Genomic DNA, 243,793 nt, shown 5'->3' on the forward strand with positions numbered 1-243,793 from the left:
GCTGTTCTGACCCCATCCTCAAATCCCCAAAAATGCCCATCTCTGCCAGCACCAGGATTCCACTCCTCAGATCCTCTCCAAGGGCAGGAAGAAGGGTGCCATTCCTGCAAACTGAAGCTGGAGGAGGCCTGCGTCCCAAATCCTAAGCCCCTCTGTACATAAGCATTTCAGTCCAATGAGTCACATCATTGGACTATCCCCAGGTTTCTGGTTAGGGTGTCTGGCCAGGATCCTGAAACCCTATATACTCACTCCTTCATGTAAACTACACTGACCCCTTATGAGAAGTGTTTGGCAAATAAAGGTCAGGCTGAGCTTTGTTTCCCTGGTCCCTCTCACTTCATATTGGTTCCTGATTATAAAATGAAAGCTTTTATAAAGTTAGTAAAAGTGATGTTGAATAATTGCTCAAGCCACATGCAAATTAGGATCTCAGAGTTAAACCTATTAGCCAGGAAAAAAACTAGTCAGAAAGATAGTCACACAGTAGGCACTTAAAAGAGAAAAAAATCACTTCCCCCTTCCCATCCTGAACAATTCAGTCCTAATGCTGTTAGCTCACAGTGAGATGGGGGGAGGGACATGGTGGCCTTGAGTGAGCTATTGGAGACCCAGCAGGGTGAGGATGGCATCCACACATAGAGGTGGCCTAATACAGGACGTCAGAGACCAAGCAGATGAGGGGAATGGCCACACAGTGGGGAGGCTCAGTGCAAAGTGATGAAGTCCAATCAGCAGGAGAGGGGTCTTGGAAGGGCAGTGTGGTAAGGGGAGCCAGACCCAAGCCAGGCAAGGATGGTGCCCAGGCAGAGGGCAGCATAGCATGGGGAGAAGCAGCCCATGCCAAATCAGACAGGCATGAATATGTGCAGGTGACCTCACATGGTGACCCAGAGTCCAAGCAGGATGAGGAGACACCCATGTGTGGGGTGAGGGATGGCCTGAGTGGAATGTGAGAGCCAAGGAGAAGGTTCTTACGGAGGGGCAGCTAGTCATGGTGTTGTTATGGGCTGAATAATGTCCCTTCAAAATCCATATGTTGAAGTCCTAACCCCCTACCTCAGAATGTGACTGTATTTGGACATAGGGCCTTAAAAGGGGTGATTAAGTTAAAATGGAGGGTGGGCACCAGTTCAATATGAGTGGTGTCCTTATAAGAGAAAATTGGGGCACACACATGCAGAGGAAAGACCGTTTGCGAGCCAAGAAGAGAGGCCTCAGAAGAAATCAAACTTGCCAACACCTTGATCTTCGACTTCCAACCTCCAGAACTGCGAGAAATAAATTTACATTGTTTAAACCACTTACTCTGTATATTTTGTTACAGCAGCCCTAGCAAACTAATACAGGCGCTAAAGCCCAAAAGGGGTGAAGAGAAGAGCCAGGCATGGGGGAGACAGCACAGAGAGGAGAAATGAGTTACACACAGGGTGTCCTTGATGAAAGACTCATTCCAGGGCTAGGGGTGCGAAAGGACATGATGCTTGAGCTCAGAACATCTGCCAGAAAGGAAATGATCAAAGAATGATAGTGACAGGTCAAGCGGAAAGTTAGCCCACTTGATGGGGCTTTCACTGGCCACAACGAGGAAAATTTGAATAACAAAATAAATAATGAAATACTAGGATATTATGATGATATAATAATTACTGAATTAAATAGAAAACCATTAAAATGAATATAGAAATAACCAAAAGGTTCTACAATAAGTCAATGGTTAAACTGTGGCACATCCATCCCATGGACTAATACTCAGCAATGAAGGGGGAGGGGTGTGAATAGACTTTTAATACAATGACTGGGATGATCTAAAGGGCACTGTGCTAAGTAAAAAGACCAAACTTTAAAGAATACACACTGAATGATTCCATATAGTATAGAACACTCCCCAAATGACAGAGACATGGAGAACAGATTACTGGTGGTCAGTGGGTAGAGAAAGTGGAGATGTGGGGGCAGTGGATGATAGCAGGCAGGAGAGCTTTATGGGGGTGGAACCGTGCTAGATCTTAACAGTAGTGGTGATTCCACAAATCTACACTTGTGATAAAATGACAGGGAACTAGACACACATAGTACCAATATCGATTTTGTTTTGATATTGTACTATAGTTTCAGGAGATGTAGTCATTGAGGGAAAGAAACCAAGTTAAGGGTACATGGGACTTCTCTGTACTATCTTTGTAACTTCCTGTGCATCTATAATTATTTCAAAATTAAAAGTTTCATAGATACAGAATGTTGGTGAAGAACAGGATATCAAGAGAGCTTCAGAGCACCTCCACACAAAATATGGATCACAAAGTAAAAAGGTTAACTTTACAGTAGAGAGGCCTGGAAGTTATTACATTAAGTGATGGAAGTGAATATCCTCAGTAACAGGACAAATCAAAATGTACCCCATTTAATAAGATGCAATGGGTAGACAACAGCATCACTTCCATGCCGTTCCCGCCAAAGATGTAGATCTGAATCTAATCAGGGGGAAAGAGACAAACTCAAATCAAGAAATATTCTGCAAAACAACTGGCCTGTAATCTTTCAGTGTGTCAAGGTCATAAAAATCATGAAAAGACCAACAAAATGTTCCAGACAGATGGAGGCTAAAGAGACATGACAATTAAATGCAACTCATGATTCTCAGCTGGTCCTTCTGCTAGAAAGGACATTCAGACTGTTGTGAAAACCTGAATGGAGCCTGAGGATTTTGTGGCAGTAACGCCACAACATTAACTTCCTGATTTTGATGGCTACACTGTGGTCATGTAAGGCAATGTCCTCGTTTATAGGAAATGCATACTAATTAAGGACGATGGGGCATCAGGTTGGCAACTTATTCTCAAATGGGTCAGGAAAAAAGTTATTTGTACTGTACTTGTGACCCTTCTATAAAGTGTTTCAGAATAAATGCTTTTATTTTAAAAATAAATGATTTAAATGTCAAAGAATGAGAAACCCTTCACAAAACTGATGAAATCCTAGAACATTTCTGCAAAAAAAAAAAAAAAAAAAAAAAAAAAAAGTCACTCTTTACATTCAGGCCTGGAAAGTCGCACTTGGCAGAAGTTACATGCATATATAAAAATCTCAAAAACATGATTCCTTGTTTAGTCTAAGAATTAGCATGCTCTTTCAACTAGCAATTTAAACTGAGTTAACCAAAAGACTAAAATTTAAGTGTTTTGTTCCCTTTCCTAAAGAAAGTTGTTAGAACTTTTCTGTTTCTTAATAGAAAATGTTAGTCCCCGCTTTAAATCTACTTACTATAAACAGCCTATTTCCAGGATCAATTATCCTTGGAAGACAAAGACCTCCCTACATCCCTGCTGCTGGTGTTGCTAAGCATATGCCTACTGTGCTTTCTTTTAGGTTCCACTCCCAGCCCAGGCCCAAAAAGGAATGGCAGGAAGGTATAGCCAAGCAGCTCACCCCAAGAATGACATGGTGATACCTATCTGACAAGGATAGGTGAGGATTAAATGCAAGTAAGATTCTTGCCTTAATACCAAGTATATATTAAAACATTACTATTTTTTAATATTTTGAGTGTGTGTGTGCACGCACACACACACACGTGAAAGCAGGGGAGGGGTGTGTGTGGCAGGGAGAATCCCAAGCAGGCTCAGAGCTGTCAGCACAGAGCCCAATGTGGGGCTCAATCTCACAAATGGTGAGATCATGGCCTGAGCTGCAATCAAGAATCAGATGCTTGGCTGACTGAGCCACCCAGGCGTCCCAAAACTAACATTACTATTGTTAACAGATAGCCAGGTTCAAGGTTCAGCTCAGGTCAGATCTTCATCCTTACTTTTGTTCCCAGTCATTCCCAGTCGGCTCAGGTAGTAGCAACAGGAATTCAGTCTCCCAAAGGTTGACTGTCAAGGGAAGGTTTGGTTTATAGGTCAAGTGGCCAGAATATAAAAATCTAAAACTGAGCATGTACAAGAAGTAGAACCCTTACAGAACAGTAATCAAGTAAAAAAAATGGCAGCCAAGGTCAGTCAGCAGAAAGCCCGGAAGACCCAAACCAGAGTAGAGCACTACTAAAGGCCAAGTGAGAAAACTCAGAACACTTGCTACAAACAGAATGCCTGTGGCTTATTGTTGATTACCCACCAATCAATACTGATTGCTCATGATGAGTCCAGCAGATTTAATAATGTATGTCCAAGTGAACACTGACATGCCAGGTATTGTGCTTGACACTTCCCTGACATGATGCCATTTGAGTCTTACAATTATCTCATGTACAAGGTAGTCCAATTATCATTCCCATTCCACAGATGGGAAAACTGAGGATGAGATTCAGCAGTTCACCTAAGGTTACAAAACTAGCATTTGAACCCCAGTGTTGGCTCTCTAGAACCTGCACTCAACTGCTATTTTAAACTGCCTCCCACCACCAACCAGCATTTGTGACTCCACAGCTCCCACCGCCCCTTATGTCACACTAAGCAACTTGTTACAGTACGCTTGGTTACAGTTCCTACAAGCTGTTCTTGTTTCTAGCAGTCATGTGGCAGGATGGACCAAGGGGTCTCATCAGAGTAACACAGTCACAGCAAGGGCTAAAAATGCCCACTTGTGGACTTGAAGAGGCAGACTGCTATTTCTATCCAGCAGCTTCATTAGTTTGGCAAAGTACCAGGAGCTATTAAATAAACTCTTATTTTTACTTAGAAAATGCCTTCCAATAAGGCCAATTCAAAAACAAAATGTGTATGTGCACACATGTGCATGCATGTCTGTGGTATCACCATTTATCCTTGTGTATGGCAAGCTACTTCTTTCTTTTTCTGGAGGCCTCACAGTCAGAGATATTTTTGATGAGTTATTTAGGGTCATAAAAGGTAAACTTCGGTCTGAAGTGGGTAATTCTGGAGGGGTTGCCTTCCCCTTGAGTTGCTTACCTATTAATTTGGAAACATAATAAATTTTCCAAACTAGCAAACTCCACCTTCCCATTAGGTACTTTCACAAAATGACCTTGTTTCAATCATCTTTCAGCATGTAAAATGCCACACACTTCAAGGAAAATATTTTGAGTTTTTGACATCTACGTGGCTATTTAAGAAAAAACACTTTACCAGACTCCTGGTTGGGGAGATAACTCCGGTCGTGGACATCATGCTCTGGCGACAAGTGTGTGCTGACTCACCACTGCCACCATCTGCCCAGGGCCTCTCCTCCTCGTTCTTCAAGCCCACAGTACAGCTGGCATGTTGGGTGATGTTTCTCGATAGATCTCTAGCCAATGATATAGGTGGTTCAGAAACATTGTTGCTATAGCTCTGGTGATCCAGATTTTGTCTCTAGAAACCATATGTAGTTGTCAAACAGTATGACAGTCAAGATTCTGAAGATTTAAATCAATATATTCCAAAATTTTAACCAATGAAGTTTCATTTAAGTGATAAGGGCCATGCTTAAGTTATCATGGATGGAGAGAAAATCATCACTCACGAGACTGTATTTGTTTTTCTATAACCTTAAGATGTTGTACAGTTGGCAACTGCATTAAAAATATTATCCCATGGAACAGATCCTGTATTTTGTAATGAATGTAGCACAAAACAAAGCCTTCCTGTTACACATGCAAGGAAAAACTAGGGCAGCCACCTGTTCATGTACAAATGCTATGACCATACAACAACTCAAGCATCTAATTGGTTCACAGGACAATCCATTCCCACCATTGCAGAATTTATCCCCTCAGGGGTCACCCAAGTAGGACTAGTGAGTGGACAAGGAAAAAAATGAAAAGAACCATTATATAAACTGGCTATTCCCAGCCTAAATTTTTAGAATGATAATGTTTCTCTACTCTCTAATATCGGTCCTTCTCTTCTGTCCCTAAACACAATCACATTGCTACTTACAAAAGACTTCAATTGATCTAACCACTTTTCTTCTTCCATCCTTTTGATCCTTCTTCCAGTCTCAGATTTCTAGGTTTAATGGACTTGAAATTTGCCATTATACTCTGCCTGGGACCCATTTTACTCTGAGGGCCACCTACACGCCCTCAACCCCCTAATAAGCAGACTTCCAGCCCACTCCTATCCTACACCTCACATTCTGGGCTTCTCCATAGTTTCTTGAACCACTTCCCACCCTCAGATTCCCAAGATTCTCCCCACCCAACTTTAGGACCAGTCTTGCTTCTCCACCTTCTTGCCACCTTCTCCTCTCTGATGGCTCCTCCTCCTTCCTGCCAATGGTGTCACTCATGACTCATTTCTAAGGCCTTTCTCTCTTCGTATCTTACCTCCTCTGATGACTAATTCACTTACAGGCCTTCAAGTCCTGCCTGACCATGCAACAAACCCATATAACTAGCCCACAGCTTCCATCACCTAATGGACAGTTGTGAGCTCTACACACTGACAATTGTTCTGACACTACGTGCTTCACAGTTTGCATAGCAGGCTCGTTTATGTCATCCCACCAAATGGTTGAAAATCCCATGAGACTGGTATCCCCAACCATTGCTGAGCATTCCACCAGACTTGTCTTAGAGAGGGCCTCTCCAAGGGAAATGCCTCTTCCTTTCTGTGTCCTGTCTGATGGGAAACCACCACTATAGAGTGGATTTATGGAAGCCTCCTGTCACACCCTAGCTATCAAGGTTCTATTAAAGATGCAGCAGTTAGGAAGCAGGTACCCTGGACAGTGACAGGAGGCAAGTATATAATCAGAAACTTGGCTCCAAAGCTCACACAGATCTGGATTCAAACCCCAGTCCTGACATTTCTTAGCTATGTAGCCTTTACTTGTATTTTGATTTCCTGCTCTGTAAAACATGGATCATAAATAACTCCTAGGATTGTTACAAACTAACTGGAACATATAAATTGCCCAGCACATGGAAAGGGCTCAATAAATGGTGGACATTGTTCTAAATTCTTAAACCTTTACCTCCGAGTCTTTGGCTCCTTCCAAAACATCACTGAGAACTTGTATGTATTCAGTTGCACCTTTAAGGATATCAACCTTGCTAGGCTTCCTGCTTTGGGGAAGAAATGGCACAAGCGCCTTCAGTTTGGCAAAACCACGGTTGAGATTTTTTATCTGGAAAACAAAAAAGCACAGTGACACACAGAGAAGCTAATTTGTACAGATGCCCCCCCAAACCATAGATGAGGGTTGTGAGGGCTTGCTTTCACAGCTCATGTCTGGGTGGTGAACCTAAATAGGCATATGCCAGAGTCCCCACTCCACTGGCAGTGCAGTTGCTGGCAATGGAGGAAGGAGCGGCGTAAACTCAGCACTGTGGGTGGACGGGCTAGCAGGGGGGAAGGGGTCTGTGTTCTTGCTGAACCCTGTCCTCCTCCTCTTAGAGCATACCTGCTGCACTGTAATGTTCAGGCAGTTGGGTAGTGGCTAAAAACTCTAAGTCAATACACCAGGATTTAAAACCCAGCTCCACCACACACATACTAACTTTACAAGAATGTTAGGATACTTCATATTGCCACATTATGGTGTATCTGCTAAGTGGAAAATACCCACCTTGTAAACATCCTTGTGGTGATTAACATAATTATACATAAAACTCTTCTTCCTGACCTGGTGCATAGAAAGTCCTCCATAAGTGGTACTGATAATGAGTAAAATGTGCAAACACTGGTCTACTCAAGCACTGTGCCATCAACTCTTTAATCTCTTTCCCAGCCAAATCAGGTGTTAGTGTCTAGAGAGTCTGCATGTTGGCAAGACTTTAAAGGCAGAATAAGGCTAGCTCTCTATGATTCTCCAGGGTCCAATCCTTCAGCTCACAATGCCTGGAACTCTGATGACCATCCCCCTGGGGGAAAGAGGCCTTGGAAAAAACTGGTTCCCACTACACCATAAAGCCAATATACTCCTGTTAATCGAGAGTCCTCTCCCACTCCAGATCAAAGTCAACAATGGGCATAGTTATCTCATTACAGCAGAATACAAAGACCAAAAAACATATGAAAATGTGCAACTCTGATGAAAGGACTACAAAATAAAATAGAAATTAAATGCCATTTTTCATGTACCAAGCTGGTAATGTTGTCGTTTTGTTAATCATACCCAGCATTGGAGATGGACAAAGGGAACAGTCTTATACCCTGTAAGAAAGGATGAAAATGAGTAAACTTTCTAGAAAGCAATTCAGCAACTTGTATCACAACTTTTGAGATTGTATAGGTCCTATGTTCCAGTAATTCCATTTCTAGTATTTTGAGAGCAATTGCACATAGATATATAGACCAGTAAAAAGCTGCAAAAAGCATAAAGACTGGATAAGTTATGGTCTATTTATAGGACTATGCAGTAAAAAGCTGAAAGAATGCTTAAGAATGAGGAAATGCTTTTGATAGTGTTAAGTGGAAAAAAACAAAAATACATACTAGCTCACAGTTTTATAGAATTATATATGGCACACACATAACTAGAGAAAAAAGACTGGGAGGATATATACAAGATGTCAGTTCATGGTAGTTATATCTGTGTTATGGTTGTTTCTGTTCCCTGGTCATTTCTGTATTTTCCAGGTGTATTAATTTTGTCGTTGTAAAGAAGAATGAAGGTCATTAGCTTTAAAATAGAGGGTAAAACCAGGATGAATTCTCTGCAGAAAGCAATTCCTTCCTGATGGGAAGGCCCATACAAAACGCAAACTACTGAATCAGAATCTTGTTTGAGGCCACATCATCACATCCGATTCCAGGGTTATTTTCACAAAGGGTCCGTGCCTGGTGAAACCAGGCTTTTCCACTCCCTCAGTTTACCCCAACTTCCCCTGTTCTACTTTCACTTGGTCCTTTCTCCTCCCGCCCTTTCCCAAAGCTCCTAGCTGATGCACCGGGGCTCCACTTCCAGAGGACCCGGGCACGGGCGGCAGAACCTCTCCCTCAAGTCCCAAGCCCGAAGGCGCGCCCTCCGTCCTCTCCTGTCCCCCACCCCCCACCCCACTCCCGGTTGGACTTCCTCCGCCGCGGCCAAACCCCCAGGTCTGCAAAGAGCAGGAGGGAGGCCAGATTGGACAAATTGGGGGCCCAGGTTCGATGAGAAATACTAAAAGCCACCAGTAGATGCCGCTCGGACTACGGCGCACAAGACCATTCCGCGTTGTGATTCACCGCGGCGTCCCAGCCTGATTGGGAAACAACACTAGCTGGAGTGCAAGTCCCGTGCGCACCCCTGCACGGTGTTTCCTTACTCTAAAAAAAGAGAAAAGAGTAACTTCCACTGGGCCCCCTCACCCCATACTTGCTTCGAGGCAGAGATGCAGAAGGGAAAGGGGTGGTGGGAGCCCTTTGCACCCCAAGCGCCTACCCAGCGCCGAGTGGTTGGGAGATTTAAGCGCGACTCCTGGGCGCTAACCTTTTTGAAAGCACTTGCCAAGGCGAGACATTTTTTAACGTTGTCAGGGGCCTCGCGTGTCCCCACTCCCACCCCTTGACCCCGTTCCGGGTGGTCAGCAGGTGAAGAGGCCATCCTAGCGTCAGCGAACGTCTCCCGGACGACGGAACCTCGGGCCTCAGGGGGTTCGAGTCGCCTCGGAACCCCGCGGGTGGGGGTGAGTGGGTGCACGGGCTACCGGCCAGGTGTTTGGTGGCGAGCAGCGGGTCGTGAGGCGGCCGAGCCCGGGTGGCCTTGGGGACCCGCGCGGAGCAGGGCGCTCACCCGTTCGCGCTCCTTGGCGTTGGCCACGCGCCGCCGCTCCAGCACCAACTGGAGGTCCTCGGTCGAGGAGTAGCCGCCCGAGGGCAGCCGCTTGAGCCGGCAGATGGCGGCCAGCTGGGGCAGCGGCCCGAACTGCTCCCGCAGCACGTCCTCCAGCACCTCGGCCTGCGGGACGCTCAGGAGAGCCGGGGCGGGCGCTGCTTCCATGGCGGCGGGCGGCGGGCTGGGGGCGGTGCGGCCTTTCATCTCCCGCACCTGCGGCGGCACGAGCTGCGGAGCACGGGGGCGGGGCCTGGGGCCCGGACCACCTGTCCCGGTTCCCCTACCCCGGCCTAATGCAAGTCGGGTGCCGCTCGGGGAGCCGCGTTTCACGAGCTGCACAGGTGATTTTGGTGAACACTGGATTACAGACAGCACCGGTTCTTAAACCTGGAGGCACACTGGAGTCGCCTGGGGGAATTGGGTTTTTCTTGATCCGCTTGCCTGGATTCCAATCCCCAGAATTCCAGTTTGATCAGTCCAGGCTGGGGACTGAGCTTCTGGATATATGTATACACATGTATGCAAACATACTTATGTACATGTATATATTTACCAGACAAAAAATTTGCCGGCTACAAAGAAAACTTCTAAAAATCATTTTGAAATAAATAAAAGTTGCAAGAGCAGTAACCAAAAGGTCCTGTAGCCCCTTCACCTAGATTTTCTGCTTGTTAACATTTTGCACATTTACTCCATTGCCCTCTTTCTCTCTAGGAATATTCCCATTTTCATTATTCTTTTTCTGAAGTGTTTCCTAAGTCTTGCCCTGTCATCATGACCTTGACAGTTTCTAAGAGAAGTCTTTCATTCTGAAGGATGTCCCTCACCTAGGTTCTGCCCAATGTTCCCTCATGTCCAGACCTAGGCCATCCCTTCTTGGCAGGGACTCCACAGAAAAGATGCTGGGCTTTTCTCAGTGCATCCCATCAGGACATACATGATGCCAACCTGTCCCACCACTGGTGAAGTTAATCTTGATCACTCAGTCACAGTGGTGTCTCCCAGGTTCCTTCACCATACATGGACTAACTTTTCCTTTTGACTGATAAATATTTTGTGAGGAAATCACCAAAATCCTTAGCATCCATTGATGACTCCTGCCTGAATTAACCACTATTTTGTGGCCAAATCATTGACAACCTATTGGGGGGATGAGCTTTTCCTTCTCCTCATGTATTTATTCATTTTGTGTTTATCTCAGCATGAACTCATGACTTTATGTTTTGCTCAATAAGATGTAATTTATTCAGATCACTATTTCAGTGCTCAAATGGTTCCAGATTTGGCCTGTAGGAGCCCCCTTTGTGCTGGCTTCTCTGTTCTTTTAACATGACCCCATCATTCTTTGCGTGCCTTCTTACTTGTACCAAAAAGGCATGACATGTTCCTGGCTCATCTTGAATCTTCCCAGCCTAGCCATGGAATCAGTCAATTCTAGTGGAAGATGGAATTTAGAAACAAAGATTTGGAAGCTTGGTTGTTCATTCCTTTTGGATGTCAATGCTTCTAAGCCCTTTTAGCAGATAGGAAACATACATATGTACACGTATAAGTATACACACACAGTTATATCTATATTTTTGTGTAGATAGATGACAGAGGGTTAAAACGCAGGAGTTCACACTAATATCTCCAATTCCAATCCAATAGCTCACATTTCTCTCTTGTTTCTCCCTAATCTGTAACTCCCTTCTCCAACAGTAAGAAACCTGACTCCTGTTTATCCTCAGTATATTTACTTATTTATTTGCTCAACTCTTGTATACATCCAGTTTCCTAGCCACATCGGCCACCTCCTCAGCCCCATCTCCTCCTCAGCTCCCTCCATGACACTGCCTGCAAAAGAAGAGAAGAGGACACACCAAATGTTTAACTGGGGTTCTCTGAGCAGTGAGCCTGGGAATGAGGGAAGATCTGTACCTCGTATCTTCTATATTTCTTGAATTTTTCACAATAAGTGTGGGTCACTTCTGTAGTGTATATATATAACCTATATATATGTACACATTTAAGAAGAAAAATAATTTTTTTTCTCTAAGCTTATTTGGTGCTGTCTGCTGGCAAACAGATAGAAGGTAACGAGAGCCAAATATGCGGAAATCTTAAAATGGAGATAGTTTACCCATTTACTTGAATTTCTGTGAGTATCAAAAAGGACATTTTCTAATTTATTGCCAAACCCTGGAGTGGATAAGCTAGTGTGTGTCAGGGGCCCAGTGTGAGAACCCCAGAATTTATTCCTCCATACCTGCTCCCCTCCATCAATTCCAACTATAACTTGTTGGCCTCTTGTCTGTTAAACTTGTATATTGGGCCATATGTTCTGAGGGAGAGCAATCACATGAACTAACCTGAGCCAAGGTGTTACACCTGACAGTGACTGGGTGCTTCCACCTTGCCATTCCCCGAAGATACAATGGCCTAGTGAACCTAAAGTTAATTTTTCTCCCCTCTGGCAGTGTGAGAGGCATAGGTCATCTCTCTTCCTCATGTCACCCAGGGACTTAGGTTCCTTCCAAACCATTGCTCCAGAGTGTCATTTCCAAAAATGGAGTTGTCCTATTAGAGGCCTCTGCCATTGCCGGTGCCCAGTGGCAGCAAAGTCCTCAGGCATTCACCCCAATCAAGAGTCAGAGCAGGATCAGAAATTCCTCTAGGTATTCCAAGCAGAGCCAGTGGTTTAATTCGGGGATTTAGGTGCTTAACACCATCACTGGGAGAGCTGGTGAAGCAGGAGAAGTTCAGTTTGAGAACATACCACCAAAGCTGCAATCCAGGGAGTGGGAACCAATGTTACCATAGCTGCCACTCAACTCCCCCAAAGCTGGGAAAGGGGCCCTGGAACACTGTTGCAGAGAAACGCCAAGTCCCACCCCCAGGCTTGTCCACAGAAAATAGATGGAAGGACAGGGACGTGAGCTCTGCCTGATGTCCATGCTCACCATCTCATACGCCTGTTTCTAAGGAGGTCCTCTTAACTGACATCCAGTACTCTGGGAATAAGGCATTCTGGGAAATGGAATTTCAGACTTCTGCCTCTACAATGCAGAGAGGCACCCTGGAGGAAGGGAAGGAGCAAGGAAGAAGTGGGGGGGGGGGAGCTAATCCACTGTTTCTTCCGCCTGAGACACACAGAAACTGGCCCTTGCTCCATCTTTTGCCCCAGCAGATTCACCTCATCAATCCTGTTTCCTACCCTGGGACCCAGCTAAGAGGGACACTCCCCATATCTGCCTGGGTCTTTGGCAGCTCCTCATCCCACTGACCAGTTTTTGGCTTAGACACAGTAGCCTTAATCTTTGTACCTCAGTCAAAACATGAAAGAGCTGCTAACAAACAGCTTTAATAAGGGAAGGCAAAGAATGACATTTTTAAAAGGGACCAGAAACTATAAAAAGACAAGTTTGCATTGCCCAGAATGCCTGTCTAAATCAATTTGGCAATTTCATATTATTACTCATATTAATGTAAATTCATATTATTATTAAATACTATGTCTTATTTAATCTCACCATATTCCTGGGCACCTGATTTTACTCCCATTGTACAGATGAGAAAATCAATGCCAGAGAAGTTGAGTCACTAGCCAAAGCTACACTACTGGTCAGCTTCTCCTTGAGATCTGAATGGCCGCTGTCCCAGGGTCACCAGGGATAGACCTTTGTGGAAATCCCACACTTCCAGCTGGCCTGGTCCACCAGCACACAGGCCCTGCTTGCCATGCTCCATACTTCGCTTCCCTGGAGGCTCCTCCTCCTCCACCCCCACTGAGCATGAGCTGGGGTTACTATCTTGGCCACATCACCAGAAGAGTTAACTGTAGGTCAGAAGTGCTTTTCTACCAGGAACAGAGAAGGGGAACAGACCCACAGGCTTTGTCCCCAAGAAGCTGGTGAAAGGTCAGGGACCCCCCAGCTCAAATCCTTCTCATTTTTGCCACTGTGCTCAGCAGCAGCCGGTAGCCTCCAGCTTTGACAAGCTGAAGAACGATGCCTGGCAGCCTCATGAAAGAGTAGATAGAAGCTTGGAGCCCTGCAGGCTATGGGGCCTCACAGAAGAATGGGGACTTATAGGGCCTCAGGGTTAGTTGTGGGTCCAAGGGGAAGGAAGAGCTTCTGCAGCACAGGAGTTCATAGGACTGCAGGCAAGACATTCAAACTCTCTAGGCCTCATCTTGCCATCTATAAATGGGAGATTGTGACAGAACCTTCTTCAGAGTTGTAGCAAGGAGTTAATTAGGCCATTGACACAATAGTAACAGCTAACGCTTGTATAATGGGATCCATGTGCCATGTACTTTTCTAAGCTCATTTTATGGGTTAACTTAATCACACAACGACTTCAAGAGAGAGAGGTACTGTAATGTTTTCATAGAAGAGGAAATTGAGACACACAAGTCAAGTAACCAACTTTCCTAGCTAGACAGGGGTAAACCTGGGATTGGACCCAGGCTGTCTGGCCACAGACTATAACAGTCTATAACCACCAATCTCTCCTGCCTCACATAATTCCCACCACATTGTAAGTGATAACTACAATAGCAATGATGATATATGAACCAGATAGAATGTCCAGAAACTTGGCTATTACACATAAGTGACCCAGGCAGGGTGTTCTGAGAAAAAGTGCAGAAGCTTCAGTCAGAGCTGGTTGAGGAGATACTGAGGTCCAGGGCTCGGTTCTGGTGACCCCATAGCAGAAATATGAAAGGCTTGTTGGGGCCACCTTGAAGAGGGCCTGAAACCTCCATCCTGGGACCCAGCTGGAGTAAGAAATGCTTATCATAGCTAATAAAGATGAGATTGCAACAAAAGTAGGGCTTTGAGGAGATTCAAGAGGAAGTAAGCTACAGGCTGCTTTGGTGACAGCAGGTGGAACAGAGAGGCACAGCTGTGTTATGGATACCCTGCTTCGTGTGGACTTGTCCTGGAAGGCCTTTTCCAGGAAGAAGCCTTCTTGAGGCCCAGCTAGCAGACCCTCTTCTATCCTAAGTCCCTCCCACGAGTAGCCCAGGCCTCCTTACTCTTCCATGACTCTCCCTGGGGCTGGGGCTGGGGCTAGGACTTTTACTGGTGGCAAGGGTCCCTGGGCCTGGTTGGCTTTGAGCTGTAGGAATTGATAGCAGCGTATAAAAGCATAGCCACTTATAACTGGCCCTTATAATCAAGAGCAACACAAAGGGAGAGGGTCTTTCCAAAAGCCATGGTATAGGCATACAAGGGAGTTGGACAAAGACCCAGGCCCAGATCTGGGTATATGGGAGAAAGTGTTGGAAGAATTCCGGAGTATAGAGGGCTGGGGCATTAGCTGATAGAGGACACTCACAGTTTCTGACTATAAGCACAGGTAGATTTTTTTCTGAACTAATGACTTGTGTCATCCTCAAAATGCTGTGACATCTGCTTCCAGAATATGCTCACTCTCCTGACTAAGAAATTGTTCCCTGCCCCTAGAAAACCAAGCCTAGGAGGTCATTTCATGACAGCCAAAAATTCTGTGCCTTCTCCCTATGCTAGAGCCAGGATCTCCCCTAACTCATAATGTGTAGACTCCAGCCTCTATCAGGTTGGGCCCTCATACCCTAAAAGACTGGAAATCATAGCTCTGGGAGAAAAAGCTGTGGGCACCCATGTGGTGGCAACTGTCTATTACAGCCTATATCTACCATCAACATAATCCGTGGTCACTGAGAGTAGCAGCTATACAGTGGAGGCTGGGTAGAGCAGGCTATCACTCCAGGGTGACAAGCTGACCACTTCCTCCAGGACAACCGAGGACTTCATTCTGTCTCCCCAGATGGCTCCACTCAGTCTGTAGAGAACTTAATTCCTCTGCCTTTCTGACTCTCTTGGGGAAATTTCAGCTTTCAGAACCTTCTCGATAGGGAAGAAAGGGCCAGCTCGCGCATGAGAATTGACCCTGGAGTGTGAGCATGTTTATGTGAGCATGTTTACCTGTCCCTGTCCCATTAGCTTTAGGCCACAGACCATGGTTGGTTAGATAGATAACGAAGCTAGCTTGCTACTCCAGAATGTCACCACCAGGTTTCAGGCTCCAGAGGATTCTTCCTGCGGCTATGAGAAGGGGCAGGATGTCCTAAGTACCCCTCCTCCCTACTAGAATGCTGGCTTCGAGAGTGGGGGTGGGGTGGAATTTTATGTTTCATTCACTTTTGAATCCTGAAAACCTAGAAGAGTGCTTGGTACACGGTAGAGGCACAATAAATAGTCCTCGATTGCATGAATATTGATAAAAACTAAAAGTCTTCAAGTAGACTTAATGGTCATGAATCTTTAGACATTAAAGTAATACTAAAATACATAAATCAAAAGCTATTAGAAACATAAGAACATGACAAGATAATAAACATATATAATGTTCTACATGGGAGAGTTAACACAAATAAATCCTCCTAGAGAAATTGATAGGTTGTATGGACAACATATAAATAAGGATATTGAATATTTGAATAATGAAAATCACAAGCCTAATCTAATAAATATACCTGTGGAATATTTATAAAAAGTGAATATACCTGTGGAATATTTATAAAAAGTGAACAGATACTACTAGGCCATAAAGAAAAGCTCTATAAATTCTGCAAAAGTGGGACATATTAATATTGGCTGCTACCTTTTTTGCATAGGCTATGGAAACCATAAAACAAAGAATAGGAACACATAAAAAGAAAACAATAAACCCATCCCTATATATCTATATTGCTATAGTACAAACTACTAACGAATAAACTATCAGGAAATCAAATTGTGCAACATAGGTAAGTCTAAAAATAATAATAACAATAAAGGTGTTTAAAAGAAATACAGCAAGGGGTGCCTGGGTGGCTCAATTGGTTAAGCGGCCGACTTCGGCTCAGGTCATGATCTCGTGGTCCGTGAGTTTGAGCCCTGCGTCGGGCTCTGTGCTGACAGCTCAGAGCCTGGAGCCTGTTTCAGATTCTGTGTCTCCCTCTCTCTGACCCTCCCCTGTTCATGCTCTGTCTCTCTCTGTCTCAAAAATAAATAAATGTTAAAAAAAATTTTTTTTTAATAAATAAAAGAAATACAGCAAAATGTTATATCAAGCCTGTGATAGAGGAGAAGTTTCTAAGATCGATAAAAAGCTAAGAAGCCATAAAAGAAAAGGCCAAAAGAAAAGCCAAAAGGAAAATATGAATACGAACAGATTAAAGTCCTACTCAGCCAAAGATATCATACCAGGTAGAATAGATTTCCATTTCTGGTCCTAATGGAGTAGCTGGAGCAGTCCTTTTGCTGTCAGCAACTGGGAAACTGGACAAAACTCATGAAACAATTGATGAACAATTGTTTTCAGAAATTGGACAATTGCAACCCAAGTTCCTGGCTAGGGAAGCAGACAGGCTGAACCCACCAGCCCCCTAGGATTCTTCCTGGAGGCTCCTGCCAGACCCCAGTGCAGGGAGGAGGGTCCCTCCCGCACAGGGAATGACAGTTGCACTAAGTATGGAGAGAGGAAGATGGGAGTTGGGGGAGACTGAGAGTGCTAGGATTTGGGGAGGAGCATGAAGGAGAGACAGTTGTACAGAGGAAGAGCCACAGAAACCTACATTGGGCTCCCTGTGCCTGAATGCATAGGATGGGACTCCACAAGGCCAGGCAAAGAGCTGTTCTAGAAATTCTCATTCTAAATTGAGCTGGCAGAGATCCCAGTCCCTGGAAGGGGAGTGGGGCCACGAGAAGAGGCCAAAGCCAGAGATATGACATCAAGAGGAACAGTCGGGAAATGAGATGAGGCCAGCCACAGGACAGAAAGAAGTTTTTGGAGTGTTTTAAAGGCCTGGAAAAATCCAGCTCCAGCCCCATCTGCAACAAAGGAAATGCAGGAACACCTGGAATGACTATTACTTCTTGTGAATTCGTACCCCTGTAAGATGTCCCTGTGGTTAGTGTTAAACTTCTGCTGTTTTTCAAGGAAGTAACTAAACATTCATAGCTATAAAGCCCTTAAACAAAGATATGCTTGTTATGCTTGATATGACAGAAGGGACATTGAGGAAGGAGACCAATCCAGGGAGAACAAAGGGTGGTGACCGTCACAGAGACAAGCACAACGCTTTTGTGCGTTCAGTGAGTATTTATTGAGGACCCGCTGTCTGACAGGCCTGTGCCGGTTGCTGAGGGGGATACAGAGGCACAACAAGCCTCTGGTCCTGAAGAGCCCTTGATCCCATTGGGTCATGTGGGGTAAATATGTTTGAAGGGTTACATGAAAGGACAGAGCAGGAAACACAAAAGGCCAAATGGAAAGCCCCAGAGAACAAGCTGGGTTCAGAGGTTCACAAGGCATCAGGTCGGTGGGGGGGGGGGGGGGGGGGGGGGCGGGTAGGGTGGGTCCAGAGCTGGCAGCGGCGGCCACCTTTCAGATCTGGCCTGTCTCAGGCCACATGCTGGTTGATGGGCTTCTTACAGACCCAGCGATAGGGGGTGTCACAGTGCATGTCATTCCACTTCTGCTCAATATGGACACAGTCTTCTGTCTGCCCATCCTGGTGCCGCCAGTTGTCTGGCTGATTTGTGCCCCAAAACCTGGAAACAAGACGGCTTTATTCCGCCAGACAAAGGAAGTGTCCCTTCCCCCGACTTTGGTATAAGGAGCTGAAGTGACATGGGTCCCTAATCTCCTGGTAGCCGTGGATGGGGACAGAGCTGGGCCCAAGGGTGCCCTAAGGGTGGCTCTGTTGAGGTTGCCTTTAGTTACTGAGGGTCAAGGGATAGGAAGGGTGTCTGAAGCTGTAAGCCCCACCCCAGAATTCACATTCAGATACCTTCTGGTGAAGGCAGGGCCTTCAAAAGTTACAGGATAGGCAACAAACAAAGAACAACAACAACAATAAAAAGGCAGGAAGACCCACTCATAGGCCACTTGCCAGCCCCAGGACCTGTCTTGTTCTGATACCCCTCTGTGGAAGGGTCCACACAAGGACCACAATTATGCACACCCCGCACACATCATACACATCATACATACACACGTATCATACATACATACATACCACACATCACACATACATCACATACACAACCATACATCCACTCTTTATACACACATCACACATACACATATATCATATACAACAGTAACACTTACTGGGCAGGAATACACACACAAGACAAGGACATGCAAAAGTTTCTAGCAGACCTGCTCCAGACTCTGCTTAGGACAGCACCAGATAGTGCTGCACTCACACTCTGCTCCGGAAAGCATTGAATGGTGTCCCGTCCACCCAGCGCCAGAGGCCCTCCTTGCCCCTGTCAGTGAGGCCAATCCAGTGGTAAGAGGTACTCGTGAACTTTACCAGAAATTCCTGCAGAGAAAAGGCAGTGTTTAATCCTATGTGAGGAGCTCATTTTCCCGGCCGTATGGAAAAGGAGTCTAGGCTGTCCTCTCCCTGGTCCTGGGACATGAAGCCCACTCCTCTGCAGGAGCTGAGCCCCTTCCTGCACCTTCCACGGTTTGTCCAGAGTTGAGGGCAGGATCCAGGTGCCCTCAGAGAAAATCCGTCTTCTCCCATGTTGACGTGATGAGTGTGCCTTCACTGGGACAAAGACCAACCATGCAATAAAAAATAGCATGGCCTTTGACAGATATACAAGAACAGCCTCAGAAGAACCACAAAGGATGGGCAGTTCTGTAAGCTGAAATGGACCAAACTCATTATGGTCCTTTGACAAGAACCCTAGTAAATTCTGGTAAGGACCTTTGGCAGATGGGCCACCCAAGGTCCATATTGCCTTTGGTGGTCCTCAAACTTCTGTGTCTGGCTTTCCCAGGAAGCCTGGGTCTCCTGCTCATGGGCCTTCCACAGCCATTGGATTAACTGGTGTTAAACTCGGGACTGACAACTAGAGCAGACGCTGGGGAAGTGAGGAATGGGGAGGGACATATGCTCCCAACACTTTAAGGGAAGTCACCCATGCCATCTCTCTTTGCCCTTCCTCATGGTTGACATCTGTGGGCCTCTGGGTGTCTCCCTCATTCGTCAAGAACATCGAGGTTTGCAGTCAGTGTTTTCACCTCCAGAACAAGGCGCTCGTTGCAACCCAATAAACATCTGCTCCCTGACTGACAGAGGAAACATGCAGGAAACAGCCCAGGCTACTGCAAGAGGAGAAAGGCCAAAGCGCCAAGGTCCCTCATCCCACACCAAGCCCGTCAGCACCACCCCAAGCCTGCAGCTCTGACCTGCTCCTCCTCAGAGGTCACTGAGGCCAGGTGGGCTCCCTGGGACACACAGAACTGCTCAGCCTCATGCCAAGACTTCTTGACGTGAGAAAAGTAATACAAGCTCCCGCTGTAGGCATTCCAGCCTTGCAGGATCAGCTGAAGAAGTTGATCTGGAGCAAAGGTTGGGGAGGAGAGAGAACCAGGGGCTGGATGTGGATGCCCCAGAGCTGCCCTTCCTGACCTCTCCAGGGACTGGCCACCAAGAGTCACAGGCCCACACAGCGCTTGATGCCCAGTGCTTGGGGCAAGACCTGGGAGGCTGCACCCCCAGCCTGATACCCAGTACAACAGAAAGCAGCCCAGGACACCTGGCTCCATCTCTCCAAGGATCTTCAGATAGCTTTGTTACCTAGGCAACACTTTCTTTCCAGACTCCTGCATTCTGGCTCCACTACCCTCTTTCCCCATTCACTGCTATCACCTGACAGTCCTCTGCCTCTCAGTTCCTGCCATCTCCCTAGAAGACTTTACAGCCATCCCGTGGTGTCAGCCATTTCCTTGACTTCATCTCCATCCACTTCAGCTGCCCATACCCCAGACCATACTCAGGACCTGGTCTACCTGACCTCCCAATGTCAAGCTCTAGTAGCTCATTCCATGAGCACAAGCATCTTGTGTTCTCAGCTCTTTCATTCCTCCCCACTATAACGCTCTGCTTTCTAACATCATCTGTACCACAGCTATTTGAAATGGGGCCACAACAGACTCACTTATTCATTCATTTATTCTTTTGTTCAACACCCATGGTTCAGTGTTTTTTAACTTCTGTGAACCAGGGACTGTTATACAAAGACCAGTAAGACATGATTTGTGCCCTCAAGGAACGTACAGTCTAGTAAACAAGACAGATGTAAAAAGGGTGTTGAAGATGCATTCATTGAAAACCATGTGCATGCTAGAATAGAAGCATAAAAGACAGTCTGGTCTATTTCACCTGGGCTGCAAGTGATGCTCTCAGGAAGGACCCGTACATAGGTGAGATTCACTTGAGCTAAGTCTTAAAAGACTGAGGAAGAGTTTGCCAGTTGGTCAGTGCCAAAGAGAGCATCCCAGGCAGGGGGAAAAGTAGACACAAAAAGCATGGAGGTGTGAAACAGCATGGCATGGCCTGATCTGTTCAAGTGCTTGGGATGGTCAGTGCAGAAGGGACAGGAGACAAACTTGGACAGGTTCACCAGCACCATATCATACAAGTCGTATAAAGGAGTTTGGGGTTTTTTCCCCTGTGAGCATAGGGAAGCCCTGAAGTGTTTTAAGAAGGATAGTAGTATGCTCAGATTTGCATTGTAATAATGTCAACCTGGTGACAGTGTGGAGACTAAATAGGAAGAAGCCAATCCTAACCGGGCCAGAGATACCAATTAGAACATAGTTGCAAATGTCTCAGTAATGATGGTGAGTGTGTAAACCAGGGGTTTCAAAGTGTGGTCCCAGACCAGCAGCATCAGCATCATCTGGGAATTGGTAGAAATGTAAATTTCTCATACCCACCCAGACTGGCTGATTCTGAAATTGTTTCTTAACAGTTGGTAGGGTTTTTTTTTTTAATGTTTATTTATTTATTTTTGAGAGAGAAAGAGACAGCACAAGCAGGGGAAGAGCAGAGAGAGAGGGAGACACAGAATCCAAACCATGCTCCAGGCTCTGAGCTGGAGCTCAGACCCATGAACCGTGAGATCACGACCTGAGCCGAAGTCAGATGCTTAACCGGCTGTGCCACCTAGGCATCCCAACAGTTGGTGTCTTAACAAACCCTCTAGGTAATCCTGATGTATTCCAAAACCTGAGAACCAGTAGTCTAAACAGGATTGGCAAATTGCAACCTGCAAGCAACCTCTTTTTATAAATAAAGTTTTATTGGAACACAGCCACATTCTTTATATACATCTTTGGCTGCTTTATTGCTATAGCAGCAGACATGTTGCAATAGAGCCTGTTCATCCAGAAGCCCAAAATATCTACTATTTGGCCCTTTAAGAAAAAGTTAAACTAATGGTTCTCAGTCCTCACTGCCCATTAGAACCATCGAAGGAACTTTTTTAAAAAATTCTAATGCCCACACTGCATCCCAGATCCCCAACCTCTCCAAAAAAAGTCAGAGTTCTGGAGGTGGGTCCCAGGCATCACTATTTGTAAAGCTCCTCAGGTGATCCCAGTGTGGCCCCAAGGTGGAGAAACACGAGTCTATGCTAAAGCAGTAGGTAGACATAGGACAACAGGGGGCATTGGAGGGACATTAAGGAGGGCAGACTTCCAGGCTCTGACAGACCAGGAATCCTCAATGCTGCCTGCCAAGCCCCTCATTTGTCAGCTCTCTTTAGCAGCTGCTCAAACTGTCCCCTCTCCCATCCTTAGCAAGTGACTGCCTACCCTACCTAGGAAGAGGCACCACTAAAGCTTGGCTGCCTCAGTTTCCTATTCCCACATCTGCAAACTTACTGCCACACCTCTTCCTCCTAGCCTCAGAGGTTCAAGTATTTATTGTCCCAACGCTTCAAGGTGAATCCCTCAGCCGTGTATGTCATTCCCAGTCTCTCCCTCCTCCAACCTCCTCCCTCTTTGCTGGCTCCTTTCTCCCATCTTCAGACCAAGCCTATCCTCTTAATCTAGAAAAACCCCCTCAAGGAAGTTCACCAAAATGTTAGCAGTGGGCTCATACAGAAAATATAGAACTTTTCATGGAAAAACAAGTGGTTGTTTTCTCATCATTCTCTTTCTCAATATTTGCCATGTTGTCTATAATTAATATGGAGGTTTTATAATGTAAATATCTATTACGTGTTTTTTTCATCCCTCCCTCCACCATGTCACCCCCTCTCCCCCACAGCCTCCTCTGCTCCTCATCCAAGGTCCTTGAATGGCTTGTGCACTTGAGCTCTCATTCACACCCTGCTGATGGTGGTCTGGCCTCTAGGCCACACACAACTCTCCACTGGAACTTCATTACCAATGACTTCTTAATTGCGCAGTGTCAGCGGGTGCTTATTGGTTATTTCACATGACCTCTCAGGCATTTGCTAGAACTAGCTCCTTCCTTCTTGAAGTTCCCTCCTTCCTTGACTTCCCCAACTGCACATCTCCTGGTTCTATTCCTTCCTCTAAGACTGCCTTTCTAATAGTCTCCTTCAAAAACTCATCTTTTCCTTCTTGCCACCTGAAGGTTGACTTTCTGTTTCTGCCCTCAGCCTTTTTCGCACAAAGCATTTTATTGTATGCAATGCCTCCTGCCTCCACCAACACCCACTGCCACAACCAGAACCAACATAACCACAGCTTCCACATCTGTGTCTGCATCCAGGGCCTGTCACCTACACTCCACACAGCATGCAGATGACAGCCACTTGAATATCCCCAAAGCATCTCAGGCTCAGCATGTCCAAATCTCACTGCCCTTCTCCCTTCTTTTATTCCCTCTCAGTCAGGAGGCCCATCTAGTCAGCCTCTTTGAAGCCCTTCAATAGACCCTCATTTCCTAGAAGATGCAACCCAAACTCAGAAGCCTTCCACATCCAGCTGATATGTCTCCAGGTCTGCCTAAAGATTTTTTAATGTTATTCATTTTGAGAGAGAGAGACAGAGACAGAGAGACAGAGCACGAGCAGGAGAGAGGCAGAGAGAGAGGGAGACACAGAATCCTAAGAAGGCTGCAGGCTCTGAGCTGTCAGCACAGAGCCCAATGTGGGGCTTGAACTTACGAACCTTAAGATCATGACCTGAGCCGAGGTTGGACGCTTAACTGACTGAGCCACCCAGGTGCCCCTAGCATAGTGATTTTCAAAGTGCAATCATCAACCCATTCATGGGAGGCATCAGGGTCTTTTGGTTTTCTGGGGTTTTTTGTTTTTTGTTTTTATAAAAGATTATAGGAGTGCCTGGGTGGCTCAGTTGGTTGAGCACCTAAACTCTTGATTTCAGCTCAGGTCATGATCTCATGGTCATGGGATCAAGCCCCATGTTGGACTCCACACTGAGCATGGAGCCTGCTTAGGATTCTCTCTATATATCCCTCTGCCCTCCCCCACCCATCAAATAAAAAAATAATAGATTATAAAATATCAGAGTGCATCCATGTGTTAAAATGTCTGCTTTTGAAATGTGTGTGTGTGTGTGTGTGTGTGTGTGTGTGTGTATGCATATGTGTGTGAGAGAGAGAGTGAGAGAGAGAGATACACATAATTATACTGGGTCACAATATAAAATTAATTTCAGGCTATGCTTACATTCCAAACAGTTTTAAAGCCACCATCCTGGCCCCTGCCTACTAACCTCTCATCAACTGCCCTCTTGGCTACAGTCCAGTCACAGAACTGCCTGAAGTTTTCTGAACCTCATGGTTTCACATCTTCATGACTATGAACCTGCCACCCTCTTACCCTAATTGTTTGGCAAACACCTATAGTCCTTCAGGGCCCAGTTCAAGGGCCATCTTCTCTGCAAAGCATCTTTTAATCCTTTGTCCTCCAAAAAATTTCTCCACCCTCAGAAGATCCCTTGTCTATATCAGAGGACATCAACCTCAGAAGATCCCTTCTCCCTCCTCTTTGCTCCTCTCCACCCCAGTTCCTAGAGCTGTCCCTTACCTAACACCTCTTGCACCTCTCTGCATGTCTTCTATACATCGTTTGTTTCTGAAGTGTTGTTTTGTCACTCTGGCCAGATGACAAACAACTTGAGAGCAGGGTCAGCTGCCTTATGCCACCTTTACCACTGCCTAGGATTCAGCCCTTCTCCAGCACCCAGCCTCCTTCCTAGGGGGATACGTGCTGAAGTAAGCAAAAGACTGAAGGGACAGAAGACTCTAGCCACCCAAAAGACTATATGTCCCGGCCAAGCCCTCACCTCCCACTTACTTTGTGTCCTCTGTAGCTGCTCCTGGGAACCAAAGGCCACACGGAGTGTCTCCAGGCGACTCTGTTCCTCCTGGATTCTCGTAGTTAGCGTTTTGGTGTCCTGTAGATCCCCTTTTAACCTCTGGATCTCAGCACTGGCCTTCTGCAGATTGCTCTCTAACATCTGGGTCTTGGAATCTAAGGCTGAAGCAGACTTCATTCCTTGTTTTAGGGTCTGTATCTCTCTGCTGGCATTTTTCAAATAACCATTTAACACCTGAATCTTGGAATCTAAGGCATTAGCATTTTCTAGCTCTGTTTTTAATAACTGGATCTGAACATCTGTCTGCTCCAGATGGTGGCTTGCTTCTTGGGTCTGGGCAGTGACAGTCTCTAAATCTCTTTTTAACAAGTGAATCTCATCACCTGCCCTTTTGAAATGATCTCTTAATAACTGGATTTCAGAGCTGGCATTGTCTAAATGGCCTTTCAGAAAAGTCTGGGTCTGGGAGTTTAAAGCATTTGCATTTTGCAGGCTTCCCTTTACCCTCTGGATCTCAGCATTGGCTCCTTCCAAACTGCTTCTTAAAACCTGATTTTGGGCCCTTAAATCATGGACACTATCCAATTGGCCTCTCAAAACATGGATCTGAGCATTAGCATTCTTTAAGCTACTGTTTGCCAGCTGGGCCTGGGCATTTGCCATTTCCAACCCTGCCTTCAAGATCTGAATTTCAGTGTTGGCATTTTCTAAGCCTCCATTCAACATGTGGAGATCAATGCTGGCATTTTCTAAACTGCTTTTTAAGAAACTGTAGGTCTGGGAATTTAAAGTGTTTGCCTTTTCCAGATCTCCTTTTAGCTTCCGGATCTCAGCACTGGCACCTTCCATGGAACTCCTTAACATCTGGGTCTGGAAAGTCAAGGTATTGGCAACCTGTAGAACTCCTTTTACCACCTGGATGTCAGCACTGGCATTTTCCAGATGACCACCGAGCACCTGGATCTGAGAACTGACATTGTCCACTCTACAAGTCAACATCTGCATCTCCATGCTCCAGGTGCTGGAATTCTCCACGTGGCTTTTAAACATCTGGATAGTCTCTTGCCACTCTGCCACCCTGCCAGAGTGCTGGGAATCTGGAGGGAGTAAAGGGAGAAGGTAGCCACAGAGGCCAATTGCATAGGGAAGCATTAATTAAATGGGCCAACCACAGTGTTCTTGAAATTTCTGAGGGAAATGTCTAAGACACAGCGCTGAGTGCTCCTTAAGCTGCCTCCTGCTCACTGTACCCACCCAGACCCTGGGAATGAGCATGCTGAGATTGTGAGCCAAAAATTTAAATAAATAAAGGCCTATTTAGCTGTCCCCCCATGAACTGAGGGGCAGAAGGATTAAAATACTTGCCTATGTAAACTAGCTATCAAGAAGAATCATGCTGGTCAGGCGTGGATTATTTTGCCATTGTAATTGAACTTGAAAGTAACTGATTATATCATTTAGAGCTGCTGAAGCTTAACTCCACTAAAATTTCACTATCAGATGGGTCATTATGAAAAAGAAAATAGGTATGAGTAAAGCCCATGTTTAGTCTTCCACTATATTTGCACACCAAGCACAAAGCCTCTTGATTCATCATTGTTACTTCTTAAAAACTGTGTAGACAACAAACATAGTTTTCTGATCACAAATTCCAGAAACTGAACAACATAGGTACCTGTTGGGTTCAATAGGTACCCGTTCAATCCACAGGGCTATGGTGGAGACCCTCCGGGTGATACTAGACCCTAGAACCTTCTTAACAGGCTGGCACACCCAATGTTAACATCAAGCAAGAGTCCCAACAGAAGTTGAGGATATGGGAGACCTGAGTGAAAGCCCTGATCATTGGGGTGATTCAGGGAACTCACAGCCCCTTTCATCTGCATGGTCTTTCCCACCAGACCCACCTGCAGCTGCCTCTGGTCCTCCTAGCACCCATTGCTCACCTCACAAGCTAAGACCTTATCTCAGACTTTCATGGTCTAAGACTCTTGATTCCAGCCTTCTCTCAGGAATAGAGTGAAGAACCCAATAGGAAGGGACCCTTTCTGGAAGATCCCTGCCCTATGCCTCATGCCCTATCTAGGTAAGTGTATGAGGCCTCAGACACTGTGCTGAGGCAAGGCCAGGTGGGGCCAGGTGGCCTTTGAAAGTGCCTTGTAAAGATAGACAAATACATCAATGGAACAGAATAGAGAATCCAGGGGCGCCTGGGTGGCGCAGTTGGTTAAGCGTCCGACTTCAGCCAGGTCACGATCTCGCGGTCCGTGAGTTCGAGCCCCACGTCAGGCTCTGGGCTGATGGCTCAGAGCCTGGAGACTGTTTCTGATTCTGTGTCTCCCTCTCTCTCTGCCCCTCCCCTGTTCATGCTCTGTCTCTCTCTGTCCCCAAAATAAATAAATGTTGAAAAAAAAATAAAAAAAAAAAAAAAGAGAATCCAGGAGTAGACCCACATACATATATGGATAATTGATTTTCAACAAAGTCACAAAAGTAATTCATGACAATCTTTTCAACAAACAGTGTGGCAACAATTGTCTATCCACACGCAAAATAAAAATTGACTTCATCCTCACACCATTATATAAAACTCAACTCAAAATTGATCATAGGCCTAAATGTAAAGCCAAAAAGTGTGAAATTTCCAGGAGGAAACATAGGAAAACGTCTTTGTGACCTCAGGATAGGTTTCCAATATGAAACCAAAAGTACAATCCATAAAAGAAAAAGAAATTGATAAATTAGACTTTATTAAAATTTAAATCTGGTCAAGAGAACGAAAAGACAAGCCATAAACCAAGAGAAAATATTTGCAAATTACATGACTGATAAAGGACCAAAAAGTACATACTATATGATCAATTTTACATAAAACTCTAGAAAAAGCTAACTAATCTATATTACCACAAGTAGATCAGTGGTTGCCTGGGGAATAAAGGGAGGAGGGGAGAGGGAAGGATGACAAAGGGCACAAGTAAACTTTGGGAGGAGGAATATGCTCATTATCTTGATTGTGGTGATGGTTTCACGGGTATACATGTAAGTCAAAACTTATCTGCTTGTACACTTTCAATATTGTAATTTATTATCTGTCAGTTACATCTCAATAAAGCTGGTTTTTAAAAAGATCATGTCTTTCTGTAAGAGGACTGGAACACATTCAGGGGTCTGGGGACATCAGAGGAGAGGCTTCTCCTAGAGTCTGGGTATTTGAATGCCCCAGCTCCCCCACCCCACCCTGCCCTGTGGCTACTCACTGTAGGGTTCCACAGGTAACTGGCTGGTTGTGTTGTCCTCTCCGGCAATCATGGCGGAAAACTCTTGGAAAGAGGTATATGGCTCCAAAGGAAGTCTTGGCTTCTGTAGAACTGAGACACCCATTCCCGAGGGGTCAGCATAGGCTCTCTGCACTAAGGCTGGGAGAACAGGCTGCCCCACCCCCCGGGGTTCCAGAAGGAGGGAGATGGCACTAAGGACCTCTCAGACTTTCCTCCATGGGCCTCGGCTCTTGGGAGGCTCCCCTTGGACAGGGACCTTGGATGAGTCCCAGGAAAGATCTGGTTCAGGCCTGGGGCCAGAGATAGACTGATTCTTCTGGGAGTAGAGGGTATGCATTTGGTCCCTGTGGGACTTCTATGCAGGAAGATGGAGAGAGTTGGTGGGGGGTCAGGTCACTTAGGAGCTTACCCATAACAAAGAGAACCACCAGCAAGGAGGCAACAGTCACAGCCATAACCGTCAGGGTGGTCTGAACAAGCCTTGGCCTCCTGGGGGCTGCAGGAGCCCCTGCCGCAGAGTCCAGCCCTACAAGCAAGAAGCCAGTGTACAGGAGGAGAATGTGTTGTGTGGGCTGGACAGGATTCGCTCAGTCTCTTGGACTGTCCAATGAGGATAAGAACATTGGCCACACTTATCATGCAGGCGGGAAATAAAGCACTTGGAAGCGTTCACCAGAGCTAACTGGGGGTGTGGTAGCAACACAAAGGTAAAGAGAAGACCACAACCCAAAACCTAGAGGAGGTGCACAGGGCAGAACCCAGCACAGAGAAGGGCAACAAACATGCAGTGTGCATGAAAGAAGAAAGGAGGGAGACAGGGAGGGACAGAGAAGGAGCCTGACCTCTGAGTCCCAGGGCTAGGCTTGCTCTTGAACCCTGACCAGAGCAGGACTCACAGCCCTTTGGGACCACTGCCTCACCCATAACCTGACACAGGTCAGTGCTGGAGCCTCCCTCTGCAGGGTCATAAAGCCCTGCATGGATGTCCTAGGAGTGTGGAGGTGTGGTTAGGGATAAATAGTGTACAGAGAAATCTATTCCAAGGCGGAGAGACACCAATCTGGAGCCCCTGAGGCCTTGTGGGGCCAGCCCAACATGCAGAGATGGGACACAAAACCAGGTCCCTCTGAATTCAGTTTATTCTTTCTATTGACAGGTTGCCATCCCCAAGGAAAAGGGTCTGGGGAGGTTCACACAGACACTAGGGTGTGCGCCAGGCTCTCCATCCTCACCTAACCCACCTTCAGCCCTTGCCTGTTTATTCTGGAGGCTGAGACAGTGAGGAGCCAAGCTCTGGCCTGCCAGGGAGGGGCTGGGAGACAAGCAAGCCAATTCCTAATGAGGACAGGCTCATGCCTCAGTTTTCTCACCTCGGGGCTGCAGGGAGACACTCTGGTTGTCTGTGAAAAAGTGGACCTTGTCACAATTCATATCGTCTTCCTTTATCCTCCAATGCTCCTCCCTGCCGCGGACTCCAACGGGGCTGTCCGGTGGGCCAGTAGGGATAGGAAGCGAAGCTGAGATACCCCAGACTTATATGGCCCTGAGTAGGGCCTGACCATCCTGGAAGCTCTGCCCCCCTCCACTGCTGATTCTGCAGAATCACCCCAGTGGTGTCCTTCCCCTCCAAGCTCCCAGGCGCCAGACTGCCCTGCCCTCCCCTCAAGCCCATCACCCCAACCACCACTTTCCAGCATAGCTCCCAAAGCGAGCCTCAAATACTGTTTCACTGGCCTCCGGAGGGGTACAGGTCCTTCTCAGCTTCATAGAAAAACATCCTTGTTATGGGTGGCTGATTCTTAATCCTAGCCCAGACCCTGGAAAGTAACAGGAAGTCAGGTAAGGGGAGGAGGAGCTGGGTAAGTGCAGCAGGGATTTGCAGGCCAAAGGTAGGGCTGAGGTGACTCTTGCCCACTTAGGACTTCACAACTGGCAGGGGAGGGAAGGGTCTGTAGTAGAATAAAAAGTATATTTGGTGTTGGGGCAACTGGGTGGCTCAGCCAGTTAAGTGTCTGACTTTGGCTCAGGTCAGTATCTGACGGAGCCCTGCACTGAGATGTCAGCTCAGAGACTGCTTCAGGTCCTCTGTTCCCCTCTCTCTGCCCCTCCCCGTGCTCTCACTCTCAAAAATAAATAAACATTTAAAAAATTAAAAAAAAATAAAACTTCAGATCCTCTGTCCCCCTCTCTCTACCCCTCCCCTTTCTCTGCCCCTCCTCCTCTCTGTCCCTGCCCCGCGCTCTCTCTCTCTCAAAAATAAATAAAATAAACATTTTTTTAAAAGTGTATTTGGTCTTTGTCCCAGTTCCTTGGAATTTCCCAAGTGATAGGAGCGTTTTTTATTTTTCATAAAGAGCCCCTTTTGAGCATACTTGAGCTTATGCTAATGAAGTGACTCACGATGGGCCCCTAGATGGTTTCAGGATAGGAACTGATCCCAGAAAAACCAAACTCCCACCTATCCAACCCCACCCAGACTTCCAGGTGGGAGAGGGGGCCTGGAGATTGGGTTACAAAAGATTTGAGGAACTTTCAAGGACTTTCCTCATTAGTGAATACATCCACAAGCCAGAGGGTGTCACATCCTAACTCCACAGGAACAGAGGCTATTGTGCTCTGGACTCTTCTGAGCCTAGCCCTACGTATCTCTCCATATCTCTTCATCTGGCTTTTCATTTGTATCCTTTATTGTAAACTGTAATAGTAAACAGTGATTTCCTGAGTTCTGCGAGTCATTCTAGTGAATTATCAAAGCTAGGGAGGGTCACCGGAGTCCCCCGATTTGCAGTCGGCTGCACAGATGTGTGGGTTGCCCAGAGACTCCACTTGCGGGTGGAATCTGAAGTGGGGGCAATCTTGTGGGACTTAGCCCTTCACCTGTGGGGTCTGTGCCAACTCCAAAAGTCACTGTGAGAATACCAGCTCGATGTCAGAGAATCGGTTGGTATCAGAAAACAGCAAATGGGACCCAACTTGATCCAATTTTGCCCCTCTGGCCGATTGGATCCATGCTCCCTTGAGTCGATTGAGTTTGGGACAAACTAAGAAAGAAACTGATGGATAAGCCAATGTGCAGCTTTGCAGTGAGACTGCAACTTCCCTGCTTCAGGGAGTCCCTGCTGCTTGTGGGCCTGGACTTAGAACACAGAGAAGTGAGACATCCTGGTGGAGCCATGTGAGCCCAAAGTCCCCAGCCCCACAAGGGGGTAAACAGCTGAGCAGAATGAATACTTCCACTGGCTGGTCATCACACCCTTCCCTAAGTCAGTTCTGAGGTTAATGGTGGATGCTTGTTCCTTGGTTCCCCAATACTTCAGATGGTTATAATCTTATCAAAATGGATCACATTTTCTCTAACTCATACCAGTCTAATTACATATTTGTCCTCTATCTCACCAGTAACCCGTTTACAAGATGTCGGTTCTACCTGGCAAATGGCTTGTGCCATCCTTATTGTTGCTTTTTCCTATTTTCACGCTCAGTTTCTACATCCTGTTCCCAAATCCCAGAGTCAGCTTCCCACAGACCCTCTGAGTGCTAAAAAGCCTGCAGCCCAAATGCAATGTTGGAGAAGCCATCCTTCAAGTGCCTCATCCCGAGGCAGGGTCAGGAGAACAGCCTCCGTCTAAGAGGAGCTCCTGTCATGGATGCTACTGTCAACTCAGCCAGCTGAGTGCACAGCTGATATGCAGGGTGAGGAAGGAGGCAGTTGCCTGTATATACAGTTCATGATGCCATGGCAGTGTGTGTGTGTGTGTGTGTGTGTGTGTGTGTGTGTGTGTGTGTCAAGTGTGGAGCCATCACCTGTTGGCCTGTTACCTCCTGTCCATTGAAAGCTGACCTGAGAGGAAAGGACACAGGAGGAACATGAAGGCATCCATTTCTGGAGCAGTCAACAGCTCTGCCTGAGACCCCACAAGTGTTGAGCAAACACTTTCACCTTTGTAAAAGGGTAGCTGCTTGAGGTACCTCCCCAGAGGCCCATAAGAGGCCCTGGGGTGGCAAAAGAAAATCAAGGGCCTGCCTTGATTTCCATCTCCCCACACACAGGAAGGGCCCAGGCCAAGCCCACTCAGAAGCTGATTCTTCCTGGGACCTGAGAAGCTGAGGGAGCCTTAAAAGCAGAACTGAAAGGGGCAGAGTCTGGGCTAAGACAGGGCATAGTGCTGCAGAGGTGGTCGCCTCAGGTGTGACCAGCAGGACTCCCCATCCTGCCCCTACTTCTCTGTCCCCATTCCCCTCCCTACCCCAGGCTCTCTTTTTTTTTAATGTTTATTTATTTTATGAAAGAGAGACAGTATAAGCAGGGAAGGCGCAGAGAGAGAAACGCACACAGAATATGAAGCAAGCTCCAGACTTTGAGCTGTCAGCATAGAGCCCCACGCAGGGCTCGAACTCAAGGAGGGCAAGACCATGACCTGAGCCAAAGCCAGACATTTAACCGACTGAGCCACCCAGGCACTCCAGGCATCCAGCTCTTATTTCTCCTTCAAGAACACCATCTGCCAGCAGGAAACAATGGATTGCTACATCCTTGCTGAGAGGTTTCTCTGTTCTCCGGCCAGAATAAATCAAATGGACATTTTATACATTAATACCAGAACCACTCATCAGCTAGAACCTCTTACACATTGGTTTTTCCTTCCCTACTGAAGGGTACAGAGCCATACTCCTAGAGATGCAGACTCCTATCCTAGCTGCAGAAGCTTTTTAGTCACCCATATCAATCCCTACCAACACACGATGGTCAGCTGTCTTCCAGGAAGTAGCTAGATTCAGCAGTTTTGATGGAAAGGAGAGAGAGGCCCTGAGCAGTCTCCTGTCCTCAGGCATCTCTCCTGGTATTTGTCTTGAGAACGATGCTTCCCTCCTCCTCAGCCTGTCCAGTAGGGGTGAGGCTAAACCCATACCCAATTCCCAGCCCCAGGAATGAGTTTATGGCTTGATCTCCCTTATTGCTTCAGGGATGAGCATGTGACCCAATGCTGGATTTTTGTTGGAGATTATAGGCGTGGAGCTACCCAGATTGCTACTGGGGAGAGTCTGCCTGGCCCTGACACTAAACCTGATGCAGCCAGAGGCAGGGCTGGAAAGAGGTAGCTTTGGGGCAGGATGTGAGCCCCTGTACCCAGCTTCACAAAGGGTCCCAACTTTGCTTCCCACAGCAAATCCAACAACAACAACAACAATCCGTCACATCACAGGCATCAATGCACCATCTCGCCTGGCTTTAATTTGGTTAATCTTTGTTTGTTTGTTTGTTTGTTTGTTTGTTTGTTTGTTTTGAGAGAGAGAGAGAGAGAGAGAGCACAAGCCAGGAAAGGGCAGGGAGAGAATCCCAAGTGGGCTCCAGACTGTTAGAGCCTGATGAGGAGTTCAATCCCATGAACCCATGAGATCATGACCTGACCCGAAATCCAGAGTCAGAAGATTAACCAACTGAGCCACCCAGGTGCCCTTAACTGGGCTAATCTTCTAACTGTTCTCCCTGTCTCTAGTCTTGCTCCTCTCAAGTCTTGTCGCCATATTGCAGGCATAATGATTTTTTTTTAATTAGGTATCCATACACACATGATCTAGCTCCCTCAGCCAAGAAGAAGCAATGACACCCCAGTTGCAGTGACCACACACACAGTACCCAAATCTTGGTTTCTAATATCATTATCCAAAAAAATGAAACCAGGGCTCCTTGGAGAAATGGCTGATTCTAGGACCAGGGCAGAAAATATACAAAATTAATCCAAGTCATGCTTGGAAATAAAGAGATGTTTTTTAAAATGATGAAAGAATGTTAAAAAACACATAGGAGCCACCTGAAAGAGCTCCTAATGGCCAAAACTGGAACAATTTGAGCAAGAAAATAAATGAAGTACTATTGGACTATAATCCAAAGCATAAAACCCATGAATCCATACTGATAAGTAAACATTTGAATAAATAAGCAAATAGATAAATCTCCAACACAGAAAAATTCCAAATAATTTGTGTACATACTTGAATCTCAAGAAAGTAGAGCACACCTCCCCATTGCTTAAGTGTGGGCTGCACACAGTGATTGCTATGGTCTGAATGTTTGTGTCCTCCCCCAAATCTGTATGTTGAAATCCTAACCCCCAATTTGATGGTATTAGGAGGTGGGGCCTTTGGGAGGGATTAGGTCATGACGTAGAGTCCTCATTAATGGGATTAGTGCACTTACAATAGAGGTCCCAGAGAACTTGCCTGCCCCTTCCATCATGCAGATGGATACAATAAGACACAAGAGTCAGTGACTGGAGGAAGCCCTCACTCAACCATGGTGGCACCCTCATCTTGGATTTCCAGGCTCCAGACCTGTGAGAAATAAATTTTTGTTGTTTATAAGCTACTTGATCTGTAGTATTCTATTATAGCATCCCAAATGCACTAAGACTGAGACTTCCTTCCAGAGAGTACAAAATGGAAAGGGTGGGGGAAGGAGTAATTTTGCAGTAAGCGAACCTGACAAACATTACCTCAGCCTGGAGATCAAGGGCAGCACCCAGTAACGAGTCATGTCGACAGTGTGTACCCATGATGAGAATAGCACTTTATCTCTGAGGTCTTCCTCCTAAAACACATCACCCTAGTTGGATAAAAAATATCAGATGAACCCAAATTGAGGGATAGTCTACAAAATATCTGACCAGTTCTCCACAAAATTGACAAGGTTACCAAAAACAAGGAAAGTCTAGGTGCAGGCAGAGTTAAGACGGAGGAGAAGTAGGGGGACCAGGATTTTCCTCGTCCCTCAAACACAGCTGGGTTGACATCAGGTCACTGGGAACACCCAGAAAATCAATCTGCGGAGTGGCAGAAGGATCTCCACAGTTGGAGGGAGACAGCTTGGCAGGACTGGGGTGCATGTATGTGAATTGGGGGAGAGAAAACAGCATAGGCCCAGAGGGGAGGGAACCCCTTCTGTGCGGAGACAAAAGAGAGAGAGGGCTTTGGTACTGAGTTAGCACAAGAGGAAAACCTCTCCAGACCATGCACTGGGGAAAGAGAATTCCAGAGAGTGCCAGTTTCTGTTTTGCAAACAGCCTTAGGAGCTGAAACTCAAAGATTCCTAAAGTGAGCGACTTTCTCCGGAGTGGAGCTGGGAGTCATGTGTGTGCACTCCTGGGGAAGAAGGAGCCCACCCCGGGGGCTCTGTAGCCATCTCAGGGGTACACTGGGAGGGAACAGTCCCCTTCCTCGAGTACTTTCGGAAGAGGGTTTATTGCCTCCTCAAGGACGAAAGCCTCTGCAGGTGCCAGCCAAAGGCCTTTTATCAGCAGGGCTGGGTGGCGCTACACCAGAACGGGGCGGGGGGGGGGGGGCGGATTGGAGGGTCCTTTAACACATCAGGTTTTGAATCCCAGCTGAGCCCCTAGGAGGCACAGGAGACTGTGGAGCAGGGCAAGCCTACTGCCCCTGAGCAGTGTGGTTTGAGACACCCAGTCTGGGGTAGAGAGACTGGGGTATCACCATTTTTCTCCCCACACCAACATGGTGGGGCTTTAGGGACCAGCACAGCAGCCCCCCGTGGAGGCGGGATCTGCTTACACCAATCCCGGCTGCTCCATGCCTTCTAATTGCTGCTAGCTGGGGGGGGGGGGGGGGGGGGGGGAGACTAACACTGACAGAACCAGAGGGCCTCTCCTCCAGACCAGCACAGCCACCAGTCCCAGAGACCAACAGACAACTGGTGTTTGTTTGTTTGTCTTTTTCTTTTCTTTTTCTTTCTACCTTCTTGTTTTTTATTTTGGAATCAGACTCATAGTTTCTGATTTCTTTACATATATATACACATACATATAATAGATATAAATTATATAAAATATATATTATATATTTATTTATATACATAATATATATTATGTATTATATATTTGTATTTTTTATATATATACATTTTTTACTTTTTTCTTTCTTTCTTTCTTTCTTTCTTTCTTTCTTTCTTTTTTTTTTTGATGTCCGATCTTACTTATTTGTTCCTCTTAGAACAATCTCATTTTTGGAATCAGACTTAGAGGTAGAAGCTCTCAGAGGAGACAGCTTCTGTCTCTTGGTAATCTTTCCTGGCATTTTTCTTTGGCCTCCTTCACTCTGTTGGCCACCAGTCTGGCATATTCTACAGCCTCTTGCTTATTTTTTTTTACTTCACTGCTTCTTCCAGGCGGTACACCAACATTTGTGTTGAAGGACACAGGGAGTAACAAGATGCCGAATCTTGGGTGCTTTGGTCCTAGGTTTCTTACCTTCTCTGTTAAGGGGCTTTCTCACAACAGACTGGTGGACATCATCTTCCTTTGAGAGACTGTAAAGTTTGCAGATTTTGCTAGCTCTTTTGGGCCCCAGGTGATGAGGCACAGTAGTATCAGTGAGTCCAGAAATACCCTTCTTCCCTTTCTTCATGAAGACCCGGTTGAGAACACTGAGATTGGCAACCACAATGCAACCCTGAACAGATTTGCACTTTCTTTCTCCAGTCCTCCTTAGTCAGTAGCAAGAATGCCCCTTACTCAGCAGCACACAGACATGGCCATGGGTCAAGACACCTTCTTCATGGGGAAGCCTTGTGTGTCACTGCCACCACCGATTCAGACCAGGTAACCCTTCCATTCTTCACCCTGTTCATCAGCAGCAACTTCTGTGGCCATTCGCTTCTCAAAAATGGTACAAAGTTTCCATTCGTCATCCACTTCAATGAGTTTCTGGCAGCCAGTAGCTGGGAAAGAGATGTTCAGTCTCATCCTGAAGCAGCCTGCCACCTCTGAGGCGCCACAAAAAACAGGCCCGACTTCCCTACGCCTTTTCTATCTCTTTATCTTTATTTTCCTTTCTCTTTCTCTGGATTTAGCTTTATAGTTTTTGATTCTCTATTGGGTCTTCTTTTCTACCCTTTCATTTTTCTCTTTTTATGGGATCAATCTTCCCCCACCTTTTCCTTTTTTTCCAGGGTTATTTCAACAAATAAATCACAGCACACCTGGTTGAAGGCCCAAACATTCCACCACTACAAGCAAGGAAGAGCTTTGTAGAGGACTGACCAGTGGGATAGAGCAACCAAAATGCAACAGCAGAGTGCATGCAATCTGCAGAGTAGCAAAAGGATCTCCACAGCTAGAGGGAGACAGCTTTGCAGGATCGAGGTACAGGACACTTTCTGAAGTGCCAGGCCCTGGACAGTGTATGACCCCTTTTTAATATCTTAGTACTCACAGGTGCAGGACATATAACAAGCTATTAAAACACGCAAAAGACAGACACTTAACCAAAATGACAAAACAGAAGAATTTTCCCCAAAAGAAATTAAGGAAGAAATCACAGCCAGAGAATTGCTCAAAACAGATATAAACAATATATCTGAACAAGAATTTCGAATAACAGTCATAAGACTCATAGCTGGGCTTTAAAAAAAAAAGCATAGAAGACAGCAGAGAATCTCTTGATGCAGAGATAAAAGACCTAAGAACTAGTTACAATGAATTAAGAAATGATATAAATGACATGCAAAATAAACTAGATACAGTGACAGCAAGGATGGAAGAAACAGAGGATAATAGGTAAAATAGAAAATAAAATTATGGAAAATGATGAAGCTGAAAAAAAAAGAAGGAAATGAAATTACTAGATCACGAGGGAAGAATTAGAGAGCTAAGTGATTCCATAAAATGAAACAATATCTGTATCATAGGAGTTCTAGAAGAAGAAGAGTGAGGGGAAGGAAATAGTCATCCAAGTCCAAGAGGCACAGAGAACTCCCCTCAAAATCAACAAAAACAGGTCAACACCATGGCATATCACAGTAAAACTGGCAAAACACAAAGATGAAGAGAGAATTATGAAAGCAGCTAGGGACAAATGGTCCTTAACCTACAAGGGAAGACACATAAGGGTAGTAGCAGACCTGTCCACTGAAACTGGGCAGGCCAGAAAGGAGTGGCAGGAAATATTCAATGTGCTGAATAGGAAAATATGCAGCCAAGAATCCTTTATCCAGCAAGGTTGTCATTCAGAACAGAAGAAGAAGAGATAAAGGCTTTCCCAGATAAACAAAACCTAAAGGAGTTCATGACCACTAAACCAGCCCTGCAGGAGATCCTAAGGGGGACTCTGTGAGTGGAAAGCAGCAAAGACTACAAAGGACCAGAGATATCACCACAAACATGAAATCTACAGATAACACAATGGCACTAAATTCATATCTTTAATAATCACTCTGAATTTAAATGGACTAAATGCACCAAGAGACTCATTTTAGACCAGAGGACACCTTCAGATTGAAAGTGAGGGGATGGAGAACCATCTATCATGCTACTGGAAGTCAAAAGAAAGCTGGAGTAGCCATACTTATATCAGGCAAACTAGATTTTAAAAGAAAGGCTGTAACAAGAAATGAAGAAGGGCATTATATCATAATTAAGGGGTCTACCATCAAGAAGAGCTAACAACTGTAAATGTTTATACCCCCAATGTGAAGCACCCAAATATATAAATCAATTAATCACAAACATAAACAAACTTATTGATAATAATACCATAATTGTGGGTGATTTTAATTTAATTTAATCTTTTAATATAATTTACTGTCAAATTGGTTTCCATACAACACCCAGTGTTCATCCCAACAAGTGCCCTCCTCAATGCCCGTCACTGTGGGTGATTTTAATATTCCACTTACAACAATGGACAGATCATCTAGGCAGAAAATCAATAAGGAAACAATGGCTCTGAATGACACATTGGGCGAAATGGACATAACAGATATATGTAGAACTTTTCATCCTAAAGCAGCAGAATACACATTCTTCTCGAGTGCACATGGAACATTCTCCAAAAGAGATCACATACTAGTCACAAAACAGCCCTCAACAAGTACAAAAAGACTGAGATCATACCATGCATATTTTCAGATCACAATGCTATGAAACTTGAAATCAACTGCAAAAAAAAATTTGGAAAGCCCCCAAATACATGGAGGTTAAAGAACATTCTACTAAAGAATAAATGAGTTAGCCAGGGAATTAAAGAAAAATTTAAAAATACATGGAAGCAGGGGTGCCTGGGTGGCTCAGTCGGTTAAGCATCCAACTTCAGCTCAGGTCATGATCTCACGGTCTGAGAGTTCCAGCCCCACGTCAGACTCCAGCTCAGAGCCTGGAGCCTGCTGCAGATTCTGATTCTCCCTCTCTCACTGCCCCTCCCCCTCTCGCATTCTGTCTCTCTCTCTCTCTCTCTCTCTCTCTCTCTTAAAAATAAATAAACATTAAAAAAATTTTTTAAATACATGGAACAAATGAAAATGAAAACATCACAGTCCAAACCCTTTGGGATGCAGCAAAAACAGTCCTAAGAGGAAAATATATCGCAATTCAGGCCTATCTTAAGAAGCAAGAAAGGTCCCAAATACAAACCTAACCTTACACCTAAAGAAGCTAGAAAAGCAGCAGCAAACAAACCCCAAAGCCCGCATAAGAAGGGAGATAATAAAGATTAAGGCAGAAATAAACAATATAGAATCCTAAAAAACAGTAGAACAGATCAATAAATCTAAGAGCTGTTTTTTTGAAAGAATAAACAAAATTAATAAACCCCTAGCCAGACTTCTCAAAAAGAAGAGGACCCAAATAGATAAAATCATGAATGAAAGAGGAGAAATCATAACCAACACCACAGAAATACAAACAATTATTAGAGAATGCTATGAAAAATTATATGCCAACAAACTGGATAATTGGAAAGAAATGGACAAATCACCCGCACCTACCAAAACTCAAATGGGAAGAAATGGAAAATTTGAACAGACCCATAACCAAAGAAATTCAATCAGTTACCAAAAATCTCCCAATAAATAAGAGTCCTGGGCCAGATGGCTTCCCAGGGGAATTCTACCAGACATTTAAAGCAGAGTTAATACCTATTTTTCTCAAACTGTTCCAAAAAATAGAAATGGAAGGAAAGCTTCCAGACTCATTCTATGAAGCCAGCTTTCCTTGATCCCCAAACCGAAGACCCCACTGAAAAGGAGAATTATAGGCCAATATCCCTGATGAATATGGATGTAAAAATTCTCAACAAGATACTAGCAAATCAAATTCAACAGTACATTAAAAGAATTATTCACCATGATCAAGTGGGATTCATTCCTGAGCTGCAGGGCTGGTTCAATATTTACAAATCAATCAATGTGATACATCACATTAACAGAAGAAAAGATAAAAACCATATGATCCTGTCAATAGATGCAGAAAAAACATTTGACAAAATACAGCATCCTTTCTTAATAAAAACCCTTAAGAAAGTCAGGATAGAAGGAACATATATTAACATCATAAAAGCCATATATGAAAGGCCCACAGCTAATAGCATCCTCAATGGGGGAAAACTGAGAGCTTTCCCTCTGAGATCAGGAACACGACAGGGATGTCCACTCTCACCCCCTGTTGTTTAAAACAGTGTTGGAAGTCCTAGGCTCAGCAATCATATAATAAAATGAAATAAAAGTCATCCAAATTGGCAAGGAAGAAGTCAACTTTCACTTTTCGCAGATGACATGATACTCTACATGGAAAACCCAAAAGACTCCACCAAAAAACTGCTAGAGCTGATACATGAATTCAGCAAAATTACAGGATATAAAATCAATGTACAGAAATAGGTTGCATTTCTATACACCAATAATGAAGCAATAGAAAGAGAAGTCAAGGAATTGATCTCATTTACAATTGCACTAAAACCCACAAAATAGCTAGGAATAAACCTAACCAAAGAGGTAAAAGATCTGTACACTGAAAACTATAGCAGAAAGAAATGGAAAAATATTCCATGCTCATGGATTGAAAGAAAAAATATTGTTAAAATGTTGATACTACCCAAAGCGATCTACACATTCAATGCAATCCCTATCAAAATAGCACCAGCATTCTTCACAGAGCTTGAACAAACAATCCTAAAATTTGTATGGAACCACAAAAGACCCCAAATAGCTAAAGTAATGTTGAAAAGGAAAACAAAAGCTGGAAGCTCACAACCCCAGACTTTAACCTGTATACAAAGCTGTAATCATCAAGACAGTATGGTATTGGCACAAAAACAGATACATAGATCATTGGAATAGAATAGAGAACCCAGAAATGGACCCACAGATATATGGCCAACTGATCTTCGACAAAGCAAGAAAGAGTATCCAATGGAAAAAAAAGACTCTCTTTAGCAAACGGTTCTGGGAGAACTGGACAGCAACATGCAGAAGAATAAAACTGGACCACTTTCTTACACCATACACAAAAATAAATGCAAAATGGATGAAAGACCTAAATGTGAGACAGGAAACCATCAAAATCCTACAGGAGAAAACAAGCAGCAACCTCTTTGACCTTGGCCACAGCAACTTCTTACTTGACATATCTCCAGAGGCAAGGGAAATAAAAGCAAAAATGAACTACTGGGACCTCAGCAAGATAAAAAGCGTCTGCACAGCAAAGGAAGCAATCAACAAAACTAAAAGGCAACTGATGGACTGGGAGAAGATATTTGCAAATGACATATCTGATAAAGGGTTAGTATTCAAAATCTATAAAGAACTTAACAAACTCAACACCCAAAAAACAAATAATCCAATGAAGAAATGGGCAAAACACATGAACAGATATTTTTCCCAAGAAGATATCCAGATGGCAAACAGACACAGGAAAAAATGCTCAACATCACATATCATCAGGGAAATACAAATCAAAACCACAATGAGATACTACCTCACACTGGTCAGAATGGCTAAAATTAACAACTCAGTAAACAACAGATGTTGTCGAGGATGTGGAGAAAGGGGAACCCTTGCACTGTTGGTAGGAATGCACACTGGTGCAACCACTCTGAAAAACAGAGTTCCTCAAAAAAATTAAAAATAGAACTATCCTACAACCCAGCATTTGCAATATTAGGAATTTATCCAAAGGATACAAAAATGCTGATTCAAAGAGGCACATGCACCCCAGTGTTTATAGCAGCACTTTCAACAATAGCCAAATTATGGAAAGAGCCCAAATGTCCACCAACTGCTGAATGGATTAAGAAGATGTGGTGTGTGTGTGTGTGTGTGTGTGTGTGTGTGTATGAAGATGTGATATATATATGTATATATATATACATATACATCACACACACACATATATATATATACACCACATCTTCTTAATCCATGTATAATACACACACACACACACACACACACACATACATACATACATACAATGGAAAACTACTCGGTAATGGAAAAGAATGGAATCTTGCCATTTGCAACAACATGGATGGAACTGGAAGTCATTATGGTAAGCGAAATCAGTCAGTCAGAAAAAGACAGATATTATATGATTTTACTCATATGTGGAATTTGAGAAATTTAACAGATGAACATAGGGGAAGGAAGGAAAAGTAAGATAAAAACAGAGAGGAAGGTAAATCCTAAGAGGCTCTTAAATACAGAGAACAAACTGAAGGTTGATGGGGGGGTGGGGGTGGGTTAAATGGGTAATGGGCATTAAGGAGGGCACTTTTCAGGATGAGTACTAGGTGTCATATGTAAGAGATTAATCAGTGGGTTCTATTCTTGAGGCTAAGACTACACTGTATGTTAACTAACGAGAATAAATAATAATAATAATAATAAAACAAGGGAAATCTGAGAAACTATCACAACCAAGAGGAGCCTAAGAAGACAGGATGACTAAATGTAATGTGGGACCCTAAATGAAACCCTAGGATAGAGAAAGGACACTAGGGAAACATAGGACATCTGAATAAAATATGGACATTCGTTAGTAATAATATATCAATACTGGTTCATTAATTGTGACGAAAGTACCATATTAATGTAAGATATTAATAATTGGGGAAATAGGCAGAAGTATTTGAGAGCTCTAGGTATTATCTTCACAATTTTTTCTGTAAAGCTGAAATTATTCTATTTTTAAAGTTGTTTAAAAAAAGATATCAGATAATTAATGGGATCTCAGGAGAGCAAAGAGGCAGACTTTGGAAGGGAGACTGGCAGGAAGAATGCTCCGACAACATGGAGATACCTCTACGGTACAGCAACACCAAACCCTGCCTGAACCCTGGACAAACAGCAGGACCAAATCTAAGGTCTCTCCTGGCTGAATCTGCTCAGTGGGGCCCAGACCTCATACCTGTACCTCTCTTCAAGGAAGACTGCACATGCCATTCTACTGCTAACTTAGGAAGGTGGGACTAAAAACTGGAAGGTACCTAAACAGGAGGCTGCTCAGTGTGAAAGAAGGATTACAAGCATGGCAAATGGAGAGGGAGAGAGAGAGAGAGAGAGAGAGAGAGAGAGAAGAAGAAGAAGAAGAAGAAGAAGAAGAAGAAGAAGAAGAAGGAGAAAGAGAGAGAGAGAGAGGGAGGGAGAAAGAAAGAAAGAAAAGAAAGAAAGAAAGAAAGAAAGAAAGAAAGAAAGAAAGAAAGAAAGAAAGAAAGAAAGAAAGGAAGGAAGGAAGGAGGGAGAAAGGAAGGAAGGAAGGAAGATAGAAGGATAAGGGCACCTGGGTGGCTCAGTCAGTTAAGCGTCCAACTTCAGCTCAGATCATGATCTCACTGTTCATGGGTTTGAGTCCCACACTGGGCTCTGTGCTGACACCTCAGAGCCTAGAGCCTGCTTCGGATTCTGTGTCTCCCTTTCTCTCTGCCCCTCCCCCACTCACACTCTGTCTCTTTCAAAAATAAAATAAACATTTTTTAAAAAATTTAAAAGATAGAAGAATAGAATGGACAGATGGACTGATTTGGAGGAAGTATAAAAACAGAGAAATAAAATATCATAATATGTACCTGTTCATAAGATCTAGATCAATCAGTAAAACTGAGTCAAAAATTTTTTTCTCCTCTTCTTTTATATCCAAATACAAAAGTATATGTATTTCAAGAGTACTTTATTACAACATTGAGAGAGGGCATGTCCAGGATGCTAGCCTACTAAATGAGGAAAAAAATTACCATAATAAAAAGAATATACAAGTTGGCTGTGACAAAGTTCTCACCCATTCTTGGCTCCCAACTTTTTCCCAGTTAAGTGTCCAACTCTTGATTTCAGCTCACAGTTCATGAGTTCAAGCCCCACAGAGCACTCTGTGCTGACAGTGCAGAGCCCGCTTGAGATCCTCTCTCTGCCCCTCCCCACCCTCTCTCTCAAAAATAAATAAACATGTTTTTAAAAAAAGAAATATTATGGTGTCTGTGACCTGAAGAGCTAGGTACTGATGATACCCACGCCCCACCTGAGATAGGGACTAATGTACTACCGATGCCAGGATTTCCTGGGTGAGGTCCCACCACCAGCAGAAGGGCAGGTACCCATGAAGTGACCTCACTGGAGAAGTGAGCCCAGCATGTGGGGAGAAGTGAGCCAAGATCACAAGACAAGGCAAAGCAGTAGCTGTCCCAGCTTCATGAGTGGGGAGGCCATGGTAACACCATTCTGGCTGGTTACAAGATGAGGCACAGACTCCTCACTGACTCAGTCTCCTTCCATTTGGAAAAAAAAAGGCAAGGTGGTGGACATGGGCAAGTCTTGTCACAGGATCCACATGCACAGGACCCAGGAGGGTCAGGAGGGCTGGGCTGGATCTGAGGAACTTCAGCAGCCAGAGTTCTTGGGCTTTCACTCTGCTGCCCTCCCCTCTGCATCTCAGCTACTCTCTCCTCTGCACCTTTCTCTTTTCCCTGCCAGGTATACTTCCATGTGCTCTACCTTTCTGCCTTGTAGCTGCTGCTTATCCTTGTTTCTGCAGGTGCCCCATGATGGCCCCTATCAGCCCTTCTCTAACCCAGGGCCTTCCCGCTGGACTTCCCCGTTAGCTGCATCATCCCCTGGGTATTTCCACACCCAAATTCTTTCCCAGAGAAGTGGTCAGATTGTCCTGCTCACCTCCTCACACCAGGACCAACCAGAGATCCCTGAGCAGCCTTGTTCTGTTCTCCTCCTGTTCATCCCAGTGGTGAGTGACTCAGTCATTTCAAGCTACTACAACAAGAATACTACAGACTAAGAGGTCTACACAAGGGAAACCTCTTTCTCACAGTTCTGGAGGCTGGAAAGTCCAAGATCAGGTTTCTGGCTATTCCGTTCCTGCAGAGAGCTCTCTTTCTGGTGTGCAGACTGTCATCTCACTGTATCTTCACCTGGCAGAGAGAGGAGCATGCTTTCATTTCTCTTTTTATAAGGGCACTAATCCCATCATGAGGGTGAAGCCCTCCTAAAGGCCCCACCTCCTAACACCACCACATTGGAGGTTAGAATTCCAACACGTGAATTTTGAGGACATACAACCATTCGGTCTATAGCAGTGAGGGAGGGATCTCCTGCTCTAAATAGTGGATAAAGACCAAACGGATGACACCTAATACTGAGCAGTGGTTTATTAGTCATATACTCACAGTCTAGAGAGGAGGAGACCACATGCTATGCAGGGTCCCACAGGGGTTATGCCTGCAAGCACAGTGAACCAGCAAGGACTGTGGTAGGCAGGCATCACAGTAACAAGAACTTACAGGGGCCCTGATTCCTGCAGGACATGATTGTCTCATTGGAATAGTTTCCCAGGTTGGTGGGTGGGTTAGTGGAACCCATTAGGTTGAAAGTTGGGTGCAGTGCAGCTGGTCCAGTGGATAGAGGAACTAGCCAGGTAGGGGGACATATCTGGTGAGATCAGGGGAATGCATAGTTAGGCTCTGGGGCTCAAAGATGTCACAGCAGCACATGAAATTTTAGGCCTTACGCTACAAGCCTCTGAATCAGCTGGCCTGGTGACAAGTGCCACCTAGGGAGGAACGCGGAGTGTGGGGCTGGGTCACATGCTACTCAACGCGGCAGCTCAGATATCAGGACGAACGTGTCAGGTGGGAAAGCGAAATGTTCAAAAACACAATGGGATAGCTCCCTAGAAGCAGCTTGTATTCAATTTCTGTATCAGCTCATGCTATGACTAGAGGCCCGACATGGGGAAGAAATAAAATTCTCCCATAATTTGCTGCTTGTAATTACAAAGAGTAGGAACAACAAAATGTTTCTTAGTGAAATGTGGAAGAATTCTTTCATGCTTGCAGCAGCCACATTGGTTTGCCCATGTTCTCTGCCCTGAGATACTCCCTCCCTCAGACTTCAGCAGTCTCTGGAACTGGCCTGCAAATGCTCCTGCATGGACATGATCACTGACTGCCCATCCCTCATCCATTGCCTATTTTATTTTATTTCATTTTTTTTTTAAGTAGGCTTCACAACAAGCACAGATCCCAATGAGGGGCTTGAACTCATGACCGTAGGATCAAGATCTGAGCTGAGATCAAGAGTCAGACGCTTAACAGACTGAGCCACACAGGCACCCCCCCTTGTCATATTTTTTTAAACGTCTATTTATTTTTGAGAAAGAGAAAGAGCATGAGCAGGGGAGGGGCGTAGAGAGAAAGAGACAGACAGACAGACAGACAGAGGATCTGAAGCAGGCTCCGGCTGACAGCACAGAACCCGATGTCGGGCTCGAACTCACAAACCGTGAGATCATGACTTGAACAGAAGTTGGACACTTAACTAACGGAGCCACCCAGGTGCCCTGCCATTGCCATATTTTAAAAATCCCATTTGCCCCATGTTACTTCAAGCTTCCTCCTAATGCCCCTGCCCTAAGCCTGACCCCTTTGCACCCAAAACACCACCTGCTGGTCACAGTCATTGAAGGAAAATGTCCTGTCCTCAGGACCCTACTGAGAGCCCTAATGAGGACCGAAGGAGAGGAGGACGCCCTACTGAGCCCACTCCTGTGCTCGCACCACCTCCTTCCTTCTCCTTCTCTGCTCCCCTCCTGGCAGTACAGCCCCTGCCTAGATCCCTGCCTCAGCCACTGGACCAGGGCACCAGGACCTGATACCCACAAACAGGGTCTTCGTGAAGGATGGGAAATAATGTCAACTTTACACCTTCAGGAGCAAAGCCAGGCAACAGACTGTCCACTGAGCTTCTGAGAGGAAAGACCACCAGGAGGGACATGATGCTGCAGACCTCACTCTCCTTCAGTTCAATAAAAACCAAGGGTAAGCATTGCTCATATTTGTGGCGTTTCCGGAGCTGAATCTTCTCTACCCCTTGTCATTTTGGGGCCTCCAACTATCTCCTGGGGATACCCCAGAACTCTATGTGTGGTAGAGCAGATGGCCTTGCCGGCATATTCACCTGTACAGCTGGGAACAAAACATGCTCACAGAGGTAAAACATGCTTTACCCAGGCAGCATTTGACTCTGATGAAGTTTGCAGGTGAACTCTGTCCCTAAAGGGAAGAGAGGAAATGCAGATGAAAGAGGATGTGCAGGAGGTGAAACAGGGGGGGCTGGGCAGAGGACTGTAGAAGACAGAGCTGGGCCTCAGAGTTTGCCGAGCAAAGGGGAGCAAGAAGGAGCGTGGATGCTGGTCCAGCTCTAACAGAGACTCATTGCCGTGTCAGCCCCCGAGCTGAACCAGTTGCCCGCATCTCAGAGAAGAAGGGGCTTAGACCTCAGGGGATGTGGATGGAGAGCAATGGGAACAGGGCCTAGACGGGGTCTCTAAGAGCCGAGCTCTTCCCACTGAGAACACGGCCCCCTAAGCAGGCAAATGGGAATTCTGGGGGATCAATTGGAAAAGCCCTGAACATCGGTATCAGGAGAACCACTTGGGTGGTCTGAAGCAACTTTCATGTGATAAAACTGAGGCTTCTCTGAAGGGAAAGGGAACCGCAAGTTTCTGATCACCTTCCTGAGGCAATTTGAACTTCTAAATCCTCTCCGCCCTCCTCTCCTTTTCCAAGATCTCCCTTCCACTCCAGCTGCCTCTATGGGGTCAGAGAATTCCCAGCCAAAGCAGATGAACTCCAGGATGCCTCTGGGACAATTTTGAAGCCAGAAAAGTGAAGGTGCAAAGTCATCCCGGAATATGGAAGAAACAGAGGCAGGTTCTCTAGTTCAAGAAGCATCAGAGCTCAACGTGCAAGCTGGGGACCAGTCCCGTCATGGTTCTGATGGTATGTAGGGCCGTTTACAGATGAAAAGGAGCTTATTGTCACAGGAGGCATCATTCCATGACTGAAGCGAGGACATCTTTATATTGGCACAGTGTTCATTGTTCCCAAAATTATTGGGCTCACCTGGAATCCAGAACCTACCAAAGGAAAAAACAAAGAAAAACTTACATCCAATGAAGAAATGAGTGACTTCAATCCCAGCTTTGGTCCTGAGTGATAGCATCACAAGTTTTTGTACCCATGCCTGAGAGGAAGGGGGCTGGTGAGCTGTCAATCTCAAAGCCTGAAATCACTCTCCCAACTCAGAGCCAAGCCAGCCCACCACTCTCAAGGCCCTCCGCAAACCCACACTGCAAAGACTGAGACGTAGAACAGGGGATCTGCCGAGGATGGGTAGAAGGCCATGCCGCCAAACCCCAGATGGCACGGAGAGGCCATGGATTTGTCCCCAGTCCCACAGGAAATTGGTGGCAAAGGTGAGCTAGATCTCAGCTCAGTGTTCCTACCACCTGAGGACGGGGAAGAACCACAAACCCCGTAGTCACCCCGTCCTTCATGCCCTGGTCCTGGCCCAGGAAAGTCAGGCTGGGAAGGAGGCTCTGGGGCTTACCTTGCACTCTGGACCTTGTTAAATGGAGTATCGTCTACCCAGTACCAGTCCCCCTCACTCCCGGCTTTGGTCAGGCCGATCCAGTAGAAAAGTCCACCTGCCATCTTGTACAGAAACTCCTACAGGGAAGGAGAAGGAGTGAGGCACCTGCTACAATGTGCAAGTGGAACATCTGTCTCTCTGGGTGTTTTTGTTCTTGTTCTCTCTGTCCTCAGTGCCAGCCCCCACATACCACACACACACTGACCTCTCTCAAGCCCCTTCCTGTCCCTGCCCAGAGTCCATCTTCCAAAGTCTTTGTCTTTTCCCCGCAACTAACAGACTCAGGTCTCAAGGTGTTGGGCCTTTCTGCTCCTCAGGAAGTAGGTTCTGGAGTACAAGAAAGACTCAGCTAAACCCCAGAGCAGGGACCCCAGGAGAAGGGCCCAGATACTAATAACTGAAATGCAGTGAGCGCTTAATATGTGCAAGGCACCGTGCATTTATATGCATCTAGTCAGCTGTTCTCTGAAGCAGGTACTATTATCATGTGTGCTTCATTGATCAATAGGCCCATCTAATGAAGTTAAATAACTACCCAGGCTCTGGGACCAGTTAGGAGCAGGGTTAGGGCTCTAGACCCCAGAGCACACACTCTTACCTGCTCTACTAGTCCACCTCCCAGATGAAAGGGGCTCGTTCAATATTTTGCTCACTAGGTAGGAGACTAGGTAGGGTTATGTAGTGTTATTAATGTTATTCACAAACGTTTTTGTTTTCTGGGCACCTAGAAAGATTGTACCTCCCTGCCCTCTCTGAAGCTGGGACCACTGCATCATTTGCTTTAGCCAATGAAATGTGAGCAAAAGTGATATCTGTGATTTCCAGGCAGATGCTTAAGAGCCAACATACGATTTGCCATGTTCTCCTTCCCTATTTCAGCAACTGTGGAACCATACACTGAGATGGAGTCTCCTTTGGCCTAGGTCCTTGAGTGACCACACAGGCAGAACCCCTTGCAGGCCCTTGTTGGACATGTAGTGCAACTGAGAAGTAATCCCTCATTGTTAGGTCACTGGTATTTGGGGATTACTGCACCATAATCTTGCCCATCCTTCCTGATATGGCTGTTAATACACCCCCTTCTTTGAGCTGCCTCAAAGTGAACTTACCTGTTCACTCTCCGAGGCCACTGAGGTCAGGTGTGAATCCCTGGACACACAGAACTGCTGGGCACTGTACCAGGTCTTTGGGACTTGAGAAAAGTAATAAAAGTTCCCCTTGAAGTACTTCCAGCCTTGAGAAACCATCTGCAGAATGTCATCTGGAGAACAAGGATGAAAGATGAACACTGGGGTTCCTGTTTCCTCTGGGTGCTGGCTGGGGGTGGTTCTCGAGTGGGATCCCAGAGACAGCAGCAAATGGGGCTGGGTTCTGGGGTCCTTGGGTCCTTGTGTAAGGGCTCAGGGACACTGTGTCACATGCTGAAAGTCTAGCTGAGAGTGGTAGAGTATCTGGGCTTAGATAGGGGAGAGTTAAAAATATTGATCAAGAATCGGTCCCTCCTCCTAAGAGGAAACAATTCTCTGTTGGCCATCACAAGTGGCTGAGCCCCCACACTCCAGGGATGGAACTTAATGGATTGATGGCTAGGTTTGGGCCAGGACAGAGAGACTCCTTAATGCCTTCATACTCTGTGCCTTAGTGTGAGAACCCATGCTGGTCCCTGGTCCCTTTTCTCCTGAACAGCCCCTAAGTCCTCCAAGCCCACTGCTGAGCCCTTGTTTCTTAACTTTCCAACCATGTCTGCCCAGCTCCTCTTCCCCTTCCCTCCACACGTGCCAGCCCAATGGCCTCATGCCTGAAGCTGGCAAGGCTCCACAGGCCACTGGTCAGCTTACAACGTTCTTTTCTGAATCACTTACTTTGCTGTTTGAGCACCTTGCTGATATTCTCCAAACTGGTCTGGAGTCCCTGGACCTTTGCATTTAAAGAACTGGCTTTATCCAAATTTCTTTTTAACTCTGGAATTTGGGCATTTAAGTCATTGACCGCCTCCCAACTTCTTGTTAACATCTGTATCTGTGCATTGGCTTCCTTCACACCAGTTTCCAACTTCCAGATCTGAGAACGCACATGATCCAGGCTGGCATTCACCTTCTGGACCTGAATGCCGGTTGCCTCCACGCCTCCTCTATTCCTCTTAATCTCAGAGCCCAGAGCGCTGATGTTGTCCACACGGCCTTTCAGCAACTGAGCATTGTTCTTTACATTTGATATTGTACTCATAAACCAGGGATCTGGATTTGAGAAAGTCAAGACGTCAGGCAAAGGGACTCCCAGGGACTCAGAGTGTTGTCAGGGTGATAAAAGGAAGAGAAAGTAAGGGATAAGCTTAAGCTACCCAAAGAGCTGTTGCTTACCCTCCATTCACTCATAATGTATTCATTCAACAAACATGTGATGGGCACCTAGCACTTGCTGGGAACTCTTGCAGATGCAGGTAATGCACAGATTGATAAAACACAGACTGTCTGTTGGAGGACCTCATAGGGAGGCAGAAGCAGGGATTAGTACCCAGTCCTAAACTTGCTTTGCATATTTGAGGCACATTTGGTAAAAGGATGCCCTCAGTTACTTCCTTGTTGCATCCCTGGGGGCTCCATCACTTGATTCCCAGTTCCTCCTTCCAGAGGCCCCTACAGTGGCATCCACTAGGGCAGCACCCTTCCCACATCTACCCACAGGCCCCCTGTGGCCATGATGGGGGCCAGGCGTGCAGACTTCCAATCTGGAAGTGACTTCTCCAGAGAATATGGAAAGAGGGAATTATGAAACCATTTCTACCCTTCCCTTATCCCACCCACCATGACACTCTGCTCAGGCTACAGGCTCGGGTGGCAGATAGGAGACCAAAAACAAACCAAGAGGAAACTCTGCTCAGAGGCTCCTAGTCTGAGACCAAATATGTCCCAAAGCCTTGAAGGGAGAAGACAGATGTTGCCTCCCCCTGCTTTCTGGAGACCTGGTGGGAGGAAGAAGGCTCTGCTAGCAGAGAACATGAGGGGTTAGGCAGAGCAGAAGAAGAGGAAAGATAAGTCACACAACCAGTGAACAAGTAGGAAGTCTCCCTTGACATGACCTCAGCAGGAATGGGAAGATAAATGAAAAGAACATGAAGGGGTCCTGGTGAGAATGGTGAACCAGGAGATCTGTTGGCTCACTGGGAGACTCTCCACCTAGTCAGTCGGGGCTGAATGCAGTTAGAAGCCCTTCTTTGTGGGATCAAAAACCATTTTGCTCACTGTTAACAGCTGCCCACAAGATTCCACACAAAAAAACACAGCTCGGGGGCGGAGTGGGAATGACACGGGATGAAGAAATGGGTGAATGTTTCCTGGGGACAAAGCAGCATATCCTTGAGCCCAAGCATGCAAGTGCTGATCTCAATCCGGAAAATCTCCCCGGGGTTGGGAAGGAGAGAGCAGCAGCTCATCTCACTTGGAACAGGGGACCCAGAGACTGCCCCTGGAAAGAGGGGAAACGAGACAAATGGAAAAGCCAGAGGTGGGAGACACAACTGAACAGAGGGTCTGGATGTTGAGGGAGCCGGCTGACTGTGGAGAAAGACCAAGCTTGGATGACAGAACGTGAGGACTTACAGAGAACAGCCTGCAGCAGGATGGAAGCAGCCAGGCCCAGCGTCAGGATGATGACTGCAGCCCGGACTGTGAGAGATTTCCTCAGAACCAGAGATGGACCCGTCTTGGGAGGAGGCTCTGCCAGAAGAAGAAGAGAACATGTGTTGAAGGACCTGCCAACAGCAGAACACAGGGCACCAAGCAGATTCTGAGCGGAGGCTGGTGCTTGCCTCGGGGCCAGAGAGAGATGTTCTGTTTATCTACACTGAAGTGCACATCCGAGACCTCGCTCTCAGCAGCCTTCATCCTGCACACTTGCACCTGCAGCACAGGTACATTCAGCTGTTTCCCCAAGGGCATTTTATCCAGAAAAAATGGGAAGTGAGTCCCACAGGAGGCCGTCATGTCACCCCAAAGTTCCCCATTCCTGGCTTAGACACCTTGCCTGGCCTCAGCCACAGATCAGTCATCTCCGCAAAGGTCTGAGCTCTCAAGAAGAGGCCACGTGTCTTCTTCTCCCAGGGGCCTGTTGCATGGACACTTTAACCATATTGTCCCAACGCTGCTCTATTTCTCTTAGAAGACTCCGCTCATCCATCATCCATCTATGCATGCATGCATCTCACAAATGCACATGGGTTGCCTCCTAGGTACGAGGCGCTGTACGGGGACTGGGCCGCAAAGATGACTAACTCACAGTCTGTACTCCAGCAGAAGACAGACTTGAGCAAATAAATTACGATACAGTGTTATGAGCATAACAATAGAAGAATACATGCCATCCAAAGGAAGTACAAAGAATGGAATAATGGTAAAAAGCTCCAGGTAGAAGGATTAGCACACTCAGAAGTATGGGGGCATAAGACAGCATGGAGTGCCAGTTGATGGTGTTGGAGTGTAAAGACTGTGACAAGAAGGGGAAGGGCAGGGGGCTAAAGAGGCACCTGGGGTCAGATCATGAAGATCCTCTTGGGTCATATTAAGGAGCTTGAACTTTGGTTTATGGGTGACACGGAGCCAATGAAGGACTTCAGGCAGGAGAGAGACAAGGGCAGGGACACTGGAGAAAGTTCACTCTGGCGGTGGCGAGGAGCATAGAAGAGGGTGTGGAAAGCCTGGAAGCAGGGAGACCAGTAAGGAGACCGCTGAAATAAAATACTTTCTGTTGTCAAGTCATCTTAGATGATACAGCATCCCTTTATAAAAGTAGGGTTTGGAGATTCAAAATGTAAATGTAAGATGTGGGTTCTCCTCCCTGCTTCCTGCACTTACGAGCTTCCCAAAGTGGGGAGGCTCAATGTCATCGGACCAGGAACTGTTCTTTCATATGTGGGAGAAGCTAAGGGCAAATAGGAGCTTATCTGGGGCTCAGTGAAGGACTAAGTTCTCTCCTGGGAAGCTTCTCATGCTTTGAAGAAATCGGTCACATCAGAGAAACCTGGTACATAACACATTCTAAACAAATATTACTTGGAAGACAGGAAAGAAAGGGTGGAAGTGAGGAAAGGAGACAGGGAGGGAAGGAGAAAAGGAAGGGAGTTGGTCCAGATAATTAGATAGATGGACAGAAGGTTGACTGGCTGGCTAGCCATATAGGTGGAAGATTAGTGGATGGGAGTTGATGGCTGATCATTACTCAATTCTGAAACCTAAGTCTGTGGATTAGGATCTGTCTTCCAGAAGCTACTGACATTATCATTCATTTATTTCCACAGCAAAGACATGAGAGAAGTATGATTTACATCTTACTCAATAATGCATGAAAATTCTGGCCACAGGACTAGAAAGCTGGCCGAGGCTTGCTGAATGTGAGCCAATGGATATGGACGACAGTGTGGTACCAGGGACAGGAGGTGGAAACAAATGAGGGCGGGACAAGTAAATAGCTACCTATCCTTGCAGAGGCTTTTGCTGCTTTGATATGTGAGAGGACCCCACCCCCCTAGTCAGCCCAGTACTTACAGGCCCCTTGCTGCTCTCTCTCCAGGCTGACTAGGCCTCAGACTGGAGCTCCTCCTCTGATTGGATGAGGACTGACCCAGAGAGGACTCCTCGCCACACTCCCCAAGTGGTGGGAAAGAACCTGGGCCACAGGGTGGTGGCCTTTCACCCCATCTCATCTGCTCCCCATCCACATTCTGTCTGTAGCTTCCAGAACTGCTACCTGTTCTAACCTTTGACATTACCTAATCCCTTATTGCCTGTCTCTGAACATTTATGACTATATCTCACTCTCTCCAGGTGGCTCATTTGGTTACAGAACCTTGGTTCCACCAGTGTTCAGAAGGGATTAGAATGTTCTGGTTCTGGGATCTCATGCTTGTACCCAGTCAAACCTCAGAGTTGCCTCAGCCCTTCTGCTCCTAGCCCCTGGCCCTACATTTACAACCTGTCATAGTCCAGAGCCTGGGGTGGAGAAGAAGCCAAATTACTGAAGGCTCTGGTAGAAGGGGCCTATAAGGTCTTAGTCACCTCCTGAGGCATGTGGGAGAGTCTGCCTAACCTGGAGTGTGTGGACTCTTCCTTCTCTGTCCAAAAGTTGGCTTTTCCCAAGCTTCTGCTGGTTCGTAGCATCAGGTATTAATGAAACACCTATATGCCTTCTCACTAGTCCCAGGAAAGGATCCAGAGACCTCACCAAGCTGAGCCCACTGCATAAGAAGGGGCTGGGCTTGGGGGGGCATATGCTCTGAGTGGTGGGAATGGAGGCCTCACATAGATATTCTACTGAGCCAGCATGAGGAAGCTAAGCAAGAAGCAACCAGAATCTTGGGCTGTGGACCCACCAGGGTTTCAGAGATGGTGGATGTAAAAGTCCCAGCCATGAGGAGTTTCATTTCCCACTTTGTGGGGAAGAACAGTCACAAGCTATTTTCCTACGGCCATGCTCATCTATCTGCAGGTACTGACTGAGCATGTCTCCCATGCATCCCTCTGGGTGCCTATCTGGCCCCTGACCTGACAGTCTTGGAGGAAAAAGACAAAGCAAGAGGCGAATACCTCAGCCATACTTTCCTGCCAGGAAAATGGGAGGCTCTCCTGGACACTCAGGAGATCCCAGCTCTTCTAAACAGAGGAGGAACTTTGGGTCAGACTTAGAGTGACCAAAAATCACTGCCGTGATGAGAGAAAGGGAAGTCCATGCTCATTTCTCTGTTTCTCCACTTGCCATGACCTTGGGGTTCTAAGACTTTCTTTGGAGAAGGATGGAGGAAGGAAACAGTTTTGCCACTTTCCCCTTTCTCTGGTTGGGATTCTCCTTCTGCTTGGAGATGGACCATGGCCATAATCAGTGGAAGTGGAGAAGAGACCTGGGTTGCTTGAAATGCCCCAGAAGAGCCAAAAGTCATCTCCAAGGATAGCAATCCCAATCCCTCCAGTCAAGGCCTGGAGGAAACCAGAGTGGACAACACACTGGGAAAGGGGATGGGGAGGCCTGGGAGGGGGGTGCAGAGAGGAGAGGGGAGAAGGGCTATGAGATGAGAATGAAGACACTGTGACAGCTGGTCAGGCTTTCCACAGCCTCCGAGGGGACTCCTGTGTATAATGTGATGTCAGGTTTGACCAGCAGACCCCAGATAACCAAGGGATTCTAGGCTGACTTCTGGGTATGTGTCCCAGCAACAGGAGACAGGGCAGAGAAACCAACACAAAAGCAGTGGTGGGAGTACCATTCATCCTCCAGTTCTCCTAGGATGCCCACTTTGCACCAGGTGCAAGAAGAAAGACAGCTAGAGATACTGTCTCCAGAAATAGTGTTCCTCTTGTGGACAAAATGTACATCTTTAATTCTGGGAAGGATTAAAGGATGAAGGACAGTTCAGGAAGCCTCTCCAGTCTCCCTTGATGTTGGGAATGGGTTCCTCTTTTTTAGGATATTATGTAGGGGCAGGTTTCTCTGGAATGATGACAATGGGCCAGACCTCAGTGAACAGGCCATTACATCTGGTGGCAACCGGTGTGGTGTGGATATGGGTGAGTAGCCTGGTTACACAGAAGGATCACCATGTTTTGGGCTGAGGAAGCTCCTCTGAACCATCCAAATCAAAGAGCTCTTGCCTGTGACCTTAGTAGGAAAGGCAGATTCGTGTCGGGAAAGTAACAAAAGGCTCTTGGGGAAAGTATGCCTAGTTTTTTTTAAAGTTTATTTATGTATTTTGACACAGAGAGAGAAAGAGAGTGTGCAAACGTGGGGGAGGGGCAGAGAGAGAAGAAGAGAGAATCCTAAGTAGGCTCTGCACAGCCAGTGTGGAGCCCAAGGCAGGACTCAGACTCACAAACTGTGAGATCCTGACCTGAGCCGAAGTCAGACACTTAGCCAACTGAGCCACCTAGGGACCCCTGCCTAGTTTCCTTTTTAAATCTTTTATTTATTTCTTATATCACTAATGCTATTTATTACAGAAAAAAATCCAGGTAAGCAAAAAGAAAAAAAATTACCTACCATAAAAAAATCTGTGCAATTTATTCTTTCTAACTATCTACATGTATGCATGTATGTGTGTGTGGGTGGGTGGGTGTATCTCCATAGCTATATCTATGTGGATATATTTATATAAGTATCTAACAGGATGGCTTCTGCTTATTTTCCCCAGCATCCTTCCCATCTCCATTTCTGATAGCAAGAGTCCCCTTCCTTTGGGAAATGAGCCCTCCCTTTTTTAATCCCCACATTGCTTGGTTCATAGCATCAGCACTTTGAGTTTCCATCACACCTCATCATTCTGACACAGAGACTTCTGCCTTTTGCTTCTACTTTTAAGGACCTTTATATTACCCAGATAATCCAGGATAATTTCTCTACCTTAAAGCCAGATGATTATCAACCCTAATTCCACTTTGCCATGTAACTTTATAAACTCCCAGGTTCTGAGGATTGGAATGTAGACATCTTTGGGGCCATTATTCTGACTACCATATTAAGTTAGAGTAGCCTTAATAGAACCATTCAGAAAGCTTGGTATATACCCTTAGAGTTTGAGAGATATAGAGTCTGATACTGGACACATGAAAGAAGTCTAAGGCCTTCAGTAGATGAATGGATAAATAAACTGTGGTATACCCAGACAACAGAATATTATTCAGTACAAAAAAGAAATGAGCTATCAAGCCATGAAAAGACGTGACGGAACCTTAAATATTATTAAGTGGAAGAAGCCAATGTGAAAAGGCTACATACTATATGGTTCCAACTAGATGACATTCTGGAAAAGGCAAACTATGGACACAGTAAAAAGATCAGTAGTTTCCAGGGATAACCGGGAGGGAGGAAGGGACAGGTGGAACATGAAAGATTTTTAGGGCAGTGAAACTATTCTGTAGGATACTGTAATAGTGAGTATCTATCAATATACATTTGTCAAGACCCATAACATGTACAAGAGTGAACCCTAATGTGAACTATGGGCTTTGAGTGATAATGGTGTGTTGGTGTAGGTTCATCAACCGTAACAAACGTACTGCTCTGGTGGGCGAGGCTGATAGTGGAGGAGGCTGGGGGAAGGCTACGTGGGGACTGTATGAGAAATCTCTATACTTTCTGTTTAATTTTACTGTGAACATAAAACTGCTCTAAAAAATAATCTATGCAGGAGCGCCTGGGTGGCGCAGTCGGTTAAACGTCCGACTTCAGCCAGGTCACGATCTCGCGGTCCGGGAGTTCGAGCCCCGCGTCAGGCTCTGGGCTGATGGCTCAGAGCCTGGAGCCTGTTTCCGATTCTGTGTCTCCCTCTCTCTCTGCCCCTCCCCCATTCATGCTCTGTCTCTCTCTGTCCCAAAAATAAATAAACGTTGAAAAAAAAAATTTTTTTTTTAAATAGTCTATTTAAAGTGAATGGGGAGTGGGAGGGGGGGACCTGGCTGGCTCAGTCGGTTAAGCATCTGCCTTTAGCTCAAGTCATGATCTCACAGCTCGTGAGTTTGAGCCCCTCAATGAGCTCACTGTTGTCAGCACAGAACCCGCTTTGGATCTTCCGTCCTCCTCTCTCTTTGCCCTTTCCCCACTTACACTCTCTCTCTCAAAAATAAATAAATCTTAAATAAAGTGAATGGGGACTCAGTCAGTCTCCCTAACTAGAACCTTAAACTTCCTTTGCCTCCCGCTGCTCCCTACAGATGTCCCTGATCCCCGCAGCAGCAGCTTCCATCCAGTACCCTTAGAATGAGTGTCTTCCATCATACCTCCCCTGGGAACATCCCCACGGAAATGGATGGTATTGCTCTCATTCATTCACTCAAGCATTCATTTATTCATCCAGCGAAATTTGTCAAGTGCTCACTGTGTGCAAGCTCTATGCTAGATGTTAAGGATTCTGCCTTGAACAAAACAGTCATGGCTCCTGCCCTGCAGGAGAATGCAATTCTCTCTGGATAATTCTTGGCATTCACTCGTTCTTTTGCAAGAAAAATAAAGTGTATCTGTGATTACGCCTAAAGCAATAACAACAACAACAAAAACCTTGCAGTTTAAAGTGGTGTAAAATATGAGATTTTCCCAAACTACTTTTATTAAAAAACAGTACAGAGACATAGGTTCATGCTTTCATTTCCTGAAAATAAATCTGCTTCTCCTAATATATCTCTCAACTACATGACAACTATATACTCACACTGCTGTCACCCAGAGCCCCCTTCCCTGAGTGGGGTGGGAGAGAATGAGAGCCACATGTCTAGGACCCAGTGCAGTGGTCCTCAACCCCTGGAACACATTTGTAAAAATGACAGTGCCACACCCCCCCAAATCTGACTTATTTGGTGTGGGTTAGGATTCAGACTTGAGTGACTCCTCCATGCAGTCAGGGTTAAAAACCATCAATCCAGTGGAAAAACGTGAGTTCTGGCATGGAATCCTGCTCTTCCCTACGTCGGTTGGGTGGATGATTTAGGGGAGTGTATGTCACCTGTGTAAGTTCAAGGGACGTGAAATAACTTTATATGGAAACACTTTAATGCTGCGTAACAAGAGCTGCTCCATCTAGGTGACTGGTGAGTGAAAATGTCTGGCAGCACTTGTTCAGAGTTAATGATCTTGAACCAGAAAGGGGAAAAAAGAAGCAAGTTATCTTGTGGCCAAAAGACCCAAACTTCAAGACTCCATAGCTTAACTGCTCTAGGCCTGCAAGTATATGTGCACGGGGCCTTGAAAAGAGTAACCCACCACCCTGTCAGTTGCTCACATGAAACACAAACACAGAGAATCAAGAACACGCCCTGAACCTCTCACCAAACTCATCAACAAATGTTTATTGTGTGCCTTCTGTGTGCCAGGACTGCACTAGCTCCAATAAATACTGGAGCTTACAATAAATATAGCAGAAATAAGTACATCACATGTGTTGCGTTAAGTGACACGAAGGAAAAGTTCATGGAGCACTCAGAGCATATAGAAGACAAGACCTTGTCTGTAGGGATTAGAGAAGGCTCCCCTGGAAAGTGACACTTGAGCTGAGAATCTGAAGGAGATGTGGGAGTAAACCTTATGGCAGAGAAAAAGTCATTCCTGCAAGAGGGACTGCTGAGGGAGGCTGGCACAATGGAAGAAGGAAGGTCGGAGAGACTAAAATAAAGGGATGACACAGTCCGGTATTTGAAAACAAAGGCTCCAGAGACAGATCAGCCAGGTTCAAACCTGGGTGGCTGCTTTCAATGTATAACCCTAAGCAAGTTACTTCTCTGTGCTTCGACTGCCTCACCTGTAAAATGGGCATGACAATGATATCTGCCTCACAGGGCTCTGATAGAGATTCAATGAGTAAATACAAACACAGGTGTATAGTAAGTACTCAATAAATGTTATTATGATCACTATTCATAATAATGATACTCCTACTGCTATACGTATAGGGGTGGAAACACTCATCTACCTAGTATCGTATTGATTACATTGGACCCTTTCCTTCAGGAGTGAGATAGTAAATTGGTCCTGAGAGTGAGAATGAATATGTTTGTCCCACAACAATATTGCCAAAAAGCCCCCTAGAGGAAGGAACTCTCAATAATCAGTAAACTGAACGACCCTTCTGTGCGTAAGAGTCAGCCTCTTTGCCCAGCTGATTACTCTGTGGGCTTATGTTCAAAGTGTCATGTCTGTTGGCTACGTATGGGCTCAATAGCATGGATTTCTCCTCTCCAGTGCTGTCACCGCTGTACTCAATCTTCCAGCACAGCAGCTAACTCTGAACCTTCAAAATGGTATCTTTCCCTGGCTGGATCAGAGTGCCACCTAACAGCAGGTGGGTTGCCATCATGGGGTGGGGGGGGGGGGGGGCAGTGCTTTGTCGTCATTGCCAAAGAAACTCGTTTTGAATTTAGGTTTGTTCTCACTGGTTGCCATCCTTCTACCCGCAACACAATCCATAGTCATTTATTGCACATCATGGCGTCCCACACAACATAGTCCTTCCAAGGAACTCACTTTAGAGTGAAAGAAGAAAGGCGATGGGTTTGTGCCCATGAACCTCATTGGATTTGTCATGTAGTCCATCACCCAGAAATAAGTGGCCTTGTAGAACAGTGGACTTGAGTGCTGAAGAGTCAGTTCTAGTACCTCCTGGGAGACAAAGCCTTAAAACACTGGGAGCTGTTCTGTAGCATGTAGCACCTGCTTTAAAATATGGCTGTTTCTTCCCCTAAAATACATGGGCCTGGAGGATTTATACCAAGGAGTGTAAGTAGGTAGTATCTCTCACATTGACATATATATAATGACCCATCCTCAAGGGTCTTATTACATTTCTGAAACTCTGGATCTGCCGACTTAGGGTACCCAGCGGGGAAGGAGGGGGAGGGAATATTTCCACCAAAGAACACAACAATGATTCTCCTGAATTAGGAGATGAGACTGCTACCAGGCTATTTCAAACATCACATGCCACTGGAAAAACAGGTTTTTAAAAAATGATCATAGGTTTGGCAAAGTCTCAGACTAGGTTTTCCAAAAGCAGACACCGAGATGGAGTTTGGTGTACAAGACTTTTTTATAAAAGACCAACATCTATGGAAGGGGAGTAGGAGGAGATAGGGTTGGGCATAAGCTGAATTGCTGAATTGTAGTACAGGCCAACAAACCTCAATAGGCCCCATGAGGAGCTACAGCATAAATGGCCCACCAGACTTTCCTATGTTAGGTTAAAATGTCCATACCTGATTGACCCTGCCATAATCATTCATTTGGTATAGGCCACTCAGGGAAGGACATGCATTTGGGTGAGGGTATCTCTGTAACTGAGGCTCCCTGAAGGAGTTGAAAGCTGGAGACTATCTGCTGACAGCCCCCCCCCCCCACCGACTCCACAACAGTTCAGGCAACAGATTCTTCTTTGAAGGGGGATCTGGGAAGTGTATCTCCGTATCTACCACATAGGATGGTTGATCCTGACGTTCAAGAGAAGAAGGTTCACTGACACACAAATGGGATGTGTAGGTATCCTCTAAGATGGCTTCCAAGGATCTCTGCCTTCTGGTATTCATGCCCTTGTGCTTGGAAGCATGACCCTCCCCCATCACCTGAGTCTTCAGATGAGACCACAGTTGCAGCCAACAGCCTGAATGCAACCTCATCAGAGACGTTGCATCAGAAGTTCCCGGCTAAGCCACACCTGGATTCCTGGCCCACAAAAAACAAACATGTCTGCTGTTAAAGCCACTGAGTCTGGGGGTAACTTGTTAGGCAGAAATAGATAACTAACACAGGAGGCAGGGAGAATTATGACTGGAATGAAAGAAATAGATACCCTGGACTATCTTCTATTTCAACCTGTAAAGTTTGGAATTCTTCTGGAACTCTTAACAAATGGGACAACCTACAGAATGAGACAGCTTAGAAACTAAGGGCTGACTCATCCCATCAAGTAAAGAAACTAGGCACTTGATGTGCTGAAGAGAGAATAAATCGTTATGGAAGGCAGTCATATGGCCTCATGAATTTAGCAGAAACAAGGGTTAAAGCCACCATACTTGTATTTCCTTCTTGCTGTGTCATGTATCTTTTTTTTTTTTAATTTAGTTACATTCTTCTTTCTTTTTCCTCTCACTTTCCCTTGGATACAACTGTTCAGAATACCCAGATAAGATCATGACAAAACTAAAGAGGATGATCCATCACTCCGTGGTCCTGGACTTCAAGCTGCTTGAAATGATTCAAAAGGACAGTGGGTTGTCTACTCTTGGAAAGAAGACGTGTCTGGATAACACATAGCTGCACTAGGGCAGGTGATGGCAGCTTAAGGAAGTGTCAGTATGAGGAAAAGGGTGTACATGGGTGTTGGGCTATAGAGATACTTGTCTCTTTGTCCAGGATATCAGTGCCCTTCTAAATAAAGAGAAATCTCAAAATCAGTGGTAGACAGGACCACAATGCTGAGTCAAAAGACAAAAAGGGTTGGATATTTCTTCTTCCCAACACCCTGGCAGCTGAATCTCAGGCACATTACCCAGGCTCAGGCAATCAGATGCCACCATCTGCATGACTGAGACAATAATGCACTGCCTCAGTGCATTTTTGAAGAATCTGAGATTCTTCAAGGGACATCTTGGGAATCTTCTCGTATGTCCTCCTTTCTTTGGTCCTGTCTCATTTTCTAAGCCTTCACATTAAGTCTGAGAACAAGTGGTTACCTTTCCAATAAATTCCTTTGATGCTTAAATTATGCAGACATGGACTTGTTTTCATCAAGAACCCTAGTTTATATACCCATGAAGGTATCTCCTTTCCTATTAAGATAAGATTGATCCAGTTTTCCCACAGTGTGTTAAATGGAACACTAGTCCAGGAGCATGCTCAAAATGGGTTCAAAGCTTAAATCGGTTTGGCAAACTGTCTATGTTGTATGGGACTTACATGAAGGAAACTAAAAAATGTTGACTGACAGATATAAAGGAAGATCCCTGGTAACTGTGATCATATTAAGGGTTCTGAGAATTCTTGTGTTAAGAAAATCTATTTAACACTGTTTATAACAGGGTTTCCATTACCATTTTTCTTTGACACTTAATGGATGACACTTCTCACTCTGAGAAACACTGCCCTGAAGCCAAAAAAAGGAAGATTCAGAGAGAGACTGCAGTTCCCTCAGATTTCCAAGTTCCAGTTTGCTCTATGAGGTCTTGCCACTTCCCCAGTTGAATCACACAAAAAATCGTCACCCCCTTCCAAAGAGGACATGCTACCCACAAAATATCAGTACCACTCTGTTGAGTAATAGGTACCTTCCCCATTATTTCACATATATCCTTTGACATTAATTGTTTTCTTCTCAGGTCTGCTAAAGACCTCTCTATTCTGTTTTATTAATCTTCGAATTCTTTTAATATTACCAAACTAATTGCTTTACCACACATCTTAAAATATGGCAGATCCCCCCTTTTTAACCATTTTTTAAATTAAAATTTTCTTAGCCATTCTTATTCTTCCAAATTACCTTTTGGCAAGTTACAAAAAACAAAGTCCTACTGCAATTTAATGTAAAGGTTAATTTTAGTAAATTTAGTAATTTTAGTAAAGCTGTAAAATAAGTTAGGAAGATTTGACATCCTTAAAATAGTCTTTACATCTAGATCCACGTGATGTCTATTTCCTTTATATCTGTCAGTCAACATTTTTTAGTTTCCTTCATGTAAGTCCCAACCTTTATTTTTTTAAGGGAAGAAGACAAGGTTATTATTATTTGTAGATGATATGATTTTTTACCCATGAAATCTGAAAGAACCATCCGGAAGAGTTATTTAAATTGGTAAGATAGTTTAATAATCATATGGACAAAACAATCCACATGAATAACTTTCCTGTGTGACACAAAACAACCCATTAAAAATATGAATATACAGAGAAATTACGAGAATTCTAGATATATTTAGGAGCAGAATTAACAGGATCTGGTGATGGGTTTGGTGTAGTTTGTGGGCCCCCTTTTGCCCCCTATCACTCTCCAGAAAGAACTATGTTGGGTTATACAATCCCATTTCAATTTTAAGAGTCCAAATTTTAGGGCTAGGTACTTTTCAAAATGTTTAGCATTCTGAGCTTGGAGTTTAGGCCCTGCTGGTGAGGTCTTTGCTACTTTTTACTCATTTTGTTGTTTTCGTTCCAATCAGGTGGAGGGGTTTGGTTAGTCAGCTCCCACTGCACCATTTTCCTCAGAAATCTGCCTGTAAGCTTCTCTGTGACTATTTCCCCCCTGCTCTTTCCCGGTTGTTTGGTGAGGCAGGAGGAAAGATCTACTGGAGTTGTCCCGGGGAAACTGAAATGAAGAATGCAGATCTAGCATCATAGCGGAGGAGAATGGAAGAGGAAGCTTGCCAAAGACAAGGAAACAGACAGGCAGCCCTGAGACCACATATTCACGGTGGCCCTGTAATTCAGAGCAGCCCTGTACATTTCAAAGGCTCTCAGACCCTTTGAAAAAGGAATCTAGCATGCATGGAGGTTGGCAAGGGAAACGCCAAAGCTCTTTTTCTGGACTAACTTAAAACCTTGCAAGTTCTACCCTCAGGAAAGAATATATCAATGTAAATATTGTTATCAGGGCATTGAACTATTGAGTGACTACCAATCAGAATTATGCCTTTTAAGAATTAAAGGTTACACTTCACAGTACATAACAATCTCTGAAGTCCAGACATCCTAAAAGATTCCTTTGTTATACGAAAACAGAACAGGATTATCCCCTTTCAACAAGTCTTCCCACTGGCAGGAGAGTAAAACTGGTGCTCTTTGTGGATTTTCTCAATACACCTCTTTATCAGGACATACTTTAAATAGTCTGTTTCCCTGTATTTGCGGGGGGAGGGGGCACATGGATATTTTTCTCCTGAAGTTTCTAAGATCTTTTTCATGAACACCATGCTCAAGGTTAAACCTACTCTCAAGATTAAGTCCGTTAGTCCAGGAGAAGAGAAAAGTCCTGAGAAACTTCAGTATCGAAAAAAAAAAAAAAAAAAAAAAAGGTAGAAGACAATTTTAAACAAATGTAATATGCAGCAGTATGCTCAAAGATGTTTAAAACTGGCTCTCCAGTTCTAGAGGGGAAACCCTGATTTGTAATATTTGCCATTGTCATTGTGTAAATATTTCCACTGTGGCCATCAAGTAACCAACACAATGTCACTGAAAGCAGAGTTGAGAAGAGATGCACATGATAGGCTCTTGAGCGCCTGTAAGGGCCAATTCCAGCACACCACTAAGGGACAAGTAATGTTTTCCTCCTGCGGCCCAATCTATCCAATTATGTGGTTTTTCTCCAGCCTTGCACTCCAGGAAGGAGAGGAGGAAATTCAGCTGTAGGTCTGGGACAAGAGGACAGGAGTACTATTAAATGCTATCAGGGAGACCCAGAGAGGGGAAAGATATAAAGACCCAGAGAAGGAGTGAGCCCCCGTTCCTTTTGGGGATCCTCCATTCTGAGTATTTACTTGTCCATTTCCACCAACAATGTGCTACTGCCTGCGTTAAGTTCTCTCTGTAAATTCCAGAATGAACTGTTCCTCTTCCCTGGCCACAAGAGGCCTGATTGTCCCCCAGGACCACAACTCCCAGATGTGGGCATGGCTCCCTTGCCTGGGTATGGCCTATAGTTACCTTCTGGGGAGTGGGTGACTTGACAAGGGAATCCCCTGGCTGCTGGGTACTTTCCCTGGAGCAAGAACCACGAGGACCACAAAGGCCTGGTGTTTCATCACCAGAAAAATGGGTGGAGGGGGAAGGCTACATGTCTACAAAGAACAAAAACCCTTTCCATGGGTGTAGCAGCTCCAGGCACCTGGACATCCTAGAGACATTTTCCAGGTATATGGGAAGAAATTAGATGCATAATGGGATTGGCAGTCTCTTGTTTCAAAGGATTCTCATTACCCTGAAAATTAAAAATCTATCATCTTCAACAAAACCCTTCAGGATCTGGCACCTGTCTCTCTCCACATTCCCATCTCTCACCACTCCTTTTCATGGGATTTATTCACATTTGGAAATATTCCAAACCTGTTTCTTCCTCAGGTCCTTTGAACTTGGAAATGCATTTATTTGTGTGTGTGTACATATACATTTTTTTTTTTTGCTGAACCATTTGAAAGTAAATTGTAGCACTGAAGCATTATTTGATATTTCCACATTTACCCTGAAAACAAGGACATTCTCCTCCACAATCATAATACCATTACCACATCCAAGGAATATAATGTGGCTGCAATATCTAAACTATATATAAACATCTAAAAAAAACAAAGTCCCTTAGAGCTGGTGGGGGAAGTTCCTGACTCTAGGATCCAATTAAAGTTTGCACACTGCATTTTATTGTCATGGTCCTGTAGTTTCCTGTAACCTGGAACAGCCTCACCACCTCACCATCACTCACATACACATACATTTTTTTTAAGTTTATTTATTTTGAAAGAGAGGGGGCGGGACCAGTAGGGGAGGGGCAGAGAGAGAGAGACAGAGGATCCGAAGCAGGCTCTGTGCTGACAGCAGACAGCCTGATATGAGGCTCGAACTCATGAACCATGAGATCATGACCTCAGTCAAAATCAAGAGTCAGGGGCGCCTGGGTGGCTCAGTCGGTTAAGCAGCCGACTTCGGCTCAGGTCACGATCTCACGGTCTATGAGTTCGAGCCCCGCGTGGGGCTCTGGGCTGACTGCTCAGAGCCTGGAGCCTGTTTCAGATTCTGTGTCTCCCTCTCTCTCTGACCCTCCCCCGTTCATGCTCTGTCTCACTCTGTCTCAAAAATAAATAAACGTTAAAAAAAATTTTTTTAAAAATCGAGAGTCAGATACTTAACCAACTGAGCCACGCAGCTATCCCACACACCTCTTTTTATCATTCATGACATTGATATTTTGGAGAGTCCAGGCCAGTTGCTTGTAGATTGTCCTCAATTCTAGATTTGTCTGATTGTTTCTTCATGATTAGACTCACATTATGATTTTCTTTTTAAAACAAACTGTTAGTGCAGCTTGACCCCCCCTTGTAGGTGGGGTAGTGGGTGGTGACTGAGCTGGGGAGCCAGCAGGTGTGCACCAACCGTGGCCAAGCCTGGCCTCCAGGTGTTCCCTGGTCTCCATAGCCCTGCTGCTGCTCAGATCCTGAGGCTTCCCAAGTTGGAACCATAGTGAGGAAATTTCCAGCCAAGGGCTATGTAGCCAAGTGTTTGTTGCTTTTCTGAAAGCAGTATCTGAACCCCTGTGGCAAACATGTCTTGATGGAGGACATAGAAACCAAGAAGCAGAGTGCCTGGCTGGCTCAGTTGGTGGAACGTGCAACTCTTGATGTCCAGGTCATGGGTTCAAGTCCCACATTGGGCACAGAGCTTACTTGAAAGAAAGAAAAAAAGAAAGAAAGGAACCAGGAAGCAACTTTGTCCATAAGCCTGTGTCATAGGGACCCCTGACCAAGACGACAATGACCAACTAGGTAGAAAGACTGTTTCCTGACACTGTGGCACTCGGTGCATATCCCAGAGGTCTCTGTTGTGAGACCACAGAAACAGACACATCACACACCTGTGATACCAATCATATCCACTTAGTTTAAGGAGGAATGATGCCTTACTATGTGAACTCTGAGAACAGAGGCTGGGTCCAAACCTCCTGTGATGCCCTGGGACTCCTCTAGTGGTGTCTTTAAAGCCATCCAAGAATTTGACTTGCCTAGTGGAGAACTAAAGTGGTCAAATGAAGAGTTCTACTTCTGGCCAAGGTGGAATAATAGGAGAAGAAGAGACAGCATTCAGGAAACAATGATCTTTAAGACACTGGTTATCAGGCAATGCAAGACATGATCCCTGAGATGAAGGAAACAAGTGAGGGGAGCCCTACAGTTGTCCCAGCTTGTATCTTCAGAGCTTCCACAGCATATGAAGAACAGGCAGAGCCCAGCACACTCCCTGAGTTGAGGGGAAAGAGCTGAGAGTCCAAGAAGATGGAGGACACAGGACAGAGCCCCCAAGAGGAGAGCTGCACAGATACCTCCTCAACTCCAGAGACCTGCAGACAGTCCCCTTGAGTATCCAGTAGAGTACTGACTGTGCATCTGGCCATTAAACACAGATCGTGTCACTGTAGAGCTCACTCCTCATTAATCAACAGGAAGAGCATAACATTAGCAACTTAGGCAACAACAGATGTTGGCGAGGATGCGGAGAAAGAGGATCTCTTGCACTGCTGGTGGGAATGCAAGCTGTTGCAGCCACTCTGGAAAACAGTACGGAGGTTCCTCAAAAAATTAAAAATAGAACTACCCTAGGACCAGCAGTTACACTACTAGGTATTTATCCAAGGGATACAGGTGTGCTGTTTTGAAGGGGCACGTGCACCCCCATGTTTATAGCAGCACTATCAACAATAGGCAAAGTGTGGAAAGAGCCCAAATGTCCATTGATGGATGAATGGATAAAGAAGATGTGGTATATATATACAATGGAGTATTATTCAGCAATCAAAAAGAATGAAATCTTGCCATGTGCGACTACGTGGATGGAACTGGAGGGTATTATGCTAAGCAAAATTAGAGAAAGACAAATATGTGACTTCACTCATATGAGGACTTTAAAATACAAAACAGATGGACCTAAGGGAAAGAAAGCAAAAATAATATAAAAACAGGGAAGGGGACAAAACGTAAGACACTCTAAATATGGAAAACAGAGGGTTACTGGAGGGGTTGTGGGAGGGGGCATGGGCTAAATGGGTAAGGGCCATTAAGGAATCTACTCCTGAAATCATTGTTGCACTATATGCTAACAAACTTGGATGTAAATTTTAAAGAAACATTAATTAATTAATTAATTAAAAACATAAAGGAAAAAAAAAAACAAAACAGAAGAGCAGAGGATCCCATTCCTGAATGCCCTGCCTCTGCAGGCTCCTTTCCTGTTATCACAATTACACCCATGCTTTCTCCTTCAGTGGCCCATAGATGGCGCCATTACCTTTGACTAGCTTTACAGAATTACTCTAGGCTAAGGCTTCATGTTTTTACTATGTGTGTCAATCTGGTCTTCCTTGAAATTTTGCAGGACTGCATGATAGTTATATTGGAATCCTGGCCTTCCAGGGAACAGGACTGCATGATAGTTATATTAGGATCCTGGCCTTCCAGGGATTCCAGACTCCCTTAATAAATGTAGCAAGCAATACTAGTAATCCCATTCCTATTCCTCACTCCCTGGGCCAGGACCCACGAGGCTTCGGTAAATGTACAAAGTGGCCAGATTCTTTGAACAGAGAGAGACAGGTGATGGCTTTATGGAAGACAGACAACTGCAGGCCTTGTCCCCAAGAAGCAAGACACGGACAAAAGTCTTGGTCTTCAGAAACCAGCCAAACTGGAGGCGGTCTCTGTCCTACCAGCTGTGGCTGTTAAATACACCAAGCACTGACAGAATCAGTTCCAAAGGTCTAGAACATTTAGAAATGCCAGGTTCCCATTGTGAGGAGATCCTCAGCAAACAGGAGACAGGCAGCAGAAGGACCCCGTATCCCTGCTCCACCAAAGCTGTTCTTGCCAAGGGCAAGAAGACCTCCACACAAAAGAAAGACACCTGGACAGTAAATGCCTCCCGATGTGATGCAAGCACCACTCATGAGGTTCAGCTGCCCCAAACAGAAAAAAAGAAAAATCAAACCTGAATCTGATAATCCTCCCAATCTAATTGCCAGGGAATAGAGCAACATGGTAAAAGACACCAGAGGGGCCAGCAAAATTCAGAGTGAAAGACTCTCAAGGATACATGGACCAGCTTTTACATGCACACACACGCGCATGCGTGCACACACACACACACACACACACACACACACCAAGTTGAACAGTCACAGATTTTAAAAGCTCAAAAAAATGTGTCACACAGACGCAATGTATAATTGGATGCTGACGGAAACAAGCTACCTGTAAAAAGACACATGAGATAATGTAGAAAATATGAACAATGACTAGATATTGGTAATGTAAGAAATAGTACTAATTTGTAGGTATAATTACTGTGGTCTTTCTAAAGAGCTCTTCTTAGACACACTTAAGTATTTACAATAAAAATGGTATAATAGGGGTGTCTGGGTGGCTCAGTCAGTTGAGCATCTGACTTCAGCTCAGGTCATGATCTCACGGTTCGTGGGGCTTGCCCCTTGTCAGGCTTTGCACTGACAGGGCAGAGCCTGCTTCGGATTCTCTGTCTCCCTCTCACTCTGCCCCTCTCCGGCTCATGTTCTCTCTCTCTCTCTCTCTCCCAGAAATAAACATTAAAAATGATAGAATATCTGGGATTTGCTTTAAGGCAATCTGAGGGAGGGACGCCTGGGTGGCTCAGGCGGTTAGGTGTCCGACTTCGGCTCAGGTCATGATTTCACAGTTTGTGAGTTCGAGCCCCGTGTCGGGCTCTGTGCTGGCAGCCTGGAGCCTGCTTCAGATTCTGTGTCTCCCTCTCTCTCTGTTCCTCCCCTGCTCTCACTCTCTCAAAAATAAATAAAGATTAAAAAAAAAAACTTTTAAGACAATTTGAGGGAGAACAATAGGGAGTTAGATCAAGTGAGATTGGTCAGCTCTTGAAACTGTGTAATCGGTATATGGCAATCATTATATTAGTCTCTCTACTTTTGTATTTGCTTTAAAATGCATAAGGCTAAAAAAGGAGAGAGTGCCTAGCAAAGTGTATCAGGTAGCCAGAGTCAACCAATCAGAGTTGAGATTATGGATCAGCCTTCTCTGCTCAACTCTGGGCTGGGTAATCCTGGGAAAGAGGCTGTGAACCAGGAAAGAACCCAGAGGTCTTAAAGGTGAATCTGTTCTGATAGGGTCAGAAGCCTGATCCTTAGAACCTGGCCATTTTGACAGAATCAATCTTTCTTCTTCTTTCCTTCCTTCCTTCCTTCCTTCCTTCCTTCCTTCCTTCCTTCCTTTCTTTCTCTGCCCTTCCTTGCTTCCTTCCTTCCTTCCTTCCTTCCTTCCTTCCTTCCGTGTGTGTGTCTTTTTGTTGCTGTTATTGTTCTCCCTCAATCGCTGGTAAAATTCTTTTATGAAAATTGCAACTTCCTTCAGATGTAATTAGAGGGACTAAGGGAAGTCGGGCCTGCTTACCAAATGTTGAGACCCCCACTCTCACGCCCAGCCCTCTTCTCTCACTGGCCCCCAACCTGCTGGCAACCTGGCCTTTCCCTCCAAGCAGTGGACTGGGAGAAACTTCTCTGGGGTATCCAACCAGCCCAGGAGAAGAATCTTCAAGGCAATGAAATTGACAGTTTTTCTGAAGGTTTTAAGAGGAATTTTAAAGGATTGGCAGTTTGAGGTTGGATTATTTCAAAGTGCATAGAAAACTAAACAAATAAGAAAGAGAAAACAATTATTAAAAAAAAAACAGTAGTGCAGGAAAGTATACTGTGAATAATAACATTTATGTATTCATACTAATATAAATACCGAATTGATGTGCCAAATGCTACTTATTGGTTTGCAGTCCCCATTTCCATTCCTGCTTTGTTCTCCCCTATATCACAGTGGGTGGATGGCTAGAAACCATATTTCAGACTTGCATAAAGCTTCAGATCTGATTGTAATTTCAGATTTGGTTGTTTTAGCTTGACCTAGCAACAACCTAGAAGTGCGATGCAGTCCCCCACCAGGGATGATGAATTTGTACATTTATTCCTGTAATTCCATCAGTTTTTGCTTTCTTGATAGAAGCTATGTTAAGCGCATGTTTAGAATTCTTATATCTTCTTGGTGAATTTGTCATTACCTAGTGTCCCTCACCATCCATAATGATGCTTTTTGCCTTAAAGTCCCATTGGTAGGATATTATTATGGCCACACCAGCTATTTATTTGTTTGCCTGATATATCTTTTTCCATCTCTCTCAGCTTTTTTGTGTCTTTATGCATTAGGTGTGTCTGTTTTAATAAACATAGAGCTAGGTTTGTTTATCTTCCTTTTTGGGTTCTTTCTCCAAAAGTGTTTTCAGTGCAGCTCATTCTACAGCACACACTGAGAAAAATGTTCACTGTGCCCCCCTCCTCTTTGAATGGCAATCTGCCTGGATACAAAATTCCAATTTCAAAAGTCTTTCCCTTTAATATTTAAAAACAAATTTTTATAACATTTATGTATTTTTGAGAGACAGAGAGAGACAGAGCGTGAGTGGGGGAAAGACACAGAGAGAGGGAGACACAGAATCTGAAGCAGGCTCCAGGCTCTGAGCCGTCAGCACAGAGCCCGACACGGGGCTCAAACTCACAAACTGTGAGAGCATGACCTGAGCCGAAGTCAGACACTTAACCAACCGAGCCAGCCAGGCGCCCCTCTCTTTAATATTTTAGAAGTGCTTCGTGATTGTTGTTTACATCCACCGCTACTATTGAAAACTCTGAGGTCAACCTGACCTAAGTGGAAGTGACCTGCTCCTACTCTCTGGTAGCTTTTAGAATTTTCTCTTTGTCTTTGATATTCTTAAGTTTCATTATAACATATGTAGGAGTGAACTTTTTCCTCATCTCTCCTGTTTGGTACCATGTAAACCCTTTCCATTCAAGGTTGTTCATCTTTTTAACATTTCAACAAATTTCTATTATTTCTCCAAAGGTGTCCTCTTCTGCATAGTTAATTTTCTCTCTTTCTAGGACTCCTGTTATCTGGATCCTGGCACTTATACTTCTACTGTCATACCTCTTGTAATCTAAGTTTCCTTATTATTTGTTCTTCACTGCTTCCTTCCGTGAGACTTGTCTAATTTGATCTTCCAACTCACTGTTGATTAATTGTGCCTCCTCCATTATAATTTACCCCATCTATTGTGTTCTTTATTTTGACTATTGCTCACATTTAATATTTCTCCCTGCTTTTTTATAATTCCTTGTTTTATATTATATTATTCATAACTTCCCCATCTCCTTACATATATGTATTGTGCTTATTTTAAATTATTGGCCCATCTATTCTAATATCTCAAAAGATACATATTGTCTCATTTGTTATTTGTTATTGTCTCATATTGTTATCTTTTGAGATACTTGTTCTCCTCAGGTGTCTAGTTATTTTGGCTTATGAAATCATATTCCCCACGAAATTCCAACCACTCTGTCTGGTAGTGAGTTTAGGGAAAGAACTGAAGTTCAAACCCTAGTCCTTGTCAGCCCTATGAGCACAAAAAAGAAGGGAGAAGATGAGCCTAAGATGAGCCTAAGATGAGCACTAGAGCCATGAGTAATCACACCTGTGTGCTATCACCCCACTAGGCAACTTCTGAAGTCAAGACTTCAATTTCAGACCCCATAGAGAAGCAGCACTGGGTGGTGGTGGTTCTCCTAGGTTATGACCCACCAGCCCTGGGAGTGTAGAGGAGAAAAAGTAGAGAATAAATGCACGAGGCCAGTCAGTTCCCACTGATTTTCCCAACTACCCCAGCAAGGCCTGTTTTCTACTCTAATAGTACCCCATGGATACCTATCCAAGCTTAATGGGCCATTTTCACATATTAAGGAAGGACATGATGGTTTTCCCAAAGCAATGGAGTAGGCACAGGGCAAACAAAAATTAAAACACTATTCTGTCCCAAATTAAACTGAAACCTCCACCTCTTTGTGGCTTTTTAATGCCAGGGTTTGGGGGAATCGTTCCAGGTACACCTCAAAAATCACAGGCTCCTATTCTCTGCTTCAGTGGAATTGCTTCCAGCGTTCAGCCAGTGAGCTCAAAGAATCTCTTCACATACTGATAAGGAACCATTGTCAAAATATAAGTGAACAAGCAGGGTAGAGACCAGTGCAATATACTGCCGTTTGTGTAGAGAAGGTGGCTTTTGTGGGTGTGTGTGCTTTTACTAGTATACGTACAGAATATCCCTGGAAGGTTACACAAGAAACTAAAACTACTGAATGCCTCTGTGGAGGGTATCTGAGTGATGAGGGACGGCAGCTGATGAGGGAATTTAAGCTGTTAACACTTTTTTGTGTTATTTTATTTTAAAACATATTTTTAAGTTAACAAATATCTCAAATACGCACACGAATTACCTTCAGGTTCCAGGGTTCTCTCCCAGCCTGTGACTCTAATGTCTAGGTGGGTACAACACTGCCCATGTCAGCCTATTGGAATCCTCCCCATTTTCACAAGCCATCAAAAAACGCCACTTCCGGGGCGCCTGGGTGGCTCTGTCGGTTAAGCATCCGATTTCCGCTCAGGTCACGATCTCACAGTCCGTGAGTTCGAGCCCCGTGTCAGGCTCTGTGCTGACAGCTCAGAGCCTGGAGCCTGATTCGGATTCTGTGTCTCCCTCTCCCTCTGATCCTCCCCCTGTTCATGCTCTGTCTCTCTCTGTCTCAAAAATAAATAAACGTTAAAAAAAATTAAAAACAAAACAAAACAAGACGCCACTTCCTTCATTAAGCCCTCTCTGAACACCACAGCAAGAAGATATTCTCTCCTCTGAACTCTCAGCCCATGTTGGGGACAACCATCTTTATGTCCTGATTACTTTCTATGACACAATTTCATTATCTGTGTACCTATCATATCTCCCCTGCTCATTCATTTGGCCTTGAGGAATGCTACTTTGTTGAAATGGGTCCAGTATCCAAACACCAGATTCCCAGTGGCATCCTCCAGGCTCATTTTTAGACAATTCTAATTCACACACAAGCCACACACTTGCCCTTATGAATGTCCCCTAGTAGCCATTGTCCTGAACAGGGGTCCACCACATCCTAGGCCAGTGGCCTGAGGAGCACCAGAATCCCACATTCAGACAGGTGGATAAATTAATGGCCATAGGCCATTTCCTCCAACTTTACATATACAACAAAACTGAGCCACAGAAACCAACAATCCAAGGTGGCCAGATTTAGAGAAGAGAGCAACAGCCTCTGACTCTCTTCTGTGACTGTTTTCCTAGAAAACAGTCCTCAGTCAGGGAAGTCCCTTCCATAGGACAGAAGAGGAGGCTAGGAAAGGCCTGTTCTCTTAATCTTTAGGGGGACCCACTTTCCCCAACATATTTGGTATTCTTGTTGTCATGTTTTTACCTGTTTGGTTAAAGATAACGATTGTCCTCTTGCTTAAGTTGGCAAACACAGTAAAGAACTGTCGCCCCGTGGTCTGAAAGGATCTAATCTCCTGCCACCTGTCAAGATGTAAGACGGGAAGCTCAGGAAAGAGACAAGTGTGACCTGGAACAAAGCAGACACAAATGCACACATCAGAACTGCTCCCCCTCCCCAATCTCTCTTCCCAGGGCCCTTTTGCACAAGAAAGTTCCACCTGGTGGGCTTTTAGGTTCTACAATGCTCGTGCAGGTGCAACCTTTTGGTGACCTCTGACCTTCACGGTACCAGGCTTGTGCTTTACACTGCAGTTATTCTCGTATTGTCACTCTGTGTTAGTCTGTTTCCCCTACCGGACACCGAAAATGGAGACACTGAGGGGAGGAGGGCGGTGACGTCAGGCCACAGAGCAGCCTGGGGTGGGGGCTGCCATTGTTCACTACCGCAATGTGGGGGTATTCATCATCCTGGTACCGTCAAAACTCAGGAAGGACTTCAGAAACCAATACAGGACGCCTCTGTGGCCCCGACCACAGCTCTCTGGGCTCCGGGTCTGGTCTTAAGGGGGCCCACGGTCCCGCCCCATTCCTACCCCAGAGGGGTGCAGAGGGACCGGGGTTAGGGAGAGCAGACTCCAGCACCCGGAGCAGACAGGTAAACCAGAGAAATGACACCTGCGACTAGCGTCTCGGGCCTTGTCCCCCCCACTCCGGACCTCCACCCCTATCCTGGACCTGCACGGGCAGGATCGGAGAATCAAGAGGGCGGGCGCCCGTCACCCAGGGCGCATGCGCAGAGTGGGCGGAACGAGGCGAAGCCCCATCGTCGCTTAAGCTCGCAACCAGCAGGGGGCGACACGAGGACGCCTCCCTGCTTGCGGCCGGGGAGCTAATGACTTCGCCGCTGGCGGGTGGGCTGGCACCGGACTGGGGGCTCGGGAAGAGAAGAGAAGCGGCCAGCCTCCAGGTAAAATTAGCGGAAAGATAGGACGTGGCAGTAGAGAGCATGCCTGGTGCGCCCCAAGTCGTCCCTGATACCTCGGACTTAATACTTACATGCTCGCCCCACCATGTGTGTGGTGCAGTAGTGGAGTCTCAGGCTTTGGCCTGAGACTGAAAGACTTTCAGCCTCACCGTTTACTGTGTAATTTGGGGCAAGTTATCGAGCCTGACTGAGCCTTGGCTTTCCTATCTATTAAATGGGGTAGTAGACCCTACCTCATTGGTTCATTATGGAGCTCACAAGCACACAAGCAAGTGCTTAATAAATGTTAATCCTTATCAGCCCTTTTCTTATTACATCACTATTGTCTGTCTGTGCATCTCCCTCCTCCCCTGATATCCCCGCCCCCCATAGAAGCTGATGCTGTGAGCTCCCCTGGACAGATAATGTGAGTCAGTCATCATGGTATTACCAGTGCACAGCACCAGCCCCTATAAAAAATAAAAATAAAAATAAATAACTGCCCAGGGAGCCAGGGAGAAGCCAAGGAACTGAGTTGGGATGAAATTGTGAGGGCTCCACACAGGCACCTACAGAGCCCCTGCTCAAACATCCCTCCAAATCAGACCCTCAGACTCCAGCCCCATGGAGCCGAAAGGCTTTGCTCTATCCCAGCAGCCTGACCTCCCTGCCATGTGGAAGGATGGGCTGTTCCCTCCTCAAGCCCCCAGTGGTCCATCTAGCGATCTTGGGTGTTTAGTACACCTGAGAGAGCTTTGCCTGAGCCTGGGTTTCTACCCACTTATATCTCTGGCTCTGACTCTGTCTGTGCTATGTCTGTCACTGGGGCCGTAGATCAGAAAGGAAGATGAGGAAACACCACCTCTTTCTAGTTCCTGCCTCAACTGTCAGAAGTTGGTATATATAATTAACCCTCCTCAACTCTCTCCCCAGAAAACAGCTGGAAGCTCAGCCCTTACCCCAACCTGTAACCTGTGAAAATTCTTCTCTTCTGTTCACTGCACAGCCCCACTCAGGCTCAGCCCAGAGAGATAAGGAGTAGAATCTCCCCCAGAGAGCCTGGGCTGCCCTCCTTGAGGGACTGCTGGGAAGGAAAACGTGTCCTATTCTGGAAGAGATGGCTGGTGAGAGAGAGGTCCTGGGGACCCTCCACTGGACAGTTTCCTTGGGGGGCCTGAGGCCAGGGAGCCCTGGGCTGTTTTCTTCCTTGTGACCCAAAGATAAGTCCACCTGTATAACCCATGCAGCACCCTTGTGAAAATTAGCTCAGGCTGGTTTTCATTCCCCATCTGGCCCACATTCCCATCTGGGCCACAACCTGCCCAAACTACATGAAAGAAAACTACATCCTGCTAGTCCCCATGGAGAGTAGAAACTCAGACTGTGAATAAGTCTGTGATCAGGCAGACGTCCACTTGTCTGCTCCTATACTCCAGGACCATGGTAGAGGCAGTGACTGTTCTTATGAGAACATAATGCTTCTTACTCCCTTCAGGGGACCCACAACTCCCCGTGTCTCCCTCCAAAGCCTGACTCTGAAACTGATAGAGTCTAATAGGGTAGCTTCAAAAAGCTGTGCCTCCTGCCCCACTGTCTAGCATATCCTAGCCAAGATGGCTGACTACTCCTCTGTGCTCAGCTCTGTCTCCTGGGGACAGTCCTCACTGCCTAACTACACCTGCAATGCTCTTTGTATATATCTAAAACCAGGAGCACCTGTCAATGATGCCTTCTTTCTTCCCAAACTCTTATCTCTGACTGAGTCCCTGGTCCTCACTACCGACTTGAGGACCCTGTTATGTGTTCTCAAATGTGCATTCTAAATTAAAGATACCACTTCTATGACTTTACCTAAAGAAATTCTGCCACAGGGGCACCTGGGTGAAGTTGAGGGTCCAATTTCAGCTCAGGTTATTATCTAGCGGTTTATGGGTTTGAGTCCCACGTTGGGCTCCGATGACAGCTCGGAGCCTCGAACCTGCTTCAGATTCTGTGTCTCCCTCTCTCTGCATCTCTCCCACTTGTTCTCTCTCGCGCGCTTGCTCGCTCTCGCTCTCTCTCAAGAATAAATAAACATTTTTTAAAAAAGAAATTCTGCCACAATTGCAAAGTTGTGTGTTCAAAGATGGTTATGGGAGCATTCGTTGTGGTACCAAAACCCCTCAAAGAGCCCAAATGCCCATTAATAGGGAAATGGCATAATACTTTATGGGTGACCCATACTGTGGACTTCCATGCAGCTAATAAAAGGATTTTCGAGCTGTTTAAGTGAGGGAGGAAAATTGGAGGACAATATGAATAGTCATATCCATTTAGGATGTAAGGAACTAGAGGGCAAACATCTAACTAAATGCATAGGAACAGACCTAGGAAAGCCAAAAGGCCAACAAGCACTTGGGGAAATGCTTAAGATCACTGATAATCAGAGATGTGAACATTAAAAAAATAAAATATTCCTTTATGCTTTGCAGACTGGCACCCAGTGAGTGGAACACACCAAGTTCAATTCTGGAGCAGCCATTCTGGACAGCAAGCCAGCAGTGTTTCGGCAAGTTAGACATTTCATACTATGTGACCCAGAAATTCCACTCCTGGGTATAGGTCCCAAAAGTATTTCCCACAGGTGCTTATAGAAACCTGTATGCGGAAGTTCATTGTGGCATTACCTGAGGTAGTAGGGGAGTTGAAGCCACCTAGGTATCTTTCCCTGGAAGAACAGACAAGTAAAACAAGGCGGTCACATACCATGGAATCTGAAGCAACAGATTGATGTGCACAAAGTAACAGGGATGTATCTTTACAAAAATAATGTAGTGAGTGCCACAGCATGGGTGTTGGAATTTAAGCAGAAAGATGTTTACCATGGTTCAATACTAGATGTCCAAGCCCCGACAGGGTGAGAAGGGGCCCCACATTTGGGCCAAAGGTGGGGGAAAAGCAAGACAGCAACATAATCTGGTTACACATCAGGGGATTGATCACATAAACCTTCTGAGGATTATAGGAGCCAGGTTTCTCCCTGTCAGAGAAGGCAATTATGAATACAGAAAACTAAAAAGAGCCCTGTGATATTGCATTGTAATTGGAGTTCTTGGTATGAACTTATGGGTCTCAATAAATGTAAGTGTAAATGTGTTATATACATATTCATATGAATATGTTCATATTCCCTGGCTCTGTCTACTAAGAGAGTCTTGTAGCTGCGATCCCTAGTAGCAATGGCCATAGCTAGAACCCAGATCTTGGCTTCTAAATAACATTATCCACTAAAAGGACCAGAATACCTTAAGGGGCAAAATGGTTGATTCAAGGGCTAGCACATGGAAAAGTACAATGGGAAATTGAAGCATCTTATGCCAGAAATGCTCAAATGATAAGGACATGTCAAAAGGAAAGAGGAATTTTTGACAAGGGTGCCAAGACAATTCAATGGAGAATTAACAAAGGTCTTTTCAACAAATGGTGCTGGAGTAACTAGATGTCCACAAGCAAAATACTGAAGTTGGACCCTTCCCTTACACCATATACAAAAATTAATTCGGGGTGCCTGGGTGGCTCAGTCGGTTGAGCGTCCGACTTCAGCTCAGGTCATGATCTCACACTCCATGAGTTCAAGCCCCGCGTCAGGCTCTGTGCTGATGGCTCAGAGCCTGGAGCCTGCTTCAGATTCTGTGTCTCCCCCTCTCTCTGCCCCTCCCCTGCTCATGCTCTGTGTCTCTCTGTCTCAAAAATAAATTAAAAAAATTTTTTTAAATTAAAAAAAAATTCAAAATGAATCAAAGATCTAAATGTAAAAGCTAAAATTATAAACCTCTTAGAAGACAGTATAGGGCTAAATCTTCACAACCTTTGACTTGGCAGTGGTTTCTTAGATACAACACCAAAAGCAACCAAATACCATAAGCAACCAAAAAAATAGATAATGACTTATGAAAAGTAAACACTTTTGTATTTCAAAGAATACTATCAGGAAAGTGACAAGAGGACACACAGAATGGGAGAATAGATTTGCAAAGCATATATCTGATAAAGGACTTGTATCTAGAATGTGCAAACAATTCTTACAACTCAATAATATAAAGACAAGTGACCCAATTAAAAATGGGCAAAGGTCATGATCTCATGGTTCGTGGGTCCAAGCCCCATTTTGGGCTCTGTGCTCTGTGCTGACAGCTCAGAGCCTGGAGCCTGCTTTGGATTCTGTGTTTCCCTCGCTCCCTGCCCCTCCCCCTGCTGGTGCTCTGTCTCTGTCTCTCTGTCTCTCTCAAAATAAAAAATAAATAAACATTAAATTAAATGTTTAAACAACCCAAATGTCCAACCACTGATAAGTGAATAAACAAAATATGGTATGTCCATGCAATGGGACATTCTTTGGCATTAATAAGGAATAAAGTGCATGCTATAAGGTGGATGAATCTTAAAAGCATCATGCTAAATGAAAAAAGTCAGTCACAAAAGACCACATAGTGTACACTTCCATTTGTATGAAATGTCCAGGAAAGGCAAAGCTATAAGAGACAGGAAGTAGACTAATAATTGCCTGGGACCTGGCAGCATGAGAAGATTGAGAGTAGAATAGTTAAAGTTTCTGGTTGGAGTGATGAAAATGTTCTAAAATTGATTGTGGGGATGGTTGAACAGCCCTGTGAGTATACTAAAAACCACTGAATTGTACACATTAAATAGGTGAGTTGTATGTATGTGAATTATATCTCAACAAAGCTGTCACAAAAAAAAGGGGGGGACTCAGAAGCCAGCTGAAGGGACTCCCACTGACTACCTGTGGGACAATTTGCAAATTAAGTAAATAATTATAGTAACAAGTTATAACCCATTGAATAAAATAGGAACCCGTTGTACTTATTGATATAAACAATGCATAGAAAATTTGATGAGTAGCAGGATATATATGTAGTCTCAAATTCCTCCCTGAAAAACATGTATTAATTACAAAGGTAAAAAATACTAATTTTACAGAAAGAAGCCTAGCAGACACCATCTCACTCAAATGATCAAAGGTGACATCGCCACTAATGGGATAAATAAAAAGCATGCCCCTTCTGATAGGATACAATGAAAGAATTCAGCACCATTTCAGTGGTGTTCCTGCCAAAGACGCATAATCTGAATTGAATCATGAGGAAATATCAAACAAACCCCTGCTGACGGACATTATATGTAATAACTGGCCATGGAAGTCAAGAAAAGACTGAAACTGTTACAGATTGAAGAATAAGGAGACAATGACAACTAAATAAAGCACCTAATCTTGCCTGGATCTTTTTGCTATAGAGATGTTGTCAGGACAACTGGCAAACCTTAATGAGGTCTGAGTAGTCCATGGCGAAAATGTTCACTTCATTATTTTGACGATTGTATCATGACTATGAGGGAGAATGTCCTTACTTGTTGGAAACAGAAAAGAAAGCATATGTCAGCAATTTATGCTCAATCGGGTCCTGGGCAGGGTGAGTTCTTTATACCTGACAATTTTTCTATAAGTTTCAGATTGCTTAAAATAAACCAAGAAAGCATAATACATAAAAAACAACTGGCTCGTATTCTTCAAGAAATGTCTATGTTACAAAAAAGCAAAGAAAAGTTGATGAACTGTTTCCAGCTAATGGAGACTAACAGGAAGTGGAAAACTAAATACAATGAGTGATACTAGGTTAGATCCTAGACTAGAAAAAAAATGATAAAGGATGTTATTGGCACAATTGGCAAATTTTGAATACGATCTGAAGATTATATAACAGCACTGTTACCAATGTCGTTAAATGTCCTGATTTTGGTCATTGCACTGTGGTCATGTAAGTAAAGGACTTCTTTCTCTGGGCATGATGTCTGCCACTTATTCTCAAGTGCTACAATAACCATAATTTAATAAATACATAGAGAAAGAGAACAATAAAGCAAATGCAGCTCAGAAACAGGTTTACTGAAGTTCTCTGTACTGTTCTTGTAACTTTTCCATAAATTTAAAATTCTTTAAAACTACACTTCTTAAAGTAACGTTTAAAAAACAAAATGAAATATAAAACCCAATGTGCATGAGTGAAAAGCACACACACAAAACAACGCATATTTTGTGAGAAAGCATAACACAGACATACACACTAAGCACAACTCAGTGGTTCCTTACTGAGGGGGGCGGGAATGGGAGCGAGTGTGCAGGCTAAAGAGAACAAATAAAGCGATTCTTTTAAAGACTGGAGTTGTTGTCTAGAGGAACAAAAGCCAAATTTCTGACCTCAAACTTCTGAGGCATCAGGTGGGATAAGAGTGGAGGCAGGCATGAAGAGGGGAAACCAGACAAACACACTGTTTTCTGTTTTATTTTTATGTTTAGTATTGTTTGAATTGTTTTGTGATATAAAATTCATTCACGTATTATTTATGTAATTTTTGAAATAGAGAAAAAATGGAACATCCATATAATGCTATCTAGACAGCTATTAAAACTGAGATAGAGCGACATCCACTGATATGTAAGAATGTGATGGCCTCTTGTTAAATCTGTTTTCCAATGGCAATTTGCAGAGTAGCGGGAATAGTGTAAACCGTTGTTGAAAAACACATAGCACATGCAACGCTGTAACTATCAGCTGCGCTACTTACGAAGGGAGGATTAAGAGAAGAACTTCTATACATCTTAGCCTGATTGTTTTACAGTGAGTTTGTGTTAACTTATAATTTTTAACCACAAAATGCATGAATATATTCTCGTTATGAAAAATAAAAAAATATGTATTGCTTTTAAGATACGTGTAATACTGTAGCTAAGGTAAGGAATTGTTTCTTAAAGGATAATTGGCATTTTTTTAAAGGAAACGTAACCTCCTTTTCAACAACACAACTTAAAACAATAATGATTATGTAATTACGCCTCTATTAATATAGCAACAGTTAAAAATCGTCCGAATGCCCCATGAGGAGATTGTCGGTTTCCAATTTCGGTTCCCGATTTCGCCACCCTCGCTTGACACTTCGCAAAGTATAAGCCACTGCGTGCCCCTGCAAACCCACAAAGCTCTCCAGATACCCAGCACATGAAGGTCCCTGTGTCCTTCCCTTAGTGTCTACCTAACAAACTTCAGCCTGAGGCTGTCGGGTCCTCACCTCCACTAGAAGGTCTTACCTTTCTCCAAGCCGGGGAAGGAACCTCCGTCCTCCTCTCCCCGAACCCCAACCTCACCACTCCACCCCACCAACCCCACGCCTTCCCCCACCTTCACAAGGCTTCCATTGTCTCACCTTCCCTCTCCCTAGAGGGCTCAGCACTTTGCGCGGTAACTCTTGTTCCGGAGACCAGTTTCAGCAGAGGCTTAGGGTGTGGGGAAAATGCTTTAAGGCAGTTTGGCGCGATATTAAGAGCAATGAAAATGTCCCTACCCTGTTGAGCCAGTAACGATCCTAATGAAATAATCCTACCCAAATAATTTGCTCCCCAAAGGAGCAAACGATATGTTTGAAGATTTTTGTTTGAGCATCATTTTAATGCTGAAAAACTGGACACGGCGGACTATTTAACAATTGAACAGCTAAAGTAAATTACACTAACAAAATATCTCTCGGCCGTTGAAAAGTACGTAAGAGGATCATAGCACACGGCAAATATTTGGGTGAGGCAAATGGAAACTGCAGAATACAAAACTGCATGTTCACCTTGACTGAAACGATGCAATTCAAGTGTGCACCGAAAATAAGTCTGAGTGATTATTTTTTTCGTCTTTTTTTAAGAAGAGAAAGTGGTGAACTTAGGTTTGGGCACTGGGATTCTTTTCCTTCTTTCAATTCTATTATTGTTCTGACTGTATGACTAGTGTGCAAAGGCTGGAAGCGGCGTTAAAAAGAGCCTCAATATTGTCAATACGATTTAAAAACTGAGACAAGTTATTTTCAGCAAGAGGACCGCATTTCTAATGGAGGGACTCTGGCACCTAGACCCGCGAGTGGGGGCTGGGAGCTGGGAACAGGAGTCCCGGGGTCTTTTAGAATAAAGCCACGACCACCGAGCGAACCTGGACGAACCGGTACGAAAGGGACCCGCGAAGGGTCGCCCACTACCCATCTTCTCCGCACCCGCGACTCGGGTCCGGCTGAGCGGAGCCGATTGCCCGTTCGTTGGTTGAGTGAGTGTATTTCTCCAGCGATCCATCCCTTTAGACTACCTTCCCCATTAGCAACCTGCACGTCCCCACCGAGACCAGCCGCCCTGCTGACCAAAGCGAGGGAATCGAGGGAATCCAGGGAAATTGCGGGAAAGGCAGATCACTCTCGGTGGAGACCCTGCGGCGCTTTGTTTGGGTCGCGCTTGGCCTCCCCATTTCCGGCCCCGCCCCTTCCCACTCTCCCGCCGCCTCTCCCTGACCCGGCTTTCCCTCCCGGGCTCCTGGCACCCTGCTTTCACGGCTTCTGTCCCCCTCTCCCCGGCCTCCTTCTTCCCTCTCTTTCCCTTTCTGCGAACGCCACACACACACACACACACACACACCGCCCTCATCACCACTACCTCCTGCACTGCCTTCACCACCACCGTCTCCCCAAGCATTTGCAATATTTGCCCCAGAGGAGCAGACTCTAAAGAGGGTTCTCCGCGGAAAATCGGCAGGACCCAATCCCAAGGGGCGGGCTTTCGCGAAGACCTGGACGCCGGCCTGAGCCTCCCGCCTCCATCACTCCAGGCGGCGGCCTCGCCCCCGGGGAAGGGAAGGCGAGAGGCAGCCCCCAGGGGAAGGAACGACCAAGCATCATCAAGGCCACTAGAGACGGCGACCAGGGTGGGGGCCACCTCCATTTAGTGCCGTTGAGCGCTATCCGTCGTCTGTCCGTTTATTGGGGTTTGGGGGTCATCTACCAAGGCCAGGACTTCAGACTGGCGAGCCCACTTGGCCTATCTCCGAACTCCCAAGTTCTCCACGAGTATCAGGGGGAGGTGAGGAGAGAACGAGCTCAAGCAATACCTTCTTGTTCTCCTAAAATTCGTCGGGTCAGGGGCTCACAGAGTGACACACACTCCCCCAGCGCTCACTTCTTTCGGGGAAGGGCTGTGCTTCCAGCTCTCCCTCCACACACATACAGGACTCCGAGACGTATGAGGGATGGGTCGTGAGTATGTTTACACCAACGGTGTGACGCTCCCCTATTGCCCCACGGCGCAGGCCGCAGATGTCTGCCTCGGGAAGCGGGAAGCGAGAGGGACAAGCCCTTGGCAAAACAAATTCCTTCTCACTGTCCGGGGCAGTCTGTTGAATTATTTGTTTGCCGAAGAGGTGTTCCTTGCAAGGAACCCTACAAGAAAAGTAGGTAAGCCTTGTTCCTCAGACACACAGGCGCACGCACGCGCGTCGGGAGCTCGGGCACTTGTTCTCTTTATCCATTGAAATTGCCTCGGACTCGTTTCGGGGCTCACTTCGCTGTCCCCTCCTTTCGCGTGGCTGAGGCCCGGAAGCGGAGGTGTCTCAACGCCACGGCCGCCAGAACAGACGGCCCTCGCTCCAGAGCCTGCGGAACCCATCCACGCGCTCGGAACTCGGTCCAGCCTCCCCGCGATCGCAATCCCCCTGCTGCCGTCCCCGCGCGCGGCCCGCTGCTACCAAGGACCTTGACCTCTCGCGGACCCCGTCGCCTCCTTTAGCTCTCCCTGACCTGCTTTTGAACCCGCTAATCCAGTCCGAACTCTCGCCCCGCAGCGATCCTTCGCCCGGGCCGGCGCGCTAATTCCCACTGACCCCCGCCGCCTCTCACCGTTCTGCAGGCTTTGAAGGGTGCGGCCTTCGCGTGCGGTGCTATCCGGTGCACGGGCTCAGACCGCCCCGCCTCGCTGCAACCCACGTACACGCCCTGGGACCCAAACTAGCAGTCTCGAGTTGCAAACATTCTTTCCTTTCCTTTTTCTTTCTCTTGTTTCCCCTTACTTTAATTCGTTTCTTTAAGAAACCTATCAGACCCACAGAGATCAAAATTGTAGGTAACATACTAAGTTGGCGAGGCTGTTGGGGAAGCGGACACTTTCACACGAGGCTGGCAAGCAAGGAGGGCGCAGAAAGGGTAAGCGGAGTCGGGCTACCAAGGAGCAAGCGCCTAGGGTGACGGCGGAAAGGGCAGGAGGGAGAACAGAGGACAGTGGTGACTTCATTCCTGTTTTTAGACGGGAGCGGGGATGTCCGACATGCGGCAAGAAATTGGGGCCTCTGTGATGGGGCTGAGGATCTGGAAACACACCTACTTGTCATTTAATAATCCTTTGTGCTGGTTAGAATTTTTTCCCCCTCAGATGAATGTTTTCCTTTTTTAAAACAAAATTAAAATTTAAATTAAAAGTTAATGAAATTACTGGGGCGCTGGGTGGCTCAGTCGGTTGAACGTCTGACTTCAGCTCAGGTCCTGATATCGCTGGTGAGTCCCAGCCCCCGCATCGGGCTCCCTGTTGACAAGCGTGGAGCCCGCTTCTCTTCCTGTCTCCCTCTCTCTCTCTGCCCCTCCCCAGCTTATGCTTTCTCGGTCTCAAAAATAAAAGCATCAAAAAACAATTTTTTAAGTTAGTGAAATTAGTGCTCAACAAACACACTTACAAACAAAAGCCCCCCACCCCCACCCCCCAAAAAAACACACACCTAAGGCATGGGTCTGCATGTTTGTTCCGGGGTTTTTTGTTTGTATGTTTGTTTTGCTTTTTTTTTTTTTTTTCCCAGCCAACTGAACAGGAAAAAATGTGTTTCCTTTCTTAGATTTTTCTTTATTACAGAATCACTGAGGCTGCAGGAAAGCACCTCTTTAATGGAAGTTATTTTCAGGGGCCATTTTCTAGCCACCAAAACAAACCTGTGCTTAGGCACCAGGTGGTCTGTGTATCTCTTGCAAACCATCAGAGGTGGAGTGGCACCTCAAGATCAACTTCAGAGGTTCCCTGCCATGACTCCATTTTGGGTTTCACTATCCAAGAAGATGTTAGCTGTCTCCAGTAATGTAGGCTCCCTGACTGTGGGGATTTAGGTCTGTTTGGTTCACAAATGTCTCCTAGTGCCTGGCATCCTATTCAGAATATAGTAGTAGCTCAATAAATATTTGTTGGAAGAAGGATGTTCCAAAGAGTGCAGCAGCTCCCAGAGAATAGTTCCCAGTAGATATAAATTCTTGACAACATCTTGGGGGTAATGGAATAGGCGCCCTAAGGGACTATCTGGAGGGGATAGTGCTCAGGGCCTTCCCAGCATTCCAACAAAGGCACACCAGTCACCCAACATAGGCTACCACACAGCTTCTTGCCCTTCCACTTCTGAAGTCCTTTCTCAAGGTCAGAAGATGGAGAATTCCTTCCTACAGGCTCACCCTCACAATCATCCCCAGTTAACTCCCTGTTTGCGTGGCAGCAGGTGCCCGGCCACATAGTGGAGGGGCAGAAGACACTCCAATCTGGACCAGTCTGACCCAGAGAGCAAGGAAGCTTCTTTGGGTCGAAAAGTAGGGGAGTCCCCAGAGCCAGGGTAACCACTGAAGGGGCGCCAGACATCATGCTTCCTGGCTTCCCTTTCCCCAGCTTAGTCTGGAATCCACCTTCGGGTGACGCTGATGGCAAATGACCCTTCTTAGGACAACAACATTCAAGACTAGCGAGTTCCCTGGCACTGGGGACTTGGGACTGGGGTAGTTGGTGACCCTGAATGTGCAGTGTGGCAGCAAGCATAGCAAAGAGAAGAAGGAACCAAGTCTACAGGGTAAGTCGCTGTGGGCAAGCTTTTCTGAGGCACAAAGTAGGGGAAGAACAAATGAGCATCTGCCCTTGATGCAGGCATCAGAACAAAACGCCTCTTCAAACTTATTCTAACAACATTTAAAAAATTATTTTACTAGATTCATTTGAATTGCGACACCCCAAAATTCAAAAGGCATGAAACGATATAAAAGCCACCAGGGCTGGCCTCCAGGCCACTCCCCAAAGGCGGCCCAAGGAGCCGCTCCGGCTCTCTCCTGGCCAGGCCTGGGGGGAAATGCCTGGGAAAGGTGGGAGGCCAGGACACTGCCTGTGGGGAACCCCCTGTCCCCAGGCTGCGGGACGCAGATCCTTCTAGGGCTTGAGTTGCCATTCCTTCCACTCCCAAGCCATGGACCTACACCTTGGGAAGGACCATGGGCTGGCTGGGGTTCCCCGACAGGGAAGGGAAAATCTGGCTTGGGGGTGGAAGCATGAGTGGCACTTTAAACACGGAAAACTCAGCAGTGTCCAGGCCATTGGATGACTGAAAGCAGGGTTCAAGTCTCGGCTGCACCGCCCACTGTCTTCACTGAACTCGGTGTTTGCTTTCAAGAAACACGAGGTTGGATGAGAGCAGCTGATTAGCTATCCAGAGGCTTTGGCAGTGAAAAGCATTTCTCCTGCACCCCCACCCCCACTCCACTTAGGCAGCTGGAGTTGAGGGCCTGGAATCTGGATTCGCAACCCCCAGGCCAGACAACCTTTCCCTGTCCCTTGGGCCATGGCTAACCTTTTCATTCTTTCATCCATCCAGGTGGAAGGGAAAGGGGGATGAACTAGTGCTACCTGTGAGCTCTGGCTCTAAGCCCTAAGTGATGAAAGCTTAAATTTACCTCCCTCTAGCACCCACTGAGGGCCAGGTATTAGACAAAGTGCTCCACACAGATTAACCTACTCCTCAAAACAACTCTGGGAGTTTGGTACTAACATTATCCCCATTGAATGGGTGAGGATGCTGAGGTACAGAGAGGTTAAGCAACCTATTAGCAAGTAAGTAGTGGTAGAACCAGGATTCGCCCAACCTAGCCAAGAGTCAGGGCACTGAATTTTTACCACAGAGCCTCTAATTCCTACAAACCTCCCAGTCCAACCGTCTCCTCCTCCCTGGACAGGAGTGGAAAGGGGGCTTCTAGAAGGTGACCTATCAGCTGGGGACAAATAGCCAGTGTGTGCCCTATCCCTGAGCCTCACCATGCTCCTCCAGCTGCTCCCAGAAAACTTCCTACCTCTTCTGAGCTGCGAGTGGAGCACCCCAAACTAGGGGTACACCCACACTCCCACACAGATAAGGTAGAAACCACCCAAATGTCTATTAATAGTGAATGGATAAGCAAATGTGGTATAACCCATACAATGGAATGTTAATCAGCCATGAAAGGAATAAAGTACTCATATATGCTATAACATGAACGAACCTTGAAATATTATGCTAAGTGAAAGAAGCCAGGTGCAAAGGCCACTTATTGTATGATTCCATTTATATGAAAAATCCAGAATAGGCAAATCCATAGAAACAAAGTGGTTGGTTAGGTTGCTTGGGGCTGAGGTTGGGGTGGAAAGTTGGGTGATCGCTAAAGGGCACGGATTTCCTTTTGGGGTGATGAAAATGTCCTAAAATGTACTGTGCTGATGGCTGCACTGTACATCTGGACATAGGCTACATATTTTAGTATGTCGGTGAAAATACTAAAAACTTTTGAATCGTACAGTGTGTGAAATTGTAGGATATGTACGTTATAGCTCAATAAAGCTGTTACCAAAACAACAAAAGCAAAACAACACATAGTGAACCCAGCCACGGTAAACTCAGGTTCTGCTCTTTGAAAGTCTGCATCTTCACAGTCCAGGTTTCTTTTGGTTTCTGGAGAGGCCACAGCTCCCCCTTGAACGTGCCAAGGTACCGCGTCACTCAATCTGAAAGTCCCCACCCCAGCGTCTCTGCGAGGAGCCAGGAGCCGCCAAGCAGTGCCAGGCTGGTGGAGTCCATCGCTGAGTGTGTGTGTGGGGGGCAGCCCAGTTCTCAGAGTGAAGTGCGAGGGAGGGGGAAGAGATTTTTGCCTTAGTAGCACTTTGGGACCTGGCACCTGGGTGTCAAGCCACACAGACCAGGTTTGTGACCTTGGTCTGTTTCCTCCTCTGCACAAGGAAGCAACCAAGTCCCACCCTAAGGGTTGTCATGACTATTTCATGACAATGCAGCACCTTTTGGGGGGCACTTAGGCCTGTATCTCTCACCAGAAAACAAATAAAACGCTGATTGGTTTAAAGAATGATCCAGATAAAATCAGACTGCAGTAGGAGTGAGTGAATTTTGTTTGTTAAGAAAGAAGGAAAATTTTTAGAAGATTCTTTCAAGTCTTTTCGTTGGTTCAAACTCTGCACCTGGATGGGATGGTAATGTCCTAAGAAAGACAAATAAAAGAGAGTGCTTCTGCCCCAGCACGGAGAGGGCTGATGGGAAATGGGGAATGTAGGAGCCAGCAAGGGGAGTCAGAGGGAGAGAGGATGGAAACAGCCACGGAGGCTGAGGGGCTGGGTGGGAAAGACCTCGCAGGGAAGGGAGGAAGGCTGGAGAACCAGAAGGAGAAAGGAGGCAGAAGGAGAAGGATACGGTGGCAAATCACCAAAGGAGAGAGAGGGAAGTTAGAAGATTCACAGGGCACTACCAGGAAGAGGAACAGGGAGCCAAGAAAGCTTTGGGGGAAATCTGTCTGGAGGAAAGCAGGTGAGAAGATCACCAAATTAGGAGTCCCCCCACCCTTCACACCAAGTCCCTGTCCTAGAACCTGGGGGCACCCATTCCTGCGCTAGCAGCTGACTCTACCTCCAGCCCTGCCCCTCTAGCCACTTCCTTTCCTCAAGAGAATCCCGAGTCCTGTGGGTGAAGGGAGCTTTTCAGATCAGGTTGGACACCTTTGAGTTGGGTCCAGTTGTATCCTGACCAGGCCTGTTCACCCTCTCTGATCCTCCCACTGCCAACCTGCTCCCACCTTCCAGGTCTCTGCTGGTTTCCCTCCTCCCCCACCCACCCAAAAGCCTGGCTGAAATAACCATATCTCATTCCCTGCATTACCACATACTGACCACCCAAGACCTGGGTGAAAGCTCCTGGCTTTCATCCAGCAATGTCTTCTTCCCCTACCCTTAGTCCAATACAAAAATTCCTTCACCTGGAAGCCTCTTAACTATCAGAAACCCACTGGGGACCTGATTTGAAGTCATTAGACCTAAACTGAAGCTATGTGGTCTGCAGCCCAGCACTACTGATTTTTTTCTAAGTTACCCGGGTGATTTAATACATGGCAAGTTGAGAAATCCTTTGCCCCCTCCTGTAAGCCTTCCTGGCACTGGTCCAAAGCCAGAGGCAAGGCAGGAGTTGCCTACTGGTAGCCCCTGGGTGGTTGGTACCTGGAAAATATTGTCAGCCCTGCCCTGCTTGCAGCTGTCACCCCAGTGTGGCCCTCTTTACAAACTAGACCCATAGCCTCCCCTGGGCAGCTCTCCCCATAGGCCTCAGGACTCACAGGCTCAAGAAAGGCACCAGCAGATTGTACCAGACTTGGCACTGGCAGATCTTGACAGCCCTAGAGCTCGGAAAGCCCGCCTGGGATCCTTGCCTAAGAAGAGGGGGCAAAACAAAGCAGGGGAGTGTTGCCTTGAGAGGCAAAAAGGTGGTGCCGCAGCTGGTGCCTCCCCCATCTCACCCTGTACCGGCCCACCCTAGCCCAGCTAACTTGGGTTCCCTGCTCTGCTCGAAGAGCTGACCTCTGCCCTCATGGTGGGCACCCCTAGGGCCCAGAGCGTCCTGTTCCCTGCAGAATCCTCAGAGGGCAACACTGGCATCCCGCAAAGACAGGCCTCGGGCATCTTGTATTGCCTGAAATTAGTCAGTGACTGACTTGCAGTGCCTGAGCCTGCAGGTGGTTAGCTACCTAGGAGGGGCCTAAACGCTGGGATCTGAGGAGCCTCACTCTGCCCTAGCACTTCTCCCACCAACCCCAGGAACAGGTGTCTCACCATTAGAGCACCCCTGCTTGGGTTTTAGCACCATTACTCTTCTTAGAAACGAACACACTGTATTGTCTTTTACAAAAATAACAATGCTCATTGTAAAAAAACAAAACAAAAACTCCAACAGCACCCTAGCTCCTTTTAAAATGCCAATCCCTTCCTACCAGAGAGGGGGACAATAGGTACCCTCTGAAGTGCCAGTACAGAGATCTGGCTCCCAGGCACATAGGGGTGCAGGCAGGGTCAGGGGAGGAAGTGATGCATGGATTTTTTTTTCTGCCAGCTTGGTCTTGTGCTCCCCAGCCGAATCTTCAAGGAGTGTCCTTCCCTGTTCACCCAAACCCCTAACTCCCTTTAGCTGCAGGAGAAACCCATCCCAGCAATAATAGTGGGGGGCCAGAAGAATGCCACCCAGCATCTCCCAGGGATCCCAAAACCAGAAAGAAGAAAGATAGACAGGAGACCCAGACAAAAAAAGGATGAGGCAGGGCAGAGGAACCCGGACCTCCTGAGTTTCTAGGCCTTAGGGAAAGGACCGGGGAAAAGCACGGGGCTGAGAGAGGGGAGTAGGGAGGTAGACACAGAGAGGCCAAGGAGGAGTACAGAAAGGAAGCCAGCTGGGGAAGGCACCTGCAAAGGCTGCAAGCTCAACCCAGGCTTCTACCATGAGCCTCAGCAGAGGGAAGAGGCACCAGAAGGAGTAGGGCTGATCTGGGGCCAGGGCTCCAGGCCTGGAGGGCTGGTCTGATGTGCTTGCCAGAGCACTGTAGGGATACAGAAGAAGGGAGAATAACCAGACACAGAATGGGAACTCCAGCATTTCAGGTTCTGAGCACCAGAAGGCGATACTGAAGGCTCCAGCCAGAGCTGCAGGATCTCTGTCAGTGAAGGACCAAAGGGCTTGACTGTGAGATACAGGTAGCATGTGGGGGAACCTAGGCCCCAACTCTCACCCAGCCATATGCACATGTTGGCTCCCTAGGATGGGTGGCACACTTCTGATCCTAGAGGACCTGCTGCCCAGCAGGGTGGGGGTAGGAGAACTATTTACCCCTAGGTGCTGGGGACCTAGCTCTCACAAGGACTCAGGCTTAGGAAGTCAGTCTCATTTGCTGAGCTGCTAGAAGGCCTGGTGAAGGTGGATGGGGAGGGCCTGGAGAGTCCCTGAATCTCTACACCAGGGGAAACCTCCCTCCACACCAGGGAGGCTGAATCAAGTCCACACCAGGGGAATGAGTGGCAAGAATTGGAGACAGCAGTTAAGCAAGGTGCTAAGCAAGGCAACACCTGAGAGAGGACAGCCTCTTACCCCAACTCAGGCCATTTTGGGGAAACCCTCTGGAGACCTAGTCCTAAGGAGTATCTGGGCAGAGGTGGGTTGGTGGAGCTCTCTCCTGACTGACGGTCTCCCTACTCCTGCAGCTGAGTGGAGGACAAGGACCACCATGTGGCCGGGGAACTCCTTGTGGCAGAGCATCATGGGACTCCAGCCCAGGATGCAGCAGTTCCTTGTGACCAGACCTGCTCATCCTGCAAAGCAGAAGCCCACTAATTCCCTGGGACCAGCAGAGGCCGGGACAGACACTGCTAGCAGGGATGGACCTTGGGCCACGAGCTGCTAAGGCCCTATGGGACCCAAAAAGGGCCAGATCAACACCTGGAGTTTGTCTACACTGGAGCTCTGGGAGCGACAGAGCCACTGAGAAAGCAAGTTTAGGCCATAGCCCTGCCCCCTATCGGCTGGGACTCCCTTCCCGCCTGCCCCCCCCACACTTGCCTCCCTGCTAAGGTTCTTGAATCACTTTATGAAAAAGGAGAGACACAGAGATTTTCCAGATCCCTGGGATCTTGCCCCGGTTGAGATGACTGTGAGACTGCGAGTGTAGACTGGCAGTGAAAACATAGGATATAGGACACATAGGCCATCCAATCCCGGATCCCACTGCGGGGTGAGGAATCCCAGATCCTAGTGAATTCTGGCCAGGTGGACTGCACCCCTGGAGCTCTGTGTCCAGTTTACCCCGAGGCAGGAGGATCTCCCAGAGCCAAATGGCATCCCAACATGTGAGCGCGCGCACACACTCAGCAAGGCCAACCCTGTATCTCGCTGCCACGTGGTCATACTCAGGTACTGGCGTGCCCAGCGATCCTCACCCAGCACACTCAGGAGGTAGACCTGAAGGATAAAGTCTCCAGAGAGAAAAGGATGTGGGTGGGAGCCCAGTGGCCCCGCACAACCTGCCTACTGGCTTGGCAGTGGGCCACCCAGGTGCTAGGATGTACTGGCAGGCATCTCCGTTGGGCCAGAGCCCCGGGCTGGGTGAGTAGATCCGACACCGCCAACCCCCTCTCCCCTGGCCCACATCCACACAAGCACACCGCACAGGTTCCCTGCTTCAGCATGCAGAACCCCTGAGTTCCTCACTCGCTGGTCATGGGTACAATCACCAGGAAGGGGGACCCACTTGCCAGGCCTGCGGAAAGGAGAGCGCCCAAATGCCCTCAGGACGCCAAATCCCACACCGCAAAAAGGGAAAGTGAGGGGGGAAGAAAAATAAAGGGCTGGAGAAAGAGAAAGAGTGGGACCTCCGGAGAACCAACCCTCCTCCTGTTCTCCCAGCAGGGCTCCCCGAAGCTAGGGAAGGGGAGTCCCCAAGTGCCTGGGTCCTGTCTCCTTGGGATTCTGCCTCACCAGACAGACTGGGCCGGATCACCCAGGAGGGTGCAGATGCCCGAAAACTGATCCCCGGACCTCAGAAGAGTTCACTGGAGGGAGACTGGAGTTACCGGCACTGAGAGCACTGAGATATGTTGTGAAATTGAAATTTAAAGGGCAAGAACAAACAAAACCCAGCAGGGCTCAGCAGGTGCCCTTCCCTTTTTCTTTGAACACAAACTTGGCCGTGAAAGTGGCAGGGGAAGAGCGAGGGCTGGGGAGCCGGGAAGGTTCCAGTCAAGTTTTTGCTTTCTGCTTCCTATTTGAATAATAAAAACAAGTGAACTTGAGAGAGAGGGCCAGAGAGGAGAAAGACTGAGGTGCAGAGCGGAGGCCGGATCCGGCGACCAGCATCCCACTGGTTTGCGTTGGAGGGCGTGCTGGCCCGTGTGGGTGGGGGTCTCTGAGGAGTTGGGCCCCTCCAGTGTGCACTGCAAGGGTCCTTCCAACCGAGATCGGTCCAGTTGGGTCACACTCCCCAGGTTCTCCTGTTACTATGAATTTCCTTTCTCCCAGCCCCCCAGGTGCCACCAACTGGCAGCACCCGCAGCTGGTCCAGACTGCTCTCCCTCTGCACAGCCTGTCCAGGATCCTGGCCACCAGCCTGTGCTCCTCTGCCCCACCCAAAGTACCTAGTGGCCAAGTTTTTTTCCTTCCTTCCTTCCTTCCTCCCCCCCCTTTCTGTTAGCAGGTAGCAGCAGTCCTCCTCCCCTGCAGTCTTTATCCTCCCCTCTTCCTAGGTCTCAACCCCTTCATTATCAGCCACCCAATTAAGTAACTGGGGCATCCAGCCCACCTGGCCTTCTGCAGGGGACACTTATGACTGGACACAAATACATGCACACTGGACACACGCTAAGGCAGTAACACACACACATTCATACACTGGCTCACCCAAATCATGGAGGCTGCACCAGCAACACGCTCAGCCCGGACACAGTCACTTACCCCCTCACCTCACTCCCCACCCCCACACACGCACATCATGGGCCCTGCCCCCACAAACACTCAATCAGCCCCCCAGACAGACCGAAGCACCCTCGCTCACCCGGGAATGCGAGCCAGAAAAGAGAAGCAAAGTCTGCAATCACGGCGCTTTAGGGGAAGGGTCATCGGCGCTCCCGCCCACAAACAAGTTGAACACACATCTTCACTGGGGTCTCTCAATCTCTGTTCGAGCCCCTTTCTGAGTCAAAGTAAGGGAACGAAGGGCCCGGCCTCTCTTGGCGCTGGCAAGGCAGAAGCTAGACTCAGGCGGGCACGGGCTCCTCAGAAAGCGCTGGGGACTCGGAAGCCTCGGAGGGCCGAGCGCTCTGCACAGGAACCCCCACCACCTGGCTTCCCAGCCCAGCTGGCTTCTAGCCACGCTGACCTTCGCGCCTCGATTTTCCAGGGAAGGTGGGACCTGGGACCAGGGCTGGCTGGGGTGGGGGGCATCTCCACAGTAGCGGGGTGAGGCTGGCACAAGGAAACGCCCATCTGCTTCCCAAGTCTGAGGGTGCGGGCCCCGCGTGAGGGCCTCCAGGCCGTGGGGGAACCGGGCGTTTGCTGCCTACCACAGTCTCGGCCTCACTCGACCCTGTGAGCTCCTGGCCCCTCTCTGCACGTGTTTTCTCAACCCCCCGCGAGTGCGGGTCACTCCGTCAGTCCCCTGGCCTCTCTCGGGGTCATTTACCACGTTCTAGGCCTTGCTCTCCCAGGGTCGCCGGGACGCGCCTTCGGTCCCGCTTCGAATGCGGGTGGCGGTATGAGTCTGGGGGCAGGGGTGGGGCACTGAACCCCAGACCTGAGGCCCTGCCTCCAGCCTCCCCCCACCAGCCGAGCGCCCGAGCAAGGCCAACCTCCTGTTTTCTGCTGGGTCTCGCCGGGGTCGCCTTCCTGGAGCACTTTGGTTATTGATCCCGCCGAAAGAGCTGGAGCGCGGAGCCTGAGCGTCCCCGGGGAAGGAGGGAGTGGGGAGCACAGAAGGCAAGGGACCGGGGGAGGGAGTTGGTAAACTTTAGGGGTGGCCGTAGGGCTAGGCCAGCACCCCCAGAATACCGCCCCAGCCTCCCTCTGCCGGACTGGGAGTGGGGCTAGATCGGGGGTGGAGGAGTGGGACCACCCTCCCATCATTCGGCGCTGCTCCCTCGTGAGCCGCTGGGAGTCAGAGAACCCCGACTCGCGCCCAATCAGCAGGGATGGGTGGAGCAGCCGGGTAGGGGCGGGGCCCGAGGAGTAGGGGCCGGGCGGGGGGCGCGAGGGGCGGGGAGCCACGGGCTTGGCCAGCTCAGGCTGGCCAGGCGGTGGAGAAGGCGGCGGTGGCGGCCGGCATGGGCGATGGGGGCGCGGAGCGCGACCGCGGCCCGGCACGCCGGGAGTCGCGCGGCGGGCGCGGCGGGGACCGCGGCGGAGCGGAGGACTCGGGCGCCGATGCCGGCCGCCGCAGCCCAAGGGAGATTGCGGGGACCTCCGCCTCTAGCCCCGCGGGCTCCAGAGAGAGCGGCGCCGACAGCGACGGCCAGCCCGGGCTCGGAGAGGCAGACCACTGCCGCCGCATCCTGGTGCGAGGTAAGCGGACAGTTCTCGGTTCTGGCCCACCGGACCCCCACCCTAGCCCTTCGGCTGCCTCCACCTCCCAGTTCACACAGACAGCCAGTCATCAGTCAGTCATTCATTCAGCAAATACTATTTTGAGCTTCTATTGTGTGCTGAACACTGAGCTGAGTGCAGGGGACAAAGCGGCGAACGGGACCAAAGAGATGTCCGTGTCACTGCCTTACAGTTCTCAGTCTCTCGGGCCGGCCGCTCACCCTAGGCCCATCCCAGCTGGGTACGGCGGCGGGGACCGGGATACAAGTGCGGGGTGCGGACAGCCGGGTCCCCGCCCCGCGTCCCTCACGGCTGGTGCGGAGAAAAGCGTCGCGAGCGCTCCGCGGGGTCAGGACGAGGAAGGACCAGCGTCCGGGACCGCGGGAGGGAAAGGCCGGCGCTCCGCTCAGCGGCCGGGACGCTTCCCGGCCGCCTGCCCAGCCTCGTTTCCCGTTCCCGGCGACGCAGACCGCACCGGTTGCTCGCGGGAGAGGGCATTGGGACGCGGAGGGCGGCGTGCGGCGCTTGCCCGCCTGGGCTTTGCTCTTTCGGCTCGCGCTTCCTCTCGGCGTCTGGGCCCAGCCGGCTCTCGGTGCGGCCTTCCCCCGGCCTGGCCTTTCGCGTCTCTCCCGTTCTCCCTCGCCCTTCGCCCTCCTCTCTTCTTTCCTGGCTTTTCGCTCCGCCGAGCTCTCCTTCCCAGCCCTCTTTTCCTGCAAGCGCTTCTGGACTGCGCTCGAGTACCCAGCTCTGCCTGGTCTCCTCGCCGCGAGGCCGACCCCCAAAGCCACCCTCACGCGAAGCTCTAGATCAGCTTTCGCCGGATCCGGGCCTCGCCCAGAGAGATGGAAGGAAAAAAGGGGATTCCGGGCACTTGCCTTCAGGCTGCCCCTAGGCCGCGGCCAGAGCCTGAGATCTGTTTCCCCCACTGTCTCTGAGCGCCGGCACCCGGAGACCGAGCGCCCAGAAGAGGCCACACGCGGGGAACGGCTCCCCCGACCTCCTTCTCCAACTGCCTGGCTCGGCTTCCTCCCGCTGCCCTTTTACTGTCTCAACTTCCGGAGCGCCCGCCTGCCAGCCGCGGGGCTTTGGGAGTCGACCGGCTAGAGCTGATTTCCGCAACCACCGCGGCCGCCTGGGGAAGAGGAACCAGCTTGAGACTGGCTCCAGGACCCTCCAGCGCCAGGATCCCGAGTTTGTCTGATCTGAGCTGGGCCACCCACACTCAGACTGGGATACTGTGGCCCGGTTGCCCACAGCCTCCCCGCGGCTGCTGAGTTTGGGTAGATCTGGGAATGGGGAACAGGGCCAGGGTAGAGCATGGAGGCAGCCCAATCTAAAGTCGGCTGATGACCGTCTTGGACACAGACTCAGCGACCCATGTCTTCCTGAAACACTCCTGGTGTCAGGTGTGGTCACCTAGAGATGGGGCGGTAATTGATGTTCAGGACACAGGCTGGGGTATGAGGGTGGTCCCCACCCGGCAGCAATTCCGTCAGGTGTGTGGACCTGCTGGGCACCTGGGGTTAAGTCAGATTCCTTTTCATAGACTATGGGGAGTCCTGAATGCAAGATGTCAACAGCCACCTTGGAGCTCTATTGAGAAAATTTGCCTGGCTTCCAGAAATGGAGAAATCAGTCCCTTAAATTACCCACACTCCCTGTTTAAGACCCTCAAATCCCTGCCTGTGACACTCACCACCTCATACCCCATCTATGGGTATTTGTGAGTTGTGGACAACTGAGAGTTCTGTGCCCACCTACCATCCCTTCCACTCCACTAACTCTGCCTGTATAACAAATAAGTTCTATGTACAGATGTCAGTTTAGTAACTCCCAGGTGTAGACTTAGAGGAGGTAGGAGTCAAAAGTGACCCTCCACCCTGTGGGATGGAAGCCACCCATGATAGGAGCAATCTAGAGCTGAGTAGAGATGGACACCACCCTCCCCCCCCCCCCCCACTGTATGTGAGATAGCTTGTGTGCATTGTCAGGAAATATACTTTTATAAATGCATGTATGCATACACAGCAATGCCATTATATTTGTACAATATAATGGTAATATAGTATAGAGGGTGTATTTACATGCCTAAAAGAAATAAAAGGTAAACAGGGCCCTCTGCCCTTTCTCATTTAATGAAAAGGCAGTTATTACAGGCCTGAGATATGAGGCACGTCATTTGGCACTAATCCCTCCCAGCCAGGGTCACCTGTGTCACTCCTGGCCCCACAGGGACTCAGGGTGGAGGCTCTGATAGATGAAAGGCCTGGTACTGGTGAAGGGAAGTCTGCAGCGCATTGGCCTCCAGATGAAATGTCCCTCCAGTGTGCTCTTAGCAGAGAGTACATTTCACCCTTGATCTCCCAGGACACATCCTCCCAAAGTACTTCTGGAGGAAACCATAAAAAGGTGGAAGGGAGGTTTTTGCCATCACATCCCATCAGGTTGTGGGGAAAGAACCCCACTTCCCTTGGGTCTTTGCACTTCTTTCTGCCTCTTTTCCACTAGGGACTTGCTACCTGAGGGCCCCACCCCAGCATAGCCCATCTGTTGGGGGAGTTCCAAGGCACAGGGGAATAGAAGGAAAGTGTGGGGGGCTGGAATAAAGTGAAGTTGGTTTAGAGTCCTTTAAACTTGAGCCAGTTCCTTTGCCTCTCTGTGCCTCAGTTTCCACATCTGTACAGAGGAACCTATAGCTGTTACCTTGAAAGTCAGTGCTAAAGGTCAGAGGTGATGTCTATAAAACTGCAAACACCCAGCGGGACCTCTATAAATATTCTGTTGAATGAAAGGGGGTGCTCTGAGGTGACCTACAAACCACTCTGGGAATGGGCCCCCTTCCTCAGAAGCCTCCCCCAGCTCACCCCCGCCCCTTACAGACTCCAAGGATTCCACGCCTTTTCCCCTTGGCTAAATGCTGCCCTGCATTGGGAGGTGGGCAGCCCTGGGGGGTTGAGAACAGCTGATGAAAGGAGGATTAGTGCCACCTTGCAGACCACGAGGTGTGGCCTTCCCCAATCCCCTTGGAGGAACCCCTCACTCCACCAATCACTCAAGTTTCCGGCTGCCTCCCCGAAATGCGGGTCAGGGAGCCAGGGAGGCTGACCGTGCTGCATCCCCGCCTCAAAATGGAGGCCACTTCGTGCCACACATGGACACAAACAAGGCCACAAGGATGACAGGGGCGTGTGCACACAGGCAGGCCAGCGCACCTCACCGCACACACAGCTAGGCTTCTACAGGACCAGACAGTGGCTTAGGCCACCCCACACCTCTGCGTGCACAGCCCATTGGCCAGTGACGGGTATGGATGGGGGTCCTTTTGTTTTATATTTAGGAAGGACGCACCAACTGTGAGGAGGAGGAGGAGGAGGCGGCGGCAGCCGGAACAAACAGGCCTCCTCCCAGCTGTGGCTCTAACCGCCCGGTGCAGCCGAGGTGCAACGGCCTTTTCGGTGGAGCCGGGATACCGGCGGTTAGAAGAGATGGACCAACTCTCACCCACAACTTCCTGCAACCTCAGTCTCTGCTGGCACCCGCGCACTCAGATGAGCCTACCTGATTCCCAGATTAATCCGGATGCAAATTCAACAATCCATCTGAATAGAGCCCGTAATGGCCGCCTGTTGGTATCACCGAACTTTTATGAACAATGCACGGCGCTGCTACCTGCTCTCTTGAAGCGGTCCCTCAGGCCTATGCATCTCAAAATGCCATTTGGGCCGCATCCTGTGTCCTCAGCCCTGTGGCCAACCTTGACCCTGGTGAAGCAGGATCAGGCTGCCCCCAGAAGGCTCTCCCTTTTAAGAACTGCGGCCAGAGCTCCCCTCCTCATTTCCACACTTCTCTGGGAACAGGAGGGCAGGAAAAACTAGGGATCCCTTGGCTGAGTGAACAACCGGCCACCACACCACCACCCATTATCCGGAGTGCTTTCACCTGGGAGCTTTATGGATGCACCTGGGAGCTAAGGACGTAAGAAAGCCCACAAAGACCCAGACCTCCGGCTCCTGCTGGCAATTCTCCTTGTGGATGTGGGTGTGGGGAAGGGAAGCATTTAGCGGGGTCCACCGCTCCCCACCCCCATCGGAGAGCAGTGCTGGGGCAGTCCAAAACCGGGAGCCTCTGAACACTTACAGACTGCACGATGGTATACACCAGGCAAGGTCCTGGCAGCCAGACTCATCGGAAGACGCTGGGCAAGGCGCCAAGACTTCTAGGGCTTGAGCTGACCGAGGCCTGGGGAAACAGACTCTCCCTCCCACTCCAGCAGCCAGATCTGGGTTTAGCGTCATTCCGAATCTGCTGGCTTTCTGCTTGGATTTACAGAAGCCACTGGACCTACAGGAGCTCAGCTGGGACCTTGCAGGCCTCACCCTGCAAGTCGCAGTGGCTCTACAAGGGCACACCTACCCACTTGCCCAGTAGGCATTTTGGCAACTGTGAAGGTGGGGCAGATTGTTGCATGGAAATGAGCACTGGATTTGGGGTCACAGCTCTTCCACCCTGGATGGACCTCCGACCATAACCTCAATATGAGTCTGTTAATAGATACAATAACCCAGGACCAGGCCTCAGGCAGCAGTTGAAAGGTTTGAACGGTTCATGCAAGGGACTGCACTTTGGAATTTTGTTTTTTATTTTCATTTTTGGTTTTGGGATTTGTGGGGGTATTAGGTTTCTTTTTTTTTTTTTAATTTTTCTGGGTTTGTTTTGTTTTATGTTTGTTATGTTTTTCCTTTTGTTTTGTTTGTTTTTGGCAGAAGGACCCACATTCTCAGCAAGGGTCTGACTAGGCTCTATCATTTTGGTCTTATTTTTCCCTTTGTTTACATGCGTGCTGCGCCCCCCTCTCCCCCCACCCCCAACTTGCAAGCAGCCCAGCAACCAAATGTGTTGTCTTGTTGGTGTGTTTTGTGTGCACTGTTTTCATTTTCAGGGAACTATGCGTGGCTCCTTGTGTTCTCATGCTACTTTTGTTGTTCTGGGCAGTGGCTTGGACTCCGGTTCCGTGCACCCACCGCAGGGTCAGAGCTTCTAGGTACCCCCCTCCACCTTCACCTGCTTTGACCCTGCTGGGCAAGGAGGCTGATTTTCCCCGAAGCTGGGGCGATGAGTGAGTACATGCACTGGCAAGGAGGAAGGGGACCACGGAAGCGTGTTTCCTTGGGCTTATATAGGTCATTTGGATGTCATTTGGGGCATTGGCCCACGGTGCACCACCTGTAGGGAGAGAGCATCTATGGGTCCTGTTGGCTCTATACCATTTCCTCAATTACCCTTGACTGAGCCTGGGGTCAGAGTAGCCCTGAGCTCCCTCCCTATATCTCTCCGATTTGTATTGGGGGTGGGGTGGGGTGGGAATACGAATCATATTAATTTTGTTTCTATTTCCTGTTTGCTTAATATAAAATAAAGATTGGCCTTACGCTTCGTAAAGCCGGTAGCGGGTTACCGGCAGTGTATCCCGCCGAGTTCCCTACCCCAGTTTGAGAAACTGATAGAGGACACCGAGGCTGAGCGGGCCTGTCCAGGAATCCCTGCAAGCTGGGTAGTCTAGGCGCCTGGTTCGTCCCCCACCGCATCCAGGAGGGAGGTTGGAGGATCTGAAGGTGCCAGGGTGGCACTGAATACTGCGGAAAGAAGTCTCGGCGCCAGGCCCGGGTCTTGTCCCCAAAGCAGAGGAGTGGGCGGACCTGGGAAAGCCCGGTGGCGAGCGCAGGAAGTGGGGAGTCGGTTGCAAGGTCCTAGTTGGGGCCCCCGCAAAGGCCTCTCAACCATCTCTCTCTGTCACCATGTTCACCCGCGGTCTTGCCCGTCACACGTTGATTCTTTCCACAAACATTAATGAATACCTACTATGTGCCAGACCGACCCGGCAGGGGCTGCTGGCTCCCAGCTTCCCAACCGAGAGCCTGTCTCTCTCTGAACACTGCGGGGTGCGGGCTTTCTGACCACCCCACCCCCACCCCCACCCCGGGGCGGCCGCGGAAGTGGCTGGGGAAGGGATGCCTGCGCTAAATTCGAAGGGGGCAGGTGCCCGAGGCCAGGTTCCCTTGATGCCGCCCCCACACCACAGAAGAGGCTGTCACCGCGCCCAGCCAAATCCATGATCTCCACAGATATGTTCTTGGCACAGTATACACTCACTAAATATTTGTCGAATGAGTGAAAGGAGACAAAACTGTCAACATCTCTCATCTCATTAGGTAAAAGACCGCAACGCCCTTTCCCCGGGGGACGACGTTCGTCCGAGAGGACATCCTCATTTTTTGACGTTACAATGTTGTTCCTTACAACTGTTACAATATAAATTTGACCATGCCACATTTTTGGCATTTTGTGCAGTCCTCAACTTTGGGAACCCCCGAAATATAAAACCTCAAATATGGTTCTTTTACTGGACGTGGAAAACCTCAAATACGGTTCTTTTACTGGTAGCTGGGTCGGCAGAGCCTCCAGCTGGGACTGGAGCAGGAGGTCGCTCCAGGAGCAGGGCGGCGAGCGGAGGGTAGTGAGGCTCCCGCCTGTCTGCGGCTGCTTAGTGTGCGGTTCCACCAGCAAAGCCAGCCAGGGGGCGAGAAAGAAATAGCTGGATAAATCTGCGCCCCTCCTCCCCGCTCAATTCACAGGCCTCCAGTTATCCGCTGGAGCTTGAAATCACTGGGTGACTAAAGCCTGGGTTTGTTTGGTGGTTTGCTCCCGCGGCCGCTGCCCAGCCACCCACCCTCGCGGGGACCAGTCGACTCGACTCGTGGAGCTGCGGGGAAGCCAGGGCTGGGCGTGCAGGGCCACACTTACAAAGTAGATAGGTAGCTAGAGGATTGGATTTCAAAAAGTTATGCGTGCTCAACATAAAACAAAACAAAACTGAACCCGAAGCGGTAGAAGGCTCCCCCAAATAGCCACCATTCTCAGTTTCAGGTGGGCCCTTCCAGATTTTCCCACTCTCATATGTAAACATCAGCAAAAGTGGAATCGTATTACATAAGCCGTTTTGCAACTTACCTTTAAACAAAATTTAATCCGCAGGGGTCATCTTTTCGGGTCAACCATTTCGCGCTGTTCCGTGACCGTGACCGAACCGAAAGTATCCCTTTGGTTGGGGAAAGCCGAATTCTCCCCACCTCTGCAGGGAGGGTCCAGCTGGTTTTCCCTAATATAAACACTGTGGAATAAACTTTCAAGGCACAGGTCTTTGCGCACTTGAGTATTTCCGTGAAATAGATTCCTAGCAGTGGAACTGCTGCTTCAAAAGGTTTACACGCACTACAGTTTTTAAAAACGTGTTTTGCTTAATTTGAAAATGGTAATTAGCTCCTGTGATTCCGACATCAAAACGTTGTGTTGTTAAGTACACCGTGAAAAATCCCTCCCATCCCTGCCCTCTCTCTTCCAGTTCCCACCTGGCTCTAAGGCAGCCATTTTTTACTTTCTGGTTTGTCCTTCCAAAAGACATTCACGCTTATGCAAGTCAGGGCTGCTCTGTTGTTTTCTTGCTTTTATTTATTTATTTTTTACTCACATATGACACCTCCCTATATTTTTCTGCACCTTGCTATTTTCACTTACCAGTACATTTGGGGATGTAAAGAACGTCTTGTCCCTTTTTTCACAGATGTATAGTATTCCATTTATATGGACTGGGTGGGGCCATAATGCATGTTGGATAACCCATGTCCTATTGGTGGAACGGTTAGCTTTTTTCTTATATGTTGCTATTATATACAATTCTGCAATAAACTTGTTCCTTGGTCATTTCCACGTGTGTAGGTATATGTCAGAGAAGTTCCTAAAAGGTGGAAGAGTATGTTAGTTTGTAATTTAGAAGATAATGCCAAATTCCCTCCATAGATGATACACCACCTGTGCCTTATCTACCCACCTCTGCTCCCCCACCCCTCTCCCCAGTCCCAGCAGCAATGCCTGAAAGTACTTGTAGCCCCAAATCTTGCCATCACAGTTTAGGCTTTATATCTTGAAAGATACTGTCAAGTTGCTCTTTGCGGGGGAAAGTTTGCAGTTTATACCCCCATCTTTTTCCTCTGCCCATATTGGGCATAGATATCTTTTCTACCTTTGCCAGTCATATAGGTGATAAGTAGTACCTCATTGACATTCTAATTTTTATTTCATTGATTATTAGTGAAGTTGACTATCTTCTCATATTTGCCGGCCAGGGTATTTCTTCTGGTGTTATCTAACAACTCATTTCCTTTGACCACTTTTAATTTTCAAATATTCCTTTCCTTACTGATTTGTAGAAACTCAGCATTAAGGATAGTAGCTCATTGCTTTCAATATGTGTTGCAGTTTTTTAAAGTTCATAATTTGCTTCTAATTTGTTTCTGGTGGCTTTTGTTTTCTAAAGTGTAAAATAATTTTCTAATTATAAATCTAACCATGTTTGTTTTGCCATATCATGTATAAACGGAAAGGTCTTCATTTTTTCCTGCATAAAGCATGTACACTCCCAAGATGGAACCAACCAAACACTCATTAGTAATTGAAAAAGATAAATATTTTCTTTTTGTAATATGTTGCGAAAGTGGGAAATTTTTTGCAAATTTTTTTCCATTTAATAAACATTTGTAGAAACCTTGCTTGCTGTCTAAAACTGCCTCATTCTTTTAACAGCTACATGGTATTCCATTCTGCAGATATCATTAATTTAACCAGTCTCCTATTGATGGGTATTTAAGTTGGTTCTACTTTTTCGCTATTACAAGCAATGTCTCAGTGAACATCTTTGGATCCTAATTTGGACAGATGGTTTTTTAAAGTCTCATTTATGAGACAATCTGAAAAATGTGTAACCAAGTGGGACTTTTTTATATTAAGGAATGATTGATAATGTCTTTGATTGAGACAGTATTGTTGTTATTTTGCAAAGGAAGTTTTTTTTTCAGAGACACATATAAAAATATTTCTGGATGAAATGATATGATGTCTGAGATTTGCTTAAAATTATGAGGATAGAGAAGAAACAGGATTATTCATGAATTTATAATTGTTGAAGTTGGGGGATAGGTATGTCAGGGCTCATTCTACTACTTTCTCTAATTTTGTGTATGTTTGAAATTTCTCATAATGAAATGTTTAAAATAATAGGCATTATTTTACACATATGTTAAAGTTATGACAGATATTTCTGAATTCCATGCCCAAAATTTATACTCCCAGCAATTGTGTATAAATGTGTCATTTCACCTCACCCTCCCAACCAGGATATACTGAATCTTTTAGAGTGAGATCTTGTCAAGTGAAAAACATTTTTATTGACATTTTTAATCACTAGTAAGGTTAAGCATATATATTCATGTACTTATTCTTCATCTTAATTTCCTCTTCTGTGAATTTTTTTATTCATGTGCTTGGTTATTTCTCTATTGGTTTACTGTTTTCTTATAGTTGTGAATGCTACTTTTATACTAAGGAAGTAATCCCTTTTTTTGTGAGATGTGCTGTAAACATGCCCAAATCTTTTTCTTTTTTAAATATTTTTTGTTTAATATTTTTTAATGTTTATTTATTATTTTGGAGAGAGAGAAGCAGACAGAGTGAGAGTGGGAAGCAGAGAGAGAGAGACAGACAGACAGACAGAATCCGAAGCAGGCTCCAGGCTCCAAGCTGTCAGCACAGAGCCCGATGGAGGGCTCGAACTCATGAACCATGAATCCATGGCCTGAGTCGAAGTCAGTTGTTCAATCAACTGAGCCACCCAGGCAGCCCTCTTTTTCTTTTTTTAAACTTTGTTGTGAGGTTTTTTTTTTTTGTTTTGTTTTGTTTTTTTTACTGAACTCAAATTTAAATTGTAATCACATCTAATGGTCATTCCTTTTGGGGATTGTAGTTCTCTGTTAGAAAGGTCTTCTACCAAAGATAAAACTGCATTTTGCTACATAGTCTTTGTGACAAACCAAACAATAAAAATGTACACAAGGTAAGATAGAAGAAATCTTTCCTCCCTGACCAGCTTTCACTCCTAAACAGTGAAGAGAAGAGAGGTGTTCATCCTGCAGACTTGATCCTACACAAGCACAAGTTCACACACACACACACACACACACACACACACACAGTGTTGTTTTACTCGTTCTTTAGAAAAATAGGTTTATATATACTTGCCGTTTTTATATAGCAGTATGTAATGGACATCCATCAAGTCAGTATATGGGGATGTACCTCATTCTTGTTAATGTCTACATAAAAACCAAAGGCATCACTAATACTGTTCCATTGATAAACATTCAACTTTTTCTTTTATTTTTCTCTTACAAACTATTCCACAAACAGTAAATCTATCTTTATCAAGTATATCAATATTTCTCTGGAGTCAAAACCTTTATAAAATTTCTAGGACAACAGAAACTATGCCATTTTTAATTTAGCTAGGCATTGTGAAATTGCCCTCTAAAAATATTCTCAACAACAGAGCTTGAGAGAACCTTTATTTCCCCCAGCTTTGCCAGCACATTTTCTCTAGTCTGATAGGTAAAATATGGCATCTGGAAAAAAGAAAAAACTAGCTGTCATTTGCTGTTCTAACTTTTCATTTTCTCTGATTCTCTCTAAGCTTGAGTACCTTTTCATAGTTATTAGACACTTACGTTTCTTCCTCTCTGAATAACCCATTCATATAATTTGCTCAGTTTCCCACTGGGTTGCTCGACTTTACTCCTTGGTCTATAGAGGCTGTGTATTTAGACATTAAGGCTCTGCTATGCATGTAGTATGAATATTTTCTCCTAATCTGTCCTTTGTCTTTTAACTGTCTCTCATCCTGCAGAAGCTTTTATTTCTAGGTGCTCAAATCTATCATTTATTTTTTAAAAATTTGTCTATGTGGTGCGCCTGGGTGACTCAGTCAGTTAAGTGTCCAACTTCAGCTCAGGTCATGATCTCGTTGTCCGAGAGTTCAAGCCCTGCGGTGGGCTCTGTGCTGACAGCTCGGAGCCTGGAGCCTGCTTCGGATTCTGTGTCTCCCTCCCTCTCTGCCCCTCCCCTGATCACTCTCTCTCTCTCTCTCCAAAATAAATAAATATTTTAAAAATTGTTTATGTATTTCTTTAATTTTTAGAGCTTATTTTTTATATTAAAAATTTTCTTCTATATTGTGTTTATTTTTACGTGCAGTGTGAGATGAATTATTTCAAATTACGAGCTAATTGTCCAAAAGCCAGGTCTTTAATAATCCTATCTTTCCTCCCACTAACTGAAATGTCCTCATATATGCATGAATTTACTTCCAAACTCTCATGCCAGCATCGTACCGTTTTCATTGCCATAGATTTGTAATATATTTTGGTGTATGGTAATGCAAGTATTTTCTCCTCATTCTTTAACATTCTTTCCTTAACTGGTCTTCCATCTTCAATTTTCCTATTCAACTTGAGGATGAATTTTCCATAAGGAATTTTTATAATAATCACATCGTGGATCAAAGAAGGAAGGACTTTGTCACACGTAAAAATAAGCACATGAGCAGCTTGCTGTGCAAAGGAATTGGTCTGGTGCTGGGAGATGAAATCAGTTAGCATTTTATGGGAAGTTACTGGGAGGAGTACCAGAAAGGGGTAATAGTTCATCCTAGAGGTCAGGGGCATTAGCTAGCCATTATCAGAGATCACCCCCTCCCAAGGCAAAGGCTGGTTGGACAGAATCACCCTTTCCTGTCCCCCTAGGGCTCACTCCTCCTTGAGGAGACCAGAAAGGCAGCAAGACTCAGGAGTCATTCCCTTTAGACTCCTGCATTTTCACCCCACCCACAAAAAGGCCCTGGAATTAAATCTGTCCCTCCTTCCTGGTGCTTCCCCCAAACTCCACCCAGAAAAGGAACAATTCAGGAAAGGGGGCTGTGTCAGTAAGGATGGGCTAGGTTTTGCTGCAGAGACAACCCCAAATCTTAGAGTTTTAACAAAACACAGGTGTGTTTCTCACTCACATGATAAGTCTATCACGAGTGGGCATAGGCTCATCTTCATACTCAGAAATTCAGGCTGATGATGCTTCATCCTGACTCTTGATTCCAGGACCATCACAGTAGGGGGAAGAGTATGTGGCAAATTATGAACCAGCTTTTAAAGTGTTCATCTGGGGGCGCCTGGGTGGCGCAGTCGGTTAAGCGTCCAACTTCAGCCAGGTCACGATCTCGCGGTCCGTGAGTTTGAGCCCCGCGTCGGGCTCTGGGCTGATGGCTCAGAGCCTGGAGCCTGTTTCCGATTCTGTGTCTCCCTCTGTCTCTGCCCCTCGCCCGTTCATGCTCTGTCTCTCTCTGTCCCAAAAATAAATAAACGTTGAAAAAAAAATTAAAAAAAAATAAAAAATAAAGTGTTCATCTGAAGGTGACTTCATCTTTTCATTTTGGCTGAAGTAAGTCATGTGGTCATATCTAATTTCAAAGGGCAGGAAATTAGTGCAACCCTACCCTGTGCCTGGAAGGAGTTGGGAACACTGGTGAACAGCATTCATGATTTATCCACTATCTTAACTTTGATGAGTAGCCTTCTCTGGCTGTTAGCTAAAATAGCAAACACACACACAATGGTTATTGGGTTTCAGTTATTTGGAGAGGATCAGTAATATCCTCTTATCTTGTTTTATTGTCTTCCCAGCATTTGTCATTACATTACATATTCATTTTTTAAATTTATTATCTTCCTCTCTCTGCAACAGAAGGTCTATGGAAGCAAGGACCTTGTTTATTTTGCTCATTTCTATACCCCCCAGACCCTGGAAAAGTATTTGGTGCATAGTAAGTGCTCATCAAATATATGTTGCGTGGTTGAATATGCCTAGTTGTTCATTTACATAAATGAGATATTACTACATATTTTATCCTATAACTTTCTTTCTCTTCATGTCAGTTCGTATCGATATTTTGTCATTCTTTTAAATTGCTACACAGTATTTTGTAGTATATGCATTAGTGTCATTTGTTCAGCTGTTTCCCTTGTGGGGAACCGTGAGGTTGCTTTCAGATTTTCAGCATCTTGAACACTGCTGCAGCAAATATCTTTGAATATACCTTGGAGCAGATGAGCCCATGCTTCGTCTGGATAAATACTTACTAGAATAAAATTGTTAGGATAAAAGTTACATGCGTTTAAGGTTGACAAATGCAACCTTAAAAGGTGGTGAAAATTTACGGCCCTACCAACATTGAATGGGAGTGTGGAATCCCCTACAGCTCACCATTGATCTATTAATCATTTATTAATGTCTTTCCAATCCTACAGGAAAGAAATGATTTTCCATTGTTGTGTGAGTTTACATCATCCTGATTTCTGTGAAGCTGTACTCATTTTTCATGTGTTTACTGGTCATTTGGCATCTTTTTCTGGGAATGGCCCACATAAATTATTTGACCATTTTTCCTCCTGGACTATTTCCCTTTTAAAAAATCATTTATTTATAGTTGCATTATTTGTCATTTCTTTATCTTTTTAAAGTTTTTCCTTCAAGTTTGTTTCACTTTACTTTGGCTTTGGTACTTTTGTCATACAAAAGGGTTTAGCTTTAATATAGTTGGTTCTATCTTTTGTCTATATGTCTCCATATATCCTTTGTCTTTATGGCTCCAGTTTTATATCTTGTTCTTCCCAAGCTTAGGATTATAAAAATATCATCCTATGTTTTCTTTTTTTTTTAATTTTTTAAAGTTTTTATTTATTTTTGAGACAGAGAGAGACAGAGCATGAGCAGGGGAGGGGCAGAGAGAGGGGGAGACACAGAATCCGAAGCAGGCTCCAGGCTCTGAGCTGTCAGCACAGAGCCCAATGCGGGGCTTGAACTCATGAACTCTGAGTTCATGACCTGAGCCAAAGTCAGATGCTTAACTGATTGAGCCACCCAGGTGCCCCTCATCCTGTATTTTCTTTTCGTGCTTTTATCATTTTATGGCCTATGATTTTCCCTCTAATCCATTTGAAACTTGTCATTTATGATGAAAGACAGGAATTTAACTTAATTTTATTACAAATAGGTAATGTATGGTTACCAATCTACGTAACTCCATTTATTGACTATGCTGATCTTTCTCCATTTAGAATGTTCCTGTTATCATAAATCCTATCAATACATATAGCGGGTCTAATTGTGCACTCTTGATTCCATTGTTTCCCACATTTCAATCACTTGAATATTCACCATTTCTGTTATGTTCCATTTATTTACTTAATATTTTAGCATAATACATTTAAGAACATTTTTAATGTTTATCTATTCTTGAGAGAGAGAGAGAGAGGGAGAGAGAGACATAGTTCAAACAGGAGAGGGGCAGAGAGAGACAGAGGAAGACACAGAATCTGAAGTAGGCTCCAGGCTCTGAGCTGTCAGCACAGAGCCTGACACAGGGGTCAAACTCACAAACCGCGAGATCACAACCTGAGCCAAAGTTGGACGCCTAATCGACTGAGCCACCCAGGCACCCCAAGCGTAATACATTTTAAAATTAAATACCTACGTCTGCATCATCCTAAGCACATAAAATCATAGGTTTAAATTTTTTTCTAGTAAACATTAAAATAAGTGCATAACTTTTGAAGTAACAAATGTTTATGTAGCATTTAAAATCATCTTACAGACCACAAGTGGAATGCAGAGGCACTTTAGGGAAATGCTGTTGTTACTTTTTCCACCAATGGATTTGTCCACCTCTGTGACAAAACCTCATTGTAGCTTCATGGTATGTTCTGTTGTTGATGTCTTATTTTGAAATCATTTTAGACTCACAAGAAGTTGTAAAAATAGTACAGAGAGGTTTGGCAGAGAGGTCCTGTGTACCCATCACCTTCTCTCGAAGGTGGCAACTTACGTATTTATAAAACATTGTCAAAATCAGGAAATTGACATTGGTACAATATAATTGACTAGACTACAGACCTTCCTCGAATTTCACCCATTTTTCCATGCACTCATTTTTTGTCTTCATATATAGTTCTATGAAATTTTATATGAAGCCACATTTATAGACCTATATGACCACTACCACGATCAAAATACAGGACTGTTCTGTCACCATCAAGGAACTTCCTCAGGCTACCCTTTGACAGTCACACCCTCCCTTACCTAACCTCTGGCAACCATGGATCTGCTCTCTTCCTCTGTAACTTCGTCATTGTGATAGTGTTCTATAAATGGACCCATGCAGTACATAATCTTGAGAACTGACTTTGGTTTTCTCCACTCAGTAGAATTCCCTGGAGATTCACCCAAATTGTCACGTCTGTCAATAGTCATTCCTTTTTATTGCTGAGTCATAGCCCATAGTATAACTGTACCCCAGTTTGCTTAACCATTCACCTATTGAACATTTGGCTTGTTTCCATTTAGGGACGATTATAAATAAATAAAGCAGCTATGAGCATTCATGTATAGGTTTTGATGTGAACCTAAGATTTTGTTTCTCTTGGATAAATGCCCACGAGTGTGGTCACTGGGTTTTATGGTAAGTGTATGTTTAACTCTTTGAGAAACTACCAGGTCATTTTCCAGAGTGACTGCACCATTTACATTCCCACCAGCAGTGTAGAAAGTTCTACTTTCTCTGTATCCTCACCAGCCTTTGACACCCTCAGTATTATTTCTTTTAGCTATCCTTTTTTTTTTTTAATTTTTTTTAACGTTTATTTATTTTTGAGACAGAGCATGAACAGGGGAGGGGAAGAGAGAGAGAGGGAGACACAGAATCAGAAGCAGGCTCCAGGCTCTGAGCCATCAGCCCAGAGCCCGACGCGGGGCTCAAACTCACGGACCGTGAGATCGTGACCTGAGCTGAAGTCGGACGCTTAACCGACTGAGCCACCCAGGCGCCCCTCTTTTAGCTATCCTAATATGTGTCTCTTGTGGTTTTAATTCGCCTTTCCCTAATGGCTGGTGATGTTGAATATCTTTTCATATGCTCATTTTTATGGCACGTTTTGATATCTGGCGGGCAAGTTGCCTTTCTTATATGATACCTGCCTTCTTTGACCCTGAGAGGAAGAGCTAACCTTGGCTGTTCCCTGAGGCAGGAATGCTTGTGTTAGCTCTTCCACAAAGAAGAAAGGGCGAGGGACATCTATGATTTGACCTCAGTGGTCTGGAACACAGGCTTAGAGCTCTAGGTGGGCTCCAGGAGGCTCTCTGGGAAGAGGATGTAAAGCTTCCAGCACCACATACAACACCCACCACCCCTCCTCCAGTCCACACCCCCCCAAAACACTTCTAATAAATCAGTGCCTTTGGGTATGGAGTCATTTGGGTTTTGTGAGGGAAGTTCTGAGACTGGTCCCACAGTTGGAAATAATAGGATGTGAGCAAAGGGGACCCAGTTGATGGGGCCGCAAATATTACCCCACCTTTTCAGAATGTAGAAAGTACCAAAGAGGGAAAGTTTGAGTTGTCCCAAAAGGCCTGTGGGGTTTCCACCTCCACTCCAAGAGCTGGGCCCATGTCCATCTGATGTGCTCTGCCCAGTGTGGGGTGGAGGGCCACCTCTGAGAGTGACCGCATCCCCTGACCCAGACACATCTTCTTCCCAGGGTTGACTGAGCACAAAGGTTCTTGAGAACCTCTGAGATCAGGGGCAGGACTTGCAAGGCAGGAGGAGCTAACACATACCGTGGAGGAGTAAATGTTAGCTGGCCGGGGCAGGAGCCAGGAAGAACCACTCTCATAAATCATATGGTGGAGGATTTGGAGGGAGAGATGTTAGACTCATTCTCTAAAGCAGGGATTCTAAAAGTAGAATCTATAGTGGTGAGGCTCACAGGAGCCTCCTGGCAGACAGCAACATTCCAAATGCAGGTCCTTTCCTATGTCTTCCAGGGCACTTGATGAACCCATCCAGAAGATTCCATTTTTTTACCCATGACCAAAGGTCTCTTCATTATAACCTATCCATTGAATCATTAAACATTGCTAAAAGAGGGTATTCGTAAAGGTAAATAAGGTTGTTTCTAGACCTTATGGAACACTGTCAGTGTGACCTCGGGGAGGTTATTTAAAATGTGTTCCTCCATTTCCCTCTCTGTAAAATGGGACTAATAATAGTTCCAGCTTCACTGAGAACATTGGGAAGTTTCAAGTCCTCAAAACCGTGCCTGGCCTCAAGCAAACACGGCCCAGGTGTCAGCTTTCGTTCTGACTGAAACACGAGCAGCCAGGCCACTCACTTCTGGCCACACGGCAGAATGTGTGACCCCCGGGGGAGGGTTAAAACTCCCCCAACTGTGGAGGGTTGCTCTGTCACCTGTGCTTGATCAGCAGTGCCTGCGTTGGTTGATCAGGGCTGCCTTGAGCTGGTGGGTTTTCTGCCGACACTCATCTTTCTCCCTAATGGTAAACTACTGTTAGTTCAGCTTCATTGTCAGCAGTGTCATGTGCTGGGAATGGTTTGCTAAGTCCTACAGAATACGAGACTGCATATTTCCACGTGCCAATTTTTGACATAAATAACTAATAACTAGATTTCCAGCTATCCGAGTGTGTGGTTCAAACATGTTATCATCTCTGCCCCTATTGCTAAAGCTGATGTATATATACGGCCCACCCTCCCCCAAATCATATTTTACTTTTGCTGAACACTTTGTTGCCATTTCTCAGTTCTTTAAGTGGAAGTATCTGGTGAACGTAGGCTGCATGGTTTTCAATGTGTCTTAAGTAGCCTCCAAAATTTTGGAGACCCTGTGCATGGATGGCATTGCTTTAGGATCCAGGGGGGTGGCCTATTGTTCAGGACGACGTACGTGGGGAGTGGCAGAAATCTCCTCTGTAGAAGGCACCCCAGCAGCTTGATGTAGTGGCAATGGTCCTTGGACTCCTTCCTGGGGACCCCAGCTTCCCAGGCTGCCCTCCGCCCCTTACCAGCTAGCCTCTTCATGGAACCCAGGAGGGTCTGGGGACTCAGGTGCTCATGCATGCATACACACCCAGCACAGGACCTGGCTCAGGACATCTCCTCCAGTAAGCCTTACCTGCCTGGTCATACCCAATTCTAGCCCGTCCTTTCCTCTAGACTTGAGGACTTAGTATATCTGTTTCCATTTATTCTTTTATTCTACTGAGGAAACAGAATCCTGGCTGGGTCAGAGTGAATTCTTTCTGCCCACGCTACGGTGGTAGACTTGAAATTTGTAACAAGGCCCATTCACACACATATACCCAATAGACACGATATACTGCGTTGGATGATTAAAGAAGCTAGGTCCAGAGAGGGTAAGCAACTTGTCAGAGGTCACAGAGCCGGGCCCCGGCTCAACAAGCTCCCTGTTAGATCACACTGCCTCCTGTTAATATGACTGTTGGTGGCCTATATCCTTAATTAGTGAACTAACCTGCCTCTTGTCATGGCCCCTGCAGATGCCAAAGGGACCATCCGGGAGATTGTCCTGCCTAAGGGTTTGGACCTGGACCGGCCCAAGCGGACCCGCACATCCTTCACGGCTGAGCAGCTGTACCGCCTGGAAATGGAGTTCCAGCGCTGCCAGTATGTGGTGGGCCGAGAGCGCACCGAGCTGGCCCGCCAGCTGAACCTCTCCGAGACCCAGGTAAGAGTGCAGGGCCAGGCCACTCCACCCCTGCCCTACAGCCTGGGAACTTCGTGGGGTGTGAGGCCTATGGGCTGCTGCAGGGAGACCCAGCTTTTGAGGAGTTCAGACACACATTAGGGAAAGGCTTGGAGTTATAGGCAAACCAGAGCAATGAATATAGCGCTGACAAGAGAGAGCTGGCATATGCCAACAGGGGGCCTTCCAGATACGTCAGGCACTTTGGATGGAACATGGGAAAAGGCCAGAGAAATAGGAAGGAGGGGCATCCAGGATGCAGGGAGTTACTCGGGGCTGTTGGTGCGTGAGGGACCCTGCAGGAAAGGACGGTGAGGGGTTGGCTTGCTGGGAGCAAAGGTTCCAGGGAAGAGAAGAAATGATCCAAAATTGGATAGGGGACTTCTCATTTCCCCCTCCTGGGCTTCTCCCCATCCTCCGTACATGCCCGGCATCCCACTGTGCCTCAGAAGCTCTTGCTGGAGAGAAGGAGTCTGAACACCCCCTTTACTCAGGAACGCCTTCGCATTTTAACAATAATAAGCTTAACCCAAAGGAAAAGCTTTTGTAAAGTGAGCACCCCCTCTGCGCGAATGGAGGCATTTCAAGCTGGTAACAGAGACACATAATGATAACAATAATACTAATAATACCTAGTACTCACGGTGCGGAGGCAGGGCTCTAAGTGCTCTGCCTGCGGTAACTCACCAATGCCTCCCAACAACCCGATGATGTAGCTGCCTGTATTATCCCATTTTACAGAGAAGGAGAGGTTATGCCCAAGGTCATACAAAGAATACGCTCCAGAGCTAGGATTGGACAAGCAGTCTGGCATCTTTATGCCACCCGTAAACTGGCAACCATCCTGGGGCTTATAAAGAATGACTCGAGACCCTTAGTCAAGCAACAGCTCTGGTAGTTTAGCCTCATATATGAGGGAGCTCATGGATAGATGTATTACAGACATGACCAAAATAGGACTTACACAGGGTAGAGGCGAGGAAGGAGAGAGTGAGCAGGCAGACAGTCTGGAAGGGTGCGCTTCCTGGAGAAGGCTGTGGTGGGATATGCAGGGGTCCCTGCTGTGCCTGCTGCCGTGCTTCCCTTGGCACCCCCACTGCAATTCAGTCAGGACCGGCTGCTGTCCTGCAGGCCCAGGCCGTCTCCACCTGGACCTGTTGTCCGGCAGAGCCCCAAACAACACAGCAGATGGCCTGGGGCAGCGGGGGCCCTCCCTCCAGCGACACTCAGTCAGGAGGCTGGAAAGCCAGGCTCTGCCAGAGAGAGGGCTGCGGTGGCTGGGCCCGGCCAGAGCTCCTGGGGGGACATCAGGCATAGAGTCACCCCTCAATACCTGCCCCTCTCGTCCTATCTGCCCTCTGCCTAGCCTAGTTTTGCCAGCACACTCTACCCTGAAACTTTGCTCTCCAAAGGCACCTCAGATGCCCAGGCCAGCAGCTCCTTCCCTGTCCTCATCTTTCCCCTGCCCTGCCCCCTATACGCCCGACATTTATCTGCCCTTGGTGGTCAGGGCCAAGCCCCTCCTCTTCCAGGAAGACTTCTTGCCTTCATCCCAAGAGACCCTTCCACATGTCTTGGTAAAGTGTGTGTGTGTGTGTGTGTGTGTGTGTGTGTGTGTACGTGGTGGGCACCAACTAGCACACACTTCCCAAGAACAAGAATGTGTCTGAAAGCCACATCTCCTCTTCAGGCCTCCATGGGGAGCTCAGAACACAGCTGAGCAAACAGTGAGCCCTCAGTGAATCCTCAACTTACTGACTTGCTTACCACTCCCCTTTCTTTTTCCCCCCGTCCCTGGGGTCTTACAGGTAACATATGGTACAGGAAACTTTTGTTGAGACCTTCCCCTGCTCCAAGGGCTTGACGTGTCCTAACTCATTTATTCCTCTCACCACAATCTTATGGGATGGGAGTGAGGTTTTCTCCAGACAGCACTTCTGACACCAAATGTGTGGTGTTTTCTTTTTTTCTTTTTTCTCTTTTTTTTTTTAAAGAAGAACACCTTTCAGTCTTTAGTGTTCTTTAAATTTTTTTTCTTAACATTTATTTATTTATTTTTTGAGACAGAGAGAGACAGAGCATGAATGGGGGAGGGTCAGAGAGAGGGAGACACAGAACCTGAAACAGGCTCCAGGCTCTGAGCGGTCAGCACAGAGCCCGACGCGGGGCTCGAACTCACGGACCGCGAGATCATGACCTGAGCCGAAGTCGGCCGCCCAACCGACTGAGCCACCCAGGCGCCCCTGTGTGGTGTTTTCTAACACCAACAGCAACCAAGTCCCCCTTTCTCAATCACCAACTGGTACTCAAACTATTCAATTCAATTCTGACACTGGCTCCTGGAGTTAGCACAGACACTATAGGTTACAGCTCAGTCTCACAGGACAGTCCCACATCAGATGCCAGTTGCGTGTCCCTGGGCCACCTGTACTTCCGACTGGCCAGCTGAAACATTGGGGGTTCCCTCATCTTCCTCCTCGGGCTTGTCAATTTGTTGGAATGACTCACAGAACTCAGGAAAACACTTTACTTTCTTTTACTCATTTATTGTAAAGGATACAACTCAGGGGGGCACCTGGGTGGCTCAGTTGGTTAAGCATCCAACTCTCGCTTTTGACTTGGGTCATGATTTTGCAGTTTGTGAATCTGAGCCCTGCACGAAGCTCTTAGCTGGTGGTGTGGAGCCTGCTTGAGATTCTCTCTCTCTCCCTCTCCCTCTGCCCCTCCCCCTGCTCTCTCAAAATAAAGGAATAAACTTAAAAAAAAAAGGATACAACTTAGAAATAGCCAAATTTTTTTGGGGGGGGAGAGAAATAGCTAATTGGAGAGATGCATACAGCAAGATGTTGGGGTGCAGGTATTCAAGGAGCTTCTATACATTTTATGGATGTGCCACCCCCCAGAACTTCCTTGTGTTCAACCCAGAAGCTCTCTGAATCTCACTGTTCTTGATTATTTATAACCCAGCCCCTCTCACCTCCCTGGGGAGCCAGGGTGGGGGTTACAAACCTCTAATCACAGAAGTGGTCTTTTTGGAACCAGTGCACATCCTGAACTATATAAGGTCCACCCTGAGTCACCTTGTTAGCATAAACTCAGGTGTACTTTAAAGGGGCTTATTATGAATGACAAAGGGCACTCCTGTCACTCAGGAAATTCCAAGGGCTTTAGGGGCTCTGTATCAAGAATGAGGAACAGAAGTCAAATATGTACATGTTTTAATTTTTTTTTAAGTAGGCTTCACACCCAATACAGATCCCAACACACAGTTTGAATTCATCACCCTGAGATCAAGACCTGAGCTGAGTTCAAGACCTGAGCTAAGATCAAGAGTGGGACACTTAACCAGCTGAGTCACCCAGGTGCCCCGAATATGTACACTTTTTAAATAACAGAATGCGGGACACCTGGGTGACTCAGCCAGCTGAGCCTCTTTCTTGATTTCTGCTCAGGTCATGATCTCACAGTTCATGGGATTGGGCCTTGCATCAGGTTTTGTGCACTGACAGAGTGGAGCCTGCTTGGGATTCTCTCTCTCTCTCTCTCTCTCTCTCTCTCTCTCTCTCTCTCTCTCCTTCTCTCTATACCCCTCCCGAAATTGTACTCTGTCTCTCCTTCTCAAAATTAATTAAATATTTTAAAAATACCAGAATAGGCCTTTATTATTTCTGTGTTAAAGAAAGGGAAACTGAGGCACAAAGAAATTAAATAACATGCTGAAAATTTAAAGCAGGAACATTTGGGGCACCTGGCTGGCTCAGTGGGTGGAACACGTGACTCATGATCTCGGGATTGTGAGTTCGAGCCCCATGTTGGGCACAGAGATTACTTAAAAATAAAATATAAAAAAAAAAAAAATAAAGCAGGCACATTCATTAGCTCACCAGATTAATCTATTAAAAGCTGGCTTTATGGGTAATATTATCCCCATTTCAGGAAACTCAGAAGGTTTATTACCTTGCCCTTGGTTATATAGCTAGAATTCTGTGGAATTCTCCATATATTCACCCATACGTTTGTTCAAAAATATTACTGCATACCTACTATATACTAGATACTGTTCTAGGCACTGGGGATATATCAGAGAACAAAATAGATCAGGCACCTAGCCTCAGGCAGCTTCCATTCTGCATGAGAAAGACAAATAGCATTTATTTATTTTAATGTTTATTCTTCTTTTTTGAGAGAGAGAGACAGAGTGTGCGTGGGGAGGGGCAGACAGAGAGGGAGACACAGAATCTGAAGTAGGCTCCAGGTCTGAAGTGTCAGCACAGAGCCTGACGAGGGGCTTGAACTCACAAGCTGTGAGATCATGACCTGAGACAAAGTCAGACGCTTAACCAACTGAGTCACCCAGGTGCCCTGACAAATAGCATTCAAAAGAGTGATGAGTACTATGAGGCAGATAAAATGTGATATGATAGAGACTGGGAATCTTTGACTGGGGTCATCAGGAAAGGAGATGAATGACAGTGGGCTGAGGTGTGAATGACAGGGAAGAGACAGCCAGGACAAGCGCCAGAAGAGGAGTCAAGACACAGGGTAACAACTGTGAAGACCTGGAGGTGGGAACTAGCATAGAATATTCTGGAAGTGTCTGAAGGCCAGCGTGGCTGGAGTCGAAGCGTAATAGGGAAGGTAGGCGGCAGAGCATATAGTGTTTGGAGGCCATGATGAGGTGTTGAAGAGAGAGTGCTATGAGAGGACCAGCATTTTACAGAGCTCACTCTGGTCACCATCTGGAGAATGGTGAATGAGTGGATGAGGTGGGGGCCACTGCCGTGTTGTCTTGAGCTCTGAGTGATGGTGGAGGAGAGAAGTGAACTGATCTGAGATGTCATCTAACTTGGAGATAGAACTGTTAGGACTCGTTCATCATGACTTACGTGCACAGGGCAAGGGAAAGAGAAATGGTTTGGGCTCGAACTGGTGAATGGTGAGAAGCGGTCAGTGATGCCATGTAACAGGTTGAGAAAGCTGGGGAGGAGCAGGAAGGTGGGAGAGGAATCTGGAGTTTTGTTTTGCATCAGTTCAGTTTGAGATCCAAGTGGAGATGTCAGGAAGGTATGTCAGATATTTCTCTGGGGGCTGGTGTTTCTCTGATTTTACCTAGGAGTCTTGGTCAGGCCTCTTTTGTGGGAAAGGTAAGAGATTCCTTCAAGTGTGCTCAAATAATAGAGGGACTCCTAAGGGATAGAACAGGAGGCACAATCTTGTGTAAGTCCAAGAACAGGGACCACGGTGTAGCCAGGCCTCCTAGGGACCGACCGAAAGCTGAAGACCATGTTGGATCCCAGGACTACAACATCACATGCAGCTCTCCCCCTAGTGCTCTCCTGAATATGCCCCCAACTGCTCTCCAAGTGATTGCCTCCCTCTCTGTGTCCACTTCTCTTCCTCCTGCCAACCAGCATCTTTACCCCCTTCCTGGACATCAAGAGGGTCCTAATCCAGACAGAGAAAATGAGGACTTACTCAGGACCCGTTCTCACTCCAGATCTCTTCCTTAACCACTATGTGCCCAGTTAAGTTGTCTGCATTTTTATTATTTTTTTAATGCTTATTTTTATTTTGAGAGAGAGGGGGTGGTAGAGACAGAGTGAGAGAGTGGGGGAGGGGCATACAGAGAGAGAGAGAGAGAGAGAGAGAGAGAGAGAGAATGAGAGAGAGAGAGAATCCCAAGTAGGCCCCACACTGTCAGTGCAGAGCTCCATGCGGGGCTCGAACTCACAAACAGTGAGACCATGACCCGAGCTGAAATCAAGAGTCAGATGCTTAACCGGAGCCACCCAGGTGCCTCAAGTTGTCTGCACTTTTAATGAGAACCCCCCTTATTGGACCTGGTGCGCAGAACCATGAAGCCTTCCCTTCCCACCACTTACAAAGTTCTGCAGGCTGAAGTGTCCTTCGGATATACGGACAGGGACCTAGGCAGAATGCAACTGATCTCTGGGCCTGGCCTTGCCCAGACCCCCAGGCTGTGCATTACAGGGAGGCTCTAGAGTGCAAGGAAGGGGTCTCAGAGGGATCTAGTTCTTGGACACGCCAGAATAACTCCCACCCCCCACCCCAGAGTGGCATGTGCTCTTCTCCATATCTGAGAACAAGGATAGTCCCACTTAGTCTAGTTCTCCTTGTTTTTATACTTTATCACCCTGCTTTGTTTCAAGGAAAACATGTGGTGCTTAATTAAAGCAGTGTTTCTCAAAGTATGGCCTGCAGACCACTTATATGTAGGACCCCTGGGGTTCTCATTAAAATACAGATTCCAGCTTAGATTCCATGCTCAGCCCCCAGGCTCCAGTCAGAGTTTCTAGGAAAGACCTGACAACCTCTATATTAACCTCGGTATAACCTCAAACTAGATTGACCACATTAACCACATTGCTTAAAAGACTTCAGTGTCTCCAGGCACTTTGCTAAATCCATGATTATAGCTCACTGAGTGATTACAACAAACCTATGAGGAGGCATGATTATAATCCCCATTTTACAGATAAGGAAACTGAGGTACAGAAAGCTTAAGGAACTTGCCCCATGCCATTCCAACTAATTAATGAGAGAACCATAATTGACTCCGGGTTTGACCTCAGGATCTTTGCCACTATCTTGTTTGCTACTTCTACCAAAACACTTACTGTCTTGTAACACTTACTGACCTGTCCATTTCCCCCACTACTGGTGTCTGAGACCCATAGAGTTTTAGGTATTCCTGTTTTTTCAGCACCTGGCAATGCCTACACCTATTGGATGCTTGCTGTTCATGTGTTGTATGAATGACCACAGTCAGAGCAGGAAACAAGAAAAGAAGATGTGGCAGTAGAGGAAGGAAAGGTGGGAGGCTGGCCCCAGGACTCCCCTCATTCTGCTGGCATGAGGGACTTTTTTAAGGCCAGGCTCCCAGGATCCAGGCTGAGGACAAACTGCCAAGTCCCAATACTGAGTTCCAGAGGAACCAGGAGAGGGAGGAGGCAAGATGCAGCCCACAGGAAGACCACAGAAGGGCACCAAGAAGACAAGCGGAGGCCAAAGCCTCCGAAAGTGTGCTTCTGGATAGCACCCCGGCCTACCCAGCATGCAGATGAACTGGGCCTTGAAGGACCTGTACCCAGATTTAACCCTGAGAGAGGGTGACCCCTGTGGTGGAACTGAAAGCTTCCTGGAGGAGAGGAGGGATGAGCCCAGAGGCTCTGAGCCCGTCTCTCACTTAGTTTGTCCCTTGTTTGGTGAGCCTTATGAATCAGCCCCTTAGGGACTATGGGACTCATGGTAGGAGGTAGACAGGCAGGGTGCCTCTCCCCAACCCTTGCAGTTCTGGCACCTTCTATCACCGTTCACAGATTAGAATCACACACAGAACTTAAAAAAAAAAAAAAAAAAGGATACATAGGCCCCTCCCCCTAGAGATTTAGTGAGTAGGCATGTGGCATGGGCATTGGGATTTTGAAAAACATGACTCCAGATAATTTTAAAATGCAGCCCAGATTGACAAGCCCCAATGTAGCCCATAAGGGCCCAAGACATAGGCCTGCCAAATCCCAGCCCCTGCCTCACTTCCTCTCCAGGAGCCTCCTCCTCCCAGAGCCAGCCACATCCACCCTATCTTGTACCCCTGGAGCTGCAGAAGGACAAGACACTTTGCAAAAGCTTTGTCATTCCTTATTGGTCACACTCCTTATTACTGCCACTCCCTTTGTTGCTGGGAGTGGGTTAATGCCACCATCCCACTGGACCCTCAGCTTCCCCAGGACAGGAATCATGACTTCTGGGCCTGTCCTCTCCCACTAGTTCAGAGCTGTGAACAGAGAAGGGAGCAATAAATGATGACTCCAATTCAGGGTGGGCCAGGCACCACGTGAGGCCCTCTACCTGGACTTCCTTATCTGATCCCTGCGACAGCCCAGGTATTTTTGTCCCCATTTTTGAGATGAGAAACTGAGGCTGGGGAGTTCGTGGGGTGGTGCCTAGGTCCTAAAAGGGTGGCTGCTCACTGGGGCAGAGAAGCCAGGGGGGCTTCCCAGCAGGGGAGGGAATGCAACCACACGCAGAGCCACTTTCCCAAGGATCTGGTGGGAGGAGCAATTGAGTTCCGGGAGTGACAAACATAGAGGGTTTTCTCCTTTCCAAACACTTCCTTCAACCATATTTGGCTGCCTGTCCCTTGGCCTTCCCTTACTGCTATTTCCTTCAAATGTCACCTCTTCAGAGAGGCTATGTTTACCACGCATTAATAAGCTAGTCCCCTCCCCGGCCACTCCCCTCTTTATCCTGCAGCCTTTTTCCAAACCAGTGCCTCTCAAAGGGTGGTTCTTGGGCTGCTGTGCACCCCGTTCTGTCCCCAGCAAACTCTTATCTGTCTAGGACAGGTTAAGTGCAGAGATGGAAGTAAGTGTAATCCATTTTCATTGTATTTGACAAAAACATTTGTCCACAACAGACTGGAAAACTTTAAAAAGTGGTTCCTCGGCACAAATAATTTGAGAGATGCTGTTCAAAGCACTCAGAGCCACCTGACAGTCACGGCTGTTTGTTTTCATTTCCTGTGCACCATCCGCCTCCCTGTCTGTGCCGTCCCCTCCACATCAAGGATTCCCTCCACTCTCGTCACTGCTGATTCCCCGGGTCTAGAGCAGCACCCAGCAGGCAGCAGGCACTAGAGGGCGAGGGTCCCTTACTGGTTCACCCAGAGCAGGCTGGTGTGGAGAGACCTTAATGACACTCTGAATACTCTTCTTCCCCCTTTCACTCCACCCTTACTCCCCCCACTCTCTGTCCCCTTGCCCTCCACACCCTTCCTCTTCTTTTCTCCTCCCACCTGACCCCACTTTGCTTTGCTTGTCCCCTCTCCCTTCCCGACACCCCTCCCTGTCCTCCACCCAAGGTGAAGGTCTGGTTCCAGAACCGCCGCACCAAGCAGAAGAAAGACCAGAGCAGAGACCTGGAGAAGCGGGCGTCCTCCTCGGCCTCCGAGGCCTTTGCCACATCCAACATCCTGCGGCTGCTGGAGCAGGGCCGGCTGCTGTCTGTGCCTAGGGCCCCCGGCCTCCTGGCGCTGACCCCTGGCCCACTGGGCCTGCCTGCCGGCCACAGGGGCACCTCACTGGGTGACCCCAGGAACTCCTCCCCATGCCTCAACCCACTGACCTCAGCGTCGGCGTCCCCGCCCCTGCCACCCCCTCCACCGGCCCTCTGCTTTTCCACTGCCCCACTCCTGGACCTGTCTGCCTGCTATGAACTGGGCTCCTCGGCCTTCGCACCCTACAGCAGGCTAGAACGGAGAGTGGGCAGCCCCAGCGGCAGCGGCGGTGACAAGAAAGCCAACATTTAAGCCTCCACCTCCCTGCCACACCGAGTCCCCAAGCACGGCACCACCCCTGCCTCCCCTGCCCCATGGACTGCCCTGAGCAGGCTCCCAGAGAGGCGGGCAGCCTCACATCTGGCCCCACCTGCCTTTCAACTCAGAAACTGTTGCCCAGAAGGCCTTGGTCCCGCAGCTTGTGTGTGCGAGTGCAGTGTGCGTGTGTGTGCCTCTCACTGAAATAAAAGGAAAACAATGACAAGAAGGGAAACAGAGTCTCCACAGCACCACCACTGCCCCTCGATCCCAGAAGGAAAATGGGCTGAGCCAGGAGACCTCTAATGGGAGGGAGCAAAAACTGGAGCCATGTTCACAGTTACGGGGGATGGGGTACCACGCTCCTACTCCCAGTTAGAGCTTCTGCCTGGGCATTGCAAAGCCCATGATAGCCACATGGACGCTTCTGCTGGTTAAGCATTGCTCTTTGCAAGCTCCTCTTCGAAACATAAAAATATTTGAAAGGTAGAAATGTCAAATTCTTCAAGAGGGTAGAAAATGACAGGTGCCTGGGTGGCTCAGTTGGTTAGGCCAGGCTGTTAAGCAACTCTTGGTTTGGGCCCAGGTCATGATCTCATGGTTCAAGAGGTCCAGCCCCACACTGGGTACCCTCCCCCTACCCCAACAGCATGGAACCTGCCTGGGATTCTCTCTCTCCCCTTCTCTCTGCCCCTCCCTGGGCTTGCTTGCATTCTCTCTCTCTCTCTCTCTCTCTCTCTCTCTCTAAGTAAATTAAAAAAAAAAGGGGGGGGGGCGCCTGGGTGGCTCAGTCGGTTGAGCGACCGGCTTCAGCTCACGTCATGATCTCACGGTTTGTGAGTTCGAGCCCCGAGTCGGGCTCTGTGCTGATGGCTCAGAGCCTGGAGCCTGCTTCTGATTCTGTGTCTCCCTCTCTCTCTGTCCCTCCCCCACTCATGCTCTGTCTCTCTCTGTCTCAGAAATAAATAAACATTAAAAAAAAAAAAAGGAGGGTAGACAATGAAAGGTGAGATCAGGATCTAGAAGAGAGCCAGAGAATGGATATAAGAGGTAAATCCAGGCAAGATCCCACATGCCTAAGAGGGCATGCTCATCACAATCCCCACAACACAAAGCACTTTTTAAAAAAAAAATGTGGTTTTTTTCCCTCAAGTAAGACACTTGTATTTAACTTTTTGCTTTGCAGTGACCGTGGATTTACGGGAGGTTACAAAGATACTTTAGAGAATTCCTTGTACCCTCCACCCAGTTTCCCCCAATGGTTACATCTTCCATAACCAAAGTGCAATATCAAAACCAGGAAATTGACATTGGCACTGTGTGTGTGTGAGTGTGTGTGTGTGTGTGTGTAGTTCCCTGTCATTTTGGCCCCTGTGTAAGATCTGTGGAACCGTCACTGCGATCAAGATGTAGCACTGCCTATTACCACAAAGCTCTCCCCTTCATAGTCACCCCTGACCCACGAGACTTCTTTGAAAGAATGGAAATCGTGAGACAGGGCCCAGGGACCAGAAATGGGTCCTCAAATCAGAGGCCAGAGGTGACATTTCAACTCCATTCGGCAAAAAAGACGGGCACAGTCTGTTCCAGTCTGCTCTTGGAAACACGTTTGGTTTCAGATTGGCTGTCCTTAGTCACCCAGACAGGGATCCCCAGACAACTGTGTTCCTCCCTTCCCTCTGCATTGGCAGTATAGTTTGGGGAGGTGCTTAGAAATGCCAGGACATCCTGAGTCTGGAATAAAACATGGGGTGACCAGGGCAGATCTTGGGTTCAGCCAGCCCCTAGTGTCTACATTGCCTTGTCCAGCAGACCTGTGCCACACACAACTCCTTTAGCCACTCACACAAAGAGGGTTCCTCCATTTGTACTTTCTGTTCTGGGCTGAAAAATGTCAGGACAGACCTGCCCCATGAGACCATACAGGTGAAATATAAAGAGGTAAGACAGAGTCCTCTGCCCAGACGGAGAGAGACCTGCCCTGCTTCCCTGGGAGTTCTGGATACTGTGAGAGAGAAAGGGTTAAAGAAACCCAAGTCTGATGCAGGAGACAAACTCAGTTCTTTGGGGGCTCAGAGCCTAGCAGCAGTGACAAGAGAGAATTCTCCAAAAGGACATGACAAAGGAAAGACACCACATATGTGGTGAATCAGGAGTGCTAAGAAGGCTTCCTGTAGGAGGTGGCACTGAAGTTGGCACAAGAATGATCCTCTATAGATGTTCAAAAAAAAAGGTGATGATTGAATTGTGCAGGGGAAGAAGTATGTAGGTATGGTTAGGGCAAGGGGTACAGGGTGAGGGCAGGTCAGGGGGAGGGGGGGCCGAAAGGAAAAGATGTGGAGAGAGGGCAGCCTGCCAGAAACTGCATGTGGTGGGGAGAACAGGATGAGATGTGGTGTGGAGCAAGGACCTGTGAGAGCGCCTGAGGTTCTAGGGGGAGGAGCTGAGTTCACACCAGCACCTCCCAGATCTGGATGAGCTCCAGGGCCAGAGGCTGGTTTCCCTGTTTACAGTCAACTCCTGCAGGAGAGGAGGGGTGAGGGGAGGGGTGGCCACAGGGGCAGTCTGGTAAGCTCACTCCGGCTCCAGCTGGGCCCGAAGTGTTGCACTCACCAGCAGACTCAGGCACTCGGGTCCGGCCTGCCACCTCGCCATGGCCATGAAGGCAGACAGTAGGCCCGGGGGGCTCCCCAGCAGTGGCTGTGACCTGGGCATAGCCCAAGAGCACATGCAAGCGGTCACCCGAAACTACATCACCCACCCCCGTGTCAGTGAGTACAAATCCCCAGAGGGTGAGATTGGGGTGGGCTGCTGGGTCCCCAGGCTCTGCTTCTCAGGCCCAGGGAAAGGGGAGGACCTAGACTGAGGAAGACCAAGGGGGCTCTTGGTCCAGCAGAGTGATGTGGTGGACTGCCTGGACGAGGAGCGACCTCTGCAGATGGAGGGATGGGGTCCCCAGCCCAGGCTACCCCAGCGGAGAGGGCAGGGGTGTCCTTGCAGGAACCTCTCGGTCATCACCCTTATCCTGCTCTGAGACCCCAAGTTCAGAGAGAGCTCCCCACGGGCCCAAGTGTGTGTTTGTGATACACTCTCCTGTGTGAATATGTGCGTGTTTGGAGTACGAACATGTGTACCAGAACATTCAGCATGAGGAAATGTATGATCAAGTGTTCTTAGGGAATATGTGTGGCAAGGCCAAGTATGTGCATTTTCAGGATGGAGAAATACATAACACTGTGTGTGTCACGTCAGTGGGCACATGTCATGTGTGCCTTACACGTGTCTGTGTGTATAATGCAGGGGAAGGATGTGTGTGCTCCCCCACTCGGGTGCAGATATGTGTAAATATGTGCGTGACAGCTTGCATGTGTGTATGATCAGAGTGAGGAAATGTGACAGTATATGTGCATGCTTTTACATTCAGACTGAGGGTGAATGTGTGTGTGTGTGCACGAGTGTGCGTGCTCATGGGGACAACATGGGTATGCGGTCAGGTGATGTCTTATGTCTGTGTATGTACAGTTGGGGGAGGGTGAGTGCCTGGCACGGCCATGGGTGCTGGATTATTTACCCTTGTAGGCTTCCTAGGTGTGCCCAGATGTCTGGGGCACAGAAAGCGGTGAGGTTCTGAGGGCCAGAGGGAGAGCCCCCTCCATCTGTCCTTGCCAAGGTCATTCTCCAATTCTCAGATTCTCAGACAGCCCCACACTGGAGTAAACCGGCCTGGCCAGCACCAGCCAAGCAGAGCCAGAGGCTCCTAACAGGGTGTGTATGGAGAGAAGCTGGCCCTCTCTAGTTACCTAGGCCATAGTGGGAGTGACCTGACGGGGCAGCTGCAAGCTAGGTCTGCATTGAACGGAGTTGGCACCCACCCAGAACAGAGCAAGTACAGAGGGGGCAGGTCCAGAGAGGGCAGGTCTGGGGTGCATAGGAGCAGAGCAGGGCGTGAGCAGGCACCTCCAGAGGCCTGAGGCAGGCACTGAGGGGTGGAGTGCATTCCAGCAAGGAGAAACTGAGTGAGACCGGATGTACCAAGGAGGCCCTGCAGGCCCTGCGTCTTGGAGGTATGGGGGAGGGCAGAGATCCAGATTCTCGCCTGGGGCAAAGCAGGGGTCACGAAGGCCCAGAAATTCGCAGTGACTGGAGCCCCCTGGAGTCCAGAGCTCAGGCCTAGAGACCTGAGCCCAGTTGTCTCAAGTTGTCTAACTCTCATCCAGACCCAAGTGATGGCCCACCCCTGCGGGACCCTCCCCCCCATCACTCCCTTCAGTGTGCCCTCCCAGGGACCCTGTGGGTGCAACCTCACCCCAGGGCCTCCTGCAGCCAGTTCCCTCCAGCCACGACCTTATTTAGAGTCAACAAGCCCTGGAGATTTGACCCAGACTGGAACCCAGGGGTGTCGGCGCCCCCATGCCTGCTTGTGTGTCACTCCATGTGGACCCCACCCAGGTGAATGTGTCACACCCAACAGCTGACCCAGAGACCAGGGTCTGCTGAGGGGGAGCCCCTCCACCACGACTCTGCTCCCTGTGTTAAAGATGTTCCCGCAGTGACAAAGGCTACCTGTGCTTTGGCTGCATACTAGTGTCCTCACAGGGCACCCCCAGGGGCCAGCCCCAGCCTGACAGCCTCCACCCCTCGGAGCATACTGAGTTCCTCAGGGTGCTTCTGCACCCACAGCTTTCTCTGTTTCCACCTTCCGCCTCTGGGGCCTGAGGGATTTCCTCTCTGAGGGGTGAGGACCAAAACCTAGAGCTGCTACTACCCTCAGTTGGCTGGAGGCAGGACTCCTGCCCTGGCCTCCTACCTGAGCACTGTATGCGCTCTGGGCAGGAGAACTTTATGCAGAGACAGAAAGAGCTCAGGAGAGCTGGGGATGCCAGGGGGACAGGGGATGGGGCAGCTGGCTCCCAACTCCAGGGCTTCCTCAGCCATAGATGGGGTGAGTCCAATAGAAGGCTTCCTGGTGGAGGAAGTGAACCAAACAGGCCTGAGGCATTAAGGGTGATTTCACTGCAGTGGCTGAGGGAATGGGCCAGAAGGGAGGGGGAAGGGTAGAATAAAGTGGGGAGTGAACCCTAGCAATATCCACCCTGGGCAGAAAGGAACTCCTTCTCCTCCTTCAGAGCTAGAACTCTCTCCCTGAGGGGAGGCGGCAGCTTGGGGCTTCATCCATTGTGTGGGGCAAAAGATGCTAGGTGGGGTGGGAGGGAAGGGGGGAGGGGAGTAGTGCGCAGCACGAGCAAAGGACGGATGTCAGGCTGTCAGCCCTGCTGGAGGGACAGAGCCTGGTCAGATGATCACCCAGAGGCTGGAATGCCAAACCACTGCCGCCTGCCTCAGTTTCCTCAACTGAGAGGCCAGGAAGGTCACACTGAGTTTCACTGGGCAGGGTCTTGGGCTGATTCTAAGAAGCCTGGTCTTCCAGCCCCTGCCCTCCCTCCCCTAATCCCTCTGGAGGGGATCAGGGAGGAGGTACGGGACCTACTGCCCCGGGCTTGCCCCCACCCCCACCTCACGCATGGGCGCCTGGCTCAGCCGGCTCCCAGGACGCTGCAGGTGTGGCTGGGCAGGCCCTAATTAGTGGGCTGCATGGAGCCCCGCTGAGCCTTTGACCGGGAAGGCAGTGGGGAGATGGGGGCAGGGAGGGGCTCCAGGCCTGCGGCCCTAAGTGCAACCCAAAGTGTCAGCTGGGACAATGGAGAAGGGGAGGGGGCAGAGCAGAGGGAGGGAGTGTCTGCAAAGTCTCAGGAAGGCCTATTGAGGGAGTGCCCCTCAGAGGTCTTCTGGGCCAGCCCACTGCCTCCAGCGCTACCCCCACCCTTCACCTCTCCAGGGTTGAAGGGTATGTCCCAAGGCTGGGGGAGTGCCACAGGAAGCAGACTGACTTGTGGTGTGCCCCAGGAGAAATCAGCCAACTTCTGGGCCTTAATTTGCCACTGCATGCAATGGACACAATCAGTTGGGGGTGGATGCAAACAAAAGGCCTGGCTTCAAGTCAAGGACACTTTTGTTGCTTAGCCACCACCTTGGCGGTGTCCAAACTAGACAGCTTCTAAGAAAAGATATGGTCTAGTCTGACTGGGGAGGCACAGAGTTCTAGTCTGAGGGGAGAGACATGATCCATCTCATTAAGGACTGACAAGCTGGAGAACAGGACGCCTTCTACAGTGGCATGGCTGAGGGCTGTGGCACTTCAGTGGGGAGCAGAGCCAGTGGCTGCCGGAGTCAGTTAAGGGCAGGGCATTGAAGGACGTGAAAAGTCGGGTGATAAACAGAAACAGCCACAGTGGAGTATCTGCAGTGAAAGGTCTAGGCTGTGGAGTGATGGACTCCTCCAGCAAGCATTTGGGAAGTCTACTAGAGCGAGGCCCTAGGGCTCTGGAAATCCAGAAAGGCGGCTTATAGCTGAGGCTGGTGGGATAAGATAGAGGCTTACAGACCACATGCTGGGCACCCAGCCCAAGGGCCTGGCCAGCAAGCAGCACTTCGTCCTGGCCCCTAGGCTACTCCCTGCCACTCACTGCTGCCCTCCCAAGGTAGAGCTATTGGATGTCCAGGTTAACAGGCTTCCCTCGACAGAAGCTGTGAAATGTGGGGAACCGCTGTGAAGGAAGAGAGGAAGTTGAAAGACCTGTCTCCTAGGTAGAACTGGAAAGTGTTCCCTGGGGCTTTCTGGACGTTGGGCTCCTTCCCCTCCCACACTCTCACCTCCCATCCAGCCTACCCACTCTGCATCTTGCTTCTGCCATCTCAGCCCTCTTGGCTGGTCTGGTATTTTCTCTATAGGGCCAGCAAGAGGCTTGTCCCAGAGCTTTTTAAAATGAGGCTCTGATCCAGTGTACCTGGTCCTGTGGGGTGGCCTAGAGAGAAGCCAGGTTGGAGAGTGCAAGGAGAGGGTGGAAGGTGGAGAAAGGAAGTCAGCAATGGAGCCCGTCTTGCCAGAAGTTGGGCTGTGAAGGGCAGCAGCTTTGGAAGGACTGGGGCAGAGGGAGGGTTTTAAGATGGGAGATACCAGAGTTGCATGATGGAAGCGGCACAGAGAAGGAGGCACTGGCCTTCGGCCCTAGGGAGTAGTCATCTCTGGGGTCTGGGCCTCAGGACCAGGAGAGGCTGGCCTAGAGGGAAGGTTGGATACCTCCTCTATGGGAACTCGGAGAAGCTGAAGGAGTTCCCCTGCTCCAGGCCCAAGCCCTAGAAGAATGGGTCTTCTGGCGCCTCTTGTTTTTGAGTGTTCCTAACAGTCCATAAGCTCAGAAGAGCCTTGCAAATATCCCCGCAGGGATCACCTTGCCCAGTCATCATCCTAGCCCATGCCCTGGTGAAAGGAATGCAGATCAGACAAAAACAGGGGGATGATCCCTGAGCCCCATACTGGGGAAGGTGTGAGCTGGGGGCATTTAGTTTTCCTTGGTGTGGGGTGACTTGGCACCAGACTTGTATGAAAGCATGAGGGCTGGAAGCCAATGTGGTTTGACGGGAAGCAAGAGGTGGGGTCCCAGCCCCAGCTCTGCCACAAGCATGTTGGGTGACCCTGGCGTAGGTTTTCACCCTTCTGGACCCCATTCTCCTCCCCTTTTGAAAAGAGGCTTAGACCACTCTCTTCCCTTTGATGTCCTTCCAGTGAGTGACTCAGTGACCTCACGGACACTCTGGCCATCCTGCCATGCCACAGTCTCCGTGGTCTCATTCGTGCTTCACAGGGACCCCAGGGAAGAGCTATGTCTCCCAGGTTGTAGTTGAGGGAGAGTCCCAGGATCTCTCAGCCAGCCCCTAGCAGAACCAAGATAGGCTTCCTGTCTGCCAGTCCATGGCTTTCCTATTGGGGTCCCCAACACTGGAGTTAGAGGCTCCCTGTAAGCTGAGCTCATTTCCCCATTTGTGGATCTCTCCAGCCACTAGGGCTGGGACATTCTACTTCTTCCTCTTTCCTTGTCACTCTCTCCCCTCTCCCACAGGCACCCAGGGAGCCCAGGTTGTCCAGGCAGGGACTCTGGCTGGTTTTTCTCACCCATGCATGCACCAGCCCCCACCCCTCACACACCCAGACATGCACACATGCACCATGTTCAATGAGTGTCAGGTGATGGAGGGAAGTGTGGTCCTGGTGGGGGGCAGGGAGGGCAATTCTCTACCCATTTCTAGCTGGGGGCCAGAAGCTTTTGGAAAATGTTGTGGGTCAGAGATGTAAGATGGGGACTGAGGCCAGAGGGGAAGCAGCCTCAAGATAAGAAAGACCTCTTCGTAGTTGAGAGGGGAGGGGAGGATTCTGAGGGGCCTCTGCCCTTGCCCTGGCCCTCCCCCCAGCCTCCTGCAGGTGTCCAAGCCAGCAGGGAGCCCTGCGGGCAGGGGCATGACCCTTACAGCAATGGTGGCTGGCCCTGTCACAGCTAATGACCCTGACAGCCCAGACTGGGCAGGGGGTGGGGGTGGTGCATACAGGGAGAGAAAGCAGAAGATGCTTCTGTGTGTGTGTGTGTGTGTGTGTGTGTGTCTGGGTGTGTGTCTGGGTGTGAGACCTCACCTACCTCCACTCCTCCCCCAGCCTACAGGACAGTGTGCAGCGTCAATGGGCCCTTGGTGGTGCTGGACCAGGTCAAGGTAAGATTCTTCCATATCTTCCCAGGCACCAAGGCCAAATCCCAGGGCTCCCCAGCCCCGGGTGCAGGATCTCTTCTAAACTGCCCTACCTCTAGCTGTCTGCCATGGGCCCATCTGTCCCTTCTAATTCCCTGTCCCCCATCCCTACACTCTTCCTCCCCAGCTGTCTCCCCCACCACCCTGGGTTTCCCTTCCTGCCTTTTCAGTGTCTGCCTCTGCCCTCTCTGGGCCCTCAGAGACCACTCTTTACTGCCAAGGGCCTGGGGGATCTGGGCTATTGTGCCTCTTTCTACAACAGTGGAATGGTTGTATTGAACTTCCTCACAAAGCTGGAAGCTTTCACCTGCTGCTCCCGTGGGTCTTCTTTTAAAAGGAAGAGAAGGCAGAAGAGCCATGTCAGCTAACTTTTCTCTAGAGCTCAAGGTTTTCAGAGGCTTTTGGACTATCTCAGCCTGGGAACCAGCAGTGCGGGTGGGAAGTGAAGCAGGCCTCACGGAAGGAGATGGGATGTGGGCTCCTTTGTGTCCCCTGGGGCACCGCAGGACCAGGGCAGACTGACGGCACTTTGAGTTTGGGGTTGGGGATTCTTAAGGCATAAAGGGCCCTGCAAAGGTGCCAGATCACTCTGCTGTCCCCCTTCCACCCAACAGTTCCACCTCTCAGGCTCCCGCCAGACACCACCTTCCCCAGCCTGGAAATCTGGGGCCACCCTTGATCCCTCCCTTCCTGGACCCCATCTGTCAGTATCAGTGATCTATCAGCAACCTCCTACCCCACTGCTCCCTGATTATAGCCATGGTCTCTGGATCCCCAGCCTGGTGCCCTGCCATCCTCCATGCTGCCCCCCTGCAGCATTGACCCCTTTGCTCCCCTGCTTCAAACTCACCTAGCACGCACAGCACCTTCACCTTATAGGCCCCACGTTCTGTAAGGGTCCCTCCACACTTTTCCACTCTCATGACGCATCCTCTCCTTCCCCGACGCCCACTGTGCCACTACTTGGAAACCCACCCTGCCTCTGCATGGAGCTGCCTTTTGATGTCTCTAGGCCTTTGCTCCTACTTTTCCCTCTGCCTCTCCAACTACCTTTCCTCCATACCCTTTCTTCCTCTGACTCCTCCCCAAGGCTAGCTGAGAGGTCACTTCTTCTGGGAGTTTCACCCAGGCCCCTGGACAATGAGCCTGTCCCTCCTCTCCCTCTTCTGTACTGTCTTGTTGGCAGCATCCATCAAGGCATCAATAGGATCACCACCTGGCCACATGTCTCCTCCCTGCCCCCACAACGTCTCTCCTATTGTATATTACTCTTGAGCCCCCAGAGTCCCATACCACACTTTTACGGAACACCCAGTCCATTGTAGGTGCTCAGTTTGTTCAGAGGAAGGGTGAGTAAGTGAATGAGATGAATGAATGAGTAAGTGTTAGAATGACTAAGCCAGACCCTCTCATTTCTGGAAACCAGATCCCAAGTTCATAGAGACCTTACTGTCTAACCCACTAGTGCTGGGGATGCCCTGGGAGGAAGTGTGATGGAGTGGTTATGCACGTATGCACAGGGCTCACAAGGTCTGATTCAGACCTCTTCTGTTTTCACCTCAGCTCCATCTAGCTACCTTCTACTAGCTACCTGACAACCCTAGATTGGCAGCATCAGCACAGAACTCGTTAGAAATACAGGTTCTGAGGCCCCTACTCCGGACCAACAGAATCAGGAACTCTAGAGAGCTGGGGAGATACAGAAGTCAGACTTTAAAAGCCCTCCAGGTGATGTGATGCTTCCTGAAGTTTGAGAAGCAGCTATTTAGGTTTTCAAATCCTAGTTTCCTCATCTAATATAGAAGAGAGTTGTTGTGACGATCAAATCAGATAAATGTATTTTTACTATTCCTCCTTGAGAACAGCTAGCGTTAGCTCTGCCTGGAAGACAGAAATGCTAATATGCTGGAGTAAACAGCTGGTGCCATCTGCCACCCCCGCTCATAGTATGGAGAGTCAGTACCTATGACATCCACCTTCCCAACTATAAAATGGGGCTAGACTGGGAAACGAGATAGACCCCCAGACCTATGGTTCTGTGATTATTGGATGCATCTCTCTCATAGAACAGAGTAACTGGGTGATGGAGATACCCAGGGAACCCTGGACTTGCAGAGGGCAGGAAAAGAAGCAGTAACGTGTAGTCTCTTCAATTCAAGAGGCGGAGAAGACAGCTTTATGTACTCCTCTCTGCGGCCCCCATCCCTATCCCCAGTCTAGAGTTGCTTGGGTAAAATACCCCAATTCATCCTCTACAGCGCCACCTTCTGCCCAAATTGAATCATACCCGCAATTAGGCCTCCCACTTCTATCCTTCCGAAATGGAAAAATTCTTGGGGGAAAACTTTTGTGTAGATCAGAGGTTCTGAGCCCAGGCAATAAGGGACTCGAAATCGTATGCAAACCTTTGAAGCTGGGTATGCGTGTGTCTGTACATTTTTCTAGGGATAGTTTCCATGATTTCATCTGATTTTTGGAGGTCTGAGTGTAGAGCATAAAATGTTAAAGCCTAAACCCCTGAGTGTAGAGTGTAAACATGACTCCTCCAGATTATTAAACAGCCCCAATATGACAAACAATTACACAGGAGTTTCACAGGCATTAAAGAGGAGTCTGGTTAGCTGACATCCACCTGCCTGGGATATATTAGATTTCACTTGAGCAGTGGTTTTTAAACTAGAGCATGCATGAGAATCCCTGGAAGAACCCAAAGTTCTGATTCATCAGTCTGAGGTTGGGGCCCAGGAATCTGCATTTCTGACAAGCTCCCAAGCTGCTGCTGCTACTGCTCGCCTGGGGCCCACACTTGAAGATCCCCTGCTCTACAAGATCTTCCGACTGCCGTATTTTGAGAAACAGCAGTCCTTACTGAGACTTGGAGAAAGCTCTCCCCTTATCCACCAGACTTGGCTCCAAGTGTCTGTGGCCACTTCCAAACTTTTAAAAGAAAAAGCTTTCAGAAGTATGTGTATCAGCTCTGAAGACAGTTTCTGAAGAGGGGCTCCAAATTGCCCTGGGCATTGGCAGAAAGAGATGCCTTGGAGGCCAGGGCTTCCCTGTACAAGTCCTGCCAGGCTTGCCAAGAACTTCCCAGTCCTCCGAGTGTGTAGAACAGCTCCCCTCTGCCCTCCCTGCCCTGGCTGGCTGAGAACTCAGTGAAGCACAGAAGGTTGTACTGAACCATCCCCACCCTCTGCGGTCCTCCTAGTAACCAAGAATGGGAGGTGAGAGTATCAGGCTCTGAAATGGGGCTCCTTTGAGTATAAACTCATTGTTGCATCCTGGAATTCTCCCCCTGCACTCCCTGTCCCAACTGGCTATGGGCATCCCTGCCCCAAATAACTCACACATGCACACACAGAGCCTAGTATTCTCTTCCTAAAGGATTCCAAACTATACACCCTCCATGACTGGGTGTGATGGTTCTGACAGTTCTTTCAGGCATCTGACTGTAATCTCTCTGCTATTTAAAGTTCGTTTCCTCTGATTTCACCTCTCAGGGACACACAGGGCGCCACCTCCTCCACTCTCCTTTCCTTCCGCCCTCCGTCCCCCACATAAACCCACATGAAAAATGATGGCTTTTTATCACCCGGCTGCCTGGTTTCTATTGGGCCTATGGCCTGATTTCTTTGGGGCCCAACCTGGCCTGAGCTCTCTCCAGCAGTTTTCCTCCTGAGGTTAACAGCCCACCATGCAAGGAGGCCAGTGGCTGCGTCAGGTGGACAGGCCTACAGAGCGGCAGAGGAATGCCCCGACTTTTTTAAAAACTTCTTTCCGCGGGGGCCTTCCGGCCCTTGCTCTTGGGCCCCCTCTTGTGGTTGATGAGCCAAAGACCGCTAGACGTGAGCTGCCCCGCCGACCTCAGCGCATTCCTCCTGGGGGGAGCCCAGCTCTCTCAGCAACCCCACTCAGAGGGGCTGGTTTAGGGGGCAACGGAGGTCGCCTTCCTGGCATCCTTTTCACAGGACAAGGAGGGACCCAAGCTGGAGCTTCTTCCAGTGACTTGTCAGAACTGCAAACCCTCCTGTCTCAGGTTTGACGCCTCCCCCTCCCTCGCAGGGATGCAGTGAGGGAATGCCCCCCACCCTGTCACACCCCACTGGGAAATTGAGTCATAAGCCCTCCCTCCCAGACACTTAAAGTCACTATTTTGGGTAGAGCGGGGATTTAGTGATAGTAATGATGGTGGTAACCAGTCGCACTGTACTTGAACATCCCCAATTTTTATCACATTTTAATTACCAAAAAAAAAAAATGCTCCTTATTACTAGTAAAACAAAAGACACGCAAATTTAACTATTTGTCCCTAACCTCCTTCCTCCCAGCCTCTTGAGACAGCCACTATAAAGATCCTGCTGTAAAGGGGCAAATAGATAGTATGTTAGAGGTTTACATTGGTGTTAGTCTCATAAAACATATCAAGGATTCCCTCCATGTCAGTAGTTGCCCATTTTATTCATTCTTCTCAAGAGCAACATAGTAGGCGATAGCACGGATGTGCTGTGGTTTATTCAATGGTTCCATCTTTTTAATGGTTCCATTATTGATAGACATTCAGTGTGTTACCAGGCTTTGCTGTTGCAAATGGTACAGCAAAATAGAGCCCCTTTACACTAGTGCCTTTATTGCTATAAGATAGATCCTCCGGAATGAAGTTGCTGGTTCAAAGTGTATATTGATTTTAATTTTTTTTCCCAACGTTTATTTATTTTTGGGACAGAGAGAGACAGAGCATGAACGGGGGAGGGGCAGAGAGAGAGGGAGACACAGAATCGGAAACAGGCTCCAGGCTCTGAGCCATCAGCCCAGAGCCTGACGCGGGGCTCGAACTCACAGACCGTGAGATCGTGACCTGGCTGAAGTCGGACGCTTAACCGACTGCGCCACCCAGGCGCCCCTATTTTAAAATAGATTTCAAATAGATATTGATGATTTGGGGCAACATTGCTAGCCCGGCAAGGTTGTGGTGATTCACATTCCAGTCAACCGTGTGTTAAAGGACCCACCCTCCAGCATCCTTGCCAGCCCTGAATATGTTCTTTCCTGGAATTTTGTCTATCTAATTGATGAAAACTAGTACCTTCCTGTTTTTATTTACATTTGAGGATCTTTTTATAAGTTTGGATTTTACTTTGTCCTCTGTGAAATCTTCCTACATACTGAGGTGTACATTTTGAGCTGTGGGTGCTCCTTTTTTATTGTTCACGTTTGTTTTTGGTATTTTGCCATGCAGACATTTCAAATGTTTGTACAATCAAATATGCCTATTTTTGCATTTATGGCTTCTGGATTCCATACCTTGCTTAAAGACATCTCTCTTATCCAGCTTTTCTAGGAAAGCTGAGAAAAGGAAAGAAGAAAAACTCTTCTGGTTTTCTGTTTGTTTTAGCTTTGTATTTAAAGGTTTTATATGCCTGAATGTATTTCTGTTTATAACGTGGGTATCTTCTAAGTCGATACCCAGTTACATTAGCACCCTTTGGTCAACAGATTTTGGTTTTCCCCATGAAGCAATATACCGCATTTGTTCTATAACAGGTTCATAAAATCTGGGATCTGTTTCTGGACTCTAATCTCTCCCACTTCTCTGTCTGCTTCACACCAACACTTAACCATTTGACTTTAGCAGTTTTAGAACACGTTTTAATATCTGATACATCAAATCCTCCACCTTGACTATTTTTGGATATTCTCAGACACTTATGAATTTTAAGATGTTTATTAAGTTCCAGAAGAAACAGCAATTTGCTGGAAATGCATTTAATTTCTATGCTTTTGAAAAGGATTTATATTTTTATGACAGTAAGTCATTCTGTCTTGGAAAACACTATTGTTCTCCATTTGTTCAGGGCTTGCTTTATATCCTCAGTAAGATTTTATTATTTTCTTGTACCTTTCCTGTTAAATTTTTTTCCAGATATTGTATGGCTTTGGGCCCTATTGTGAATGGAATGTTTTTCCTAATTTCCTCTTTCGTTTATGGCTGGAATAGAAAAAAAAAAGAGTTGTTGGTTTTTTTTAAATCAGTGTATAGGTGACAGTGGTACAACAGATGGATTTTTATATATTTATCTTGTATACAACCAACTTCTTTTATTAATTCTGGGCATTTTTTGTTTTGTTTTTTAAGTAGAGCCTCTTGGGTTTTTCTAGGTATACAGTATCATCTGCAAATGAAGGGAATTATGTCTGCTTTTCTATTGGCAGACTTTAATTTTACTTGTGATTTTGAAGCAATTTCAAATTTATAAAAAGTGGCAAAAATAAAAATAGTGCAAGGAACATGCATATGGCCAACTGTTAACACTTTATTCCATTTGTTGTATCTTCTGCTCTGAGTGTGTGTATGTGTGTGTGCATAATTTTTTCCTAGGTCTTTTAAGGGTAAGTCATCCCCCAAAACTCCAGCATTTATTTCCAAAGAATACGGATATTCTCTTACATAACAACAGTAATTATCAATATCTGAAATTTACACTGATACTTTTACCTAATCTACATCTATATTCCAGTTTATCAGCTGACCTAATAAAGTCTTTTATAGCATTTTTTCCCCTCCAGCAGGGGATCCAGCCTCATCATGTCTGTTTAGCCTTCTGTAATCTGGCACATGTTCACAGCCTTTCTTTGACATTTCTGAAGAATACAATCTCCTCTCACTACCTTTAAAAAATAAATAAATAAATAAATAAATAAATAAAGCATTTTCTATTTATGTTTATTGGTATACTTTTTCTTTTTTCTTTTTTGGTCTTATTGTATAAACTACAATTTCCAAAACACATTAAGTAACAATGGTGATACAGACATCTCTGTGTGTTATTGATTTTATTAGAAATAAAAATGGATTTAACATTTCACCATTTAGAAGCTTATTGAAGTTGGTTTTGTAAATAGTCTAGTGTTCAAGGAGTTGCCTTCCATTCCTGTCCTACACAGGATTGTATAAGAAACGCTGCCAAATTTTATCAAAAGCCTCTGTGGTTTCTATTTACATAATTCTGTAGCGTTTCTCTTATAATTCATACGTACAAAATCCCTATTATGAATTATATTGTCAAATGTTGAGATTGCCAGAAGTTGATTGATCTAGGCTTGCATTCTTTTAATAAACCCTATTTGGTCAAACTTGTTTGTTTATTTAATACACTATTTGATTTCACTGGCTAATAGTTTATTTATAACCTCTGCATCCATAAGAGAAATTGGTCTATGGGTTTTTGGGGGGTCCTATCTTTACTGGATTTGGGGTTGGGGGAGTTCTCTATTTTAGGTTTTGTTTCCTTCTAATGTTTATTTTCTGTTCCTCTTATTATTTTGGCTAGTTCTTCCAGTGTAATGCTGAACAGAATGATGATAGCAGGCATTATTGTTTTGCTCCTAATTTTAAAGGGAATGTTTTATACATTATATCAGAGTATGGTATTTTCTGTAAGTGTTTTGTGGATGCTTTTTGGAGTTAAGGAATTTCCCTTTTATTCTCTGTTTTCAGAGAGTTTTGTTCTTTAATCATGGATATCATGATTCCCTAATCATCAAAATTTTTTAATCAGGGATAGGTTTTTTTTAAGCTTTTTCTAGAATGTTTTAAGATGATCACAGGTTTTTAAAAAATCTTTCAATCCATTAATAAGGTAAATTACATTATTAGATTTCTAATATTAGACTAACCTTGAATTCCTAGAATAATTCCAACGTGGTCTTTTTAATTTTTGTGTGTATGTGTGTGTGTATTTTTCTTCATTTTTTGTTTTCTAATATTTTTCTTTTATCATTTAGTTTGTAATTTGACCTTTTTATACTTTTCTGGATTTGATTTGTAAGTATTTTGTTCAGGACTTTTTCATCTATATTCATATGTGAGATTGTGTATAATTTTCTCATAATTATATTATTTTGTATCAAGGTTATCCTTGTCCCATAAATTAATTAAAGACCATCTCTTTTCCATTAGTCTTTTTTTAAATATGAAATTTATTGGCAAATTGGTTTCTATACAACACCCAGTGCTCATCCCAACAGGTGCCCTCCTCGATGTCCATCATCCACTTTCCCCTCCCTCCCATCCTCCCATCAACCCTCAGTTTATTCTCAGTTTTTAAGAGTCTCTTATGGTTTGCCTCCCTCCCTCTCTAACTTTTTTTTTCTCTTCCCCTTCCCCATGGTCTTCTGTTAAGTTTATCAAGAGCCACATAAGAGTGAAAACATATGGTATCTGTCTTTCTCTGTATGACTTATTTCACTTAGCATAACACTCTCCAGTTCCATCCATGTTGCTACAAAAGGCCGTATTTCATTCTTTCCCATTGCCAAGTAGTATTACATGGTATATATAAACCACAACTTCTTTATCCATTTGTCAGTTAATGGACATTTAAGCTCTTTCCATAATTTAGCTATTGTTGAAAGTGCTGCTATAAACATTGGGGTACAAGTGCCCCTATGCATCAGCACTCCTGTATCCCTTGGGTAAATTCCTAGCAGTGCTATTGCTGGGTCATAGGGTAGATCTATTTTTAATTTTTTGAGGAACCTCCACACTGTTTTCCAGAGCGGCTGCACCAGTTTGCATTCCCACCAACAGTGCAAGGAGCTTCCCGTTTCTCCACATCCTTGCCAGCATCTGTAGTCTCCTGATTTGTTCATTTTAGCCACTCTGACTGGTGTGAGGTGGTATCTCAGTGTGGTTTTGATTTGTATTTCCCTCATGAGGAGTGACGTTGAGCATCTTTTCATGTGCCTGTTGGCCATCTGGATGTCTTCTTAAAAAAAATTTTTTTTCAATGTTTATTTATTTTTGGGACAGAGAGAGACAGAGCATGAACGGGGGAGGGGCAGAGAGAGAGGGAGACACAGAATCGGAAACAGGCTCCAGGCTCTGAGCCATCAGCCCAGAGCCTGACGCGGGGCTCGAACTCCCGGACCGCGAGATCGTGACCTGGCTGAAGTCGGACGCTTAACCGACTGCGCCACCCAGGCGCCCCATGGATGTCTTCTTTAGAGAAGTGTCTATTCATGTCTTCTGCCCATTTCTTCACTGGATTATTTGTTTTTCAGGTGTGAAATTTGGTGAGTTCTTTATAGATTTTGTCCCTTTGGGGGGCTTTATAGATTTTAGCCCTTTGTCCGATATGTCATTTGCAAATATTTTTTCCCATTCCGTCAGTTGCCTTTTAGTTTTGTTGATTGTTTCCTTTGTAGTGCAGAAGTTTTTTATCTTCATGACGTCCCAATAGTTCATTTTTGCTTTTAATTCCCTTGCCTTTGGAGATGTGTCAAGTAAGAAATTGCTGAGGCTGAGATCAGAGAGGTTTTTTCCTGCTTTCTCGTCTAGGGTTTTGATGGTTTCCTGTCTCACATTTAGGTCCTTCATCCATTTTTAATTTTTGTGAATGGTGTAAGAAAGTGGTCTAGTTTCATTCTTCTGCATGTTGCTGTCCAGTTCCCCCAGCACCATTTGTTAAAGAAACTATCTTTTTTCCATTGGATATTCTTTCCTGCTTTGTCAAAGATTAGTTGGCCATACATTTGTGGGTCTAATTCTGGAGTCTCCATTCTATTCCATTGGTCTATATGTCTGTTTTTGTGCCAATACCACGCTGTCTTGATTATTACAGCTTTGTAGTAGAGGCTAAAGTCTGGGATTGTGATGCCTCCCACTTTGGTCTTCTTCAATATTATTTTGGCTATTCGGGGTCTTTTATGGTTCCATACAAATTTTAGGATTGCTTGTTCTAGCTTCGAGAAGAATGCTGGTGCAATTTTGACTGGGATTGCATTGAATGTGTAGATTGCTTTGGGTAGTGTTGACATTTTAACAATATTTATTCTTCCAATCCATGAGCACGGAATGTTTTTCCATTTCTTTGCATCTTCTTCAATTTCCTTCATAAGCTTTCTGTAGTTTTCAGCATACAGATCTTTTACATCTTTGGTTAGGTTTATTCCTATGTACTTTATGATTCTTGGTGCAATTGTGAATGGGATCAGTTTCTTTATTTGTCTTTCTATTGCTTCATTATTAGTGTATAAGAATGCAACTGATTTTTGTACATTAATTTTGTATCCTGAAACTTTGCTGAATTCATGTATCAGTTATCCATTACTTTTGATGAGCTCAAGTAAACCTCAAATTATTTGTTCTTTGATTGTTAGAACTCACTTGTAAAACTCTCTGGGACTGGTGTTTTCTTTGTGGAAAGATTTTACCTATGCAGTATCTTAAAAATTGTAGGACTATTCCAGCTTTCTGTTTAGTTTTTGATTGGTTTTGGTTTGAGTTGTATTCTTTTGGGACTTTATCCATTTCATCTAAGTTCCAAACTGTATTGCATAAAGTTGTTTATAATTCCTTTTTGTTACTTTTTAATATTATCAGTATAGCTAGTTTTGGCTTTTTTATTCCAACAATTATTTATGTCTTTACCCTTTTCTTAATGAGTGTTGCTAGAGATTTGTCTAGTTTTTTTTTTTTTTAATGTTTATTTATTTTCGAGAGAGAGACAGAGCATGAGCCAGGGAGGGGCAGAGAGAGGGAGACACAGAATCTGAAGCAGGCTCTAGGCTCTGAGCTGTCAGCACAGGGCCCGATGCGGGGCTTGAACCCACAAACTGCAAGATCATGACCTGAGCTGAAATCAGACGCTTAACCAACGGAGCCACCCAGGCGCCCCTAGAGATTTGTCTATTTTATGAGGCTTTTCAAAGAACCAATTTGGATTTTGATCTTCCTTGTTATATATTTGTTCTCTGTATTAATGATTTCTGCCCTTCTAATATTTCTTTTACTATATATATTTTTTAAGGATTTTCTTTTAATTCCATTTAGTTAACATACAGTGTTATATTAGTTTCAGGTGTACAACTAGTGATTCAACAATTCTGTACCTCAGCCAGTGCTCATCACAAGTGTCCTCCCTAATCCCCATTCCCTATTTCACCCATCCCCCCACCCTACTTTATTGGGGGTTTTCATGCTGTTCTTTTTCTAACTTTTCACATTGCATACTCTTAAACTTCCTCAATTTTTTTTCTTTTTTAATGTAAGCATTCAAAGCTTAAATGCATCACAGATGTTGATATATAGTTTTTCATTATTAGTGCAAAAATATGTTCTAATTCTACATTCTCTATATTAGGTGTTTAAATTTCCAAATATATGTTTTTTCTAACTATCTTTTTATTATTGATTTCAAACTTATTTTGATTATGGTCAGAAAACATGGTACAGCTTGATTTATTCTATAGGTCATGACATGAAGTGATACCCTTTTTCATTCTTTTCTATTTCATTTATCATTTAAGTTTTTATTTCCTCTGATATCCAAAGGAGTTATTTAGAGGAGTACATTAACTTCTAGGAACACTGTGGGGAGTGGGGATAAAAAAAATATCATATTTTTATCATTTATCTTTATCAAATTACGATTATGGCGGTGCCTGGGTGGCTCAGTTGGTTAAACATCTGATTTCTGCTCAGGTCATGATCTCGTGGTTCATGAGTTCAAGCCCCCACATCTGGCTCTGCACTGACAGTGCAGAGCCTGCTTGGGATATTCTCTCTCTCTCTGCCCCTGTCCCACTTGTGCTAGTTCTCTCTCTCTCTCTCTCTCTTTCTCAAAATAAATAAATAAACTTAAAAAAAAAGATTATGATTATGACTTACTCCCTGAAGTAAATCAACCACCTGGGAAGCAAGGTGAGGGAGCTTGAAGGATGCTATGCATTCTCTCCGGTACCTCCCCAGAAAGAAAGTGCAAGTACAGGTACAGGGCTTAGCTCTCTTGGTGCTGACAGCCAGTGTCAGTGGGGAGGGTCTGCTCTCTCAGCCCAGACTCCTTGGCCCAGCTCATAGCCTCTTCTAGATGTGGGGAAAGACCAGGAACCTGGTTTCCTGAGCATGTGCAGACTGCAGAGCTCAGGATTCCCTTGGGGCAGACCTCCACCTGCCTGACCTGCTGCCTATGGTCCTGGAGGGACAGCCTAATCATTTTTTAATTAAATTATAATTCACATATCATAACCTTCATTCTTTTAAAGTGCACAGTTCAGTGGCTTTTCGTATATACACAGAGTTATGCAACCATCACGACTACTTGATTCCAGAACATTTTTATCTCCTCCAAAAGAACACCTGTACCTGTTAGTCATCACCCCCAATCCTCTCTCCATCCAGCCCCCAGCAACCCCTAATCTTTCTATCTTCATGGATTTGGCTATTTCAGACACTTCGTATCAATGGAATCATATAAGACGTGGCCTGTTGTGTCTGGCTTCTCTTAGCATGTTTCAAGGCTCATCTATGTTGCAGCATATTATCATATTTCATTCCTTTTTAAGGCTGGATAATATTCCATGCTACAGATACACCATCTTTTGTTTAACCATTCATCAGTTTGTGGACATTTGGGTTGTTTTCACTTTAGGGCTATTATGAATAATGAGGCTACTTGATTATGAACACTTACATGCTTTCATACACCAGTTTCTGTGTGATCATGTGTTTCCATTCTTCTTGGGTTTAATACCTGGGAGTGTAATTGCTGGCTCATCCAGTATCTCTGTATTTAACCTTTCGAGGAAGTGCTACACTGTGTTCCAACGTGGTGGCACCATTTTACATTCCCACCAGCAGTGTCCGAGGGTTCCAAATTCTCCACACCCTCAACAACACTCATGATCATCTGTCTTTTTTTATTACAGCCACATTCGTGAGTGTGAAGTGGCATCTCATGGGTCTGCATTTCTTTAGTGGCTAATGACGTTGAGCATCAACATGTGCTTATGTGCTTACTGGTTGTTTGCATATCTTCCTCAGAGAAATATGTATTTAGATCCTTTGCCCATTTTTTAAGGTAGGGTATTTGTATTTTTACTTTTGAGTTGTAAGAGTTCTTTATATATTCTAGATATTAGCCTGGTTCTTTTTAAACTGACAAGAAAAGATACTACACTTGATCATAGCCAAAAGAGAAGTGATTGCCTCATTCGTTTTATTCCTGAATGCTATGAGGATGACATGTGAATCAACTCCAGCCCCATAGCTAGGGAAAGACCGCCACTGGCACAAGGGGACACCTGGCAGCCCAGGAGAGCACTGTGCCAGTGTTTTCACCATTAGTCCACAGGGGCAGAAACAACTGTCCACAGGACCTGAACAGCCGTAATAACTACTACATTTTACAGAGCTGTTACAAGGTGCCGGGCACCAGCTGATGACTTTACACATATCACTTTCTCTCCATACAAGCTCTTTGAAGTAGGTATTATTATCATCCCCATTTGAAAGATGAGGCTGAGAGACATTAAGGAACTTCCACGAGGCCACACAGCTTCTAAGCATCAGAGCTTCAATTCTCACCCTCGTCTCCCAACTCTAAAGTTGACACCCCTACCCGTCCCTGACTCCCAAACAGAATTCAAACGTTGCACTTCCCAGCCCCTCAAGCTCACTTTCAAGAGGGGAGATAGAAGCTTGAGACAGGGTCAGGGAGGGATGGGGGAGACAGGGACTTCACCTCTGGTCTCACCATTGCTCTGGTCTCATGTCTGCTCTCCTCTCCTGCTAGTTTGCCCAGTACGCTGAGATTGTCAACTTCACCCTCCCTGATGGGACTCAGAGAAGCGGGCAGGTGCTTGAGGTGTCAGGGACCAAGGCAATTGTTCAGGTAAGTGGTGTCAGTGCCATGTTGGCTGAATAAATGAACAGACCCAAAGTTCCTGACTATCTTATAAGCTCTGAAGGCAAAAAAAAGTCCTATTTTCCCAGAGTGTCTTGCCTAGAGCTGGGTTCCAAGGGAGCATAGAATGGAAAGCCCCATTGTCCCCAGCAAGCCCCTTATTAGAGTAACCTCTTGTCCCGTAGGTGTTTGAAGGAACCTCTGGGATCGATGCCCAGAAGACCACCTGCGAATTCACAGGGGACATCCTACGGACTCCAGTGTCAGAGGACATGCTAGGTAAGGGTGGGGGTGAGGTGGGACGGGGAGCTCCTGTGTCCTCCCAGCCTAGCTTCCCTAACCACACACTTAGCACTGCATAGCCATTGACTCTTTGCATGTCTGCCTCCCTGTGAGTTCGTACAGGTCAGAGGTTTTGTCCTCTCTTTGACCCCCAGCTCCAGCTCAGGGCTGGACATGCAGCAGATGTCCAGTAAATGAGGAAGGCAGTTTCAATAAACTGGAGGCACAGTAGGTAACCATCTATTTGTGGTTAGGCTGAAACAGAGTGCACATCCTCCAACTTTCTCCCAAGATCTGCCATACCTGGACCTCTCCTCTTTCCAGCCCTAAAACCCTCCATTAGAGTCATTTCCTGGGTCAAGACCTCTGCTGTAAAGATTTCCAGGCAAGGAGGGAAGATCCCCAAGGAAACAGTCACTGTAGCCAGCTCTCTGGGGATAACGGAGGGTTGAGGGGAGAGGGACATGTAAGAGGCAGGTGGGAGCCGGTGGTGGTGTGGATGGTGAGCAGCAGTGAGGGAGACGTGGGGCTGGCCCTAAGCATCTCCCAATATCCTCCCCCATCCTCAGGTCGGGTTTTCAATGGCTCCGGTAAGCCCATTGACAAGGGGCCAGTGGTCATGGCAGAGGACTTCCTGGACATCAATGGTGAGTGACCAGAGAGGCTCTGGACAGCTTTCAGGACCCAGCTTCCAACCACCTTCCCCACCCCTAGCCATCACCTTTGCCACCTTGCCCTTGGAAGTTCTGCCCCAGACACAGGCCAGGGGCAATTGGCCAGGGCTCACCTCCAAAGGCTGGTCAGACTACCAGGCAGATCAGGTGTGCTCTGAGCACTGTAGAGGCCTGTCTGTCCCCAAATCTGCCACAGAGCCTGAGATACTGCTGTAAAGCCCTTCATATCCAGTTCCTTTAAATGCCATCATCATGTGCAAAGTTCTATGTGTGCCCCAGGACCATCATTCTCCTGCCTTCCAGTTCCCTGTCCCCACCCCTCAGAGCTGCCTGGGGTGGCTTGCAGAAGCAAACACAGCCCCTTCCCGGTGGGAGGCCATCCTGAGTCCTCCAATCCTGTCAGTTCTGAGGACAAGATGGAGGCCCACAGAGGTCTGTGGCTGGCCCCAAACCACTCAGCAAGTCAGAGGCAGAGCGGAGCAAACACATCCACTCAGACAGCTCCCCAGGTCATCCTCAGTTCCTTCGTGCCCCACAAAACACTTGCTCAGCCTGGACTCCTCCCACCTGCCTGCTGCTTCCAATGTGCCAGGTAGTGCTATCCAAGGGAGTACTGAACTGTGGCTATTTAAATACAAATTAATTCAAATGGAATCAACTTTCATTTCAAAACCACATCTCGTGCGCCCAATGCCACATGTGGCTAGGGCTAGTGTAACTGGGCAGTGTAGTTAGAGCACATTTTCATCACCACAGAAAATTCTGTCAAATAGTGCTGCTCTGGAGTCTGGAGCAGGGTTGGGGGAGGGCAGGGAGGGACTTGAGCCCTTGAGCATGGGTCCATGATCGTCCTCTCCCAGGCCAGCCCATCAACCCCCATGACCGCATCTACCCTGAGGAGATGATTCAGACGGGCATCTCTCCCATCGATGTCATGAATAGCATTGCCCGTGGTCAGAAGATCCCTATCTTCTCAGCAGCTGGGCTCCCCCACAATGAGGTGAGGCCTGCGGGGTCCTGCAGACATGACCAAGAGGAAGGGATGAGGCAGAGGCCAGGGCTGGTGGGCCAGTGAGGACGGTCTCCTGTGTCAAGCAGTCAGGGACCAGCCAAGCAGGGGTCTTCGCCATCTAGACTGGCAGTTGTCCTCTGGCAGCTCATGGACTTGGAGCTGCATAGGCCTCCTCATTGTCCCCAAGCAGGTCTTCAAGCCTCCACCCTGGGAAAGGCTGTAGGACCTGGGGCAGCCCTTTCGCCTTTCTGCCCTGGGATCCCTCCTGCCAAAGGCCTTGGCAGGAGGATGGATTGGAAATTGCTCCATCCATCATCCTCAGTGGTGCTGAGTGGGCTGGACTCTGGGTCTGGGCTCTGGTTCTGACGTTCTTCCTCCCAATCCACTCCACCCCAGATTGCCGCCCAGATCTGCCGCCAGGCTGGGCTGGTGAAGAAGTCCAAGGCTGTGCTGGATTATCACGATGACAACTTTGCCATTGTCTTTGCAGCCATGGGGGTAAGAGGAGCTGGGCAGATTGGCAAGTTCTGGCAGCCTTGTCTCCCTTGGACCCTGGCTCTGTCTGATCTGATGAGGGAGGCATAATCCTTCTCCCTGAGAAGCTGTCAGAGTCCAGGCCTGTCTGGTGGGAGAGGCAAAAGCATGACTGAAGGTGGGCTCAGTGACTAGGACAGTGTGTCCCTCAAGCCATCCCAAAGGACATGGCAGCTATAAGACGAGCCCAGGATGACCTGGAGGAGGGAGAAGCCAGGGAATTTCAGAGAGGGGATATGATGGGGTCCTCAGAGGGCCAGAGGAGGGTTTTAACAGGGGAGCAGCTGGCTAAGTAAGGGGTTGGGATGGCACTCAGCAAGGCTCAACCTGAAGAAATCTGAACTCTTTGGGAACCTGATGAGATCCCAAAGATGAGAGCAACCCAGCCCCTGCCATCTCAAGTTCAGGGTCATCCCAGGAACTGGTAGCCAGTCAGTCAATAGGCTTTACTGAGAAGAGATGGGAGGGGCCAGGGCCCCTGCCCTTAGGCTGCAGGGACCCCTCTCCAGCCCTCCCTGCTGTGTGTCCAGGTGAACATGGAGACAGCCAGGTTCTTCAAGTCCGACTTCGAGCAGAACGGTACCATGGGGAACGTCTGCCTCTTCCTGAACTTGGCCAACGACCCCACGTGAGCCATCCCCTGGTACCCAGACTGCCTTCAGGCAGCAGGCCCCATCCCCTCCCAAAATCCAGAGTACCAGGGCTCAGAAGTATCCCAGAACCACAGCCATTGGCCCAACACCTGGTTGTGCAGAGGGGAAAACTGAGGCTCAGTAAGGGGTAGGGACAGCCCACAACCCTGCCTGCCACCTGCAGTCCTCTGTCCTTCCTATAGTCTGCATCCAGCCACTGTCCCAAGTCAGGGCTCCTCATCCTTGCACCACCACCAAAGTCCCCACTATAGACAGATTTCCTTAAACGCTTTGTTTGCAAAAACTGCTATTTGTTAATTTTTTTTTAGTATAGTTGACATATACTGTCACGTTAGTTTTAGGTGTGCAACATTGTGACTGAATTTCTCTATAGGGTATGCTGTGCTCACAAGTGTAGCTGCCATCCGTCCCTAAGCAACATCATTACCATACCACTGACTATATTCCCTCCGCTGTGCCTTTCATCCCTGTGACTTATTCATTCCATAACTGGAAGCCTGGATCTCCCGCTCCCCTTCACCCATTTCACCCATCTCCCCACCCCTTCCCTCTAGCAACCATTCGTTTATTCTCTGTATGTATAGGTCTGATTCTGCTTTTTTGTTTGTTTATTCATCTGGAAAAACTGCTATTTTTAAAGTTTAGGAAATGTGAGTTTAAATCAGTAGGCCAGGTGGATGAAGAAAAAACATCTAATAAGCTGTCCTGGGTACTGAAGGTATTCCTAAAAGTAAGTAACAGAATTCTGGAAGCCAGGATGATGTCACCACAGGAAAGGCCCACAGGCTCAGAGCTTGAGGATTGAGGGCACCTGGAGTCAGAGGAAGGGATTCAGGAGAGCTCCAAGTGGAAGGGCTGCCAAGCGGGCAGGGCAAGTGTACAGAGCACGCCCACTACGTGTGCTCTGGAGTAGTGAGGGGAACCTTACAGAAAGAATCCAGAGGGTGCTCCAGCTGAGCCAAGTGCAGGGGGATGAGGGGGCAGGGGAGGCTGGGGAATAGAGAGCTACAGCAGGAGCCCTGCCCCTGCCTAGCTCTGATGGGCCAGAGCCCCTAAATTTTGGGCCCGCAGGGACAGGGTGCTGTCACCCTTGCCAGACACTCCTGGCCCTGCCTGTCCCACTCTCACCCAACTCTCTGCCTGTCCCAGGCTCCCTACCCCTTCCTACCTTGAACAGGAAGGAGGAGTGTCAGGATCGGCGGACTGTCCACCCCCAAGAACCATAGCCATGACCTGGGGGCTGGGAGCGGAGGCTCATCTTGTCCACTCCTCTGCTGCTATGCACGGTTCCCTTTCCACTCAGCACTGGGGCTAAACGGACCTCTGAGCTCTCTAAACACTGGCTGTACCTCCAGGATCGAGCGGATCATCACCCCACGCCTGGCACTGACCACTGCTGAATTTCTCGCCTACCAGTGTGAGAAGCACGTGCTGGTCATACTGACCGACATGAGTTCCTACGCAGAGGCCTTGCGGGAGGTGAGGCAGCTGGTGAAGGGTGTCAGGGTCACGCCTGCCTCTCCCTGGTCCCTACACCCCAAAGCTCTCCCACCCAGGCCTGCCCCTATTCCATTTCTCATAGTCACTGAACCTCCCACTCGCCCTTCCTTGTATTAGCCTCTTGCCCCCTTCCTTACCCCAGTGACACTGGTATCGCAGGTCTCCGCTGCCAGAGAGGAGGTGCCCGGGCGCCGAGGTTTCCCAGGATACATGTACACAGACCTGGCCACCATCTATGAGCGGGCAGGCCGTGTGGAGGGCCGGGGAGGATCCATCACTCAGATCCCCATCCTCACCATGCCCAATGATGGTGAGCCTCTTCACTGCCCAATACCCTCTGCAGCCCTACTGCCCTCCTTTCCCACTGGGATGCTTAAAGGGCTCACGGTTTTTTGCATAGATGTGCAGTAGCTCTGTTCATCCATCAAGGAGCTCACTGTCTTTTCCTCGCCTCCACATACCCCATCACTCCCATGAGAGGAATAGAACCCACGTGGCCCTGATTGGGTGGAGATGTGGGCCGTGTCTACACTGAGACCAGTGCATTTCTTTGCAGATATCACCCACCCAATCCCAGACCTGACGGGCTTCATCACAGAGGGACAGATCTACGTGGATAGACAGCTTCATAACAGACAGGTACTGTCCCCTCCTTACCCACCTAGTGCTCTCCTCACCACCCCCAGAGACACTGGCTGTCTGATGCCCCATCACCTGCCGTGCTTGATTTCTCTGTGAATTAGGAGGGGCCAGGCAAGGCTAACTCCAAAGAGGAGATGACCCGGGAAGACTGTGTGGTTCACAGACACAAGACAAGTCTGGCTAGAATCCAGGCTACCTGACTGGAACCTTGAGAAAATAATCTTTCTGATCCTAGGTTTCCTTACCTATAAAATAGAAATAATAGTATTTATCACACAGTGGAGTGCGTGGTGGCATGTAGAAAGCATCCAGCAGATAGTAGATACTAAATGAATACCACTTCTCTTTCCTTTCCGGTAATTTGCTTTGGTGAACAAAACAATGGGTAACTGACACAAGTAGATGGTGAATAATGTGCTAACAGGTGAGAAAATGTGTCTGTCCCATCTGAGGTTAAAGACAACCCCTGTGACTTTTTCCTCTTTGCTTAGTAGTTTCCTTCTTTGCAGCTATTAACTAGGAAGCTTTAACCTGGTTTTTGTCCAAATAACCAAAAGTTTTTAAGTAGTGACTTTCATTACCTAATGTCATGTCACCTCCACCTTCCACCCTCCTGTCCAGGAGCACACCTATAGAAACCCGCATCCCAAGCCCTAGAATCTGTGGGCCACAAAGGAGGGCAGGGTATGAGCAGCCCACCTCTCTGTCAGATGAGTGAGGATCAGTCTCTTAAGATTCTCAGGGGGAGGAGAGACAAGTAGGGGTAGGAAGGAAAGGAAAGTTTGGACCCTGCCTTCTGCCACTCGCTTCTTTTGCTCCCCCAGATCTATCCCCCCATCAATGTGCTCCCTTCCCTGTCGAGGCTAATGAAGTCCGCCATTGGGGAGGGCATGACGAGAAAGGACCATGGAGATGTCTCCAACCAACTGGTAAGAAGGAGAGGGCCCAGGGACTGGCGGGTAAGTTAGTTTCAGAAGCTGGAGGTTTGTGCCGGTACCCAGACCACGAGCTTTTCTCTGGCAAAATCCCTCCCCCTTTGGAGTCCCCACACAGCCAAATTGGGGGCCATTGGACTTCTGTGATATGCCTGCGGTGACCGATGGACCGTCTCTCCCCCCCTTCACCCAGTATGCTTGCTATGCCATCGGGAAGGATGTGCAGGCCATGAAGGCGGTGGTGGGGGAGGAGGCGCTCACTTCCGAGGACCTGCTCTACCTGGAATTCCTGCAGAAGTTCGAGAAGAACTTCATCAACCAGGGTGAGGCGCATTGGGGGTGGTCAGGCAGTAACTCCCTTACCTGGCTACGTATGCACGCACGCACGCACGCACATGCACACACTCCTACTCTGTCCCTAGGTCCCTACGAGAACCGCTCCGTGTTTGAGTCCTTGGACCTGGGCTGGAAGCTGTTGCGCATCTTCCCCAAGGAGATGCTGAAGCGCATCCCTCAGAGCGTGTTGGATGAGTTCTACTCCCGCGAGGGGGCGCCGCAGGACCCCGCGTCAGACACAGCGCTCTAGCCCTGCCCACAGTCAGACCCCAGACTGTGTCCTGGGACCCCTGCTACACCCGTTCTACGCACGCCTCGAGTTCCACACACCCAACCAACCGCTTGAGCGCTCACGGTCCGCACCCCGCCCACTCCCACGCTTCATCCCTCTGCCTGGAGTCCCTGCACTGGGCAAGAGCAAAAGGTTGTTAAGCCTGTATCAAGCACTTGAGAATCACCTAGAGAACTTTGCAAAATACCAAGGCCCAGGCTCCAACCAGATCAATTAATACGAATCTGTAGGCAGAAGTCCTCTGCATCAGTATTTTAACCCCAGGTACAGCCAGATGGCAACCACTGGTATAGAGACTGCAAGATAACCCAAGGAAGGATAATTAAGGTTGACACACTCTCTAACCCCAACACATACATAGGGCTTGCTGTCATTCTTAGGATCCTAGCACCCCAGAAACAACAGCCCACAGAATCCCCCAACTGCCAGGACCTCCTCAAGCTTTGTCCCTGCAACGCATTGTCACTTTATCTTAATTTGTTCATTAGAAGCCAGTTGTTAAGGCCCCACCTGGGGAAGGTATCCAGTAGAATTTGCTGGCTTTTAAGGTGCATAGGAGGGGTGCTGACGCCTTTGGACCACTGGGGTTGGGAAGGCAAGTGGGCTACCAGAAGAGGTTTCCCTGGAATGAGGGAGAGCTGCTTCAGGGTAGAGAATCTGCATTGTTGTCCCTCCCTGTAGGTCTCTGTGGTCTTGGGAGAAACTGCGCCCCCCTTCTTAGATTTCTCTGGGGGAAATACCAGGAATGATGTGGCACAGAGGGGAGAAGGTAGTCAGAAGTGGGTGGTATGGTCGGGTATATCTACATTTGACCCTGGGCCTCAGTAAACCTCTGATAAGCTTGGGGTCATTCCCCCCTGAGAAGGGATGGAATGTGGATATGGTTCAGTAACACTCAACAGTGACTCAAGCAACACTGATGGCCTGACTGCCATGTACTGTAAAAACTTAAAAAGGCAAACTGAGGAAAACATTGACAGCAAAATATGTATAAAGGGTTACTATGTTAATAGGTTTTACAAATCAGTAAGAAACACTTTTAGGACCCTCAAAGAACAATGTGAATAAACAGATGATTCCCAGAAGAGAAAAACACTGATGATTATTTAACTCTTGGTAGTAATCAGGAAGTCAAATAAGAACATTCCCACTACCAAATTAACAAATGTTTATTTAAAGTCATACTATTCAGTGCTGGTGATGATGGTTCAAGTATTTGCTTTTAATAATAGCAAATTCATAGATAGCTGGCCCAGTCTCACTGCTCCAATTCCCTCCCTCCTTGTTTGGTAGGTAGTATTATTCCCATTTTGCCAGTGCAGAAACTAAGACACAAAGGTCAAGTAACTCATCCAAAGTCACACAGGTGATGTGCAGTGAACCTGCTTGACTGCAGGTAGAAGTATAAATGAAGGGGGGGCCTGCGAGTCTCAGTTGGTTAAGTGATCTCGGCTCAGGTCTCTTGCATGGGGGCTGGTGTGGGTTCCAGCCTGGGTCCGACTCTGTGCTGACAGCTTGGAGCCTGGAGCCTGCTTCAGATTCTGTGTCTCCCTCTCCCTCTGCCCCTCCCCTGCTCATGCTCATGCACGCGTGCACTCTCCCTCTCAAAAACAAATAAACATTAAAAAAAAAAATGAAGTGTAAATGAATATGAAACCTTGCCGGCGGGCAGTTTGGAAACACATACCAACCCTTTAAGAATGTTCATTCCTTTTTACCTAGTAATTCTACTTCCAGGAATCCATCCTAAGGAAACAACCAAGATGAATCATTTTGTTTTCCAACGCACACGTGAAATGATAGCATGTCCATTATGATGCTGTGTTGCAGTTGCGTCATAATGTACGTTTAGTACGTGGCATGACAGTGGGGGCCAGTTCATGATAAAACGCTAAACGAAAAGAAGTCCAAAAAAAAATCTATATGATATGTACATACGTATCGTAACACACTGTGGTTTCTGTGGGTGGTTGGATTCTGATTTTCTCGTCATCTTTTTCTCTGTTTTTACAATCGGCACTTATTAATTTTATAATCAGAAAAAAAACCTCTGTGTCTTTTGGTTTGTGTGTGGTTGATGCTGTTTCCAAGGCGCGCAGGGCGGCGGGGATCCCGCGGCAGGATCTCCTGAAGACTGCCTGCCCGGCCGAGATAGCCAGGGACGCTAACGGGTCTTCGCCGCCCGGGAGCCGGCGGTTACTAAGCCGCGAGGTGGCGCGGCTCCTCGGAGGAGCGGCGCTGCCCAGAGCGCAAGTTCGAACACCCTCGGGAGGGTGGCGCGGGCGGGGGCAGTCCCCGCAAACAAGTGTCGCCATGCCGCCAGCGGAGAAATTCTCCCACAAGGTCTCCTGGGGTGGTTCGTCGCTCAAGCAGCCCAGGTGAGCCGGGGATGAGGTGGTCCCGGGCTGCAGGGCCTCCCAGGAGGGGCAGGGCCCAGTTGGGGTGGGGGCCTTGTGCAGGAGTCCGAGGAGCCCGAGAGCCGGGCTGGGGTCCGGGCTTGCCTCCGGAGAGGTGCCCGGGGACAGTGGCTTCCTCATTGCCCCGCTGACTAGCGAACCCTGGCCTGGCCTCCAGAAACACCCCGGTGCTCAGTGACAGCCCTCGCCGTCACGCACGTCCCCTCTGCAGGGCTTCCGGCCCAGACCGGGACTCCGCTTTCTCACTCACCTCCTCGCTGCCAACCCTCCACTTGCGCTACAACTCTAACCCGGATGAGTGGGACAAGAGGGCCATAGGGAGCTACTACGAGTTGTACGCGGCGGCGCTGGGCAACCTGGAATGGTTGCGGTTCTGTCTGAGTCGGCACCGTGAGGAAATCCCTGCAGATGACAAGGTGAGGCCTTGGAGCTTGGGGGCAAGACCTGAAGTCCTCTGCACTCACAAAAATCTCCTGACATACTTGTTCCCTGGCAAAGATGTGCCTATGCAGCATCCGCAAATGTCCTTTTCTGTGTAGATTGTCCTAATTCACCTTGCTACTGTGGGAGAGCCATTTGGGGGCAGCCAGCAAGGGTGCGCACATATGGGGCTGGGGGGTGGGAAAGGAGTGTGAGCAAGGGATCCCTGGGGGTCAGGGAAGAGGGATGGGTAATCCTAAGGAATTGCTCTCTAGGTTAGTCGTGAGCCCTGCTCAGGCTTCTCCTGCCCTCCTCTGGTCTCCACAGGGTTTCACTGCCATCCACTTCGCAGCCCAGAGTGGCAAGCTTGCATGCCTGAAGGTCTTGGTAGAGGAGTACAAGTTTCCCGTGGACCTGACCACCAACAATGGCCAGACACCCCTGCACCTGGCCATCCACAAGGACAACAAGACCATGATCCTCCCCTGCATTCACTACCTGCTTAAGCAAGGGGCGGCCCTCAACATGTGAGTCCAGCCTGTGTCCAGAAAGTGTCTTGGAGCGTGGGCAGATAGGAACCCCACTTCCAGGTAGGCAGATCCATGCAGGACAGGGAGAGGGCTATGGGGTGACAAGGATTGGGTCCCACATAATGCAGCCAACGAGCCCACATAGTGTGGTAAGGAGATCAGGCTCTGGGAGAGGACAGGCCTAGTTCACATCCCAGCTTTGCCATCTGCTAGCAAATGGAAAGACCTCAGGGAAGCCACTCGACCCTTAGCCTCAGTGCTCTGGTTCCCCAGCTTGTCAGTACACTAGAGTCACCTGTGGAGCTTCACAAATACCAGTGCCTGTGGTTTCAATCAAAGGTTGAAATTGGTATGGGGTGTGGTCTGGGCCTTGGAAAGCCTAAAATATCCCCAAGTATTTCTAATTTGCAGCAAAGTTTGGGAACTATTTCCTCAGTGTTTTCAACTGAAATTTGAGAGGATGACATGAGACTATTGTGATAATGGAGGAAGTACATGAAAAGGGCATGGATGGCATATGAGGGACTGCACTCATTCATATACACAGAGCGCCAAGCCAGAGTTGAGGAATAGAGCAGTGAAGACATAGAAACGGTCCCTGCTCTTATGAAGCTGATATACTAGTGCAGGAGCAGACAGGAAGTTAACTAATAAATGATCAAAATGACAATGTAGTGAGTGGTTACAAGAAATAAACAGGGTGATGAGGTGGTGAGTAAAAGAGGCAGGGAGAGGATCCATCTTGGAAGGGGAAGTCACCTCTAAGGACATGACATTTAAATTGCAGCCTGAAAACTGGGAGCAAGCCAGCCATGCAAAGAACCAGGGAAAAGTGTCCCAGGCAGAGGGAATATGATGCGCAAAGATCACATGTTGGCAAAGAGTGGGGCAAGGTCAGAAGATGAGGCTGAGGTGGAGGCAGGGCTCAGGTCATTCAGGCCTTGTGCGTTATGGCCAGGCAGGGGTAGGTACAGGAGGGCTGACTGACATATGAACCAGTAAGGTTAGTGCTTCTAAGCTCCAGCCAACCCAGCTCTTCTTCCAGCAGTTCTTAACAGTTGCATTTCCGTATAATCAGACTTTTATCATTCACTTAGTCCAAACCCTCCTTCCACAGTGGAGGAAACTGAAGCTTAGAGAGGAGAAGGGATGTGCCAGAGTCACCCAGTGGGCTGGTGGCAGAGCAAGTCTGGAAGCCAGTTTGCCCACCTCTCTGATGGGCAGATGCCCTTTGTCCCTCCTCTCTGCCCTCTTCCCCCCTGGTGGGGCCCTCTATAGTCAGACGTGCAATGGCTCCACACCCCTCCACCTGGCGGCCTGCCAGGGCCTGCTGAAATGTGTGAAGGTCCTGGTGCAAAATGGGGCCGATGTCCATGCCCGAGATGCCATGGGCTGCAAACCCATCGACTACTGCAAAATATGGAATCACCGCGACTGTGCCAGGTGAGAGAGTGAGAACCACCCACAGCCTGCCGCCCTTCCCCTGGGGCCCTCACCTAAGAACTTTTGAGAGGGGGGTCCGGGCTGGGAGAGAAGTCTGCTGAGGAGACTCCTGCCCAGGATATTATTCCCAGGGCTTTCAGCAGGGCCTCACTCCTTTGGGTTTAGCATTACCCTTCCTTTCCCAGAGGCCCTGGGTCCTCAGCAGGAGGGTGGTGATCAGACCATCAGTCACTTTCCTCTCTCACCTCAAATGACAGTAGTTAGTCAGAGGGGCCTTGAGCAGTGGAGGAATGTGTCTCTGGTGGCTCCTCTCACCCATATCAGGCCTTCAGCAGCCAGTCTTCCCAGCCTTGGCTAAAGCTCAGTCATCAGAAGGATGACACACACCCCTACCTTGGCACCAGGTTCTTGAAGGATGCCATGTGGAAACGGGACAAGAAGGACTTTGCTTGTGAGATGGGGAAATTGAAGACGCTCAAGGACCAGCTGGCCCTCATGGAACAGGACTACCTGACTGAGTATCAAGTAAGCGGGAGGGGTGGACAGGGGTTCCCAGCAGCTATCCAAGCATGTGAGCAGAGGACAAGTGCACTCACATGCACAGTTTTTTAGAAGAGTGGCTGGTAGCAATCCCACCCAGAAAAAGCCTCCCTCTCCCCATCCTCTGAAATTCCACCCTTAAAAGCCACTCCTTTACGTCAAAAGTCTTGTTTTGTGTTAGAAAGCAAATACAGCTTAAATTAGCAAGAATTTATGGCACCCCTCCCTAGTGCATTGCCTCCTTCTGGATTAGGAGGAAAATCTCTAATGAGACCCATTCCCTGCGTATACTGGGATTCACATTGGTTAAATAGACCCATCCTTTGGGGCACCTGGCTGGCTCAATCCGTGGAGCATGTGACTCTTGATCTCAGGGTTGTGAATTCAAGCCCCACATTGATTGTAGAGATTACCTAAAAATAAAATCTTAAAAATATGCATCCTTTCCAACAGACACTGTACTCTGTGCTAGGAACCTGCTGGACCCTGAGGCGCCAAAGAAAAATGAGATGTGGTCCCCTCACTCAAGAAGCTTAGGGTCTAGTAAAGGAGGTGGGTTATATTCCCACAGAGGAGGAAGGGTCCAGGAAGATGCCAGAGAGATAATGCTTAAGAGGATCTTTAAAGATGGGCAGCAGTTGGCCATAAGAAGAAGGGAAGGGGTAACCAAACAGAAGGAACAGACAGCCCTGTGGACAGGCCTAGAGGTACAGGAGAATGTGGTATATGCTGAGAGTAGGGGATCAGATGTGAGTTGGAGACTGACAACCTAGAGACTTGGCAGGGGCTCAGATCTATCATGGACCTGGGCTGGGGAAGAATGGGGAAGTAGCTAAAGGATTTTAAGCAGGTGTCATTATATAGGATGCGAGTCCAAAAAACCAAAAAGAAGATCCTGGGAATCCTAAGTGAATCCATAAGTGGGGAGGGCATCAGGCCTGGCAAAATCCAGTACTCCAGCTTGGTTCCAGCTGCATTTTTCTCCAGCTTTCTCAACCCTACCCTCTTCTGTTGTTAGTGTCACCCAGTCCCATGTGCCCAGAGGAGGCAAAGCTCATCCATTCCCATGACTCTAAACTTTCCCAGAAGCCCCTTGCAGCTCTCCCCTTATCTCTTACTGGCCTCATTGGATCATATGTCCATTCTTGCTCCAATCCGTAGAGGTAAAGGAAAGCCATGTGCTGGCTGACCTGGGTCTGGGGCAAGGCTGATGGAATTATTATGATTGGCTTAGCCTAATCAGAGCCTATCTCCCAAGCTGGGTCAATCTCCATACCACTTGATTGCTTAGCAACAATCTGGGAAGTGAGACACTGAAACAAGGGTGTGGAAAGGGGGCAGTTCTGTGACAAGTTGAAGGTTCAGTTCTAGTAGAGGCAGAAACAGAGAGGTAGGCTGAGTCATCACCACCTGGTGCAAAGAGCCAGCCAACTATATACCCTGACATACAAGGCCTACCACTTTAAGAAGCCTGCCCAGATCGACTCCCCTGGTTCCAGACCTTCCAAACCTTTCTTTCTCCTTCCAGAGTCAAGGATTTGCCTTTCCCCCCATCAAACCAGAGGTTCTCTTAGGGCAGGACATATCTCCACTACCAGACTGGGGGCTTCTTTGGGGGTGGAGGCTTGTCTCCCCCATGCGACTTGAGGCTCCCCATAGGGCAGGGACTGTATCTCCCACTCACGCTGGAGACCTAGGGCAGAGGCTGTGTCAGATTGGAGGTTTCCTCTATGGGAGAGGGTCTATCTGCCCCATCAGCCCAGGGGCTCCCATAGGGTAATAGTTGTCTCCCTGTCAGAACAAGGGCTCCCATAAGGCAGGAGTTCCTCCCATCAGACTTAGGTTTCCCCTGGGGCAGCACTGTATGATGGGTGGCCAATGACACCTGAGGTTTTCGAGGGCTATAGCCACAGGGCCCCCTTCCACAGAAGCGGGGAGGGGGTAGCCCTCCACAACTATCTTGTACCCTCTGATGTTGCAGAAAGAGCACCAAATTCTGAGAGAAGCTAATTTCAAGAAGTGGCTCCACTGCAAGCAGCTGCTCCGAGGCCAATCCCTGATCCGGACCGCCAAGCGAGAGCCTTGTACCCCACGCCAGGCTATGGCCCTCTCCAAGGCCACCAAGTACCAGGGACTGAGGCCTCCCAAGAGCTTCTACCCCTCCCCAGAGGCGCGCCTGCGAGAGACACCGCGGCCCAAGCTGCAGCCCTTGAGGACACACACGCCCATCTACATGCAGCCCACGGTCAGGCGGCTCAAGTCATGGAATGTTAGCAACAATCCTGCCAGATCACCCACCACCCAGATCGGCTACACGCAGGGCATCCGCCTGGGTGTGCATCCAGACCCCAGCTCAGAGCATGACTTCCGCAGCTTCCTCAAGGTGATGTCCGACAGGCACGGTAGTGCCAAACTGTGCACAGCGGCCGGCAACCAGGTGGCACCTGTGCCCCAGCTGCCTTTCGAGGTGATAGTCCAAGAGCTGTACCCTTCGGTGCGGCCATACAGGATGAAAGTGCCCCAGGGCTTTTGCTCTGTCAGCATGAAGGATGTGCCCCAGAAGCGGCACTTGGGTGATAACAACTTCTGGACTGACGCTCTGGCCATGAACCTGCGCGAGACATTTGATGAAGCCTTCCTGGCAGCTGTGCAAGCCCATCAAAGGCTCCCCACTCGACACTACCTGAAAAGTCCCCCATAAACTTATTTTGGTAGGCTCTCTACCTGAGGCAGCCCAACGGAGGCTGAGATGTGATTCATGGTGTGGACGGAGGACAGGGAGAAAAGTGCCCACAGGCTTCCCACTCTCTAGCGCAAAGATCTGAGCTTCTCTCAACAAAAGCCTATATCCCAGGTCTCCCTTCTCCACAAAGAAATTTCTTGGACCCCCTCCCCCCCCCCAGGAGATTTAAGTTAGGGCAAAGGCCTCAGAGTGGGTATCAGTCTCTATCCTGGGCCCTAGCATTGTAAAAGTGACACTTGGGTGTCCCCAATACGTCCCCTCCCTCTCAGCCCACCAGGAACAAGGCTTCCAGGATGAGGGACCGCTGGAAAATTCTGCCTCCTGTTCAGATTAAGTCCTTCAAGGTTTCTGTAGATCAGGGAGGCACAAGCAGCATATCTCGGGGGAAAGGAGGGAGGACATGTGGCTTCAGTTCGAGACTATAGAAGCACTTGCACTTCCTCCAGGTAGCTATCCTGGATCCCCTGCTATCCCCTGTACACATCACTACAAATCATTCATTAAACAAACATTTATTGAGTGCTTTCTATGTACCAGGCACCAAGCCAGGCACTGTTGATACAAAAACTGAAGGACAGTCCCTGCCCTCAAGGAGCTTACAGTCTAGTGGGGAAATAGACCAGTAAGCAGGCAAGTAAGCCTAGAGTGAATTGTGTGGTGTGCTGGGGGGGGGAGAGGAGACAGAGCTCAGAAGTAATGAAACCTAAGTTGAGAAGGTACCCAGGTGAGCAGAAGAAAGGGGAATCAAAGTGGCATCTCTGAATACAGGAGGCTGGAGCACATGGTGCAAGGTGGCAAGTGATGAGACCAGAGGCGAGCAGTAACCAGATATCACAAGTCTCACAAGCCATGCTAAGGGGTCTGGACTTTATCCTGAGAGCAGTAGGGAGCCATGAAAGGTTGTAGGCCAGGGAGTGACCTGATCAACTATACATTTTAAAGACAACTCTGGCTGTGGGACAGAGAAGCAGAAGGAGGCTGTCACAATAATCCAGGTATAAGTTGATGACAGTGGCAGTGGCTTGAATCAAGAGATGTTAGGAAAGTAAATTTAACAGTTTTTAGAGACTGGATGGGGGTGGGGAGGGGCCGAAAAAGAAAGCAGGGCTAGAAAGCCGGTTTCTGGTCTGGCTCCTGAGAGGTCTTGGGGCCACAGCAGGTACCCAAAAGAGGCAGGTTTACAGAGGACAGCAACAAGTGCCCTCTGGCCCATGAGAGTTGTCTGTGCACCCAAAGGCAGAACTATGTAGTTCAGAAGACCAGGAGGGACATCGGGGCTGGAGGTCAACTCTCAATTCCTTGGCAAAGAGTCCTTGAAGCCATCAGCATGGATGGGCTCCTCCAGGGAGCCCACAACAGAACCCTGAGAAACCCCATGTGTGGGGGGCAAATGGAGAGGCCTGTGCAGGAAACTGAAAGGAAGAGCCAGAGGTAGGAGGAAAACCAGCCAGAGGAGTGCCAGTAAAGTGCAACTCAAGGAGCTGGAGGTGGTCAGCCCTGTCAGATGCTGCAGAGATCCAGTAGGATATGAGAGGACTTAGCACAAAGCCACCGGCGACCCCCAGGCGAGAAGCCATATCATCATGGTGAGGAACAAAGAAGTGGATGGCAAGGGAGAGCAGGGCCAGCTGCTGACCCACAGTGAAGTTGGTATCGGCCTCCTGCGTCTTCCACCTTGTCCTCCCTTGTCTGCATAGGATAAAAAGGCCCGGCCATCTCCTCCCCACCAAGAAAAACCCAAAATGTGCTACTCCTCTCAGGGAAAGGGACAGGCTGGTATTTTTAAGAGAACAGGAAACACTAACGTCAGGAGATGCGGGGCTGTGGTGGGACTTGAGGCAGGATATAGAAAATTTCAAGCACAGACGCCTTCCCCGGCTTAAAGGTACCACAGGTGCACTGTCCATCTCCGCACCCGCCAGCCTCGCTCTGAGGTAGAGGACGTGGCTAGGAACGGCTCTCGTGGGGGCTGCACGCCAACGTGTACGGCTGAGTACTTGCAAGGCACTGCAGCTGGAGTGCAAAGTCAGCATATGCTGGTCTGTGCCAGGATCTGGCCTGCCTTCTTGCAAGACTGAGGCCATCTCCTCAGGAGCCAAGAGCACACAGCAGAGAGGGCCAGCCCTCGTGTGCTCTTAGAGTGACAAACCATTTCTCCCCTCAGTCCCAGTTCTTAAAAATTAGGCTGTAACCCAGGCTGCCTGGAAGCCAATTTCTATTTTGTTTCTCCTCAGGCCTGAGACAGAATTCGGCCAGAAACCACTCCTTTTCCCCAGGGGAAGACTTGCAAGTAGGATATTGCAGATATTCTGAAAATCCAACCCAGTCCCAAACTGTGCCTCTCTGTCCCCAGTTGTGACAACCGTGGAGCCGCAGGTAAAGAAGAGATGGATGAAAAGGGAGGGGGCATGAGAAAGGCCGCCTCCACCCCAACTCCCCTGATCTGGCTCAGCTCCTCAGCTCCTCATCGCTGCTCATTTCCCACAAAAGGCCATGACAGCAGTCGCTTCGAGAGGGCAAGACCCAAACCCAGAAAAGGAGCCACTGGAACAGAAAAGCCCGTCCAGTCCAGGGCAGAAGAGCAATAGGAAGAAAGGGAGATGAACTTTCAGGGTATTAAGGCAAACAGTGCCACCTAGAATCTTTATTCAAATGGGAATCAGCACTTGGACAGAAATCACAGTTCAACAGCAAAAACGATTTCTCTTGGAAGTGCCAAGCCATGGCCCCTCCCCACGGCCATCTGCCCAGAGAACTTATCCCTATTTGCTCTCCAGCTTCACAGCCCCTGCCCCGCCTGCCCAGGCTGAGCCAGAACCTCCTGACCCACCACAGAAGCCGGCAGGAGGGTCACAGGGAGCTCAGCTTCCGCATAACCAGGTGGACCATGGCCTCCTGGCTAAGCAGGCTCTGCCATCCCCCCGGTGCCCTCTGAGGTCACGCCCTCTAGCAACGTCAGATCTGAGCCAAGCTGAGCCCCTCGAGGAAGGTGGGGACGAGGGCTTCAGGGAGAGTCAAGGGAACGAGGGCCAGGGCTGGGGGAAGGTGCCTTCCAGGCTCACGGCCCCCACCTAGTGCAGAGGCCCAGGGGCCTGACTCTCCTGATCTTGCTCCCACATCCCCTCCCCAAGGGGTTCAGTATATCTTCTGACGACTGGGTAGAATGGCCTCTTTGATGAAGGAGAAGACAACCAGGATCCCTAAGCGTTTGCCCCGCTTGCCTTTGGTGAAGTAATTGGAGACCACGTCATCTGTGGAGACATAGGCAGGGAGATGAGTGTGTGTGTCTAAATGTGAACACGGCTCTCCCCACCTGGAGCCCAAGTGTCTCCCTCACAGGGCTGGGCTCTGGCTCCCCGTGTAGATCCAGGTCTTCCTGGTGTCATCCCACCATGACCCCTGACAAACCCCTTCTCACCTCCTGGCTGCATGGTGGAGGGCAGGATGTTTTCCCCAGCCGACAGCGACACAAAGAACGCAAACGGGATTATCCACAGACAGAAAGTGAAATAGGCCAGGACCTGGCAACAAGAGACACTGAAAAGAGGGTGCCCCGTAGGTGCCAAGGGTGGGCCGGACACGGTCACCGTGTATCTTACAGAGGCGCTCAAGGGTGCACAGAAGGCCCCACATCTGATCTCTGAAGGAGGCCAGGGCCCAGGAAGCAGAGACAAGACAACCTCAGACACGGAGATAATTCAGTAGGGAAAGGTGAAGGCTGAGGATGGCTGAGTGTGACCACAATCCCCAAATCCTGGTCACTAGGACAAGCAATTCCTCTGAACTAAAGGAGGCAGATGGAAGGCAAAACCATGGCTGACCCATATTCTCCCAAACAGTGACCCTGTTCTTCCCAAGGGTCTGAACTGCAGCAGCAGGGTGTGGAGGGACCCAGAGAGGAGAAAGGCTTGGCGGGCCACTGGGAGGAGCCGGGCTTCAGGACCGCAACCTGCCCAGCCCCGTGAGATGTGCATCAGACAAGGCCACCCCCTGCCCCATCCTGACCTCAGGTGATCCTGGGAGAACCAAAGGGCTTCCCGTGGGAGAGCAGTGTCCTCCCCACCTCTGCCAAAGGGTTGCCTGCTCCTCATCCACACTGCTTTCTAAAATCATCAGTACTATTTTTTTTTAAATGTGTTATCCCTAAATAGACTGTTTCAAATCATAGCTAAGTTCACAAAGCAAATAATGCAAGTCCCCTTTACTTCCCCTGGCCCTGCTAATAGTTCGACGTACTGAACACTTCTTACCTCTGAGAAAGGATAATATTCCTCTGCAAAAAACTGAAACGCTAGGTAGTGATTCACCACCACTAGCCCTGTTGAGGGAATGAAGAGTCAGTCAGTTTGGGGAGAATAACATAAAGCTAGACTTTTAACCTTCAAAAGGCCCCTGGGAGTGGGGAGCCCTGAGTCTCAGTCCTGATTTTACACCCATCTCACAGTATGGCTATAAGCCAAGCACACCACCCTCCAGAACTCAGTTTTCCATCTGTTAAAATGGGAGCATTAGCTCTTGCCTGCCCACTGCAGAAGGCATTTATGAGCAAAATTAGAAGGCATTAAGAAAGCTCTTTGAATGGTTTAAAAATGAGACTTTAATGTTACATAATTCAAAGCACTGTGACAATCAACCTGGTTTTAAGTGGACGTGAGTCCTGAAGAGTGCTCTCCCATGGGTGTGGGTGCAGGAAATCATGGGTGTGCAGGTACCAAACATACTGCCAACAGATTCTACTCTGAACTGGGCAGCAGGGAGAGGGCCTCAAATAAAAAGGCTCTCTCTCCTCAGGAATAAAAGGGCACAGTTTGCTAGGCACACTTTTATGGATCCTCCAGATTCTGGGGGAAGGGGCCCTTCCTCGTTCTGTCCCAGGGTAGGGCTCCCTGGTCTAAACTAGTATGTTCTGGACTGACACCCACCTCCTTAGTGTACACCCACATTCATGGAGGGAGAGGTGACGTGTAGATCCCGGGGACGGGCTGCTCAGAGACAGGCATCCCTGCCTGTTCTCACAGTGAGGTGAAGGGCGGGCACCAGAACAAAGCGCAGCCTCAAACTGAACGCCCCGCACAAACACCTCACAGTCCAGTGCCATGTCTTGCTTCTCTTTCCTCCTCTCTGGTGTCTCCCTTTCTTAGGGAGAGCTCCACCATACCTAGCCATACTCTAGAAATGAGGCGAAACTGGAAGACAGATGGTGCCTAATGCCCACACATCTTCAGACGAACTCTCTCGGGCATCTAAAGGGCAGGTCAGGGGAATGACAAAGGGAAGCCAAGAGGGCCTGCTGCTGTGGGGGGATGGGGAGGGTTCTATCCCCTGGGAAGATGCAGGAGGGGTCTGGTCTCCAGATTCCCCACACCAACCTCCACTGAATACATCCTCTGGTGGAATCAAACCAAGGTGCTCAGGGAAGAGGCCAGTCCTTGCTTTAATGCTATGCCCTCCTTGTGGATAGCATTCTCTTTCCAGATTATCCCACAGAAATAGTAAAGTGGCTCTAAGAAACCCCCAATTACATCTCATATCCTGACCAAAGGCTAGATGACCAGTAATGTTTAATGGGAGAAAAGGCAATCCTGGTAACCAAACACTTCCCGGAATCTTTTCCGGGAATATCTATAATCGCCTACCGTGTGTCACTGGAGTCCAGCATCTTTAAACAGATTGAGAAGCTAAGGCCAGAGAGGAGAAATGACTCTCAGGACCAGAAAGTAGTGCCAGGTCAAAAACAGAAAAGTCAGGGTCCTCCAAACACATCTGTCTACCCCAAGGCAGGTGCCTGCAGGGGGACCCACAGACCCTTGTATTAAGACTTCGGGGCAGACGACTAGCTGGCGAGCTACCTGCCTTGCCAGGGTGGGGCCCTGGGCTTTTCCTGGCTAAGTGGTTTCTTAGGAGCCATGACTATGCAGCAAACTCACCTTTTCTCCCTTCTCAAACTTACCTCCCTGGGAAAGCCCTCCCTGTCTGAGTAGCCCACCCCTACCACCCCATCCCCCCAAATTCTAGTCACTAGAGCCAAGGTTCACTCTAGGCTCCTCAAGTGTGAGCACCCCAAGTTCCCCATCAGCCTGGCCTCCTGGAGGACCTCAGTGGTTTTGCCTCTTTTCTCTATATCCCCACAGTGCGCCTGACTGAGCTGGGCACATGCGACCACCTCAACTGCCTCCCCAACTCTGCCCCCTCTCACCGCACGAAAGGATGAAGTTAGGCGAGGTCAGCATGATGAAGGGGAAGGTCTGGAGGAGGCCAAAGTAGACGAGGTTGGTGAAGAGGCCCACGCCAATCATGAAGGTGGGGAAGCGTTCAAAAACGTAGAGGCCAATCAGCACAGCCGTGGAGAACTGAAACAACCAGAGGTACACAGTGCAGGGAGCCTCTTCCAGGCAGCCTTCTTGGTCTCACTAACCCCCAGCCCACTCCGGGGAACACTAGGTTCATATGCTTCAGTCTCCTCCTGTTTCACAGTCACAGGTCTGGCCTCCCCAACTTGTCTCTCAGCTCCCAAAGGGCAGCGTCTTTTCACGCCATTCTCAAAAAGTTGACAGCAACCCACCATAAAGGAAAAGAAAACAGTTTACAGATCAAAGTTCAAGTTTCAATTCTAGTCTTTTCTGTTTTCCTTAAAATGCTGATCATGACCTACTGAATTGATTACACAACCCAATAATGAATGACACCTGCAGTTTGAAAAAACACTGTTCTGAAAGACTTATAGCTGTCAGCACTTAACAAATGGCAGTTGGCGGAATGAAGCTATAATTCCTATAGCAACACCCACAAACCAGGCCCCTGAACCCAGAGCTGAGAGCTATGGTCTTGTCTCCACTACTAACCCTCCACCCCAAGCCGTGCCCAGAGTGGCTGTTGACACCAGGTGACTTGAGCAGCACTGGGCTTCTCCCGTCCAAATATACGCCCCATCCCCGCCCCTTCCTGCAGCCGGCAGGAATCTGACCGCGCCAGCAGGCACTCTGATAGCTTTGACATCAATGGCAAGGATTGTGTCCTCAGGAACAGAAGCCTTCCATGAAAGCTCCGGAGGGCAGGGCTTGGGCAGGCTTCCCTCTCTTAGGACAAGCCACTTGACCCAGTCAGAAAGAGGGCAATGAGTACTCTCACTCAAGTACTCAAAACTGTCCTTAGGTCCTTCTTAGTTCTAAATGCCATGAGCAGAGCAAGGGGCTACAGACAATGGGAAACAACCAAGCAAAGGCCAGGCCGTGGTGCTGTCAACAGAGATGGCACTCAGCTGTCACCTGAAGGAACTGAGTGAAGCAATGCCACTTGGGGAAGGAGGTGAGGGAACACCTGTTCCAGACAGCACACTCAGGAGCCCAGATGCAAGTCGAGGGGATAGGGGTGGCACCCTCAGGAAACAGCAGCGACACAGGTCTCATTATCCATGCCAAACTTTCCCCACTTCCTCCTTTGGAGGCAAAAGGGGAAATCCTGGGAAATCTGCCACTTACCCAGATCATGTATTTTATGATCCTGCTGGTGGCCACTGTGTATTCTTCTATCAGTTCTGCCAGGTAATAGAGTCCGGCAGCTGAGGGGGTTAAGAAGAGGAACAAGCGGGGAGAACATTAGCCAGAGTCACTTCACCATCCTGGTCGTTCCTCTCTCTGCAGCTGGTCCCCACTGACCCTTCATGAACTCCAGCACGTAAGGAAAAACCAAACATCCCATGTGGTGTCCTTCCCTGACAAAGCAAAACCGTCAGAGCAACTAAGGAGACTTCATAAAACTGAATGAAAGCCTGTATTTGACGCCTCAGCACAATGCTAACCTCTGGTTCTAAAGGACAAGTTCATTCATTCATTCAATAATATCTGTGGGCACCCGGCACGGGCCAGGTGCCGGGCTGAGTAATGAGAGTACAGAATAAGACAGACAAGGTCCCTTCCTTGACCCAGCATGGGTAGGTGGGTAGTAGGCAGAGGAATCAGATGAGCCCAGTGTGATAAGCCCTACTTCCGAGAAAGCAGAGGGCACCACCAAACCCCATAAGGAGAGCTTCCTTGAGGAGATGACATCTCAGCTGGGACCAAGAGTAAGAACCAGCCGGATAGAAAGAGAAAGCGTGTCAAACTCCGAGACAGTAGGCAGTACAAAGGGCCGGAGGCGAAAGAGCGGCGATAAGCCTGGAAAAGTTCAGCTCCGTAGGCCCGCGAGGGTGGGACCTGCAGCGGCTGGCAGTGCGCGAGCTCGGGCAAGGGGCAATGGAGTTAGCCACTCCCAGGCAGTGCCGGGGTGCATTTTGTGACACCGGGAAGGACCCGCAGTCCCGAGGGCTGCTGAGTTCAGCAAGAGAGGGCAAGACCTGACGGGACGAGGAAGGAGAGAGATGCGAGGGCCCGGAGCACCGGACAGAAGTCCCCCGGGTGGCTCCGGCGCCCCCGTGAAGCGACCACCCTCGAGATGCGATCCCCGGCCAGCACAGATGCCGGACGGGAGCCCGCGCGGATCCGGGTCGCGCACTCTCACCGACGGCCAGCGTGATGAAGGCCACCTGGATGAAGAGCGACAGCCAGCTCAGCACGTACATGAACCACATGGCGCCCCCGCCCCACCCGCCCCCCGACAGCCAGGACGGGCCTGCGCGCTTCGGCTCCGGCGACACGGAGCCGCCGCCACCGTCGCCGCGTCCCCGCCCCGCGGACAGCGGGACGACCGTACGCCGCCGCCGAGAGAAGCCCGGTCGGGGCGTAGCCCCCTGCCGAATCCGGCCTAGTGCCGCCTGCCGGCGCGGAGGACCAACCGCCGCGGCCGCGTACAGTACAGCTCTCGGGAAGCTGCATCCCCGAGGTTGCACCGAGGGGACGGCCAGCAACGCACGGCCGGCGACGCAGCTCGCGGAGGCAGGACTGTCCCGGGGAGCGGGGAAGCGGCGCCTGCCGGAGGGACAGGCTTCGGTGTGCTCCCTGGGCTCTCCTGCTTCCAGCGTGGAGGGGTCCAGGGCGCGAGAGGGCCGCCTGACCGCTCCCCAAACAAGCACCGACCAGAAGCCTCTAGGCAGGTTTGCCTACAGCACTTTATCTCGCTACCGCAGGTAACCGGGACACAATTGTTGCATGCCTAACGCGTGCCAGGCACTGTGATTAAAGGCTACGCTGCATTTTCGTAATGGAAGTTGATTGGATGACGTAGATCATTTTATGGATAGGGAAGCTGGGGCCAAGGAAGGTTACCTTGCCTCAGGTCATACATCTAGGAAGCGGCACAGGCAGAAGTTGGGGCACCTTTAAATCAGTCATCTTCAGGCGTAACTCTCCCTTCAGGCTGAGTTCCTTTAGGGTACTTTCTTCACCTTTGTATCGCCTGCACACCGCCAGTGGCTGGCACGCAAGGCGCCCAGTTGCAGCCGAATGCATTTACTATCTACCATGGAGTGAGTTACCGAGGGGGAGGAAGGAGCAGGGCAGCCCTTGTTAAGAAGTTCTCCATCTAGTGGCCAAGACAGGCATGCAAACTAAAGTGTGAGGGATTCGGCCAGGCTACTCCTCTCAGAATAACCTTTACATGCATAAACGTAAATACAAAATTAAACATTAATCAAAAATTAAATATAGAATTACTATATGATCCATCAATTACACTCCTGGGTATATACCCCGAAATATTGAAAGCAATGACTCAAAAGAGTTATGTATACACCAGTGTTCACAGCAGCATTTGGTAGGCTCCTGGATAGGATAGGGCTGGTCACCAGAAAGACCAAGCCATGATTAGAAGCTTGGAACTTTTGGTCTCATCCCCCATCCTCCACAGAGGTGAGAGGGGCTAGAGATTGAGTTCATAATCAGTCATGCCTCTGTGATGAAGTCTCCCTAAAAATCCCAATACTGTGGGGTTCAGACGTTGGTGAACGCATCCCCGTGCTTGGAGGATGGCACACCCCAACTGCACAGAGACAGATGCTCCTGAGCTGGGGACCCTTCCAGACCTTGCCCTATGTGCTTCTTAACCTGGCTATTCATCTGTATCTTTATAATATCCTTTGTAATAAACTGGTAAATGTAAGTAAATGTTTCGGAGTTTTGTCAGCCAATTACCTTTGAGTTGTCATTTCCAAGTTTTGTCTAGCAAATTACCCAACCTGAGGAAGGTGGTGTGGGAACCCCCTACTTTGTAGCCAAGTTGGACAGAAGCGTAGATCCCCTGGAGACCTGTGACTGTAACTGGCATCTGACTTGAGGGCAGTCTTGTGGGACTGAGCCCTTAAACTTGCAAAATCTCACTGAGCCCTTAAACTTGTAAAATCTCACACCAACTCCGTGTGGTTAGTATCAGAATTGAATAAAATTATAGGACACCGAGTCTGTGTACAGGTTGTTGGAAAATTGGTTGATGTGAGGGGAAAAGCCCACATGTTTGGTGTCATAAGGGTTGTGAGTAGAGAAACAGTTTTCCTTTATTACCACAATGACAAAGTATGAATGAGCGTAAATGATGTTTCAAAATACCTTCAATCATGTGAGAGAGGTATGGATATTACTAACAAGTACTATGAGTCTGTTGCCTTTATTCACCATGGAGGGAAATGTTTAGTTTCAGTTAGAGGTTATTAGTGCAAATAAGATGGAATTTTTTTTCCTTCCAATTTTCCAGGGTTCTGGAGTTGATCTCCCTGAATTCTATGTCCACTGTTGACTTCTAAGGTGTCCCAAACCCCTGCTTAAGAATTCCTGAGAAGGGGGGCCTGGGTGGTTCAGTCAGTTAAGCGTTCAGCTCAGGTGATGATCTCACGGTTCATGAGTTCAAGCCCCACAGTTGGACTCTCTGCTGACAGCTGGGAGCCTGGAGCCTGCTTCCAATTCTGTGTCTCCCTCTCTCTCTGCCCCTCCCCTGCTGTCTCTCTCTCTCTCTCTCAAAGATAAATAAACATTTTTTTTTAATTTAAAAAAAAGAATTACTGAGGAATATGTATAAGGGACAGTGGGAGCTTAAAGGGCTGTGTGCCTGTTTATAAGCCTCTTTGTTGCAGCGTGGGGAAACACTGACAACGAAAGTTTATTAATAGGAAATTGGATAAAGTACCTTTTGATACATCATAGAGTAAAGCCATAAAAACAAATGAGGATGGAATAAGTCACGGGGATGAAAGGTACAGCAGAGGGAATACAGTCAATGGTATTATAATAGCGTTGTACGGTGACAGATGGTGGCTACACTTATGGTGAGCAGAGCATAGTGTATAGACTTGCTGAAATCACGATGTTGTATACCTGAAACCGATGGAACATTGAGTGTCACCCATACTTTAATAAAAAAGAAAAGAGTATGGGGCGCCTGGGTGGCGCAGTCGGTTAAGCGTCCGACTTCAGCCAGGTCACGATCTCGCGGTCCGTGAGTTCGAGCCCCGCATCAGGCTCTGGGCTGATGGCTCAGAGCCTGGAGCCTGTTTCTGATTCTGTGTCTCCCTCTCTCTCTGCCCCTCCCCTGTTCATGCTCTGTCTCTCTCTGTCCCAAAAATAAATTTAAAAAAAAAAAAAAAAAGAGTAGAAACAAACAACAAAAATGAGGATATTCTTTATGTACCCATGTAAGAGGATCCCCCTTTTGAATAAAGTAAAAGACTGGGGAAAAACAATCTAGGTATTCTTTATTTAGGTATTTCTTTACATTAAACATTTCTGAAAGGATACATTACAAAATGATAACATTAAAAAAAAATGGTAACATTATGGGGTGCCTGGGTGGCTTAGTCGGTTAAGTGTCCGACTGTGGCTCAGGTCATGATCCCGTGGTTCGTGAGTTCAAGCCCCGCGTCGGGCTCTGTGCTGACGGCTCAGAGCCTGAAGCCTGCTTCGGATTCTGTGTCTCCCTCTCTCTCTGCCCCTCCCCCGCTTTCTATCTCTCTCTCTCTCTCTCCCTCTCTCTCTCTCTCTCTCTCAAAAATGAATAAATATTAAAAAAAATTTTTTAATGGTAACATTGCTTTCTTCCTAGGAAGAGAGGGTGGGGTTCAAGAGTAAGAGAGAGCCTTTCCACTGTATGTCTTTTTGTCTTCTTAATACATGAAACTATGTAAGTATATGTAAACACATTACCTAGTCATAAATTACGTTTAAAATTAAAATGTTCAGGGGCGCCTGGGTGGCGCAGTCGGTTAAGCGTCCGACTTCAGCCAGGTCACGATCTTGCGGTCCGTGAGTTCGAGCCCCGCGTCAGGCTCTGGGCTGATGGCTCAGAGCCTGGAGCCTGCTTCCGATTCTGTGTCTCCCTCTCTCTCTGCCCCTCCCCCGTTCATGCTCTGTCTCTCTCTGTCCCAAAAATAAATAAACGTTGAAAAAAAAAATTTTTTTTAAAAAAATAAAATTAAAATGTTCATAGGTTGCTGGATCTTCTGGGAGGGCTCAGATTTCCTGTTTTTACCCCATCCCTTTGTGAGAAAAGCCACCGTGTAGTGGCTTACAGGGAAGATGCCTAACCTTGGATCACGTGGCCTGGTCACCTGGGAGTCTGAATTTGAGACACAGATGCATCAGTGAGTAGAGGCACAATAAAATATCAATTGTTCTTATTTTCCCTAAATATTATCTTCCCTGGGAGGGAGAAGAATATAAAAGTATTCCCCCAGTCCTCCCAGAATTATACATCAGGGGAATTTGAGGGGCACAAAGTAAAGCGCGTTGTGGTGACTGATGCGTGGTTGTTGCTGCAGAGCTGGGTACCTTCACTTCCCCGCACTCTTAGGGCCCAATTGGCCCCAGGAACCAAGGCTTGAGCACTGGCATTTCCTCCCACAGCAGGAGAAGCCATAATTTCCTGAGAGCAATGAGAAGCAAGCCCAAGGAACTGGCTCCCGTCTGCCCCACCTGACCCAACAGGGCTGGACAGGGCTCAGGGAGGCTCTTCAGGAACGATGCTTAGTAGGCAGGAGGTCACAGGGGAGAGCAAACCCAGCCTCCCTTGAAGGAGGGTTGGGAGGAAGGAGGAGGGCTTCCCACCTTCAGTTCAAGGGACTCAAGAGTGAAAGGGTCTGTAGATTCAGAAGTTGGTTGATTTACATATTGACAATAAGTATATACACTTATTCCAATGATACACACAATCCTTTAACTTTTACTAGTTCACACACTCATGTGTTACCATTTAATGCTGGCGTGTGTGGGGACCAATTTCCATACATGTCATGAGGATTTTCTAGGGGAAATTAGCTTTCAACATCATATGGATCTCTTCCTCAAAACACTTAACTGCTAGCATTTATAGTGTTCTTACTCTGTGCCAGGCACTGTTCTAAATGATTTGTATGTATAAACCCATTTAATGTTCACATCTAGCACAAGAGATAGTGCTCCTATTATGTCCTTTCCACAGAGAAGAAACCTGAGTCATAGACACCTTGTCTGTGGTCACACAGCTAGTACTTAGGAGAGGTGGGGTTTGAATCTGGGCAGTCTGGCTCCAGAGCCACTGTTTTTTCTGGTCTCTTAAAAGTCACTTGCTTTGTTGTGATAGTGATCCTGCCCGTCTTGTCACCATCTGCCATTTGGCTGGTGGGCTGGATCCTGCTTTATCTCCCTGCAGCCTGCTGGACTTCTGGGTCTTCCTCTTTTCCCTCTACCTTCATCCTTATGGGAGCTGATGAACACACCTCCAGGTTCTGGTCACTTCCCATCCCTTCCTGCATCTTCACTCTGACACTCTCACAGCCTTACACCTTCCCTGAGCCCCAGGCCAGGGATGGGAACTTAGCTGGTTCTGTGGTCCCACTGGCCCACACAGCTGGGGCGGGCACATCCCCAGGGGCTGGGAAGAGCGGACGATTCGGAAGGAAAAGGCTGGGGAGGGCAGCAGTGTGCAGCTTCAGTTCTGCGTCTTGGCTGCTGCCCTCTAGTGGCATCCAGAGGAGCTGCAGAGGACCAAAGCCAGGGCTAGTTCAAAGCCTATTGAAGGAGTTTTGAGAGACCGTGGGAAGCCTTATCACCAGTGTTAAGTGTGGGCCAGGAGGGCACGCCAGGAGAACACACACACACACACACATACACACACACACACACACACACACACACACACACAACACACAGATGGAGACAAAGTCCACATCGGCATCTGGGCCTCTGCTGCCCCTGCCTGGCCTGGCCTGGTTGTGTGAGAGACACAGTGAAGTCAGAGACAGACGGTGGCAGGCCTGGAGACCCAAGCCCCTCTTCCTTTATGATCTTCTTCTCCCCCTGTGGAGCTCCTTCCTGCCCCTTTCCCTGTCAGCACCCCAGCCCCAAAGGAAGCACAGTTATGCCCCCCACTGTACCCTCACACATAGAATGTCACTGAATGATATCCCCTCTCCAAGATGCCCATGTCCTAGGGGAAATTTTTCCTAGGATGGTCTGTGTAATCAGCAGCTTTATTGTTTGACATCTCACCCCTCTGGTCTTTGTTTTGCTGCAGCTTAGCCAGAGCAAAATTTGGTTAAGAAACAAACCACAAACAATGAAAAACAATGACCCCTGCTATGTTCACATAATCTATACGTCCCAGGATTCTAGGCCTCCTGACCCTGTTTCTCTGCTCTGCCTCCCCCACCCCAAACAGCTGCCCTGGTGTTCCTGGCACCCCTGTCACATGCCTGGGGCCCCAACTCAAGTGGCTGAATTAAAGGGCCTTCTAATGACAAGTTCTCAAAGGGCTCTATTAATTGCCTTTCATTAAGCTACTAGGCCTGAGAGGACCACGTGGGAGGTGAGGGTGAGGGGGTGAGGCTGGGGAATAACAGGAAAGAATAAGGTGGGGGAAGGGAAGCAGTCTGGGACTTCGTACAGATCACATGAGACCCTTGCTGACCTCTCTTTCTCTCTCTCTTATCTCTCCCTGGCTCTGTCTGTCTGTCTCTGTGTGTGTGTCTCTCTCTCTCTCTCTCTCTCTCTCTCTCTCTCTCACACACACACACACACACACACACACACACACACAGCAGAGCCCCTGAGCAGGGTTGTGGGGAAGCAGCCAGCTAACAGAAGCCCAACCAGGGCTGGGAGCTCCTCTCCAAGGAAGGAGGCAGCCCCATCGGCCAGGACAGCAGAGAGCTATTCGTTTGTGTCTGTCTTTAGCATAACACAGATTATTGGAATCATGGCTGGGATGTCTCCCCATCTTTATTCAAGCAGCTCTGAGTGGTCTACCAGACCAGGAATTGCTGATGAGAAGAAAAGAAACTGCTCTCTCTGACAAGCTAGCTCCCCTCCTTGGCGGGGGGGGGGGGGGGGGGGGGGGGGGGGGGGAAGGGGGGAGGGAAAAGGACGAAATGAATATATCACAGGACTAAGGTTTTTCAGGACCAGAAGATGGCTAGTTCTACCATCCACTTCACAAAGCAGGCCAAACATTAGCCTATATTTGAACACCTTAGCAAATCACTATCCCCAGTCTATAAGGAAATTTTTCCTTCTACTGGGCAGATTGGTCCAGTTTTCTCCCTTGGGACCACCCAGAAAAAGTCTATATCTAATATAATATTGTTATTAATGGCTAATGTTTGTTGAACATATCTTTGTGCTAGGCACTGAGCTATGCCCTTTACACAAACTCTCTTGTTTAACCCCCACAAAAATTCTATAAAGTAGGTATTATTTTTATACCCATTTTACAGGTAAGGAATCTGAGGCACAGAGAAGTTAGCAAATTGATCAAGTTCACTCTGCTGGTAAGCCCCAGCCCACTCTGCTGGGCGACCAACCATGCTGATATACTCAGCACAGGGGATTTCAGCGCTAACCAGGAAAGTCACAGGCAAACTGGGATGCGACCAGTCCCTAGTCTTCCGGGCATGAGCTACCCACATGCTTAACCACTGAGATACTGTCGAGCAGAGCGCCGTGCAGCAGGAACCAGTGCCAAGGGAGGACTCCAACTACAAGGAGGGTAGCCAAGGTCATCACAATGCGAGCCACCAGGACGAGAAATCCAAACACTGCCCACTGCCATCTTGGTGTTGGACTCACCAAGGAAAACATCACAGTCAAGCACTGGATGGAACAACACTTGACTCACATAGAAAAGAGAAGATCAGTTTCAGCAGTGAGCATCTGTCCCTCATGGCCAGCGGGTGCCCCCAACAACGGATGCAGCCGGCAGGGCATTTGACTTCCGTGCAGCCATCTCCTACCACAGCAGAAGGCCCCAACTCCTCCCTGGACTTTGAAATATGGAAGGCTGGGGGTGTGCCCAAGGGCTATTGACACACCGCTTGGGCAGAACAAAGAGGCACACATCCAGTCTGAAACAGGGAAAGACATTCTCACAAGAGGTGATAAGCCCAGCATAGCTCTGTGGGCTTTTTGTCTCTTGGTGAGGAAGTGGTCTGGGCCTGAGGCTTGTTCTTAGGCACACACGGGCACCTTTCCCCAGGATACTTGGCCTCAGAATACCCATTCTTCAGATGCTTCACTTGCACACACTCCCGCACGGCCTCTCCTTCCAGCCAGTCTCATATGTGACACTCTTCCTCCACTTTGACAAACTTTTCATCACCTCCCTCGTGGCCCTGCAGTGGTCTGAGTCAGGTGCTTACAATAAAGGGGAACGGCCACATGTAGGCTGAGCAGGCTACTGCCAGACCTCCTCCTTGCCTTGTCCCCTCCTGCCAGAACCCCTATTTTGTTTAGGGCAGCAACGGTGCCCTGCTTTTCAAAACAAAACAAAACTCTCTGTTATCAGCCATGGGGGCGGGGGCAGGCAGGAGAAGCAGGAAGAGGAGGTGGAGGTGTGATGCAATTCAAATCCAACAACCTGTAAACGTAGAGCCCCTCAGGGGAGCCCTCCTTGCCTCGGCATGCCCCCTCTCTGCTCACACAGACAAGAGAGAGAGAAAGAGAGAGAGAGAGAGAGGTTTCTTCTCTTTCCGTGCTTTCTTGCCTCAGATGCAGACTCCAGCCTTGCTCGTTTCTATATGTGCTCGTTTCTATACCCCAGCACCTGGCATGGGGCCTAGCATGAAGAGGGGCTTCTGGTGGGCAAATCTATCCCACCTACAGCCATATTTCTGCTGGGTGATGCTGCACCCCTGGAGAGGTAGAGCCTTGACCCAAGCTAGCCAAACTGATCCTCTTTTAAAAAAATTTTTTTTTCTTCTTCAACGTTTTTATTTATTTTTGAGACAGAGAGAGACAGAGCATGAACAGGGGAGGGGCAGAGAGAGAGGGAGACACAGAATCCGAAACAGGCTGCGGGCTCTGAGCGGTCAGCACAGAGCCCGATGCGGGGCTCGAACCCACGGACCGTGAGATCATGACCTGAGCCAAAGTCGGATGCTCAACCGACCAAGCCACCCAGGCGCCCCTGATCCTCTTTACCTAAGCTAGCCAAACTCATCATTATCTCCCAGAACTGGAAAGGTGCCTGAGAGAAAGCAGGACCAGCCTGTGTGTGGTGTGTGGCACTTGGCCATTAAGGGGTCAACTTGCAGGCCTATCATGTGGATGACAACAAAGGAAGCCAGGCCGCCATGAGAAGGCCCAGGCTGATGTGTTCTTAGAGTACAGTCAGTGGAGCATGGCCTGGGCCTTCCAGATCCTAGTTCCAGGCCCTTCCCTTCCCAGCTACCTTCTTATCCTTGGTTCTGTGAGGCACCACTGAGTTTCTGTTTCTTGCAACTCCAGAATTCTAAGTGTCCCAGGGGAAGAGGTTCCCAGGGCTCAATAGTGCTGACCCCAAGTTTGGGCCCTTTCCATCCCACGGCCAGCTGGACTGACCCTTCCCCCTCCCTGTCCAACACTGAGTCAAATGGTTCTTGGTCCTGGTCACACAATGTAATGACCTCAGACTGATGGAATCAGACTCTCTGGCTGGGACCTGGGTGGCAGCAAGTCTCCTGTTTGCACAGGGTTTCCTCAGGGCAGCTGGATGGGAACTTCTATCCTAGGGGAAAGGAGAGCACAGGAGATGGTGGGGTCACAAGAGTCCTGAGCACTCATACCCACCTCCTCCTCTCAGCTGCCCTACCCAGCCTGCCTTTCTTCATCCTCCTCTCATCCCTACTCAGCCAAGGACAGCTCTCTGGAGCTTTCCTGGCCCTACTCCCAACCCCCACATGAGACATTTTGAGCCATGGCTCTAGAACCCTAAAGAATCCCACTCATCCTGACCCCTGCCCTACAAAGACTCTCCTACTCACCCTTCTTACTTCACAGTGCTCTTCCTGCCCCTTCTCTCTGCCTGTCCAGTCAGTTCCTACCAGTCTTTCAAGACCCAGGCAGCATCCCTCCTCCACAAAAGCCTTGCTGAGAGTTCTAGGCCACTCTAACCCCTTTCTTCTCTGACCTCCTGTTTAAACTGAGTCCACAGTCCTCATCAGTCTCATCTGCTGCCTCCCTGTGACTTCTGAGCTTCTGAGTGAACTTTCTAGGAGGTGACGCCTTGCCTGCCCAGCCAGTCTGTGAGACCCACGTCTGTCCACCTGCAGCCTGGTTCAAGCCCTGGCAGGCACGTGGAGGGGCTCAGAAGGGATGCACTGGTTGCCACTAGGAGCCCCTTTCCCTCACTTCTGCGTGTCAGATTTTCAGGGAGGGGTTCCCACCCTTGGGAGAGTCCTAAAGGGGCCGGGTTAGAAGGGAGCAGGCTCACCCTCACACGGAGCCACAACTGTAGCTGATAAAACCGGTTAAATTGGGGAAGAGAACCAGATTACCTCTTAATTTCCTCCCAAATCTGAAATCTGAGCCCAACATACTGGATGAACTGCTGTCCCAGCCAGCCTGCCTGCCTTTCCTCATCCCCAGCCTCCATACTCCTTCAGCGTGGGCAGCAACAGTGATGAGAGCCTGAAGCCATAGCCAGAGGCCAGTAAGAGGCCAGAATCAGCATGCCACTGGTCTGGCTAGCTGTGGCAGCGGGAGTGGGGGTGGGGTGGGTGGCAACATGTAGGCAAAGCTAAGTGCAAATCTCTGGCAGCCAACAGCAGCAGAATCACATCTCCAAGAACTACGAGTCTCCTTGCCACCCTGTCTACAGCCTTGACAAGAGTGGAGCAGGCAGCTTCTCCCCAGAGCCTTAGGGCCAGGCTAAGGAACAGGGTGGTACAGACCTCAGAGGCTGACAGGTGACGAACCTCAAGACAACTCGCCCACTCATGCCCAGAAAGGCATGTACACATAGAGGCCCCCACACAGCCTGCATGTTCAGGGGCCGCAGAGGGGCTCACAGGCAGACATATAGGCACATGGGACTCACTCACAGACACGTGAACAATCAGAAAAGTACCAGACTGACCTAGATATCAAAAGCACACATGCACAGGTAGACCCACAGACACAGCTCCCAGTGAGACACATGGACACAGGCTCCATGCCTGACATCATCCTGGGACACCCAAGTCAATCTTCCACGGTGGCAGGAAGGCTTTGGCTGGTTTGGCAAGGCAATAACAGTGTTTCCCACCCAACCACCTCCCTTTCCTTTCTTTCACCTGCCCTTTTCTGGAGGTCTCCTGAGCAGGGCACAGCTCAGCTTCCCCTCCTGAGCTAATGAGGCTCTCTGTTCCAGGGCTGTGGGGTTTAGACAATAGAAGGCAAGGTCTGAAGCTGGCTCTTGGCCTCTTTGCTGGGAGCTGGATCCTGCCTTGTTTGTGAAGAGGGATTGGGCAAGACAGCAAGGGCTGGAGAGGCCTCCAGCTTCCCTCTTTTTCACCCTGGTTGCTACACAATGCCAGACCTCCGAAGGGGAGCCTGGGCTGGATCCCCAGTGTTCCCCTCCAGCCTCTCAGCCATCACATCACGCCGACCTGCCAGCAGGTCCTACACATCACGCCAGTTGCCTCTGGCTACTAGGATGAGACCAGTTTCAGGCTCTGGTTTTAGGGCTGGGAGGGTCCTGTTCTCTCTTCCTGGGCAATGGCTTCCTGTGGCTGGCACTATATGGGCACAATTGGATTGGCAGAGCTGAGGGGACTGTGCCTGGGGACAGTCGGGACCCGCACAAGTAGAGAGGTCTCTGTGTGCTCGACCCTGGGACTGGATTTGGGGGAGGGTCAGAATTACCCCTTAGAGCTGAGCTGGGCAAACAGATTTTTACCCAGAGGGCTGTCCCACTGTCTGGACCATCAGATGTCTCCACAGCTGTGGAATCTCCCTTTTCCTCCTGTCCACGCCATGCACACCGGCAGCGTGGTAGAATTCTAACTCCTCTTGCTCTGTCCCCGATGCCCGCCATCTGTCTATAGCCATCCTCCTCCTGATATTCAACAGGCTGCCATCATTTGGGTGAAGGTCACCTGTTCAGAGGGGTCCTCCCTGATCACACTCTCAAATAACTCCCCCACCCCATTTCCTGTTTTACCTTTCCCCGGGGCACTTACTACTGTGCTTCCACATAGATGTTTATTTGTTTCTTTTTTGTCTCTCCCGCTAGAATGGAAGCCCCATGAGGGCAGAGACTTTGGCCCGTTTAGTCTCAGAATGCCCAAGTGCACACAAAGTCGGCATGAAGTAGACACACAAAGTACGTTAAATGAACGAAACGTGCTGAACGAACATGAGCAGGCAGGCACACAGACACACAAGTCCTCAATTGTGAATGTGCGCATGAGCACTCACAACCACGCACATGGGCGCAGGCACAGGCAGAGGCATGCGTGCTCACGTGCCCGGCTCCCCAAGGCCCAGGGGGAAGTGTTATCACCCGTGTTCCCCCATCCAGGCAGCCTCCAGCAGGACTCCACTCAGCCCTCCCGGTGCTAACTCAGCCTGACACGCTGGTTGCACGTGGGGCTTCCCGTGGAAGCTGCGGCAAGCCCACCGCCATCGTGGTGGCCGCTAATTGGCTCTGTGTTGGGCCTTGGGTCACCGCTCGGTCAGCCATGGCTGATACCTTCTTCCCACTTGTCTCAGGAAAGGCACTGCTGTCCCCTCTGCTTAGGCCTCAGCCGGCCACTGAACCGCACATGCCCGGCCATGTGGGACCGGCTGGGCCAGCGAGGCCCTCTGACGGTGGCCCCCACTCCTCTCACTCCCGAAAGGGAGCAGAGATATCTCAGCAAACAGGATTGGCCGTGGGGTGGGCATGTGCCTAAGGGCTGTGGTGTGATAACAGGGGTATGGGGAAGATTCCAAGCCCAAAGATCTCTGTCACAGCACCTGAAATGCCACCATCGGACATTGGGCCCACTAGGTCAATCCTTGCTCTCCCACAGGGTTTCTGTTAAAGTACACATCCCCTGATATGGCAGGGGGTGGGGGTGGGGGAGGTCTTGAAAGGTGGGAAGAAAAAACACCGCTAACTCGAACATTAAAATCGATCCTTGCTTGTATCCATCTGTCAGGGCCGTAAGCTTGATACGCTTATGCTCTCAACACCCCATTGCCAGGGATTTTCAGTGAACCGTTTTTAGAGTAGAAGCAGCTGCCCTAGCTTAATGCCACCACACCCCATTTCTGAGATATTAGGGTTTGGGTGAAGATAAAGTGGATTCTCCTCAGCCGTGTCTGGGATCCTCGGGTGGGTGCTGGGTTATCTGACTTTCTTCCCAGACAGCGGGGTTGTGCCTGGGCCTTGAGAAAGCTCAAGACCTGGTTTCTTGTACAGAGGTGCTCTCCTTGCTCCCACTTTTCATTCTTCCAGATCCTAACTTATATCCTTTCACAGTTTTGCCAGGCCCCAAGCTTCCTTCCAGTTTGGGACTGTAATATCTGTCACTCTCCACGCCATCTTCCAATGCTGCCTCCTCCAGGGAGGCCCCTCTACTGGTGCTCTGGCCTGGTTTTGCAACCAACCTGTGGCCACACCCTTGCCTGATCTGCCCCATGTAGGGGACTGCAGAGCTCAGGGAGGATTGGGGCAGCACCATCCCTCCCCTGTCTTTCTTCCCCCAGTGCCCCAGCTGGGGATTTATGACTGCACAAACCCCATCTGGTCAACAACTCCAGTGACCTCCTTTGATATATTCCACCACCCAGAGAGAGGCAGTGTGCTAGAGAAGGTCCACAACAGGCTCTGGGCCTCCCAGGCCAGCCCTGACCCCTGCTCTGGGTCTGGAGAGCTGACAGCCACCTTGCCCCTCTCCTTAGGAGGAAAAGGCTGGGGCAGGCCAAGGTCTTACTGACCCGGAATCTGGGCTGCCCCAGGGAAGGAGGAGTGGAGGACAGCCAGCCCCTCCTCCTACCCTGCAAGGCAAGAGGATGATCCAAGGCTTCTGGTGGTTCCAGCCCAGAGAGAATCAAAGCCCAAGCCTGAGGCCTTAGGGTGAAGAGCGGAAAAGTCCAGCATTTAAAAGACAATGGATTATTAAAGAAAAAAAGAGAGAGAGAGAGAAATTCAACACGAATGGAAATTACACTTCTAACTGGATTATCTTTAAAGTCTGCCCATGGGATTACTGAGTTGGTACAGGCCCTCCAGGAGCATGAAGTGGGTGATCCTATAGATCTATGTTCTTTTCCAGAGTTTTCCAGTCTGGAATTATGAGAAAATTTGTATGTGTTGGGTGAAAGCATTTGCAGCGGGGGTAAAGACAAGGCTCCTTCTGTGCAAATAACCTTGTTTATTGAGCCATTAAACAGGACGAAACAGGTTTCTCTCCCTTGGGGCTTTTCTGAGCCTTAATGTACTGACAGGCAGCAGAACTCTCCACGGTAAGGGTATGGCAGGCGGACGGATGGTAGAGGACTGTGTTCCCAAGAATCACAGGAAGCCTTTGTTCTGGAATTACCAGTTAACATCTCCTGAGGAAACAGCATTTGGGAAACATTCCTGAATTGCTCTGTGGGTAATACTTCATTCTGTTATTTGCTGTCACATGTAAATCCTGCTCTCCTAAAGTACTGGAAGACAATTCTATAGAGCTGAAATCTGAACATTTCTCCTAAAAAATACTTGAGTCATATAATGTGCCATGGATTGTTGGGGCAGCCCCTTCAGACTTGCTCTAGGATGGCCCTCTCCAGAAAGGATTGTTTTTAAAGGGTGACCAACTCATCCCATTTTTACAACTGCAAGTCCCATATCCCAGGACCTCCCTCAGTCCTGCACAAACCAGACCACTGGTTTCATTGCTTCTTTGCAGGTATTTCAACATATTTCAATAGCAGGGGTCAGCTCCAAGGAGCTCAGGAGCTCTCTGAGCCCTGCATGGCACCCTGCAAGAGGCCTGTTTCAACTGATTAGGCTACTGCTCAGCCTTCTTCTTCCTTCTGTTTAGTCTTCTGCCCCACAGGTCACACTGGCCAGGTCACACTGGCCAGGGAAGGAAAGTTACCCGCCCTCACAAGACACTCTGCATCCTGGCTCTGGAATCCTAAAGAATCCCACTCATCCTGGCCCCTGTCCTACACAGACTCTCCTACTCACCCCGCTTACTTCATTCACAGTGCTCTTCCTGCCCCTTCTGCCTGTCCAGTCAGTTCCTACCAGTCTTTCAAGACCCAGGCAGCATCCCTCCTCCACAAAAGCCTTGCTGAGAGTTCTAGGCCACTCTAACCCCTTTCTTCTCTGACCTCTGTTTGTACTGAGTCCACAGTCCTCAACAGACTCATCTGCTGCCTCCCTGTGACTTCTGAGCTTCTGAGTGAACTTTCTAGGAGGTGACGCCTTGCCTGCCCAGCCAGTCTGTGAGACCCACGTCTGTCCACCTGCAGCCTGGTTCAAGCCCTGGCAGGCACGTAGAGGTGCTCAGAAGCGATGCGCTGGTTGCCACTAGGAGCCCCTTTCCCTCACTTCTGCGTGTCAGATTTTCAGGGAGGGGTGCCCACCCTTGGGAGAGTCCTAAAGGGGCCGGGTTAGAAGGGAGCAGGCTCACCCTCACACAGAGATGCAACTCTGGCCGGTAGAAAGGGTAAGTTGAGGAGGAGGTTGCAAACCCTCAGGATTCTGGGAGGAGGGAGCTTGGGCTGGAAGGGAAGTCTTTTGGGCACCTGTAGGGAGTGGCAGAGCCAGTCAGGACACCTGGCTGCCCTGGAGCAAATCTCCCAGCCTGTGCTTTCCTCACTTCTCTCCCTCTACCTGACTCAGGGGACCACCCCTTCTCTCATGGGCTCTCCCTGGAGGTCCTGTGCCAGTCCAAGGCTTGAGCTGCTTACTGTGTGTCCAAACACAGACACTTAGTGCCTGATAAGAGGATCCTAGCCAGGCTCAGCTCCGGGAGACAAAGCCCCAGAGGTCTGGGTCCTGAATTCCCACCTCCTTCCAGGAGCCCTGCTGGCAGAGGCCTGTCTGATCCTAGGACTGCCCTTGCACTTGTCCCATCCCCAGGCAGCAGCTGGTGCTGGTGGTGACTTGCTCTGAGAGGGGTCCCTGCCCAGCCTCTACTGGCTCCGGACAGCCTCCTCTGTCCAAAAGAAGTCAGAGTAGAAAGAGAGGCCCTTGTCTAGACAGGTGCTAGTCTGGCAGAGGTTTATTTACCTCTTCTCCCTTCTGAGGTCCCAACACCTGCAGGCTTGGGACACTGGGCTCTGCTCAGCCCCTTCCCAGAAAACAGTCCCACCCAGCCTGGGGACAAATACTCAGCCACTAGTGCTCAAGGGTGGGTGCCAAAACATGGAGTTTCTCCTTATTTTCCAGATTCTTCTGTGAGGCTCAAGGATTTGCAGATAAGGAGCCACAACTTTATAACCTTTATGTCCATTATATAGGATTTTGTATGTGGGAAATATTTCACTAGAAAGAAATGCACTCCATCCAAATGGTGGAATGCTACTCAGCAATGGGAAGGAGCTATTGAGACATAGGACAACTTGAATGAGCCTCCAGGGAACTGTGCTTTGTGAAAAAAGCTTCCGTTTATATCACATTCTTGAAATTACAAGGTTATGGAAAATGGAGAACAAACTAGTGGTTGCCAGCATCAGGAAAGGGGATGGAGGAAGGGAGGGAGTGTGGATAAAAAAGGGGCACTTTGCAGGATCCTTGTGGAGACGGGACTGTGGCAGCCGACATATGGACCTACAATTGTGATGAAACTACACAGAACTAACACACATACACACACATGTGCACAGACGAAAGCAGGTACAGGGAACTGGGAAAATCTGGGAGACTGATAGATCTGTGTCAATATCTGGGTGTGATATTGTGCTACAGGCCCTGGGATCTCTCTGTAGTATTGCTTACAATTGCTACAGTTGTCTCAATAAAAACTACAATTCTTTATTTTTGGAAAACGAAGTAATTTTATTAAAGGGGGTGTCTGGTTTCCCTACATTTGCATATAGGCAAGGCAGGGGCCTGGAAGAGATGAGGCTTCCCCTCTACCCGCCTCTCCCTTGCAATGGAGGGACCTCTTCCCTCCTGGGAGCATCTGACCTCAGGGTTTGTCTGCCTAACCCACCCCACCCTCAGTGGTTTGCCCTTCCCTCCTGGGACACAGACTGTCGGCAGCTCAGAAAGTTCTGGGTCCAGGGATCCAGCTAGGTGCCAAAGAACAAATCCTGAGAAAGGAATGGGACAGGCTGGGGAGTGGAAGTTGGTGAGACTCATCCCCCCCGCCCACCCCTTTACGTGTCTCAGACTCCCTACAGGGTCAGCCTCCTGGCCCTCGCTCCGGGTACACTTATTTCTGGATTTCCTGCTGTACCACAGCGTCAGGGCAGGTAACAACAGTTGGTACAAAGTCAGATGACAGAATTTGGAATTCTATGATTTATTGAGCATCAGTGGCCTAAGGCATCCTGACCAAAAGTATGTACCAAGTGCCCCTAATCTGCTGAGAATTGGGGCCATCTGGTAGAGTGGAAAGGCTTTAGAGTCAGAAAGAACTGGGTTCAAACCCCAGCTTGGCCCCCTGTGAGGCCCTTGACCTATGGGCATTTTGGTCTCTATGAGATGGGCTTGCAGTTTATCTTATGGGTGTTGTGTAGTTAGGTGACATGATGCTCCTCTTCCCCCCCATTAATCCTGGAGGCGGCATCCTGGAGGGAGAGTCCAGGAGCCCAGGAGGAAGGAAACTAACCCCTCTGAACCGGACAAGAGGACATGTTCCAAAAATGGCAGTCTAGACTGAACAACTAGAGGCTTCCTGGGGCCTGGAAAAATCTCAGGAGAGGGAGACTGGTTAGAGGCCCTCACAGGAGAACTGGGCATCTTGGCAGCTGGTATGGCCGCGCCTCTTCACGCTGCTGCATGTTATTTAACCCTGGCCCTCAGATGCAAACCTGGGGAACTATTGAGGGAGGGGGGCGCAAGTGTTTGGTCTACACTGAAACCTGAAATGACTGAGTTCACCTGTACATGATTAGATTAATAGCGGAGGACTGAGACAGGAATTAATCTTAGTTGTAGGAAACGAGTTGTAGTTTAGCACCCCTGAGTTTGTGGTCTATCAAAAAGTGAACCCACTACACAGGTACATACTTTCATACATGTACTTCTTTTTTTGTTTATCTATTTATTTTTGAGAGAGACAGAGCATGAGTGGGGGAGGGGCAGAGAGAGCGGGAGCCACCGAATCTGAAGCAGGGCCCAGGCTCTGAGCTGTCAGCGCAGGCCTTGACACAGGGCTCGAAACCACAAACTGTGAGATCATAACCTGAGGTGAAGTTGGACGCTTAATGGACTGAGCCACCCAGGTGCCCCATCATATATGTACTTTCATGTACATATATGTACTGATACACACAGAGCACAGATGTCTCATACACACATAAAACATATATACCCAGTGTGAGCTGGTAAGTGTTTAGCAGTCAGCTTTCTGGAAAACAACAACCTGATTTATAGCAGTTATTGATTTCTGTGTTGTAAATATTCCCACCATGGCAATTTCGAGCTATAATGTGATTATCACCTAATGCAAGTTAGAAAGATGTGCACAATTTGTTCTTTGTGAGCTAGTGTAAGACAGTTCCAGCATAGCACTGCAAAGTTACATTTAGACATCTATGTGTCTGCTCAGAGGTGCCTACGTATCCAGGATTGCTTAGGTTCCTTTAAGAATTGAAATTCTAGGGGTGCCTAGGTGGCTCAGTCAGTTAAGCGGCTCAGGTCATGATCTCATGGTTAGTGAGTTCGAGCCCCACATCAGGCTCTGTGCTGCCAGCTCCGAGCCTGGAGCCTGCTTCAGATTCTGTCTTCCTCTCTCTCTGCCCCCCTCCCACTCGCACGCACATACTCTCTCTCTCTCTCTCTCTCTCTCTCAAAAAATAAACATTAAAAAAAAGAATTGAAATTCTAATTGTAATTTGATATGTACACTAAGTACAGAAAAATGCATAAAGATATTGTCTCAAATACATGTGCTTGTAAACACAGAAGTCACTTAGAAGCCTATACAGGTCCAAATATATAAATAAATATATATACACCTACATATAGGTAGGTACACGTAGGCCAAAACATGCATATAAACCACACACACAGACACCCACACACTCAGGAAGAAGGAATAAACCAACCTGATTTTCTGGGATGGCTGCACTGGCCTAAGACCCCACATCTTCAGGTCGAGGGCAGACTAGAAGATTAGATAGGTTATTTATAGTCAACCATCTACACCTGCTTCTGCACTCTGTCTCTCATACCCCTCCTCACATCTTCTGACTTATTCTCGGCTGTCCTGCAGGTCTGGAAGAGCCTGTCTCTTGCCTCACCAGCCCTGGAGTCCCACCTCCATCCTTAGTAAGGGAGCTCCTTACCTGTCTTCTTTCACTGTGGAAAAGTGAATTCCAGCTTCTGTCTCTGCCCTCATCCCAGATCAACAGAGGGAGAGGTCAGCAGGACCTCTTGGATCCCTCCTCCTGACTTCTGCTCTACCTTATCCCTTATCAATTCCTTGTTCATCTCATTCTTGCCTGGGCCATTGCCCCAGCTTTCTAAATGTCTCCCTGCTCCAGGTTCTTCCCTTCCATTTGTCCTGGTATAAGGAACCTGCCAGATTAATAATCCTAAGCAGTGCTGAGGTCACACTTGTGCTGGCAGCTTCCCAATTCAGGACAAATTAGGGCTGGATCCCTTTGAGGCCCCTTGACCACTTCTCCAACTCTTGCTCCCCCAGGCCAGTTTCCCTTCTGTTTTCTCCAAACACCTTTCTCTCCTCAATCAGTTCTGCAAATTGTCTGTGAAACAGACTTGGGGGCACCTAGGTGGCTCAGTTGGTTAGGTGTCTGACTTCAGCTCAGGTCATGATCTCAAGGTTTATGGGTTTGAGCCCCACACCGGGCTTTTTGCTGACAGCGCAGAGCCTGCTTTGGATTCTCTGTCTTCCTTTCTCTCTCTCAAAAAACATTGAAAACAAAACAAAATTGTTCGTTTTCTTCTTTCGTTCACAGTGGGGCATTTACTACCTCTCGTGACTGCAGTACAGTGCTTTATAGTTTATAAGCACGCTCAAAACTACCCTGCCCTGCACTGAGGTTAGCCCTGTACTCCTCTCACCTGCCCTGTACTGAGGTTAGCCCTGGAAATACAGTGGTTAGTGATGTGGAAATGTGGGGGTTAGGAGCCGATGGCCGAGAAAGAATTCTTGACACATCTTTAGTGCAAAAAGGTGGTTTTATTAAAGCACGGGGACAAGACCCGTGGACACAAAGAGCTGCCCTGGGATTATGAGGAGTGACTGATTATATATGATTTTCTACCCTATGGAGGGGAGGGTGATGACAGGGTCCCAGGACTTTGAATCTATAGGTTTCTGGAAGTTTGGCTATTGATAAGATCGCTTTTTTTTTCTTGTAAATCATTAAGACAGTTGCAAACTGATACAGACTCAAGTCCTGCCTGACTGTGATCTCTGTCAGTTAACCACTAGTTTACTGTGATCTTGATCAGTAAACCACTTGTTTCTCCCTCCAGCAAAGCATTAAGACAATTGGGTGTTCCTGGAGGAATGTTATACTCTGCCTGTCTCAAGTATTTGTCAAGTATTTGCTGCAGGTTATAAGGAAATTTATCTACATTTCTTTTACCTTTGTTATCCACATCAGTGACTAAAAACAGTTGTTGTGCCTTGAAGTCAACATAACCTGTTGAGGACCTTGGGCCCCAAAGTCCTCTGCCCCAAGATCATAAATGGATTTGGGAGAGAAGATATTTTCCTACTGTCCCCTTTGCCTGCCCCAATCCCCACTCCCAATGGAAATATGGCCTCCCTGGACTCACAGGGACAAAAAAGGGAAGACAGAGAACAAGACTGTGGCTTGCAGAAGAGGACTTTACCAACCACATGAGCATCACACGAGGGGCTGTTGGGATGTTGCAAGCCCAGTATAATGGGCCATTAAACTTTTACAAAGCTAAATAGAGGTTAACACTTGTCTCTATTGCAACATCTTTATTTCCTTCCCATAACTACCACACCCATAGTAAGGAACATTTATTTGTGTAAGCCTAAACTAATACTTTGGTTTCAGAGCCTCAGTTTCCTCAGTTGTAATATGTGGTTAGAAGTCTCTGGTATTTTCATGGGGTTGGTAAAATGATCAAACGAGATAAAGGTACATGTAAGAGTTTTATGGAACTATAACGTACAATGCTGTCAAAAGTTCAGAAATAACAGAAGTAAAACCAATGAGTCATTGAAGTAGTAAAAGCTTACTGTGCACACTCCAAAATGAAGAGTTTGCAAACTAGGAGCACTCAAACCAAAACATGGAATGAGGTTCACTGTTGTCACATATTGTTATAAAACAGCTTGTTTAGTGACAAAACAGTGACTGTTTATTCTTTACTGTGATTGGTTATTTATGGTGTCTAAATGGGGTATCTGTCTTGACAGATGGGGCCTCCAAAATGTGGGGCAAAGATCAGGTGGAAGCTGCTGGCTCGGGAGGTGAAAGAATTCACCTTCAGCAAACAAAGGAAACAGGTTATTGAATACACCACAAGGGAGAAGCAGGCAAAACAGCAAAGGAGAAGCTGTGGACAAGGCAGTGGGTGGGGGCTGTTTTTAAAGGGGGAAGATGAGGTACGGCCACGTATGGAATTCTCCCTTTTTTGGTAACTATGCCTGGTTGTAAGTAGCCCATTGGTCAGTTAGGGCCTATGGATATTTTGAGGTGGGTGGCCCGATGCGCCTGTCTGTACTCAGCCAGGGAGCCCTTGTGGGCCTTTTCTACATTCCATTGCTCAAGCCTGTTTGCCTACAAGTGGCCTCTGCTGTTATAACATTAAAATTTTCTTAAATGATAGGGAATTGGTCAGTGGTTACTTCTTATGAACCTCGGGAAACAGTTTAAGTTTTGCTTATGATTTCTAGAGGAAAAAGCAAGAAATGACCCAGGTCAAGTTAGTCTTGCAAAATAAGCTAAATTAAGCCTTGTTTGACTAGACTGGTTTTGTCCTCTCAGGGAGTTTTCAAAGCTGGTCTCTGTTTGTTAGCTTATTTTGCAATCCTGTATTTTACAATTACAGCACATCTCATTTTGGACTAGCCACATTTCAAGTGTTCAGAAGTCCCATATGGCTAGCGTGCTGGACAGCACATGGTAATTAACTATGTAAATAAAAATTAGTTAAAATCTGTGTAGTACTTTAAGGTTTCCAAAATTTTTCTGATATTTATTTAAATTCTGTGTTATTCTGGGGAGGTGGATGCTTAGCATTTCCATTTTGTAGATGAGAAGCAGCAGCAATTGTGTGTAATTCACCCAAGGTCATCAGCTAATTTGTGGTGAACTTAATCCTTGCATTGGAATCTTGGAATCTGGGCACTTTCTCTTCTGCTTCCTTTTCTAAACAAGCAGTACAAAGGGAAACTTTGTCACACATACAGGTCCCAAAGCTGACTGCACTAGTGTGCAAAAAGGCACAGTCCTTTCAAATCCACCTGTAATCTCCTCTCCTCTAAAAATCCTGCCCAGTTTAATCCCACCAGAATCTATGAGTTCCATTACTCTAAAAACGTGTGTTAGATTAAGCACCTTCCAGCTCAGATGTTCTAGGAACGTAAATGATACAAATGGGCATACAAAAATCCTCTCTCTGATATTCTCTATGACGCAGTGATTTACATTTTAACTACTCTTGAAGGGTCCACTGTGGTGTTTCAGCGTCCCAAATAGGTAAGACATGAGATAAAGACTCCTCTCTTCCAGTCTAAAAAAACACATATATGCCAAAGGTTCACACCAAAACATAACCAGACCCAACTGGCTATCAGGGAAAGAAGCTACTAATGCAGGGTTTCTCTAGAAGGAGATGCAAGTTACGTCGCGGGGAGGGGGGGCGGGCAGAGCAGGGACCAGGCCAGGACTCCTCCCTAAGGCTGAAGAGATGCCAAAGGCAGCTGACTTCCCTCCTGACCTAACAAGCTGTCCCATCGTGGGCCCCGAGTAGCCTGGAGGAGTCGGCTGAGTGCTGCAGGAGCCCCAGCCCGGCTCCTAACCATGGCTAGTATTCCTCGCTCCCCTCCCCTTCTCGCTCTTTCCCTTTTCCAATTCCGTGTAAAGAGAAGAGTGGGTGGTAGCTGGAGGGCAACAAAAGTTTTGTAGTCTATGTCCCCGCAAATACCCTCCCTGCACAAAGACTTGAACTGAGCGGGTACTAAGAGCCGACCGCCCCCTTGTCCGGGTTGCAAGGACAGCCTCGAGGGCTCTTCTTTCCCAGCCCAATTCTAGTTACTTCCGGTTACGCACATTCGGCACGAGCGCAGCAAAAAGTCTGCGTGGTGCTTGTACGCGCAAGCGTGACTTTTGCCATCTCCAGGCAGGTGCCGGGTTGCCCATCCTAACTTTTAACGCAGTGCCCCTAACTTGTGCGCTCAGCGCCTCGGGGGCCCACATCCACGCAGGGAACTGGTCGCACCTCAGTCTCAGAGTCCGTCACCGACAGCCAACGTGGCTCACAGGCTGTGCGCACGCGCGAGGCGGGGCTGCCAGCAACTTCCGGGCGCTGGGGCGTGGGCGGGGCACTGACGTATCCAGCAGGTGGGAACCGGACACACCTTTCTGGCTACTTCATTTGGGATCTGGTAGCCATCTCCGGAGGCAGGGTCCAGGAGGTGGGGAGGGATCCGGCCGGGGTCCGGTGTTGCCGCAGAGGCCCTCACTGGTTCCGCCCCAGGCTAGCGGCGGCTCGCTGCGCCACGCCCCGCGCAGTCAGCTGGACGGCGCGGACGTTCACGTGACGCGGGGCGGTGCGGAGCGGGCAGGTGGGCGGGAGGAAACCGAACAGCGGGATCGGCGGCTGCGGCGGCGCACTACCGGCATGACCGCTCTCTACGGGGGTGTAGAGGGGTGAGTGCGGCCGGGCGGAGGGAACCCGGGAGGGGCGGCTTGGAAATGGTCGGAGGGCGGAAGGAAGCCCGTGCCCAGGCGGGCAGGCTGGGGACCTCCCACCTTAGGGTCTGGCCACTTTAGGCTTCTGAAGTGCGGGGGCCTTGCGGAGGAGGGGTGTGTGCAAGCGCAGCGATGCCTTTCCGCGCGGGATCGTGTGCCGTGGCCACAGCCGGGGCGCGGGGTCTTTTATGTTTCACGGCGGAACCACACCTCTTTTTCCCACGAATGCCCACTCCACCGGCCCCGGCTAGAGAAGTTCCTTTTCCTCATTCCCTACCCTGGAGAGAGTTTGGCTGAATTGGTGTTAGGTGTGAAGTTGCTGGACTGGGGTGGGGAGTGGGAGTGTGGTGGAAGCCGGGACAAAGACCTTTGCCAGAGGGTAGCCCAAGTGCTAGCCTGTACTAGTGTCTGGAACCCCTTTGTTCTTGTCGGCACTTAGGCTCCTCACGCTAGATCGAGCCCTCTGTCATTCTTGGATTTTTCCTGCTTAAAAGCTCGTTTACTGGATTTTTTGTAATAATGCTTCCTGTATGACTGTGGGCAAGACTTTGGCCCTATCTGGGCTTTTATCACATGTGTGAAGTGAGAAGAGGGATGAATGAGAGGATTGCCAAGTCCCCTACCAGTGAAAGCATTCTGTGGATGTGGGTGTGTCAAACCCGAGCTTAATAGAGGGTGGCTCTTGTCTCAGCCCAGATACTTACTTTTGAATCTGAAATTGGGATTACCTCTGTGACCTCTGTGGCAGCCACATCCCACTGCTGGCTCGCAACCCAATGTCTTTTTTTTTTTTTTTTAACATGAATTTTTAAGGTTGATCTCCCCCATCCTATCTGTTAAAAAAAAGTACAGGAGCTTGTGTTTATCCATGTTCTATTCATGTGTAAGATAATGACCTATTTTTCTAGTTTGTCAAATTCTTTTGGATACTGAATCTGGCACCTCGTGCATTGACTACACCCTTGAAACTTCTTGTCGTCTTTGAGTTTGAACAGTGGGACGTTTGGTGTCCTCTTCTGATATTCGCAAGAGTACTGATCGATAAAGAAACGTACATCACACCACCACAGACCTCTCACCAAACTACCAATGACCATTTCCCCCATTAATAAGCATTTTGCCATTTGGTTGCCTAAGTAGGCATAAACTCTCCCTGCCATCTGGCCAGTGTTTCTCCCAAGGGTTTCTTGAAGAACTGGGAACTGGACCTTGAAAGGCAGCCTTTAGCTATTGTGAAAGAAGCAGAGATGTGTGCCATTCCCTTTAGTCACACTTACTGAGTGTTGCTGTGCCAGGCATGAGGGTGGACACGTGATCCAGAGCTTGGCCCCGTGGAGCTGGTAGTCTAGTGAGAGGCAGATAGGAAAACATCTAAACATTCTTAACAGAATCTTTGAGAGTTATGGGGGCACTGATACGGCTTAACTGAGGCAGCCGTGGGGGTTGGGGTGGGCCACATGTCAGACGTCTCAAGGACCAGGTGATCGAGAAGTAGGGTCTTGCAGGATAAGTAGGACATTCCCAAGGGAGGCTGAGCAAGAACGTTTCACTTCGGTAGCACATCAAACACCAAACCACAGAAGTGGGCTTGGGCACGGACTTGGGTTTGCCGAAGCTGCCTCCATCTCACTGGACTCTGCCTGTGACAAGGACTGCATAAGCTTAGCCGTACCTGCAGGTTTGTCTGAGTAAGACTGAGTGCCGCCTTGTGTTCTGTAGGGGAGGCTCACAGTCCAAGGTCCTTTTACTCTCAGAGGATGGGCAGATCCTGGCAGAAGCGGATGGACTCAGCACAAACCACTGGGTAAAGACCACAGTGAGGGATCAGTGGGTTTGGTTGTGCTTTTATTCTCTGTAGCTCCCATTAAGGTGGTGGTTGGGGCCACTTACAGCAGCCTCTAGGGGCAGCACAGGTCATGTAAGCCTTTGTAACTTCTCTTCCCTTGCTTGGGGCCAGCTGATCGGGAAAGACAAGTGTTTGGAGAGGATCAACGAGATGGTGAACAGGGCCAAGGTGAAAGCAGGGGTGGATCCTCTGGTCCCTCTACGAAGCTTGGTGAGTCTGGGATAGAGCCTGGGAATTAAGTCACAGAAACACAGCGATTTTCACTAGATGAGTCTGATAGTGACAAAGTGAAAGGCTTTGAGGGCTTAGTCTCTGGTGTAGAAACACAGATTCTCACCTGTTCTTGTGGCTCAGCACAGAGCTTGACCTATAAGCATTCATTAAATGCTAGCCGTTATTCTTAGCTCAGATGTTTCTCTCAAGTTGCTGTAGAGCTGACCACTCCCTGGCCATAGCCTCAGTGAGATGTTCTGCAGGCCCAGCTAAACCCCATGTGTTCCAAACCAAGTCTGTCTCCTCTGCTTGCTCTTCCACCTGACTTTTCTGTTCAGGGCACTACTGACCCTCTCATGCTACAAACCTGGCATTGTTGAATCCCCTCTCCGGGTTCATTCCCAGATCAGGTTCCTCTTGCAGCCACAGCCCTCTGATGGGTCATGTTTAGGGTAGAAGGAGGACTTATGCCCCGATGTAGAGAGAAGGGACAGACACCATGAAGGGAGGGGGTTGCGAAAGGAGCTGAGTCTAGGGTGCTGCTCGCTAGCTCACCTTCCCTGCGGCCTAGGGCCTGTCCCTGAGCGGAGGGGAGCAGGAGGACGCGGTGAAGATGCTGACGGAGGAGCTGAGGGACCGATTTCCCTACCTGAGTGAAAGCTATTTAATCACCACCGATGCTGCCGGCTCCATCGCCACGGCTACGCAGGATGGTGAGGAGAAGGGAGGGGTGAGATTGAGAACTGGTTTTCTTGGGAAAGCCCCTTCAGGATAGCCAGCAGAACTTGTCTTACAATATCTGGAAGGCAGGCGTCAGCATACCCCGTTCCCTTCTCCCTGTTCTTTTTATTGGCTTAAGTTCCTGTCAAAGCAAGGCCCGGACAGAAGGTGGGAGGGCAGAACAGTATCTTGATGGGAGGCAAGAAGAGTGAAACCTAAGAGTGTACTGCAGAGGAGGGAGCCCCTGGGGCAGTGTGGGGATGGGGATGGCTGGGAAAGCAGTTAAGTGCTAAAAAGAAAATGGGAGGAGCTCTGTGGTAGCAGTGTAAAAGGGCCTTGGTATTATTGCAAGATCAGCATTTCAATCTCTGTTCCTATTTTGCCAGCGTACCATCTTGGAGAAGTTCTAGAACTCTCTGAGTTTCAATTTCCTCCACTCTAAAATGGGGCAGTTGTATTCACAAATGTAGTTTAGGATGTTGAATCAGTATCACTGTGTGAACAGGATCTGGCATAATCCCTGGCTCATAATAGGCACTCAGTAAGGCAGGTAGTCTCTTGGCTGGGAGAGGAGACAGGCTCGTGTTCCTCTTGTCTTCCAGAGAAGGGCTCTGTTTAGACTGGAGCTTCTTTGAGACTCAGGCCCTCCACTTTCAGGCAGGAAACTAGCTGGGCTCGGTTATGTCTACAAGATTGGGTGGTGAACCCAGGACTGGTTTCTGTCCTGTCTTTCCTCAGAAGCTGTGTGCTCCTTGGGGGGCCTTGACTACACTGAGCCTCCCATGCCCTTTCCCCAGGTGGGATCGTGCTCATCTCTGGGACAGGTTCCAACTGCAGGCTTATCAACCCGGATGGCGCAGAGAGTGGCTGTGGTGGCTGGGGCCACATGATGGGGGACGAGGGCTCAGGTGAGCTCATGCTAACTGGGCCTGGCTCTGGCTCGGGGTCCTGGACCCTTCTCTTCCTTCACCTCCCCATCTTCCTCTCCCCCTGCCCTTGGCCCCCGACCCCTTGGGGCTTTCCTCAGACAGCTCCTGAAAAGTTGTTCTGAGTACAGGATAATGACTGAGAGGTGCCACACTAGTGGTTGACCTTAGTCCTCAGCAGTGATCTGTATCCAGATTCAGATTCATACCTCAGCGTAATAGTTGTTGCCTACCTGTGTTCACTTTTGGAGTCCTTTGGGAGAAACTGACACTATGAAAGTTAAGGCCATAGGTGCCAGGACATCCTGTATCAGTCTGCTAGTAGGGGAGAGGTATAGAAGCTCCTCCTGCATGACCTCTTCATAGGTAGCAGGTGTACATTTTCATAGGGGCCTTTGGGGTCAGCTCATGGCAGTGACTACAGTGGTTTGTGTGACAGCTGACCGACTTTATTTTGGGGTAGGAGCTAGTGTGACACAGCTTCCGCTGTCCTGTCTTCCCCCTAGCTTTCCCTTAGTGGATTGGTCAGATACAGTTTAAACTGAGGCCCCAAGGCTGGGAGTTGGGGCACCTAATTTGCTGTAATACCCATGCTAATCATTGACCTGTCTAGGTCTGAGTTTCCCTATCTGTGAACCCAGGGAGATTGCCCCATCTACTTAGTCCTCTCTGCTTTCCACAGCCTACTGGATTGCACACCAAGCAGTGAAAATAGTGTTTGACTCTATTGACAACCTAGAGGCGGCTCCTCATGACATTGGCTACATCAAACAGGCAATGTTCAACTATTTCCAGGTACTTCCCCCTGCCTCTGGTAAACATGCACACCTGGGATGGGCAATGGCTGCTGAGCAGGAGGGAATGTAGATGGACGAGCCAAAGGGAAATTGGGGTGAGTTGTGGGTCAGAGCTGGAGGATGGAAAAGTTCCAAGTGAGGACAGGATTCATAATGATGTAGGTGATACATTCCATGAGGTTGTCAGGCATGAGGAATAGGTAGGCTGGGGACCAGTGGTTAGCTAGAATTCATTGCTAGACCCTGCTGGGAGATGAAGGCAGATGCCATTTTAGGCTTGAATGAGAAGTGCAGGGTGAGATCAGGAGACTGTGTACTCAGAGACAGCAGGTGAAGGTTGCACAGGTATGTTGGACAGTGAGCTGTCTCTGGCCTGTACGGGTCAGGGAGGACAGCTTATTAAAGAGTTGGGCAGGGAAAGTTCTTAGGGAGGTATAATCTCCTACCCAGGGCATTAGGGACTGACTTTTCCTCTGTCTGGGCCATGCTTACTTGTAGTGGGTTAGGAAACAGCTGCCTTTAGCTGAACCTGAGGTAAAGGGGGAGACAAGGAAGAGAAATCTATTTGATAGACACCTCTGAGTGGGAGCTGCTTTACAGGGGCTAGGGATCGGCTCAGTGAAGGAAATTAGAGTTGCTGGAAGATAGGACCTGTGTTTTCAAAGTTCATGGATTGATGATTAAAGAGAAACTCTGGCCAGGGCCAAGGTGAGGAATGGGGAAGGACCACGAAGAGAAATTACTTTGGATAGCAGTTGCCATGGAAAGTGGAGTTAAGCTACCCTGACCCAACAGATTGGTTCTACACCCACCGATATATCTGCCACTCCTTCTTTTGTCCTTTAGTCATTCTTCTAAAGTCATTTCAAAGATTAAGGGAGACCATGTTCATAACATGCTTAATATATTGCTGTAGGTGCCCAAATTGTAGCCCCCTTGTTCCATTTTCATAGTGTATTCTGGGGAAGCACTGGTTCCTCAGGACCTGCGGAGGCAGTTTGTTGAGGTGAAAGAAGGGAGAGGTTTGTGGTCAGAGAAGTTTGGGAGAAACAAATAGATTTCTTGGTTCTGGACTTCACAGGGCCTTTAATTTGCTAATGTGCCCTGTGACTCAGGGTTGCAATATGCGATAGTCCTTAGATTCCTTTCCCCAAAGAAATCTTTTCATGAGCAACTCAAGGAACTACTGAATACACCTTGGTGAGCCCAGATCTGTGATATGTGCTGTATGTATCCAAGCTAAGGACAAGGAGCGATGGAATCCATGTGGGGAAAACAACTTTTTTCAAATGAGAAATCTCAAATCTTTATATTCTCTAGAACTTAAGAAACAAACATTATTCCAGCTTTCCAAACAGAGACATCAGGAAGGTCAGCTTGGGTGGGCCAACTGGTTATTTTCCTTTGCTTCTGATAACTATCTGTGCCCTTTCTCTGTCTCTCAGGTGCCAGATCGGCTAGGAATCCTCACCCACCTGTATAGGGACTTTGATAAATGCAGGTTTGCTGGGTTTTGCCGGAAAGTTGCAGAAGGTACTATATAGAAGTGGGGCAGGGTTTTATTTAGTTTCTCAAAGACCTCCCTAATTGGGGGATAGAATGGGGTTCGTATGGAAACTGGAAGCTAATTTCCCTTTGACCAAGTGATTTCAGTTCTCTGCCCCATGCGCCTTGGTACTGGTGGGCCTTGGAATGGAGCCTGAAGGACACGTGGGTTGTATGAAAATTATTTTATATTATCTATGTTTCTCTTCTTGACAGCTGTTATGGCTTGTGCAGGCTATGTGTCTGAGAAATTTACGAAGCAATTCTTTGGTCACATCTATAATTAAAACAAAACAAAACAACTAATGATACCCAAAAACCTAGGAGGTCATAGAGAGGTTTGGCCTATTGGGTTGGGTGTCAGGAGAAGCTAAACCGTAGGGCTTGCTTGCCTGCACATTGCTTCTCCACTATAAGGTTCATACTCCTTTCATTTGATTTCTAAGGCCTCATGGCATTATAGGGCCCTCTTAGGTCTTGCTGGACTGAGACCCTTTCAGAGCAGAGCTAGGGAGGGGCTGACCAACAGCAGGCTGTTGGATGGGGGCTTAGGGGGGCGGGGAGGCAGGAGCACCAGCCAGCTGCCCAAGTAAGGTCTTGGGTCCCTAGAGGTGAGAGACCTTCAGGGATAGACTCAGTAACTCTGTAACCTGGAGTACAGACCAGGTGGCACTGTGCTCTTCCGGGGCGGTGGGGGGGCTGCCCCTTCTCATGCACGTGGGATGAACCTCCTCCATACAGGACACCCCTCCTAAGGTGGGAGTATGTGGTGTGGGCAGGGGAGTAAGGATGGAGAGACCGCTTTGGAGGCTTGCTTACCTACATGCCAATGAGGTAGGCATCCATTCCTACTTTGCTAGCTATGGGTACTCCTGTTGCTGCCCTGCAACAGAGGGAATAGCAGAGGATAGCTTGCTAGGTATTCACCAGCTCCCTTCCCTCCCCTCTCCCCCAGGTGCTCAGCAAGGAGATCCTCTTTCCCATTTTATCTTCAGGAAGGCTGGGGAGATGCTGGGCAGACACATTGTGGCTGTGTTGCCTGAGGTTGACCCGGTGAGTTGAGGTGGGAAATGAATCCTCATTTATCCCCGCAGGTGGGATGCTGCGGGGCCAGATTTGACTCTTTCTCATTAGGGTTGAGACTGTCCTATCAAACTCTGTAAATGGGGCGCAATTTTAAATGAGCTTAGGGTATGAGAAAAATTCCGTATAAAGTCTGTAACACATGGAAATTCTTTGGTCCAGAGCCTCCCCTCTGTGGCCGGCCTGCAACCTGTATTTGTATATAGTAAATTGGTTTAATGTGGTGCATGTTTTTGTCGATTTCCGTCTCTTCCCTTCCCTCCTCTGTATTGTTACTTAACCCTTTTTCCTTTCCTTTCCCTCCCTTGGTTTTATGAATCCCCCTGTTTTTCTCCCTTATTTTCCATACACCTTGGCTAGAGGGAGAATAACTGGGATAGGGTAGGATGGACTTAAGAAACTACCCCACTTCAGCACTGGATAGGTTTGGTCACCCCCAGTAGCCATTTCTGCTCTCCGCCAGGTCTTGTTCCAGAGGGAGATGGGCCTCCCCATCCTGTGTGTGGGCTCTGTGTGGAACAGCTGGGAGCTGCTAAGGGAAGGTGAGTATAGGGTGGGTGGCAGAAGGGGGTGCTTGGGAAAGCTGCCTGCCCAGGGAGGACTTGGGACCTGGGCCCAGAGGCTTGGATAGGCCATAGCCCTTAGCCTTCACTCTGCCATGGAGCCCTTATACAGTGTCCCATCCAGCTTCCTTGAACTCTTAAACGATGTTCTTTTTAAAGGATTTATTAAATATGCACCACTTTTTTAAAACATTTTATTTTATTTTTTGAGAGACAGAGACAGAGTATGGGCAGGGGAGGGGCAGAGAGAGAGGGAGACAGAGAATCCAAAGCAGACTCCAGGCTCTTAAGCTGTCAGCACAGAGCCCATTGCGGGGCTAGAACCCATGAACTCGAGATCATGACCTGAGCCGAAGTTGGACACTCAACCAGCTGAGCCACCCAGGCGCCCCTAATATGCACCACTTTTTAAAAATTAAAGATAAACCTCACTTAAAATGAGAGCTGCTGACCAGCATGTGGTGACATTTGTAGTCAACACAGTCCCAGCCAGAAGGAAACCAACCCAGCATTGGTTGGTTCGGGTAACTGTGGTTTCCATTAGACATTCTGAAGTAGTTCAAGGACCCCATTGCTTCCTTGGAGTTCCTGGCATTGGGTGCTTGGTGGCTGCAGGCTCTAGGACCCCACAGCCATTACTGGGCTTCTGTACCCTGCTGCCCTGTCTGTTAGGAATTTGGCATGTGGGCCCCTCGAAGACCTGTGTGGGAATGCCTCAGGGCCTGGGCCTCTTCTTTCCCTGTCTTTGTCCCACCTTCTCCTGGTCTCAACCACAGGGTGCTGGTCTGCTGTCACCTCCGTCATCTGCCCTCTTTCCCTCCAGGTTTCATTCTGGCACTGACCCGGGGCAGAGAGAAACAGGCCCAGAACTCCTTCTCCAGCTTCACCCTGATGAAGCTGCAACACTCCTCTGCCCTGGGCGGGGCCAGCCTAGGGGCCAGGCATATTGGGCACCTCCTCCCCATGGACTACACTGCCAATGCCATTGCCTTCTACTCCTACACCTTCTCCTAGGGGGCTGGCCCTGGCTCTACCACTACAAGCCCAGTGGACACTGAGTATTGGAAAGGAGGAGGCTTTTTTCCTTTTCCTTTTTTTTTTTTTTCCTTTTTTTAAAGAAAAACATATATGAAAGAAAATAAACACACTTTACCCACTCCCCAATTGGATTGTGTTATCAAGCACACTTGCTGTGTACATCCTCAGGGCACCTGCCAGTAGGTATCCTATAAAGCTCAGGAATGGTTTTAGTCTAGGATTTAAAGCCCTGTGCCCAGGTACTTGGCCTGTGGTTTGCGATCTGCTTGCCACGCAGTTGCATAGAACATTCACGTGTGCCATCCCTCCCCAGCACCCCCAACATTAGCATATGTACATGCTGTGCGGCTGCCAGTTAAACGGTGACCTCAGTTGTCTCCTGTCAAAATGGGTAATGATGCCTATACAGCCATTTTTAAGGAGCTAAAGGTTTTCTGTGGAGAACATCACAGGGACTAACCTTAGACACACCCTCACCTCCTGAGAGCCCCGGTAGGGTTTAGGGGACAGTACCATTCTGGTCTCAGAGAATTACCTCACTGGATTTGGTGCCTCTAGGTAAACAGCACATTTTGCAGTTTTTCCCCACGAATGAGTTCTTGAGAGGTTATGAGGATGACTTAGATCCAAGAAGGCCAATTAGACACAACTAGGTGGCCTCCATATTCCTGGTAACTCCTAGCCTGGCTCTGGTTATAGAAGACATTTTGCATTTGTTGTGTGACACATAATAATGAACATCAGTGAAGAGCAGATAGGATTCCTGTCCCCTGGATACTGTTAGTTTGGTCAGTAAAGACCAGGCCAAAGCTTCCTGTTTTGCTGCCCATGCTGCTCGGTGAAGACCAAAGACGGAGTCTCTGTCCACAATGGCTGCTTCTGTAGATGTTCAGAGTGTAAGCTGTTAGAAGGCATGGACCATGTATCAGACATTGGTTCTCAAGCTTATGTGCATCAGTTATTCTAGATTGTGTTATCAACACAAAAGACTTTTGTCTTTCTCTTCTATAAGGTGTCTGATTCAGTAGGTCAAAGAAGAGGTGGAAATGTTCATTTTTGCTGAATACCTTGGGTGATTTGTGCTGCAGAGGTCCAGCACATGTAAAAAACTTTGAGAAGTTTTTTTTACATGATCTCAGGACCAGGATCAATCAGTATTTTGGATTTAGAATCTAAAACTTCATTGGTGGAGAGTGTACAAATAGAACATAAATATAAGAGTTCATATTCTTCAAGAATATGGCCATCCCTCTTCCTTACCATTCATTGTCTAGGCTCTGCTATTCCAGTGGGACACTACAGGTTTTAGAGCCAAGCAAGGAGCACATCTTAATTGATTTTTTAGTCCCCGTGCATAAGGGTTGAATAAATGTTAGTTGAGAAAAATAAAGGCAGTATTAAAGTGCACAAGGTCAAATGTATTCCTATCTCCTCATCCAGTGTAATTTTCCAGCAGGAGGGCCCTGTTACCAGAGGTTGTGGTGCAGAAAGTCATAGTGATTTTTGATGAGTTTCTCCACCTTTTATTTAAACTTATAATCTCCTTCCCTAATAAGATACCAGGAGTAACTAATGGGATTCCATGCTATGAAGGCGTTAGAGATGGATATATTCATCTCTCCTGAGCCTCAAACAGCCTTGTGACCAAGCAAAAGCATGGAACAAGAACGGGACTCAAATGAAGCCAGCACTGCTTTACTCTACCTGTGGGATTTCATCAACAGCACAGCCTCATCTATATCATTCATTCAGCAAGCACTGAATGTCTCGCGGCTGTGATGGGTGCTCTGAGGATTAAAAATGAGTACACCCCTATACCTCATACCAACTGAGAAGTTGACAAAAATTTATGGAACTACATGTTTACAATATCTGCTTTTCTGTAATCTACTTAAGTTTAATAAAATGTTTTAGTGAATGAATACAACATTCCCATCTTCAAGGATGTGAATAAATGAATAGACATAACTATAGTATTTCAAAAGGTCTAAACAGGCAAATCAGCTCAGATTCCACCCCGTCCCCCCCCCCCCCCCCCCGCCCAAATACTGGTTTTAAGAAGGCAGCAAAGAAAACCAGCACTCGAAGCAAAACCCATGGCCCATGAGCCATGGGCGGGTCTGACGATTTTGTCATACGACAAAGCCCCTCAAGAGAATCACTGGGAGATTCAAGCTAGGTGTAACCTGAATAAATATGAGTTCTCAAACATCCCCACAACAGAACGGACAATGTCCAGTTGTTAACCCAGTAGCTCTGGTACCTAGGTCAGTCCTTGGTACCTAGCAGGGTCTCCGACTTTTTCAGGATTTGAAAGGCAGATAGAACTTTTATGTTTTCTAGATCGGAGTCTGTTTTCCCCAGAGGCAGGAAGAGAACAGCTATCCAATTTCCTTAACTTCCTTTCAACTCCAAGGATTTCCTGTTAATCATCTTTGTTCAAAGCTGTACAGAGGGACGCTTGGGTGGCTCCGTCAGTTAAGTGTCCGACTTCAGCTCAGGTCGTGATTTCTTGGTTCATGAGTTGGAGCCTCCCATTGGGCTCTCTGCTGTCAGAAGCCTGCTTTGATCCTCTGTCTCCCTCTTTCTCTGCCCCTTTCCTGCTTCCGTGCGCACATACTCTAAAATAAACATTAAAAACAAACAAACTGTGCATGTTACTGCCGCGACTGCCACTAAGAATGAAGCACCTTCCCTATGCCAAGCAGTATTTTGAAATTAAATGCAGTCTGATTTTCACAACAGCCCCAGGAGGGAGGTGTCACATCTTTATAACTGAGGTGCAGGCTGAAGGCACTAAGAAAGTGGTGGAGGTGGGATTCACTTGGCATGGTGATTCCAAGTCAATGCTTTTACTACTTCCTAACACTAGAATGAAAAATGCAACTAAAACCACGTTCCATCTTGGGACAAAAATCTCTCATACATACACCACACATACACTCCCTGTGTGAGGACATATAATTCAACCTTAGGAAAAACAGTATGCTGCCAGCAGTAAATGCAATTTATTCTCATTTTATTGAGACTCCACAGCTGCCATTTGGTTTGTATAGCAAAATTTTTAAAAAGTAACTTTTTTCCCATTTTTTATATTTTTATGAAAATCATTTTCTTCAGTTTTAAAGCCCTCCCCCTCCCCCAAAGAAGTATTAGTAACTACCCTGTAATGTTTATTTGGGGAGGGGGAGGGAACAAAAACAGCTTTTAAACACTTGTGAAACGGGGATCACAGTCCAAAGTCAAGACATTGCACTAAGCTGCCACGGGGCACCATCAGCACTATGCCATCCACACCACCAGATGGGTGAGCCATGCGTAGACCCTCAGGGATTCTTGTTCCACAGGCTCCCCTCCCTTTCTCGAGACCTCCTCTGCTGGCTGTCTTCTCCAAATCCATCCAACAGAGGCAGCACAATCTTTAATACATGCTCAACTTTGTAATGGAGACAATACTGTATTCAGAAAGTTCAGAGATCCCCTCCATCCAGTTCAAGAAGATCAAATACCAACAGAGTACAGATGGTTTCACTTTTGTGTCCACTCAAAACATACTCATTAAATTATCAGATGTTTCAAAAGTCCTGATGTGTAGACAGCACGAAAATTCCTTATAAAAAAGAAGTTGCAAAATTATAAAAATTTCTGCAGTCGAGGCTCCTCATGTGGAGCTTCTGGTGACGAAGCTGGTTCTGGTAAGCAGTTCCTTTGACATGCACAGCAGCTTCCCTAGGAGTTCTGTGTTCTGAGGGTTCTGTTCAGAACACAGGAGGCTGAAATACAAGTTTAAAAGATTACCTGCTGACAAACTGTGGTATATCCGTCAATGGAATACTACCGAGCACTATAAAGGAAGAAACTACCAACGCAAGTTATACTTCATGGATGAAACTCAAAAATATGCTAAGTGAGAAAAGCCAGATATAAGAGACCACAGCTTGTAGGATTCCATTGATACGATGCCCAGAAAAGGCAAATTTATAGAGACAGAAATATAAGGGATTATCATGTAAAAGAGCACGAAGGATCTGGGGGTGGGAGGAGGATGAAAATGTTGTAAAGGTGAGTATGGTTATGGTGGTTTCCTACCACTCAGGAAACTTACTAAAATAACTTGAAATGGGTGAATTTTATATGTAAAATATGCATCAATAAAGTTGTTGTCAAAAAAATCCCTGCTTCCCAAACCACACATCAAGCATTAAACATTTCTGAAGGCTCACAATCAACAGGGCAGGATTATGCCTTAGTGTTGAGTTACAGGGTGAAAATGTTGTACCATTTTCTAGTAAATAGCATAGCGTACAGCAGATCTGGGTCAATCCTCCTGTTCTCTCCACTCATTTCCCAAATGCACGCATTACCCCCAGGGAGTGGATGGGGATAGATATACAGTCTTCCCCAATAGGTGGACACCCCCAAATCTTGGTCAGATTTGTCAGAAGTCTGCTACACGTCACCTAAACCAACACACATTATTAACCTGTGATGCTGGGACCCTTATCAAAGAACACTTGTCCCCTCTGATCACAGCAGCGTCCGTTCCTGGGTGCCTGATGTGTCTACGTGGGGTCCGTAGCGGCACTAATACAGTCAAACTGTTTCCTTCAGCTCCTCCTTCACACAGCTCTCCTCTCTGACATCTATAATTGCCAGACTATTTTAGTGACCTCCTTACTTCTTGGCCTCTCCAAAATCAAGACAAAACTCACACTAGGACAGTACACAATTTAAAAAATGCTGCTTAGTATTTCACTGAAAACATTTTTTAGGCCATAGTTAGCCTCTTAAAGAGACCCCAGCTGTTTTGACTTTGAAAACCAAAGGTGCTGCAAAGGTCCAGCCTTTTCCTTACAATCCGTTTTGGTTTGACCATACGTGACCCCCAGAGTCAGCTGTTGCGTCAGGAATGCCCAAGGACCCGCAGCTGCAGGTGCTTAGGCCTAGGCTGTGTCGGTCAGGTTTTCCGCTGCAGTTCAAAGACATGGAGAAACTGAAAAGGCACTTCCTCGATTTGTTTTTTTTCTCTTGAAGAGCAAGAGATAAAATCATTTTCATCTTGGAGTTTTAGAGTCCAATAATCACAAGACTCAGAAATCAGTCACTAATAAACTAACACTGGGACCTGCCAGAATTGGCACATGTTGAAAATACATACCGTATTTCTATGCAAATCCTCAAACTTCAGTTGCCAATAGGAAAAGTTTAAACACAGTAGTGGCTTAAATTCAACATGAAAATAATCACTTAGAAATAGCAGCCTTGCCCTTAAAGGGTAAAGATGCCCTGGCTGGTACGCAGTCAGAATGTTTGCTACAAAGGGCAAAAGTTGGAGACAGAGGCCCCCAGCCTTTTCCCAGTGAAGGTCCAAAGAGACCCACATGAATTTTTCTGCTAAGGAGCTGGCAAACTCTCTAGCTGAGCCTATGATCTGGGTGACAACTGTGCTCCTGCCTCACAAGATCTGAACAATGGAGAAAAGAGCCAGGCTACGGAAAGAAACTGCAGTGCGAGCCTCCTCGTTAAGAAAGGGGCCAGTCACATTGCTGGCTGCTTCCTGATCCTGGAGTCAGCACACTCTTGTGTCTGGATAGGACTGGAAAGTCCAGCCCTCAGGTTTCACTGCTCATGTGGCAGGGAGCTCTCTTAGTCCTGACCAAATCTGCCTCGTGAAACCCGTGCTAAAGACTGGCATCCAAAATGGAACTCCACAGCAGACAGGACTTGGACCGCACATAGTATCTTAGCCTATCCTGGTCAGGAGAACAAGCCTTCTTCAGAATGAAGAAATGGCTCCACCTGGATCCTTATAGGACTTTCCAGATTGGGAGCCACACGAGAATCCGTTACATCTTTGTGATGGAGACACCCACACTCTAGAAAACGGCTCTTTCTGCAGTCTCAACATACTTCCAACAGCCTTCAGGACTCTGAGCTTGGATAAGGTAATGGAGACTGAAGGAGGAAAAGGGGTCCCAGCACAGACACACCTCTATTCCTGCACTTCCAAGGCCCGTTCCCTATTACAGGCAACAACCCCAGCTGAAAGCTGAAGCTGGAATAAAGAAGTTTCTTTATTCAGAGGCCTCCCTGAAAATGGGTTAAGCGTTCCATTCTCTCAGGGTAGAGGCTTCAGGAATTAACATGCATGTCTGGCAGTACAAGCTCCTTAAGCTACTCTCCTATGTCGTTGAACTAACAAAAAGGGCCATTCTTCAAACAATGCCATCCTATAGACTCAAATGAGGGAAAGATGTGGGTTCATATTTTAAAACTGACATTAGCCTGCAGCTGTTCAAAAAGTCAACAAGGAAGCGCATAAGAAAAGGGAGAGATTCCTAAGCTTTCTAGATGCTGGTCCTTTCCTTCCAACCTCTGTCCCGTATCCACATACTGAATTTAACAGACTTTATTTCGTTACATGGCCTTTTCCTAAAAGGCCTGTCGCACAACACAGTAGCAGTCACACAGAAGCCACTGTCCCCCTCGGGCCTCTGCAAATCCTTGTCCTGGGAGAACGGCCAGGACTAAGACATGTTCTCTTTTAGACCTAACTCTGCCATCTACATCTTTATCACACAAAGGCAGCTTCTGGTGCCCATTTTAATTCCTTATGAGTATCAGCCAAAACCCCTGTGACTTATAGTCGGGAAAGACAAAAGGAACATACCCAAAGAGCCCAACCTAGAAAACTTGCAAAGCTGGGGGTCGGGGAACAGCAAAACTTTATAATTGCTGAAACTGTACCAGTGGGTCACATGGTCACATGGGTCAACCAAGACTCATTCTCCCAGGCTTTTTTTGAGTTCTTTTGTATAATTCTGCAAGGTGGGGAGAAGCATCCAAATTGTGAATGGAGCTTCTTGCTGATGTCCAGAAAAATATGTCTACTTGGGCAAAATTATTGGGAATAATTTACTAATAAGGGAAGATATCAGGAGGACCAAGTCTTCACAGGGCTGGCAAAAAATTGTCAAAACAAAATACTCTTAAGACACAACTAACAGGATTCAAGGTTGACTTCTCCAGGCGGAAGCTGATGGCCCGCACAGCATGCCTCTGCTTCACCTTTGGTAACAGTATCTTTCCTTAAAAACAGAGTAGGGTTTGGGCGGAAAGGAGATAGGGGACTAGATGCCATGAGAGTCGTAGTGACAAACCCATCCTAGAGCTCTTTTACCTTGTAAATAGTGAATAATGAGTTCGGTGATGGCTCTAAGCAGAGGCTTAAGAACAGGTCAGCAGTGATTGAGTGACCCAAGCGACCCAAGGGACAGTCACTGTCGCAGCCCTCCCCTGCTGGTTTACAACCTCCATTAGCCATCACAAGAGTTACCATAACCCAGTACTTTAAATCTGTGTTTTCTTGAATGGGGTTCCAGGCAAGGAGACATGGGCTTGGCAGGCCACGGTAATCCGGTTCATTGCAGGAAAGCCCTGGGAGTCAAGGGAGCTGGGCCGAGAACTCTGATTTGCAACACCTGCTTCTTCCACTCGTCCCTCTTCTCATCCAGCTTAACGGACTCGATAAGTAGTTCTCCAGGTGTTCACTGCCCTTGGTAAGTGTACAGCAGGGTGAGAAGGGCATTCTTAAACACCCAGATTTTCTTGGTCAGCTTATTTCGTTTAAACACACACAGCAGAACATTCCTGATAAAGGGGAAAAAAGATTGCAATTTCCTTAACTCAGAAAGCTAGTCATAATAATAATAATAGGAAACTGCCCCAAACCAAAGTCTGTAGAACAAAAGAGAAAGACTCGGAGGCTTGTAGAGTAAGACTGAGCACATTAGTTACTCCACTCACAGTGTCAAGTTAAACCACCATCCCCCTTCCCCACTGTGCACCCCTCGCCCACCCCACCCCCCTCTTCAGCTCTGCCTCTTTGTGCAGCACTGTCCCCAGATGTGGGGACATACAAGTTCTCCTCAAAGCTTTCTGTCAGTTCAGTACTTCACTCCCGGAATAAATTCCTTGGCATCCGGGTTCAGGTTACTTTTGCTCTGAAAGAAGAACCAAGAGATAATAAATCCCACTTTCAAGGTTATTTTCTGCATGCTTCCATTATTACCAGGCTGTTATTGTTGGGCTGCTCTCAATGGCTCCTGACATATAAAGCCTTGACCAACCTCATTTTCTCCTTCCTGCTTTACACTCCTGTTCCCTTCATGACGCTTTCATTAGAGGCTTGGAAGTCTGACTCCAAAAATAATTTCTCAATTCACTGAGTACCTTAACTCAATGAAAATCAGAGTATTCCGCCCAACCAGTTTGGTTGCCACAATCCCTTTATTTTCCCCTCACTGTTTTCTCTTTGGTGATCCACTCTCTTGTGAAAGTCCAAAACCTGGGACCTGGGCAAACCTTGGGGCACAGTCATTTGGAACATGAGTTCTGGGAGAACTAAGCCACTCACAGAATTCTGACTTTAAGTAAACATGAAAGGCAGGAAATTGGTTTATCCAGTCTTCTAATTTTAAGTGGGAAATGGCCTCTTAGGAGTCATGTTCCTTCCGAAACAAACAGGCAATTTTTATAACCGCATCGTTCGAAACTATAAATACAGATTTGAGGAACAGTAAAAGGAAAGAACAACAAGAGCAAATGCTAATTTGAAACCAAACCTCCTCTGTGTTCCAATTCTTACCCTTAATCCCAATTTTACTTTGAAAAGCCCACTGGGGAATATAAAAGCTGGCGCTGGTGCGACAATCGTGTTTTCACGGCACTTTATGCGGCACAACGCATCTTCGTCGCACCCTCTTATGCGTGTCCGTGGGATGAGTGAAGAAACGGGGGCTCAGAGGCTCCACAGATGGGCCCAAGGGTATAGGGCCCCAAGGGAAGTCTGTGACTCCAAATCCCATATTCTTTTCACTATGTCTCGTGTGCATCTGCATATGGCTCTTACCAAAATGTCTTCGGAATCATGGCCATCGCTGACTGACAGTCCATTTAACTGCTGCTGCAACTGTCCCATAGCCGGAGGCAGGTCTCGTGAGGGGATAAACCAGTCTTGGTCTTCTTCATCCAGCATCTCCTGGAAACAGCGGTCTAAGAAGTCTTGCTCCTGCAGCTCCTCCTCCACCTAGCAAGCAAAGGTGATGAGCTCAGACTTACCGTCCTGGTGGGACTTGCCCCTTCCAGTTTTCTGCCTCTTTCTTTCAGAGGTCCTTATTCTGCTATTAAGAATGATCTTGTATGAGGTCTACTAAGAATTAAGATGCTTCGAATGACTGGCCAGAGAAAATATAATTTTTGGTTTTTTTCAACCACATTCCATCAACAATAAGACTAAGGAAACAGTTATTCAGAATAGCAGAAAGTCAAGGTCTTCGTACCTCTTCTAACATCTCAAATATGTGACAAAAATACTTTTCATTCAGAGGGTGCTTACAGAAAATCATTTTAAAGTGTGAGACTCTTTTCTCAACCTTGTTAAGAAGCAATTCTTCTTAAATTCCCCATTTTATAAGTATGAAAAAGGTACAGGAATTACAGAACTAGACCACTACCTGGATAGTGGAGATTAAATCAAAACCAACTCCCAGCTTCTGGCCCACTTTTCTGGTAATGAGGCCCCTAAAGGAGAAAAATACTTTCAGAACCTTAGAAAGATATAAAGAACACTTTTTGGCAAACCAATAGAAAATGATGTCATCGATGTAGGTAGCCTTCCAAAGCAAGGAAAAATATGAATATTTAAACAACTCTGTATTTCTTAAAGATTGCCTTAATCTAAAGCAATATACATCTAGGATATTTTACACCTTCTTTGCAGGCATTGTTAACTCATAGTAAAGAGTATGGTTCACTCTGCAGATTAAGTGTGATTTTAACAGGTCCTGGGCTTCACATTTGGCTATCCCTTTCCCGTGGGCTACCCTGCGTGGTGACAGATTCACAGTTCACTAGCACCACCACCAGAGGGAAAGTCAAGCAAAAACAATCACCCAGACTAGCTCATACAGTTATTCATGAATTCAAAAGTCACCAGTAGCACAAGATGTAAAAATAGTGGCATTACAATTAGCCACACTTTGATCTCAAGTAAATTAGATAGTCTGAAGTACTTAAAGTAACAACAAGCACAACATATTTCCAAGCCATAAGATTTAACACGACTGCTCAAGATCTGCCCTGCCTCTACACAGGAGCATCACAGTGTGCTCCTCCCTATTAAATCTACCCTTACTCACTGGCGCAGCCACAAAAACAGTTACCTGGGCACAGGGATGTGACGGGCAGCATGGTCTATGTGCTGTTCACACAAATCATGACACAGTGAGCTGACTGGGGTGGAAACTGTTGGTTGCCCAGATAAACTTGTTTCCTTCTTTCCAGAGCACCAGGCTTTTCAGTTAAAATCACGTCCCGTCTCCCATGGTGGCGGTGGCCACATTACTATTCATCATGTAACAGCCCCCAGAAGGGGTGTGAACACTTAGGCATCACTTGGTTAAAAGGAGATCTCTTCCTCGGCCTTTAGCTCTCCCCATTTCCCAGTGGCTAGACTTTCAGTTATCCTTCAGTTACTCAGCTGATAAATGCCCTGCTATGGCAGAGAAACACCACGGAAGAACCATGTGGTCACAGAATCACTGTCTACCTGGAATGCCTACCTTGGGCTATCAACATCACAGAGATACAAGACAACAGGTTACTGCTGAACCTTTGTTCAAACAGTCTAGCCTTTTCCTACCTAGCACACTTCTCCATCTCAGACACACATTCTGCCAGTCCCTGAATTCCCATGGGGGCAGGGGGGCATGCCAGGCTGGCCTGTCTGCACACAGCTGTTGTTTCCCAGAAGTCTATACCAGATCGCCATGGCATGAGAGCCTCTTGTAATCAAAGTGAGAGAAAAGAATCAGGATCTTCCTCCAAAGTACTGTTACTCTGGTGTCTTACCAGCTAAAGAGGCTCCTTGGTCAGCCCACACCAGGCGTCCATGCATTTTTAAATTATTCTAAAGCCGACAAATCCATTTCTTTCGTTACAGATGGATGGCAAGATATTAAAGCCGTTCCACTTCTTTCTTTACCTGTCTGTTGAAATCTTCTTCATTCTCCATCCACATGTACTCTGCAAATGGGTTTTCCTTCTCATCGTGCCCATTTAATCCTTGGTCCTCTTTGGATTTTACATTAGGTGATGTATTGGCTACACTGGATCCATTCATTATGATAGAATCTAAACAGGAGCAAAAAGAAGGACAAAATGATACAAGGATCAAGGAAATGAAAATCTACCACATCCAGATTCTTCCAGAAGCTTCTGAAGTTCTAAGTCAAAGTTACTAACTATAGATGAACAGAAACCATTAGCCTGTAACTGTTATAAAATTAACCATATTCTGCAATTATCAACTATGCAGATGTAGAATTCTTAAAGAGTTAAAAGAGGTGCAACTGGGTGGCTCAGTCAGTTAAGCGTCCAACTCTTGATTTTGGCTCAGGTCATGATCTCACAGTCATGAGATTGAGCCCCACGTCAGGTTCTGCGCTGAGTGTGGAGCCTGCTTGGGATTCTCTTTCTCCCCCTCTGCCCCCTCTTCTCTCTCTCTCTCCCTCTCTCTCTCTCTTTCTCTCTCAAAATAAATAAATGAACATTTTAAAAAAAGAGTTCAAAGAAAAAATGTCTAGGCTTAGTTAGCCTTTCTAGGCAAGTGAGGGAGGGGGAATCTTTCCAAGCCAACTTTTTTGCAGGTTCTAGAACCTAATTAAGGTCACACAGTTTCGTTAATGTTTAAGTAGGTAGAGAAAATGCATTTTTTTGATTATTTTATTTTAAGCAGACCACATGCCCAACATGGGGCTTGAACTCATGATCAAGAGTTGCATGCTCTATCAACTGAACCACGCAGTGCCTCAAAAAAATGCATTCTTTTTTTTTTTTAATTTTTTTTTTTCAACGTTTATTTATTTTTGGGACAGAGAGAGACAGAGCATGAACGGGGGAGGGGCAGAGGGAGAGGGAGACACAGAATCGGAAACAGGCTCCAGGCTCCGAGCCATCAGCCCAGAGCCTGACGCGGGGCTCGAACTCCCGGACCGCGAGATCGGGACCGCGAGATCGTGACCTGGCTGAAGTCTGACGCTTAACCGACTGCGCCACCCAGGCGCCCCAAAAAAATGCATTCTTTTTTTTTTTTTTTAATTTTTTTTTTTTTAATGTTTATTTATTTTTGAGACAGCGAGAGACAGAGCATGAACGGGGGAGGGTCAGAGAGAGAGGGAGACACAGAATCGGAAACAGGCTCCAGGCTCTGAGCTGTCAGCCCAGAGCCCGACACGGGGCTTGAACTCACGGACCGCGAGATCATGACCTGAGCCGAAGTCAGACGCTTAACCGACTGAGCCACCCAGGCGCCCCCAAAAAATGCATTCTTAATGAACATTGTAAGCAACTGCCCCTTATTCTGATTCTCAAGCTGTTTTTCTATAAATCATATTTCTTTAAAAAAAAATTTTTTTTAACGTTTATTCATTTTTGAGACAGAGAGAGACAGAGCATGAATGGGGGAAGGTCAGAGAGGGAGACACAGAATTTGAAACAGGCTCCAGGCTCTGAGCTGTCAGCACAGAGCCCGACGCAGGGCTCGAACTCACGGACCGCAAGATCATGACCTGAGCCAAAGTCGGACGCCCAACCGACTGAGCCACCCAGGCGCCCCTATACGTCATATTTCAAAAGGTAACACATATTCGCTGTCTTGATAAACAAAAAAGAGATAATTAAGGTTACCAGTTGTCCAACTACCCAGAGTTAAAGAATATTAACGATGTAGTGCATATAACCTCTCTGATGTCCCCTAAGTGTATGCAGGCACATATACCCACACACTTTCCCCAAGCATCCATTCTTAGAGTAACAGCATGATGCTCTATCATTTGCATTTTCTCATTTTTATGTTAATATCACCATACTGTCTTTTGGGATATTTACAATGTTTCCAAGTTATAAAGGTTAGATGAACATCTTGTGTTCATCTTTTTCAATGACTTCCTTAAGATAACTCCTAGAAACTGCTATATTGGAAACTATGTGGTTTTTTAAAAATGTTTATTTTTGAGAGAGAGAGACAGAGCGTGAGCAGGGGAGGGACAGAGAGACAGGGAGACACAGAATCTGAAGCAGGCTCCAGGCTCTGAGCTGTCAGCACAGAGCCCAATGTGGGGCTCAAACCCCTGAACTGCGAGATCATGACCTAAACTGAAGTTGGATGCTTAACAGACTGAGCCCCCCAGGCACCAATGGAAGCTACGTTTTTTCTAAGGCCCTCAATTCATTGCCACACTGCCATAAGAATTTAAATTCCCACCAGTAGTAAGTACCTATTCCTCTGCATTCGTGTGTATTGTTATTATTTTTTAAATGTTTATTTACTTATTTTGTGAGACAGAGCATGGGTGGGGGGCAGGAGAGAGGTGACAGAGAATCCTAAGCAGGCTTTGAGCTGTTAGCGTGGAGCCTGATGTGAGACTCAATCTCATGAAACATGAGATCATAACCCTAGCTGAAATCAAGAGTTGGAAGCTTAGCCTACTGAGCCACCCCAATGCCCCAGGTATTATTATTTTTCAAACCGCTGTCAGTCTCATAAGAGAAAACTTGCCATTTATTGTTTATGTTTACATTTCTTTGATTTTTGCTGAGGTTGAATATACTTACTGGCCATTTTTATTTCTTGTTTTGTCATTTTTCTACTAAAGTATTTTGACCATTTTTCTATCAGGATATATACCTTTTATTTGTTGTAAGAACTTGTATTACATTTGTCAAGATTTTTATTTTTCATAAAAGAATTTATAAATTAAAAATACTATATTAGTTTTACTTGCTTAATTTTTTTGGTGGCAGTTTTTGCTTGCCTTAATTTTTGTCTACATCTTGTATGTCTGCCTGTCTATGGCTTTTTAAAGTACATACGTATCTTTTTTAGGTGCTTATACTTGGCTTCCAAATCCACACTGATGTGTTTGCTCTCATCTGGAATGTGTCTTTTTCCTGTTCTTTATTTAAATCTTAACCATTCTTCCAAAAGCACTGCAGTCTTTACTCCCTGCTTCCTTCCTCTAAGCTCCTGCACCTAACGAGTGTTAATACTACTTAACCGTATTGTTTCATATGCATAATTTTCCTCTAATTAGAGTTTCAATTTGCAATAAGCAAGAGGGAGGCTCACAATCTCAATCTCCACTCCATCCCCACCTCCATCCTCCTTGGGGCATCTTTGAGTTTTATTTAACAACTTCTTTCTTCATTCATTTCCATCTTGGCAAGATTCATGAAAAAAGTCTTTCTCTATGTCTGGGTGCACTAGAAAATTATTGCTTACTCCCCTTTAAAGTTCTTGCAACTTTCTAACCTGTTATGAACATTAGAAAATCTAATCTTTTTAAAAGACAAGGTAGAATTGTGAAAAGTAAAGAAGAGATGAAAAACCAACTCACTGATATCTCAAAAAGAATTTCATTTATGACAGAACCCATTTAATTCACTGTTGGTTTAAAAAAATTTTTTTGTTTGTTTATTTGAGAGACAGAGAGAGAGAGAGAGAACACAAGTGGTGGAGGGGCCCAGAGCGAGGGAGACACCGAATTGGAAGCAGGCTCCAGGCTCTGAGCTGTCTGCACAGAGCCTGATGCCTCGCTTAAACCCACGAACCATGAGATCTTGACCTGAGCTGAAGTCAGACGCTTAACCGACTAAGCCACCCAAGCGCCCCACTGTTGGTTTAAATAGGGTGCCTCGGGGCGCCTGGGTGGCTCAGTCGGTTAAGTGTCCGACTTCGGCTCAGGTCATGATCTCACGGTCCGTGAGTTCGAACCCCGCGTCAGGCTCTGTGCTGGCAGCTTGGAGCCTGGAGCCTGCTTCAGATTCTGTGTCTCCCTCTCTCTCTGGCCCTCCCCCGTTCATACTCTGTCTCTCTCTGTCTCAAAAATAAATAAACATTAAAAAAAAATTTAAAATAAATAGGGTGCCTCATATGAAATACATTGGTTTAACATTTTAAATAAAGACAAAAGAAATCAATGATTATTCCAAACACTGCTCTATAATAATAATTCTATAATGAAGGAAGGAAACCAATTCTTTATTTTGACCACCACCATTTGCAGCATAACAATGATAGAGGCAAGTCTGCTCTAAATGCCTGGGCAACTGCATAAGTAAGTAGGGTATTCGTAAGCACAGAGACCCTTAAAGAACCTGACCCTTGCTCGGTAGCAGATTAAACAGTATTATATTTCCAAAGGCTCATTTTGCAGTGGGTTATACGCAGCACAGTGATTTCTCCCCATCAGTACGGAAATCACTCAGACAGAACCAGTATTCAGTTTTCTAAAATATCTGCCTTTCCCTAAAAAAATAAATCCTAAGTGCACATGACCATAAGGAAAAAGAGAAGGCAGAGAAACAAAGAATAGAATAACCTGTCTGACTCAAGAGCACGGTGGAATACAGAGAGCAAACTGCAGGATGCCCTCGCTCATGAGAAAGGGAATGGAAACATACCATAATCCCAACATGGGGAATGTCACCCAATTTAATGCAAATACTTTAGAGAAGTTGAAAACATGGAGATATGAGACTGTTAATATTAGGAAAATGGTTCTCAGTAGGCTATATAGAGTGTTTATTTGCATTTTATACCATTCTATCTGTGTTTTCCACACAATTGGAGAGTTTAGGTTTCTCTAAGTAGAAGGAATGCAACAACTTAATTTGTATAATGTTTAACAATTAAGTACTTTCATATCTATACTCTGACTTCAGGTGCATAATCTGTCCAACTTCACTCTAAAAAAAAAAAAAAATCTAGATAGTACTATATTTAAGACCAAAGAAAGTACCAGATTCAAAGGTTAAGCAAGCTGATTTGCCAGCTTAGCTCAAGAACACTGGTTTGCGGGCCCTAGTGCCTTAGTGCCTAATGTGCCCCTAGACTTTAGTAGTGAGGGGGGAATGGGGAGCTTTTGCTGGACACTGGTAACTCCTAGGTAAGGCACTTGGGGATACCTTCCAACTTGGGGAAGACACCAGGTAAGACAGGACCATTGCCCATAACTTCCCTGATTTTCCTGCTTCCAGAGTTTCATGTAACATTCTCTTTCTGTTCCCAGCTCCTCTCTAGCTCACCATCCACTATGCTTGCCCTCTAAGTACACAGTGTTTTTCTAACCATCCTATTTTGACCTTTTATATCCATTATTTCACTTGATCCTCACCCACATCAAGGCACATCATGTGACATCCTAGTGTAGTGGGGACAAAGAAAATACCTCCAAAACTTCCAGAATCAGGGGAAATGCCTGGCTATAAAAGTAGGATCACAAATCAGAATGGCTGCCATATTGTCAGCTATGTTATGGAGAGGCCTACGTGACAAAGGAATTGAATCCTGTCAACACCGTGTGAGTAAGCTTAGTTCATCTTCCCCCAGTTAAGCCTTCAGATGAGACAGCCATCCTAGCTGACTACTTGACTGTAACTTCATGAGACACTCTGAGTTCGAGGCCCACCTAACTAAGTTGCCCCCAGATTCTTGGCCCACAGAAACTGTGAGATAATAAATGTTTGTTGTTTTAACCTGCTAAGCTTTGTGGTAAGTTATCATGTGGCGATAGATAATGTAGGTATTTGATAAACAATGACGACTAGCTCCACCACACAAATCATCAGTTGCCACATTATTCCTCTTATTTAATCAGCAGACAAATGTGCAGTTTGAAGTAGGTCACTGCTTGAGAAATTCTTCAAGATTTAGACCTCAATAGCAACGTTTATTTATTTTTGGGACAGAGAGAGACAGAGCATGAATGGGGGAGGGGCAGAGAGAGAGGGAGACACAGAATCGGAAACAGGCTCCAGGCTCTGAGCCATCAGCCCAGAGCCCGACGCGGGGCTCGAACTCACAGACCGCGAGATCGTGACCTGGCTGAAGTCGGACGCTTAACCGACTGCGCCACCCAGGTGCCCCTAGACCTCAATAGCAGAAAAAAGAGTTTATGTCTGGCCTGGATCTATACTGCACTATGAAATCTGAGAACTATTTGACATTTATTCCCCCTCCACCTCAGTTTCCCTCTTAAACACATGACAAACATGCTGAAAATAGAAAATACGAGTTGTCATTTGGGCTGAAGATGGGAAAGCACATAGCACCACACAGTCAAACTAGGGGTGCTAAGGTCTGCTAAGCATTCACTTTAGCACTTTGCCATGGTCAAGGGTTCATGTCTAAAATATATGGCTTGAAATAGGGACCTTAGTTCCCAGCCATAAAGAACTTCAGGACTTTTAATGTACGTAGGACATTTCTACAACACGTGTTCATCAGTTCAACACTTTGAACACTCACAACTTTCAGATCCAATGTGCTCATACCAAATACTAGCTATTTTTTGAACCTGAGATTTTTCAGAAGCTATAAACCTGCATTGTGCCCATGATAACAGCTTGACAGTGAAAAATACTTGGGACTTTCAACTGAATTATCTAGAAAAAGTCTATTGAGCAGTTGCTATAAAAACTAGTCTCTACTATTCTGTTTCCTAGAGTTTTGTGAACTTCCTTCAGTCTGGTTAATACCATTTTTTAAATTAAATATTGTGGATATTAGTTTAAATTCTTATTTTATTTCAAATATGTGACACTAGATTCAGCTTTGGTCCATTCTCAGTTATGTCTTAGCAACTCAGGTCATTAGATGCACTCACTCATTAGTTTTTGAGTGCCTATTTACCTTAGACACTGTACTTTACTGGTGCTTTGAGAGGGTATATGGTTTTCACCCTGGTGATATTCACATTATGACAGGAGAGAGGCAAGCAAATAATTAAGAATAATTATGATCCATGTTACAAAAGGTGAGGTAAAGGGGAATATCAGAAAACAACAGGGGGACTAATCAAATCCAGGAGTGGGTGGTGGTTATGAAAAGTTTCCCTGAGCAAGAAACACTTTCTTTGATACCTGAAAAATATAAGTTAGCTAGCAATAGCGAGTAGAGGGTATGGGCCAAAGGTAAGAGCCCAAGATAGGCCACTTTGGCATAAATATTATTTTGAGATTAAAGCACCTAAAACCCACCAGATTCAGGAAAAGCCCTTTAACTCCCCCTCAAGTGCCTAAATTTACATTGGAAAGGAGAGCCTGTACCAGGAAGAGAGTTCCTAACAAAGATTCCTCTTTACCTAAGAAATTTAAGGTAACAAGGTAACCTTTGTTTTCCAAATAATCCCTCCTTCCTGCTAAAGGTCTTCCTCCCCTTCACATCCTCAGACTCCATCCTAATTCCTTAACTCAGAATGTCATGTAAGCTTCAAGTCACCTGTCTTTGGAATTTCATGTTTGTGTGGATTCCCATACACATGAAACTACATTTGATTTCTCCTATTAATCTGTCTCACATGAATTTATTTCTTAATCCAGCTATAAGAACCTTGGACCAAGGAAAATTTCTTCCTTTCCAAAGAGGAAAACACACGTGCAAAAATTCAGAGGCAGGAAGGAACTCTCAGGAACTACAGTAGGGATGCATACAGTTGGCGGGTCAAAGGAGAACCAGTGGGAAAATGGCAAGGAAGACAGATGAAGTAGCAGAGACAGATGGGGTCAGATCGTGCAGGACATTAAAAGCTACACGGAAGATTTAAAATTTTATCCTAAAAGCAATGAAAGCCTTCAAAAAGGGTTCCTGGCAGCATCACAATAGGATTCAATTTATATTTTGAAATCAGTCAGGCTGCCATATGGAAAATGGATTGGAGAGACTGAGAGTGGATAATAGGAGACCAGTGAGGAAGCCAATGCACTAATCCAGATGGAAAAATGGTGGCTGCTTAAGACTAAGATAATGGCAGTAAGAAGAAAGTAGGCAGATTCTGAAACTATTTTAGGTTGTTTTGGTGATGGACGTGGGGAAATAGAGTGAAGTTAATATCAAGGATAACTTTGGCTCAAGCAACTGGGTGGATGGTAATGTTATTCACTGAACTAAGTAATTCTGTGGGAAGCGCAAACTTTTCTTGGGTGGTGATGAGGAGTGGGGGTAATTGGGGTGAGGAGATCTATTTTGAACACGTTAAGTTTGTAATGCCTCTGAAACAGTCAAATGACTATGTTAAGTAGGTTGTCTATATGCATCAAGAATAGGAAAGTTCTGACTAAATAAAGAAATATGGAGTGGTCGTTTATATAAATTGTAATAGAAGTCACGGGACTAGGTATAGAAAGAGACTAGGTATAGAAAGAGACTAGGTATAGAAAGAGAGGGCAAAGTGAGATTAGAAGAGGATCCAAGACCCAACCTGATGCATGTGAACATTTTTGAAAGTCGGGTAGAGGAGGAGGAAAATACAGAAAAAGAGACTGAGAAGAAGCCATAGAGTTTAGAAGGAAAGCAGAAAAGTACGGCATCACACATATCAAGGGAAGACAGAACTCTGTATAGTGAGTTGAATGGTAGCCCCCTCCCCCCAAAATATGTCCACATCCTAATCCCTAGAACCCAGGAAGTTACTTTATTTGGAATAAGGGTCTTTGCAGATGTGACTAAATTAAGACCACTGAGATAAGTAGATCATCTTGGATGATCCCAGTAGGCCCTAAATCCAATGATGAGTGTCCTTATAAGAAAAGAAGAGAAGAGAAGGAGGCAATGTGACCACGGAGGCAGAGACTAGAGTGATGTGCCACAAGTCAAGGAATGTCAGTAGCCACTAGAAGCTGAAGAGGCAAAGAACAGACTCCATCTCTCCTAAAGCCTCCAGAGGGAGTGCAGTTTGGATGACATCTTGAGTTTTTACTTCTGGCCTTCAGGACTGCAAGAGAATAAATTTATGTTGGTTTAAGCTACCTGTTTGTGGTAATCTGTTACAGCCGTCATAGAAAACTAATGAATCGGGGCGCCTGGGTGGTGCAGTCGGTTAAGCGTCCCACTTCAGCCAGGTCACGATCTCGCGGTCCGTGAGTTCAAGCCCCGCGTCGGGCTCTGGGCTGATGGCTCAGAGCCTGGAGCCTGTTTCCGATTCTGTGTCTCCCTCTCTCTCTGCCCCTCCCCCGTTCATGCTCTGTCTCTCTCTGTCCCAAAAATAAATAAACATTGAAAAAAAAAAAAAAAAGAAAACTAATGAATCCAGTAAGGTGAGTGTGTTGAAGTCTGCTAAAAGGTTAAGAGAAAGGCTGAGGAGTATCCACAAAACTCAGGACCATGGAGGTCTCTGATGACCTTACTGAGAGCAGTTTCCATGAACAGAAATGAGGAGGAAAGTCAAATGGAGGGGATGTGAGTTGCACATGACAAGAAGTATAAGATAACTCCTTCAAGGAGTCTAGCTGCCAAGGAAAGGGACAGGAATGGACAGAAACTGGAGACGTGAGAGGTCCCTGGAAACTTTTTAATGACCGGAGAGTCTAGAGCTTGTTTAAATGTTCATAGAAACGGTCTAATGAAGAAGAGGCTACAAAAGAGGAGAAAGAAGAAATGACTGATAGTGTAGGCCATGGGAAGGCAGGAAGGGATACTTTGAATAGCTAATACATTCCCTAATTCAAAATCTAAATGCCAGGGATTCTTAATTAGTAACAGATACCTGCATGATGGACATATAGTCAGAACTGAGGAAAAAAGAGCAACAGGAGAGAGATTTTATCCATCACAAAGCCACATGAAACATCCTTACTACGTCGCAGGATATTTTACTTCTCTTGGTGGCAGGGATGCTTATGTACTTGTTGCGGAGGAAAAAAGTTTTCTCTACTTTTCAAGATTCTTATAGCTGGTCTAAGAATCAAATTGACACGAGACAGATTTGTAGGAGAAAATTGAAAGTTTAACACGTATACCTCTTGTAGACATGGGAAAGACCCAGGAAAATTCAGTAACTCACTGAAATGGCTAAAGCCATCACCTTAAATACCACCTCCAGCTAAAGACAAAAGAAATATTGAGAGTGGAAAGTCAGTTATGGAAGGTTACAAGAAAAGCTCAGTAAACACAGGTAAGGTTGTTACACAGATTGAAGTCTGCCTTAAGATTTAAGCCCATGCCTTCAGTCGTTCCCTTTCTCCTGGTACTGAGGGAGACATTGTGACAAATGGAGATCTCCCTTATACAAGTAAATGTCTCCACTCAGTTTTTAGAGCTTCTTCTGGGTCTGCAGTTTCTTAAAAAATAAAACAGTTTGAAACAATCAATATTCCATAGAGGCATATCTTGGGGTGGCAAAATTTGTTCCCCTAAATCCCCCTAAATACAAGTCTCCCTACCTGGACAGCTGCTGGATAAACTACCAAACGCCTTCTAAATTTTTTGCAAGTGGTGTGTGTGTGTTGTGCGTGTGTTTTATCTTAAATCTACATAAGCAATAAAAGAAATATTTCATAAAGCATTTTAAATTCATGTAGAACATATTTTTGTATACCATGTTATACTTTACGCTAAAATAATTTGTTGCCTTGTTCTACAGTCTTCTTTTTAAATGTTTGTTTATTTTAGAGAGAGAGAGAGAGTGTGTGTGCATGAGTGGGTGAAGGGCAGAGAAAAAGGGGGACAGAGGATCCAAGTCAGTCTCTGTGCTGACAGCAGACAGCCAGATGTGGAGCTCCAACTCACAAACTGTGAGATCATGACCTGAGCCGATTGAAGTCGAACACTTAACCGACTGAATCACCGAAGAGCCCCTTCTTTTAATAAGTAAATAAACCCATCAGGTTTTCTCCATCATTTGGTTAAAGATAAAGGTGGAAAGAAGGCAGGATGAATAGTTCAGCTTTTTTGGGGAATGAGGTGGGGAAAACATGTAGAATATGTACAGGGAGATTAAAAAACAGGTTCCAAGTCAACCTCTAATTAGAATGATCTTGTCCCCTCTATTTCCATTTCATTTGTTCTTGGAGAAGCTACCTGGACTTTAACAAAAAATAAATAAGTAATCACCTTGCTAAGCTTTCCTATATTGACCTCAATACACAAATGCTCCATTAGTTATTTTTCCTTTGATGCAAGAAAAGGGCTTGCAAATAGAATGTCAATGTGCTTGTTAAGCACACAGAGAAGTAAACTTACCTGCAATTAGAAGCTGATGAGCTGCTTTCAAAAGCTTATTAGCATACTCAAATAGGATTAAGAATGCAGTTAGCAAGTGTCCAGAAGGCATATTCTTAATCAGTAGTTCACAATCTCTAGAGTACATTAGAATCACTGGGAAGCTTTTCCACATCATACCTTTTAGATATTATAATTTGTTAGCCTCAAACCAACGCCCGACATTTGTATTTTTGTTTGTCAACTCCCATAGGTGATTCAGAGTATAGAAAGACTAAAGACTAAGAATAATTCCTCCAATAAAGTGGCAAATTCTATGTGGAATAATCCAAATCCTAATTACCCTAATTCCTACATCAGCAGTTCCCAAACTGGTGAATGCTGTTTGCAAAAAACAAACAAACAAACAAACAAACAAACCAAAAATACAGCCAAGTAAATTCATTGCTCTGAGAAATCCTATTTAACTTTACTACCAAACATTTCCTTAATTAAATAATTGCCTTTATTATTAATTTATTACAATTTTAATCTAACACCTATTAACAACCCACAAATTTTTTGAAATAATACCTCAAGGATGCCTGTGATATTATCCAATTGGAAATGTCTAGAACAGACATAAAATGCACTCCATAAAGCATTTAAAGTCACTTCTAAGGTAGAATCAACAGACTTGCCTACAGTCAGTGGTAAGTTCTCTGAACCCCAGAGGTCTGCCTTCAAGTTCCACTTCCCCAGGTAAAGGCCATCAATTGTCCTCCCAGGATAACATCAAATGGTGGTCATTATAGGGACGCTGAATTCTCCATATCCAGCCAGCTCCGGATAGATATACGCTATTATAAAGGCCTCTAAATGTCTTAGACTAATCTGATGATGCTTTAACTTGTCTTTTAAATGCACAGTAATATCAAAATACCAGTATGGAAACCTGAATACAATCTGTGCATAGTATCAGAAATGCCACTGTAGAAACCTGAATATAATCTCTGCCTAAAGTCTCCCCTATTTCCACCCCCATTTTACATTTGATTATACATATACTCACGTAAGCATTATTCATTTGTTTGGGGAACAGTCTATTTATACCCTTAGACATTTTTGAGGGCAAGAATCAAGTCTTTACAGCTTCTAGCATGCCTCTGTGTGCCCATCAGGTCCTCAATAAATAATTTATTGACTGTCATTTTCAAAATGCTGTATTCTAAATCTCATTTCCTAGGAAGGAGACCCATGTGCTTAGGGGCTATGATCTGTGGTTAGCATTCTTCATTGAGTATTAACAGATATTCCCCACAGCCAGTGACAACATTACTCAGGAATCTGTTTTTGACAGGTTAAATTACTCTTGAGGGGGAAAAAAATCCCTACTTCTATTCTAGGAAATATTTTTATATGCTCTTGTTTACTATTTTAGCATTTAATAACAGCAGGTGGTTATAATAGTCTTCTCAAGAGCTGTAGGCTAGGCATAAAAGCTTGCCATCATGCAATTATCTAAATTGGAAGAAATTCATACCATGGATTCTCAACAAATATCACCAAAAGGGACCACATGCTCATTTTATCTGATATATTTTTGGGAAAAAAAAATTGTCTGCTACAACAGAGTGGGAAGAAAGGAGACAACCACTCTAAATACATACATAATGAGGTTGAGAAAACTGTATTCACTAGAAGTCTTTTCAAGAAAGGTACCATTTTGGGTAGAGAAACTCCTTGAAAATTAATTTGCGGTAGAAGGACAGTTCTTGAAGCCTGCTTCAGATTCATGTTTCCCTCTCTCTAGCTGCCCCTCCCTGGCTCTCTCTCTCCCCCTCTCTCAAAAATAAATAAACATTTAAAAAAAGCTTAGGAGCTGATGGATTTTTTGGTGTGGAAACCACTGAAGAGACAGAATTTGACATCTATATTGTAAAGGCAGAGTAGAAATTAGTCGTGAATTGGGAAAGTACTTGAACAAGTTTTCCCAGACGTCTAAGGGAATAAAAGGGCACCACAGGACAATCAAGTTACAAGGAGGAAACAAGTAATCCATCCAAATACAAGGGGAAAAGACAAGAATAAAATAACAGCTGTTCTAAGTACTTCACTAATGTTCTCTCTTTAATGTTCACAACAATCCTATGAGATAGGTGCTGATATTATCCCTGCTTTTCAGATAAATTCCCCACCATTCAGAAATTAAACACCTTGCCTAAGGGATAATATAGTCAGGGCCAGAATCGGGGCTTAAGTTCAGGTCTTCCTATTCCCAAGGTTCACGCTCTTAGCTACTTCCTTAATACTCTTGGACTTCCCACTTTAGCTCCAGAATGCTTATGATATTAAACTCTGATTTTCCTCAAATATTGCTAATGGGAGTAGGGAAACCAGACTGAAGGAAACCAGTAGGAAACCAGTCCTATTTAACAAAAGGACTAGGTCTTTGGAAGGAAAATATGAACAAAGTAATGCTGGCATAATAAATTATGTTCTCTACCATAAACATACAAAGCTCCACTTAATCTGAAGCTTGCCAGCCCTTTTAGGATGAGAAAGCAGACTCCCAAACATGTATATAATTCCTTATGCACAATTCCAAAATCCAAAAAGTTCTAGAAGCTAAAAATTTTCCCTATGCTTTATGTCAAAACTCAGATGACATTAAGACTTGAACTGATGTGAAGCTATACATAGCCTACATTTATCCCACTTAGTGTGAATACTCCTGTTTTGCTCAGAAATACTAATGTGTGTGACTAAGGGTGCTGCAATAGATCACGGGGGCATTACGTAACACACAGAGAAAGCATCTCTCTAAAATTTGAAAAATTCTGAATTCTGAAACTCATCTAGCCAAAAGTTTTCGATCCTCTATGGATTTGTATTCCAAAGTATCTTAAAAACAATTTCCAAGAATGATTAGATCAGAGGTGCTTAGTCTTCAGGATCTCATAGGCCAGTAAATTTTAAAAAATATTTTGAAGATGACATAGAATTGCAATTTTTTTTTAACTAAGGATGGTAAAAATATCCTTAGCATCATTTTATAAAAGGATATTTTCAACACCAAAGAACACAGGAAGGCCTTAATTCAATGCAAAAGACAATTCTTTAAATTGAATAAATTTAACTTTATGACAAACACTATGTGGTCCTAATTTTTCTTATTTCACCACAGTCAGATGGAAATTTACTGGAGACCAACACTGTTCTGGTCAGAGGCATAGAGTTCAGCTGGCGACAAAAAAAATCACTTCAAGAAATTATTAAAAATGCAGTCCCTCAAGCTCCATCGCAGGAGAAGGTCTAGGGGTGAGCCACATTTATACTGAATTTTAGAAAGCTTGTGGGTGGTCTCTGATGTCTCTGACCAGCTTCAGAACCACTGGTCTAGTCTATAGGATCTAGGTCTACCTTTCTTTTCCTCACCCCACTTCTTTTCTGAGGGAGTAAGGGGAACAAAACAGAAATGTTTCCAAAAAGGGAGTCTGCCGAACCCACTGTTTGTAATACCAGTTATTCCTCCATAGTCAATGCTGGACCAGCTGGTCAACTTGCAAACTGAGGCTGTTAGCAGTGGAACAACAGAAATTAGGTAGTAGACAAGCGAGAAAAGCCTGCTGAAGCAAAACTCTGTGAAAAGGTGTGGCTTCCAGAGTTTCTTTCTCTTCAACTCAAAGATTCAGTGATGCCTAAGTTCAGCACAGGTACATTTGTCTTTGCTGAAAAAAAATAATTTAAAAAATATATGTGTGTATGAATATGTATTTATACGTGTGTGTGTGTGTGTGTGTGTGTGTGTGTGTGTGTGTATCTACCTATTCCTTCATAGCTGTCTTCTCTGTCCAGCTGTCGCTCCAGGTCTATGATTTTGACTTTCATTTTTCCTTAGGGGGATTACAAAAATTAGTAATATTACATCAAACAACATAATGACAACGAAAACAACTGAAAATCCACGGCATGCTTGATGTTTTATGCAGCAGGCTATATTCTCCAACATTCCAATAAGATAACAACTCATTCCAATAATTTCTTTTTTGGGGAAAAAAATTCTCTTATTTTCTTTTACTATCTTTAAAAAATAGTAATATAGTAATAGTATAGTAATAGTAAGAATAAACATAGCTAACATCTTTAAAAACACACAAAACTTTCAATAAGCAATCAAAGTTCTGTCCCAGTTAAAAAAAAATTAACAAGTAAGGCTAAATAGTAAATGATGAGGGACACAAAAATGACACATAAATAATTCTTATTCTCATGGGGTTAATCACTAAATCCTATTTGACCAGAATCCCTTATTCTCTAAGCTTTGCAAATGAAACATCTCTCATTTGATATTTGTCTAGGGCTTCAATCATGAAACAAGAATTATTTTATGTCCCTGTGTATGGCCGATTACCTGAATTCAACACTATGCTGGCAGCAAGAGGGGTGAATCTTTCAGGATTTGCTCCATAACCTATGTACTTCTCATACTCCCAAACCAAATTCAGCTTTCTTCTAGAGCTAGAATTCAAGTATTTAGTTAGCATACAGCAGTGGTTCCCAAAATTTAGTCCCAGGCCCAACAGCGTCAGTAATACTTGGGAACTTGCTAGAAATGCAAATTCTCAGGCCCCACCTCAGACCTGCTGAATCAGAAACCCTGGATGGGACCCAGTGATCTGTGTTGAAATAAGCCCTCCAGGTAATTCTGAAGCAGGCTCAAGTTGTGAGAACCACTGCCGGTACAGCAAGTAAAAAAAAAAAAAAAAAAATGTGATTCCTCTGTTGGTCCAAAGCCAGGGGTACTAAATATTCTATCTTGATATGAAATGAAGACATCCAATTAAAAGACATAATCTCCTCACAACTCCTACCCTCAACCCAATGTATTTTATTTTTGGGAGCTAAATAAAAAAGCACACTGCAATCTGAGATTTAGTTGAAAATGTATACTTAATAAGCATCAGTTCCCATCCAGCTTGATTTCACACAATGCCACTTCTACATCTTCTTAGATCTGAAGTTCCAAAAAAGAATTTTCATAATGTAAGCCTCAGACACTTCAAGAATTATGTAATAAAACATCATCTAGGTCTGAATATATCAAGCTTACTAGAGAAGAGAAGTGGAATTATTTGCTACATCTTAGAACTGTATTCAACAGGGAATTAAAGTTTAGGATTTTTCATCTTTATACTTCCAGGTTAACACAATTAAACCAGAACTCCCCATTCATTAAAAGATTCTAGCGAGGCAGAGTTTCACTGCATTACTTATTGCTTTCAGTGAGCATAAAGCAGAGCCCTGGGAGGCACATTTTGTATATCTGCAAGGCTGCAGAACTAAACAGTCACATCTGCTCGATACTAAAACAAAGGTCCCTGTAAACCCTCAGATGGTGAGTGTAATATTTCAGTATTAGCTGTGGTAATAAAAAGACACCAAGAACACCACTATCAAACAAAAGCAATTACATACTGTTCTGTTCCTGTTTGTACTAAAATCACTATGTTAAAACTTCACTTCCCCTAATATTGCATTTTAAAGAAGGGGGCAAGACCAGTCTGTAGTTCACAAAGCATCTACTTTCAAAAAGCAGATAATTTCCATGGAACTGTTTCAGAGCACAAATGAAGAAAGCCTTCTAATGATTAGTTTACAGGTAGCTCAACATATTAAACAGAACAAAAATAGCACAAAAGAAAAACCACAGATCGATTTTTCCATGCTATAACCATACACTTTTAAATAAAACATGAGTAAATAAAAATTAAAAAAAAAATGAGTAAATAAAATCAAGCAAGTAATTAAAAAACAAAACAAAGCAAAACCAAACCCTGATCAAATAGGGTTCAGTCCAGAAATGCAAGGATAGTCTAAAATTAAGAAATATAAAAATGTATTTTTTCATATTAACAAGCAAAGGAAAAAAACTACATGAGCATCCCTATAGTTGTCAGAAATACACACACACACACACACACACACACACACACACACGATTCTACTGTAAACAATGTTTCTATGCAATGCATAAAAACATTTGGGTAGCAAAATTACAGACCATTTTTCTTCATATTTTGTTTCCTAATTATTATAAAAAAGAGTGTGGCTTCTTTTATATTAGGGAGGAATGTTTTTGTTTATAAATATTTAAATCTCTTTCTTATTTTTCCCCATGTATGTGTGTCACACGTAGACTACGGGGCTTGAATTCCTGCCCCGTGAGGTTTAGCAGCCCACTTCTGGGATGTGCACTGGACAAAGCTGCCCCTACCTTCATTATTTTTGAAGGTTCTCTAGTAGCAACACAGAAAAAACATAATTAGGTAAGCTAAAAAATAAGAAAAGTATGATTACAATTGAAAATCATATGTATGCATTAAAAAACACTACAAGTGAACATGAAAAAGCAGCTACTTAAGCCATGGGGTGACCACCTGGAAACGCTGATTTCAGTTGTTTTATTGTGCTCCACGTATTTTTTAAATATACAAAATTGAGTAAAAGGAGAAAAAACAACCCTGCCAAACCGTTCTTGGGGCCACTCTTCCAATCTTTGCTACTGTTGCTATGTATTCACCTGATATCCTCAGACTCTTCTTTCTCATAACTCCATTTCATTCACTCATTCTACTCAATTTTTTTAATGTTTATTTTTGAGAGACAGAGCGTGAGTGGGGAATGGCAGAGAGAAGGAGACACAGAATCCGAAGCAAGCTCCAGGGTCTGAGCTGTCAGCACAGGGCCTGATGCGGGACTTGAACCCATGAACCATGAGATCATGACCTGAGCTGAAGTTGGATGCTTAACTGACTGAGCCACCCAAGTGTCCCTCTACTCATTTTTTTGAAAAGGTAACACAAACACGATTCAAAAAATGTTTTAAATATACATAAAGGCATATGCCAAAATCCCATTTCCATTTGTATTTCTTCCATTGGTATCTTATATATCGTTTCAGATTTCTTTTTGCAATTATAAGCAAATATGAATGCATATTCTTACTCTACCCTTCTTTCTCTCTCAGCACAAAAAACAGCATTCTAAATACATGGTTGCATGCTGTGCCCCTTTTTTAAAAATCACAATATATCTTCGAGCTCTTTTCCATCAGTACATAGTCTTCCCCATACTTTTCTATGACTGTATAATATTCCAGGGTTTGCATGTACCAGAGTTACTTAACTAGTTCCCTACTGACAAACACTGGAGTCATTTCTATTATGCTATTACAAACAATAATGCCAAGCATAACCAACCACACACACACACACACACACACACACACACACCCCAAATTCATTTCTGAATGTACCTTTGAGGAAGTTTATGAAATGGTTCAATATATTAGATGATTACAAAGTCACACATTTACCAGACTGAGAAGTTAGCCCCTTTTCTAGTCCTCATTATAAAGGTTTATTTTTTTTTTTCAACTTTTTAAAATTTTTTTATTTTTTTATTTTTGGGACAGAGAGAGACAGAGCATGAACGGGGGAGGGGCAGAGAGAGAGGGAGACACAGAATCAGAAACAGGCTCCAGGCTCTGAGCCATCAGCCCAGAGCCTGACGCGGGGCTCGAACTCACGGACCGCGAGATCGTGACCTGGCTGAAGTCGGACACTTAACCGATGGCGCCACCCAGGCGCCCCTCTAGTCCTCATTATATATAGCATTATGTAGCAAAAGATGTAACAATTCTGTGAATCAAGCAATTGTACTCTTAGGGATTCATCTCATAAAAATAAAATGACTAAAACACACATTTCTATAAAAAAATGATGAATGTGCACAAAAGGTATAAAATATACCCATCAAAATGTGAACCATTGCCTTAGTATGGTGGATGTTCTTAAAATTTCTTTTAACGTTTATTTATTTTTGAGACAGAGACAGAGCATGAACAGGCGAGGGTCAGAGAGAGAGGGAGACACAGAATCCCAAACAGGCTCCAAGCTCTGAGCTGTCAGCACAGAGCCCAACACGGGGCTCGAACTCACAGACCTCAAGATCATGTCCTAAGCCAAAGTCAGACACTTAACTGACTGAGCCACCCAGGTGCCCCAGTATGGTGGATCTTAGTATGAGTGCTCTATAGCTTCCCCCTTCTCCATTTTTGCCCATCAATGCTTTCTAATTTTTCAGAATTAATGTACTATTTCTGTAATATAAAATTAAAAACTAAAAAAATGTTAATTCAAATTAAGCTGGATACTTTGTTAGTCTGTCTTATATTTGTACAGTGCTTCAGAGTTTCTAAAGTACGCTTATGTGCATCATTTAATTCTTACACTAACCCTATGTGTTTTCATTCTATCAAAACAGAAAAGGAGGCAACAGATGGTTAGGCAGTTGTGCTCAAGGTCATTCAAATAGAAACCTGGCAGAGACAAATTTCAAACCCAGATCTTCTGACTGCAAATTCAGTACACTATCAGAAACATTATTGCCACTTCCTTAATTTTAACAATAACTTGGAGTTAATTACATAATCAGAATTTGACAGATGAATTAAAATTACACAGTATAAGGCCTCAGCCCCTAAAGCTCATATAATCAGATCTTATTGAAGGGAGAACATTAGCATACAACTCCCAAAACTCCAGAGTTAGTATGCATATAAATAAATTACCTAACTGGCAAAATATACATCTAATATGGCCCAAAATGAATGCCTGATAAAAGTAACATCCTCTCACATTGGAAGATTCCTACTTTCAAGACACTTTTTGTCTTTGCCCTGCTCTAGTCTGGTCTCCACATACCTCATGGAAACATGAGGTATAAAACATGTGAATATAAAACATTTTTTTTTAAGTTTGGGACTTACTGACCAAGATGACAATAAGTTGACTAGGATGTATTCTTTCTCCTCAATATCTCTCCTTCTTTCCTATAAAATTATACAGGTTGTTTTGCAATGCACATGGAGACGACTGATAAATCTTGGTTTGTTAAAGTACATTTTAATTCATCATTCCTCAAAATATGTCTCATATAATTCTGTTCCAAAAGATGATTAGATATGCTGCAGAGGGGGTGGAAAGGAAAGGCCGTGGTTAAATACAATATACCCCTTTTGGAGATCCATAATTTACAGAGGACATTGATGTAATAAAGGCCCTAGAGAAGTCCTGCATCACAGAAACCTTTGTTTAATCCAGTTTAACAAAAAATTCTTCTACTATGGCATAACTATTCACGTCTTGTGTTTAGAGAAACCGCTTGAATATAGTTATTAACTGTACACCCACAACAGATGTGACAAACATGGATAGCTCTTAAATCTTTTCTACCACAAAAATATTAATTCTTTAAAAAGTTTCTATGTTCAGTCTAATGAACTCCTTCCTCTTCATCCACCAAAGCCTTGCTCAAATATTATCTCACTTGAGAAATCTTCCCCAGTGCTCTCTATATTACTAACTACTCCTTTCTGCTGGTTTAGACAGCTTTTATTTGTATCTCTATTATCTCACTTAACATGTGATAAATCAGTTCACCCATCTGTCTCCTTGATAGATGGTGAGCTTCTTGAGAATCAGTTTGTTTATATTTTCATCACTTTGAACAGTATGGGGCACATATGAACTTCATGATGGAAGTAAATAAAGTCACTATGGTATAACAGTTTCCCAGAATTCAATTCTTATATTTCTAAGCTGTTAGTGATACCCTGCCAACAGGCCGAGAATATTATGCTCTCTCCCTAAAACTTGCATCCATTACTGAGCAACAGTGGTCATAGTAAACTCAGTTGTGACATGTCTTCTAGCCAAGCCCATTCAGTTTTTTCCTTAGGTGATCTTTGTTTGTTTATATCTCTAGGCCTTTGCACCTGCTGGTCCCTGCTGGTCATACAGTTTTATTCATCTGGAAAACATTCCTACTCACCCTTTAAGAATCAGTTTGAACAATACCTTCTTTGGGAAGCCTTCATATCCTCCCATCCTTTCAGGAAAAGTGGGGAATTCCTCAAGTCAAATATTTGTGCACCTATTACTATGTAAGATAAAGATGTGGACCCCACGTTCAAGAAGCTGACAGCCTAGTAAGGAAGACAGCCATATGAACAAATAACCACACTATAATAATATTAAATGCAATACCAAAAGGAAGATTTATGAAATATTCGACATGTGTTTACTTTGTTAGGTTCTTTATTAAGACATTATCAGTTCACGTTAGATAGGTATTTGAATTAGACAGACGTCTACAAAGCTCTAAGGACTGCTATATTCTCAACTGTCTTCTGAAGAAACTGTCTCCAAGGGGTTCTTTTTATATATGCTGAGGTCTGTGCAACAGATAATACATGAAACCACCCTACTTCTTGGGCCACAGCAACTGGACTAGCACTCAGAGCCCTAACTAAGGACAATCTACAGGTTGAACCTGAGAGAGAGATCACCTAGGACATGGCTTGGCTCAAAATTCTGCCCAGGGGTGCCTGGGTGGCTCAGTCGGTTAAGCGTCCGACTTTGGCTCAGGTCATGATCTCACGGTTTGTGAGTTCGAGCCCTGAGTCAGGCTCTGTGCTGACAGATCAGAGCCTGGAGCCTGCTTCAGATTCTGTGTCTCCCTCTTTCTCTGCCCCTCCTATGCTCATGCTGTATCTCTCTCTGTCTCAAAAATAAATAAACATTAAAAAAATTAAAAAAAAATTCTACCCAATAGGGGTCCTCTATTTTAGGTGACAAACCAATACAATCAGTTTCTCTCTTGGAAAATACAAATGTTGGGTGAGCAAAGTAAAAGAAGGAAGGTCTCCAGAACTCAAATCCTATTCTAAATACTGCTCAGTTATTATTTTTTAAAGCTTTGAAAGCAGTAGGGCCAAGGGAAAATATGGCTGCTGAGATGACTTCGCATTTAAATTTATAGTAAACCCTCATCATCAAAGGTAACATGTGGGGGCACCTGGGTGGCTCAGCTGGTTAAGCGTTCAACTCTTGACCAGCTCAGGTAAAGATCTCACGGTTCATGAGTTCAAGCCCCACATCAGGCCTTCCACTGACAACGCGGAGCCTGCTTAGGATTCTATGTATATGCTTCTTCCTTTTAACTGACAAGGGCCTAACACATCATATCACCACTTCTGAAATTAGGAAACAGGCTTAAGAGTTCTACAACTTGACCAAAGCCACTCAGTTGGTAGTTGGCAGAGCCAGAAATCAAAGACGAAATCAGCCTGAACCTTCTAGAAAATCCTGCCAGTTACATGGGTAAATGGCCCCAAAATCAACTAATGACAAGTACAAGTTGACACAGGTTAATGGAGGGAGACTTAAGGCTTTTTTTTTTTAATGTTTATTTATTTTTGAGAGAGAGACAGAGACAGAAACAGACTGCGAGTGGCAGAGAGGCGGAAAGAGAGGGAGACACAGAATCTGAAGCAGGCTCCAGGCTCTGAGCTGTCAGCACAGAGCCCAATGCAGGGCTCAAACTCACGAACTGTGAGATTGTGACCTGAGCTGAAATCGGATGCTTAACTGACTGAGCCACCCAGGTGCCCCTACAGAGAGAGACTTAAAAGGAAGAGTTTATGCACAGAGTAGAACAGAAATGTTCTGTAAGTCAATATGCTGGGGGATGTGAGGTGGTCAAGTTAATTTGTCATTCCAACCTGGACCTCTTCCCTGAGCTGTTAGGTGTCTATCTCTTTTACTAAAATATAATATCAGTAAGGGCAAGAGCTTAATCTCTTTGTTCACCGAAGTATAAAAAAAGCCTAGCTTATAGTAAGTGCTTAATAAATATTTGTTGAATAAATGAATAAGTGAACAAATTATCAGAGAAAAGGAACATTCTACAGTGGACTGCAAGAAGGGTTATCAAGAAACAGACTCCATGGGAATGCAAGCTGGTGCAGCTACTCTGGAAAACAGTATGGAGGTTCCTCAAAAAACTAAAAATAGAACTACCCTACGGCCCAGCAATTGCACTACTAGGCATTTAGCTACGAAATACAGGTGTGCTGTTTCGAAGGGACACATGCACCCCCATGTTTATAGCAGCACTATCAACAATAGCCAAAGTATGGAAAGAGCCCAAATGTCCATTGATGGATGAATGGATAAAGAAGATGTGGTGTATATATATACAATGGAGTATTACTCGGCAATCAAAAAGAATGAAATCTTGCCATTTGCAACTATGTGGATGGAACTGGAGGGTATTATGCTAAGTGAAATTAGAGAAAGACAAAAATCATATGACTTCACTCTTATGAGGACTTTAAGAGAGAAAACAGAGGAACATAAAGGAAGGGAAACAAAAATAACAGAAAAACAGGGAGGGGGGCAAAACAGAAGAGACTCATAAATATGGAGAACAAATTGAGGGTTACTGGAGGGGTTGTGGGGGGGGATGGGCTAAATGGGTAAGGGGCATTAAGGAATCTACTCCTGAAATCATTGTTGCACTATATGCTAACTAATTTGGATGTAAATTTTAAAAAATAAAAAATTAAATTAAAAATAAAAAAAGAAACAGACTCCAGAGGTCATTTACAAGTGGAGTTGATCCTCATTTTTTATGGACCCTGTATTTTTGAATTATCCCACTTGCCAAAATTTCTTTGTAACCACGAAATCAATATTCACAGTGCTTTCCTGGCCATCCACAGACATGCACAAAGTGCAAAAGTTTTGAGTCAGCCCTCAAACACACTCCCAGCTAAGGTGGAACTAGGGAGTGCTCTGCATTTGTATTTCCATGTGTCGCAGAGATGACTAAAGGACACAGATGGTAGGGGGCAGTGCAGTGTACTGCAAGAGGTTCTGGCTCTGAGTCCAACCAGACAGGGTTTGAATTCTAACTCTGGCACCTGTTAGAGGGTGGCCTCAGGCAAGTCACTTAATACTTCTGAACCTCATTTCCTCTCTTGTAAAATACAGAAAATATAATTTAACTGTATTTAGGATCTAAGATTATAATCCATGTAAGATGTATATATGTACATATTTTCCCTAGGAGCAGTGGTTCAGTATTTGCCAATTTAGCGTTCTAGGTGGCTTTATACACCAAAATTACTGCAAATAGTGAAAATCAAAGGTATTTATTTATAATAAAATAACCGAAAGATACAGCAAACAATTATTTGGATGGAGTGCAGGCCAGTGTCAGGCTTCAAGAGATTTTGCAATAGAACCTCACGAGGCATATGAGGTGTGGAAGAGGCTTTCAAGGAGCGAGAACAGCGCCTACAGACAGAGACCCAAGTGTGTAAGATAAACAGGTTGGTTTAGGAAAGGCACATAAGAAAGTCTAGAGCAGGCGATGAGGCCAGAACACCGGATCACAGTGCTCCTCTGTGTCCTACATATACCCTGCACTGCAGAACCTCTTCCTCTGCATTTAATTCTTGGTTTACAGGTGTCTCTTCCATTAAACTGTGAGCTCTTTAAAGACAAAATCTCTAGGAAGAAAGCATAGTTATAAGCCTTTAAAGTTGCAAACGAGTATTTACTAAGCACAAATACACCTGAAAAGACTGCAAAATATAACTTCAGTTTTCAGTCGCAGCCTATACCAATGCATAATAGTAACCAACCCATCGATCTGCAGTTTTTCCAGGACTTTTCTTTGATGAATGCTGCTAATAATTCTGTAATTAATACTTTTTATTGTTCTCAATACCTGGGCATTTGTTAGAAAAGCTTTAAAATCTTCCCCTTTTCATGTGATTTATTAACAGGGCTCAAACATATGGTCTATTAGACAACACAATGCTGCCTCCTCAGAGTGAAGATTCCCTTTAAATCACTCTATGACTTATTTCTCTAAATACAAGGTACAGTCTTACCACAGTAAAATACAAGGATATATATATATTTTTTTCCTTATTTGTAATATATATATATATATGTTACAAATAAGGAAAACAATAAGAATTTTTCAAAAACTTGCAAAAAACAATGTACATATTAAACTAACTGCTTACATTTCACCTCTGTGAACTAAGAAAAACAATTCCAATTTATGTGAAGACTCTCATACACACATAGCCTAAGGGGCCCATCACGCTTATTCCAATACTTCAATCTCCTCAAAACAAAACTCTTACTGTCCAATATGTAAATTGTGACAAGTTACTTTTTCCCCATAAATTTCTTGGCATAATTTTATTTAGGCACAAAGCAGTTTGCACTATTATCTTGAAACATATGGCTAGAACCAATATCATTAAAACACAACTGATATACTATGAATGTAAATACAAATCCTCTGTGACTGGGAAATAGAGAATATTGTTTTTAAACAGATTCAATGCCATATTATCCATAGTCTGGTTGTGATCAATCCCATTGAGCCACACAGCTAAAACATGTTGTATATTTTATGATAAATGAGGATGGACAGGCCCTTACACTGCAAACTCTCTGCCACTCCAGTTAAGCCAAAGTATAATGCAAACTGCCTACTTAAAATAATAATAAGACATTTTCAATTTCTTGTGGCCAGTAAACCCTTCTCGCCTGCATTTCCAGAAACTATCATCAGGACTGTCCTGGGACAAAGATTCCAGAGAGGATATTATGATCGAATGCCATTTTAAGGAAGGCAAGAACAGTTTACCGTTAACAAAACTGATTAAAATTCCCAATCTTGCAAAGCTCCCTGTACTATGTATCCTGCGTCTCTTGCATTCACCTTCCAGCTGCTTGGAAGGAGCAAGTGGAAAATGTTAGTTTCCATGAGAGATGTAGATGAAATTCAGGTGGTGGAAGGGGTAAAGGCTCACTCGCAGAACGGAAGGCAAGAGACAAGTGGCCAAGGTTCCTAACTCAAATAAGGTATTAAGAACGAAAGCTGAGGTAAAGCGGGAGGTGGAGGGAGTGGAAGAAACACAGATAACGCACCCAGGCCCGCGAATGGGGGAGGGGTGAAAATGTGCAACTCCTCCCCGTACCCGCCTGGGGAGGGGACCAGGGGATGCAGCACTGGTCACTTTCCCTCGCGGTGTTGCGCTGGGGTAGTGAGGGGACTCGCTTCAGTCCGAAGGAGGCTGAGGAGGCTCAGGGAAGTTGAGGGGCGGGGGAGGAATAGCGTGCCTGTGCGGAGAGAAAGGGACTAAGGACCCTCTAACGACCGCAAGGGGCAGAGGGTAACCCCCGCGGACGCCCCTTCCTTGCGTATGGCCGCGACGTGGGACCGGCCGTCTTACCCTCCCCACAGGAGCTCGGACGGGCGCGTGTCGCCCCTCGCAGCCCGGACGGCTGCGGAAAGGGAGGCGCAGGGCGCCCCCAGAGCCAGGAGAACGGCGCTTACCGCGGGTCCCCTCCCCGGCAGCCCGGGTGCCCGAGCCCACCTGGGCTGACCAGAAGCCCTTCCTCCAGACCGTACTCCGTCACTCCTCCGAGAGCCTCAGCCGTCGCCGCAGAGGTCGCCGTCGCCAAAACAGTCTTGGCCTCCAGTACCAAAGCGTGAGCGAGCCACAGCACGGGAAAAGCGCCGCTGCCACTAGCCAGGTTATCTCTTACAGCACACTGGCTATTTACTCCGCCCCCGAACCCAAGCCATTGGTTGCTGGGCACCGCCCCATCCGCCTATTGGACTGAAGATGATGCCGCTCATTCACCTAGAAGGGCATGTGTGGTGCCTATTGGTCTAAATGTGAAGCAGTTCCCGCCCACCCTCTCAGAAGTTCCAGCTTCCGATTGGTATGAACATCTGTCTTTTTGCTCCCTTCGTTCTTTCTCTCAGGGTGGAGCGCCTCCTTTCGGGAGACACCGGCTCTGATTGGCTGAAAGGATGCTACGTTAGTCCTGGATAGGCATTGGGCCAAGGGTGCGTCCGGCCCCCACGTGGGGGAGGAGCCCAAGGCTCAGCACAGCTGGGTTTGTTTACACAGGCACTTGTTCGCGCTTCCTTCTATTGGCTGAACCAGCGGCCCCTCCCACCGGGTTGAGCCATTCAATGTAGCAAGGAGGGGCAAGGGGCGGGCCTCAGTGGGATTTCCCCAACTGTTCATTACCAAGGGAGGAGCTTTGAGCTAGGTTGGGTTAGAAGCTGGCGCCGCGCTTTGCCGTCGGGAAGTTGGGGAGTTGGACTCTTTGAAAGGGCTGGAAGGGAGCAAAGAGACTCTCTCACATTTCTAGAAACAAACCTAACTTCTGGAGTGCTTTAAAAAAAATAAAACCGTTTTTTCCCACTTAAATTAGGACGTCCCATTTTTGCTTGCTAAGGACTTTGAATTTTATCCTTGGGGAAGCGGGGATTTCTTTATACATCTTTGTCTCTTCCCACCTCTCATGCTAACTATATACATAACACAAAGTAGAGGCTTAGTAAGTGATTACACAATGAGTAATAAATGATAAAAAGGAAAAGGAAACTTAAGTAAGATTAAATAGCATAATAGTTAAATGTGTTAAACATACATTTAATATAAATAATGTAATAAAGTTAATACATAAATAAATTCATTCAACAAATATTATTGAGCATATGCTATAATGTTCCAGGCTCTGATCTGGGCTGTGGTATATGATATGAATAGGACAATGAAAATGCACCATGGTGCTTATTCTCTAGTGGAGGAGATTGACAATAAACAAGTAACCAATAAATAATAGAATGCCATGTTGTGATTAAGTGCTACAAAGAAAAATAAAGCAAAGGTTAAAGAATGGTTGAAGAAATGGCTATTTTAGGTAGAATGGTCAGTTTAAGAGCTGTTTGAGGAAATAGCATTGCACAGGGATGTGAATAATGTGAGGAGTGGGATGGAGGCTGGTAAGCAGGGCCACTACATTGCACAACACTATCATACTGTTTCATGTATTTCCACCTTGTGTTTGTAGGTATAGATAATTTTAGGATCATCTGCTCTGGTTTAAATTTGATTTAGTTAAATAATGTAAGTGGATCCTACAAGAAATACTTACCTTCTTTAGGAAAAAAATCTGACTCCAAAATAACTTCCCCACCCTCCACTGCTTCTTTTCCTAAGGTGACCCTCAGGTGTTTCATGATAGTGGTACCTACATGATCTCAAAGCTTTGAAAAACAGGGTCCTCGAGTCCATGTGGTGTTCTTGCATAATCAGAAATACTCTTCAAGGATGAAGATATACTACAGGATAGCAATGGGATCTGAGGAAGTGTTGGTAGACTCCTGTTGTTTCCCTCCCTACCACTGACACTGCTCATAACTTTATGACTGGGTATCACCAACAATAAAGAGAAAATCTTAAAAGTAGACAGAAAAAAAAGGTACTTTGCATACAGAGGTGGGGAGGATAAGAATTACAGCAGACTTCCTATCAGAAATTATGGAGGTCAAAAGACAATGAAGGAGGGAGGTAGCCAGGTGGATATCTGATAATGGCATGCAGAATAAATAGGCATCCAAAGTGAGAGAGAGTAGACAATAATCAATCATAAAGTTATAGGGGATGGTGTCAGTTGGAGAGAGGAAAACAGAAGGAGTTCACCAGTCCTTCCTGCACATTCCATTTCTGTCATGGTGATAAATCTTCATCCTTGAAGAGTATCTCTTTTACTTTTATCGTGGTAAAAAACACATAACATGAAATTTACCATTTTCACCATTTTTAAGTATACAGTTCATTACAATTCATAAGCACATTCATTGTTGTGCAGACATCACCACTATCCATCTCCAGAATGTTTTTGTCATCCCAAACTGAAATTCTGTACCCAGTAAATAATAACTCCCTATGTCCCCCTCTTCTGTTCTCTGGAAATCACCATTCTACTTTGTGTGTCTGTGAATTTGACTATCATAAGTACCTCACATAAGCAGAATCATAATATTTGTGCTTTTAGGTCTGGCTTATTTCATTAGCCATGATGTCTTTAGGTTCATCCATGTTGTAGCGTATATCAGAATTTCACTCGCTTTTAAAGCTGACTAGTATTTTGTTGCATATACATTAAATCTTTTGTTTATCTGTTAATCCATCAATGAAATTTGACTTTTGTGAATAATGCTGCTATGAACATTGGTGTACAAGTATCAGTTCTAGTCCCTGCTTTCGATTCTTTTGGGTATATAGTTAGAAGCAAAACTGTTGGATCATATTGTAGTTCTACATTTAATTTTTTGAGGAACTTCCATGTTTTCCACAGCAGCTGTACTATTTTACCAACAGTACACAAGGATTCCAATTTCTCCACATCCTCACCAACACTTGTTATTTTCTTAAGTCATATATATATATATATATATATATATACATATATATACACTCATTAGAATAGATATTACATATATATCTCCATATTACATATGGAGATA

General features: G+C 46.8%; 9 protein-coding genes, 1 long non-coding RNA gene and 1 pseudogene across 20 annotated transcripts; 4 read left to right on the forward strand and 7 right to left on the reverse strand.

The window, feature by feature from the left end:
* Window positions 1-4,147: 4,147 nt before the first annotated feature.
* Window positions 4,148-16,563, reverse strand: FIGLA (folliculogenesis specific bHLH transcription factor). The gene is made up of 3 exons (XM_043603611.1): window positions 9,661-16,563; window positions 6,919-7,071; window positions 4,148-5,312 (listed from the first exon to the last, which is right to left on the reverse strand). Exons 1-3 carry the CDS (start codon window positions 9,904-9,906, stop codon window positions 5,028-5,030), a joined length of 684 nt encoding a protein of 227 aa, XP_043459546.1. The 5' UTR covers window positions 9,907-16,563; the 3' UTR covers window positions 4,148-5,027.
* A 1,239-nt stretch (window positions 16,564-17,802) lies between these two features.
* On the reverse strand, window positions 17,803-30,226 carry CLEC4F (C-type lectin domain family 4 member F). The gene is made up of 8 exons (XM_043603612.1): window positions 29,873-30,226; window positions 29,489-29,606; window positions 28,528-28,644; window positions 28,098-28,208; window positions 24,819-25,937; window positions 19,927-20,078; window positions 18,930-19,048; window positions 17,803-18,269 (listed from the first exon to the last, which is right to left on the reverse strand). The coding sequence occupies exons 2-8, from the start codon at window positions 29,547-29,549 to the stop codon at window positions 18,119-18,121; spliced, it is 1,830 nt and encodes a 609-aa protein (XP_043459547.1). The 5' UTR covers window positions 29,550-29,606; window positions 29,873-30,226; the 3' UTR covers window positions 17,803-18,118.
* Window positions 30,227-36,038: 5,812 nt separating this feature from the next.
* LOC122466995 lies at window positions 36,039-37,368 on the reverse strand (annotated as a pseudogene).
* Window positions 37,369-43,797: 6,429 nt separating this feature from the next.
* On the reverse strand, window positions 43,798-97,007 carry CD207 (CD207 molecule). Of its 4 annotated transcripts, XM_043603614.1 has the most exons (8): window positions 96,723-97,007; window positions 75,413-75,556; window positions 52,437-52,553; window positions 50,700-51,074; window positions 49,947-50,098; window positions 48,796-48,914; window positions 48,309-48,322; window positions 43,798-45,317 (listed from the first exon to the last, which is right to left on the reverse strand). In XM_043603614.1, exons 1-8 carry the CDS (start codon window positions 96,994-96,996, stop codon window positions 45,298-45,300), a joined length of 1,215 nt encoding a protein of 404 aa, XP_043459549.1. In that variant the 5' UTR covers window positions 96,997-97,007; the 3' UTR covers window positions 43,798-45,297. The 4 variants fall into 4 exon arrangements, with proteins under 4 accessions (XP_043459549.1, XP_043459548.1, XP_043459551.1 ...); XM_043603613.1 differs by lacking the exon at window positions 43,798-45,317 and having other exon boundaries at window positions 47,387-48,322; XM_043603616.1 differs by lacking the exons at window positions 43,798-45,317; window positions 50,700-51,074 and having other exon boundaries at window positions 47,387-48,322.
* A 153-nt stretch (window positions 97,008-97,160) lies between these two features.
* On the forward strand, window positions 97,161-125,560 carry VAX2 (ventral anterior homeobox 2). The gene is made up of 3 exons (XM_043603617.1): window positions 97,161-97,431; window positions 115,795-115,982; window positions 124,882-125,560. Exons 1-3 carry the CDS (start codon window positions 97,194-97,196, stop codon window positions 125,326-125,328), a joined length of 873 nt encoding a protein of 290 aa, XP_043459552.1. The 5' UTR covers window positions 97,161-97,193; the 3' UTR covers window positions 125,329-125,560.
* Window positions 125,561-127,869: 2,309 nt separating this feature from the next.
* On the forward strand, window positions 127,870-155,539 carry ATP6V1B1 (ATPase H+ transporting V1 subunit B1). Its single transcript, XM_043603618.1, has 14 exons — window positions 127,870-128,105; window positions 133,880-133,935; window positions 147,543-147,641; window positions 147,839-147,932; window positions 148,505-148,582; window positions 149,470-149,609; window positions 150,018-150,119; window positions 150,686-150,783; window positions 152,164-152,287; window positions 152,468-152,618; window positions 152,865-152,947; window positions 153,775-153,879; window positions 154,079-154,208; window positions 154,308-155,539. The coding sequence occupies exons 1-14, from the start codon at window positions 127,988-127,990 to the stop codon at window positions 154,469-154,471; spliced, it is 1,542 nt and encodes a 513-aa protein (XP_043459553.1). The 5' UTR covers window positions 127,870-127,987; the 3' UTR covers window positions 154,472-155,539.
* A 1,244-nt stretch (window positions 155,540-156,783) lies between these two features.
* ANKRD53 (ankyrin repeat domain 53) lies at window positions 156,784-162,601 on the forward strand. Its single transcript, XM_043603619.1, has 6 exons — window positions 156,784-156,891; window positions 157,142-157,346; window positions 157,678-157,877; window positions 159,159-159,323; window positions 159,728-159,848; window positions 161,845-162,601. Exons 1-6 carry the CDS (start codon window positions 156,827-156,829, stop codon window positions 162,562-162,564), a joined length of 1,476 nt encoding a protein of 491 aa, XP_043459554.1. The 5' UTR covers window positions 156,784-156,826; the 3' UTR covers window positions 162,565-162,601.
* Window positions 162,602-163,102: 501 nt separating this feature from the next.
* On the reverse strand, window positions 163,103-172,013 carry TEX261 (testis expressed 261). Of its 3 annotated transcripts, none has more exons than XM_043603624.1 (6): window positions 171,807-172,013; window positions 170,085-170,164; window positions 168,803-168,956; window positions 166,857-166,924; window positions 166,025-166,127; window positions 163,103-165,857 (listed from the first exon to the last, which is right to left on the reverse strand). In XM_043603624.1, the coding sequence occupies exons 1-6, from the start codon at window positions 171,823-171,825 to the stop codon at window positions 165,742-165,744; spliced, it is 540 nt and encodes a 179-aa protein (XP_043459559.1). In that variant the 5' UTR covers window positions 171,826-172,013; the 3' UTR covers window positions 163,103-165,741. The 3 variants fall into 3 exon arrangements, with proteins under 3 accessions (XP_043459559.1, XP_043459558.1, XP_043459560.1); XM_043603623.1 differs by lacking the exon at window positions 171,807-172,013 and adding an exon at window positions 171,103-171,327; XM_043603625.1 differs by lacking the exon at window positions 171,807-172,013 and adding an exon at window positions 171,103-171,269 and having other exon boundaries at window positions 166,025-166,031.
* A 13,062-nt stretch (window positions 172,014-185,075) lies between these two features.
* Window positions 185,076-194,532, reverse strand: LOC122496985. 2 transcript variants are annotated; one of them, XR_006301005.1, is made up of 4 exons: window positions 194,423-194,532; window positions 191,245-191,247; window positions 189,939-189,997; window positions 185,076-185,276 (listed from the first exon to the last, which is right to left on the reverse strand). It is a non-coding gene; the product is annotated as an uncharacterized LOC122496985 (long non-coding RNA). The 2 variants fall into 2 exon arrangements; XR_006301004.1 differs by lacking the exon at window positions 194,423-194,532 and adding an exon at window positions 194,284-194,388.
* Window positions 194,533-194,578: 46 nt separating this feature from the next.
* Window positions 194,579-205,416, forward strand: NAGK (N-acetylglucosamine kinase). 3 transcript variants are annotated; one of them, XM_043603620.1, is made up of 10 exons: window positions 194,579-194,714; window positions 196,476-196,560; window positions 196,714-196,812; window positions 197,387-197,528; window positions 198,333-198,443; window positions 199,144-199,256; window positions 200,704-200,791; window positions 201,759-201,856; window positions 202,350-202,428; window positions 203,273-205,416. In XM_043603620.1, exons 1-10 carry the CDS (start codon window positions 194,686-194,688, stop codon window positions 203,461-203,463), a joined length of 1,035 nt encoding a protein of 344 aa, XP_043459555.1. In that variant the 5' UTR covers window positions 194,579-194,685; the 3' UTR covers window positions 203,464-205,416. The 3 variants fall into 3 exon arrangements, with proteins under 3 accessions (XP_043459555.1, XP_043459557.1, XP_043459556.1); XM_043603622.1 differs by having other exon boundaries at window positions 205,044-205,416; XM_043603621.1 differs by lacking the exon at window positions 196,476-196,560.
* Window positions 205,417-206,489: 1,073 nt separating this feature from the next.
* On the reverse strand, window positions 206,490-241,038 carry PAIP2B (poly(A) binding protein interacting protein 2B). Of its 3 annotated transcripts, none has more exons than XM_043603627.1 (4): window positions 240,840-241,038; window positions 214,532-214,680; window positions 212,399-212,575; window positions 206,490-211,490 (listed from the first exon to the last, which is right to left on the reverse strand). In XM_043603627.1, exons 2-4 carry the CDS (start codon window positions 214,667-214,669, stop codon window positions 211,434-211,436), a joined length of 372 nt encoding a protein of 123 aa, XP_043459562.1. In that variant the 5' UTR covers window positions 214,670-214,680; window positions 240,840-241,038; the 3' UTR covers window positions 206,490-211,433. The 3 variants fall into 3 exon arrangements, with proteins under 3 accessions (XP_043459562.1, XP_043459563.1, XP_043459561.1); XM_043603628.1 differs by having other exon boundaries at window positions 240,800-241,004; XM_043603626.1 differs by lacking the exon at window positions 240,840-241,038 and adding an exon at window positions 213,003-213,069 and having other exon boundaries at window positions 214,532-214,644.
* Window positions 241,039-243,793: the final 2,755 nt, after the last annotated feature.

Source organism: Prionailurus bengalensis, chromosome A3 (assembly GCF_016509475.1).
Source record: "Prionailurus bengalensis isolate Pbe53 chromosome A3, Fcat_Pben_1.1_paternal_pri, whole genome shotgun sequence".
NCBI lineage: Eukaryota > Metazoa > Chordata > Mammalia > Carnivora > Felidae > Prionailurus > Prionailurus bengalensis.

Excerpts from the sequence above, each read along its gene's own strand:
- FIGLA (XM_043603611.1), bottom strand. The coding sequence starts at position 9,906 with ATGAAAGGCCGCACCGCCCCCAGCCCGCCGCCCGCCGCCATGGAAGCA. Across the intron at positions 7,072-9,660 it reads ACGCCAAGGAGCGCGAACGG|ATAAAAAATCTCAACCGTGG; the intron begins GTGAGCGCCCTG and ends TTTGTTTTCCAG. Across the intron at positions 5,313-6,918 it reads AAGGAGCCAAAGACTCGGAG|AGACAAAATCTGGATCACCA; the intron begins GTAAAGGTTTAA and ends TATGGTTTCTAG.
- CLEC4F (XM_043603612.1), bottom strand. The coding sequence starts at position 29,549 with ATGAATTGTGACAAGGTCCACTTTTTCACAGACAACCAGAGTGTCTCC. Across the intron at positions 20,079-24,818 it reads GCAGCTACAGAGGACACAAA|ATCAACTTCTTCAGCTGATC; the intron begins GTAAGTGGGAGG and ends CCTTTGCTCCAG. Across the intron at positions 18,270-18,929 it reads AATGCTTTCCGGAGCAGAGT|GTTTTGGGGCACAAATCAGC; the intron begins GTGAGTGCAGCA and ends TCTTGTTTCCAG.
- CD207 (XM_043603613.1), bottom strand. The coding sequence starts at position 96,996 with ATGATGGGAGGGTGGTCCCACTCCTCCACCCCCGATCTAGCCCCACTC. Across the intron at positions 52,554-75,412 it reads CGTTATCTTTAACCAAACAG|AGCCTCCTCCCAAGACGGGT; the intron begins GTAAAAACATGA and ends TTCTTCTGGCAG. Across the intron at positions 51,075-52,436 it reads CCTGCTGCAGGCTGTTCTCT|ATCCCTGGTTTATGAGTACA; the intron begins GTAAGTCCTCAC and ends TCTCAAATCCAG.
- VAX2 (XM_043603617.1), top strand. The coding sequence starts at position 97,194 with ATGGGCGATGGGGGCGCGGAGCGCGACCGCGGCCCGGCACGCCGGGAG. Across the intron at positions 97,432-115,794 it reads CCGCCGCATCCTGGTGCGAG|ATGCCAAAGGGACCATCCGG; the intron begins GTAAGCGGACAG and ends TGGCCCCTGCAG. Across the intron at positions 115,983-124,881 it reads TGAACCTCTCCGAGACCCAG|GTGAAGGTCTGGTTCCAGAA; the intron begins GTAAGAGTGCAG and ends CCTCCACCCAAG.
- ATP6V1B1 (XM_043603618.1), top strand. The coding sequence starts at position 127,988 with ATGGCCATGAAGGCAGACAGTAGGCCCGGGGGGCTCCCCAGCAGTGGC. Across the intron at positions 148,583-149,469 it reads GGACTTCCTGGACATCAATG|GCCAGCCCATCAACCCCCAT; the intron begins GTGAGTGACCAG and ends GTCCTCTCCCAG. Across the intron at positions 154,209-154,307 it reads GAAGAACTTCATCAACCAGG|GTCCCTACGAGAACCGCTCC; the intron begins GTGAGGCGCATT and ends CTCTGTCCCTAG.
- ANKRD53 (XM_043603619.1), top strand. The coding sequence starts at position 156,827 with ATGCCGCCAGCGGAGAAATTCTCCCACAAGGTCTCCTGGGGTGGTTCG. Across the intron at positions 157,878-159,158 it reads CAAGGGGCGGCCCTCAACAT|TCAGACGTGCAATGGCTCCA; the intron begins GTGAGTCCAGCC and ends GGCCCTCTATAG. Across the intron at positions 159,849-161,844 it reads ACTACCTGACTGAGTATCAA|AAAGAGCACCAAATTCTGAG; the intron begins GTAAGCGGGAGG and ends CTGATGTTGCAG.
- TEX261 (XM_043603623.1), bottom strand. The coding sequence starts at position 171,172 with ATGTGGTTCATGTACGTGCTGAGCTGGCTGTCGCTCTTCATCCAGGTG. Across the intron at positions 168,957-170,084 it reads TCATAAAATACATGATCTGG|TTCTCCACGGCTGTGCTGAT; the intron begins GTAAGTGGCAGA and ends TGGTTGTTTCAG. Across the intron at positions 166,925-168,802 it reads TAACTTCATCCTTTCGTGCG|GGCTAGTGGTGGTGAATCAC; the intron begins GTGAGAGGGGGC and ends TTCCCTCAACAG.
- NAGK (XM_043603620.1), top strand. The coding sequence starts at position 194,686 with ATGACCGCTCTCTACGGGGGTGTAGAGGG. Across the intron at positions 194,715-196,475 it reads CTCTACGGGGGTGTAGAGGG|GGGAGGCTCACAGTCCAAGG; the intron begins GTGAGTGCGGCC and ends TGTGTTCTGTAG. Across the intron at positions 202,429-203,272 it reads CTGGGAGCTGCTAAGGGAAG|GTTTCATTCTGGCACTGACC; the intron begins GTGAGTATAGGG and ends CTTTCCCTCCAG.
- PAIP2B (XM_043603626.1), bottom strand. The coding sequence starts at position 214,605 with ATGGGCACGATGAGAAGGAAAACCCATTTGCAGAGTACATGTGGATGG. Across the intron at positions 213,070-214,531 it reads AAGAAGATTTCAACAGACAG|GGGCCTCATTACCAGAAAAG; the intron begins GTAAAGAAAGAA and ends TTTCTCCTTTAG. Across the intron at positions 211,491-212,398 it reads ATGATTCCGAAGACATTTTG|AGCAAAAGTAACCTGAACCC; the intron begins GTAAGAGCCATA and ends TTCTTCTTTCAG.